Here is a 242,159-nt window from a genome sequence, read left to right on the forward strand (position 1 = left end):
ACAAAGCAAGAAGCAAACCTATTCGTTGCTGAATCTGCGTTTAGTCCTCCGAGGGACCGGGTGTCAGAGCAGTATGTTGTTGTTAAATTGAAAGTTGCCCGCTGTTACAGAGCGTTGTTAACGCGAAGGTGCTGGGAGGAAGGATTTTAGTCAGAATCGAGTTCTTGAGGTCTTGTTTTCAAGGGAGATGTTAGAAAGCTGTTAGGGGAAAATTAACCAGTGCTAAAAAAAAAAAAAAAGTCATATCTTAGGCAATTTTGAGAGCTACAAGAAGAGCTTGGTATTTGTTGATGGGGTTGGGGGAAAGAGGTCCTGAGAGAATTTAGCAAAATCAGACCTATTTGTTATGAAATATGAAATTAATTGACCACAAGTAATCAATATCTTTAAACCTGGACAACCCTCTAACAAATATTACTACTAATTTATAGTTTATTAAAATTTTTCTATACCTATCAAACTGACTGAGCGGTGGACAGGGGAGTATCGTTTAATCTTATTGCCTGTATTTTTTTATCTTTAGAATAGCTCACTATAGACTACCTTTTAAAAACTTTGCAAGCTACTCACGAAATATATTTTACTAGCCTTTAAGCCTGTAAAACAGGCGAGATTTCCAGCTACCCTCCTCGGCATCGCTCCCTCCCCCCTCTGTGTCTGGCCCCCTGCACTGACCTGACAGCGCCTCTCACCTCCGTGTGAAAGCGCTGCAGGCAGCAGCAGCAGATGTTCGTTTCCAGGCAGCAGCGTCCGACAGCGACTCCGACTCCGTTTCCCTCTCTTTTCCGCCCTCTGACGTCATCACGTCTTGACGTGAGGGCGGGACAGAGAGGGAAGTCTCTACTGCACATTTGCAGGTGAGTCGGTCACTTGCCGTTTATATGTTTGATGTTACCACCGGATAGTGAAGTGGCTGACCTGTAGTCAGGAAGGCAGGATACCAGTCTTTAGGGCCTCCAGTGCCGTAGCCAGACCTGACATTATTGGGGGGGGGGGGAGATTTAACATGAGGGGGTACTAGGCATACAGGTGTGAGTAACGTTATTTATTGGAATTTATTAACCGTTTTTATGAAGAGATTCATCCAAGGCGGTGTTCAGCAGGTACAGTTTAACATAAAACTTACACATTTGTTAACAGCATAACAATATTTATTTTATTTATAGTAAAATAACCAAGAATAAACATAAATACAATACAAGAGGTAAACTTGAAAACAGTAAATTGAAACTGAATAACTGTTTGCTGTCCTAAGTTAATTGAATATTGGTGGTGCCTGGGTAACTCCCAGTTTTGCCTCAACTCTTCCCCTGGATCGTTCCAGCACTTACTAAAGATTGCCATGGTGGTCAGGACAAATATTCAGAGGCACACTCTGGTGATGTTCTGCTGAATTTCTGCTTTTGGCCCAGTCAGCCTCTTCTATCTGGTTAAAACCATGCTGAATATCAACTCCTTATCCATTAGAAATTAAGTGAAACAGGGAAAGTTTTAATTGATCTACATCCCAACAGAAGAGATAATCGCTGATGAATTAACCAAACTGCTTCAGAAGTTTAAGAATTAACTGTATGCAAAAATTTGGACTCATTAAAGGAGATGACCTCAGCAGGTAACATTCACACAAGTAAGAGAATATTGGAAACTTGCCTCACATCACTGTGCTGGACAGTGTTGAACTACATGGTACTGAACTGTTTTGAGCTACCTGGGATTCGACAAGCAGGATGAGTATATTCTCACCAATGGAGACCTGGTGTGGAGATACTGTGCAGCATTCTTTTTCTAGAAACAGGGTTGCCAGGTGGAAAATTTTTTTCTAGCCCAATCCAGCCCAGAAACCAGCCCAAAACCCGCCCAAACACAAACCCCGCCCCTGACACCCCCACCCCCGCGTCATCACCCCCGCCCCCGCCGTCATCGGCCCCGCCCCCGCCGTCACCGGCCCCGCCTCCCACGTCACCAGCCCCGCCTCCCTGTCATCGGCCCCGCCTCCCACGTCATCGGCCCGCCCAAAACGTCACTAACCCCGCCCAAAAAACGTCACTAACCCCGCCCCCCCGCGGCCGAAAAAGGCAAAAAGCCGCCTAAAAAACCTCACAGAAACCCAAAAAGCCGCCCAAAAAACCGCAACCCGCCGCGGGCAAAAATTTCCCGCGGCGGGTCGCAGAAAACCGCCCAATTGGGCGGTAAAACCGCCCACCTGGCAACACTGTCTAGAAACTTTACAAGTAGTCTAACCGCGCATGCATGCGTCTTCCTGCCCACTGTTGTCACACAGGATCAAGACAGTCTTTAGTTTTCCACTGTTTCCCCTCAGCTTGCATCAAACTTTGTTCAGTGGTTGGCTACAGATTTCTTTTGTTCCATTTTGTAAGTGTTGCACAGGGCCAAAACTTGCTCCTTTATTCTTTGAGTCAGGTTTTTCAGCTTTTCTAAGTTTCCTTTATTTTCTGCATCTCACCAGGCCTACTTAGACTAGAGCTTCTCAGTCAGAGCAGGGGCGTAGCCAGACAGCAGATTTTGGGTGGGCCTAGGCAAGAAGTGAGTGGGCACCAAGTGTTCTCACCCTCCCACCAAAAAAAGATCTCAGCTGGTGGGAAAATGCTTCTCTCCACCTTGGCAGCCTGCAGCAGGCATGTGCTGAAAACTGAGCATGCGCAGTTGCCAGTATCATGGAGAGTAGCATTTTCGTTATCATCAGGGGGAACTCTTCAGCTGGTGGAGCTTGGGATCCCCACCAGCTACCGCTAAACATGTGCTACTGTTGGGTGGGCCCGAGCCCTAAGTGGGTGGGCCCTAGCCCACCCAGGCCCACCTGTGGCTATGCCACTGAGTCAGAGTATTTTTTCATAACAGCCATTTGATAAATTGCCTCAGCTGTTCTTCCAATTACGTTCCTTTAACCCCCCCCCCCCCCCCCCAGTGGTCTTAAGAAGTGTACCCAGTGCAACAGGACCTTGTCCCTTACAGACACCTATAATTGGTGCCTGCAGTGCCTAGAGCCTAACCATAACCTCTCTCTTTGTAAATTCTGTTCATAGATGTCAAAGAGGAGGATTAGAGTTTGTCAGAATCAGTGCAAACTACTGTTTGGCATCAACCAGAATTGCATCTGTGGCTCCAGGACATGCATGGGACACTGGGGGCACATTTGCATCGATAAGTCTCCACCTTCCTCAACATGAAGCTTCTATAGTACCCTTTGGGATCGGGACTCCTCTGATCCCACCCTGAGGTCAAGGAAGGATTCATCCTCGTCCTCGGCAATGCTGAGGGACTCCGATGCCATGCATTGACCTCAAGAGGTATCAGTACTGAAGCATTGGATTCTTTGATACCCTCAAAGTGCCCCTGATGTGAGATCAGCTCATCCTCCAAGGAACTGAACAGGGTGCGACAGCCTCCAATGAGCTGAGACCAGGTCACTTCTACAGATGTGACCTCACCGGCTGAGCCCTACCTTTACTGACTAGTTTTTGAGGAGCAAATTTGGGCCATGATGCAGGAAGAGATGGGTTGTATCCTGTCCACTGCTCTGTCCATCGCCACTGCCAAGACTGTCGTGGGCAGCAATAGGCAGATCAGCAGGCAAGAAAGAGTGGGGTTCTTTCCTGTCCCAAAGAGGCCAATGGACCTCCAGGGCCTGTTAAATTAGGCCTAGGGAGGGCCTACTGATGCTCGGGGGGGGGGGGGGGGGTGACGGGTAGGGCAGTGCCACTACCAGGGGTGTGGTTGGGGGGCGCAGAGAGTGAGCGTTTCTGCTAAATATGCTGGCATTTTTGGCCAAAACCTGAACCTTTTGGGTCAGTTTCATGCCGAATCCAAAACCGAAAACAAAATTCAGTCAGCCTCTATTCCTGGTGCCCAAGAAAACGGGGATTTTATCCCACCCCAAACCTAAGGGTCCGGACCAAATATGTGGCAAACAAAAGTTCAAGATGGTTTCTCTAGTCGCACTTCTCCCCATGAGTCAGGAACAATATTAGCTATGTTCTCTACACTTAAAGGACATATATAGCCACTAAAGATACATTCCAGTCACAGGAAGTATCTTATTTTCTAATACTAATACTACTTATCATTTCTGTAGTGCTAGAAGCTTGCCAGGTGCCCTTGGCCTAGATTGGCCGCTGTCGTGGACAGGATGCTGGGCTCGAAGGACCCTTGGTCTTTTCCCAGTGTGGCATTACTTATGTTATGTACTTATGTAGATGTACATAGGACTGCACACTAAATACATATGAGAGAGCTCCTGCTCAACAAAGTTTATAATCTAAATATACAGGACAAATAAGAGATTAGGGAATTTTTTATGGTGGGAAAGATTAAAACAGACATGGGTACTGAACAAGTGAAAAGGAGTTAGGAGTTAAAAGCAGCCTCAGAAAGGTGGGCTTTTGCCTAGATTTAAATGTTTCAAATAGGGAAACACCACTACCAGTACCGCTACTGCCTTTTGGCCTAGTGCGCCCTTACGTGCGTCTTTTCTGTGCTCTAAGGCCAATTTTACTGCTGCCATAAAAATACCTTTTTAAAACTTTTTTTGCATTAATGGCCATGCAATAATGTTCACAACAAAGATCTACTGCTGTTACAATAAATCAGAAAATCATTCACACAAGAAGATATCTTCAGACCATCAGAGGCGGTACTCCTGTAACGGTTGTGCCCAGGTCCCTGGCTCGCAGTCACCTCGGTCCCCAGGGTTTAGACCTGAGGAATGCTGCAAATTGATGGTTTACCGGTTCCCATGTTCCAGAAGATATGCTGGTCCGGTCCGGTCCGGATCTTCCAGCTCTCCAGATTGTTTTGGGAGTTTTTTGGAACCAAGCAGCACCCATACCTGGTGAACTCCCTTGTGACCTCCCTTTATTAACCACCTGGTAAGGTTCCTAGTTGCCTTGCAACAGTTTTCTTCAGAGGTGTTCCTTTGGTGTGAGTTGTTGCAGTGCCTTTGTGCTTTTACTCTTTGGTGATTTTGTCTCTGCTTGGCTACTGGACTTTTCTTCTGTTTGCCGCCTGCCTAGACCCGGATTGTTACTGGACTATTCTTCTGCTTGTCGCCTGCCTAGACCCAGATTGCTACTGGACTATTCTGCTTGCCGCCTGCCTAGACCCGGATTGTACTGGACTATTCTTCTGCTTGCCACCTGCCTGGCTTGTTTCTGGACTATTTGTTTGCCTGCTGTGTCCAAGGAACCCAGCGTGTTTCTAGTGTTTCCTGCTGTCTGTCTGCCTGCTGCTGTGTCCTGCAGTCCGGCCTTCCTGTCCTGTCCGGTAAGTCCGTCTGGCTGGCTGCAGCCCGGAGCTTAACTCTGGGTGAAGGGTAGCTAAGTGTAGGTGAAGCGTCGCCCCGATCCTCTGTGTTCCAGTTCCGGTCTGCCTTGTCTTGTGTTTGGGTGATTCTCCTGCCGCTGCTGCTCCTCGGCAGTGGTCTAAGGGCTCACAAACCTAGTTACCTGCTGTGTATACGTGACAGTTTGCAAGGCCATGAGCTCGGAGGAGTCACCCGGTCTTAGGGAGCTGCGGGTACAGGTTGCTCAATGCTGCAATCTTTTTGATGAATTGAGCCCACGTGTAGAGGGACTCACCAGGGAGGTGGGCCGCCAGATGGAACAATTACAAAGATTAGTGCAGGGCCAGTACCCGGGACCGGGGGCACCGCCCCTGGCAGCCTCAGGACATGCTATGGTTCCTGGCACGTCAGGTATCCGTCTTAAGTCACCCCCAAGATATGACGGCAACCCCAAAGACTTTAGAGGTTTTCTCAACCAGTGTGAAATAATCTTTGAGCTCCAGTACCAAGATTTTCCCTCGGAGAGAACTCGAATAGCTTACATTATGTCTCTGTTATCTGGTCAAGCATTGGTGTGGGTGCCCCCTCTGTGGGAGAAGGACGATCCAGTGCTTCATGATCTCCAGGGGTTTTTGGAGCAATTTAGACGAGTTTTTGAAGAACCAGGGAAGGTTACTTCCGCTACTGCTGCACTCTTGAGACTCAAGCAAGGTACACAGACCCTGGGAGACTATGCGATCCGGTTCCGCACCTTGGCTTCTGAGTTAGCTTGGAACAATGAGAGTCTAATTGCAACCTTTTGGCAGGGATTGGCACCGCAGATTAAAGATGAGCTGGCTGGACGTGAACTGCCCACCAGGTTGGATGAGCGAATTAAGATCTGTACTATGATTGATATTCGTTTCCAGGAGCTTGGCCGAGAACGGCATTCCATAGAGAAGATAGGCATTAAGACCACTAGCCCTCCAGTGTTACCACCGACTCCTCGTCCACGGGAGGTACCCCCTCAACCACCAGTGGAACCCATGCAATTAGGCCATACCCCGCTCACGATTCAAGAGAAACAGAGACGTTGGACCCTTAACCTCTGCCTGTATTGTGGTGAGACAGGACACTATGCGGTCAATTGTCCACAGAAACCCGGATCCTTGGGGCCAGGTCTGATTGCAGGCACAGTCATAAGCCAATCTTCTAACCTTCTGCATACCCAGTTTTTAATGCCAGCAGTGCTCGACCTAGGTCACCGGCAAGAGCATACTGAGGTCTTCCTGGACTCCGGGGCGGATGGAAGCTTTATAACCGCGTCTCTGGTCCAGCAGCTTAACATTCCAACACAAGAACTACCGAAGACCATCCCATTCTTTTCAGTGTATGGGAGTATTCAAGGTTATGTAAACACTCAAACCATTCCTGTGAGCTTACAGATTGGCGATCACCGGGAGGACATCTCCCTATATGTCCTTCCCTCAGCGGTGCAGCCCATTGTGTTGGGTCTTCCCTGGCTACAGAGACACAATCCGTTCCTGGACTGGGGAAAGGGTGAGATCGTGGACTGGGGCGAGTCGTGTCGGAAACTTTGTTTCATCCCTGACACCGATAGTGTGGTCGGCGAACAGTTGGACCAGGATTCAGATGCATGGACGGATATTAGTGACTCTCAGGACTCTAAAACTTTTGCAAGGGGGATGACCTGTGCATGTGCCTTACCCTCGATCAGCCAGTGCCAAGTGGAAGCCAGTAACGGGCCCAGGTCTCAGGATCCGGCCAACGGGACATCTGAGACGCCTCCTTGGGGCCAGGGGTCCCGCACTTTACGTAAGAAGTCGACCCCAGGACCTAAGCTTCAGGACAATCCAGAGCGCCAGAGATCTAAGAATCAAAAGGCTAGTTCACAGCAAACCATAGCCCGTAGCTCCACTCCAGCGCCAGGCACTCAACCCCGCTTGGTAAACAAAACCCATTCTCGTCCCCAACCAGCCAGCTCCCAGCCGGCGCCTAAGGATATGGACATTGGAAAACTACCTAATCGTGCCAGCCGATTTCACCAAGAAGATCCAGGTAAGCCCAGACCTCCCGAGAAGCCCGGGGAGGCCTTAAGGGAAGGATACTATCACGGTTGTGCCCAGATCCCTGGCTCGCAGTTACCTTGGTCCCCAGGGTTTAGACCTGGGGAATGCTGCGAATTGATGGTTTACCGGTTCCCGTGTTCCAGAAGATATGGTGGTCCGGTCCGGATCTTCCAGCTCTCCAGATTGTTTTGGGAGTTTTTTTGAACCAAGCAGTACCCATTCCTGGTGAACTCCCTTGTGACCTCCCTTTATTAACCACCTGGTAAGGTTCCTAGTTGCCTTGCAACAGTTTTCTTCAGAGGTGTTCCTTTGGTGTGAGTTGTTGCAGTGCCTTTGTGCTTTTACTCTTTGGTGATTTTGTCTCTGCTTGGCTACTGGACTTTTCTTCTGTTTGCCGCCTGCCTAGACCCGGATTGTTACTGGACTATTCTTCTGCTTGTCGCCTGCCTAGACCCAGATTGCTACTGGACTATTCTGCTTGCCGCCTGCCTAGACCCGGATTGTACTGGACTATTCTTCTGCTTGCCACCTGCCTGGCTTGTTTCTGGACTATTTGTTTGCCTGCTGTGTCCAAGGAACCCAGTGTGTTTCTAGTGTTTCCTGCTGTCTGTCTGCCTGCTGCTGTGTCCTGCAGTCCGGCCTTCCTGTCCTGTCCGGTAAGTCCGTCTGGCTGGCTGCAGCCCGGAGCTTAACTCTGGGTGAAGGGTAGCTAAGTGTAGGTGAAGCGTCGCCCCGATCCTCTGTGTTCCAGTTCCGGTCTGCCTTGTCTTGTGTTTGGGTGATTCTCCTGCCGCTGCCGCTCCTCGGCAGTGGTCCAAGGGCTCACAAACCTAGTTACCTGCTGTGTATACGTGACAACTCCGCAGCTTATTTAGTGGCGCAGTAGTAATTTCCACCTTTTCTTATCATCATCGGTCCATTTTTTTTCTAAATATACTTGAAAACACTTCATAAGTTCTTGAACTTGCAAGATATATGTACTTATCTTAATCAGTGGTTTCAGAGGACTTAAAATTCAGCACTGCATACAAGTTTCAAGGGGCAATATCCCTTGACCACTTACATACAGTAATGTTGCCATTAGCATGGCCATTTTTTAAAATTACCACACCAGTATTTAATGCCACCTATTTCGCAGGGAGTAAGGGCTCCTGAGTTATCTGTGTGCTAGCCAGTTAGCATGTGGTAATGTAGATGCACTAACTGGTTAACACATGAATGCCCACTCTGCACCCATGACACACCCTCTAAATAAAAAAAATGAGAAACAATTATTAATGTGCAGTTAAGGTTAAGGGGCAAGTCTATATATGGTGCATTAAAAGTCAGCGCAAAAACACCATGCAGTTAGTGCAATTCTATAAACCGCCAAACGTTAGGCATAGTTTATAGAATACACTCATGTTCCATTCTTGCACCCATTTAGGCCACTTAAAACCAGGCCTAAGTACCCGTGCCTAAGTTAAGCGCAGATTGGGTGTATTCTATAATAGTGTGCGTAGTTTTATGAAACACCCACAACCTGCCCATTCAATGCCCATGGCCAAACCCCCTTTTCAACTGTGTACGTTAGAATTTACGTGCACTGATCTATAGAATATGCCTAGAAAGATGTGTGTATACATTTACTTAATTTAGTACATTTCTACCCCACATTTACCCACATGAGCAGGCGCAATGTGGCTTATAATAAATCAGGATACAAAACAGGACAATGATGGCCCAGAACCAGAAAGTGACAGGAGGGATAGGAACAGGGGACAACACAGGGTAGATGACGGGTGAAGCGTCGGCAAGTGGGAGAGGCTAAGCATTGGAGTTGCCAGTGGAGTAAGCCTTGACAAATAAGAACTTCTTTAAGGACTTCTTGAACAGTTGGTGGTTAAGTACCAATTATCGGCACTGATTGGCTTGTTTATTAATTAAATTGTGCTCACAATTTGGCTGTGTGCCCAAATTAGTGGACACCACAGGGCACCTTATATAGAATTTGGGGGTTAGTACACGCAAATTTCAATGCCTAAGCGCGTTCCATGGTATTTCATTTTTTGTTGTGTTAGGTACATGTTAGCACCTAATGCAGCTTAGTAAAAGGGCCCCTTAGTGACCTCATAACTCCACCCATAGCACCTCTCTAATGGAGAGAGCCAACTCATAGTCACACCCCTTATATGATATTATGCCAGGGTACAGAGAACATGATTGTCCAGATAAGCAATCTTTTTACCCTGCCACATAACTGAATACTTCAATTCCTTTTAGGAAGCATTATCCCATTTTAGTGACCAGGATCACACATGCAAGGATGGCAGTGCATGCAAATAGATATCATGCATATCACATCTGATTTCTGGCAGCAAGAAGAATGAGTTTGCTCTAGCTGCTGGTATGCGTTCCTCCTCGATGGGGTTGAACTTTGGTTTAAAGAAGTACGTAAGTCTTCACTCCTGGTGACACCATTTTAGGTGAAACACGGATCTGTGTAGAATACAAGATTAAGACAGATTTAGAAAGAAGATCAATATGGATTGAATAGAGGTGCATTTTGAGAGAGAAGAATGAATGGCAATGATTTGAAAACATTTCATCTACTGTGAAGTAAATTGTTTGCTGAATTACTCATCAATAGATTTATTTAATTAAAATTTTATTTTTACATTTATACCCCCCATTATCCTGAACATACTCAAGTTTAATGTGGCTTACAATAAATAATAAAATATCAAAAACTGGGTAACAATATTCCAATATAGCTGTAGAACTTGCTACTACATACACTATCAATCACAGCTATGAACAATTGCAAACCTTTATTATTATAAAATATGTAAACATTATACTACTAAATACATAAAATATATAAAATACTCCAAACATACTACATTCTCACCACTCATAAAACCACTCATCAAACATTAAATTACATCAACTGCTATCAAATGTTTCTAACAACAATATAATCAATGAGTCTTATCATCTAACTAGTGCAACAAAGCCCGTTTCTTAAAAAATGAAACAGGCCCTAGGTAGGCTCTCGCCTAAGCGATTTCTCCTCTTTCCCCTGCCCTCCCCTCCATGTCCAGCGATTCTTCCCTCCTCTCCCCTCCGTGTCCTGCGATTCTGACATCTCCATGTGCAGCGATTCTCTTCTGCCCTGCCGTCCCCTCCGTGTCCCGTGATTCTGGCCTCCCCTCCATGTCAAGCGATTCTCCTCTTCCCTGCCCTCCCCTCCGTATCCCAGGATTCTGGCTTCCCCTCTATGTCCAGCGATTCTCCTCTGCCCTGCCCTCCCCTCCCCTCGGTGTCCCACGATTCGGGCCTCCCCTCCATGTCCAGCGATTCTCCTCTGCCCTGCCCTCCCATCCATGTCCCGCGATTCTTTCCTCTCCTCCCATCCCATCCATCTCCATCAATTCTCCTCTGCTCTGCCCTCCCCTCCCCTCGATGTCCCGCGATTCTGTCCTCCCCTCCATGTCCAGCGATTGTACTGTGCCCCGCCCTGCCCTCCCATCCGTGTCCCGCGATTCTGCCCTCCCCAGCGATTCTTCTCTGCCCTGCCCTCCCATCCATGTCCTGCGATTCTCTCCTTTTCTCCCATCCCATCCATGTCCATCGATTCTCCTCTGCCCTGCCCTCCTCTCCCCTCGATGTCCTGCGATTCTGTCCTCCCCTCCATCTTAGCGGCAGCCGGCAGGCTGGGCTCATGTCGTCTCCAGCGTTCCCTCTCAGTGTCCCACCCTCCTCTGACGTCATTTCGTCGCTATGCGAGGGCGGGACAATGAGAGGGAAGGGAACACTGGAGGCGAGCTGACGTCACCAAGATGTTACGAAGCCAGACAGCCAGAGAACCTTGAGGTACAAATTATTATATAGATAATGGCACTGCTGGCAGCAAAACACAGAGAGACTTTTGCCTTCTCAATAGCAATTGTCCTCTCTGTGGCTGATCCCGCCATCAGCACCCTCGCTGGAATACTATCAGTACGTTACCAGTTCTTCCTTGGTTGTCTCTGCAATTGCAGATTTAGCCAATTAAGCAATTCTAAAAAGTCCCACTGTGGATATCACAAACTCCAAACGCTGTACCCCTCCACACAGGACAGCATGAAGTCAACACATCACTTGATAATCTTCTATCGCTGCCAGCAACGTGTCTCCCAAAATATAACTGTGGCCAATCAAAGGAAGTTCTTCAGACTGCAATAATATTTCTGGCATCCGGTTTGCCACACCTCTCAGCTGTGACCCTACACAGTCCATGTTTTGCTCAACTGAGCGTCTTCAGAGGTCAGTCTTAATGAGTGACCGGGAAACCAAATTAGGGTCCCATACTGGGCTGCAGGCAGAACACTTAGGAACGCGCATGTGCGGTTGTTCCACAGTAGTATTGTGGCAGTCTGAAGGTAGGAGTTTAGTTGAATATATATTATAAATTTGTATTCACACAGTGGATAAAAAAAGTTAGATAATCAGAGTCTTTAGTTAAAGTTTAATAAAGAATTTTATTTTGTTAATATAATTTAACAGGGGATTTTTGTTGATGCATGTTTATTGTGAAATCCTGAAAACCTGACTGTGTCATGGTACCTTTAAGGACTGAATTTTATTTATTTATTTATTTTTTGGGGTGGGGCTCCTGCTGATTGATTGATTAATTCAACCAAGACATAGCTTGGATTGTGTTTTACTTAGGATGTTATCTCCTGCAGCAGGCTTTTGAATCTCCTTTCTGTTGCTTTCCTGCCACTCACAATTAATAATAACCTGGAGACTTATTTTTCAGATTTTGTGTTTGGTTTTCAAGACTCTTTTTGCATTCTCCTGAATATCTTTCAGAAATTTTGGTTCAAAGAGATCATCAGTGCTTTTTTCTTTGCTTTTCACAGCGAAGTTTACTGCAACTTCCTTCACTTCCAGTGATCTAATTGTCTTCCACTAGAAAGAGAGCCTTTAGTTATGTGGGACCTTTGTTATGGAACTCACTACCTGCTAATGTCAACAGTACAACCAGTTATTTAGGGTTTCATAAAGTACTGAAAATCTGGCTTTTTAAAAAATAATTTTATTTAAGTGCTTTGATTGTAATATCTCAGTTTTATGTTACTTTTTTTTTGAAAACCACTTTAAAACTTATGTACTGAGTGATATATCAAGTCAATAAATCCAATGCAATGCAATCCAATTCATGTTAAGCAGCATCAGGGGCATAGCTACATGGGGCCTTGGGGCCCCAAGCCCCCTCATTCATGGCTCAGGCCCCCTATAGCTGGTTAAGCTTTCGGACATCATGCACACACTCCACCTCCCCCCATGCTCCAGTATCTGTCTCCCTTCTGTTCTTTCTTGGTTTGGCATTGGAGGCGGAAACAGAAAGGAAAGAAATGCCAGATCACAAAAGAAGGGAAGGGAGAGAGACACTGCAGTGTGGCCAGGGTGGAGAGGAAGGAGCGAGAGAGATGCCTAACCTGCAGGTGTCAGGGGAAGGAGGAATGGAAGGGTAAAAATATGTCAGATGTGGGAGAAGCAGAGAGATGCCAGATCGCAGTGGCTAGAAGAGGGAGAAGAAGAGAGAACTGGAATGATGGTGGGGAGGAAGACAGGGGGAAAAGACCCTGAACCTGCCCTTGACCCACTGAGTGGGGGGAGAGAAAGAGATGCTGGGATGGAGGGTGGGGTTTGAATGGAGGGAAAAGAGCGAGACCAGATCAGGGGGAGATTGGGGAGAGGTGCTGGTCCTATGAAGGAAGAGATGGGGTGGGAGGGTGCAAGAGAAAAGAAACAGGGGGAGAAACTGGGCATAGTGAGGCACAGGAACTTGGAGGGAATGATGATGGACATAGATACAGAAGAACTATCAAATGGACATGAGACCCTGGAAAGAGCAGAAGATGGATGTGACTGTGGGTGGATAAGGGAAGAAGGGGAACAGAGCAGAAGATGGGTGGGTGGGGGAAGAAGGGGAACAAAGCAGGTGGATGGGACTGTGGTGGGTGCGGGAAGAAGGGGAACAGAGCAGATGGATGGGACTATGGGTGGGGGAAGAAGGGGAACAGAGCAGAAGATGGGTGGGTGGTGGAAGAAGGGGAACAGAACAGAAGATGGATAGGACTGTGGGTAGGGGAAGAAGGGGAACAGAGCAGAAGATGGATGGGACTGTGGGTGAGTTGGGGAAGAAGGGGAACAGAGCAGAGGATGGATGGGACTGTGGATGGGGGAAGAAGGGAAATAGAGCAGAAGATGGATGGGATTGTTGGTGGGGGAAGGGAAAAAGACCAAAAGATGGATGGGATTTGAGAACAGGCAGAGCAGAGCATATTAATAGGACTTGGGGTAGGGGAATAGAGCAGAAGCTGACTGGACTTGGTGATTTCATGGGAGAGTGTTGGGGAGCAGAGCACAGAATTATGGATGGTAGAGATGGAATGTGAATTTTAGGGGATAGTGAGTACTTAGCAACTGGTAGGTAGGAGTAAGGGTATGTTGATGGGTTGAGGAAATGAGTGAGGGAATGGAATGAGGAGTAAGAGAAAGGGGATGATGTGTGGGGAAAGATTGAGATACAACATAAATGACCTTGCCAGAGGATGAGAGGCATTGAAAAGGGATGGGGTACTGGGTAGGGATGTAAGAGGAAAGGGATAGGTCTCTGAATGGGGTTAAGTGAGAGCAGAAATGATATTAAAAAGATGATGAAAGCGAGGCAATAGGAGATGGAGTAGAGGGAAGAATGGCGTGGTGGCAAAAGAAGGAAGGAGAAACAAGGACTGAGCTGGGGCTGAGAGAGTGAGCACAGTGGATAGAAATGGGGGACTAGGGAGTGGGTGAAAGATGAGAAGTGGATAGGAGATTGGGGAAGGGGAAATACAGAAGGGCCAATGGGACTTCTGGAGAGGGAAATGGGAAAAGCCAGTAGGTAGGTGAGATGTGAAAAGGAGGAGCCTAAGGACTAGAAGGTGAGAAAAAGGAGAATGGGGGTATAATCAAATGGGCAGATATAACCCTAGAGAGGGGAAAGAGAAAAATGGGAAAAAAAACCCCATAAAGATCAGTGCCAGACAGATACAGAGAAGGAAAAGAAGACAAGAAGAGAGAGAAGAATTGGAAAGGCAAACCTGGAAAAGAATTTAGGAGAAGACTGACACAAGGAATGTGGAAAACAGACTGTGATCAACCCAATTAGAAAAATAAAATGCACAAAACGGCAAAATGGGAGATGACTGACATGGGGGGAGTAAGGTGACAGAAGGAGATGCTGGATCAGGATGGATGGAAGAGAGGGGGAGTACTGGAATGGGATGGGGAAGATGCTGGCTTAGAGGAGGGGGAAAGAAAAGAGATGCTATATCAAGGAGGGAAAAGATATGGGAGGATACTGGATGTGTGTGTGTGGGGGGGGGGGGGGTTGTATGGTGAAGGAAACTACTGGACATGGGGTGAGTAGGAAGACAAAGGGGAAATGCTGGACTTGGTTGGAGTAAGAAGACAAAGCCAGGGGTGCTGGACATTGGACGGGGATGGGAAGAATAGGGAGATAGGGGGACAGATAGGGGATGATGACATGGAAGTGGCAGAAAGACATGGGGGGATGCTGGATACAAGGGAGAGGAGAGTGACAGGGAGAGATGCTGGATGAAGGTGGGAGAAAGAGAATATGCTGGATAAAGGGGGACGAGAAAGAAGATATTGGTCTGAGGAATGAAAATAGAGGGTACTATACAGAGAGGAGGAAAGAGAAAGAAGGTGCTGGAAGAGAGGGGAGAGGTAGCAAAAAGTAAAAAAGGGGAATAATAGGATGAAGAATGGTAGGGCTGGGATGAGGAAGATGAAAAGCTGTAGGTAGATGCATTTAAACAAAGGAAGATTGAAGACTGAATTGTAAGAACAAATGAAGTCTAAGAAGATAGAGAGGTAGAAAAATAAATGAAGGAAAGCTGAAAGGAAAAGATCAAAGTAATAGATGGATATAGGAGAGGACATGAAGAAGACAGGAAGGGAGAGAAGAAGTGGCAGATAGACTGGAGACTTTGTAAAGAAAGTTAAGAAAAGACAACGGAAAGCAAAAACTGGAGACTGGGACAAACATGATCAGAAAAAAATAAAATGACCAGATAGCAAAGGTAGAAAGAAGAATTTTATTTTTAATTCAGTGAATGGAAAATGTCAGTTTACAGTTGATTTACACTATTTTATTTATATTTTGCTGAGTGCAGGGCATTTTTTTCTCTTTCTCTTCTCTAGTGTTGCATTGCCTGTACAGTGTGGCTTCATGGTGTTTAAGTTTAATTTCTGTCTACATATTCATATTTTAAGTTTGTGGTCACTTTTTCTGTACTTCGCAAGGGTCTATTTGTGTTCAGTATTTGTGATCAAGACCAGGAACTCTGTATGGCGTTTGTATTTAAGCATCTATAATATTAATTCAGCTTGTTCAGTTTCCCAATAGGCATATTGATGTCCCAGTGCAATATTTACTGTGTTGCATTTTCCTAGGTAGGGTCCTTGTTATGTTTCTTCTGTAAGTTAGTGGTATAGAGGGGCATTTTAGAAAGAAACGTCCAAGTTGGGATTTGGACGTCTTTGTAAAACGTCCAAATCTGGGGTTGGGGAAAAGTGTATTTTCGAAAAAAGATGGACCTCCATCTTTCGTTTCGAAAATACCAAGGACATTCTTGGATTTGGACGTCCTTAGACATGGGCGTCTTTGAATTTTGGCGATTTTCGAAACCAAAGACGTCCATGTCTAAAACGTCCAAATGTAATCCATTTGGACTTGGAAGGAGCCAACATTAGTAGTGCACTGGTCCCCCTGACATGCCAGGACACCAACCGGGCACCGCAGTGGACTTCATAAATTGCTCCCAAGTATATAGCTCCCTTACCATGTGTGCTGAGCCCCCTAACCACCCCCCCCCCAAACCCACTACCCCCAACTGTACACCACTACCATAGCCCTTATGGGTGAAGGGGGCAGGGCCGTGCTAACACGGTAAGCGAGGTAAGCACCGCAGGGGGGCGCCGACCTCTGGAGGGCGCATACCGTTTCCTGAGGTCAGCTCACTTGCAAAATGTTTTACCTGAAGCTGTGATTCTCCTCTCTCCCCTGCCCTCCCCTCTTCGACCACAGTGCTCACTGAGGCAGGCAGGCTCTGCTGAAGCTGTTTGAAAGAATACAACCAGTGCTATTTATGTCTTTGGTGTGGGACAAACTCCTCATTCAGGGTGAGCTTGAACAACATTCAAATTAAAGAGAATAGCCAGGTTTGGAGGGAGGTGTGTAAGTGAGACTGGGGAGAAATAAAAACTAAATAGTGTAATTGTTAAAATCTGTAAGTGGTTCAAAGTTTTTGGTTTTTTTTTTTTCTCTGAGCTTGTACACCGAGAGGAGGGCATGACTGCAATGACGTTTTCATAATTGTCAGGTAACCCGATAGCTACAGCTAAAAGCCATTTCATTGGCTGATGGTTCCAACAGTAGTTTCAGAGGAAGTTTAGCTGACGTAGTGTAGAAGAGCTGGTAAGTGAAAATCTGTTTTGTTTTTTTGGTGTTTGTTTTTATATAAAAGATTCTCCTTGGATAGGGAAGAGTCTGATATGTGAAAATATATTTTGCTTTAATGAAATTGCTAAACTTTAGAGTCAGAGACTTATCAATGATCAGAAAAAGAAAGTCACCAGACAACAAAGGTAGGGAAAAATCATTTTATTTTCATTTTAGTGTTTGGAATATGTCCACTTTGAGAATTTACATCTGCTATCTTATTTTGCAATGTATAGCAATTTGTTTCTAAGAATATTGCTGACAATTCCTGTTAGTGTGGCAAGTGGTGAGCGATCATTTTCACGGTTAAAAATCATAAAAAAAACTAGTAAAAAATGCCTGTTTCAAAAGGGAAGGAAACGGGCGCTAGCAAGGCCATCCCCCACCCTCCCTCCCTCGCTGTTCCAGACTCTGCCATCCCTCCATTTTCACCCCCCCTTTCCGCGACCCAGTCGACCCCCCTTACTACTACTACTATTTAGCATTTCTATAGCGCTACAAGGCATACGCAGTGCTGCACAAACATAGAAGAAAGACAGTCCCTGCTCAAAGAGCTTACAATCTAATAGACAAAAAATAAATAAAGTAATCAAATCAATTAATGTGAACGGGAAGGAAGAGAGGAGGGTAGGTGGAGGCGAGTGGTTACGAGTCAAAAGCAATATTAAAGAGGTGGGCTTTCAGTCTAGATTTAAAGGTGGCCAAGGATGGGGCAAGACGTAGGGGCTCAGGAAGTTTATTCCAGGCGTAGGGTGCAGCGAGACAGAAGGCGCGAAGTCTGGAGTTGGCAGTAGTGGAGAAGGGAACAGATAAGAAGGATTTATCCATGGAGCGGAGTGCACGGGAAGGGGTGTAGAGAAGGACGAGTGTGGAGAGATACTGGGGAGCAGCAGAGTGAATACATTTATAGGTTAGTAGAAGAAGTTTGAACAGGATGCGAAAACGGATAGGGAGCCAGTGAAGGGTCTTGAGGAGAGGCCCTTCTCGGCGAAAACCGTCCCCCGCCGCCGTCCAGTACCTGTGCTGACGGGGGACCCCAACCCCCGTCAGCCGAAGTCCTGTGCTGGCCTTCGAGGCGTTGCTTCAATGATTTTGTGTCCAAGTTGCTCTGCGTGCATCTGACATCAGACGCACGCAGAGGAACTTGAACCGAAGATCATTGAAGAAGCAACGGTGCGAAGGCCAGCACAGGACTTCAACTGACGTAGGTTGGGGTCCCCCGTCAGCACAGGTACTGGATGGCGGCGGGGGATGGTTTTCGCCGAGAAGGGGGGGTCGACTGGGTCGCGGAAGGGGAGTGCAGTGGGCTGTAACACAGGGGGAGGAGTAGGGAAACATGCTCCGCGTGTTTCCCTACTCCTCCTCTTGCTTTGGTATCAGCTGTCACTGACATCACTGACATCAGTGTGAGCCTGCCTAGCAGACCACCTCAGAGGGAGGCACGGTCCCAGGCACATCCTGTTGGAGGTGAGAATTATTATATAGGATTATTTGCGATCAAGTATTTCGCAAGAAAGGCTTGTAAGCCTTGCCATGATTGCTATTGAGAATGATATATGTGCCCAGTTAGATATCAAAGATTTAATTACTAATTTCGTGAACATGAAAGCACAAAAAGCTAAGTGGTTGTAAACCCTCTATTTGTTCAGCAATCCCACAAAATGCACTCCATCTTTCAGCTCCTATTTCCTTTGCATCTTGTGCCACACGGGGGGGGGGGGGGGGGGCGCCAACTGATGGTCTGCAGGGGGGCACCAGAGACCCTAGGCACGGCCCTGGAAGGGGGGGCACCTAGATGTGGGTACAGTGGGTTTGTGGTGGGTTTTGGAGGGCTCGCTGTTTCCTCCACAAACGTAACAAGTAGGGGGAATACGGGCCTGGGTCCGCCTGTCTGAAGTGCACTGCAGTACCCACTAAAACTGCTCCAGAGACCTGCATGCACTGTCAAGGACCTGAGTATGACATCTGAGGCTGGAATAGAGGCTGGCACAAAAAAAGATGTTTTTTGAGGGTGGGTGGGGGTTAGTGTCCACTGGGTGAGTAACGGGAGGTCATTCCCAATTCCCTCTGGTGGTCATCTAGTCATTTCGGGCACCTTTTTGTGCATTATTTGTAAAAAAAAACCACATCCGGGTGAAAACGTCCAAGTTTTACTTCAGAACGTCCCTGTTTTTTTCGATTATGGGTCAAAGACATCCAAGTGTTAGGCAAACCCAAGTCCCACCTTCACCACGCCTCCGATTCGCCCCATGAGATTTGGACATCCTTGCAATGGACTGCAGTTGGAGATGTCCAAAATTGGGTTTCGATTATACCGATTTGAACGTCTCTGGGAGATGGTCGTCCATGTTCCGATTTATGTCGAAAGATGGATGTCCATCTCTTTCGAAAATGAGCCTGATAGTGAACTAGATTAGCTCTATAGGTCCTGAGTGATTTTTGTAGGTTTTGTATTACAGGTACTTCACAATATGCTTGGGACTGGAGAGGGTTTATATACAGAAATTACACCAAAATCAGAACTCTTTTTGTATGGTGAGTTCCTGGGGAGTAAGGCGTTTATATTTGTTATAAAGCAAAGTTGAAGGATATGTGCCATTTTGGTAATTATTTTGCAGGACACTGTGATGTGCGTTGAGATGTTGACCAGGCTCAAGCAGTTGCGTAGCTACATGGGGCCACAGGGGTCTGGGCCCCCCAATTTCCTCCAGGCCCCTGGTTTTGCTGGTGGGGGTCCCCAACCCCCACCAGCTGAAGCCTTGTCCAGCACCAGTCTCCGGCACCGCCAAGTTGCCTGCCCTGTTGTCTCTTACCCCTTACGTCCTGCACACTCCTTTTAGTGAAATTGTTTCACTTAAAGGAGCATGCAGGACATGAGGAGGAAGAGAGAGCAGGGCAGGCAACGTGGCGGCGCCAGAGAACAGAGCTGGACAAGGCTTCAGCTGGTGAGGGTTGGGGACCCCCGCTAGCCAAGGTACTTTGCTGAAGCAGTGGGTGGGGCGCAGCAGGGCGGCAGGGGGAGCGGCGAGGTGGCGGGGGGGGGGGGGGAGCTCTGGCCCTCTCGCACCTCGAGGTCTGGTTACGCCCCTGGGTTCAAGTCTACTATAATGGCAAAGTTTAAGTTATGGGATAATGCGGCTTTATTTAAAAATGACAGTGAACTTCCGAGTTTCCGTAAGTGTGTATATGGTTTATGTTGATGCATACAGACTGTTTACTTAGAAATCCATCATCAAGTACACTCTAAAGCATTATTTAGGAGTATTCTAAGAACTACTCACACCTATATGCCTAGTTCTCCCCAATGTTAACTCTGGGACCCCTAAAATGTCAGGTCTGGCTATGCCACTGAGCAGCATCACAGTGGTTAAACTCTTGTCATTGTACAGAAGAACAATATTAAAACATAACGATTGCAGAGTCACTCCTGTGCACTTTGTACACCAAGTTTAGTTTATGTTCACCCTCCCATCAACTATGAGCAGGGAGGGCGGGACTCACTTGAAACACTCCTTTCAGAATCCTTCACTGTTCCAATAAAGAGGCTGTGGTAGATTGTAAACAGTTCAATTTTCTAGTCATGACGCAGATGTAATGCTGGTGTTTAACAATTGTCATTTTGAAGTTTAAAAAAAAAGCGACTGCAGCACTACATTGAGACATGGCAACTTCCAGAGGATCAGATGAGCTTATTTTCTTTGTAAATGGGAAGAAGGTATGTTCTCTTTTTTAATTAAGATATATTATATTTTTCCACTGTGCACCATGTAGTGAGGACTTAAAGTTTACAGAGGGTGTGCTTCTTTTTTTCTTCTGCATGCACTTCATAGAATTTGTAAGTATGTCAGCATTAAAGGCTGATATTAGCAGCTACATTTCTAGTCTACTCTATGGATCTGACTTGTCATATCTGTTTCACATGTATCACATGTGCAAAAAGGAAACCCTTGAGGAATCAAGTCCTATATGTTTTAGCTCTTTCTTTACCACAGCCCATGCATCTTTTCTGAATTCAGGAAGTTGGTTTTAATTGTTTTGGAAGGGTGACGTTTTGGCCAGTCCAGAGGAACATACATCACAAAAGCAGTGTGGGATTTGTTGTCCTTGATTCTACCTATTGAAATCAATGCTGCAGGTCTCATAATGCATCAGGATAGTGTAACCTGAATTCCAGGACTGGTGTAAAATCTCCCTCTTGAAACTAGGTATCTTGACAGCCCTGTAAGTATAAGGGGCATTGTTTAAAGCAGTGGCATAGGTAGGTGGGGCCACGGGGACCTGGGCACCCCAAATTTGCTCTGGGCCCCTGGTCCAACGCTGGTCTACTCAGCGCCGCCACATTACCTGTCCTGCTCTCTCTTCCCCTCACGTCGGGCACGCTCCGTTTAGTGAAATTGAGCATACTCAGTTTCACTAAAAGGAGCGTGCTGATATGAGGGGAAGAGAGAACGGGCAGGCAATGCGGCAGCGCCGGAAACCAGCGCTGGACGAAGTCTTCAGCTGGCGAGAGTTGGGGACCCCCACCATCCAAGGTATTTGCGGCAGCGGTGCTTCAGTTGGCGGGGGTTGGGGACCCCCCCAGCCAAGATGTTTACAGCGGTGGCGGAGGGAGGCGGTGAGGTGGAGGTGGTGGGGTGGCAAACAAAATGTGCCCTCCCACTTCGGGCTCTGGCCCCCTTCCACCTCGAGGTCTGGCTACGCCCCTGGTTTAAAGATAACCATGGAATGCTGCTATAATTTTTTTCTCTGTGTGATGGAAGAGGGGATAATGGTGGTAGCAGTGTGGTGAGAGGCTTGGCAGAGAAGCAGCAGGAGTCTATGTAGTAACAGGAGACACCTGCATCTAATTCAGGTAAAGATGGAAGAAACTGTTTTTCTATCACAATTTAACAATACCCTTAGTAACTATCTTTAGCAATTAAAAGGATAATTTAAGAAATGCATTGCCTTTAAAAATTATTTAAAGAAAGATAACTATTACTGTGCTAAGAAAAAGTTACTTAGAAGGTATTGTAGATTAAATTTTGATTCACTGAGGGTGAATGGCAGAGAGGAAATCTGAACTCACTATGAAGGAACCTGCAAATCCTCAAGAGCTAATCTATCATGTCCTCTTGATGAAAACATTTTGTTGGTCCCACAAAAGCCATCACAATCTCCAAACCACCCAAATATAGCAGAACAGATAAAAGTAACTTTCTATGTACATTTCAAATTACGTGCTACTGACAGCATAATTTCTTTTGACCTTGACTTTCTGAAAAGTAAATGCAGCAAGATTATTTGAATGTAAATTACTGAAGATTAAAACATTATTAAACAGTTATAAAGTTGATTGTGCTAATGTAGAAGAGGGGACCACTTGCTGCTGCTCCCACATCTTTGGAGATTGACTCCCCTCACTTTGGGGACCTTTTCAGAATTATTGCATGGTGACCAATAATTTGTACTGCTGCCACTGTAAGGAAAAATAATTAATCAAACCTGCTATGCATTCAGTCTGAAATGTGGCCTATTCTGGTAGCTCTCTGACTGACTCCTGCAAGGTCTAATCAGTCAGCTTGTGCCTCAAGGGCTGCTTTCTAATTGGTCCTGATGAAGAAAGCTGTGAGCAACTAACCCCCAAATCCATTCAAATCATAATGACAATTTTTCTTTTATTCATTGACTTGCAGTGATTCATTTTAATATTAATGAGCTGCTTTGTGTGCATAAAGGTAAAGCAGCTCATTTAGCTTTTTTTTTTTTTTTTTTGCATTAGTCTGTGAGAAATCTGTGTAAACGGTTCAAACTTGCTATAGTGTGTTAATGAGTATTAACATGGTTTACACAAGCATTTATGTTTATTAAAATTTGATATACTATTGCTGCTAGAGTAACTCTAGTCAGCTCAATAGCAGTCATAAAGGGGTCCTTTTACTATACTGCGGCAAAAAGTGGCCTGCGCTGGTTTGGACGTGTGAAATTAGCGCATGCTGGGTCATTTTTTACCACAGCAGGTAAAAAGGCCTTTTTAAAGTGAGGCAGTAAATGGCCACGCGCTAATATTAAAAATAGCGTGTGGCTATTTACTGCCTGAGCCCTATTTATATCACACTGCCGATTACCACCGGGAATGCCCCCCACAGTAGAAAATAGAAAATGATTTTCTACAGTGGGAAATAGTACTTGCCAACGTCGGAATTACCTCGGGGCATCCGTGCTACCCCAGGAGTAGTGTCAATTTGGCATGTGCTATCCATACGTTAGCCCTACCACAGCTTAGTAAAAGGGCCCCTTAGTTAATCAGTCAACTTTGTTTGGCTACTTTAAGCGTGATATTCAGCCTCAATGAACTTGAGCTGGACCTGTATGGTACAGTGGTCCCAGGAAATCCCAGCCAAAGGTTTTTTGTAATTTAAGGCCTGATTTCATAACAGGATACCTATGTATGAAATCCATAAGGTACTTTTATAAACTAGGCACCCAGAACTAGCCAGTGGTAGAACCATGAAATCACCCCTCTTAATACCGCTAGGTCTAGCTAGAAACATTTTAGATTATAGAAGTATGCTTCTCATGTAGGCAGCACCAAGAAAAATTCCTGGTTGTGAAAATTGTCGAACTACTTCCTCTTCTCCACCTGGGTGCCATGAATGTTATCAGAATTAATATATGTTGTTTACTGCATGATGCATAGTTAACTTCAGTAATTTTTCACCCTTACTAATACAGATAATCGAGAAAAATGCAGATCCTGAAGAGATGCTACTGTCCTATTTGAGAAAGAAACGTATCCTTTCTGCATTTTATGTATTGGGTGTATATTGAATTGAAATGGCAGATCAGCCAGATTTTAAAATCAAAAGTTAAGTAAAATGCAATCCAATTTGCCGCTAAAGTAGATATGTGGGGAATAATTGTATCACTCACAATCAAAGTGGATACTTTATATAGATACCAAGTACAAAAAACTAAGTTAAAAAAAACGAAGGGAAAAAATGGCCTCAGAAAGTCCGTGGTAATACAGCACCCTACAGACTGGTCTGTGCTATGCTGATTAAAGCAATACTCATTCAGACCACATTATATCTTTGGCCAGAAAAAGACCCTTAATCCTATCAATTTTTATTCACAATTTATATTTAACTTATTTTTCATTCTTTTTTTTAGAAAAAAAAAACATAGCATACTTATCCTTCCATAACACTTTTAACCTTCGTAGCGGACTCAGTTTCCTGACAGCACCCATTTCACTACCACGGAGAAAGCTGTTGAAACGCTGTATCCCTGAGGAAGCTTGGTGGTGAAAAGGGTCCCATTGGGAAATTAAGTGCACTATAAAGGTTAAAAGCATTATGGAAAGGTAAGTGTGCATGTTTTTTTTTTAAAGAAAGAATGAAAAATAAGTTAAATATAAATTGTGAATAAAAATTGATAGGATTAAGGGTTTTTTGAGGCCGATGTTAGAACATGGTCTGAATGAGTATTGTTTTAATCAGAATAGCACAAATCAGTCCGTAGGGTGCTGTATTACCACGGACTTTCTAAGGCCTTTTCCCCTTAGTGTTTTTTAACTTAGTTTTTTGTACTTGGTATCTATATAAAGCATCCACTTTGATTGTGAGTTTTGTCTAACAGATATGTGGATTGAGTTTCAAGTTTTGTTTAAAGGAATAATTGTATGACAGAGCCCTTATAAAAATTTCCAAAAATGCACTAAGGGGCTCTTTTACTAAGCTGCAGTAAAAGGGGCCCTGTGCTAGCGGTAGTGTATGTTTTTGCCTTGCGCCAGGGCCACTTTTATCGCAGAGGGTGAAAATAACCAAAAATGAAATGGTTGTGCAGTAAGTTCACACTTGCCATGTGGCCATTTCGGGGGTGGGGGGGAGCACTTACCACCAACCATTGAGGATTCCTGCGCTAACCTGGCGGTAACCGAGCAGCACATGATGCTGCCTGATTACCGCCAGGTAACCCCTTACGGAAATATTTTTTTTCAATATTTCTGCTAGCATTGGAAATGGCATGCACTGGGGGTGGAACTACCTCTGGCCACCCGCATTGGGCCGGCAGTAGCTCCAAGTTGCCATGTGACAACCCTTTAGTAAAAGGGACCCTTATTTTGTACCTTTTTTATAAAGTCTAAAGAACAAAAACAAACTCAGCAAGTACGAAAAAATATATCCCAATAATAAAAAGCTTCCTACAAGGGAAACGGAATGGGACTTGATATACCATCTTTCTGTGGTTTTTGCACTATATTCAAAGTGATTTACATAGTACATACAGGTACTTATTTGTACCGGGGGCAATGGAGGGTTAAGTGACTTGCCTAGAGTCACAAGGAGTTGCAGTGGGAATTGAACCCAGTTCCCTAGAATCAAAGTCTGCTGCACTAACCACTAGGCTACTCCTCCACAAAATAAAAATAATATGAAAAGGAGATCCTCAGTATGCAGGATTATTATAGAGGACTACATTAGTGTTCATTTATAGCCCATGTCAATCATAGGATCCCCATTTCCTCTGCATTATTCCCCAGATTCTATATATGGCAACCATATTTGGGCATGCTTCTGAGATGCACGTGCAATTTAATTGGCTAACAAGCTGTTAACTATCAAATTGGATGCTATCAACCAATTATTGATGTTAATTGGCATCAAATTGTGCATGGTATTCTATAACGCTGCGTGCCTAAATCCCATTGCATGCAACCACAAAGGGGTGTGGCCGTGGGAGAGGTATGAGGGGGTCAGGGGAATTCCAAACAGTTATGCGCAGTGTTACAGAATAATGGGTCTCCATGCCCACCTTGGACAACAGGATTTATACCAGGTTTCAGCAGGCAGAAATCTGGCACCCAGAGTTGGGCACAAGAATCGGCAATAAGCACTGTTCTATAAGAGGGTGCTTCCTAGATGCCAACCAAAACCAGGGTTCTCAGTTTTGACTGAAACTGAATCAGTAGCCAACATTTGGTGTTTGATTTCGGCCGATACTGAACCCAAAACCAAAAGCAACACCTCCTCCACCCTCTCCCCCCCCCAGCAAACAGAGGGTCTTCCTGAGCTGCTGGGAGGGACGAGGATGCAAGTCCATTGCCAGTACTGTCACTGCTGAGGGATGCCACTAATATCCACCGCCTCACCCTCACAGATACTTGGGCCCCTGTCCACCTGAAGGCCCTCCCTGGGTCTACCTTTAACTTCTCTTGTAGCCTAGTGTCCTCTTTGAGGCAGAATCTAACCCAATCGCTCCTGCCCCCAACCTGTTCCTCCATCAAAATGGCTGCCAAAAGTTTCTACAGCCTTTATATGCTAGTTTTGTCTCCAATGCTCCAACTCAACTGTGTTGGAATCCATTGGATTGATAGCAGTGCTTGTTAACACAGAAACATTCACTGAGTTGGAGCACGGTAATAGATAAATGGCTGTTAATCCAGGACAACAGTGGGATATAAAAGTTGTAGACACAGATTTCTATGATGCCAGCACTGATCTTATGGTGCAATGTGATGCTAGCTAGCATGGTCTAGGGGCCTCCCTTTTGCAAAATGGAAAACCTCTTGCATATGTATCCTTTTCATTGACAAAACAATTCCCAAATTGAGAAAGAGTTTTCAGCTTTTTATTATTTAGCCCCCAAACTGTGGAATGATCTGCTCCCATGCATTCACTCTGAGCAATCTGTCCCAGCCTTTAAGAAGGCTTTAAAGACCCACATTTTTTACTCTGGCCTTTGATGTGGTCTGTTGATTTCATAGAACCAGGATGTCTTGCTCTGTGAGTGACTGGCATGTGTTTGTTCTTGATATGAGTGTTGAGCTGTTTCCTATCAACTTTCTGGCATTCCTTTCCTGCATGTTAATTTAAACCTGGTATATTTGTAAACCACCAAGACCTGCCTATTGGAATAGGCAGTATACAACAAGCTCTAAGTAAACAATAAACAATATATCTACACTAGATATGTGACTGTTCAAACTGATTAGAAGCCACTGGCCTCCATCTTCAGTAAAACCTTGGCCACTGCACCTAAATGACTACAGAGTGATGATTTGCCTTCAGACATATACCTTTTAACTGCAGTACACACCAGGAAACAAAGTGGTCACTGCTGATATACTAAGCCAGGCTTTTCCACTGACAACCCAACGTGGGTCACAGTTGGAGATTTTTATGGAAGAATTGACCTTACTGATCAATGAGGCATCTCACTTGGAGATAAAGCTGGTCACGGTGCCTGACATGAAAGATATTATTCGGTGAGATGGAGAAAGCGATGAAGTCTACCAGGGTGTGAAACAGCAGATCTGGAGAGGATGGCCCATTAAAGATGAGATGTTGCTGCCAAAGATTAGACATTTTCACAATTTCTACTCAAAGTCTTCCATGAACACGCCTCTATGCGGATTGCATAAAGTATGTGGCATCTTGGCACATTATTACGAGTGTTACCCCTTGGGCACTTTTATAAAAGCTATTTGATGCATGAAAAATCCTCTACAAAACTAGCTTTTGAAGCCACAAGAATGCTGGGAACAGCTCTTTTCGAAAGAGGACTAGGAAACATGAGGATTATACCTAGTTTCAAACTATGGCAAGAAATCAGAGATTGTCACATAAGAAACAATACACACCCACTTAGGGTCTGATTCGTTAAGATCTCTTCTCCATATACTGTACACAAAATAGGAGAAAAGCGTTAGTATAATGTGCTGTTCAGAACTGTATTCAGTAAATATTTCTCTCATAGGAACAGAATGGGGAAAAGCCATGTATAAATAAAAGCTTATGCAGATAAGCCGCTATTGAAGTCTGAAGACTGGCTTCAAAATATGACATTAATGGATATATCTGTAAGGTTATGTCAGGACATTCAAAAAGTATTGCACAATTACTTCTGACTAAAAGTAATTGTGCAATACAGGCACAGCTGGCCAGACATAGCATAAGTATATGCCAAAGCCTTCATGGTTCAGTGGAGATAAATGAACATCAGATATCTTAAAGCCCAACCAATGTTCCCAGAACCTTGGCATCTAACAAGTGCATCATACTGGTCTCCATTTCATGCCAGACCAAAGTTTTTTAGTTACCTCTGTGGAGAGTCATCATGGGGTGATTTTGTAGCTGTGAAAATAGATAAAACGTATATGCATACTTTTCCTTGTGGAGGCTTTGAAAAAATTTTCAAAATGTAAGAATGTGTGTGCATCCACTGTGAAAATTTCCCTAGGGAATTATGCACTTACATTTATACCTGTTGTTTATCATGCATGAACTTTCATGGTTAAGTTTCAAACACATGCATGTGTTTTCAAAAGCCTGTGCATAAATTCAAGCCCTAACCAACCCAATCTCCAGGAATGCCTCTGCTCATTCTGAATAAACTTATATGCATGATAGACTATACATACATAAGGTTACCCACACATGGGGCAATTCTGCGACCTAGGCACTAATATATACATGCGTGTAATACACATAAATGTTTAGAATTTATGCACAGATGTGCACACATACATGTAAATGTTAGTATGTTGCTTAAGTCCTATTCAACAAATGCTGATGACTTACATATCACTTATTTGCAAGGGGTTGTACACAGGGGCAGAACATAGGCGGCAGGGGTGGACTGAGGGTGGTCTGATCCCCCTGCCCAGCCACTGCCCGACACCCCCCTGCCACCGCAGCCAACGCCCCGCTGCCCCGGGCCTACCTGAGGGGTCCTGGTGGTCTGGTGGACTCAGCCGGGGGGGGGGGCATGTTCTTTCCTGCCCACTGAACTGCCACTATTCCCCTGCTTACTAGCGCCGCTGTGTTTTCAAAATGGCGGCGAGACTTCCCAAGGTAGTCTCACGGGTCTTGACAGTCCCGTGAGACTTCCACAGGGAGTCTCGGGTGCCATTTTTGAAATACGGTGGTGTGGGCAATAGCTGCAGCACAGTGGGTCGGGCAGGAAAGTACAAGTTTCCTACCCCCCCTGCAGAGGCCACTGGATCACCAGTGGCACATCTTTCAAGGTAGGACTGGGGAGGGCTGTAGTGTGTGCCGGGCATTCAGGCAGAGCCTCTGGGCCCTTGAGCACTGCCTGGTTGACTAAATGGTCAGTCCACCCCTGACAGGGGGGACATAGTCAGGGTTCCCACTTACATATGTAACTTATGTAAGTTAAGTGGATAGCTGCCACACCTAGATGATCACATGTAACTGCAGCTTTTTGTAGGGATTGCCTGAAAATTTTGGTTTCATTTCATTTTTCCCATGTCGCTTGCAGCATTTTTTTTGTTACATTTGTACCCTGTGCTTTCCCACTCATGGCAGGCTCAATGTGGCTTACATATTGTATACAGGTACTTATTTGTACCTGGGGCAATGGAGGGTTAAGTGACTTGCCCAGAGTCACAAGGAGCTGCCTGTGCCTGAAGTGGGAATTGAACTCAGTTCCCCAGGACCAAAGTCCACCACCCTAAACACTAGGCCACTCCTCCACTCATTGTTAGTTTAGTTTTGGTTAGTCTTCATTTTAAGTGTGTGTCCTCTTTGTACATAGTGCACTTTCTTTGCAAAGAAGGTGCACCATTATCAGTAAATGAACCCCCCCCCCCTCCACAAAGGGACCACTTTACTAAACTGCATTAACCCCCGGATTCTATATAGCGCATCTAGCATTCCATGCCAAAATCCAAGCATATTCTATAACAATGCTTGTAACTTAATTGGCTTAACACGTTAACAGCACTTAACAAGCAATAATGAGAACTAATTGGCAACAATTAGAATTTATGTGCACAACTTGTTAAGCATTTTCTGTAATGCACTGCGCCTAACTTTTAATGTACACAGGCAAAAAAGGGCATGGTTATGGGTGGGGAAATGGGCATTTCATGGGCATTTCAAAATTTACGTGCACTCTTATAGAATATGGCCCTCTGCGCCTAAATCTATGTGCCGGGATTTACGCCATGTTTTCATTGGTGTAAATAGAGGCACCTAGTTTTAGGCACTAGGATACCAACTAAGCGTACTCTATATACCGCGCTTAAATCTAGGTGCCGCCTAACGATTACTCTTAGGTGGAAATGTTTTCCGCGCCAATTTTTTAGGTGCCACATATAGAATCTGGTCCTAAGTGCTAACACGTACTTAGCATGGGAAAAAAGGCTTACTGTAAAATCCATTAAAGTGTTTTACGGTAATTTGCCTGTCAGTGCATACTAATTACATGCTATTTAATATTTTTTTACAGTTTTTCAGGAGAGGGGTGTCATTGGTGGGGAATGAGCATAGAAGCATTTTCAGGTAGCTTATTCTGATTAGCACGTGCTAACTGGATAATATGGATTTAACGCAGGAGCACTTATTGCCTTGAAATAGGAGGTGGTAAATGCTCCCATGTTATTTTTTTGTAAGCCCCGTGCGCTAATGCAAAACAAGAGAAAAAATCCTTAATATGTTGCCATAGTAAATCTGGCTTAGTGCATGGGAAAGTGCCGCATTAGCATGCTCCAAGCCCAGATTGTGCTTTAGTAAAATGGTCCCAAAATGTGTGTTTTTTTTCTGCTCAATTTTGTTTATTAACGATATGGCATATGGGATATGTTGTTGATATTTGCTATGTCATTGTAAATAACAATTATGAAATAACAAAAAAACAATCATGCCACAAGCATGAGAAGTGTATTATAGTATGAGGTACTAGGAGGAAAAAGCCTCAGTTGACCCAGACCAGCTTCATAGGCTATGGTCTATATGACAGTGGCGTAGCCAGACTGCCAATTTTGGATGGGCCTGAACCCAAAGTGGGTGGGCACAAAATTTTCTCTCTACCCCCCTCCCCCAGCAAAATTTAGTCACGCTAATCAGATGCATTTGTCACACAGGGTAAAGTGCTGCTTTTCAGTGCATCAGATTTCAGAAAATTTATTTAATAGCCTAACACCCTTTTCAGTGAGCTTTCAGAGGCCAAAACCTCCTGCCGCAGGTGAGTATAATGCTGTTACGGTATCCTCGCCTGACCTAAGGAAGGAAGTATTGGTCTCTGAAACTTCATTAACACAGGTACCATATTACTTTATCCTAAATTAAAAATAAAATTATTTTCTTTACCTTTCTTGTATGGCCATTTACTTTTTCTCATTGTGTCGCTCCCAGTCTCTAGATTCTGCTTTCCTTCGTTTTCACTTAACTCTTCTGCCACGGTTTCCTGGCCATTTCTCATTTTTCTCTCCTTTTTCTTTGCTTTCTTCAATATTTTTCTGCCTCTCTCTCTCTCTCTCTCTCTCTGTCCTGATTTAATTCATTCTTACTATCCATTCTTTAATTTCTTTACTTATGGCTTTTCATCTTTTTCTCACCCTTGTTCTCCCCATGCCCCTTCCTCTTATTCTCCAGTCTTTCACTACTCTCCTTTTCCATCCAGCAGCTCTCTTCTTTCTCTCCCCATCCTTCCAGTCTCTCCTCTCTCGCCCCATCCTTCCAGTAGTCTCCCCTCTTTCTTTCTGCATCCTTCCGTCCAGTGTCACCTCTTTCTCCCTACCCTTCCATCCAGCGTCTTCCCTCTTTCTCTCCCCATCCTTCCATCCATCTACCCTCTCTCCTGATCCTTCCATCTAATGTCTCTCTCTCCCTCTTTCTAACCAGTGTCTCTGTATCACTCTACCCTTTTCTGTTCAGTGTCCCTTCTCTCTCCACATCCTTCCAGTCTCTCCCCTTTCTCTCTGCATCCTTCCAGTTTCTCCCCTTTCTCTCCCATCCTTCCATCCAGAGTCTCTCTCCCCATCCATCCGTTTTCCCTCTTTCTCTCCCCATCCTTCCGTTTTCCCTCTTTCTCTGCCATCCTTCCATCTGTTTTCTATCTTTTCTCCCCATCTTTCCATCTATTTTCCCTCTTTCTCCCCATCCTTCCATGTTTTCCCTCTTTCTCTGCCATCCTTCCATGTTTTCCCTCATTCTCTGCCATCCTTCCATCTATTTTCCCTCTTTTCCCCCATCCTTCCATGTTTTCCCTCTTTCTCCCCATCCTTCCATGTTTTCCCTCATTCTCTGCCATCCTTCCATGTTTTCCCTCATTCTCTGCCATCCTTCCATCTGTTTTCCCTCTTTCTCCCCATCCTTCCATGTTTTCCCTCTTTCTCTCCATCCTTCCATGTTTTCCCTCATTCTCTGCCATCCTTCCAGTCTCTCCCCTTTCTCTCTGCATCCTTCCAGTTTCTCCCCTTTCTCTCCCCATCCTTCCATCCAGAGTCTCTCTCCCCATCCATCCGTTTTCCCTCTTTCTCTCCCCATCCTTCCATCTGTTTTCCCTCTTTCTCTGCCATCCTTCCATCTGTTTTCTATCTTTTCTCCCCATCTTTCCATCTATTTTCCCTCTTTCTCCCCATCCTTCCATGTTTTCCCTCTTTCTCTGCCATCCTTCCATGTTTTCCCTCATTCTCTGCCATCCTTCCATCTGTTTTCCCTCTTTTCCCCCATCCTTCCATGTTTTCCCTCTTTCTCCCCATCCTTCCATGTTTCCTTCATTCTCTGCCATCCTTCCATGTTTTCCCTCATTCTCTGCCATCCTTCCATCTGTTTTCCCTCTTTTTCCCCATCCTTCCATGTTTTCCCTCTTTCTCCCCATCCTTCCATGTTTTCCCTCATTCTCTGCCATCCTTCCATCTGTTTTCCCTCTTTTTCTCCCCATTCTTCCATGTTTTCCCTCTTTTCTTCGACGAGGCCCGCCCTGCATGCCAGCGCCAGCCAGCCCCAGCTCCCATTGCCGGCCACTGCTGCTTTTCCTGTTGAGCAGCAGGGCCGGCGCTACAAAAAGAAGCGCTAACGGCGCTAAGAACTGCAGTGACGTAGGAGACGGGAGGAGCCTGCGAGCCAGCAGCCAATGCCTCAAGGCTGCCTAGACAGTGCCTGCCGGTGCCGCGCTTTTTTTTTTTTTTTTAAACATTTTTCGTCCTTAGCAGTGTTGCCAGGTGGGCGGTTTTCCGCGACCCGCCGCGGGAAATTTTTGCCTGCGGCGGGTTGCAGTTTTTTGGGCTTCTTTTGGGTCTTTTGGGCGGTTTTTAAAGCAGTTTTTTCAGCCGCGGGGGCGGGGTTAGTGACGTTTTGGGTGGGGTTAGTGATGTTCTGGGCGGGGCCGATGACAGGGGAGGCAGGGCCGATGACCGGGGAGGCGGGGCTGGTGACGGCGGTGATGACGCGGGGGTGGGGGTGTCAGGGGCGGGGTTTGACTTTGGGCGGGTTTTGGGCTGGATTTGGGCTCGTTTGGGTGGGAAAAAATTTTTCCACCTGGCAACCCTGGTCCTTAGCGCCGTTAGCGCTTCTTCTTTTGTAGCGCCGGCCCTGCTGCTCAACAGGAAAAGCAGCAGTGGCCAGCAATGGGTGCTGGGGCTGGCGCTGGGCGGGCCTGGGCTGAAATTGGGTGGGCCTGGGCCCAGCCAGGCCCACCCGTAACTACGCCCCTGCTATATGGGCTCTGCGTCTCAGTCATTGACATAAAAAACCTGTGTCTTTATTGTCACAATTAAAAAAAACTCCTTATCAACAGTTAATCAAACAAGTAGCTTAATATCTTCTCCCACCGCATCAGTCCGACAGTAGCCAGCATTTTGCTATCTGTGTCAGGGATCTGCGGTGCTCAATACACAGGAGCCAGGGATTTGCAGAAAACAAAAAAGTATGATCTTCTACTCTAATAAAACTGTTCTAGAGCTTCTAAACAAATCTTCTTACTTTGACAAATAGAAGTGCTCAGCTTATGCTGCTGCTCTCACTTCTCGGACAATATCCCATTCACTTGTGTTCGTTTTCAAATATCGAACATCATTCCTTGGGAACCAATCATGGAACTGAATACACAGTGACACAATTCTACTCATTCCAATCACAAACAAGAGCGGGAAAATTCAAAAGAAGTGATGCCATTCAGTTTTTGCATTTAAGCCCGTAGGCTCAAAAGACTTCAACTTAAAAATCCACCACCGCTCTGCTTGCAACAGTCACCGCCTTCTGTCTCCTCCTCATGGATTCTGTGATATCCATTCTAAAGCGATGCAGAACTCATGCCCAACCATATTACATATTACTCTTTATGTGTCTGAATAGTACTTTTATATTCTAATAATCTCAATTTTAAAGGTCCAGACATCTGCCCCACATACTATTTCCTGTATGGGCATTGAATACAATAGACCACATAAGACGTCATGCAGGTAGTGTTCACTCGTTGCTTAAATAACATCCCATGTCTAGTCTTTCTTTAACCACAGCATTGGGTTTTCTCAGTTATGAAGAGATGTTCACCTGGAGCACAGATCCAACTCATCACACTGAGACTTTCTATAAAAGCAACTGAAACCTGTCTGGACATTCCTTTTTTGAGCCCTAGACACTTCTGGTACTAGATTCTGATCTCTCCATATGTTGATCCCCTTGGATCTTGAACACCTCTTTCTCCCTTGTTTAACCTTGTAGCTTGATTAAACTTAGCTGCTTTATGAGATAGCAGTGTTTCCAGAGTGGTGATTTAGCTGTTCCGCAGGCTGTGCCTGAGCCCCTTTTGGATTTCCACAGTCTCAGCGGCTTCCCTGGACTCCTTTGGATTAAAGCAAGGCACCTGGTCTCAGTTTAGAAGACTATTTATTCTTCCCTCTAAAATCACAGATGGAGATGTCCCTGCTCAAGACTAGTAGGCTGCCCCATCATCCATGACTTTAAAAAATGATAAATCAGATTAGGAGCAGAGACTTCAGAATGTTCCCCTGAGTGGGTAGAGAAGGCCCATTGCAATGATCCTTTTACATGGATATAGCTATTGTTCACTTACTACTAATCATTTCTATAAGGCTATTAGACTTACAAAGCTCTGTACACATTATGGACTAGATTCTATATATCACGCCTTAAAAATCAGCGCTGAAATGAAATACACCTAGATGCCTAAATTTCTGCGCGGTTTATAAAATGTGCCGAGAGCCCATCCGTGCAACTAAATTTAGTCATGGGCAGTTATACCAAGAAAAACTTGCTGTAAATGCTAATGCCTAAATTAGGAATGGACTGGATGTATTCTATAACAATGCACATAGATTTTAGAAGCACCCACAACCTGCTTGTTCCATGCTCCCTTTGCAACTATGCAACTTAGAATTTAGGCGCATCACATTACAGAATATACTTAGGCAGTTGTGCACATAAATTCTAATTAATGCCAATAATTGCTTGTTAATTAGCAATTATCTGCACATTAAATAAAGTCATGCTATATAGAATCCAGGGGTATATGCAGGTACTTTGTCCCTAGAGGGTTCACAATCTAAGTTTTTGTACTTGGGGCAGCAAACGGTTAAGTGACTTGGCCAAGGTCACAAGAAGCTGCAGTGGGAATCAAACCAAGGTTACCTGGATGAAAGCCCACTGCACTAACCATTAGGCTACTCCTCCATTTATCAACAACCAAGGCAGAAGGCCAGGTATTAGTCTCTGCAGAATATAAGCAAGACAACAAAATATAGTTGGAAAGCTATGAGCACAAAAATCTCACAGTCTAAGCAATAAAGTTCCAAATCTGCAAGTCTAAATGGTGGAAGTGGACTTAGATATTGTTGCTATTACAAAGATGTTGTCCAAAGAGTCCCATAAATGGTGCAGAGATGTACTGGTTAAGACAGAAACCACAAAAAAGGTGGATGAGTAGCTCTAATTGTATTGGGTCCAAAAATATGTACAAATTATTACCATATGTTACCAGGCACTTGCAGGGAAACTTAAAGAAAAAGGATGCTCCCACAGCTACAACCTTTGGTTTCAACTGTAGGAAGGACTATATTCTCACCATAAAAAGGAGCTTTACTTTCTGGGGGGGGGGGGGGAGAAATATGTTTTTAAAACGGACATCATCTGTTCTTCATTTTGAAAAACTACTTTGAAAAATAAAGTTGCTCTTTTCATTATAATATTTATTTATTTATTTGTTACATTTGTACCCCACACTTTCCCACTTATAGCAGGTTCAATGCGGCTTACATAGTAGTAGGAGTACAGAGTATAGTGTAGAGAAATATCCTGGGAAGATTCAATAAATTCAGAAATATCTAGGGTATCTGGAAAATTAATTAGGTCAAAATCACCCTAAGAACATATGACTAGCCATACTAGGTCAAACCAATGTCCATCTAGCCCACTATCCTGCTTCCAATAGTGGCCAATCCAGGTCACACATACCTGGCAGAAATCCAATTAGTAACAACATTCCATGCTACCAATCCCGGGGCAAGCAGTGACTTCTCCCGTGTCCATCTCAATAACAGACTATGCACGTTTCCTCCAGGAACTTGTCCAAACCTTTTTTAAACCCAAATACGCTAGCCACTGTTACTACATCATCTGGCAGCGAGTTCCAGAGCTTAACTATTCTTTGAGTGAAAAAATATTTCCTCCTATTTATTTTGAACGTATTTCCATGTAATTTCATGGAGTGTCTCCTGGTCCTTGTACTTTTTGAAAAAGTGAAAAATTGATTCACTTCTACCCCACTCAGGATTTTATAGATTTCAATCATATCCCCCCTTGGCAATCTCTTTTTTGTCGCTGTTCTTTGAACCTTTTTATATTTCTGCTAAATCTTTTTTGTGATACGGTGACCAGAATTGAATGCAATACTCAAGGTGAGGTCTCACCATGGAGTGATACAGAGGCATTATAATATTCTTGGATTTATTTTGTATCCCTTTCCTAATAATTCCTAGCATCCTGTTTGCTTTTTTGGCTGCCGCCACACACTGGCCAGAAAATTTCAGTGTATTGTATTGTCTACAATGACATCTAGAACTTTTTCTTGAGTGCTGACTCCTAAGGTGGACCCTAGCATCAGGTAACTATGATTCAGATTATTCTTCCCAATATACATCACTTTGCATTTGTCTACATTAAATTTCATCTGCCATTTGGATGCCCAGTCTTCCAGTTTCCTAAGGTCTTCCTACAATTTTTCACAGTCCACATGTGTTTCGACAACTTTGAATAGTTTTGTGACATCTGCAAATTCAATCAGCTCACTCATCATTCTGTTTTCCAGATCATTTATAAATATGTTAAATAGCACAGGTCCCAGTACAGATCCCTGTGGCACTGCACTATTCATCCTCCTCCATTGAGAAAAATGGCCATTTAACTCTACCCTCTGTTTTCTGTCCAATAACCAATTTCTAATCCACAGAAGGACATTGCCTCCTACTGTATCTCTTGACTTTTTAATTTTCTCAGGAGTCTCTCATGAGGAACTTTGTCAAAAGCTTTCTGAAAATCCAGACACACTACATCAACCGGCTCACCTTTATCCACATGTTTATTTACGCCTTCAAAGAAATGAAGCAAATTGGTGAGGTAAAACTTCCCTTGCGGAACCCATGCTGACTCTGTCCCATCAAACCATATTTGTCTATGTGTTCAGTGATTTTATTCTTTATAATAGTTTCCACTAGGAATCTTGGGATACTGTTAGAATCATCACCCACTCTGATCCCACAAATTCAAACAACCTTCAAAAATTGTCTGTATCACCTATGGCAGTTATGAAATCTCTCTCCATATATTGAAAAAATGAGTCTGACCACAGTGATCTATGCCATGATAACATCACAACTAGACTACTGTAATGCCCTGTACACTGGCCAAACCAAAAAGAGTCTGTATTAGCTCCAACTAATTCAGAATGCTGCAGCACGACTGATAGAAGGCTGCAAGTGGTGTGACCACATCACACCGTTCCTGCAAAAGCTACATTGGCTACCAGTACCTTGCAGAGCTAAATTTAAAACTTTATGTTTGATTTCCAAAGGTCCTCAGACAATATGGGCCAGAGTACTTAAAGAAAAAGTTAGCCCTTCACACACCTTTTGAGACCTCTAAGGTCCTCTCAAGGATCATCACTATCTGTACCCTCATCACAAGAAATTGTACGGTGATATCTGCCAGCAAGCCTTCTCAGGAGTAGCCCCCACGCTCTGGAATTTACTCCTAGAGGGGCTACGTATAACTCAAGACTATCTCTACTTCAGGAAGCAAGTGAAAGCCTGGCTCTTCTCCCAAGCCTTTAATACGTAGGATGACTGACTATACACTCATTCTGCACCTGTAACTTACATCAGTTCCTTATCTCTTGCTTAATTATACAACTAACTTGCCTTAGCTAACCATCAAATTATTCCAACTGACTCTGTACCATGTATCTTGTTCCCATCATATATCTGCTCTTGGGTAAGCCATATTGTAGAAAATCTTTAGCATCATATCTATGTTAGTTGAATGTTCTAATGCATGCTTATTAGGTGTATCATTAGTATTATGCTAACACTGTATTATATCTCTGGTATTTGAATTCCAGTGCTGTTAAATGTGACTATTTCAAAATAGTTCTATTATTAGGTTTCAATTTACTGTTTTCAAGTTTACCTCATTTTTGTATTTATGTCTCTTGGTTATTTTACTATTGTTATGCTGTTAACAAAATTGTAAGTTCTATGTTAAACTGTACCTGTTGTATACCACCTTGGGTGAATCTCTTCATAAAGGCGGTTAATAAATCCCAATAAATAAATAAATATTTTGCATGGAACTGAAGTCGGGCTTACCAGTCTGTAATTTCCCAGATCACCCCTGGAACCCTTTTTAAAAATCGGTGTCTCATTGGCCACCCTCCAGTCTTCAGGTACTACGGATGATTTCAGTGACAGGTTACAGATCACTAACAACAGATCAGCAATTTCATGTTTGATTTTTTTTCAGTACCCTGGGGTATATGCCATCCAGTCCAGGTAATTTATCACACTTTAACTTGTGAATTTGGCTCAGCACGTCTTCCAGGTTCACTGAGATTTCTTTCAGTTCCTCCGCGACACCCTTGAAAGCTATTTCCGGTACATGTAGATCTCTTACATCTTCTTCCATAAAGACTGAAGCAAATAATAAAGATTACTTATCTCTGGTGAAAATTTCAACAAATCTTTCAAATACATTTTAAAAAGTTCTAAATGTACTAAATAATACGTAACAGGAAATTTTAATAGACGTAAATTATGAGCTTTAGTTTGATTTTCTAGAGCATCCAACTGTAAATGGAGTTGGAAGCTATCTCTATTAACTGCAGCTAATATTGATTGAAAGAAACCATTTGAGAGTCAATATTCCCTAGACATTGTTCAGTTTTAACAAACCTATTATCATATTCAGCCAGCTATGCAGAAGGTTCTTCAGTAAATTCACTTAATTGCACCTCTGCAGAGTGTTCTCAATTCTATTAACTGACCAAACATCCTTAAGAGAAGAAATATCTTCAGAAGAAAGTGAGAAGCATCGACAACCAGAGTAGAGGGAAAAGAAACAGATGATGGCAATTTAACTCTCCAACAGCTGATTCGCTCAACTTAGAGTTAATAGGATTAGGAGAAGGTCCCTTAGTTGGAGTATTCCTGAAGGTCAAATTATCCTTGACAAGTGAAAAACTAATCAACTCATACTAATTCAGGTTGAGAGAGTGGGGTTCAATCACCCAATGAAAGTGAAACTTCAGGAGAAAGAGTGTTGCTCACTGTGCCTGATGGGATACGGCCCTGTAGCTAGTCCCACATGCTGATCCATCGGTCCCTTTATTAAAGTTGTCTTAGCAGTTCCACTTCTTTTCTGCTTTCTATTTGCCCATCAGAAAGGAAAGAATAACATGCTCCTTGGCTCTGAAGAAATGGAACTTGCACTGGTCTTCAGCGCTCTGATGTTCCTTGAGCATTCTGCAGTAGTGACAGCTAGTTGTAGGCTGAGGAAGGACTTCTGATGTCGCCAAGTAATGCAGCTTCCCAGTTCAGTACCTGCAACCTATACAACTCTTCAGTGCTCTGATGTTCCTCCAGAATGAAGAATACTGTAACCTGTCAGAGTGTCAGGCATGGTCTGGCCTAAAATTGCTACCCTTTCAATTGGAAGGCCTCAGTCTTTCAGGAGGAGCTATCCTGTCTCCTGGGGATCTGGTTCCAGTCAATCTGTTCCTAGCTGTGCCTATATGTCTTGTATTCCTAGTTCCTGTGTTTTGATTGGATCAGTGGGGCCACTTTAGGCAAGCTCTGGCATTTCTGCTCCCACCTCTGGGCTTCTTTCTTCTTGTCTTGTTGCTCCTGTCTTGCCTTACTTCCTGATGCCTTAGGATTCCAGCTTCTTGTCAAGTTCTTTGGTTTCAGTAATAATTCTTTGCCCATTTGTGTTGGATGCTCTACTTGGAGGTATATGATATTAAAATTTACCTTGGCCAGGTTTAGTTCTTGTTTAGTAGTATTTCAATTCTAGGAGGTCCCAGTTTAATAGCCACCAATGTCCCAGCTTGGAACTCCATGGCAAGAACTGATTTGGAATACCTTGTCTGCAGAATCAGTAAGAAGTAGAGAGATCATGGGTGCATTTCAAAGGAATTTTTTTGGACAAATGGTGATAGTACCACCAAAAGAAGAAGCAATGCTAGTGCTAGTACTAACAAATGGGATTGATGTATCTAAAGACAAGATAGGTGCCCATTTCAGCACCAATGATCCTCAAACAGTATGGTTTGATGGTTTGCTATAACAGCCAAGATGGCCTGCAGAAGCAACAAGCTCAACATCCTGGATTTCAAAAACGATGACTGGTAAAATGGGGAACTAACTGAAAGAGGATCTGACAAAGAGAGAGAGAGACGCGATAGGTGAAATAGAACATTGTGTTAAGCTAAAAGCTAAAATGCCAATGGAAGTGACTAAAAGCAAAAGGAAAAGGAATGCAATATGGTTCATAAACAAAATAAAAGTAAAATGGGTGACATTGAAAAAATACAGAACATTTCAAAAAGAGGATTACAGAATATTCTTGTGTGGGTTAAAGAGACAAAACCAGGTGACAAAAGCACAGTCAGAAGAAGAGATACCTAAACATGAAAAACAAATAGACAAGACTTTTTCAGGTATACCAGGGAAAGGAGCTGAGACAGAATTGTAAGACTGGGAGGTGCTAAGAAGCAATGTATGGAGAGTGATGAAGAAAACAAGGAAATGCTAAAGAACAATTCCTGTGAAATATTTGTGGAAGAGGATCCTATATATGGACTACAGATTGTTATCAAGGGTAAATATTGGGATGGAAGAATACGGCAACATTCTTGAAATAGAGTGAACAACTTGCAAAACTGAAAGTGGACTAAATCATTGGCAGCAGAAGCTTTTCCAGGCTTGATGTCAGGGGGAGCAGACCTTTTGTAAAATAAGCGCCAGTGCAAGGCTGATGGGCTGATCATTCAAAATCTATTTGGGGGAGCGGCTGCTCCCCTTGCACCCCACCGAGCTATACCTCTGGTTGGCAGGAGAATGAGATGCAGTGGACCACTAGGGCCATGGCTTGAACAATATTTTGCCCGACACAGCATCAATAACTGGGGATTTTGGGGGTGAAGGCTGCAGATTTTGCCTTTCCAACTACAAAAGTGTTGTCCTCCCCTTGCATGAGGCATATGTCTGATCTTCTAGGCCCTTAAAAGTAATGGCCCCAAGTACCTGAAGAATAAGATGATCCTCTACACACCTCCAAAGCCACTAAGGTCCTCTCAAGAGCTATCATTAACCACACCCTTTCCAAAAGACAATATATGATGTGATACCTGCAAGTGCACCTTCTCCAGAGTAGCTCCCACACTCTGGAATGCACTCCCTGAAAGACTCCGCTTAACAGAAGACTATCTCTATTTCAGGAAGCAGGTTAAAGCTTGGCTCTTTAACCAGGCCTTTAATGGAAGAAGTAACTAACTTGTTAGTCTCACTCACACACACAAGAAGTGACACAGGCTGCACATACTGCAGCAGGACATGTTTTTCCATTCCTACCCTACCTGAGATAATATTTAACCATGTCTCTGACGTCATGCGCAACTTTCTTTAAATTAATCTCACTCATATACACAAGGAGTGACGCAGGCTGCACATAATGCAGCAGAACATGTTTATCCACTCCTACCCTAGCTGAGATAATATTTAACCTTCTCTCTGATCTCATGTGCACCTTTCTTTAAATTAGACACCTTACATTCTAAATCCTTTTACTCTCTTACCTACCTATATGTTAACGATCTCTCAGACCTCATGTGCAACTTTCTTTAAATAAGTCACTTTATTTTCTAACTCCTCTTACTCTCGTACCTATCTATATGTTCCATCTTTGCTTATACCCTACACTGTCAATTAAAATGTTCTATTACATATTTTGTTGACATTGTAAGTAGTATACTATGCCATAGTTTGTATTGTTATTTGAATATTTTTACTGCTGTAATTGTCTATTGCTCATGTTTGATTTATTCTTACTGTACACCACCTTGAGTGAATTCCTTCACAAAGGCAGTAAATAAATCCTAATAATAATAAATAAGTGTCCCAGGACGTGCTTTATGCTTATGTAATTTCGTGCATTAATTATTGCAATGCATTGTTTGTTGGGTTACCTGATAAGAGTTTAGAAAGACTCCAGCGTGTTCAAAATGCATCTGTTCAACTTTTGAAGAATTTTGGTTTACGAGATCATACCTCACCTGTTATTTATTTTTTGCATTGGTTTCCAATTTAAAAACATTTCACTTTCAAAACACTGGTGTTGGCATTTAAAGTGTTTCATGGCATGGCACCACGATATGTTTCTGATACTCCACCAATTAATACTTCTAAGCGATCATTATGTTTCAGAGAGGCATTTTCTTTTACCTCCTGCCAGATCTTTTCAGTTAGAGTGTGCTCGCTCTCAAGCTTACTCTTATTTCATGACCTGGCAGTTACAGACATAATCAATTTACTATCTTGATTTGTTGCCATCTGCTGCTATTGAGTTATCCATTTAAAGTAAAGCTGCCAACTGGATCCAGATTCACAGGACAGAGTTGATCAAGTCCTGGGTTTTACCTCTTTGCATGCAGGGACTTGTAGTTCTGATTTCTTCATTGCATTACCTATGACAAGCAAGACTACAAGTCCTAGCATGCACTGGAGTAAACCCAGGAATGGATCAACTCTGTCCTGCAAATCCGGATCCAGTTGGCAACCTTAATTTAAAGTTATGTGTTGGCTATTCCACTCAATAGTGACCTTATTGTTGCTTAATAGTTTTGTTGAAAAGTTATAAATGCTTTTACTATTTTATTTCCTTAAGCTCTTTATTTCTTTTAGAGCAGTACAACAATATTTTATTCAGTTGTTAAAAATTAAAACTCATTAAAATGATCCATTGTAACAAACATCATGCCTAATCCACATCATATTGTTTCCAGGATATGGAATATTATAAATAATTATATTACATTGCATTAGTCTCTTATATTCCGCTTATACCTTTAAAATTCAAAACGGATGACAAAAACAAGAGGCAGACCAACCTGCTTATAATCGAACGAGAAAAACGCCCAAGTTCCGACCTAAATCGGGAGATGGGCGTTTTTCTCACAAAAACAAATAAAGCGGTATAATCGAAAGCCGAACTTTGGACACTTTCAACTGCACTCCGTCGCGGATGCGGACAAAGTTGACGGGGGCGTGTCGGAGGCGTGGTGAAGGCGGAACTGGGGCGTGGTTATCACCCGAACAGAGATGGGCGCCTTTCGCCGATAATGGATACGTTTGTAGCTAGAATTTAGGGCACTTTTCCTGGACCCTGTTTTTTCACGAATAAGGCCCCAAAAAGTGCCCTAAATGACCAGATGACCCCCAGAGGGAGTCGGGGATGACCTCCCCTGACTCCCCCAGTGGTCACTAACCCCCTCCCACCACAAAAAAATGATGTTTCACAACTTTTTACTTTCACCCTCAAATGTCATACCCTCCTCCCAAGCAGCAGTATGCAGGTCCCTGGAGCAGTTGTTAGGGGGTGCAGTGGACGTCAGGCAGGTGGACCCAGGCCCATCCCCCCCCTACCTGTTACAATTGTGCTGCTTAATGCTTAGTCGTCCAACCCCCCCAAACTCACTGTACCCACATGTAGGTGCCCCCCTTCACCTCTTAGGGCTATAGTAATGGTGTAGACTTGTGGGCAGTAGGTTTTGAGGGGGATTTGGGGGGCTCAACACCCAAGGGAAGGGTGCTATGCACCTGGGAGCTCTTTTACCTTTTTTTTTGTTTTTGTAAAAGTGCCCCCTAGGGTGCCCGGTTGGTGTCCTGGCATGTGAGGGGGACCAGTGCACTATGAATCCTGGCCCCTCCCACGAACAAATGCCTTGGATTTATTCGTTTTTGAGCTGGGCGATTTCATTTTCCATTATCGCTGAAAAGCAAAAACGCCCAGCTCACACCTTGGCGAATAACACATGGGCGTCTATTTTTTTTTTGAAAATACGGTTCACTCCGCCCCTTCACGGACCCGTTCTCGGAGATAAACGCCCATGGAGATAGGCGTTTCTGGTCGATTATGCCCCTCCAATTGTCCAGCAATTACAGTCATCAATAATAGTTGCATGAGTAAGCATATGACTGATTAGAGTTTATGAGGTAAAGCATATTCTTCAAATATTCTTGTTTTAATAGCTTTCTTAAAAGCTACATAAATTCCAAAGGTCTTATATTAGCAGGAAGTAAATTCCAAGCCTTTGCTGCTTGATAGGAAAATATTTTTACATGTTTATGTTTTAGTTAAGTTATTTTGCATGTCATGGGGCCTTATTCATTTATGCAACTGTAAATATTTGCCATATGTTTTTATTATTTATATTGATATATATTTGTTATTTTATAGCCCCTGATGCAGCCCTTGCGTGGGTGAAGCATGGCCTGTGTCGGGCATTTTTAGGTTGTGTATCTCTAATTAAAGGTTTGGTTTGACTGCTCATCTGATCTGCTTGTCTTTGTTCCACAATATCAGTGATTGTACATCTAAACTTATCCTGTTGGAAATATTTTCTTATCCTCTTCAGTTTGTGCATAGTCCAAAAACAGTTTTTGTTACTAATCAGTTCACTTGTGTTTCCATTATTGAATTACAGTCCAATGTAATCCCTAATATCTTCAATGAAGGCTCTAATTTATACACTTTGTTGTCAATATCAAAAAAGGTTTCCAAATTTGCATTCATTTTAGACCCAACAAGAAGGAATTTAGTTTTATCCCGATGTAGTTTAAGACGAAAGATAGTCATCCATTCTGTGATAAGAGAAATACAGATCGATATCCTTGATTTAACCCCATTAAAATCAGGACTCCCTGGTAACAAGATAGTAATATTGTCAGCATAGATAAAAACTTGAAAACACCGGCTTCTTGTAACTTGGCTTCCAAGGAAAACATAAGAACATTAAACAGGATAGGAGAAAGTGGGGAGCCTTGTGGTACCCTAGAAGTTGCAAACTATTTTTCAACAAACTTCCATCCTTCTTAACTCCTATTTGTGAGAAATCCCTTAAACCAACTAAGTACATTATCAGCTATACCTAAGGGGTCCTTTTACTAAGGGGCACCAGAAAGTGGCCTGTGCTGGTGTAGACGCATGTATTGGACGCGCACAGGTCCATTTTTCAACGCACCTGCAAAAAAGGCCTTTTTTGGGACGAAAATGGATGTGTGGTAAAACAAAAATTGGCGTGCATCCATTTTGGGCCTGAGACCTTACTGCCACCCATTAACTTAGCGGTAGGTTCTCACATGTTAACCGGGCAGTAATCATCAGCGCATGTGCATTGGCAATTACCACCCGGTTAGCGCTGCGCACTGGAAAAGAAAATATATTTTCTGGCGCGCATAGTGGATGCACTTAAAAAATGAAATTACCACCCGGGCCACATGGTAGCTGGACGGTAGTTCCGAATTGGTGCTTGTTGAGCGTACATAGGTGCCTACGCGGCTTAGTAAAAGGGCCCCTTAGTTAGAATCTGAAGCAGTATATTATGATCAGCCAGATCAAAAGCACTGGAATGATCAAACTGCATAACAGCCTGCTTCCCAGTATTCATCAGAGATCTTATATTTTGGATTATGTTAGTAGTATTTTATATTTCTGTTAATTGATCGTGTTTTGTTTTACATTGGTATGTATGTTTTTATGGAAACGGCCTAGTTTATAGGCAGGTTAGAAGTGTTGAAAATAATAAATAAATAAACAAATCATTCATTCATCAGAGCTCCCAATACTGTCTCCATGCTAAAATTTGTCTGAAAGCCTGATTATGAATCATGTAGGATGTCAAACATTTCCAAATGTTCCAGTAGTTGAAGAGCAACCAACCAATCCTTTCATAAGTTTACTAAAAAAGGAATGGAAGCTACAGGTCATACTTGAGGCTTTTGGAGTTTTTTTTTTATTATTAATTAGAGTAAGAATAATTCCCCCTAGTAAAGTGGGGAATCTACCTGTTGACAGAGAAGATCTCAGCCAACCTAATAAAACAATTTTAAAACTTGTGGAAGCATTTTTCATAAGGTAAGTAGGACAGTTGTCTAAACTACAATGTGAATTTGAAAATATTTAAAAATATTTATTCAGTTGATTCCAAAAAATAGTATGGAAGTTTTCCCATATCCTATTCACTGGAACACTAACTTTTATGGAGTTTAACAGGTTTTTGTCTAGCTCAATATCCTTCCTCACAAATTCCACTTGAATGGTAGAAAGCAGACTAGGATGGATGAGTAGCACTATTGACTTTAATATGTGTGTATTGCTTATGATTTTTTTTTTATTGTGTATTTTTTTGATGTGACCTACTTAGATTTTAAATGGGTTAGACATTTTTAAAATCAATCAATAAATCTTTATAACAGACTCTCCTCTTACAAGAAAATATCTAAAGTAAGGCACAAACTTTAGAACAAATATAAAAAAAAAATTATGTACACGAGGGTAAATTCTATATATGATGCAAAAGATAGGTACTGAAAAAAAATAGCACATAGGGGGAGATTCTATATATGGCGCCTAAAAAATCTGCATGGAAAACATTTTCACCTAAGTGTATTCTATAAGCTTTGCCTAGATTTACATGCCTAAAACTATATGTATCCAATGAAAATATGGCATAAATCCTGGTATGTAGATTTAGGCGCTGTCATGAAACTCCTAGCCACCCACCTGGGGTTACCCCATGGCAACTTAGAGAGTCTATCCCCAGCACAGCTCAGGTCTGCCTGCACCTGCTGCTTGTGCTCTACACTGACACCCTCCTCCCACCGACTGGGTCACAACTGCCTCTGGGCAAGTCTCCTGCTCTTCAATTATCCTCAGTGATTTCTAGGTTACTGGAGGCCACACACCCAGTGGTCCCTCAGTTCCCAGAAAGCATTCACAGTCCCAACACACAAACCACCATGATTTGTTGTCAATCCAGACAGGCAAAATGAACAAACAATTGTGTTTATTCTCATAAAAATATTGAACAGTGGGACAAAAATGTGCAAATAGCAAACAGTAACAAGTAACTAAAAATGGATCAATTAGAAAACTAACTAAACATTTATATACTGTCTAAACAGTACCTGTGAAGATCAGGATATATAATTGTTCACAGAGCCTTAGCAAAGAGATCTGTCTCCCTCTTCTTCCAGGCTAAGACTGGAGCAACAGCCAGCAACGACTGCTGAGAAATTCAAACTCCAGGCCAATCAGAGCCCAGTCAACAAGATTTCAAATATATACTGCTTCTTGCTTCCTGTTTGTGTCAAACTAAAGAAAAAACACTCGGTTTTCTGTAACAGCTTACAGCAAAGAAACACCGCCTGCTGGCCAAATAGGAGAAATACACTTCAGAATATAATCAATGCAGGAAAATATCCAATACATTTTACAGGCTTAAAACACTGTTTCTTCACAGGTGCACTGGGTCATATTCTATAACTACATGCACAAATTTTGGAATGCCTATGAAATGCCTATTTCCTCGCCCATAACCACACCCCTTTTTGTCTGCGCATGTTAGAAGTTAGGCGCAGTGCATTACAGAATACACTTAGCAAGTTGTACATGTAAATTCTAATTATTGCCAATTGCTCATTATTTCTTGTTAAGTGCTATTATCAACGCTAATTAGCTTGTTAAGCCAATTAAGTTACACACATTGTTATAGAATCTGCCTGGATTTTGGTGCTGATCTCTAGGCACATTATAAAGAATCCAGGGATTATTGCTATTCTATAAACGGGACTCAAAGTTAGGTACCATTTATAGAATAACTCTTAGAGCGCTTGGATCCATGACTACTTTTAGGTGTGACCATTTACACCAGTTGAACCCTGGTATAAATCCTCACGCCTAAATTAGGCATGGATCCCCCTTATTCTATAACAATGTACATAAATTATAGTAATGCCCCAATCCACCCATGACCTTCCCATAGCCACACTCTTTTTTGATTCATGCGTAAATTTTATGTGGAGATGCACAAATTTATGCACATAGATTTTAATTAATGTCAATTAGCACCAATAATTGTTAGGGTCCAGTTATTTATGCTAATTGGATCATTACTCAATAAAATTGCATGCACAAATTGGGTACACACTCAAATTTGCACGCGTAATTTAAAGCGCCATTTACAGAATCAGGGGGATGATTCCCAGACTACATTTGAAAACCAGTGACGATGAAAGTTTGCAGTGTGAGATTATGGATTCATTATTTAGAAAGCCCTGAAGCAGCCAAAAGCGAAACACAGGCCTCTATTGATGTGATCAATCTGGCAGCATTTCACTAGCATGTTAAGCTATAGATAAGTCACTTAAGTTTAATTTAATTTGCATTGCACAGAGCTTGGACAGACATCAAGGAAGTTTTTTATGCCAATGAGGTAGTTGCCTTTAAGTACATAAGTACCGCCATACTGGGAAAAGACCAAGGGTCCATCAAGCCCAGCATCCTGTCTCCGACTGCGGCCAATCCAGGCTTCAAGAACCCGGCACCCCCCTCCCCCCCAAAAAAATTAATAATGTTCAATGGACTTTTCCCTCAGGAATTAGTCCAAACCCCCTTTAAATTCCGTAAGGCCAGCTGCTGTCACTATATTCTCCGGCAACGAGTTCCAGAGTCTAACTACACGCTGAGTAAAGAAAAACTTTCTCCTATTTGTTTTAAATCTATCATATTCTAGCTTCATTTTGTGTCCCCTGGTTTTGTTGTTGTTTGAAAGTGTAAACAAACGCTTCACATCTGTCCGCTCTACTCCGCTCATTATCTTGTAGACTTCTATCATATCACCCCTCAGCCGCCTTTTCTCCAAGCTGAAGAGCCCTAACCTTCTCAGCCTTTCCTCATAGGGAAGTCATTCCATTCCCTTTATCATTTTTGTCGCCCTTCTCTGCACCTTTTCTTTTTTTTTTTTTTATTCTTTATTTATTAATTTTAACATTCATAATATATACTTATGAGTGAAAATACACCAAAAGAAAAGTCATCATTCAATATACACATATAATCGACCTCAAGGGTACTCAACTATCGCCCACAAATTTAAGTAATTGATCCAAGAAAAAGGAAATATCTATACTTAAATCTTAAGCAATTTCACAAAAGTGGAAACAAAAAAAAAAGCAGCTTAATTCCTGAGTGGTCTACTCAAATCTGCCATACAGTGTTACATATGAGACTAAACCTGTACTCTAACCTCTTCTCTGCTTATTATAAAGTCCTCTAGCTGTTTTGGTTCAAAAATTGATATTGTTTTAGTTGAAATTTTATTCTACATATACATGGGAATCTGAGAAGAAATTCTGCCCCAATTGCTATTACCCTAGGGCGTAACAATAAGAACATCTTACGTCTCCTCTGAGTTTCCCTAGATAAGTCAGGAAATGCTCTAACTTTTGAACCCAAAAACAGCGAATCCAAATGTCTCAAAGAAAGTTTAAGCACAGCGTCTCTATCTATTTCCAACGCAAATGTGACCAACAAAGTGGTCCTTTGGGTTATGACCTCAAGAGAGGACTCAAGGAATGCTGTGAGATTCATTGCATCTTGCCTCTGTAAATTTTCTGGGATATTCCCATCCACTTGTATATAATAAGCTCGGGTTATAGGTGGCAATGAATTCTCAGGCATTCCCAAAGTTTCTATTAAATATTTTCTAACCATTTGGATTGGAAGTATCAAAGGGGATCTAGGAAAATTTATGAAATGTAAAGTCAATCTGTTAGAATAATTTTCCAGATACTCCAGGCGTCTTAAAGTGAAGTTTTTGTCCTTAATTAAAGTTTGTTCCACCAGTGCAAGTTTTTCAGTTTTTTCTGACAGTTTCTTAACCTCCGAAGCCTGGAGTTCACAAGTTTGTATTTGATTTAACGCAGTCTCCGAAAGTGCTTTAATTGTCTCCATATTTTTCAAAACTAAAGCTTGTAATGCAGATTGGGTCGTAGAGGTTAAGTCCCATAGTGACTCCAAAGTCACTACGGCAGGTTTCACTACCGTTCCCACTAAAAACTCCAGAAGAGGGGCCTTGGAGGCTTGCTCCAGGATACTCACTGTTTTAGAAACAACGTGAGTAGGTGATAATTCCGGTCCCTCCTGCTTGTCGGCTCCAGATGTCCTCTCGTGCTGGCTCCCTCCCTGTTCGCCATGTACTCCTCCCGGGATTGTGGCAACAGGGCTCGCAGTTAGAGCTTCTCTTCCAGGTTGTGGAGGTGCCGCACGTTCAACGGGGCTCAGGGAAGCCCCGTCTCCACTGCCGTCTAGTGTCAAAGCATCAGCTCCGGCTGAAGGAGTAGACGCCAACTCAGGAAAGGAGAAAACTCGGAATTGCTCCAGCGTCTTCTGGAGTAGCTGGGGCGTTCCGCCCGGGACATGGGGAGTCTCCCAGACTTTGCCTCTCCTCTTGCCCATCGATTGACAGGTAAGACGCTCTCACAAAAGTCAGCTGCTGCAAACTCCGAGCGTGTCCGATTAAGCTGCTCAAACCGTCGCCATCTTGGATCTTAAACTCACCTTTCCTCTGCACCTTTTCTAATTCCACTATATCTTTTTTGAGATGCAGCGACCAGAATTGGACACAATACTTGAGGTGCGGTCGCACCATGGAGCGATACAATGGCATTATAACATCCTCGTGTTTGTTTTCCATCCCTTTCCTAATAATACTCAACATTCTGTGCGCTTTCTTAGCAGCAACAGCACACTGAGCAGAAGTTTTTTACGTCTTATCCACGATGACTCCCAGATTCCTTTCTAGGTCCGTGACTCCTAATGCGGAACCTTGCATGATATAGCTATAATTCGGGTTCCTCTTACCCATTTGCACTTATCAACATTGAACTTCATCTGCCACTTGCACGCCCAATCCCCCAGTCTCGCGAGGTCCTCCTGTAATCTTTCACACTCCTCCTGCGACTTGACGACCCTGAATAATTTTGTGTCATCTACGAATTTAATTACCTCACTAGTTACTCCCATCTCTAGGTCATTTATAAATATGTTAAAAAGCAGCAGTTTGAATGACGGTGATCCATCATTATAGACCGGTGAGCCTGACATCAGTGCCGGGCAAAAAGGTAGAGACTATTATAAAGAACAAAATTACAGACAATATACATAAGCTTACATTAATGAGACAAAGCCAACATGAATTTAGTCAAGGGAAATCTTGCCTCACCAGTCTAATACATTTCTTTGAAGGAGTGAAAAAACATATGGATAAAGGTGAGCCGGTCAATATTGTGCATCAGATTTTCAAAAGGCATTTGACAAAGTACCTCATGAAAGACTCCTGAGGAAATCAGAAAGTCATGGGATAAGAGTTAATGTCCTACTGTGGATTAAAAACTGGTTAAAAGATAGAAAGAGTAGGTAAATGGTCAGTATTCTCAATGTAGAAGAGTAGATAATGGGGTTCCCCAGGGGTCCGTACTGGGACCGCTGCTTTTTAACATATATATAAATGATCTAGAGATGGGAATAACTTTATTTATTTATTTATTTGTTACATTTGTATCCCACATTTTCCCACCTATTTGCAGGCTCAATGTGGCTTACAATAGTACCGTAGAGGCGTTCGCCGATTCCAATAGTGAGATAGTTAAATTTGCTGATGACACAAAGTTATTCAAAGTTGTGAAATTGCAAGAGGATTGTGAAAAATTGCATGAGAACCTTTCGAGACTGGGCATCCAAATTGCAGATGATATTTAATGTGAGCAAGTGCAAAGTGCTGCATGTGGGAAAGAGGAATCCAAACTATAGTTATCAGATGCAAGGTTCCACATTAGGAGATACCACCCAGGAAAAGGATCTAGGTGTCCTCGTTGATGATACATTGAAACTTTCTGCTCAATGTTCAGCGGTGGCTAAGAAACCAAATGGAATGTTAGGAATTATTAGGAAAGAAATGGACAACAAAAATGAGAGTGTTATAATGCATTTGTATCACTCCATGGTGCAACCACACCTCAAATATTGTGTGCAATTCTAGTCACTACATCTCAAAAAAGATACAGCAGAATTAGCAGCAAAAATGATAAAGGGAATGGGACGACTTCCCTATGAGGAAAGCCTAAAGTGGCTAGGGCTCTTCAGCTTGGAGAAGAGATGGCTGAGGGCAGATATGAGAGAAGTCTATAAAATACTGAGTGGAATGGGCAGGGTAGATGTGAATCGCTGGTTTACTCGTTCCAAAGATACTAGAACTAGGGAGCACGCAATGAAGTTACTAAATAGTAAATTTAAAACAAACCGGAGAACATATTTCTTCACTCATTGTGTAATTAAACTCTGGAATTTGTTGCCAGAGAATGTAGTAAAAAGCACTTAGCTTAGCAGCTTAAAAAAAAGGTTTGGATAGTTTCCTAAATTATTGGCTGAATTTATCAAATTTCTTGCTACAAAATTATAAAAAACATCTCTTGCTAAAGACTGCCTGGAGGACAGTAAAATAAGATACAATTCAGAGGTCCTGATAAAGTATTGTCAGTAATTCTACATGCTAATATTTCTAAAAACAGTGAAGTTAATGATGCAAGTGAGTCTACAACAAAAGAACTTTTCTATAGTAAACCCATTCCCCCTCTTTTTTTTTCCTTCCAAGGTAGTGATAATATCTTATAAGCTGAGGGAGAAAGTTTTTTAATTATGGGATCATCCTCAATCTTTACCCATGTTTCTGTTAAAAATAGGAATCCAGGTTGGTTTTCAATTAACCAGACATATGAGGAGATACTTGCTGACCTGAACATGTATACCCTGGAGGAAAGGAGAAACAGGGGTGATATGATACAGACGTTCAAATATTTGAAAGGTATTAATCCGCAAACGAACCTTTTCCGGAGATGGGAAGGCGGTAGAACTAGAGGACATGAAATGAGATTGAAGGGGGGCAGGCTCAAGAAAAATGTCAGGAAGTACTTTTTCACAGAGAGAGTGGTGGATGCTTGGAATGCCCTCCCGTGGGAGGTGGTGGAGATGAAAATGGTAACGGAATTCAAACATGTGTGGGATAAACATAAAGGAATTCAGTTCAGAAGGAAGGAATCCTCAGAAGATTAGCGGAGATTGGGTGGCGGAGCCTGTGGTGGGAGGCGGGGCTGGTGGTTGGGAGGCAGGTCTAGTGCTGGGCAGACTTCTACGGTCTGTGTCCTGAAAATGACAGATACAAATCAAGGAAAGGTCTACACAAAAAGTAGCACTTATGAGTTTATCTTGTTGGGCAGACTGGATGGACTGTGCAGGTCTTTTTCTGCTGTCATCTACTATGTATGTTACATTCTCTAATGATCTCAACTTTAATCCCTACTGATCTAATGTTGAACTCCTTAGGGCTGTATCAGGTTCTGTAGCTATAAGTTTATTAGCCTCAGTCTTTTTCCTTAGCTGAATCTGATTAGCAAATAATTCTGTAAAGAATGGACAATAAATCATGAAATCTGGCAAGCTGGATGATAGCTTGAATGAATTAACCCCTCCCCCACCCCCACCCCCATTGATTTACTATTGGAGGCCCAGGCTGCAAAATGTTAAGTGCTCCATTCCAAAATCTTCCTCTGGCTCTCACCTCAGCAGCTTGGCTTAGACAGAGACAGGGAAACAATGACGCAGGCAAGTATCCTACAAACATATACCCACACATTGTCCCCAGATGCCCCACCATCCTTTACCGTGTCCTTCCGTATGAATACCCTTTCCTCCCCACCCTTTCACATACACACCTACACACACATACATCTCCCTCACCCCAATACACATCCCCTATACACACAGGGAGAGTGGGAGGGGGAGAGATTAATGACCAGCATTTCTAGCACATAAACTGCTGGCATGAACCCACATTTCATTCTGTAAATAATCTAAATATCTGTTCTGATCAAATTCTAATGTTTTAGTCATAAAGCTTAGTTATTAAGCAGCCCAGATTCCTTCATCTGATAACAGAATTCACTTGTAAAATTAGTTAATATAAATGAATTTCTCAAGTGCATTATCAAAGAAACTGATGGTTAGAATAGCATGTAATTCAAGAACCTTCCAGCCCCTTTTACCAATTCCTAAAGCCACGACTCTGAATAATTTCCCCACTTGTTACTCCAAAGATTAATGTATAACATATTGCTAATATGAAAAGGACCATTTCTTCTTTACCTATGCCATGCAAATTCTGACATTATAGATAAGGTCAGCCAGCAGTCAGAAGTGAGGAAACCAAAGCAAATCCAGGCAATCAGGTTTTGAATGCTTCAAAAATGATGTAAACCAATCGTCGAAAGGCTCAACATGGCTGTGTTTCAGCAGACATGCCTTCATCAGGAGCCTTATCTTATTTACCACAGAAACAAACGTGTAATAATGAAAATGATGATTGGTACAAATATAGCACACATTAGACTCAGATATGTCAAGCAGTAACTCTCAGCATCGGGCTCACAGCATTTCTCATCCAAAAAGGTGAAATTAAAAGCCAGGAGTGGTGATTAGACTGTGAGGAAGTCATGGCTGAAAAATGCATTGAGTATGTGAGCCATGAAGATGCTGGTTTTCTCCCTTTTAGTGTGCTGTTTTTGAGCTAGTATTCTCTGCAAGTTCTGAGTTCTCTGCATTGCCATTTACTTTTGGAAAAAAAAAATCTTTCTTTTAACTGAAGGCCTGGTTGTTTTCTTTAACTGATGCTCCTGCAGTCCGTCTCACAGGGACAAAGTATGGTTGTGGAGGAGGAGGCTGTGGCGCCTGCACTGTTATGGTCTCAAGATTTGAACCTGTCTCCAAGAAGATACTGTATCCTTACAGAATACTTTAGAAAAGTGTAGGGCCTATTTACTAAGCAGTGCTATTAACACAGCAGTTAGCCTGCAGTAATTTCTGTATTAACAGCTAATGTGGAAAGAGGCCTTGAATGAGCAGAGACTGTGCCTTAAAGTTAATGTCAAGGTAGTTACCATGCATTAACTATTAACATGGCAGATAACGTGGTGCAGTCAATACCACTTCAGCAGGAGTAACTAACTGCATTGTGGTATCTGTAATGTATTTAATATATATTAAATTTTTTTTGCTGCTCTAGCTGAGTGGGAAACTGCTAGGAACACACCTACAACAGCTTGGTAACTGCAAATCCTTACTTCAAGTTAGTAAACAGGCTTTTATTGAGCCAGTATTCAGTGGGAGTTATGTGTTTCCCAGTGGGTGGACCAATACAGAATCATTGTGCTCTTTTTGTTTTATTTTCCATTCCTTTCCTTATGTAGCACTCCCTTGAGAGCACCTCTGGGTCCAGGGCCAAACTGGCTGGGGTCTCCCATGGGCAGATTCCATCTGTCCCTTACCCTGGGATTCTATATACGGTGCCTTAATTTCCATGTGGAAATGAAGCATATTCTATAACAATGCACGTAACTTAATTGGTTAACTAGCTAATTAGCGCTGTTAATTGAATGTTAACAAGCAATTATCAGCACTAATTGGCATTAGGATTTACACACATAACTCACTAAGCATATTCTGTAATGTGGTGCCCCTAAATTCTAAGTCATATAGTTGAAAAGGGGACATAGCCTTGGGTGGGGTGTGGGCGTTTCTAAAATCTATGCGCGTTGTTATAGAATACACTCGCTCTGTGCCTAATTTAGGTGTTGGGATTTACGCCAAGTAAAAAGTTTCCAGTTTATTATAGACTTTCTCTCCTGCCATCTGGGTGCCATACAATCTAAAAGAAATAGACAAGAGAAAACATAAACCACAAACATGAGTACAAATGTTATGAGGGGAGAACTACAATATCAATAGGAAAGAGGGGGGAATAGACAAAAAAACAATAGGGTGGCTGCAACTACATTTGGTCATGTGGAGAGGTGGTTGGTGTTATTCTATATACCGTGTAGAAATGTAAGCCTATTCTATATGTCATGGAACACCTAGCACCCGCCCGGGGTTAACCCTGTGGCCACCTGGAGGATCTGTCCCCAGCACTGCCCAGACCCGCCTGCACCTGGGCAGGTGCTCTATACTAGCACCCACCTCCCACTGACTAGGTCTCACTTGCCTCTGGGCAAGTCTCCCACTCTCTGGGGAGTTTTAGGAAATTAACTGCTCACAAGTCTTGAACAGGGTCTCAGGACAGAGATGTTTCTCCTCTGTACTCCCAAGCTGAGACTAAAGAAAATCCAGTACCTCCTGGCTAGATTTGAACTCCAGGCAATCAGAGCCCAGGGTACCAGTTTTGAAAGTATCTGGCCAATGGTACTGCAGATTGCCTTCCACAAAGCTTAATCTGGAAAAGAAAAAGTCTTTAAAACATAAAACACAAAACAAACTCCATTTGCTGGCCAATTAGGACAAATACACTTCATGAAGTAATAAATACAGTTCACAGGCTTAGAAACCCATTGTTTCATCACACCTCCCTGCTGGTTGGTCTCAACAGTCCAGTGTCAGGGTGGTTCTGGCTCTTCCTTCCTGGAGAGGCCATCAGCATTGCCATGTTCACTGCTTTTTCTGTGCTATATGGTGAAGTTATACATCTGCAGAGAAAGACTCTACCGGAGTAGCTTCCCATTCTCTCCTGAAACTCTTTTAAGCCAGACCAATGGATTGTGACTGTGATGACAGTAGAGTCTCATCCATACAGGTATGGTTAGGGTTTCTTAAGGGCATACACTAAGGCCAAACATTCTTTCTCAATAGTGGCATATGCTACCTCTCTGTCTAGGAGCTTGCTACTCAGGTAGACTATAGGGTGCTCCTCCCCTCTGCTATTCACTTGACTGAGTACAGCCCAAGTTCCACAGGTTGAGGCACCAGTCTGTACCACAAATCTTGGATGTCCGCTTCACATTCTGGCAACCAGGTAATGATTCAGGGCAGTCTCTTTTTAGTCAGGTCATTCAGGGGCTTGGCTATGGTGCTGCAATGAAGCACAAACTTCCTGTATTACCCTGCTTCTCCTAAGGAAGACCAATACTTGCTTTTTGGTTTGGGAAGTGGGCCAATTCTGTATAGCTTCCACCTTAGCTAGCTCAGGGTTTAGCTGTCCACCTCCCACTCTGTGTCCTAAGTATTGCACTTCTGCTATCCCCATCTGACATTTGCTGGACTTGATGGTCAGGTGGGCCGCCCTGATTCTGTCTAATACCCACTTAAGTGGATCAGGTGGTCATCCCAAGTCTGACTGTACATAGCAATGTCATCAAGATAAGCCCTAGCATGCTCCTGGAGTCTACCTAACATGCGATTCACCAAGCATTGAAATGTACTAGGGGCATTTTTCATTCCAAAATGCATCACAGTAAATTCATATAGACCAAAATGGGGTAATAAATGCTGGTTATTCCTGAGCAGCAGCTGTTAGGGGAATCTGCCAGTACTCTTGGCTAAGGTCCATTGTAGTCAGGTACTGGGCTCCTGCTAAGTGATCCAGCAACTCGTCCATCCGGGGCATCAGATAGGCATCAGATACAGTACATTCATTAAGCCTCCTGTAATCCACACAGAAGCAGGTTGGGCCATCTATCTTAGGAACAAGAACTACAGGAGAAGCCCAGGGTCTATGAGACTTCTTTATGACACCTAGGGATAGCATCTCATCAATCTCCTGTTTCATCTGCTTCTCCATCTCAGCAGATATTTGATAGGCACTCTGCTTCAGTGGTTTATGTTTAACGGTGTCTGCATTGTGATTAGCCAAATGAGTAATTCCTGGTTTAGTAGAAAACACATCAATATGCATTTGCAATACTGCTTCCAGCTGCTGTTCCTGAGTGGGGGTTAACTGCTCTCTCACTACCACTTGTTGTGTAGATCCCTCTGGTAATGTCTCTGCCAGAAGGTCAGTTATGGATTCACTATCCTGACACTCTTCTGGTGGGCTGCACACAGATAGCACCATAGCTGTGCGCTCTGCATATGCCTTTAACATATTAACATGAAAAGTACACTGCTTTCTGTCTTGGCAGTCCATAGATATAACATAATTTGAATCATTTAGGTTCCTTGTAAGGTCCCGTCCAATTAGCTTGGTTTATTCTGATGTACTGGGACTAAGACAAGTGCCTGCTGGCCCTTATAAAACTCTCTATTTTAGGCCTTTCACATTGAATTGGTGCAAAGTTCATGGGGAAAATGTACCTGATGGCTTTGCCTATATCCATATAACAGGAAATGATTCCAATGTTCTAATGTCACTGATTCTACTTTACAATGTGAAGTCATTACACTGTCAATGCCTGTCTGCTCCCCATCTGCTCACTGTACGGTGCTGCCGTCACCACCGTGGAAGGAATCGGAAGCACAAAAACCAGGATCCACCCTGTTCAGGTAAAAACATGTTACAGTAACTAAACATGGGTTGTCTTTGATCTCTTTATATACAGTAAGAATTTTCAGAGTGCACGGGTCACCTGATCAGTTGTATTTGTTGCTTGAATTGATAGCTGTAATCACTCAAGAAGAAAGTGAACTAGTGGTTAGAGCAATCAACTGAGATCAAGGAAAGCAGAGTTTAAATCACTTTCCAGCCTTTAACACTTTTTAGGACCTTGGGTGACTTACTAGCACCAATTCCCTTAGGTTATCCACTTGCATTGTAATCTCTTTGAGGCAAGAACAGTTCTCTGGGTTGCTACAATAAGCATGGTCTAGAGAAGAAGTTACTGAGTATATTTTCCTGGAAGGGAGAAAAAAACTTTTCACATTTTTCACCTTCAAAGGCAATGTTGCTGGCAAAAAAAAAGTTGTTGACACTTCATTCTGACACCTATGCTTACAAAGGTGCGCTATAGGCGTGTTAGTGTTTTTAACGCCTATAGGAATGTATTGGCACATTAGAGTTTAACATGCCTTAACTTTAAAGGCATGTTAAAAACGCTAGCATGCCTTAGTAAACATACCCCTGAATCAGTGATTCCTAGGGTACATTCAGCCTTCTTGCATTTTAAAGTTGGAAGGAATTCCTCCGTCTCAGGATGTGTGAACTGTGAAGCATGGAAGCTCTGTAACCCAAATAATATAAGTAAAAATGTTCTTATAAAGCTAAGAGGGCTGCAAGAGAATCATTCCATATGGCAATATTTAAAAGCAAAAATGGTCCATCTGGTCTGACTGTTTGAGGTTTGCCCATTGTGGTAGATGCATATATAAATTTTCATATGCAACTCAACACCAACTTCTCCTCCCCCCCCCCCCCCCCCCCCCCCCACCATGTTTTTTACCTGACCTCCAATCATTTCCCTCTGTATCACTATTACCTTTCATGTCTGTCCCAAGCATGCCCATGATCTTCCACGGTGAAGGCCATCTCTTGTATTAGTCCACAAAAAAAAAAAAAAAAAATCCCCTGATATTTAGCTTGCAGCAGTGTTTTATACCCAGATAATCTTTGCCAGACTAATGCAGGCTGTGATGCCTTAACATAGCATTATTTAGGTTACCCCACAGTACATAATAATGAGATGCAAAACATACAAATGAATGTAAAGCAGCGTTCACTATGTAAATACTATATCACAACTTGGGGTGAACATCGGGTGCACATCACAAGCCGCATTATAACCAGTAAAATAACCCAGAAAAAAAGGGGCTCCTAAGCTACATCTTAAAGGGACTAGCAAAATGTTTAAAAAGCTGGGCAGAATGCTCCCAAGCACAACCCTCTCATGCAGCCACCCCACATCAGCCCCCCGTAGTGCCCTCCCAACGGGAAGCCCCCCCAACCTGAAGAGTCCCCCTTAGTGTTGACCTACCCACCCCAAAGTAGCTTCACCAGAGCCTACATTTGAAAATCTGTGATACCTTGTTGCTCCTTCTTGTCTGACGTTGGGATCCAAAATGGTGTCAACGACCTCTAGAGTATAGGAGCCAACTTTTCAAAATTATGTCAATATTGGGGGTGCTCAAGCACCCACAGCACCCACAGAGTTGGCTCCTATGCTCTAGAGGTAATCTCATGGTACTACTACTGGAGTCATGTTTCCTGAAAGTGCACACATGCTTGCACTAATTTGCACATGTGTCATAGTTCACTCATGTGCAATGGTTCGCTCATCCACACACTATTCAAAAACAGGGAACACTCTTTGCAAATATTGCGCACTATTATCAGCAAATGAAAAAACACAAATCCCCAGTTTTTATACAGGTCACCCAAATTTGGGCACAGAGCCCAGATCAATGAGTAATCTAATTAGTTAATGAGCCATTAACAATCAATAATTGGTATTAATTGGCATTTATTTGGGTTTGTATGCAGATCTGCCTGTGCCCTATTCTATAAAGCTTGTGCCTAAATTTTAAGTTATACGACTCAAAGGGGGCGTGGTCATGGGAGGGGTCAGGGGTGGGTCAGGGGCATTCCACCAGGTTTCAGCAGGTGTAAGTGCCACACCCATGCAGAGTACTCTTCGTAGAATACTGGTTTAGCATGGATCTTCCTGGCATCTAACTTCGGGTGCCATTTAGAAATTCTTCACAAAATGTTTTTTTCTGCTCATTTTAATTTGTTAGCAACATGCAGTGACATAGGATATATCATTTGACATTTCCTATGTCATTACAAACGACAGTCGATCTCTATTCTCTTCTTTCTGAGATACAGTTTTTAAACTTGACAAGCAATAATGAGCCCTAATTAGCAATAATTACAATTTATGCATGGAAATCGCTAAGCATAGTCTATAAAGAACTGCGCCTAAATTGCAAAGCGCGTAGTTCATAATTAACGTGTGTAGCTTAAAAGGGGCATGTTTATGGGCATTCCAAATTTTCTGAGCGTAATTACAGAAAATGGGTCAGTGTGCCTAAATCTACTTGCAGGGACTTACACCAGGTTTTTACTGGCGTAAATGGACGCGCATAGATTTAGGTGCTACGACATCGACTAAGCATATTCTATACACCATGGCTAAATTTTATAGAATATGCTTATTTCCGCGTTGATTTTTTAGGCGACATATATAGAATCTGGCTGGCTATCTTCCGCTGAATATCACTGGATAGCTGGCTAAGTACCATTTAACCGACCAGATGCCGTTCCTGACTGGTTAAATGGTTTTGAATATCGGCCGGGTTGTGAATATTTGTTATATTACTTAGTTTCACAGCTTTGTATTGTAGTTGCTGATGTTCTATATGTTCATTGAAAAAATTAATTCTTTGAATACCATACTTGAATTTGTTGTAGAAATGCAGTGTGGTGGGCCCGGATGGGATCAAAGAAGTGGAGCCTTGGATCGGAGGAAGCAAAAGCTCCACTTCTTTGTTCCCATCTGGGCCCACTCTTTGATTTGCATTGCTGTTTCCCTCTGATCTGCTCTTGCTTCATACTTGAATTTGTTGTCTGATAAGGCATTTAACCAGTCTGATTTGTTCTTTCTGTTTCCCTTAGTAAGAATTTGCTGTTGTTGACCTCAAATGAAATCAGAAATCTGTACCATGCTAACAAACTGCCATCCTATTTAGCTCTAGGTTCTCATGCAGTGGTGTTATTCCTTCAGGAGCTTGGTTGGAAAGAATAGTCTAAAGCCCAAGATCCTGAAGGCTTACAGATCAATATTCAACTACTGCAGTTAGCAATTTTAGTAAACACTGCAACAGCAGTTTAAAAAACACAGAGATTCAACAGCAGGGCTGAATTTCCAGGTAGAGTGGTCAGCACTGGAGATGTCTGGAGGGTGATGATACTGAGTCTGCTTTCAGAATAACTAACCGTATAATGTTAAGACAGCTTTTTTGCAGGCGCGCTGAAAAATGGACCTGCACACGTCTAATACACGTGTCTACTACAGCGCAGGCCATTTTTCGGCACATCTTAGTAAAAGGACTCCTCAGACTGGGCCTTCATTGCAAGGACCACATACTATTTGCAAAGAGGATACACTGTTGTGGAAAGAGTGTGCACTCTTTCCTGATACTGCACACATGTGTGCACTGATTTGTATATGTCCGCACAATTTGCAAAAAGAGCGCACACTTTCTGAACTCTTTCCGAAATGGTACACTTTCTTTGCAAATAGTGCCACTATTATTGGCAAATAAAACACACAACATATGTTCTTTTCTGCTTATTTTTGTTTAACACATCCTACAACATGGAATAGGTAATTGACGTTTCCTCTTTCATTGCAAATGACAGTCCATTCCTTCAAAATGCTCAAAATTAAGATTCTCCAGACACCTATACACATAGCCGCCGAGAGGGGGGGCAGGGGGGACAAAATTACCCAGGCCTCCAAGGGGGGCCCGGTGCTGCAGTCCCACCCAGTCTCCGTCGTTGACCGTCTGCCACCAGGCCGAGCCCCCTGCATTGAAATCACAGCACCTCTCACCTCCGTGTGAAAGCGCTGCAGGCAACAGGGCAGCAGATCACCTCCATTCGGCCCTCCTTCCCTCCCTGTGTCCCGCCCTCATCTGACGTAACTTCCACGAGGGCGGGAAACAAGGAGGGAAGGAGGGCCGAAGGGAGGCGATCTGCTGTCCTGCTGCCTGCAGCGCTTTCACACGGAGGTGAGAGGTGCTGTGATTTCAATGCAGGGGGCCTGGCCTGGTGGCAGACAGAGGGGGGTGGGTGGAGCAGTGGCGGCGACGGTGACCTCGGGGGGGGAGGTGGAGGGAGGAGCGGCAGCAACCTCGGGGTGGCGGGGGCGGGGCCCTGGGGGCGGCCTTGCCCCGAGCCCAGCCCAGTCTCTCGGCGGCCCTGCCTATACAGCGGCATAATGATATTCTCAGTTTTGTTCTCATCACTCTTTGAATAATCATTAATATTCTATTTGTTATTTTTAGCAGCTGTGGCACACTGGGCAAATAATGGAACATATTATCCACAATAATGCTAAGATCTTTTTCTTAGATTGTGACTCTGAATTCAGAACCTATCATTTTGTACCTGTAGTTGGGATTACTCTTCCCTATGTGCTTCATTGTGGAGTTTTCCATATAAAATTTCACCTGCCGTTTAGATATGTAGGGGCTCATTTTTCCAAAGCACTTAGACTTACATTGCTCTGAAAAAGTGTCTTGTGCCTTAAAATCAACAAAGTGGCATGGTAGGCAACCTCCTCAATCACTGCACACAGATCACAAGCAGGTAATTTTTAAATATCTGAATATAAACTTATCTTAAGAGTTCTCCTATTAGATGAAGGCTGCTACTTTCTACTGCCAATAAAGTTCAAAGATGTTGTTGATTTGACATGTATAATTTCTTTTTCCAAATACTTCTCACTACATTTCTACGATTTTGTAGCATGCAAAATCTTCAGTGTCCACAAAATTATTAGCTCCCATAAGCATTTTAGGCCCCAACACAGACCTGTTTCACTGATCTCGCAGCTTCATCAGGGAGAATGGTTGTTCTGCAAAAAAAAATGTTTATTTTTTATTTCACTACTTTTTAAATACACTTTTTACACCCTTATTTACCCTTTCTTTTAACATCAAAAAACACTAAACTCACAACTCTTGCAGCAGACATCAGGCTTGGTATGTTCCTAGTGTGTTCTAATTCAATGTTTTCAATCGCCAAAAGACACCAACAATGGGTTTATAGCATATTTATATCATTACTCCATATTATTGTATTGGACAATGGTATAGCAAATCAGAGACCTGATATACAACATTTCTTATCACCCCAAAGGCTAAAAACATTTTGTGATTTTCAAACATATTGACAATTTTTTAATCACCAGTCATAAAACCACCGTATCCCATTTCTTTGTTCAAACCATTAGGGCTAACTGTATTCTATTCGAATATGAACCATAGTTCCTTCTGTAGCAATACACATGATATTTCTCCTCCCCTTAGCAATGTGACTAATTCCAAACTACAAAATATAAATCGTCTGTCCAATGTTTCATTCCAAGGTGACACCAATGGTGCCATTTTCTAAAGAAGGTACACTAGTTCATATTCAAATGGGCAGACAGAAAAGAGAGAAAGAGGAAATGTGTCAGATAAAGATGAAGTTACGGAATGGAAGAAGACAGGGTAAAACTGACGAAATGACAAATCAACAGCAGTTGCTGAAAAGAGAGCAGAAGACAGTAAAGCAGAAAAGAGAAACTAGGATCAACCTGCTTGGAAAAATAAATGCCTAGACAACTAAGGTAGAAAGTATTTTATTTTGAATGTATTAGGTGGCATATGTTAGCTTTAGGAAATGTGCATTGTGGATGTCTTTATATTTTGTTTAGTACAAAAGGAAATGCATTTTTATTTTTATTTCTCCCATGTTGTGCTGTATACTGAGTTTGACATATTGGGGTTCCCAGTTAAACTTTTATCTTCATATTTCTATTTCTAATTTGTGATCCTTTGCTCTGTATTTGGTGAGGGTCTGTCTATGTTTTACGTGTGATTGAGGTGTGGTATTATGTTTGTATATAGTTTCTCTAAAGAACTCAGTAACAACCTTACTTGCTATTTGAATCATAGGAATTAGTGCCACTGTTGTATGGTAGGTTTGCTATATGTTGCTTGAGTTAGGGTTTTTTTTTTTCAGGTTTTGCATTATTTTACAATGTGTCTGGTAGTGGAGAGATTGATGTTGCTATTACTCAGATAACATGAGAATATTTTGTATGGTCATTTCCATGGATAAATGTGCTAGTTCTGACCTGTACCTGTTGTTGTGGAGAGGTAGGTTTTTGTGATACAGTGCATGTTTGCATTCAGTTTATAAGAACTGTCAAAATGTGTCAGACCAAAGGTCCATGAGGCAATATATACAGTGTGTCACATATGTAAGCATCATCTGTCAAAGAAAACAAATACACAGGTGATTCTCAAGATCCAGCATGGAATAGAAAAAAGATGCCTATTTTAAATAATGTGGTGAATAAATTATTTTTCTAAACATTGATTAGCATAATCTGTCAGGCATTTCCTGACTGGAAAAGTTGAGAACCACTGGTCTACAGGGTAGCAAAAGAGAACATAGTGGGATGGTGCTGGAGCATCTCCTAGTACCCCAATCTTATCACCAACAAGTGCTCCAGGAGGCTCATAGCCACTTGCTAGGGGGCCATTTGAGAGTGGAAAGATCTGTGATGCACAAGTTTGAAGTAAAATTTAGTTGGAGTAAGACTCTAGGAGTAATTCTATAAGAACTGCCTAATTTTTAACACCAGAGAGATAAGATCAATTGGCCTTTCAATCACTGGGGCAAATCTTTGGTCCAAATGAGTTGTTAGCTGACACATGGAGCGGGTATAAAAGCATTGTCTAGATTTTTTAAATATATGTATGTAAAGTGTATGTAAATTTGGAAATATATGCATACATACTGGCCTACCCACAATATGCTTCTTTCCTAACTGTGGGGTCCTTTTACTAAGGTGTGCTGAAAAATGGCCTGCGGTAGTGTAGACCATAGGTGCCCGGTATAAGAGGCTTGGAGAGGCTAAGCCTCCCCTGCTGTGCTCTGAGGGGTTTAAATTGTTGATTTACCTCCATCCTCACAGCAGGAGCTGCAGTGAAAGCCCTCTAGCCTTGTGTAACCAGTTGTAGAAATTGGTTTATGGTTTAATTTGTTTACTTTACTGCTGGGAGAGGAGGGGGGGGGGGGTTGGCTGGAGGTGTCCTGGGGTGCCAGGGAGCTATTTAAGGAGGATGACTTCCTGACCTGCACTGAGGACAGATAGCAGCAGAATCGGATACTGGACCAGCATGATCAGAAAAAGTCATTAAACAACAAAGGTAGAAAAGATCATTTTATTTTCATTATAGTGTCTGGAATATGTCCACTTTGAGAATCAGGTGCTCAGCATTAAAAATTTATATTTATTTACTTATTTATGGCATTTTATCCCACAGTAAACATGAATTAGGGTGTTTTGTGGCTCTACATGAGAATTGTGATGATATGATCCCTTGTTTCATATTGTTGACGGTCTGCATTTTCCGTATGGGTGGTATATTGGGGTATTAGGTTCTCCTAAGTGTAATATTTATGGTACAGTAAGGTTCTGAGTGTGGTTTTGCACAAAGTTGTGCATAGTGTTTTGCAGTTGAGCGATTGTGCTTGGAATATGCTTTGAGCAACCACTTTATTCTTTGACATATGATACATATCTAATATCTAAATTTAATAAAAGGTATTAATTGTGACTTTTATTTTTATTTATTTTTTTCTGTGTGTTATCAGACAATTATGGATTTAAGCTCCACCCCTGGCCCCACCCCTAACCCTGCCCCCTTTAGCCTCCCCAAACAGTTGGGCCACCAACCGCCTATGGTGTAGATGCATGTTTTGGGTGCACGCAGAATTATTTTTCAGTGCACCTACAAAAAATGCCTTTTTTACATTTTTGCCAAAAATGGATGTGAGGCAAAATGAAAATTGCTGCGTGTCCATTTTGGGTCTGAGACCTTACTGTCAGCCATTGACCTAGCAGTAAAGTCTCACACGGTAACTGGGTGGTAATGACCTACGTGCGCCAAATGCCACTTGGCGCGCGTCTGATACACACGGCACAATATAAACATTATTTTTCAGCTGCTTGTATTGGACATGCACCAAAAATGAAATTATTGCAAGAGCCATGCGGTAGCCGTGCGGTAAGTCCATTTTGGACACGTTGGGCATGCAGAGACACTACGTGGCTTAGTAAAAGGACCGCTGTGTATGTGGTGGATCTAAACTTGTAACTAGCAGCTTTCTAAAATGTGTAAATGTTGTGCAAACCTTCCAAAATGACCTTTAAAATCTGTTTTTATATCCTTTCTGGTAGCCACAAAACTAGTGCCTCAGCCATGAACTTATGGATGTTGGAAAAAAGGGCAAATTGCAGAGGAGAGGAGGAGTGGGGTTTCTTCCTTGGTAACAATAGTATAAATAGGAAAACAAATACAGCAGCACAAAAAGTTATATACATTCTCATCCAGACTTTTGGGAATTTTCTTTTGAAGGAAAAAGGTGAATAGTACAAACAGGGCAAAATGCTATTAAATATGTCACTATTTCATTAGTACTGCATTTTTCTCATTAGTTTGGGGAGCATGTAATTCAAAAACAAATAGTATAGTGTCAAGTTGCATTTAACAATCAGCCCATTATCATTCATTCTTACAGGAAAGGATTGCAAAAGCTCATGGCTCTCAATGTGGTTTTTGCACACCTGGAATGGTGATGTCCATGTACACCTTACTGAGAAACCACTCCGAGCCCACTCTGGACCAGATATATGAGGCTCTGGCAGGTAAATGTTCTTATTACCATCAAGTTTCAAAAAATTTTTTTATGTGGGTAAATGTATATTTACATAAATAAAAATGACATTTGAAAGTGTTCTCCCTCAAGGCAGGTAAAAGTACTTTTGAAGAAAAGTGAGCAGGGTACGTCCTGTGCAGGGATTTTATTTTCAAATCCCTAGATGTATGTAACCACCCCTGGACTCAGCTTAGCTCTTCAGGATGGGGAACCAGTCCATGCTCAGGGTCATTCTCTCCTTTAGCTCCTCAAAGATACACTCAGTGGTGCCCAAAGTTAGGTGCCATGATGATCCACGCTAAGTTAGTATTCTGTAATGGGCGCTTTGCGTGGGAGAATTTTAGCTTAGTGCGCATTTCACACCTAACTGGTTTAAATGTTTGCACCCAACTGATGGCAGTTAGTTCTGGAATCAGTGCACGCCAATCCCGCGATAAAAAATAGAAAATACTTTTTAGCACAGGGGCGTGTTTGGGGGCAGAGAGTAGGCATGCCCTGCGCTAATTGGCAGATCACCATGTGCTGCTGATTAGTGTGGGGTTAGCACATGAGCCCTTGCCACCTATAAAATTGGTGGCTGTAACAGCTCACACGGTAATGCCCATGTGCTAATGGCCATTTTAAAACGCCACCATGAGGACACAGGGGACTACCTTGACACAGCTAATCGCGAAATGTAGATCTATGTCGGTCGAATAGCGTCTCCAGTATAACAACACTATCTGGAAAGCTAAGTACTTTTGTAAAGAATTAGCTCAATATCGAGCATGTGAAATGAAATTAAGAATTAAGAATTTAAAAGAGAAATTGAATTTGATAAAAAAGAAAAAAAGATATGAGGTGCGATGAGGATTGCGGTGGTGCCCCTTGAAATCTGCATGGCTCAGTTAGCCAAAACGGAAGCACACATGCTAATCTGAGGACCCCATATATATAAAGATAAGCCTATAAAAATCTGTATGGTATGTTACCTTGAATGATTTGAAGAAGAGCAATGTTTGAAGATATTGACTAAAAGCTCCCTTCTTTATACTTAATTATATATGCCATTTTGTTAACATTGACTAAAAAATAAATGGCCATGTGATAAGTTAACTCTTACTGCATGGCCATGTGGCAGGGAGCACTTACTGCCACCCATTGAAGTGGCGGTAAGGGCTCCTGTGGTAACCTAGCGGTAACCGGTTAAGCACATAACCAGCTATCTTTGCAATCTTAGGGGCCCTTTTCCAAAGCTATGGTAAGCACTAACTCATGCTTACTGCAGCAAAAATGAAGTACCACAGGGTGCACTGAGGCATTCAGTGGCAATTTTTGGATGTGTGCATTTTATTATTTAGATTTTGCTCACACCTTTTTCAATAGTAGCTCAAGGTGAGTTACATTCAGGTACACTGGGTATTTCTCTATCCCAGAAGGGCTCACAATCTAAGTTTGTACCTGAGCCAATGGAGGGTTAAGTGACTTGCCCAAGATCAAAAGGAGCAGCAGTGGGATTTGAACCAGCCACCTCGGGATTGCAAGACCAGTGCTCTAACTACTAGGCCACTCCTCCACTCCAATGTTACCCATGCTGGGAATGGGTCTAAGGGTGTAGAGTGGGTATGTTCTGCACTAATCAGTTTGCACTGGGCATTGCCATGCATTAACCGATTAACGCAGATTTAGCATGTGAGTCCCTACTACTTACAAAATAGGTGGCGGTAGGGGCTCATGAGCTAATGGCCATCTACTAATGGGAAAATTAGTGCATGGCCATTAATAAGAAAAATAGAAAAAACGGCCATTTTATCCCAGTAGTAAAAATGGCCTTAGCATGTGGGAATGACCCCCGTAAGGGCGCACTAAGACTGCTTTTTACCGCTGTTTGGTAAAAGGGGCACTTAGAAATATAACTAGTTATTATCCTGATGCTATCGCTGTAACCAGTTTCCCTTGCCAATTTGGATTTGAAGGGGTAAAAACCATTATGAGATTAAGGGGGCAACCCTTCCCCCTTTGTCCCTCCAGTGGAATGCAACTCAATAGTAGCTATTTCCCAAATCCTAAATGTGATTAGTAGCAGGTATAAGTACTGACATAGACCTTTTAGGACACAGACATTTAGTTCCCTTCTGAAATGTAGAATAAACATCTATGAACTTGCCACGCCCTTGTCCCATCCAAAACACACCCAGACCATGCCTTCTTACCGTTTGCATGCACTAGGGTTTGATACGTGCATATCCCGGCTTTATAAAATGGGGGCTTAGACATTTCTGCAAGATTAAATGTGTTTAGAGCTTGAAATATGAGGGCCTGTGTGTATAGATATGCAGAGCCTAGAGCACCCAAATAATTTTTAATTTTGTACTCTTCTGTCTCAGGTAATCTCTGCCGCTGCACCGGATACAGACCAATAATAGATGGTTGCAAGACTTTCTGTAAAGTATGTGGAAAAGAAAATAAGATGCACAGTAGGCCAGCCACAGAACTCATGATTTTAATTTAATCACCACTTACATTTTTAAATAAACAATACAAATACCAGTAAGGTATAATTTGTTTAAACAAGGGGGAGGGTGCTATAACTTGATTTGTAGAGTGACTAGCAGAACTAGGATTAACATAAAGGGACAAATTCTCTAAGATTTAGGCAACTTTTATGTGGGTAAAAAAAACAGATCTACCTCACCTCTGTTATATACATCTAAGTTGATATTCAGCAGCCAAAAAGTATGTATCTAATTTCCTAACAGCTGTATTTTTTGGCTGCAAAGTACAGAGACATTCTGGGATTGTTTTAAACATGGCAGAAAAGTGTGCATGTAATTCTACCTTTACAGTGGCAATACACCTATACTTAAAAAATCTGGATGTCAGCATTTAGAGGTCCTTTTACTAAGGTGTGCAGAAAAATGGCCTGCACTGTTGTAGGTACGTGTTTTGGACGCATGCAGGTCCATTTTTCAGCACACCTGCAATAAAGGTCTTTGGGGGGGGGGGGGGGGCTGAAAATGGACATGCGGCAAAATAAAAATTGGCATGCATCCATTTTGGGCCTGAGACCTTACTGCCACCCCTTGACTTAGCGGTAAGGTCTCACGCATCAACCAGGCAGTAATTGTCAGCGTGCGTTCACTGCTGATTACCGCCTGGTTAGCGCCACGCAGTAGAAAACAAAAAATATTTTCTGTCATGTGTATTGGACACACGTAAAAAATGGAATTACCGCCTGGGGCACGTAGTAGCTGGGCAGTAGTTCCAAATTGACGCGCATTGGACGTGCATAGGCACCTACGCACCTTATACTTGCTCCAAAACAAGCATGCCAACTAGCATCTCTTTTGAACATGGGGTTTGCACCACTGATTGAGGAGGTAATTTTGATTATCATTTGATTAATCTCCATACCCTGTAAAGCTTGAGGCGAGATACAGTAAATAAAAATTCTTACATTGGACTTGCACGTGTATTTCCCAGCATCCTGATAAATATTTTATAAAAGACTGCACATTCAGCAAGCTTTTTCTAAAATAGGATATTGTGGACATACTCACTTGGACGTCCCGTTTTCCACATTAATGCCCTATTCAAAAAACAGGGTTTAAGTCTTTGAATATTGGATTAACTCTATCCAGCTATGATGCCAATCAATATTGGCCCCCAAATATTTTTTCTCAACATATTGAGTTAAGTGAACATTATTCACAGGAGCATACATGTCCTGCTTACTCCATACTTTCAGATAATGCAAACAGATAATGCAAACAAAACCAACACTATTATTTCCCATATATCAGTTGTGACCATGTGGAAGGGCATTTTCGAAAAGTCGTTTAAGTCAGAATTGGGACCCCCTGCTTATAAAGTCCTTCTCACAGTCTTTTTCAAACAGGTAAAACATCTAGATTTTCTGTTTGAAAATAGCTGCGAGATGGACATTTTTGTGCTGAGAACGTCCAAAATAAGTAGCCATTTTCCAAAATGAGACATCCAATTTATGAATGGCAAAAAAGCCAGGAATAGGGACAGCTGTCTGGCATCATTTTGAGGAAAATGTCCACACAGGCCTCCTGGCAGAGCAGAGGGGTAGCCTAGTGGTTAGTGCAGTTGCCTTTAATTCAAAGGACCCCCAATTCAAGTCTCACTTTAACTCTTTTATTTTTAATTGTGAGCCCTCCAGGAACAGAAAATACCTTCTGTACCTAAATGTACACCACTTTAGCAGTCTTCAGTATCATTCAAATATTTGAAAGGTATTAATCTGCAAACTAGCCTTTTCTAGAGACAGGAGGTGGTAGAACTAAAGGACATGAATTTAGGTTCTAGAGGGGCCAACAGGAATAACATCAGGAAGTACTTTTTCATGGAGAGGGTGATAGATATCTGGAATGCCCTCCCGCAGGAGGTGGTGGAGAGGAAAACATTAACAGAATTCAAAAATACATGGGATAAACACAAAGGATTCCTGTATGGAAAAAATGGAACCAAACAAACTTAGTGGTGATTAAATGACAAGTGATTAGGAAGCAAAGACAGCACCGGGCAGACATCTATGGTCTGCGCCCTGATTATAGCTGGACAGATTTGGATGGGCTGGAGTGGGACTTTGATGACAGCTTCAGTAGTTGGAGAACAAGGCCAGTGCCGGGCAGACTTTTATGGTCTGTGCCTTGGTCATGGCAAGGACAAATCAAGATCAAGTATGCTTATGTAGAATCACATCATACCTTATGCTAGGTGTTTACCTTGTTGGGAGATTGGATGGACTGTACAGGTGTTTATCTGCCATCTGCTATGTTAATATGTTCAGGTCTAACTTAGAATTTATGTCCTAAATCTAAGACTTGGTCATTTCTTTCTGCTCAGTTATTACTGTTGGATGTCATGTTTTTGGGCCTTCCCTAGTCTCACTCAAAACACACCTCCTACCCGCCCCAACATGCCCAGCTTGCTATATAGATGAAATGCAGTGTTGGGCGGTTTTTCTTCTGCCTTTCCAAAATTGCAATGTGGACGTTTTTGGCAGGGACATTTTTGGGGGCATTTTGAGACATCTATGTGCTTTGAAAATGAGCACCATGGTTGTTGATCTATTGTACTAACTCGCGAGTTATGGTTTTTATTTTTGTTGTTGTAACTGTTGAAAATGTTAATAAAAATCAAGTTTGAAAAATAGATTACAAATTATATATAACCATTACAAATGAATCTAAAAATCATGCCATAATCTTAAACTATATTCTTTCCTTTACTGCCCAATTGGATTTAATGGTGTCATTTTAAAGTGCAAAGGACTTTTTCTCAAATATTTCCTGTGGGACCACATCTGTCTTCTGACCCCCAATGAGAGTCAACAGAAAACTATTCTGTGATTTTCTCATTTGACCTTACCTGTTGTTCCAAGCACTTAGTGCAAATAAAAGGACATACTGCTAAGTTCCAGAATTATTTTACCAAATTATCCTAAATAAAAATGTGGTATGACTTATTAGTAACATTGGCCCCGATGTTGAGACAGCAGGAGTTAGACTAGCTAATTCCTGCTGTCGCCAGCGAACCCAGAAATTCAATGCCGGGGCCATATCTGGCCACCAGCATTACATACATAAGTACATAAGTAATGCCATACTGGGAAAAGACCAAGGGTCCATCGAGCCCAGCATCCTGTCCACGACAGCGGCCAATCCAGGCCAAGGGCACCTGGCAAGCTTCCCAAACGTACAAACATTCTATACATGTTATTCCTGGAATTTTGGAGTTTTCCAAGTCCGTTTAGTAGCGGTTTATGGACTTGTCCTTTAGGAAACCGTCCAACCCCTTTTTAAACTCTGCTAAGCTAACCGCCTTCACCACTTTCTCCGGCAACGAATTCCAGAGTTTAATTACATGTTGGGTGAAGAAAAATTTTCTCCGATTTGTTTTAAATTTACTACACTAGTTTCATCGCATGCCCCCTAGTCCTAGTATTTTTGGAAAGCGTGAACAGACACTTCACATCCACCTGTTCCACTCCACTCATTATTTTATATACCTCTATCATGTCTCCCCTCAGCCGTCTCTTCTCCAAGCTGTATAGCCCTAGCCTCCTTAGTCTTTCTTCATAGGGAAGTCGTCCCATCCCCGCTATCATTTTAGTCGCCCTTCGCTGCACCTTTTCCAATTCTACTATATCTTTCTTGAGATGCGGCGACCAGAATTGAACACAATACTCAAGGTGCGGTCGCACCATGGAGCGATACAACAGCATTATAACATCCTCACACCTGTTTTCCATACCTTTCCTGATAATACCCAACATTCTATTCGCTTTCTTAGCCGCAGCAGCACACTGAGCAGAAGGTTTCAGTGTGTTATCGACGACGACACCCAGATCCCTTTCTTGGTCCGTAACTCCTAATGTGGAACCTTGCATGACGTAGCTATAATTCGGGTTCTTTTTTCCCACATGCATCACCTTGCACTTGCTCACATTAAACATCATCTGCCATTTAGCCGCCCAGTCTCCCAGTCTCGTAAGGTCCTCTTGTAATTTTTCACAATCCTGTCGCGATTTAACGACTTTGAATAACTTTGTGTCATCAGCAAATTTAATTACCTCGCTAGTTACTCCCATCTCTAAATCATTTATAAATATATTAAAAAGCAGCGGTCCTAGCACGGACCCCTGAGGAACCCCACTAACTACCCTTCTCCATTGTGAATACTGCCCATTTAACCCCACTCTCTGTTTCCTATCCTTCAACCAGTTTTTAATCCACAATAGGACATTTCCTCCTATCCCATGACCCTCCAATTTCCTCTGTAGCCTTTCATGAGGTACCTTGTCAAACGCCTTTTGAAAATCCAGATACACAATATCAACCGACTCCCCTTTGTCCACATGTTGTTCACTCCTTCAAAGAATTGAAGTAAATTGGTCAGGCAAGATTTCCCCACACAAAAGCCATGCTGACTTGGTCTCAGTAATCCATGTCCTCGGATGTGCTCTGTAATTTTGTTTTTGATAATAGCCTCTACCATTTTCCCCGGCACCGACGTCAGACTCACCGGTCTATAATTTCCCGGATCTCCCCTGGAGCCTTTTTAAAAAATGGGCGTTACATTGGCCACCCTCCAATCTTCCGGTACCACGCTCGATTTTAAGGATAAGTTGCATATCACTAGCAGTAGCTCCGCAAGCTCGTTTTTCAGTTCTATCAGTACTCTAGGATGAATACCATCCGGTCCAGGAGATTTGCTACTCTTCAGTTTGCCGAACTGCCCCATTACGTCCTCCAGGTTTACCGTGAAGTCAGTAAGTTTCTCCGACTCGTCCGCTTGAAATACCATTTCCGACACCGGTATCCCACCCAAATCTTCCTCGGTGAAGACCGAAGCAAAGAATTCATTCAGTCTCTCCGCTACGTCTTTGTCTTCCTTGATCGTCCCTTTTACCCCTCGGTCATCCAGCGGCCCAACCGATTCTTTTGCCGGCCTCCTGCTTTTAATATACCGAAAAAATTTTTTACTATGTTTTTTTGCCTCTAATGCTATCTTTTTTTCATACTCCCTCTTGGCCTTCTTAATCTGCACCTTGCATTTGCTTTGACACTCCTTATGCTGTTTCTTGTTATTTTCAGACGGTTCCTTCTTCCATTTTCTGAAGGCGTTTCTTTTAGCCCTAATAGCTTCCTTCACCTCACTTTTCAACCAGGCCGGGTGTCTTTTGGACTTCCGTCTTTCTTTTCTAATTCGCGGAATATGTATGGCCTGGGCCTCCAGGATGGTATTTTTGAACAGCGTTCACGCCTGTTGTACAGTTTTTACTCTCTCAGTTGCCCCCCCTAAGTTTTTTTTTTACCGTTCTCCTCATTTTATCATAGTCTCCTTTTTTAAAGTTAAACGCTAACGTATTTGACTTTCTGTGTACAGTTACTTCAAGGTTGATGTCAAAACTGATCATATTATGGTCTCTGTTATCAAGCGGCCCCAGTACCATAACATCCCTCACCAGATCATGCGCTCCACTAAGGACCAAGTCTAGAATTTTTCCTTCTCTCGTCGGCTCCTGCACCAGTTGCTCCATAAAGCTGTCCTTGATTTCATCAAGGAATTGTATCTCTGTAGCGTGTCCCGATGTTACATTTACCCAGTCTATATTTGGATAATTGAAGTCACCCATTATTATCACATTGCCCATTTTGTTCGCGTCTCTGATTTCTTTTATCATTTCTGTGTCTACCTGCTCATCCTGGCGAGGCAGACGGTAGTACACTCCTATCACCATTTTTTTCCCTTTTATACATGGAATTTCAACCCACAGTGATTCAAAGGTGTGATTTGTGTCCTGCTGAATTTGTAATCTATCTGAGTCAAGGCTCTCTTTAATATACAATGCTACCCCTCCACCAGTCCGGTCTACCCTATCATTACGATATACTTTGTACCCCGGTATGACAGTGTCCCACTGGTTATCCTCCTTCCACCAGGTCTCAGTAATGCCTATTATATCAATTTTCATTTAGTGCAATATATTCCAACTCTCCCATCTTATTCTTAGACTCCTAGCATTGCATATAGACATTTCAGAGTATGTTTGTTGTTCTTATTTGCATGATGCTTAGTACCTGACACTATTGATTTGACATCTTTTTGTCTGATCTTTAGTTGTATTTAAGGGCACCTGGTCTACCACGATCTGTTGTGCAACCTCACTATCCAGAACCCTATCTTCCCTGTTTGTGAGGTATCTTTGCAAGATACCTTTTCCCGAACCATGCGCTTTTGAGCGACTGTCGGCCTTCCCCCCATTTCTAGTTTAAAAGCTGCTCTATCTCCTTTTTAAATGCCGACGCCAGCAGCCTGGTTCCACCCTGGTTAAGGTGGAGCCCATACTTTCGGAATAGGCTCCCCCTTCCCCAGAATGTTGCCCAGTTCCTAACAAATCTAAAACCCTCCTCCCTGCACCATCGTCTCATCCACGCATTGAGACTCTGGAGCTCTGCCTGTCTCTTGGGCCCTGCACGTGGAACAGGTAGCATTTCAGAAAATGCTACCCTAGAGGATCTGGATTTGAGCTTTCTACCTAAGAGCCTAAATTTGGCTTCCAGAACCTCTCTCCCACATTTTCCTATGTCATTGGTATCCACATGTACCAAGACAGCGGACTCCTCCCCAGCACTATCTAAAATCCTATCTAGGTGACGCGTGAGGTCCGCCACCTTCGCACCAGGCTTTTTTTGGGCACTGCAAACGTAGCTGGTTAAGTCGATATTTATCGGCTGACCGGCTAGATTTTAGTAGCCAAAGATAGACCTGCTATTTACACGAGTCTTTCTGGCTGCTAAACTTAACTGGTTAGTCGATGAAAATCAGCGATAACTGGCTATGTCACGTGACATAGCTGGTGACCAGGCTAATCGCTGACCAGGATATTCAGAGAGAGATAGTGGATTATCTCCTGCTGACTATCAGTGGATAGCCGGCTTGAGGGTATTTAACAGGCCAGGTGCCGTTCCCGACCGATTAAATACTTTTGAATATTGGGCGAATTATTATATAGAGAGAGCACAGGGTAGTATTTTGCATGATTGAGTTTTCTGCTACTTTCCTTTGGGTTTAACAACATATCCTTTCTTTAGAAATCTGAGTGTTGCCTAATTAAAGAAAATGGGGTATGTTGCTTGGATGAGAAAGAAAACGAGTCTTCATTCTCTAATAACGACACAGATGTAAGTTTCTTGTCTTTCATAGTATTAAAGAAAATATAGAAGTCCATTTACTAAGGCATGCTAACTGATTTAGCGTGCAATGATTAGCACATGCTAAATGATAAGGCGCCCATTATATTTCTGTGGGCATCATATCATTTAGTGTGCACTAAATCTGCTAGTGCACCTTAGTAAAAGGACCCCATAGTTAGACGGTTTCATGGTCTTCACCATGCTGGAATGAACTGTGCTTAAATTCTAAAGCAAGTACTTCAAAGTGGGCATGGCTATGGACAGGGAAATGGGCATTCCTTGGGTGTTTTCAAATTTATGCATGCTGTTATAGAATATGGCCCAGTCCGCATAAATCTACATGCAGGGATTTACACCACATTTTCATTGGTGTAAATGGAAGCGTGCAGTTTTAGGCGCTGGGATATCATCTAAGCATATTCTATATACCTTGCTTAAATCTTATGGAATACACTTAGGCAAAATTGATTTTCACACGGATTTTCCAGGCGCTATATATAGAATCTCCCCCTATGTGCATAAGTGGGAGCCCTGCCCATGTCCCACCCTACTACTACTATTTATCATTTCTATAGCGCTACTAGACGTACGCAGCTCTGTACACTGGACATGAAGATACAGTCCCTGTGTATGGTCCCTCCTTTTCAAGTACACACACGGGTTCCTTTAACAAAGCTGCGCTACCGATTATCGACACACCAAATGCGACAAAGCCCATTCAATTCCTATGTCGTACTCAATTACTTTGTCATATTCAGCATGCGGTAATCACTACTGCGGCTTTGTAAAAGGAGCCCTAAGTAAACTAAGAGGATATTTGCAAAATGGCACTTAGGTGTCATACAAGCACTTACATGGATAGACGTGCAAATAAGCACATATATGCTAATGTTCTAAATATATATGCATATAACATATATGTAAATGTGAGCACCTAGGCTATGGAATTGCCTAATAAATGATCATGTTCTGATGCACAAATATCAGCTATAACTTTAAGCGGATCAGAAATTTCTTTCAAGTTTTATCAGCATTTTGTTTTATCAGGATTTTCAGTATTGGCACATGAAAATTTACTGCCATTGAAATCCATATGACTTAACATGGATTTTTTATTTGTTTTAATTTACATGGTCTGCCATCAACTGAAAACTGACCTCATATATTTTCTGCTCTTTACCTTCCAGAGGCCAATGAATTTGGGTGAATCAAACCCCATAGATTCATGTAGTGACAATTTCACTCTTGCAGTCCTTGATTCCCTTTTAGCAGACAAAATTATTTTCTACCTTGGAGCTGGATAATTTTATGGCAGCCAGCATTAACTTAAACATTCAAAATGAAGCCAATAAAAATGACCACCAAATAAAGGGGTCCTTTTACCAAGCTGTGGGAAAAAGGGTCTTGAGCTAGCGGCAGGGGCTATTTTTTCCAGATGCCAGGGCACGTTTTATTGCAGTGCGTAAAAAGCTCCCAAACAAATGTGGCCTTGTGGTAAGAGAACTCATTATGTGGCCATGTGGTGGGGAGCCCTTACCGCCATCCATTGAGGTGGCGATAGGGATTCCCGTGGTAACCCGGCAGTAAATGGGCAGCACGCATTGATGTCGATTACCGCCGGTTTACCACCACGCTAGTTATTTCTGAGGGCTTTCTTTCCCTTCCAGAAATGGCATGCACTCAGGATGGAACTACCGCTGGCAGTCGCATTAAGCTGGCGGTAGTCCTAATTTAGCATTCGGTAAGCCCATGTCGGGCTTACTGACGCTTTGTAAAAGACTCCCACAAATGTTGGCAAATTTTCTCTTCATGATTTATTATTTTCCATACAGCTATTGTACTGTGTAATAAAATGCAGACTAGGCTGTATTATAGAGTAATTACTGTGACTACTTCCGGTTTTAAGCCAAAAAAGCATGAAAAGGGGGTATGGACAGATGTTTCTTAATGCGGACTAAACTATTACTCAAGATTTCTTTGTAAAACTGATTGACTGGTTTCAATGCATGTTTTTGTTACATTTCAACATTAAAATATTGTATCAAAACCATAGAACAGTTTCATTAAAATATCCAGTGTACCTGAATGTAACTCACCTTGATCTACGACTGAAAAGGTGTGAGCAAATCTAAATCTAACAATTATACTTTAAATGCAAATTAGGAAAATGTCCTCTTAAAAAAAGCCAAGGTCCCTGTTTATTAAGGTGCACTAGTGCTTTTAGCATGTGCTAACCGTGTAGACGCCCATAGGAATATTCGTGCATCTCTAGCGCAGCTTAGTAAACAGGGCCCCAAATGTACTGTGGCAGTATATTGTATGGTATATTGTTGACGTAGAGCAGGGTTGTCCCAATTTGTCCTTCTGACCTCACAACCACATTCACAATAAATATGCATGAGGTGAGTCTGCATGTATTACAGAACTAGCAGATGCAAAATTATCACATGCATATTCATTGCAAATTCTATATATGGTGCTAATCCCCCCCCCCCCCCCTCCCCACTCAGTGCTATTCTGTAAACTGCACTTAAAGTTAGATGGGCCAGGGCCACCGAGAGACTAGGCCGGAACCGGGGTAAGGCCGCCCCGCCTCCGCCCCCCCGTCGCTCCCCCCCGCTGCTGCTGCCCCCCATCACTTCCCCCGCCACTGCAGTCCACAGTCTCACCTGCCTGCCTCCATGGCTCTGGGCCCCCTTCATTCAAGGCGGCAGTCACAGATCGCGTCTCTTCTGGCCTTCCCTCCCTGTGTCCCACCCTCATCTGATGTAACTTCCGGTTTCTGCGAGGGCGGGACACAGGGAGAGAAGGCCAGAAGAGACGCGATCTGCAACTGCCGCTTTGAATGAAGGGGGCCCGGAGCTGTGGAGGCAGGCAGGTGAGACTGTGGACTGCAGCGCCAGCGGCCTGACCCCTGCTGGGCCCAGGGAATTTCCCCCCCCCCCCCCCGCCCCCTCTCTCGGTGGCCCTGAGGTGGGCTTTATACAATAGCGCTTATGCCTGGGAACTGTAAATATATTTACACCAGTGGAAATGTGGTGCAAATGCTCATGCCTAAATTAGGCGCAGATTCCACTTTATTCTATAATTATACACGTAACCGAAAGGAATGCTCCCAATCCTCCCATGACTCTCCCATTTCCATGCCCCTTTTGTGATTCATGCATAAAATTTAGGCATGGATTCTGCACCTAAATTTACATGCGTACTTTTTAATCAATTATAATTAGTGCCAATAATTGCTTGTTAAAAAGCCAATTATTGGCGCTAATTAGTTCATTCAATTAAATTGTGTGCGCAAATTGGGCACAATCCCTGGCGGTAGTGCCGATTGGGCATGTGCTACCCACACGTTAGCCCTCCTGTGCTTTAGTAAAAGGGCCTCACAATTTTTAACGCTTTTAAAAGAATTAGGTCGATAGTGTATAATTTGCTTAACTTCAATAGATCAGATAATGGAATTCTAACAGATGGAAATCAACATTTGCACAAGTGCTATGCTAAGATTTTATAACTTATGTTTTAAAGATTTGCACAGCACTGTTTAATGAAGAAGAGTTCTTGCCATTGGATCCAACCCAGGAATTGATATTTCCTCCTGAATTATTGGTAAGATATTATGATCCTGACATATACAGTATCCCCCTCAATTATTTATTTATTTATTGGGATTTATTAACTGCCTTTATGAAGAGATTCAGCCAAGGCGGTGTACAACAGGTACAGTTTAACATAAAAGTTACCATTTTGTTAATAGCATAGCAATAGTAAAATGACCAAATAATAAACAGAAATACAATAAATGAGGTAAACTTGGAAATGACAAATTTAAACCTAATAGCAGGACTAACATGAAACACTATAAAAATATACACAATTAACAGCACTTTAGAACAATCATATAACAGAAATATGGTAAATGTCAGTATAATACACATCATGGAAGAACATTCAAATAACATAGATATAATATAATGTCAGCATAATACCAATGAAACACCTAATAAGCACACATTACAACACTGAAATGACTTAGATATGATGGTAATTTTTCAACAGTACAGCTTACTATGTAGTCAAGGGGCTAAGTGCAGATATACAGAAGGGGACAAGATGGATAGTATAGAGTCGACTGGGATAAATAGATGGTGGCTAAACTCAAGGCAAGTTCTTTGTATAGTTAAACAAGATATGAGGAACTAGTCTAAGTTACAGGGTGTGCAGCAAGCTAATCCAGGTGCAAAGTGAGTGCATAGTCAGTCACCGCGTGTATTAAAGGTACATTGTTGAGGTGTAGCCTAATGGTTAGAGCAGCCAGCTCAGATGCTGCTCCTTGTGATTTCGGGCAAGTCATTAACTCTCCATCAGGGCTGCCGAGAGGGGGGCAGGGGGAACAAAATTCCCCGGGCCCGGGCTTCCAAGGGGGGCCTGGCGCCGCAGTCCCCTCCACCCGCCCCCTTCCGTCCACCACCGGGCCGGGCCCCCCTGAATTCAAATCATAGAGCCTCACCTCGACCTCGCTCCGTATGAAAGAAGTGCAGCAGCGGCAGTCTGCAGATCGCCTCCTTTCGGGCCTTCCCTCCCTGTGTCCCGCCCTCATCTGACTTAACTTGCGCGAGGGCGTGACACAGGGAGGGAAGGCCTGAAGGGAGACGATCTGCAGACTGCCGCTGCTGTGCTTCTTTCACACGGAGTGAGGTCGAGGTGAGGCGCTATGATTTGAATTCAGGGGGGCCCGGCCCGGTGATGGACGGAGGGTGGAGGGTGGGTGGCGACGACGACCTCGGGGGGGGGGGGGGGCGCGGCCTTGCCCCAGGCCCAGCCCAGTCTCTCGGTGGCCCTGCTCTCCATTGCCCTAAATTAGTGGTTCTCAACCATTGTGTCGGGGCACACTGGTGTGTCACCAACATCTGGAGGGGTGTCACCAAAAATTTGACAGACAGCATATTTATTTAAACAATCTGGTGTGGGGCAAGTCAGAGAGATCTGAGAACAAGGAAGTCAGGTATTTGAAATCTCTGTTACTAGTCCCTAGTTCTATCACTAGCCCCAACTAGAAATGTTGCTGGCCTCTGGCCCATCCCTTTCTTCCACCCTGGCATCATACAGAGCCCGGTGTTTATATTTCCCTTGCCTCTTTGTTAGTCAAATGATATATAAGGTTTTGTCTTTCTTCAGCTGCAAATTGTAGCATTCAGGGTGTCATACACGTGAACACAACAGAAGGAAGGTTAAGAACTGCCTAGATACAAATTTAAGGGTTCTTTTACTAAGCTATGGGTAAAAGGGCCCTTGCGGTAGCTGTTTTTCCCGTGTGCCAGGGCCCTTTTTACCGCAGCGGGTAAAATGCCCCCCCCCCCCCCAAATGGCCACGCTGTAAGGTAACCCTTATCGCGTGACCATGTGGTGGGGAGCGTTTACCACCACACATTGAGGTGGTGATAAAGGTTCCCACGGTAACCCGGCAGTAACTGGGCAGCTCAAGGCAATGCATGATTACCGCCGGGTTAGCACCTTGCTACAGAAAAAAATGTATAGAGCACCAGAAATGGTGCGCGCTCCAACCGGAGCTACCACCACCAGCAGCATTGGGATGACAGTAGTACCGGATTAGCAAGTGATAGGCTCGCGTTGGGCTTTCCACAACTTTGTAAAAGACCCCCTTAGATTGTAAGTCCTCTGGGGATAAAGAAATACCTACTGTTCCTGAATGGAATCTCACCTTGATGTACACTGCTCTCTCCTTTCTGTGATTGAAAGAGCAGACTATAGTCACTGACATTAAAAATTAGCTCTACAATAAATGGCTTACTTTCCCATTTTCCATTAGACTTGTGTCTCTTCTTAGACACATCAATTGATAACAGGGTGGCCTAGGCTCTGAAGATACATAGATGCATATGTTAAGGTAATATATACATCTCTGTGCCCTCACTCCCCCCCCCCCCCCCCCACAGAAAGTAGGTACATTGATTTACAACTGCCCTAGGACATGTGTAAATGGACCCGCTAAGTTTGCATAGATCTGCACGTTGTATAATATTCATATGTATCTCTCAGTTGCATTTGTCATATAAAAGTAAATAGCATGGATTTATGAACATAAACCCCAGAGCTCTATTGTGGGTGCCTACGTCTGTGTATAAAACACATTTTTATATGCATAAAGGCTTATAAAAGTATCCCTATACAGTGATAAGTGACTCTAGGTCCTCTGGGGGACCCAGTCATGCCAGTTTATCATTTATGTAACTCCCTTGGAAGTGTGAACAGAGTGCTGAAATACCTCGATCTTGTCTCAGTGAGCTGAATTCTATCCAAATTATTTGGGATGTGGCTGCAATGGCCTGTTCCAGGTTATCTAGAAAGTCATAGCACAGATCAAGGCATCTTTCATCAGCAGATGACTCTTAGGTCTAACTTCAACAAGTTCAGATTCAGGTTATTCAGGTTATTTTTTATTTCATATACCGGTAAGGAAAATATCATCTTAGTGGTGTACAAGTCAGTCTCATAGATGTGATATTGTAACTGAAACAGTAAATGGCATTGATTTAAGAATCCCGAAAGCACCTATCTAGCATCCTTAAGCTTGTCCACAAGTAGCATCTGGGATTCCAGTAAAAGCAAGTGGTTTATTGGGTATGGTTTGTCCAGGCCAGGGTAGGTCTCTATTATTGCTGACATTTCATTGATTAAATGGCAGCAGCGAGCAGGGCAGCTTTTACCCATAGGCAAGAGGCAGCTGACCTGGGACCTGCATCTGTTTTTAAAGCTTAGATGATGATTTTATAGATCTGATGGGGCCAATATACAGCCGGCAGCAGGCAGTGCAGATAAAACCCGCTGCCCTGAATCTGTAAATTCAATGCATTTCCATATCTGGTGATCAACATAAGAACATAAGAATAGCCATACTGGGTCAGATCAATGGTCCATCTAGCCTAGTATCCTGCTTCCAACAGTGCCCAGTCCACGTCACAACAGTATCTGACAGAAACCCAATTAGTACCAACATTCCATGCTACCAATCCCAGGGCCAGTAGTGACTTCCCCTATGTCCATCTCAATAACAGACTATGAACTTTTCCTCCAGGATCTTGTCCAAACCTTTTTTAAACCCAGATACGCTGACCGCTGTTACCACATCCTCTGGCAGTGAGTTCCAGAGCTTAACTATTCTTTGAGTGAAAAAATATTTCCTCCTTTTTGTTTCAAAAGTATTTCCATGTAATTTTATTGAGTATCCCCTGGTCTTTGTACTTTTTGAAAGTGTGAAAAATTGAATCGGTTTTTACCCATTCTACACCACTCAGGATTTTATAGACCTCGATCATATTCCCCCCCCCCCCCCCCCCCCCCCCAGCTATCTCTTTTCCAAGCTGAAGAGTCCTAACCTCTTTAGCCTTTCCTCATATGGGAGGAATTCCATCCCCTTTATCATTTTGGTTGCTCTTCTTTGAACCTTTTCTAATTCTGCTATATCTTTTTTGAGATACAGTGACCAGAATTGAACACATTACTCAAGGTGAGGTCACACCATGAAGCATGCACCATGCAGTCAAAAAGGAGACATTGCTATGGGCATGGAATGGGTGGGTTGTGAGCATTTCAAAAAATTATGCACACTATTATGGAATACACCTGATCTGTGCCTAACTTAGGCAGAGGTATTTACAGGGCCAGTCTTAGGGAGAGGCGACCGAGGCAGCCGCATAGGGCCCCGCGCTTAAGGGGGCCCCGCGCGGCGCGCCTCAACTGTGCCTCTCCCCGCTCGCTCGGACGTCGCCGTCGGACCACAACAAGTCAAGAACCACCAACCAACCGCGCTGCCATGATGCCATCAATCATCATAATCCAATCCTGCTGCAGCTGCTCACTTCTCCCCAGACCGCGATCATCGCTCGCTCGCCACCCCCACCCCCCGCCAGCTTCGCTCACCCAGCTTCCCTTCCACCTTCCAGTGTCCCGCCTTCCGATGATCAGATACTTGTACTTCCTGTTTCCGGCGAGGGCGGGCGGGAGTCATTGAGCGGGAAGGAGCTGGAGAGCATGGTCGGACTGAGCAGAGGTGAGCAGCCTGCAGCCATCGAGAAAAGGAGCTGGAGCCAGGGAGTGTCGTGGTCTGGTCGGAGGCAGAGACTAGAGCGGAGGTGAGCAGCCTGAGCCATCCTTACTATTGCAAAAGTATTCTCCCTTTCCCTTCCCCAACAAACTCTGATTGCAACTGAAGTAGGAAGAAGCAATTTACGAAAAACAGACTGTTTTGGAGACTGGAAAAAAATTGTGAAATGAGCAGCTTATTAAATATGTCAGGTTTTGTGTTGTATTTTTAACTTTACTAGCTCAGGTTGCTTTTGTACCTGTTTCATATATTTCATTTCCCAAATGTGATACTGTGCTAGAATCAAATTGCTATATTTTCCAAGCACTAATCAAACTCATGTACTTTTGATCTTTCTAAGTCACAATGTGTAATGCCATTTCCATGAATTAAGATTCACCTGGGAAGCTGTAACATTTTACAATGTATCAGAGATGTCTCATGCACTGAAATATTGATGCTAATGAAACCATCTCAATAGGAAATGCACAATATTGCTGTGAAAGGTAATATTGATAGCTGATTTCAATATGCCGGATGATGATTTGTATATCCCTACTGTGGTATTATCTTGAAGTAGGGAGAGCCTGGAACCTTTACAAGGAGAATTCCTCCAGAACCTGGTAATGGAACTCAAGTGGGATGGGGCCATATTGGACCTGATGCTTATGAAAGGAGAGAATGTTTATGATGTTAGAGTGGGTAATCACTGGCATCCAGTGGGACTGAATTACTGCTGAAAAGGTTCTGACCTGAGAAGAGCATATATTTTTAGTACACTCCTTGAGTCTATTGATAATGATAAATGGTGGCAGTGACTTGGTGAAAAGTTATTCTGATGATTGTGTAGCAATGCACCGACCTCCACGGAGCAATGGATTTGAGACTGCAAGCTGGCCCTGAGCTTGAAAAGGTGGTTCCCAAGAATGTAAGAAAAAACATGGTCAACTAAGCACAGCTTCATGTCACTAACAGTGGCCAATCTGGGTCCCCAGTATTCAGCAGATCCCTATTTCTTAAGGGTCATTTCTAGGAATGAGCGATGGCCATTGTAAGGTCTCCACTAAATAATCAGACAACAAAGGTAGAAAAAAGTATTTTATTCAGAATTTATTAATTGGAATATGTCAGCTTTTGGAAATGTGCATCTGTGATATTTTGCATGTAAGTTTCAATTTTTCTAGTATTGCTGCATGCTGAGTCTGACTTCTTGAGGTAACTTTCCAGTTCAGTATTTTGCTTTCATATCTGTTGTCATGTGTTTTTCATGTGTGATCAAGGTGCAGTATCCTGCTAGCGTGTAGCATTTGCAGCCCTTTTTGTCTTGTTTTTTTTACGAGGTAGTGTAATGGTGTTTTAGAGCCTGGTGTAATTACAGTTCTGCCTTTCCACGCAAAAGGTTGTAGCTCGTTGGTAATGGTATGGTTATGAGTGTGTTTTTGCACAAGTTTGTGTATAGTGCTTTGCAGTTGAGAGATTCTGTGTCCGCACCTCTGACGCCCCGGGGTTATGAGAATTGGAACTACTAATTGTAGTGGACTTGAACTGAATAATTTCTGGGGAGGGGGGATTCATGATAGCATTGTGCTTATTATTTCAATCAGTTTTTCTGTACAAATTTAGCTTCATTTGCCTTTATTTGAAATTTCATAAATAAAAAATGTTCTAAAAATTTAATAATCAATGGAGTGGAGCTGGGGCGGGGCGGGGCTAGGATGGGGCCCCACCAAATTGGTCTGCATAGGGCCCCGCACTTGCTAAGACCAGCCCTGGGTATTTAGGCCTAGTTTTAGGTGGCCTAAATGAGTGCACCTAAATTTTAGTTTGCAAGAACGGCACATGAGCATATTCTCTTAACTACACGTAACTGTAGGCGTGGTTTATATAATCATGCTAACGACATGGTTTTTCTGTGTCAATTTTTAAGGCACCATTTATAGAGTTTGGCCCTTATTATGAGTAACCGGTTATCTTCCACTGAGTACTCACGGTTAGCCAGTTAAATGCTAATTAAGCATTCAGCGGCTGTTGCGGACTGGTTAAATAGCGCTGAATATCGGGGGATATCTATTTTAGTAAATAAATTGTTTAGGGAGGGTGGTGTGCCTAAACTATTGAAAAGGGTTTCTCTGTGCCGGTTGTTAAAGAATACAAATCTGGATCCACCAGCTCCAGAGAACTACAGCCCAATTTCCTCATTACCTCTTTTAGCAAAGGTTATGGAAAATTTGGTTTTATAGCAGCTTATTGAGGGCCCTTTTTTCTAAGCTGCGTAGGCACCTACACATGCCCGACATGCGCCAAATTGGAGTTACCACCTGGTTACCACGTGGCCCTTGTGGTAATTTCAATTTTGGCGCACGTCCATCTGAAAAATAGTAGTGGACACCAGGGGCGTAGCCACGGGTGGGCCTGAGTGGGCCCAGGCCCACCCACTTTCCCTCCAGGCCCGCCCGGCGACATCTCCACCTTCGTTCCGGTCTCCCGCTGAACTCCATTGCCGCCGCTTCCGCTTCCCTCCTGAGCAGCAGCAGGAACAAAAGCAGGCGCTTCCCCGAGCCACCACTTCAGTTTAGCCGGCACAAGAAGAAAAACAAGCGCGGAGCCGCCCACAGCAGTCTTCAGTCATGCGCTGTCGGCTCTGCCTGTTCTCTGCTCCCGGAACGGGAAATTGACGTCAGCGGGGGCAGAGGATGGGAGAGCCGAAAGCGCATGACTGAAGGCTGCTGCGGGCGGCCCCGCGCTTGTTTTTCTTCTTGTGTTGACGACGCTGCTCCTGCTTCAGAGGGCCAGAGTAAGAGAGGAAATGTGGCTGGTAGGGGAAGGGTGTCTGAGAGAGCAGAGGGGAGAGAAAAAAAAAGAAGAGGACGCTGGAGAGTACAGAGAGAGAGATTGGGAGAGAGGGGACATGGAAAAGAGCAGGGGAGAGCCAGAGAGAGAAAAATGGGGAGAGAACATGGAAAAGAGCAGGGGAGAGAAAGAGGAGAGAGCCATGTGGGAGATGGGGAGAGAAGGGACATGGAAAAGAGCAGGGGAGAACCAGAGAGAGATGGGGAGAGAAAGAGGGGACATGGAAAAGAGCAGGGGAGAGAAAGGCTGCTGGGGAGAAGGAAGGGGAACAAGGGGGATACCCTGACTGGTCAGATGGAGAGACAAAGAGGAGAAATGCTGGATGAAAGGAGGGTGAAAGAGGAAAAATGCTAGAAGGAGGGGCAGAAAGAGGGAAGATGCTAGATGGAAGAGGGGTACAGAGAGAGAGAGATGAGTAGAAAGATGGGGGAGAGAAGGAGGGGACATGGAAAATGGCAGGAGAAAGAGAGAGAAGCTGCTGGAGAGAAACTGGGGGAGACCTTAGCTGGTCAAATGGAGAAATGCTGGATGAAAGGAGGGAGAAAGAGGGAAAATGCTGGGAGCAGAAAGAGGGAAGACGCTGGATGGAAGGGTAGGAAGAGAAAGAGGAAAACCACTGGTAGGATGAGAAAGGACATGCTGAATGGAAAAGGGTAGAGAGATAACTGTCTAGAAGGAAGAGGAGATAGAGGGAGACAATGGATGGATGGATTGGGAGAGGGTAATAGGTGGAAGGATGGAGAGAGAAAGAGGGATGACACTGGATGGAAGGTTAGGGAGAGAAAGAGGAGACGCTGGATTCAGAGAGAGGGAGAGACACTGAAAGGATAGGGAGAGAAAGGGGGAGAGGATAGAGTTAATGAAAGACTGGAGAATAAGAGGAAGGGGCATGGGGAGGAAAAGATGAAAAGGGATAGGTAGATGAAGTAAAAAGAGGGAAATTAAAGAATGGATAGTAAGAATTAATTAAATCTGGACAGAGTGAGATAGAAAAATAAATTGAAGAAAACAGAAAAAGGAGAGAAAAATTACAAATGAACAGGAAACCTTGGCAAGAGAGTTAAGAGAAGACAAAGGAATGCAGAATCTTGACTGGGACCAACACAATTAGAAAAAGTAAATGGCTAGACAACAAAGGTACAGAAAATAATGTTATTTTTAATTTAGGATAAAGCAATGTGGTAGCTGTGTTAATGAAGGCTAATAAATGCAAACAAAACATAAAATAGAAAATAAGGTGATACCTTCACTGATTTTTAAAACACTTTTGATTAGTCTTCAGAGACCAGCACTTCCTTCCTCAGGTAAGGAGAGGATGTCCTGACCTGAGGCAGGAGGATTTGGCCTCTGAAAGTTAATTGAAAAGGGTATTAGACTATTAAATAAAATATTTTCTGAAATGGCAGTGGGATTAAGGTGTGTTGGGGTGGAGCCAATACAGAGTAGGGCAGGGCTGGGGGTGTGTACTAAAAATCTCCCTCTCAAAAATTGGGACCCCTTGGCAGCTCTGAATGCGCCCAGATCGGATGAAAGTTCCGGAGCGCGGAGCTGCCTGGAATGAATGGCGGCACCCGCTCAGCTGCCAGTCCAAGACTCCAGTCCAGCCCACCACCACCACCACGTGCACGCCATGCAGTGCACGTTTTACAGGAGGGTTGCGGAGCGGAGGTGAGGAGCACGAGCCTGGCCCTGGAAGGTTCTTCTTCATGATTCGACATTATTTCGAGGCGAGCCCAGCAGCAATAGGAGCCGGTAATAAAAATTTAAATACTTTTTTTTTCATCATAATTTTTAACATTGTGTGACGTGTGCTGTGTAATTTTTTTTAAATTGAGCTAGCTGTGGCCTGCTGCCTGCCTGGGGCTGGTGGTCACTATTAAAATTTATTGTTGGGGAATTTCTGAGTGGGGATGGGCTCCTCACTGCCCTAGATAATATGGGTGGGCACTATATATATATATATATATATATATATATATAGTGCCCACCCATATTAGCTCTGGGCCCAGCCAAAATATCAGGTCTGGCTACGCCACTGGTGGACACGCAGCAAGTGGCATCTGACACACATAGGTCATTACCACCCAAATTCTTTACCACTAGGTCTATGGCTGGTGGTAAGGTCTCAGACTCAAAATGGACGCACGGCAATTTTGTTTTTGCCGCAAGTCCATTTTTGGCAAAAAGAAAAGAGACATTTTTTGCAGGTGCATGAAAAATGGATCTGCTCGCACCCAAAACCTGCGCCTGCACTAACGCAAGCCATTTTTCAGCACGCCTTTGTAAAAGGACCCCTGAATTTGTTGATACTCAAAGAGATCTTGGATCAATTTCAGTTTGGTTTTAGATCCAACCATAGAGCAGAGACTTTTTTGCTTTCATTGTTGACCAGGTTTACTTAGGTTTTGATAGAGGTGATCAATATTCTTTTAGTTTCATTAGATATTGCTTTGGCGTCTGACAAAATAGATCATTTAATTTTAATTGACCATTTAAGAACTTATGATATTGCCGGTAATGTTTTGGCACAGTTTACATCATATTTGACAGAGAGAGAATTTCATGTTTATTGTAATGGAAAATCATCAAAGTGTCAATAACTACTACTACTACTACTATTTAGCATTTCTATAGTGCTACAAGGCGTACGCAGCGCTGCACAAACATAGAAGAAAGACAGTCCCTGCTCAAAGAGCTTACAATCTAATAGACAAAAAATAAATAAAGTAAGCAAATCAAATCAATTAATGTGAACGGGAAGGAAGAGAGGAGGGTAGGTGGAGGCGAGTGGTTACAAGTGGTTACGAGTCAAAAGCAATGTTAAAGAGGTGGGCTTTCAGTCTAGATTTAAAGGTGGCCAAGGATGGGGCAAGACGTAGGGGCTCAGGAAGTTTATTCCAGGTGTAGGGTGCAGCGAGACAGAAGGTGCGAAGTCTGGAGTTGGCAGTAGTGGAGAAGGGAACAGATAAGAAGGATTTATCCATGGAGCGGAGTGCACGGGAAGGGGTGTAGGGAAGGACGAGTGTGGAGAGATACTGGGGAGCAGCAGAGTGAGTACATTTATAGGTTAGTAGAAGAAGTTTGAACAGGATGCGAAAACGGATAGGGAGCCAGTGAAGGGTCTTGAGGAGAGGGGTAGTATGAGTAAAGCGACCCTGGCGGAAGACGAGACGGGCAGCAGAGTTTTGAACCGACTGGAGAGGGGAGACGTGACTAAGTGGGAGGCCAGCAAGAAGCAGAGAGGTGACAAGGGTGTGGATGAGGGTTTTGGTAGAGTGCTCGGAAAGAAAGGGGCGGATTTTACAGATGTTGTAGAGAAAGAAACGACAGGTCTTGGCAATCTGCTGGATATGAGCAGAGAAGGAGAGAGAAGAGTCAAAGATGACCCCAAGGTTTTGAGCTGAGGAGACAGGGAGAATGAGAGAGCCATCAACAGAAATAGAAAACGGGGGGAGCGGGGAGGTGGGTTTGGGGGGGAAAATGAGAAGCTCGGTTTTGGTCATATTTAATTTCAGGTGGCGTTGAGACATCCAGACAGCAATGTCAGACAAGCACGCTGAAACTTTGGTTTGGATGCAAGGTGAGATATCAGGGGTAGAAAGGTAGATTTGGGAGTCATCAGCATAGAGATGGTAGGAAAAGCAATGGGATGAGATTAATGAACCAAGGGAAGAAGTGTAGATAGAAAAGAGGAGGGGACCAAGAACAGAACCCTGAGGTACGCCGACAGGCAGAGGGATAGAAGTAGAAGAGGATCCACCAGAGTGAACACTAAAGGTGCGGAGGGAGAGGTAGGAAGAGAATCTGGAAAGGACAGAGCCCTGGAATCCAAGTGAGGACAGGGTATCGAGAAGTATGCTGTGATCGACAGTGTCAAAAGCAGCGGAAAGATCAAGAAGAATGAGGATGGAATATTGACCTCTGGATTTAGCCAGTAATAGGTCATTGGAGACTTTAGTAAGTGCAGTTTCGGTTGAGTGGAGAGGGCGAAAACCAGATTGTAGTGGGTGAAGAATAGCATGTGAGGAGAGAAAATCAAGGCAGCGGCGGTGAACAGCACGCTCAAGTAATTTGGAGAGAAAAGGAAGGAGGGAGATGGGTCGGTAATTAGAGGGACAAGTAGGGTCGAGTGAAGGCTTCTTAAGGAGAGGTGTGACCATAGCATGTTTAAAGGCAGCAGGGACAGTCGCAGTGGAAAGTGAGAGGTTGAGAATGTGACAGATAAAAGGAATAAGAGCAGGAGAGATGGCATTAAGAAGGTGGGTGGGAATGGGATCAGAGGAACAGGTGGTACATTTTGAGGAAGAAAGGAGAAGTGTAGTTTCCTCAATAGTAACTTCAGGAAAGGAGGAAAGGGAATGAGGGGAAGGAGAGAGAGGGGAATGGACTAGTGGAGGGAGAGGTGGTGAGGTAGAGAAACCAAGGTTTATCTTTTGAACCCCGGAGAAGGCTGTAAGGATATGCAGATGAGCTGCAAGTCCTCCACAGCACCTGAAAGGCAGCCGGTGGTAGAGCTGGGCACCTCTCAGCTGAGGAAAGGCTTACCAGGGGTTAGGCCGAAGCCAGCATTCCTCCCCCTGAGGGTCGCCTGATCCTAGCCAAAAAGCACCTGGAAACTCTGTGCACTTGGAGTGAGGGCCCTGGGAAGATCGGGGTGGAACTGGAGTCACCCCGGATACAGCTGTGAGGAAATGCAGAAGGGCTGCAAGTCCTCCACAGCACCTGGTGGGAGCGCTGGGCACCTAGAGCGGAGGCCCTGAGTGGATCGGACTGGACCTGGGTGTCACCCCGGAGAAGGCTGTAAGGATATGCAGATGAGCTGCAAGTCCTCCACAGCACCTGAAAGGCAGCCGGTGGTAGAGCTGTGCACCTCTCAGCTGAGGAAAGGCTTACCAGGGGTTAGGCCAAAGCCAGCATTCCTCCCCCTGAGGAGGAATGCTGGCTTCGGAGGGATCATTTTTACAATGTGGGGTATCTTGCAGAGTGTAGGGACAGTTATAAAAGGTCATGTGCCAAGTGTTATCCCATTCTATTACACTTTCAGTTATTTTGCCCCCCAGACAGACAGCTAGAAATGGCAGACGGACATTTTTTACCCCATTTGTTTAATTCTTTCCAACTTCCTTTGGGTTTCAAACAATAAACAAGTGGAGAAATAATGCACAGCATAGCTCATGGAATTCTTTCCAACCCCTTTGTTTGTATGTGCATGTCTGTGTTGGGACAGTTGTAGGAGATAGTTTTTGTGGCTGAGGCACGTTTACAGGGAGGCGGGGCAGTTGCAAAGCGTTAGTTTTTGAGAATAGGGGGAGTTTGCAGTGATGGGGCAGTTGCAGATGGTAGACTTTGGATTTATGGCAGTTTATGGGACGGTGGTGCAGTTGTAGGGAAATAGGTTTTGGGATAGTGGTTAGTAGGAGTTTGCAGGATGGTGGGGGCATTTAAGGGGAATGGTAGTTTCTAGGCATGAGGACAATTTTCTGGGTGATAAAGCAGTTGTGAACCGTTTTTCTAGAACTGGAGGCAGCTTGCAGGGTGGTGAGGCAGTTTCCTGGGTAATTTCTGGGGTGGGGCACTTTGGGATTTGGTGGGGCAGATGCAGGACATAATTATGGGGGTGGGGCATCTTGGTAAGAGTGGGGCAGTTTTGAGGGGTAGTAGATTTGAGGTGTAGGGGCAGTTTGAGGGTTGGGAGAGTATGGAACAGTGAAATGCAGTTTGAAAGGAGGAATTCCTCAACTGCTATGTTTCACTGTTAAGTTTCTATGCTCCGAAAGCAAGAACTTCCTCTTCCATAGAAATGAATTGGGCCATTTTTTTTGTTTGGGGGGAGCACTTATTTGTCTGGAAACCCCAGTCTGATTTGACCAATTTTTAAACTCAGTGTGGAGGAGTAGCCTAGTGGTTAGTGCAGCAGACTTTGAGCCTGGGGAATTGGGTTCAATTCCCACAGCAGCTTCTTGTGACTCTGGGCAAGTCACTTAACTCTCCGTTACCCCAGGTACAAATAAAGTACCTGTATATAATATGTCAACCACTATGAATGTAGTTGCAAAAACCACCAAAAGGAGGTATATCAAGTCTCATTCCCTTTTTTACAGATTTTTCCTCATATGCCAAGTTTTATCCCATTCTGTGAAATTTTCAGTGTAATTTTACCCCCGACACTTCTCGACCCACTTGCATAATTCTTTCCAATTTTCATTGTGTTAGAAAGAATTTAAAAACTGGTTCCAGTTAGAAACCCTAATCTTCTTGATCAGGTCTGGTCTCACGATACAGGCAGATAAGTTGCTTAACAGGATTCCACCATCCCTAAATATCCTCTGACTTTACCAGCACCTGATTCAAGACATCTTGTTCCTGACAACGCAGCACTTAGAGCAGAGGTGGCAGTATGTACTGCATTTCTATGAATAGAAAGAAATTGTTTATAAAACAAAAACTTGTACAACTAAATAAATTATTATTTTATTTTTTATAAATCTTTATCATAGAAATCCCTATGACTCCTTCTATGTTAACGTTTCTCTTTGGGCTTTAATGTGCAAAATTCAGAGGTCTACTAAAAAACAATCTGCTCACACAGTGGCGTTCCTAGGATGGCTGACACCTGGGGCGGATTGCCAATGCGCCCCCCCGGGTGCAGCACGACCCCCCCACCCCCGGCGAAATGACGGACACCTCCCCCATCGAAGCAACACCCCCCCGGGTGCATTTTTACCTGCTGGGGGGGTGCCGCGTGCCTGTCGGCTTCGCTCGTTCCCTGCTCCCTCTGCCCCGGAACAGGAAGTAACCCATTCTGGGGCAGAGGGAGCAGGGAACAAGTGTTGCTGACAGACGCGTGGCACCCCCCAAGCACCGTGCACCCGGGGCGGACCGCACCCACCGCCTCCCCCCTTGGTACGCCACTCTGCTCACAACAGGCAAATCTTCATGGAACAGAGATGAATTCTCTGTGAATTAATGTGAATCTCTCTTTTTGCAGCCTGAAAAGAAAAGCCATAGAGTTGATGTCTCCAATTCTTTTTCATGAATATTCATTGTGGATATCCTGAAAACCTGACTGGCTGGGTTGCCTCCAGGCCCAGGTTTGGGAACCACTGGAATATTTGTTATTACTTGTAAATATTCTTGAAGTTCCAGTGGCCTTGAAGTTTCCCAGAATTGCATGATAGTTGTAAGTTTGCAGGATGACGTTGGATAGCATACAGTGCACTACTCTCATATTTGGACTTTTCTTACACAAGCATTCTTGGTAATCATCTAAAGACCCTGGATCGTCATTTTCCCCAAAAGTCTAACTAAGACATCATACCCCCAATATCTTTTCTTCTTCAAAATTGTTCTGAACTCTTGAACGTTTTTGGCCATTTGATGAAATTACATGGAAATACTTTTAAAACAAATAGGAAGAAATATTTTTTCACTCAAAGAATAGATAAGCTCTGGAACTCATTACCAGAGGATGTGATAATGGAGGTTAACGTATCTGGGTTTAAAAAAGGTTTGGACAAGTTCCTGGAGGAAAAGTCCATAGTCTGTTGTTGAGATGGACATGGAGAAGCCACTGCTTGCCCTGGGATTGGTAGCATGGAATGTCGCTTCTAATTGGGGGTTCTGCCAGGTACTTGTGACCTGAATTGGCCACTGTTGGAAGCAGGATACTGGGCTAGATGGACCATTGGTCTGACCCAGTATAGCTATTCTTCTCCGAGGACAAGCAGGCTGCTTGTACTCACTGATGGGTGACGTCCACGGCAGCCCCTCCAATCGGAAACTTCACTAGCAAAGACCTTTGCTAGTCCTCGCTCGCCCGTGCGCACCGCGCGTGCGCGGCCGTCTTCCCGCCCGAACCGGCTCGTGTTCGTCAGTCTTCTTTTGTCCGCGCTCGGTACGGTTGTGTTTTGCCGTTCGTGCCCCGGAAAGTTGACCTCGCGCGTCGTTTTTCGACTCGTTCTTTAAAAAGAAAATAATAAAGAGAAGAGTGTTTCAGGAGGAGACCTTTTGGGTTTTTCCCTTCCCGTATTTCGAGTTTTTCGCCCCGGTAAGTTTTCTTTCGTCGTCGGGGTAGGCCCTAGTTAGGCCTCGGTCGAAGTTTTCTTCTCCCTAATTTTTGTGGTGCCATTTTCGCCATTTCGAGTTTTGATCTCGCCGGCGTGATTTTTCCGCCCATGACATCGAAGTCTCCCAGCGGCTTCAAGAAGTGCACCCAGTGCGCCCGGGTAATCTCGCTCACTGACAGGCACGCGTCGTGTCTTCAGTGTCTGGGGGCTGGGCACCGCCCTCAGGCCTGTAGTCTGTGTTCCCTTTTACAAAAGCGGACTCAGGTAGCGAGGTTAGCACAGTGGAACATCTTGTTCTCGGGCTCTTCGTCGGCATCGGCACCGGTGGTATCGAGTGCATCGACGTCGTCAGCGCCCGGACCTTCATCCTCGCCCCCGATTGCATCGAGTGTATCGAGGCATCGGCCCTCTGCATCGGGGCGAAATCGGAAGGCTGCGTCGGCGTCGGTGGTGTCGAGACCTCCTCGTCTGCTGATGTCGTCGGACGGTGGTGCTTCGTCTGGAGTGCAGGTGAGGGCTGTCCATTCCCCTGCTGGTGGTGGTGAGCCTTCGGGTGGGTCTCCCCCTACCCTGAGGGCTCCTGCGGTACAGCCCCCCCGAGACCGACCCTCTTCGGTCTCGGCCCCGAGGAAGAGACGGCTGGATTCTACGTCCTCGTCGGTGCCGGGAAGCGCCGGTGACGTGCTTCGCTCCAAAAAATCGAAGAAGCATCGGCACCGGTCCCCTTCCAGTGTCGGCACCGAGAGCTCTGGGTCGCCGAGGGAGTCGGCACCCAGCAGGCATCGGCACCGAGAGGACCGCTCACCCTCTGTCCAAGAGGTGTCAATGCGCTCCACTCTGGACAGCCCGGAACAGCCTCCACGCCCGGAACAGACTCTGACATCGACGCCTGCATCGACTTCCATGCCTTTTTCTGCAGCCACTCTGAACGAGAGTCTCCGGGCCGTTCTTCCAGAGATCCTGGGAGAGCTGTTGCGCCCTACCCCTCCGGTACCGGGGGTGCTTGCGCCACCGGTACTGTTGAGTGAGGCGCCGGCTGGCCCATTGCCCGGGGTGAGGTCTCCGGCATCGATACCGCGTGCGGTACCGACTGCGGCCGCCTCCCAGGAAGGCTCCACAACTACGTCGGCGGAGGGAGCTTCGCCGGTGCGGGCGAGGGAGTCTACCTCTCGACGCTCCCACCGTGGCTGTGGTTCCACGGAGTCGAGCCAGGCACGGTTGCAGACACAGGTTCGTGAACTTGTGTCTGACACCGAGGGTGAGGCCTCGTGGGAAGAAGAGGAAGACATCAGATATTTCTCTGACGAGGAGTCTGAGGGTCTTCCTTCTGATCCCACTCCCTCTCCTGAAAGACAGCTTTCTCCTCCCGAGAGTCTGTCTTTCGTTTCCTTTGTCCGGGAGATGTCTACGGCCATCCCCTTCCCGGTGGTTGTGGAGGACGAGCCCAGGGCTGAAATGTTTGAGCTCCTGGACTATCCTTCTCCACCTAAGGAAGCGTCCACAGTACCCATGCATCATGTCCTCAAAAAGACATTGCTGGCGAACTGGGCCAAACCATTAACTAATCCCCACATTCCCAAGAAGATCGAGTCCCAGTACCGGATCCATGGGGACCCAGAGCTGATGCGCACTCAGTTGCCTCACGACTCTGGAGTTGTGGATTTGGCCCTAAAGAAGGCCAAGAGTTCTAGGGAGCATGCTTCGGCGCCCCCAGGCAAGGACTCTAGAACCTTGGACTCCTTTGGGAGGAAGGCCTACCATTCTTCTATGCTCGTGGCCAAAATTCAGTCCTACCAGCTCTACACGAGCATACACATGTGGAACAATGTGCGGCAGTTGGCGGGCTTGGTGGATAAGCTCCCCCCTGAGCAAGCCAAGCCTTTTCAGGAGGTGGTCAGGCAGCTGAAGGCATGCAGAAAATTCCTGGCCAGAGGGGTGTATGACACCTTTGATGTTGCGTCCAGGGCCGCTGCTCAAGGTGTGGTGATGCGCAGACTCTCATGGCTGCGTGCCTCCGACCTGGAGAATAGAATCCAGCAGCGGATTGCGGACTCGCCTTGCCGTGCAGATAATATTTTTGGAGAGAAAGTCGAACAGGTGGTAGAGCAGCTCCACCAGCGGGACACCGCATTCGACAAGTTCTCCCGCCGGCAGCCTTCAGCCTCTACCTCTACAGGTAGAAGATTTTTTGGGGGAAGGAAGACTGTTCCCTACTCTTCTGGCAAGCATAGGTACAATCCTCCTTCTCGACAGCCTGCGGCCCAGGCTAAGCCCCAGCGCGCTCGCTCTCGTCAGCACCGTGCGCCTCAGCAAGGCCCCTCGGCTCCCCAGCAAAAGCAAGGGACGAGCTTTTGACTGGCTCCAGCAGAGCATAGCCGACATCCAAGTATCAGTGCCGGGCGACCTACCAGTCGGGGGGAGGTTGAAAGCTTTTCACCTAAGGTGGCCTCTCATAACCTCTGATCAGTGGGTTCTTCAAATAGTCCGGCAAAGATACACCCTCAATTTGGCCTCAAAACCTCCAAATTGTCCTCCGGGAGCTCAATCTTACAGCTTCCAACACAAGCAGGTACTTGCAGAGGAACTCTCCGCCCTTCTCAGCGCCAATGCGGTCGAGCCCATGCCATCCGGGCAAGAAGGGCTGGGATTCTATTCCAGGTACTTCCTTGTGGAAAAGAAAACAGGGGGGATGCGTCCCATCCTAGACCTAAGGGCCCTGAACAAATATCTGGTCAAAGAAAAGTTCAGGATGCTTTCCCTGGGCACCCTTCTCCCCATGATTCAGGAAAACGATTGGCTATGCTCTCTGGACTTGAAGGACGCCTACACGCACATCCCGATACTGCCAGCTCACAGACAGTATCTGCGATTTCAGCTGGGCACACGTCACTTCCAGTACTGTGTGCTACTCTTTGGGCTCGCCTCTGCACCCAGAGTGTTCACAAAGTGCTTGGCTGTAGTAGCAGCGGCACTTCGCAGACTGGGGGTACACGTGTTCCCATATCTCGACGATTGGCTGGTGAAGAACATATCCGAGGCAGGAGCCCTGCAGTCCATGCAGATGACTATTCGCCTCCTGGAGCTACTGGGGTTTGTGATAAATTACCCAAAGTCCCATCTTCTCCCAGTGCAGAGACTCGAATTCATAGGAGCTCTGCTGGATTCTCGGACGGCTTGCGCCTATCTCCCAGAGGCGAGAGCCAACAACTTGTTGTCCCTCGTCTCGCGGGTGCGAGCGTCCCAGCAGATCACAGCTCGGCAGATGTTGAGATTGCTGGGCCACATGGCCTCCACAGTTCATGTGACTCCCATGGCCCGCCTTCACATGAGATCTGCTCAATGGACCCTAGCTTCCCAGTGGTTTCAGGCTGCTGGGGATCTAGAAGACGTGATCCACCTGTCCACGAGTTTTCTCAAATCCCTGTATTGGTGGACAATTTGGTCCAATTTGACTCTGGGACGTCCTTTCCAAATTCCTCAGCCACAAAAAGTGCTGACCACGGATGCGTCTCTCCTGGGATGGGGAGCTCATGTCGATGGGCTTCACACCCAGGGCAGCTGGTCTTTCCAGGAACGCGATCTGCAGATCAATCTCCTGGAGTTACGAGCGATCTGGAACGCTCTGAAGGCTTTCAGAGATCGGCTGTCTCACCAAATTATCCAAATTCAGACAGACAACCAGGTTGCCATGTACTACGTCAACAAGCAGGGGGGCACCGGATCTCGCCCCCTGTGTCAGGAAGCCGTCAGCATGTGGCTCTGGGCTCGCCATCACGGCATGGTGCTCCAAGCCACATATCTGGCAGGCGTAAACAACAGTCTGGCCGACAGGTTGAGCAGGATTATGCAACCTCACGAGTGGTCGCTCAATTCCCGTGTAGTGTGACAGATCTTCCAGGTGTGGGGCACCCCCTTGGTAGATCTCTTCGCATCTCGAGCCAACCACAAAGTCCCTCAGTTCTGTTCCAGGCTTCAGGCCCACGGCAGACTAGCATCGGATGCCTTCCTCCTGGACTGGGGGAGGGTCTGCTGTATGCTTATCCTCCCATACCTCTGGTGGGGAAGACTTTGTTGAAACTCAAGCAAGACCGAGGCACCATGATTCTGATTGCTCCTTTTTGGCCGCGTCAGATCTGGTTCCCTCTTCTTCTGGAGTTGTCCTCCGAAGAACCGTGGAGATTGGAGTGTTTTCTGACCCTCATCACACAGGACGAAGGGGCGCTTCTGCATCCCAACCTCCGGTCCCTGGCTCTCACGGCCTGGATGTTGAGAGCGTAGACTTTGCCTCTTTGGGTCTGTCAGAGGGTGTCTCCCGCATCTTGCTTGCTTCCAGGAAAGATTCCACTAAGAGGAGTTACTTCTTTCTATGGAGGAGGTTTGCCGTCTGGTGTGACAGCAAGGCCCTAGATCCTCGCTCTTGTCCTACACAGACCCTGCTTGAATACCTTCTGCACTTGTCTGAGTCTGGTCTCAAGACCAACTCTGTAAGAGTTCACCTTAGTGCAATCAGTGCATACCATTACCGTGTAGAAGGTAAGCCGATCTCAGGACAGCCTTTAGTTGTTCGCTTCATGAGAGGTTTGCTTTTGTCAAAGCCCCCTGTCAAGCCTCCTACAGTGTCATGGGATCTCAATGTCGTTCTCACCCAGCTGATGAAACCTCCTTTTGAGCCACTGAATTCCTGCCATCTGAAGTACTTGACCTGGAAGGTCATTTTCTTGGTGGCAGTTACTTCAGCTCGTAGAGTCAGTGAGCTTCAGGCCCTGGTAGCCCAGGCCCCTTACACCAAATTTCATCATAACAGAGTAGTCCTCCGCACTCACCCTAAGTTCTTGCCAAAGGTTGTGTCGGAGTTCCATCTGAACCAGTCAATTGTCTTGCCAACATTCTTTCCCCGTCCTCATTCCTGCCCTGTTGAACGTCAGCTGCACACATTGGACTGCAAGAGAGCATTGGCCTTCTATCTGGAGCGGACACAGCCCAACAGACAGTCCGCCCAATTGTTTGTTTCTTTTGATCCCAACAGGAGGGGAGTGGCTGTAGGAAAACGCACCATATCCAATTGGCTAGCAGATTGCATTTCCTTCACTTACGCCCAGGCTGGGCTGGCTCTTGAGGGTCATGTCACGGCTCATAATGTTAGAGCCATGGCAGCGTCGGTAGCCCACTTGAAGTCAGCCACTATTGAAGAGATTTGCAAAGCTGCGACGTGGTCATCTGTCCACACATTCACATCTCATTACTGCCTGCAGCAGGATACCCGACGCGACAGTCGGTTCGGGCAGTCAGTGCTTCAGAATCTGTTCGGGGTTTAGAATCCAACTCCACCCCCCTAGGCCCATGTTTGTTCTGTTCCAGGCTGCACTCTCAGTTAGTTGGTAAATTTTTTAGGTCAATCTCAGTTATGTCCTCGCTGTTGCGAGGCCCAATTGACCATGGTTATTGTTTTGAGTGAGCCTGGGGGCTAGGGATACCCCATCAGTGAGAACAAGCAGCCTGCTTGTCCTCGGAGAAAGCGAATGCTACATACCCGTAGAAGGTATTCTCCGAGGACAGCAGGCTGATTGTTCTCACAAACCCGCCCGTCTCCCCTTTGGAGTTGTGTCTTCCCTTGTCTTTGTCTTGCTACATATGGGACTGACGAACACGAGCCGGTTCGGGCGGGAAGACGGCCGCGCATGCGCGGTGCGCACGGGCGCGCGAGGACTAGCAAAGGCCTTTGCTAGTGAAGTTTCCGATTGGAGGGGCTGCCGTGGATGTCACCCATCAGTGAGAACAATCAGCCTGCTGTCCTCGGAGAATACCTTCTACAGGTATGTAGCATTCGCTTTACGTTTTTATGTTCTATTTTGGCCAGTGGTAGGCATGATCAGTATTTCATATGAACATTAAATCTATTTCATTTTCTCCTTTTAGTTGATGGATAAAGATCAGAGGTCAAGGATTCTGATGTTCCATGGGGAGAGGATTACCTGGATTTCTCCCACTAGTCTGACAGAACTCCTGGAGCTAAAGGTCAAACATCCCAAAGCTCCCCTTGTCATGGGAAACACCATTGTTGGTACGTGCTGGTAATTTTTTTGTTTGGTGTCTTCTTCACACCAAATGTTCATAATGTCAAGGGGCTCATAGAGGTCCTGAGAAAAATATTTTTTAAAAATCCAGGTGTATATAGAAACATGTCTCAGAATGGAGGCTTCACACATCACAGAGAAATATAGAACAGGATGGCAGAAAATGACCATACAGCTCGTCCAGTCTGTCTGTTTGAACCAACAGTGCAGTCTCAATAATCCCTTTTTCCCTCTCACAGATCCTCAGTGTTTGTCCCATGCTGTCTTCAAGTCTTAAACCTTACTCTGTCCTTGTCTCTAGCACCTCAGTTGGGAGGCTGTTCCATGAGTCCACTATCTTGTCCTTAGATTGCTCCCAAATCTCTACCCCCTTTCACTCTTATTCCAGAATCTCTTTTCCATTTAAAGAGGTCTGACTTCTGTGAACTTATACCTTGGAAGTATTTAAATACTAGTAAAAAAGGCCCGTTTCGGTACGAAAAGAAATGGACGCTAGCAAGGTTTCCCTCCCCCTCCCTCGCTCTCTCCCTCTGTCACCTCCAAGTCCCACGGCCCCCTTTCCTCCCCTCCGATTTCCATGGCTTCCTCCCTCTCTCTGTCACTCTCCTTCACTCTGTTCTCCCTCCGAGTTGCAGTCCCCCCTCCCTCCCTCTGTCATTCTCCTTCGCTCTGTCCTCCCTCCGAGTGCCAGTCCCCCCCCCCTCTAAAATCGCCAACCCCCTTCTCCCCCTCTCTTACCGGGGTCCTGTCGGCAGCATTGAAGAGCGAGCAGGATCAGCGAGTCTACTGCCTTTCCTTCTCTTCGCTCTGAGCTCTGGTCCCGCCCTCATTTCCTGTTTCCACAAGGGCAGGACCAGAGTTAGAGCTCAGAGCGAAGAGAAGGGAAAGCAGCAGGCTCGAAGGGATGTATGACATCAGTGTTATCTACCGCAGGTAGCAGACCACATCCGAGTGAGCCACGGTCCCAGGCAGCATCAGAGGTGAGAATTATTATATAGGATTTCTATCATATTTCCCTATTTCTGCTTCTCCAGGATATACATGTTTAGATTTTTAAGTCTGTCGCTATGGGGTACTTTTACTAAGCTGTGGGGAAAAGGGCCCTGCGGTAGTGGTGGAGGCCATTTTTCTTACGTGCCAGGGCCCTTCTTACTGCAGCGGGTAAAAAGCCCCTTAAAAAAGTGTCCATGCAGTAAGATTTCTTTTACTGTATGGCTATGCGGGGGGAGCACTTACCGCCACTCATTGAGGTGGCAGTAAGGGTTCGCTTGGTAATCTGGTGAAGCCTGATTACCGCTGGGTTAGCATCGCACTATAAAATAAAATAAAAATATCCAGCGCAGCAGAAATGGTGCACGCTCAAAGTGGAACTACTTCCTGTGCCTGCATTGGGCCAGTGGTACTTCCGGGTTAGCGTGCAGTAAGCCCGTGTTGGGCTTACCAAGGCTTTGTAAAGGGCCCCTATACGTTTTGTGATGAAGACCATGGACTATTTTAGTAGCTACCCTCTGGACTGACTCCATCCTATTTATATGTGTTTCCAGGTGTTTAGGATTGCAAACAAATTCCAAATGAGGTCTTACAGTGGCTTAAGCAGACGCACTATCACCTTCTTTTTCCTATTGTCAGTTTCTCTCTCTATGCACCCAAACTTCCTTCTGGTGTTTGCTTTCACTTTTTTTCTACCTGTTTAGTCACTAAGGGCCCCTTTTATCAAGATGCAGCAAAAGGGGCCAGCAAGTGTTTTTGATGTGCTCCGAGGCCCCCTTTTACCACAGCAGGTAAACTGTAGGTCTTTCTTTTCTGCAGGAAATGGCTGTGCGGCAAGTAAAGCACTTGCCGTGCAGCCATTTTGGGAGAGAGATCTTACCGCCACCCATTGAGGTGGTGGTAAGGGCTCCCGTGCTAATCTGACTGTAACTGGGCAGCGCGCGGCACTGCCTGATTACCACCGGGTACACACCGACACTACAAAAATAAATATATTTTTGTAGCGCCAGATATGATGGTGCACTGGGGGGTGGGAGGTACCGCTAGGCTGCTGCAGTAGCCTGGCAGTACTTCCTTTTTAACGAGCGGTAAGCCCGCAATGGGCATACCGCCGCTTTGTAAAAGGGGCCCTTTAAAATAATTGGTTCTGATAACCTCCAGGTACCATTCTTCTTTGTGCACAGAGACTGAGAACTACAGGCCATCTAGTCTGACCTTGTGATGAGTAAATTAATGGAAGCACTGTTAAAACAGAGGATAGTATACTTCCTGGAATCCAATGGATTATAGAATTAGAAACAGGACATAAATCGTGACTCCATTCATGCTCCTCCCCAAAAATTAGGCAATAAAAAATTCAATACACATAAATAACACACATACAATAATAAATAAAATATAAATTAGTAAATAAATAATCAAAACACATCCTAGCTAATAATCATTTTAAATTCTGCATTGCGTCAAATCCTAACAGCTAAAAATTCCCAATAAAAATAGCTGCTTATTCAAAATTTATTTTGAGCAATTCTATTTGTGGAGTTAAAACAAGGGGCCCGATATTCAGCCGGCAGCAGCCAGCGCTTTTCCTGTCCGCCTCCAGCATTAATCTCAGATATCAATGCCTGCTGCTTCCGGTGACCAGCATTGAATATCCGGGGGTTTTTTAACCACTAAAACGTTAACCAGTTAAGGGCCCCTTTTACCAAGCTGCGGCAAAAGGGGGCCAGTGCTGGCATCGATGCATGCTTTACACATGCGTCAAGGCCCCCTTTTACCGTAGCTGGTAAAAGGGAAGTCTAGCTTTCAACAGGAAATGGCTGGGTGGCAAGTAAAGCACGTGCTGCGCAGCCATTTTTTTGGGGGGGGGAGAGCCCTTACCACCACCTATTGAGGTGGCGGTAAGGGCTCCCGCATTAACCCGGCAGTAACCGGGCAGCGCGCGGCACTGCCCGATTACTGCTGGGTACACTCCGGCGCTACAACAATCAATAATTGTTTGTAGCACCAGAAATGACAGGGCACTAGGGGTGGGAAGTACCACCAGGCTGCCGTGGTAGCCCGGCGGTGCTTTCTGTATAGCGAGCAGTAAGCCCGCATTGGGCTTACCGCCACTTAGTAAAAGAAGCCCTTAGAGATATTCATCGCTAACCCCCGGATTCTATATAGTGTGACTTAAGTTACGCGTGCAAATCCAGGCATATTCTAGATTTACATGCACAACTTAGGGCCCCTTTTACAAAGGTGCACTAGCATTTTTAGTGCATACTATGGGTGTCTCTAGCGTTTAGCGCATGCTTACTTTTAGCACGCGCTAAAAATGATAGTGCGCCATTGTAAAAGGGGCTCTTAATCAGCTTTACAAGCCAGTCAGCACTAATAATTGAACTTAACAAGCAATTATTGACACTAATAGACATTAATTAGAATTTACACGCACAAATGTATAAGCATATTCTATAAAGTGGTCCGTGTAAATTTTAAGATGCGGATCTGAAAAGGGGGCATGGCCATGGGTGCGTCGTGGACATTCCTAGAATTTATGCGCACTGTTATAAAATGTGCCCGTTCCACACATAATTTAGGTGTCAGCATTTACACCAGATTTTCATTGGCATAAATGGCTGCAACTAAATATAGTCGCAGGTGTTGGGCATATTCTATAAACTACACCTAGATTTAGGCTTATTCTATAAACCATGCCTAAATTTAGGTGCGTTCTATAGACTATGCCTAGGCATATTTTTTTCAATACTGATTTTTTAGGCAGGATATATAGAATCTATCCCTAACTGGTTAATTTTTTAGCAGTTAAAGATAGGCCTGTTATTTATGCAGCCTGTGTTAACTGCTGAACATAGCCGGTTAAGCACTGAATATCTGCGCCTAACCAGCTATGTCGTGCGATATAGCCAATTAGTGGCTAGCCGCTAAATATCTATGGTTAGGAGCTGATATACTGTTTAACTAGTCAGCAGCCCTATCTGGCCAGTTAAATAGCTTTGAATATCGAGGGGAAGATTCCCATCTTCTGAAATGCTCACTCTACAAATATGATCGGCTTGTCCTTGTTATCAGGGTTGGATTTGCCATTAGAACAGTGAGTATATGCCTTGAGATGACTTAACAGTAGTCACTACTTCACAACCCAAATGTTCAACAAACCCAATACAAAAGAGGACTTGAAAAAACTGCAGTAAACAAATATAAATTAATATTTTATAAAAGCAAAAGGATCTCAGAAACCACTGCTGTTGACGCTTTTTGCAAATGCTTATCTAACAGCATTAGTGTGGTTCATATTTCATTCATTGGTCCAAAAACCCTTTAGTATTTTATTTTTTACTTATTTTATTCAAGCGTATCCATAAAAAATCAGCTTGCACTTATCTTGAGAAAATCCAGTCCAACGAGCCTTGTTTCACCCAAATATCAGGCTTCTTCAGGGATATATCTTTAAATTGTGCAGCTTACCTGTAATTAAAGTGACGATCTCTCCAACACTTTAGAGTTCATCTGAAAAAACATAGGACCCTGTTTACTAAGCTGTGCTGTAGGTATGCTAGCGTTTTTAGCGTGTGCTAAATACTAGTGCACGCTAACTTTAGAGACACCCATATATTCTCTAGCATTAGCTTACACTAAACAGGACCCATAGAGGTCAGTTTCCATAAATAATCTTAAACAAAACCATTCTATTAAAAACATTAAACATGCATGCTTACTGTCAGAGATCTTGCTGTCTGACTTAAATCATTGCCTCTACCGTCTTTTATCAAAGGTGCCAACGCCAACATATGTGCGTTGCATTTTTGGTGCTTTAAATTTCATAATACTGATAATGATATATCAATCAAGAAAATAAGAAGTCCAGATATTTATTATATTTTTTTTAAAAATGATCTCCAATCAATCATATTGTTCAGACCTGCTGGTTCAAGTGATCTTAACTTAAAGATCTAACATGTTTCTCTCTTTTTAAGATGTCTTACTCTGTCACCTCCTCTATCATTGAATGGTTCCACTCAATTACAAAGCATCTTAGATCACGTGGTGGCCCTTTTACTAAGCCGTGCAAGTGTCTATGTGTGCCCAATGCGCACCAAAATAGAGTTACTGCCCGGTTACTGCATGGCTCTTGCGGTAATTTCATTTTTGGTGCATGTCTGATACGTGCGGCCGAAAATGTTTTATTTGCGGATACGTATATCAGATGCGCGCCAAGTGGCATTTGGCGCGCATAGGTCATTAATGCTCGGTTGCCACGTGAGTCTTTACCACTCGGTCAATGGCTGGCAGTAAGGTCATAGACCCAAAATGGACATAAGGCAATTTTGATTTTGTCGCACGTCGATTTTCGGCAAAAATTTAAAAAAGGCCTTTTTTTACAGGCATGCTGAAAAATGATTCTGCACATGCCCAAAACACACGTCTACACTACTGCAGGCCATTTTCAGCACACCTTAGTAAAAGGACCCCTAAAATTGTGTTTGTATTTTATACAGTGTTGACTTAACATTAGCCCACATTTGATAACTTTCTTCCTTAGTAACACGATTGATAGTTCTTTATATGTCCCTCTATTTATTTGATTTAATTCTACACCGCTTGTTCTTATCTATTGTGTTTGTGTTTCCAGGTGAAATGGAATAAATATTAAATGTGAAAAAAAAAGGAGAAGATTGAATGAGTGTGTGTGAATGTGCAGGCTGATTTGCTCAGGGCCTCATGAAATGTGAATCCAGTTTCAACTGTTGTCTTCTGAAAACAGAAACAGTTCTGAAGATACAAATATCAATCTTTTAATCTCATTACCACTTTAGGACCAGAAATGAAATTCAGAGGAATTTTCCACCCCGTTATTATCTCCTTGACCAGGGTTTTGGATTTGAGTTTTGTGAACTACACAGAAGAGGGTAAGTGTTACCTGCTCATACACAGGAAGATTTTCAGGGTCCTACCATTCTGGATTTTCTGCTTTCTGGTTTCTTTCTAGGGTCCTTACCAAGGAGCCTCCCACTTAAAATTAGTCAGGACAATGCGATAAAAACCCCCAAACCAGATTTTAATCCCTTTTTTAAAAATGTGAGTTCCAGTTGGGTCCTTCTGTGCTTTTGCAGTGTGAACTGGCAGCTCAGCAATATAAGAATCACTACTGAAACACAACTTTGAATGTTGCGCTTCAGAATTAGCAAAACCCCTGCATAAGAAAATATTGTTATCATGAGGAGAGAGGTTAATTCAAGTTTTGCAGCAAAGTAGTTGGAAATGGCAAGAAGGGAAGAACAAAACACCGAGGGGCCTTTTTTCCAAAGGCGTGCTGAAAAATGTCCTGCGGTAGTGTAGATGCGTGTTTTGGGCACGTGCAGAATCATTTTTCAGTGCACCTGTAAAAAACGCCTTTTTAAAACTTTTGCCGAAAATGGAAGTGCGGCAAAATGAAAATCGACATGTGTCCATTTTGGGTCTAAGACCTTACCGCCACCCATTGACTTAGCAGTAAAGTCTCACGCGTTAACCGGGCTGTAAAGGTCTATGCACGTAGAATGCCTCTTACCGCCTGGTAGTGCATAGGGGATGTGTGTCAAAAATGAAATTACCACCAGGGCCACACGGTAGCCGGGCGGTAATCCCAAATTGATGCGCGTAGGCACCTACGTGGCTTAGTAAAAGGGCCCCTTAGTTTAGTCACAAGTGTAAATAAATATAGGAGGTTATTTTAGAAACATCCATGTATAGACAGACATATATATCAATTTGAGAAAACCATTATTTACACCTGCAGACCCACACCATGTACAGATTTCAAGGGATTATGTATAAGGAAAAATGTTTACATCAAGTTTTACACATGGTCAAAGGCACATGTACGTTTAAAAAAAAGTTTATTTCAACCAAGACTTTACATGAAGGATTAAGGAAGTCATTCTTCTAATCCCATATATCTATCATATAGGTTTGTAAAATGGGGCAGATAAATGTGGAAGTGGCGCCTCTTACATGTGGAAGTTGAAAAATTGCCACGTCTTCATGTAAGCGCTGACACCTCCATGTGGAAACTATTGGATTTGTGCCAGTCATATTTTCAATCTGAACAATATTCAAAGTGATTTAAGAAGATAGGAGAGGCTCCTGCCCACTTAAATTGCCTGGGGCTGCCCCAAACCTCCTCCTCCTAGATCGTCCCCAACCTCCAAGGACTTGATAGGCCCCCCCAGGCCTACCTCATATCATTGGTGGTTCAGTGGGGGTGATAGGGACAGGAGTTAGCATATAGATAGAACAAAAAACATGAAAACTTAATCCGGCTGCCATTTTGAAGTAGCTGCTGCTAGGGGCAGGAGCGAGTGACCTTTGCTCCTGCCTCCACTGCCCCCCACTGGACCACCAATGAGAGAAGGTAGGCCCAGGTGGGGGCCTGTCGAGCCCTTGAAGGTTGGGGGCAACATTCTGGGGGGGGGGATGCTTGGTAATGTTACGGTAGGGGGGATGATGTTCAGAAGGAGAGAGTCTGCCTTGGGGAGGGGGGAAAAGGGGACTTTGGGAGAGGAAAATTTTTTAAAAAGTTATGCGGTCCCAACCAATATTCATTCAGGACCCACATAAGTTTTTTATGCAGGCCCCGGCTGAATATCAGGACTCTTGTAAGCTCCGGCGGCCAGGGCAGTGCAAATCTGGTTCTGGATATCTGGGGCTAATCTCTGCAGTGACAGTCAGCATTTAAAATCATTGACTGTCTCTAGCTGAATATTGACTGGCTAGTATCTACTGAACTACTTTTCTAAATAGAATATTTACTATATAATGTTGGCAATTGCAGAGTGCCTGCAGTAGCAGTTGGGTGTGATTTTCCACAGGTGAAATGACAATAATAATTGTGTGATTGTAGTTGATGATCATGTCAATTTGATCTGTTCACAAATATTCTGTTCCATATTATTTTCACCTGTATTTGGTTTACTGTCCTGTACTGTAAATGTTTGCGATATCAAAGTTTAAAAGTATATTCTAATTAAAATCTAAATAAATGTTAACCTTCCATTAATATTCAGTGAACTGACAATATATATTTAGGTCACAAGTGTCTGCTATTGACTATTTTAGGATGCTTTGTAAATAATGAGCTCCTTATTTTGGGGTCTTAGGAATAAACACACAGAAAAATTGGGGAAACGACCACTACAATTCAAACTCAAGGGCAATTTTTATTAAAAGCACAGAAATATTTATATAGCATGTGGACATAAAAGGAACACTTGACTCAAATAAATACTTGACATTTAGTCCTGTGTTTCTGTGCAGACAGCGCCTGCCTCAGGAGTCAAAACTAATTAATATAAATATGAATTAATAAGGGCCCTGTTTACTAAGCCGCACTGTAGCCATGCTTACGTTTTTAGCACATGCTAAAAACGGTAGCGCACCTTAGTAAACAGGGCCCTAAATGATAAAAAGGGGCATTTCCGAAAGGGATGTCCAAGTTGCAATTTGGACGTCCTTGAAAAATGGCGAAATCTAGGGGCGGGGAAACCCGTATTTTCAAAACAAGATGGACGTCCACCTTTCGTTTTGAAAATACCTTCAGGGACGTCCAAATCCTTAAATTTCGCCATCCCTAGATTTGGATGTTCCTAGACATGGTCGTTTCTGATTTTTGGCGATTTTTGAAACCAAAGACGTCCATGTCAGAAACTACCAATTGCAAGCCATTTGATTGTGGGAGGAGTCAGCATTTCTAGTGCACTGGTCCCCCTGACATATCAGGACACCAACTGGGCACCCTAGGGGGCACTGCAGTGAACTTCATAAATTGCTCCCAGGTACATAGCTCCAAATACCGTGTGTGCTGAGCCCCCCCCCCCCCCCAAAACCCTCTACCCCCAAATACACCACTACCATAGCCCTTATGGGTGAAGGGGGGCATCTATATATGGGTACAGTGGGTTTGTGGTGGGTTTTGAAAAGCTTGCTGTTTCCTCCACAAATGTAACAGGTAAGAGTGGTATGGGCCTGGGTCCGCTTGTCTGAAGTGCACTGCAGTACCCACTAAAACTGCTCCAGGGACCTGCATGCGCTGTCATGGACCTGAGTAGGACATCTGAGGCTGGCATAGAGGCTACCATGACATATTTTGAAAGATGTTTTTTGAAGGTGGGAGGGGGTTAGTGACCACTGGGGGAGTAATGGGAGGTCATCCTTGATTCTCTCCGGAGGTCATCTGGTCATTTCCGGCACCTTTTTGTGCCTTAGTCTTAATAAAAACAGGTCCTGGTGAGAACGTCCAAGTGTTCGTCAAGGACGTCCTTGGTTTTTTCGATTATGGGTCAAGGACGTCCAAGTGTTAGGCACACCCAAGTCCCGCCTTCGCTACGCCTCCTACACGCACCCTTGAACTTTAGCCGTCCTTGCAACGGAGTGCAGTTGGGGATGTCCTAAATCGAGTTTGAATTATACCGATTTGGACGTTCTTGGGAGAAGGACGTCCATCTTCCGATTTATGTCGAAAGATGGACGTCCTTCTCTTTCGAAAATGAGCACAAAATTGCTAAAATACTAACACCATAAGAAGATCATATGCATAAATTAATATAAATATGAGTTGATAAATAAATGATAAATTAATACATTAATAAAATACTAACCACATAAGAAGACCATATGCATAAAAAGCAAATATCATGTACAAAAATCATAAAAGAACAATTCCTATATTCCACAAAAGACCTATTGTAAATGGCAATGGTTTTTCCAAACAAATATAATTTAACTATACATTTATAGCTACAAACAGAAATAAGGGGGGGGGGGGGGGGTTCCTGCATGCTGAGGCCCTTTTTACCACAGCGGTAAAAAAGACATGGCCATGCGGTAAGATTGCTCTTACTGAGTGGCCATTCGGAGGGGGGGGGGGCACTTACTGCCACCCACTGAGGTGCTGTGCACTGAGGGTGGAATTACCACCAGTGCCTGCATTGGCCCTGCAGTAGCTCCAGATTGGCATGTGGTAAGCCCGCGGTGGGCTTACTGCCACTTAATAAAGGGTCCCTAAATGTATGTATAAAATGTTGAGTAAATAAGCAACAAGGCAAAAGGGCAAATAAGCAACAGGGCAACATTAAATATAAAAGGTATAAAAAGCATAAAAACCATGAAAAGAAAACTCCATATCTGACCAAATGAATATCTTGATAAATAAATTGATTACATGAACATAAAAACAAAAAGTAAAAGTAAATATACATAAGAACATACCTATAAAAGCAGCAATGGGTGGTAATCAATCACAGACTCAAATTGTAAAAAGAAAACTATCTCCCTAAAGCAAAAAAAAAAAAAAATGGAACAGGCACAATTGATTATGTATGAATATATATATATAAATGGGGTTATGTAGAGTATGCAGCTGAGGTACTTATATATTAGATAACATTACCAGATAGCAATGAAATGAACTCGTGTCTAGGGAGGGGTACTTCTATAGCCTATATGACATGCTAGCTGTGTGAGGAAATGAACCATGCCACAGAAGGAATATATATTAATTTATTTATTAGGTAAAGAAAAAAAATATATATATATCCTATATAATAATTCTCACCTCCAACGTTCTGACGCTGCCTGGAACCGTGTCTCCCCGAGTCGGAAGTGGTCTGCTTCATGCTGTAGATAATAGTGACGTCATACATCTCACACCAGATTGGCCAGTAGAAGCATGGGAGCCAACTTTTCAAAATTATTGGGGGTGCTATGCCCAGTAGAAATAACTCCTCCCTAGACATATAGAAGACATTTTCTCAATATTGGGGGTGCTCAAGCACCCATAGCACCCACAGAGTCAGCTCCTATGAGTAGAAGGGAGGGGGAGGAGCCACGATGCAGGGAGCAGCGAATCAGCACAACACAAGTGTTGTGGTACAGGTGGGGGTTCGTGCAGTACACAACACTGACGTTGCTTATGACAACCAACCAATGAATGCACAGCAGCAGGAACAGAAGCTCCCCCCCTCGCGCATCACCCAAAGCACGAGACTGGCTGCTGCCCTCAAGAAAAAATCGCCGCTGGACCCCGCCTTCCTACCCGAGTCCCCGTTGCGGCTGCCTGCCTGGACTCCCCATCCGCCCTCCCTCACCTGGACCCCGAGTCAATGCTGGACACCACCATCTCTCCCCGCTCCCTCCCAGTCTCCACTGGACCCGCTGCTCTCTCCCTCCCCCCTCCCGAGTCGCCGCTGGACCCCGTCCCCCCACCCACAGTCCCCCTCACCCACCCTCCTCCACGATGGACACTCGCCGCAGCCGCACGCTCGCCATTCTGCTGCCCTCCCTCTCCTCTCCAAGTCCGGGCTCGGACTCTCGGAGAGGACGAAGAGGGAGGAGGCGGGTGAGGGCTCAGGGCGGGGGTCCGGGACGGGGTCCAGTGGTGAATTGGAAGAGGGGGAGGGAAAGAGCAGCGGGTCCGACTCCAGCGCAGCCGTCATTCCCATTCAATCAAAACAAAGCAAGCAAACCTATGAGGCTGCAGGACGCTTAATACACAGGAGTGGAAGTGAGCCAAGCAAGTCTACAGTAAGCAAGGAAGCCCATAGGTTAATCTCTGTTTCCACTCCCCCACGCAGCCGTCATTGGTATACACTAAAAAACAAGCAAACCTAGGAGCTGCTGCTTCACATTGTCGTTTTTAAATTGTTGTTCCATCTGAAACAATTCTAAAGCTGTTTCAACTGGATAGACATTGCCTTAAAACGTGAAGGATAAAAGGAGGGGGGAGACAGACAGACCCTGCAACTGGGAGGGAGGGAGAGAGGGGGGACCCTTCAACTGGGAAAAAGGGAGGGCCCTGCAACTGGGAAAAAGGGAGGAAGGGGGGACCTTGCAACTGGGAAAAAGGGAGGAAGGAAGGGAGGGGGGACCCCCTGCAACTGGGAGGGAGGGGGGGACCCTGCAACTGGGAGACAGACCCGGGGGGGGGGGGGCGACCCGAGAACTGGGAGGGAGGGGGGACCCTGGCACATACACTCATTCTCACACACACACTCGCACCCAGTCTCACTCACTCTCTGTCACACACACACACACTCGCACATTCAATCTCTCTCACACAGTCACTCTCACACACACTCTCTCAAACATACACACTCCGAGGAAAACCTGGCTAGCGCCCGTTTCCTTTAAAACAGAAGCGGGCCTTTTTTACCAGTATTTAAATAGTTCTGAAGCAAAGTGCCAAACAAAATACAAAAATAACTTGCTATAAAATTAGATTATCACCAAAATATATTACCATCTGATTATCCTAATGCACTAACTAAAGGAGTGATTACACAACCCAGTACAATCATGAATTCCTAATGATTGTTATAAGAACTTATCACACGTCTTATGCAAAACACACTGATCAGCTGACTACACAGTCCAGAAGTCCTGAAGTAAACCTATCTGTACTAGACAAACTAAGGACTAACTATTCCCCGCTATAGGTAATATATCCGGATATCTCACCTGGCTGTCTGACCCAGACTCCTAATGGTAGAGAAGCGGAGTTCCTCTGACGAGCTGAAATCTCAGCGAGTCTCAGTCCAGGAATAGGTCCAAGAGTTGAATTCTGGATACAAATGGTACAGTCTTAGATAAGGCCTGAAGCTGAAGCTGAGCAGGCCTTGTCAGTTTGTTACAAGGTATGCCGTTCACTGGTGTTCAGGAAAATCAGTCTCTTGCTCTTATTAGAGCTTTCTATCCACCTGCAACTTCTCCCGTGTTTCTCCCTCTAGTGTTCTTTTCTTTTTCCTCCTCCCAACTCTGGTGGTCTCACTCCGGTGTTCTTCCTCCGACCACCTCTCTAACTGAACTTTCTTCAGTCCAAACCTCTGGTATCCAAGCGGTCAGATGATACTTGTGGACCAATCACATATGATGACATAATGCCCAGCCAGCTTCATGGTTAAGAAGAGACCCTTTGTTATAGATGGCATGCAAACTCCCTCTCTCATGATACTTTTTGGAGCCATGGATGTTTTTCTCCTCCAAGCTTCCCAGGGAGATAACGTGCTAGTTTGCAACAAAGAATATGTCCTTGGATGAAGTAACCTTGCAAGGCTCAACAGTACTTTTGCTTTGCAAGAAAGCTGGATTCTACTAGTTACAGATGTATTCAGGTCACAGGTTGCAGAATCCACATTGTTATAAGAATGGTTCAGGCTTGTATAGGCCAAAACCAGCAAAGGTGAGATCTCAGATAAATACCCCTACAGCTACACGCATAAAGAGTAACCATAAGAAGTGAAAACCATGATGGTGAAAATGCATTGAATGTGCAAGCACTCAAAGGCAAAAAAGAGAAATGAAAAAAATAGAGAAAGCAAATTTTAAAAAAGCATCAAAAAATGCAAAAAGACACAGTTTGGGGGAAAATCAATAATAAGTACAACCAAACCTATGTGGGTGAAATGAATAGCACTGACATACAAACAGAAACACAGAAAGAACATAAAGAACCGTGTGAAAAAAATTACGAGAGCAAGAAAAATGGCATGTGTGTTCTCTCTGGCTACTTGGGGAATCTTCTGCTGTTTAACTGTATATGTGGTTTTAGGAGTAACTGTGGGTGCTGCCTCTAGCCTGACGTTGGTGAAAGATACCCTGACTGAAGTAGTTTCCAAACTCCCTGAGGAGAAGACCAAGATTTTGCGGGCGCTTCTACAGCAGCTGAGTACCCTGGCTGGGCCACAGATAAGAAACACGGCAGTATGTTTTCTATTAATGCACTGGGAAGTATGAGAGCTGTGTGCAGTTTTATATGTAAATATGTGGGAGACACTGCAATACTGTTCTTTTTCAATGTGCCAGCATTTTTGGTCCCTTTCAACTCTTAAATTGATTTTTAATGTTTACATGTGGAGGGGCATAATCGAACGCGAACGCCCATCTCCATGGGCGTCTATGTCCGAGAATGGGTACGTGAAGGGGTGGGACAGACCGTATTTTTGAAAAAAAATGGGTGTCCACCTTTCGTTTCGAAAATACGGTTTGTACGAATCAAAATGCCATGGATTTAGTCGTTTCCGAGCTGGGCATTTCTTTTTTTTTTTTGCGATAATGGAAACTAAAAACGCCCAGCTCAAAAACATCCCAATCCAAGCTATTTGGTCGTTGGAGGGGCCAGGATTCGTAGTACACTCGCCCCCCTTACATGCCAGGACACCAACTGGACACCCTAGAGGTCAGTGTGGTGGACTTCAGACAACGCTTCCACATGCATAGGTCCCTTACCACGGGTGCTGAGCCCCCAACCCCCCTCCCCTAAAACCGACTACCCTCAAATGTACAACACTACCATAGCTCTTAGGGGTGAAGGGGGCACCTACATGTGGGTACAGTGGGTTTTGGAGGCCTCCCATTTACCAGCACAAGTGTTACAGGTAGGGGGGGGTGGGCCTGGGTCCGCCTGCCTGAAGTGCACTGCGGTACCCACTAAAAGTGCTCCAGGGACCTGCATACACGCAGGCCTCTAGGACTTGTTGCTGCTGGGCCACCTGAAGACTAATGTCTCCGAAAACGTCCTTTATTGGAATAAGCACGTTTACTCACAGTTAACTGCAGATCAGAGGTTGTGCCCCACTGGCAAAGAGTCTCCCTGGTACTGAGATTAGCAGTAGGTCAGAGCTGGCAGAATGGTGTACAATGCCCTCTTTCAGCAACATTCAAGGTAAGAACTAAGTTCTGTAACGTGGCTAACACATGAAAGGGATCTAAAAGTGTCTTACAAAAATGGCCACTACCTCATGGACTACCGGAAACAAAACAGGGCACACTCTGACCCAGTAAGCAGGGGGAAAAGCACCATGGGAGTAGAACCTACCAACTACCAACATCGTGAGCATTTAACACAAGCTAGTGGAATCACGGAGCCCAATACCCTAAGCCCACCACAATGCATTGCTGATGTGACTCTGTAGTGCCCTTAACAGAAAAGGTGTCACACTCACCCGAGAGCCACATCAGAACCAGGGAAAGGCTGTCACAGGATAGAACACATTCTGCTGTCATGGAGGTGGGTACGGCATTTGAGGCTGGGATACAGGCTGGGAAAAAAGTTTGTATAGTGGGTTATTTTTGGTGGGATGGGGTTAGTGACCACTGGGGGAGTCAGGGGAGGTGATCCCCGATTCTCTGCGGTGGTCATCTGGTCAGTTGGGGCACTTTTTTGGGACTTAGACCTGAAAAAAAGGGTCCAAATAAAACGGACCAAATTCTCATCCAAAACGCCCTTCTTGTTTCGATTATCAGCTAAAGACGCCCATCACTCCTCAGCCAATAATCACGCCCCAGTCCCGCCTTCACCATGCCTCCGACACGCCCCCGATAACTTTGTTCGTTCCTGCAACGGAGTGCAGTTGAAGACGACCAAAATCGGCTTTCGATTATACCGATTTGGTCACCCACGGGAGAAAAACGCCTATCTCCCGATTTGGTTCGAAATATGGGCGTATTTCTCTTTCGAAAATAAGCTGGATAGTTACATAAATGTAGTACTGGTGTGTTCAAAAGATAAAATCAGAGGGGTTGATATTCAGCTGGAGGTGGTAAGCATTTTTTTTAGCCACCAGTGGTGTCATTCACGGATATTCAGGGGTCTTTTACTAAGCTGTGGTAAAAGGGGGCCTGCGCTAGCATCAACATGTGTTTTTGACGCACGCTGAGGCCCCCTTTTACCGCAGTGGGTAAAAGGCTGTCTCTTGTTTTTTAAAGAAATGAACATGTGGTAAGTGAGCGACTTACTGCGTAGCCATTTCAAGGGGGAGCACTTACCACCTCCATTGAGGGTTAGCGCAGGTAAGGGTTCCTGCGTTAACCCAGCGATAACTGGGTAGGGCACGGCACTGCCCAAATACCGCAAGGTAAACACCAGCGCTTCAAAAATAGAAAATATTTTTGTAGCACCTGAAATGGTGTGCGCTGGGGGTGGGAACTACAGCCGGGATCCTGCAGTATCCTGGCAGTAGTTTCAGATTGGGTTGCGCAAGCCGGTTGTCGTGTACCAACCCTATAGTAAAAGGGCCTCTCAATGCTTGGCTATGTCCAGGCACCTGCATTGAAAATCCGGGTTTATGCAGCTGGCTATCTCTTATGTGGTTAAATGTGATATTCAGCACTTAACCGCATAAATGACAGCACATAAAGATGGGACTGACTTTTATGTGGTCTGATTTAACCGCTACTCTTAGGCAGTGCTGAAAATTGGCACTTAACTGTATAATTGCTGACTCTGCTCCGAACCACCCACAAAATAGCTGGCTTTCAGTTTAGCAGTCTGTGGTGGTATTCAGCAGCACTAATTGGTTACGAGAGGATGACAGTGGATAACCCCAAACAAGCTTTTGAACCGGCCAGCAGCCATTTTTGGCTGGTTAAATCACTTTTCAAAGCACTTAGCCTTCCAAAGTGCCATAGGTTTCTATGGAACTCTGGAAGGCTAAGTGCTTTGAAAATGAGCCCCTTTGTGTATTGACCCCAGAGAGTATTCAATCTAAATTTTGTAGCTGGGGTATAATGTCCCGTAGAGATCATGCCATTTGGAGTACTGAACTAGATACTATGAAAGAGAGGACTTTTCCCTTTCCGATATTGAGCCTGCTGTGGTCAGCATTTTTTAAAGATGACTGCTACCATGGGCAAAAAAAAAAATCCAAATATTCAGCAGCAGTATCCAGATAGTGAATATCTGGACAGGGTGATGAGCTGTCACCACTATCCGGATAGTAGCAATATTCAGCCATTATCCGGATAGCACTTAGAATAGAATTTTTCCAGTTTTAAGTTATCTGGATAGTTATTTGTGTAGCAGTGCTGAATATTGCCATTAACCAGATGGTTCTACCCAAGCTCCACCCACAGACAATTTCGGCATTATCCAGATAGGCCCGGATTCTATATGACAACTAAGTTGCACGTGCAACTTAATTGATTAACAAGCCAATCGGTGCCGATAATTGGCCAATAACAAACAATTATTGGCACTAATTAGCACTAATTAGAATTTATGTGTGCAAATTTCTAAGCGTATTCTATGAAGTAGTGTGCATAAATTTTAATCTGTGGGTCTCAAAAGGGGATGTGGCTATGGGAGGGGCATGGGAAGGTTGTGAGTGTTCCTAAAATTACACACACTAAATTTTAGTCATGGGGATAGGTGCTACGCATATTCTATAAACCGCATCTAACTTTAGGCAAGGTTTATAGAATAGTGCTAAGCTTGGTTTTTTTAGCACCGATTTTTTTGGTGCCATATATAAAATCTGGCCCATAGTGCCGACGCGGTCAGAGGAAATCTCTCTCACAAGCACTTAACTGGGCAGGAACCAGTTCGTTCCAGATAAGTACCTTTGAATATCAACCCCTTATATACCACCCCTCTGACCACGAGACATTCAAGGCAGTTTACAGTAAACCTGTGGTTGATTATTGCAAGAGTGTGACAAAATATATTTATTGGGATTTATTGGCTGCCTTTATGAAGAGATTCACCCAAGGTGGCGAATATATATTATAGTGTGAAAATGATTCTGTTGTTGAAGCACACTGAATAACAATTTCTTTCAGTCTTTAGGGGGAAATATTATCAGTAAAAGTTCTACGTCTGACCTGAATCCCATTCTAGCTGTAAGCAACTGTACCCTCACTCTGGCATCCAAAGGTGAGAGATAAAAAGAGAATGAATGAATGGGAACCAGTCATGGTGAAAGAAAACTTATTGTGCAACCAAGAGAGATTATTTTATAAGCGCTGGGATCATGACATACTGGTAGATAAGAGTTGGACAGGCAGGTCGGCTATAAGGGAGTAATTTTACTGAGCACATGTGTAGTAAGCACATTCTTTTCCCTGTGTGAGTACCAGCAAATTTTCAAAACAAATGTATATGTACATGTCAGTTTTGAAAATTACCCCAGGGAATGTGTGTGCTTATGTTTGTACTTCTTGTTGTCTACACTACACACAAATTTCCTGGGTTAATTTATGCACATAGGGGTTCTTTTATAGTCTGAGTGGACCAGGGGCAAAGTTGCAGTGCATGCATGTATTTTATAGAATAGGTGAATACACAGGGAGCGTTCATGTACACATTTGCATCAACTTCAGAGCAGGGGCTGGTTCTTGGATGTCTATTTTATAAAAGCACAGAGGTGCTTATCAGGCTTATTTTCGAAAGAGAAGGGCGCCCATCTTTTGATACAAATTGGGAGATGGGCGTCCTTCTCCCAGGGTCGCCCAAATTGGCATAATCGAAAGCCGATTTTGGGCGTCCTCAACTGCTTTCCATCGCGGGGACGACCAAAGTTCATGGGGACGTGCCGGAAGCATAGCGAAGGCGGGACTGGGGTGTGCCTAACATATGGGCGTCCTCGACCGATAATGGAAAAAAGAAGGGCATCCCTGACAAGCACTTGGGCGACTTTACTTGGTCCATTTTTTCTTACGACCAAGCCTCAAAAAGGTGCCTAAACTGACCAGATGACCACCGGAGGGAATCGAGGATGACCTCCCCTTACTCCCCCAGTGGTCACTAACCCCCTCCCACCCTAAAAAAAACTTTTAAAATATTTTTTGCCAACCTCTATGCCAGCCTCAAATGTCATACCCAGCTCCATGACAGCAGTATGCAGGTACCTGGAGCAGTTTTAGTGGGTGCAGTGCACTTCAGGCAGACAGACCCAGGCCCATCCCCCCTACCTGTTACACTTGTGGTGGTAAATGTGAGCCCTAAAAAAACCCATCCGAAACCCACTGTACCCACATGTAGGTGCCCCCCTTCACTCCTTAGGGCTATGGTAGTGTTGTACAGTTGTGGGGAGTGGGGGGGGGGGGTTGGGGGGCTCAGCACCCAAGGTAAGGGAGCTATACACCTGGGAGCAATTTATGAAGTCCACTGCAGTGCCCTCTAGGGTGCCCAGTTGGTGTCTTGGCATGTCAGGGGGACCAGTGCACTACGAATGCTGGCTCCTTCCACGACCAAATGGCTTGCATTTGGTCGTTTCTGAGATGGGCGTCCTTGGTTTCCATTATCGCTGAAAATCGGTGATGACCATCTCTAAGGTCGACCTAAATTTCGCGATTTGGGCTTCCCCGACCGTATTATTGAAACGAAAGATGGACGGCCATCTTGTTTCGATAATACAGAATTCCCCGCCACTTTGCTGGGACGTGCTGCGAGGACGTCCTCAGAAAAACTTGGGCGCCCCTTTTGATTATGCCCCTCCATGATACCTTAAATGTTGTCATCTTCCTTAGAGAATTACCTCCCCCCCCCTCCCATGTGCCTATAGTAAATGGCAAATACCAAGAGCCCAACCTATGGTGTCCCTCAGGGCTCACTGTTTTCACCTATATTGTTTAACAACTTTATGAGTTCCCTGGGGGTTGCCTGAAAATCATCGCGGGGTACAAATGTAACTAAAATAAATAAATAAATCATTGTTTTATGTTTGTTCGTATGTGGATGATATTTTTATTTTAGTGCTGTTAGAATCTAAAGGTATTAATATGGAGAGTTTAATTATAGATTGTATAGAGAAAGCACATTCTTGGGTTTCACAGAATTTGTTAAAACTTAATACAGTAAACACTAAAGGGGTAAAAGGTGCACTCACGTTTTTAGCTCATGCTAAAAACAGACGCGCGCTAAATGTTAGAGACGCCAATGCATTCCTTTGGGCATCTCTAACGTTTAGCGTGCCCAATTTTAGCGCACGCTAAAAACGTGAGCGCGCCTTAGTAAAAGACCCCCTAAATTGTTATGCTTTGGCACTTCCTTAGCAAATGTTCCAAAGAGCATTATACTTAAGACAGGGGATTGTTTGGGTTTTAAACACTCATCTAGGGTTCTTGACTTCATTTTGGATTTGCAACTATCAATGGAGCATCAAGCAAAAAGTTTAAGCAAGAATGATTTTTTGTAAGTTGCGACATCTTAGTGCAATATGGTCATCTTTTTTTCTTGACCAATTTACCCCTCTGTTTCCGAAGCCGTACGCTAATGCTGACCCAACCCATTCACTTTGAACGAGCTGTGTCGGCATTGCCATGCAGCTTAGTAAACAGGGGGGTTAGAGTACTACTACTACTCAGTACATTTTGTCTAGCAAAAAAGGTGCCGGTACTCAAATGCCAGGCCACCCTTCAGGGGTGGAGTGATCATTGAGGGACTCACCCCACAATAGCCAGGACCCCTGCAACCAGTCATAGAATCTATGACAAGGCAGAATTTGTATGTAGAACCTGAGTTCTTTCATTAAAATATGAGAACCATGGGTCAGGTTTAGCAGACAGTGGAAAAGGTGCCGGTACTCAGTACCCCCAAGTACCCCCCTCAAAAAAAGCCCTGCTATTACTATTTATCATTTCTATAGCGCTACAAGGCATACGCAGTGCTGTACACCATACACAAAAAAGACAGTCCCTGCTCAAAGAGCTTACAATCTAGATAAGACAGGAAAACAGAACAATTAAGGGTACTGGTTCAAGTGATTATTTTGCCTCAAATAGATTATTGCAGTTCATTATGGGGCCCTTTTACAGAGCAGCGGTAAGTCCAATGTGGGCTTACCGCTCACTCTTCTGGGACTACTGCTGGCCCAACGCAGCCACCGGCAGTAGTCCTGCCCCGAGCGTGTGCCATTTCCAGGGAAAAAAGAAAACCCCTGGAAATGACTTGTGCAGCAGTAACCCGGTGGTAATCGTTCATTACCATGAGCTGCCCGGTTACCACCGGGTTACTGCGGGAGCCCTTATCACCACCTCAGTGGGTGGCAGTAAGAGCTCCCTACCACATGGCCACATGTTAAGAGATATCTTACAACATGGCCATGTGTGTCTGGGGGCTTTTTCCCGCTATGGTAGAAAGGGCCCTGGCACGTAGGAAAAATAGCCCCCGCCACTAGCCCAAGACCCTTTTTCCCGTAGCTTGGTAAAATTACCCCTTTATATTGGTATCCATCAGACCCTTCAGTCATGATTGCAGCTTCTACAGAATTGTGCAGCTAGGCTGACATTTTGTTGGAAAACGTTTGATCATGTTATCCCATTCTTGAGGGACTTGTAATGGTTACCTGTAAGGGCCAGAGTTGATTTTAAGGTGACTTGCTTGACATATAAGATCTTTTATGGATATTGTCCTTTGGATCATATATCTTTGTTAACTTAACTTGATCCAATTATTTACTAAGGGCCCTGTTTAATAAGATGCGCTAAAAATTAGCATGTGCTAAACACTTGAGACACCCATATATTCCTATGGGTGTCTTTAGCGTTTAGCACACGCTAAAAACACTAGTGCACCTCTAGCTAGGCTTAGTAAATAGGGCCCTCAATTTGGGTTTTCTGGCTGTCAGTTGGATCCGATTTAAGCATTTCCATGACAGCTCTTTTAGTTATATTGTTGCTAAACTGTGGAACACTATTCCTGTTCAAATATTGATTCATATTTTCAATTTAGACAATCTTTAAAAACTTTATTTTTTTGACAAATATTTCTGAATACGTAGATCTTTTAATAATATTTGAATATTAGTGTAACCTGCTTTGACTCCAGTTGGATTTAAGCGGGATATAAGAGCTAGAAATGGAATGGAACTGTTTCAATAGCAAAATTGAGGGTATTCAGGAAAATAGTGGGACATAGCATGGTAAGAAAAAGGAATGTGTGGCAGAAGGTCTCACAATACTCATATTACATGTCTTAACAAGAGCGGTGTAACTTGCTTAAGCAAACTCATATCACTTACAATAAAATAGGCTAAACAAGACATATCGTAGGGTTACAGCTGCAGTGGAAATATGATATTTTTATTGTCTATATGCACAGCTGCGTATATTGTCTGTGTGAGAGTAATACAATTGTCCTTTGGGTGACTCAGGTTTATTTTTCAAGTTAAGATTAATTTTGCAAATATAGAACTATATCTCAGTTTTAAAAAGATTTCATAGCATGTCACCACATGCAACTTTTAAGAAACTAACCTTTCTCAACAGAAAGAACACGGCAGATTCCTCTAGATGAAACATTTTTTGATGGGCTTGGACAGTCTGCCCTGAAATCAGATGAGATCTTACTGTCTGTCCACATTCCATATTCTAGAAAGGTAAAACTAGTTTCTTTTCTGGAATTAATTGCATAATTAAGCATCCACATTAAATGAGACTAATTTGTTTCACAACGTGCCCAAATTATCAGTATTTTCATTGTTTTTCAAAGCATGAAAACAGCAAGGGCCAGGATTGGTAGATTGTGCTACTGTAATTTGCCTGATACACAGAATATCTTCACCAAGATATTCAAAAAGCAATGGATAATGTCTTGAGTGGGTAGCCTGCTTGTGACGTAAGAGAGTACACAAATACAAAATACGACTAGAAAAGTTCTCAAGTCATTCTCACACCTCATACTTATTCTGTGGGCAAAGAAGTCGCTCAAATGGTTACTCAGCATGTTAATGTTTGTTATAATAGAGTTATAGTCTATATTTAAGCTACTGAGAGCATGGATGGGATATGTACAAGCTAGATGCTCTTTCATTTCCCTTCATTGTCCTTTCTCTTACCAGAATATTAAGCCCCCTTCCTCCTCCCCCCACCAAATATCCTTAGCAAGGATCTGACTTCAACACTGTAATTTGCTAAGGAGGAAGGTAGTTGCAGCTCAGGGCAATGAAGTGGGAAAGCAGAGCAATGTGTTTAGGATACCACATCCTGAAGATTCTCAGTTGGGACCCAGAATATGTGATGACTCCAGAATGCCTCACTTGATGGTACCAAAAAAGCTTTTTACCTACAAATCAGTGCAATCTGGTGCAAGGGTTCTCAACACATTTCTCAACCAATCAGGTTTTCAGGATATCCACAATGCATATGTATGAGACAGGTTTGCATGTGATGCCTAATTTGCATGTAAATCTATCTCATGCATATTCATTGTTGATATCCTGGAAATCTGATGGGCTGGGACATCCCATGGACTAGATTGAGAATCACGGGCCTTGGGTGTTGTCCTCTAGGTAAGAGAGGTCCTCTTGATCATCATGGACTTGCCTATTTGCAGTGAAAGCATCTCTTTGGTAAATCAGGTGCTCAGTAAACACAAAACACTTATTAGTGCTACACACAAGAGGAACGCCTTTCATTCATGACTGTATCCTAGACCATGCCTACCTATGGATAAAAAACACCTCCTATGTGGTATTTTCTGGTGTTGTCATATGCATAACACAGAAACAAGGGAAGAACTAACCTCCAAAAACTATACAGTACGAGAAACACAGTGGAAAAGACCAAAACACTATGTTGAAGAGGAAACCTGGTTGTCTAAAACAGTCCTTTATTGAAATAACTTACAGATGTGAGGGTTCAAGGTGCTAAACATTCAAACTTTGGGACTTGACATGGGCCGTGTTTCGGCGTTGGCACCTGCATCAGGAATCCAATCAGACTTATGAAGAAAGTTGTGACTAAGAGGAAACTGAAGCTGGAGATTATGTATTTCTCAGTCCTAAACAAAATATTCGTCCTTGAGTGCAAATAAGTAGAAATGGGAAGTGCTGCACAAGCAGCCACTAATCTACATGTAACGTGATTTTTGCTACCTCTATCTCCAACCATCTGGCCAAATAAAACCAGACGCCTGGATCGAGAGGTAGCAAAGATCACATGGCATGTAGATTAGTGCCTGCTTGCATAGCACTTCCCGTATCTCTTATTTCCTCTCAAGGAAGGATATTTTGTTTAGGATTGAGATATACATACTGCCTGATATTCAGCACTATTTAACTGGCTAATGATAGCTACTACTCCTTTCCCTCTAGGATGCTGGTCACATTGATGATGGTCATATTGATGAGCTGATGAATCTGACCTAATAGGCTGAATTTTAGACCAGTAAAAGCTTCTTTAATGTACACTAAATTGGGAATGTCTAGTATTATAGAACAGAAATCCGCAGAATGTAGCTAATTTGCACAAACTTATTTAAAACGTTTATGCATCTTTCAAGGTATTTAACATTTTATTTTATATTTAACAGTGGGAGTTTGTGTACGCATTCAGACAGGCCCCACGTCGGATAAATGCCCTACCCATTGTCAATGCTGGAATGAGAGTCCTCTTCAAAGAGGGCACAGACATCATTCAGGATGTTAACATTTTCTTTGGAGGTGTTGGCCGCAGCACAGTGTGTGCAAAGAAAACCTGTCAGAGGCTGAAAGGATGGTATGGCTGAGTTTATCATGATTAGTCCTTCTACTGTAACTTGTAAACTGTTATATTTTGTTTTATATTTTGTTATATATTGCATTTCACTTTTTTGGATAAAGTTTTTTAATATTTTTATTAAAATTCATATTTCTTTTTAGCCATTGGAATGAGGAGATGCTGAATGAAGCCTGCAGACAAATCCTTGATGAAGTTGCCCTCCCAGGCTCAGCGCCAGGTGGGATGGTGGAATACAGAAGAACTCTAACCATCAGCTTCCTCTTCAAATTCTACTTAGAAATATTGCAACAATTAAAACAAGAGGTAAATTCTTTTCTTGCAGTGTGTATAGTGCTCCATCTAAATTAAGATCGTAAGACAGAAAGCATGGAAGCCTATAAATTTCCAATTTCATGATTAGTCATAGTGGTTTGCAAATTGCAATCCAATTATTCATCAATGTGATGTGATTTCTTTGCATCCTAAAATGTCAGCCATTAAAAAAAATAACAGTTGAATATCTTTTACTTTAAGTAGCAACCTTACTTTGCTTTATTTATTGTTTCTTTCATGTAATAGCAATCATTGAAAAATAAAAATAAATCATATTACTCCATTATAAGATTTGGATGTACATTTTCTTTAAGAAGTATTTATTTATGATTAATCTTAAACTTATAGAAATAAACTTTAGATTAAAAATGATTGATTTTCTCATTCCTAAACTGATTTTTTCAGGGCATTAGTCACAATGAAATATCGGTGAAAGACTTAAGTGCATTAGAAGGATTCCAAGAAATCATCCAGCAAAATACCCAGATATATCAGGTCAGTTGAAGTATACAGTAATTATGTATGCTGGGTTTTGTGTATGGTAGGTGGAGAAGTGCTATTGTACATAAGTATTGCCACACTGGGACAGACCAAAGGTACATCAAGCCCGGCATCCTGTTTCCAACAGTGGCCAATCCAGGTCACAAATACCTGGCAAGACCACTAAAAAGCTCAATACATTTTATGCTGCTTATCCCAGAAATAAGCAGTGGATTTTCCCCAAGTCAATTTAATAACGGTCTATGGACTTTTCCTTTAGTAAGCCGTCCAGACCCTTTTTAAACCCCACTAAACTAACCACCTTTACCACCTGTTGGAAGAGAAAGCAAGGTCTAGAGCTATAGAAATGCTAAGTAGTAGTAGTAGTAGAAGCATTGAGTCTTCTCTGCAGTCAAGTAATTAGCAGTCTCTCTCTCTCTCTCTCTCTGTCTTATCAGTGCCATACATGTATCACTGAACACTGTCTCTCTATGATTGGGTGAAGTGGAGCTCACTGCAGGTAGCATAGTAAATCAGGCAGTTGCTATCATGTGTGCAGTATTCTCAGTGATGAGAAAGAGAAAGCAGCTAGCTGAGGAATGCATGGGTACTAAGACAGGCTGAAGATGAGGGCAACACTGTTGCATTCTCCAAGGTCTTCCTAGTGGTCTCATGGCATATCCATAGCAGCAAACAATGAACAATAGTTCTTTATGTTTTCACACTTTGGGTGCTGGCAAAGATGCAGTGTCATGAGTCCAGCATGCTTTGCAATAGCATCCATGATGAAACGAGGCGAAGGCCTGAAGTGCACAGAGCTGACATTAACATGGTGCTGTGCACCTGTGACCCCAGCGGTGGGGGTTGTTGCTAAGCGATGGGGAAGCCTGGCGGCCGTAAAGCAGCTTTCGCGCCAAAGCCAGGCTCCCTGATAGGATAGGAGGAATGCGAAGCAGGGGCTTAAAACCCCAAGTGCAAGACATGATCCCTCTTTTGCTCATGAGGGCAGGAAAAAGAGCTGCCTACCCTCCCATCCGCTCATTGCTTGTTTAAAGTTTTCCATTTGTGCATGTCACAGCTTGGAGGGCAGGAATACCCAAGCCTGGATGAGTAGAGTAGTGCTAATTCATGAAGCTATGACTGGTGCAGCTGGGTTCACTGCACCTGGGTTGGGTGCACCTTGCTGCATGGCGGGGCACCCTGGGTATAGTGTTTAGCGCATTGATCAGTCTTGTTAATGGCGGCGGACTGGGTGCATTACTTGTAGTTTCTAGGAGCTTATGAGTGGCTCAGGTATCCTGTTTGGCTGTTGTTGTGTTTGAATACAGCCATGTCTTTACAATGAAGCTGCGGACAAGTTGTTGCCCATTTAATCTACAAAGTGTATGTGTTGTTATTTGCTATATGGTTTGAGTGGGATGAGGGGCTGGGTTAGGGTGCCACATTTGCCTATGTTAAGTTTGTTTTGGTTCTAGCATTATAGGCACACAAAAGATTGGTCTGGCTATACTACTACTAAAAACAGTACTAGTTACAGATGTGGAGGGACATAATCGAACGGGGCGCCCAAGTTGTTATGTCCATCTTTCGTTTCAATAATATGGTCAGGGACGCCCAAATCATGTAATTTAGGTCGACCTTATAGATGGTCGTCCTTAGGTCATTTTTGAGATGGTCATCCCCGGTTTTCGGCGTTAATGGAAACCAAGGACGCCCATCTCAAAAATGACCAAATCCAAGCTATTTGGTCATGGGAGGAGCCAGCATTCATAGTGCACTGGTCCCCCTGACATGCCAGGACACCAACCGGACACCCTAGGGGGCACTGCAGTGGACTTCACAAATTGCTCCCGGGTGCATAGCTCCCTTACCTTCGGTGCTGAGCACCCCAACCCCCCCACTCCCCACAACTGTACACCACTACCATAGCCCTAAGGGGTGAAGGGGGCACCTACATGTGGGTACAGTGGGTTTTGGGGGGGGGGGTTGGAGGGCTGAACATTTACCACCACAAGTGTAACAGGTAGGGCGGGATGGGCCTGGGTCTGCCTGCCTGAAGTGTACTGCACCCACTAAAAACTGCTCCAGGGACCTGCATACTGCTGTCATGGAGCTGGGTATGACATTTGAGGCTGGCATAGAGGCTGGCAAAAAACTGTTTTAGATATGGGCGTCCTCGGCCAATAATGGAAAAAAGAAGGGCATCCCTGACGAGCATTTGGACGACTTTACTTGGTCCATTTTTTTTTCACGACCAAGCCTCGAAAAGGTACCCAAACTAACCAGATGACCACCGGAGGGAATCGGGGCTGATCTCTCCATACTCCCCCAGTGGTCACCAACCCCCTCCCACCCTAAAAAAAAAATTGAAAATATTTTTTTGCCAGCCTCTATGCCAGCCTCAAATGTCATACCCAGCTCCATGACAGCAGTATGCAGGTCCCTGGAGCAGTTTTAGAGAATGCCGTGCAGTTCAGGTAGGCAGACCCAGGCCCATACCCCCCTACCTGTTACACTTGTGGTGGTAAATGTGAGCCCTCCAAAACCCACCCGAAACCCACTGTATCCACATGTAGGTGCCCCCCTTCACCCATAAGGGCTGTGGTAGTGGTGTACAGTTGTGGGGAGTGGGTTTTGGGGGGGGGGATTTGGGGGGCTCAGCACCCAAGGGAAGGGAGCTATGTACCTGGGAGCAATTAATGAAGTCCACTGCAGTGCCCCCTAGGGTGCCCGGTTGGTGTCCTGGCATGGAAGGGGGACCAGTGCACTACAAATGCTGGCTCCTCCCATGACCAAATGATTTGGATTTGGCCGGTTTTGAGATGGACGGCCTCGGTTTCCATTATCGGCGAAAACCGAGGCCGGCCATCTCTATGTCCGGCTATCTCAACATTTAGGTCGACCATCTCTAAGGTTGACCTAAATGTTGAGATTTGGGCGTCCCAGACCGTATTATTGAAACAAAAGATGGCTGTCTCCAGAAATGGGCGCCCTTAGAGATGGGCGCTCCCGTTTGATTATGCCCCTCTATGTGACTTACATTCATATGGGAGTCCTTCAAGATTGTTTTTATACTTGTCTTTCACTTTTTGGGCAATTACAACTAGATATATTTTTTGCTGCGTATCCTATATAATAAAACGCTCCTCCAACATTCTGAAGCTGACTGCATGGCTGAGGCATTCCTGCTCTCTGTATCCATCTCCTGAATTGACATCACGTACTTCCGGGTTCGTCACAAGCAGAAGTGACCAACCACACGAGGTTTCTCGGCTTCAGAATGTTGGAGGTGCATTCTATTAAATAGGATTGGTCAGTTCCTTGATGCACAGCCAGAGCTCAGCGTCCTGCACAGTAACGCTCAGACACCAGAGAGAGAGGGGGGGGGGGGCCTGACACCAGAGAGAGGGAGGGAGGGGGGCCTGACACCAGAGAGGGGGGGGAGGTATCTCTGTCACACACACTCTCTCTCTCTCTCTCTCTCTCACAGTCAATGTCTTTCTCTCTCTCACTCTCACACACTGTCTCTCACACACTCTATGTCTCACACTGTATCACATTCATTCTCTATGTGTCACACAGTCACTCACACACTATCTTGGTCTCATACACTCAGTCTCACAGAGAGTCTGTGTCTCACACACACTCTCTCACACACACTGTATCTGTGTGAAACACACTCTCTCTCTCACACTATGTCTCACATACGCACTTGCACACACTCTCATTCTCACACACACACACTCTCTCTCTCACAGACACACTCGTACCCAGACTCACTCTCTCTCTCTCTCACACACATACTCGCACATTCACTCTCTCTCTCACACACAGTCACTCTCACATACACTCTCTCAAACATACACTCTCCGAGGAAAACCTTGCTAGCGCCCGTTTCATTTGTGTCAGAAACGGGCCTTTTTTACTAGTTTATATATATTTATAACATTGTTTAATTGATTAATGTAATGAATATAGGACAGCACATTTGAGAGGTACTATGATGTAAGGAGCGGATTTATGATTAGTCTTATTTTTGGGCACATTCATATCATTTGTTGCTCCATGGATCAAGGGAAATCAGTCCATATGCTGAATACCTTCTTATTATAAAATATTATATACATATAGTTGTAATAGTGAGCAGGGTTTTAGCATATAGAGTTTATTTACCTCCCCTATATAATTTTTTGGGTTTTTGGTACTTGGCAATTACTAATGTCAGACATGAGACAAGATTATACTGTTTGTTTAGTAGAGACTCTGGTAATTTTTGCAGGCACCCATACTTCAGAACCACTAGCTGCCAAAGAAACATAACAAAAAAAGTGGGTTGCTAATCTATGAGACCCCTATATAAGCAGTGAAATTGTAGTGAATGCTTTTACCATGAAAAATGGATTAATTGAAGCCCAATATTAAGCATGGTATGCTATGGGTTTCGTCGCATTTGCCACTCTGGAATCACTAGCTCGGCTTTGTAAAAGGAGCCCTATATGTAGTCTGCTGCTGAATATACAAATAATTTGAAACATCTCAATTACACATTCCAAATTAATCTCAGGCATCATGCTTAATAATGGGCTTCAATTAAAAGGAGCCCATAGTGAACACTACCGATTATATATGTGTAGCAATATGTAAAACTATAGATATATTTTGTACATATACTGTTTCATTTTACATAGGTCATTGATGTGACAATATTGATGTTTTAGCAAAAACGTGCAGAACCTGTGATATATGTCATAACACTACAGCTGTATGTGTATGTGTTTCTTAAAATCGTTGTACTTCCAACTCCCTCCCCCCCATCACCACCACCACCACCACCACCAAAGGCACTTTAAAAATGTGAACGACTTATAGTAGATAAATCACAAAATACAGCCATGGTACATGTAGAAATCTACAATGGTCCCAAAGGGCTTGAGAAAAGAAAGAAGCACAAAAGGACCAGGTGTAGGACAATGTGAATCTCTTTATTCAAAAATGACCCATCTCTGCCTTGCACTTCCGCATTTTCAAAATGGTTGCTGAGACTTTGAGACTACTGAGACCTGCGAAGCTACAGCAGGAAGTCTCGGCAGACATTTTGAAAGCATGTCAATGCCGGAGAGAGCAGCGACAGTGGGCAGAAAAGAGTAGGGTTCTTTCCTGCCCCCAAAGAGGCCACTACACCACCAGGGTTCTTCAAGGGTGGTGTGTCAGCAGATGACACCTCGCTCTGGTGGATGTCTGACAGATGACCTGAATAGCAATGCCAACCCCCTATGTGCCACCCTGAGTATGCCACTCATATGCATCATGAACCAGCATCCCATAATGCACACAGCCCTGGGCCAAATGATATCTATCACACTGATAACCAGAAATAAGCACAAACGGGCCTTCAAGAATGGAAAGGGAATGGGACTTGATATACCACCTTTCTGTGGTTTTTGCACTACATTCAAAACAGTTTACATGGTATATACAGGTACTTATTTGTACCTGGGGCAATGGAGGGTTAAGTGACTTGCCCAGAGTCACAAGGAGCTGCAGTGGGAATTGAATCCAGTTCCCCAAGATCAAAGCTCTTTGCCCTAACCACTAGGCTACTCCTCCACTCTGGAGAGCAAACAAGAGTCCTTTAATGAATAGACCCAACATGGGCCATGTTTCAGCACATGTACACCTGCATCAGGGATCTAACAAAAACTCAATTTCAATAGGAACTCTTGAAAGATATACATAAACATGGGTATTACTATGCTTTAAAAACATCAAGCAAACAAAGTCACAAAGAGAGCATCACAAAGCACCTCAGTGCCTGAATGTTAATTAGCTCAGATGAAAGAAACCAATCCAGCAAAATCAATGCAGCAATTTGCAAATACAAACCACGTCACAGTACACTGCAGGGCTCTGCTATAGGTGAAGAGGTAGTGAAACACTTCTAAAATTGCACTCAATATCACAGTATATAGAGCTGACAAAGAAACAGGAATGTCTCTTCCTAGCACAAGCGCGGGAAATAAATTTTAGAAGAGTCCAAACATGAAAAGACACTCCCGCCTCCATCTCCCATTACCTGGCATAACTTTATGTGGGAAATGGCGGGTTGGTTGCTCACTTCTCTCAGATTCTCATTTTCTCCAGAGCAACGTCAGTATTGTGAAATATGGATTAGGTATAACTCCTTGTATACAGGACAACAATGGAGGTGCTTCTAAATGATTTATTTATGGGCAGACAGTGGGTGGGGGAAGGGGGACTCTTTCTTTTTATTTAAAAAATTGAGTCAGGGGTGGGCTAATTGTATCTTTGTTCTGTTTGTACAGTTTTCTTACAGTGTTTCTTCAAGGTTGGTTCCTGATATTTATTGCGACACATGCTGTAGTATGATGAGGGGTATTCCCCCCCCCCCCCCCCCATATGTGTTTGTATTATGTATTTCCTTGACTCAATAAAGATATTATAAAAAAAAAGACACTCTCCTTAAGGATTTTATATAGATCTCAGCGGTGTAACTTAGGGCTACAGTTTGAAGCCACTAAGATTTATACACCTACCTCGTCACTGGTCCAGTACTCAAAAAATAATTTTTCCCTCAAATATAATATATCTTCTCTTTCAACTCATATAAGCCATAAATAAAATACATTCTTAATATATTTAACAGCAACAGTACTCACCTTAATATTTGCAAAGCTTTCTCAGTCAGTAGGGGGTTGTATCCAACATATTTCACCATAAGGCTGTGTCAAGGACCTTCCCCACATCATGCCGACAAAGCCATCCTGACCGGTAACTGATAATTTAATCTTAGTGATTTGAAACTGTAGCCCTAAATTACACCACTGAGGTCCATTTAAAATCCTTAAGGGGAGTTTCTTTTTGATGTTTGGACCAGTGGCGTAGCCAGACCTGAGATTTTGGGTGGGCCCAGAGCTAATATGGGTGGGCACGCACTGTCTATATAAGTTTGAGTAGTGTCTCTTGGGATCCTACAAAATAATGCCTTAGAATTCACTTGATGCCCAACAGCTGCCCTGCATCTGTATAACCACATACATACTTAATGGAAAAATTGATATTTTTAAATATAATTACATTATCCCACAATCTCTCCACTGCAAAATGCTATACACAAACTTGTGCAAAAACACACTCATATCCTTACTAAACCATAACAGCACTAATTCCAAGGACAGGACGAGCTACAACCTTATGCTTGAAAAGGCAGAACTGTAATTACACTAGGCTCTAAAACACTAATACACTACCTTGTGAAAAAAAAAGGCAAAACAAAAAGGGCTGCAAATACTACACGCTAGCAGAAACTGCACCTTGATCACACATGAAAAACACATGACACAACAGACATGACACAAGGAACTAGAAATCAAAAAATATGAAGGCAAAATACTGAACTGGAAAGTTAAGTAAAGAAGTCAGACTCAGCATGCAGCAATACCAGAAAAATGTAAACTTACATGCAAAATATCACAGATTCACATTTCCAAAAGCTGACATATTCCAATTAATAAATTCTGAATAAAATACTTTTTCTACCTTTGTTGTCTGATCTATTTGCTTTGGTCCCAGTGTCTTCTGTTTTATGCAGTGTCTTCTTTCCATCTGATATTTTTTCTCTCACCATGTCCACCATCCTCCTGTGTCCTTATGTGTCCTGTCTACCATCTGTAGCCCTGTCCCTATCCTTCCTCGAGTTTCAGTATCTGCCCTCAACGTGTTCCAAACCAGCCCTTAAACTCAGCAGTTTTCCCTCCATCCATATCCAGCATTTCTCCTTACTCCCCTCCATCCATGTGCTTCTACTTCCTCTGTCTTCCCTCCCCTCCATCCTTGTCCAACATTTTTCCTTCTCTTCCCTGCCCTTTATTTATTTTTTGTCTATTAGATTGTAAGCTCTTTGAGCAGGGACTGTCTTTCTTCTATGTTTGTACAGCGCTGCGTATGCCTTGTAGCGCTATAGAAATGCTAAATAGTAGTAGTAGTAGTAGTAGCCCTCCACTCCATCCATGTCCAGCATTTCTCCTCTCTTCCCTCCCCTCCATGCGCATCTCCTCCCTGACTTCTCTCCCCTCCCTCCCTCCCTCCATCCATCCATCCAGCAACTCTCCATTCTCCCCTGCTCTCTCCTCCATCCACCCATATCCAGCAAATGTCCTCTGTCCCCTGCATTCATCCATCCATGTTCAGCAATTCTCCTCTCTCCTGTGCCCTCTCCCCCCCATCCATCCATGTCCAGCAATTTTCCTCCTTCCCCTGCCCTCCGCTCCATGTCCAGCAATTTCTATTCTCTCCCCTGCCCTCCTCTCCATCCATCCATGTCCAGCAACTCTCCATTCTCCCCTGCCCTCTCCTCCATCCATCCATACCCAGCAAATTTCCTCTCTCCCCTTTTCCCTCCATCCATCCATGTCCAGCAATTCTCCTCCTTCCCCTGCCCTCCTCTCCATCCAGCAACTCTCCATTCTCCCCTGCCCTCTCCTCCATCCATGCATCTCTAGCAAATTTCCTCTCTCCCCTTTTCCCTCCATCTATCCATGTCCAGCAATTCTCCTCCTTCCCCTGCCCTCCGCTCCGTCCAGCAACTCTCCATTCTCCCCTGCCCTCTCCTCCATCCATCCCCAGCAAATGTCCTCTCTCCCCTTTTCCCTCCATCCATCCATGTCCAGCAATTTTCCTCCTTCCCCTGCCCTCCTCTCCATCCATACATGTCCAGCAACTCTCCATTCTCCCCTTCCTTCTCCTCCATCCATCTCCAGCAAATTTCCTCTCTCCCCTGCCCCCTCCATCAATCCCTGTTGTCCGGCAATTCTCCTCTCTCCCCTGCCCATCCTGTTTATTTCAATCCCCTTCCCCATTCTATCTGGCGTCTCCCCAACCCCCCCCCCCCCCCTCAAAAGAATGACAAAGTGGATGCAGCAGCTCACAGGTTTGCTTGCCCTGTGTTTTTAGCGGATGAGTGGAAACCAAATTGTTTTTCTTTCTTTACATCTTGCTAAGTTTAGTTCTTGTGGTTTCCTGGTGCTTCAAAATAGAATATCTCAGCGTAGCTACATCTTGACAGAATTATTGATTCTGTATTAGTTATGAAATTTCTGTATGTAGGTATATTAAATCCTAATGTAAAGATAGCTTGTTTTCTTATTAATCAGGATGTATCTCCAGGTCAACTCTCCCAGGATCCTGTTGGGCGTCCTATAGTACACCAGTCTGGTATCAAACATGCCACTGGGGAAGCTGTTTACTGTGATGATATGCAAGTTATAGAAGGAGAGCTCTTCTTAGCTTTTGTAACGAGCACTCGACCTCATGCAAAAATTATGTAAGTATATATTATACAACAAACAGGATTGTATATATGATCAGGACTGGCATGAGAAAGCTTAGAGTCCAGGACAGACTCTTTGGAAGAGGACCCCAGTCCTGGGTTCTCACATGCCTCATTCTTTCCTCCTCCTTTTCTCCTGCCTCTCTCCACTCTCCAGTTCTTAAGCATCTCCTCTCCCCTAAGTTTAGGTCCTCTCCCATTGCCATCATCTTCCATCCTATATCCTCTCCTTTCTAGCCCTATTTTCCAGAATGATCTTCTCCATCCCTTGAGATCCCTGCTCCATGGCTCTTCCCATGTCATGAGAGCATAAGAAAAGCCATGCTGAATCATACCAAAGTCCATCAAACCCAGAATTCTGTTTCTGACAATGGCCAGTCTGTTTCACAAGTACCCAAAGAGTAGATCTATTTCTCATAGCTTATTTCCAAGAATGAGCAATCGCTCTCCTAAATCTACCTGGCTAATGAAAAAAAAAACTTTCTACAATTTGTTTTCAATCCACTCGTCATTAGTTTCATGGAGTATCCTCTTGTTTTGTGTTGCTTGAAAGATTGAACTGTTCCCTATTTAACCATTCTACCCACTAATGATTTTACAAACTTCTACTATATCACCTCTCAGTTGTCATTTCTTCAAGTCTAAGAGCCCTAACCTGTTTAGCTTCTCTTCAAAATGGAGGCATTCTATCTTCTTTATCATTTTTGTCACCCTTCTCTTAATCTTTTCTAGTTCTGCTATATCCTTTTTGAGATGTGGTTGAACAAAGGATCTAGACAGACATATAATGATATTGTTTTGCTCTCCAATCATTTTCGAATAAATCCTACCTTTCTATTTGCTTTTTAGGCATCTGCAGTGCACTGAGCTAAAATTTTCACTGTATTGTCCAAGATAATTTTGTGTCATTCGCCCTTTCCCTCTTCTCCAGGGTCCCTTCCTAGCTCCTCTTTCTCTCTCCTACCCTCTCTGATCCTTTCCTGAGTGTTTTTCTTTCCACACAGTCCTTTCCCCCTTCCAGGTCCTCTCCCATCATCCTTCTCTACATGACTCTTTTCCAGGTCTTCTCCCACCCTTTCCTCTTTCTTTATTCTCTTCCTCCCTACTTCTAAACCCTGATGGCCCTTTTTCCAAGCCCTTGTTCCCTACCCAAACCTTTTCCTCTGTTCTCTCCTTCATACTTTCTAGGCCCTTTCTTGGGTTCTCTCTCTTCCTTTTATAGAAACATAGAAAAAATGTAGGCACATAAAGACCATATGGTCTATCCAGTCTGCCCATCTTTGCCAACTACTCTCCATATCACTCCCATACAGACATAGCAACATAGTAGATGACAACTGATTAAGACCTGTATAGTCCATCCAGTCTGCCCAACAAAATAAATTCATTGCATAAGGTATGATGTGATACTTCATATGTATACTTTATCTTGATTTCTCCTTGCCATTTTCAGGGCATAGACCGTAGAAGTCTGCCCAGCACTGTCCTTGTTCTCAAACTTCTGATATCACTAAAGCTCCACTCCAGCACATCCAAATCTATTAAGCCACAATCAGAGCACAGACCGTAGATGTCTGCCCAGTACTGGCCTTGTTCTCCAACTTCTGAAGCTGAATCTGTCCAGCCATGATCAGGGCACAGACCGTAAAAGTCTGCCCAATACTGGCTTTGCTTCCCTATTACTGGTGGTTGCCAACTAACCTCCGCTAAGCTTCTTTGGATTCATTCCTTCTAAACAGGATTTCTTTTTGTTTAGCCTATGCATTCTGGAATTCTGTTACCATTTTCATCTTCACCACCTCCCTCAGGAGGGCATTCCAGGTATCTACCACCCTCTCAGTGAAAAAAATGCTTTCTGACATTATTCCAGAGCCAGCTCCCCTTCAACTTCAATTCATGTCCTCTAGATCAGTGGTTCCCAAGTCCAGTCCTGGAATACCCCTTGCCAGTCAGGTTTTCAGGATATCCACAATGAATATGCCTGAATTTGATATGATACACTGCCTCCATTATATGCAAATCTTTTTCATGCATATTCATTGTAGATATCCTGAAAACCTGACTGGCAAGGGGTTCTCCGTGACTGGACTTGGGAAGCACTTCTCTAGATCTACCACCTTCCCGACTCTGGGAAAGATTTATTTGTGGATTAATACCTTTCAAATATTTGAACATCTGTATTATATCACCTCTGTTTCTTCCAGGTTATACATGTTCAGGTCATCAAGTGTCTCATCATACATCTTGCTACGCAAACCCCATACCATTTTTGTCACTTTTCTTTAAACTGCTTCAAGTCTTTATACATCCTTAGCAAGATACAGCCTCCAAAACTGAACACAGTATTCCAAGTGAGAAATCACCAACTACTTGAGCAGGGATATCAACACCTCCTCCTACTTATAATTTCTATAGCGCTACTAGACATACGCAGTGCTGTACACTTGAACATGAAGAGACAGTCCTTGCTCGACAGAGCTTACAATCTAATTAGGACAGACAAACAGGGTATACCCCTCTCTATGCAGCCTAGCATCCTTCTGGCTGCTGCCACCGCCTTGTTGCATTGTTTCGTCATATTGAGATCCTCAGACACCATCACTCCAAGGTTGCTCTCTTGAGCCAAGCTAATGAATCTCTTCCCTCCTATCTGGTACATCTCTTTTGTATTTCTGCACCTCAAGTGCATCACTTTGCACTTCTTTGTATTAAATTTTAACTACCAGACCCTTGACCATTTTTCCAACATTTGGAGATCTCTTCTCATGTTTTCTACTCCCTCTGGGGTGTCCCCTCTATTAGCTATCTTCGTGTCATCCGCAAAAGGCAAACTTTTTCCTCTAACCCTTCAGCATTGTCTCTCACAAATGTATTAAACAGAATCGTCCCCAGCTCCAATTTCTGAGGCACTCCACTGCTCACCTTCCTTTCCTTCGAGCGGATTCCGTTCACCACCACCCTCTGTTGCCTGTTGGTCAACTAGTTTCCAATCCAGTTGACCACTTTGGGTCCTAGGTTTAGTCTTCTCAGCTTATCTATGAGTTTTCTGTGAGGGACTGTTTCAAAGGCTTTGCAGAAATCCAAGTAGATTACATCTAGCGCATGTCCTTAGATCCTTTTCATGGCTCGGTTCTGAGTCCTCTCCCTCTACTTCTCCCCATGGCCCCTTCCCAGATCCATTTCAGCTCTTCCCACATAAGCACATAAGTGCCAAATATGCGCCTATGCACTAATCTGTAAATATACAATGTTTTTGCAAGGTGGGTGTACATATAGGTGCGACCTGGGTGAGGTGCTCAATGGATGCAGCCTCGGCAGAATGTTGTAAGTTGTGTGTGTATGTCCTCAAATAGGCATACACACTTATGCCAGCTCTAAGGCTTGTGTAAGCACTCTGCATGCAGACATGTATGCCACTTATGCTAATATTCTATACGGGTAAATGGCACCTATGTTCCTTTTTAGAAAAGGCTCCTACTAGGCACTTCTTGACACCTATTTGTGGGTGCCCAATTATAGAATTACCCTCACAGAGAGCAATTCTATAATTTGGGAGGCTATATTTAGGCACCTAGAGGGTGTCTGTATAGAACCTATTCTATAAAGAAAAGTAGGTTCCTACTTTCCTTTATAGAGAACTAGTGTAACTGGGTATATATATATATGTGGTTAGGCACAAGCACTTATGCCATCCATAGAGCTGCTGTAAATGCTCATGCTTTGATTCTAGAGATATACACCTAACTTATAGTATTCTACAAATTAGAGGACCGATATTCAGACCATGAGAGTTATCCGGGCTGCCTCCTGTGGTTGTCAGTGAACCCAAAAATTTAATGCCGGGCCATATCTGGCGACTGGCACTGAATTTCCATTTATTTTAGCCGCTATGCACATAGCTGGTTAAGCCGATATTCATTGGCTGTCCTGCTAAGTTACAGTGGCCAAAGCCAGACCTGCTATTTATGTGAGTCTATCTAGCTGCTAAACTTAGCTGGTCAGCCAATGAATGTTGGTGCTAACCGGCTATGTCGTGCAACATAGCCGGTGACCAGCCTAGCCACTAAGGGGGTGGGGATTCTATATATGCTGCCTAAAAAATTGGTGCAGAAAGCATTTCTGCCTCAGCATATTTTATAAGTACTGCCTAGATTTAGATGTGGTATATAGAATACACTTAGTTTTAGGAGCTGGGATGTCAACTATGTGCATTCGTTTACTCCAATGGAAACATGGCATAAATTCCTGGATGTAACTACGCAAGTTAATTTTGGAATACCAATGGAACGCCCATTTCTCCGCCCAAACCTACACCTCTTTTTGCCTGTGTGCATTAGAACATAGGCATACTGCGTTACAGAATACGCATAGCGAGTTGTGCATGTAGATTCTAATTATTGCCACCTAGTGCTCATTATTGCTTGTTAAGTGCTGTTAACAATGCTGATTGACTTGTTAAATCAATTAAGTTATGCGCATTGTTACAGAATATGCTTGGATTTCGGCACGGATCTCTAGGCGAGCTATATAGAGTCTGGGGGTAAGCGCTAATTTTCAGCGTGAGATAGACAGCTATCTTGCCCTGAATATTAGCATTTAGCCGGCTTAAGTCTATTTAACCAGACAGGAAGCTGTTATTGGCTGGTTAAACAGTGGTGAATATTGGGTGGTATGTGTTTAAGGGCCCTGTTTACTAAGGTGCGCTAGCGTTTATAGCATGAGCTAAAAATTAGTGTGTGCTAATAGGTGTCTCTAGCGTTAGCATATGCTAATTTTTAGCGTGAGCTAAAAATGCTAGTGCGCCTATAGTGTGGCTTAGTAAACAGGGCCCTAAGTGTGGTATCCAAGATATGCACATAATTACAAAATAGGCCATTGCCAATTATTGGCATTTATGCACATATGTGCACGCAAACATTTGTATATGCCATTAGTCTGGTCATTTACAAGCATTTTTGTCACTTATAAGTTTATCCAACTTGAATGGAGGCACTACAGGGTGGGGAGCAGTAGTGAAGCTGGGGAGGGGCTAGAATTTACATGCATACTTTATAAAATGTGTGCATATAACCGGTTTGTGAATACTAAAGAGTAGGCAAGTGCAAATATGTGTGGATTTCAAATGGAAACTAATGTGTATACTTTTTGTAAAAGTTAGACCAGCTGTTATAAAGTTAGCCACACAATAGCCAGAGCTGGTGCCACAACATTCTGGAGTAATGTCCTTGCACCCTTGGATGATGAATCATTCTCTTCCCATCAGCTGAGCAAGTTTGAATTATTTTAACATGTAACTGAAAGGAAGGGATTGGCATGAGCTTTTCAAACAATTAAGTTCTATCTGAAGAAGAGATATCTGTGTTCTCATGTACTGCATTATTTTTGTATTAATTTTCCGTCGATCCAATTAAAATATCACAACCTGCAGAGAACAGTAAGTTGGTGAAAGAAGACTTTCCTAAGGAATTAATCCCTGGTGCTCCAGTCATTTATTTTTGTTCAGAATATAAAGGAATGTTCTATTTGGTTTCTATTATTAATTTGTTTTTGTTTTTTTCCAAGTTCAATGAATGTGTCAGATGCCCTTAAAGTACCTGGAGTGGTTGATATTATAACAGATCATGATGTTCCTGGCACAAGTGAAATTTGTTCTATCGGTGAATCAGACCATTTGTTTGCAGGAGATAAGGTAAGGGACTGTGCTTTTGTCTCGTTTCTTTCTTTGACTTTTTCTGCTTTGTGCAGTATTCGTTTTTGTGTTGTTATTATTATTATTATTAGCATTTGTCTAGCGCTACCAAACGCACGCAGCACTGAACACCTGATACAAAGAGACAGTCCCTGCTCAAAAGAGCTTACAATCTAAATAATACAGACAGACAAGACAGTTACGGGTGAGGGAAGTAATGGGTGAGAAGGAAGGAAGGGACAAGGGGAGGGCAATTGTGGCTAGGAGCTAAAAGCAGCAGTGAAAAGTTGGGTTTTCAGCATAGATTTGAAAACAGGTAGAGATGGAGCTAGACATATAGGTCCAGGATGCTACCTTTTATGTCTTTTTATTTTTACAGCCACTGCTTTAGAGAATCATATCAGATTTTTTTCCCTCTTGCTTGTTTACTTTTCTTGCATAAAAATCAGTTGCCATTTTCATATCCCTTTCAATTTAGTCTACTGTCTTTCCACTTCCCTTCTTTCCTCCCTCCCTCCCTCCACTGCATGCAGATGAGTGTGATGTATATTGTGGATATCCCACTGATCAGGTTAAGAACCTCAGACAAGCTACATTGCCAAATGGTTGAGAGATCAATAACATTATTTTCAACTGACTATGGGCCTGACTTATTAAGCTTCTCTTCCCATAGACACAGCATAAAAAACAACCAACCTCAGCAAATCAAGCCCTGTGTGCTAAAAGTCTTTTAATGCACGATGGACATCCCCAGTGACAGTAGAGTGAGTCCTAATTTCAAATGGCTCAAATCAACACACAAGGAAAAGAATATTGCAACCAATATTTAGCCCACAATGGCCATCAGTTTTTAAGTCATAGACAGCTGCAGGCTGAATTAAGCATAGATATTCAATGCTGGGCCATGTCCGAGCACCAGCATGGAATGGAAGTTATCTGAGGACTGGCTGATATTCAGACTGATAATCATCAAAACACACACAGTGAAAAGTGACCAATCAAAGGGGAAAATGTCTCATAAATTTGTGGCAAAACTGCAACGTTTCTTATGCACACAGCACAAAAAGTAATCATTGGCATAAAACCCCCCAAAAAACAATTTTTGGTATATTTTTCTTTTGAATTATGCAAAAAAACTTTTTAATATATCTTTTTGTAATTTCTTTTTTCCATACAACAGCGTGCTAAAAATTCAACAGCTTAGCTTAAACACGCTGTCCAGTTCATGTGCAGAGTGATATACACCAGCTTCCAAAATAGACGAGTGTGCAGTCCCAAAGAAACCACTCTGCACATGAACTGGACAGCGTGTTTAAGATAAGTTGTTCAATTTTTGATTTTTAGTGCGCTGTTGTATGGAAAAAAGAAATTACAAAAATATATTAAAAAAGGTTTTTTTTTGCATAATTCAAAAGAAAAATATACCAAAAATTGTTTTTTGAGTTTTTTTTATGTTGATGATTACCTTTTGTGCTGTGTGCATATGAAAAGTTACAGCTTTGCCACAGATTTATGAGACATTTTCCCCTTTGATTAGTCACTTTTCACTGTGTGTGTTTTGATGATTATCAGTTGATGCGAACAGTGAAGTTGATCTGTGGTGATACTTACTGATATTCAGACTGGACAGAGAAAGTTAGGGCAGCCTTTTTGGGGTCCTAACTTTATCCACTTACCTGGTAAGTGGACTGAATATCACCACTAATCAGATAAATCCCAGATCCTCCTCAACTCTGCCCCCAAACTGTCCCAGCACTGCCCGAACAGTGCTGCGGCAGTCCGAGAAGATATCCATATCGATATCAGTACATTGTTATATACCACTGCCCTCCCCAATCGGGTCCAGTGTGGTTTAGATCATCAAGCAAAGCCCAAGTAATACAGTCTAAAAAATGTATAAAACTAAAATACATCAGTACCAAGGATCAGAAAAACAAATGTTTGATTTTCTTACGAAAAGATAAATAATTAACATCTGTTCTAATATCAATGGGAAGTACATTCCAATAAGGAATCAGAAAATCAGAAAAAATAGTCTTAGCTACCTTAAACAATCGGACTCTTTTCAAGGTTACTGAACGTAATATCAGCAGGTTATGTAACCTCTCTGAAAACCTGCCTAAAGGAACACAGATCAAATCAGTACATAAAGAAGAAGAGAGACCATAAATAGCCTGAAAAAGTAAACAAACTGATTTAAAGAATATTCTCTGTTGTACCGGAGTCAATGCAACTGAATTCTATAAGATGAAACACTATCAAACTTCTTAAGATTAAAAATCAACTTAATTGCAGTATTTTGAATCAGTTGCAATTTTCTCAATGGCTTAACAGGTAGATTCAATTAAAGCACTTTACAGTAATCTAAGTACGGAAGAACCAGCATTTCAACTAATGAAGTGCCACTGAATACATACTGTTGAGGTGCTCAGAATGGGTAACCCTTTTCGAATATAGGGCCCATTATTAGTCATTCTTCTTATTATTTAAAGGTATATTTGCAAAGTTTCTCCAACCTGCACCCTAAGCTGCAGGTGTCATTTTCTGTCTATCCATCTGAGTTTACCCACATAAAAACATTTCGTTAATTCCCTCACAATGTGAACCTATGGAATCACTGGGAATAATTACTATATTATATTTAAACTCATACAGTATATAAAGGCTTTTAATTACAATAGTTCACTGACCATATCTTATTTTGGTACTTTGTATGTCATTTTCAAGGTGCTCTGTGTGGGTCACATTATTTGTGCTGTGGTGGCAGATTCTCCAGCTCACGCAAAACGAGGAGCCGAACAAGTGAAAATAGTTTATGAAGAGTTGGAACCGATTATTCTTACCATTCAGGTGATAAATATTTTATTGTTGTCTAAGGGGCCCTTTTACTAAGCCACGTAAGTGCCCAATGTGCGCCAATTCAAAACTACCACCCAGCTACCACGTGGCTCGGGCGGTAATTTCATTTTTTATGCATGTCCAGTACACACGCCAGAAAATATATTTTATTTTCTGGTGCACAGCGCTAACTGGGCATTAATTGACATTGTACACGTGCTGACAATTACCGCCCAGTTAACGCGTGAAACCTTACCGAGAAGTGAATGGGTGGTGGTAAGGTCTCAGGCCCAAAATGGACATGCGCCAATTTTCATTTTGCCGCACATCCATTTTTGCCCCCCCCCCCCCAAGGCTTCTTTTTGCAGGTGCGCTGAAAAATGGACCTGCGCGCATCCAATACACGTGTTTACAACAGCGCAGGTTATTTTTTGGCGCACCTTAGTAAAAGGACCCCTAAGTTAGGAGTTTCAGCAAACATTGCGAGCATGTTTGATGTTGATGATATTCACATTGATTTGTCATCAGACGTATTTGCTTATATATGATCTAAGAATGACTAATTTACATAGCTTATTTGCCATGAAAACCAGACCTGAAAACAGCCCTCGAGGACTGGAGTTCATAAACCTTAGTCTAACCCAGTGGTTCACAAACCTATCCTATGGGAACACCAGTCAGCCAAGCAATGGATATGCATGGGATAAATTTGCAAGAACACTCCTGACCCGCCCATGCCCCTGTCTTCGCCATGCCCCCTTTTGGGTTCCACGCTATGGGGTCCTTTTACTAAGCTTAGGTAAAAGGAGGCCTGGGCTACTGTCAATGCATGCTTTTGACGCACGCTGAGGCCCCCTTTTACTGCAGTGGTTAAAAGGCTGTATTTTTTGCTAGAAAAGAAATGGCCGTGCAGTTAGTGAACCACTTACCGTGTGGCCATTTTGGGGGAGCACTTACCACCATCCACTGAGGTGGTGGTAAGGTGCTCCTGTGCTAACTGGTTACCGCTGGGTAAACACCAGTGCTACAAAAATAGAATTACTTTTGTAGTGCCGGAAGTGACACATGTCAGGGGTGGAAAGTACTGCTGGGCATGGCGGTAGTTCCAGGTTGGCGCATGACAAGCCTATTGCTGTGCACTAACCCTTTAGTAAAAGGGCCCAATGGGATTTAGGCCTCCAGTGTTATAGAATAGCATGCAGGCACGTGCAAATCCTAATTAGTGCCAATTAACATCAACGATTGATTAGCATCCAATTATTGATTCTTAATGCTCGTTAACTAATTCATTTGCATGTACAGCTCCGGATCACACCTACATTTGGATGACCTTTATAAAATTCGGGGGTTTATGTCTTTTCTCACTTGAGGAGATGCTCTTGTACTAGGGATCACTTGTTACTTCATTTTCAGTCTGCCCATCATGTTAAATATAGGAGGTACCTCCCTGCTTCCTTTTCATATCAGGCTGCTATGCATTGGAATTCTTTGCCCAGTGATAATAGAATGAAACCCTCTTACCTTATGTTTAAGAAATTGTTGAAAACTTTTTTTATTTCTGAGATTTTTTGTCAACTGAATTGTTTTCTATATTATAATTTGCATGCGATTATAATCCCTAGAGATGTCTAGGTTATTTTTTTCTAGTTTGTAATCTGCACTGAACCTATCTGGTAAGTTGCGGACAATAAGTACCTGCATTGTATTGTTTTTTCGTACATCGATAATAGCGTGCACTATTTGCACTTTTCCAAAAGTATGCGCATCTGCAAACCATTGGTGCATGTGTGAATCATCACTCATGTACATATTATTGGGAGAGAGTATGCACTCTTTGCGAAGAACATTGCATTCTTAATGACATTGCTCCTGAAATGAAAATGATGTCTAACCAAAACAAAACAATGCTGCACATGGCAAGGGGGAAAAAAATGAAAACATTTCTTCTGCCCATCCCTACCTTTCATTGGTCTATTCTATATTTTGTTTTCATTGCTTCAATAATTTTCTAATTTGCAAACTGGATTATTTTTACATAGATTCTAAGTATGTACACAAGACAGTTAAAAAAAAACAATCTGAGGCTAACGTGAAGTATTGGTTTATTTTTATTTCTCTAAACTCCAGGATGCTATCAAGCACAGTTCATTCTTACAGCCAAAGAGAGAACTGGAGGAAGGAAATGTTGACGACGCATTTAAGACTGTGGATCAGGTTGTTGAAGGTAAATCACACTCTGGGGCTTTGGGTGATCTAAGAGCTCATAGAGTTATAGATCCTAACCTTTGGAATGCCCTCCTTTTCTACATAAGGCTGCAAGAGTCTATAGCCAAATTTAAAACTGATTTGAAAAACTTCTTTTTCGAAAAAGCATTTCCTTGAGCACTTATCCACCCACTTACCGGGTGTGGGTGGAGCCCCGGGCACAGTAGGATGTCCTGAATAACACTGCTGAAACACTGTGATACTGCGCTTGCTATTCTTTTTTCTTCTTACTTTCCTGTGTAATGAAATTCCTTTTGATAGTTCTGTTATTAATTATATATGTATATGTGAACTGCTCAGACAAATTCTGATGGTCAGTATAACAAATAATAAGGAAACTTAAAAGAAAGAAACTTGAAACTTATTCACCTATGTGGGTCTAGTACAATTACAGTTCCCCTAATTCTATAAATTTGCATCCCCAAATTTATGTTTAGTGCACAAGTTTGTGTGCTCAGTTTATAGAATAAAGTCAGTTGTTCGTGCACAAGAATTAATTTTGTTACACCTCCTGTGATTTCAGAACATTGGTTGCTGGCATTAGAACATAGGGCCAGATTTTATATATGGCAGTGGCGTAGCTAGGGGGAGCCATAGGAGTCTTGCCTCCCCCCCCAAAAAAAAAATTGGCTCTGAGGCACCCAGTTTGGCTGGAGGGGGTCCCCAACCCCCGCCAGCTAAAGTGTTTGTCCTGCGCTGGTCTCGCATTGCCTGGCACCCTATCCTGTTTTTAGTCGCTGTGCACGCTCGTTTTATCCAATGAACACTTATGTTAATGTTTTTGTAGTGGAGAGCGCTATTGGTTTTTATTAAATGAAACCTAAAATCAGAAACTCTATTTATATCCGTTTTAAAGCCACATAGCGCAATCATTGAAGCAACAACCTTCAGTCAGGGGCCAGGTGCCAGTGCTTCTTCAATTCTGCAATCATGGGTTAGTCCAGTCACTAGGTGTCAGTATTGTGCAATAACTGAAAACTTATACCAACCCTCTTCCTCCTTCCTCCAGGTCTGATGTTAGGGGGGACGCAAACACAGAGGTTGCCCTGGGTCCCATCCTGCTACGGGGGCCCCTAAGCCTGCTTAAAGCTGAAGGAGATGCAACCTGTTGGTGGACTTTGGGGCTCCCTCCCAAGTTTCAGCATGTTTAACTCTGGCCCTGCCTCCCTCCTCCCCCCACCAAGAAAGGGGCTGTAAATGCCGCCTAGATATCCCCATCCTGGGGAGCAGAAAAAGAGCCCAGGAATGGAGCCTGTCTCTTCTGAATCACAATGTGCATCACTGTCACTGAGTCACCGGGTTGGCACCTAACTGTACTTTTAACAGGAAAAATTGACATAACATAAGTACTTAAGAGTAGCCATACTGGGTCAGACCAATAGTCCATCTATTCCAGTATTCTGTTTTCTAAACAGTGGCCAAGTACCTGGCAGAAACCCAAATCGTAACACTCCATACTACAATTCCCAGGGCAAGCAGTTGCTTCCCATGTCTGTCTCAATAGCAGACTACGGACTTTTCCTCCAGGAATTTGTCCAAATTTTTTAAAAACCCAGATACGCTAATCGCTCTTACCACCTCCTCCGGCAAAGAGTTCTAGAGCTTAACAATTCGTTGAGTGAAAAAATATTGCCTCCTATTTGTTTTTAAAGTATTTCCATGTAACTTCCTTGAGTGTCCCCTAGTCTTTGTACTTTTGGAACGAGTAAAAAAATCGATTTACATCGACTCATTCTACACCACTCAGGATTTTGTGGACCTCAATTATATAAGCATGCTTAATATTGCTTAGGAATTTCTCTTTTGCCTTTGAACCTCTAGCCTCTTGTGATGTATTGCTTTTCCTGCATCATTCCCTCAAACACATTTAGGGTGTCTTTTGCAAAGCGGTGGTAAGCCCAACGTGGGCTTACCGCTCGCTAATCCAGAACTACCACCGGGCTACTGCAGCAGCCCGGCGGTAGTTCCTACCCCCAGCGTGCGCCACCTCCGGCACTAAAAAAATATTGATATTTTTGTAGCGCTGGTGTTTACCTGGAAGTAATCGGGCAGTGCCGCATGCTGCCTGCTTAGCGTGGGAGAGTGCTCCTCCCTGAAATGGCCACTCTGGAAGTGGTTCACTTGCTGCACAGCCATTTCTTTTTAAAAAAAGACAGCCTTTTACCCGCTATGTTAAAGCAGAGACGTATCTGGACTTTGGCGGGAGGGGAGGCCAGAGCCAGTGAGGGGGCACATTTTAGCCCCCCCCCCCCCGGTGCCGCCAACCCCCCCCCCCCATTGCCGGACCCCCCTGCCGAGGACCCTCTCCACCCTCCCCGCCGCCATCCCTCCCCCACCGCCGTCGCCTACCTTTGCTGGCGGGGGACCCCAACCCCCACCAGCCAAGGTCTTTCCATTGCAAAGCTGGCGGGGGACCCCAACCCCCGCCAGCTGAGGTCCTCTTTTCCGTTGCAGCAAAGCTTTCTTCAGTTTCAAATTCTGAGTCTGACGTCCTGACATCAGACTCAGAACAGGAAGCTTTGCTGCAATGGAAGAGAGGACCTCGGGGAGGTCCCCCGCCAGCAAAGATAGGCGACGGCGGGTTGGCGGCGGAAGTGGGGGAGGAGAGGGTCGTCGGCAGGGGGGTCCAGGGCCAAATCTATGGGGGCCCAGGCCCCCGTGGCCCCACGCAGATACGCCCTTGGTTAAAAGGGGGCCTCAGCGTGCATCAAAAACACATGCTGACGCCAGCACAGGCCCCCTTTTACCGCAGCTTGCTAAAGGACCCCTTAATTAGTATAGTCTAAAGATTACTTAATGTTTATAATTTGAACAGGTGAGATTTATATTGGTGGTCAGGAACATTTTTACATGGAGACTCAAAGTGTACGGGTTGTTCCGAGAGGAGAAGATAACGAAATGGATGTCTATGCATCAACACAATATCCAACAAATATACAGGTAAAAAGTGATGGGAAGATGTACAAAACAATTATACATTCACTAGAGGCTGGAGATCATGCAACTTGTTTGTCCATATATTTTTTAAATTTCTACAAATAGTATCAGGCTGTTTCAATTGCTAAACAGACTGATACTATCTATTTAACAAGGGGCCAGGTTAGGGATGGGAAGAAAAATTATCGTATAGGGCCGGATTCTATATAAGATGCCTTAAAGTAGGTGCGTTGTAATAACATGCATAGTGCTATTCTATAAACCTTGTGTACAGTAAGACATGGTTTATAGAACAGCACATAGGCCGGGGAAATGCACGTACATTTAGGCACAGCCATTTACGCCACTGAAAACCTGGTGTAAATGCTCTCCATATTCTATAACAACGCGCGTAAATGTGATTGATGACCTGACATGAGTACATTCCTCCCATGGCTGCGCTCCCCTTTTCAGCTACGTAAATTCCAATTCTTGCCAATTAGTGATGATAATTGGTTGTTATCAGACAATTATCATGACTAACTGGCTCATTACTCAATTGAGTAGCAGTGTAAATTGGCCGTACACACAATTTAATGCGCGCTACTTGCTGTGTCTTATATAGAATCCAGGGGATAGCTGTGATATTCAGCCACTATGGACTAAATTCTATATATGACTGTAAAATTTGTTGCTGAAAAAAAATACGCCTAGGTGTATTTTATGAACCGCACTTAAAGTTAGCTGTGGTTTATAGAATACACCTGTAGGTCCATCTGCATGACTAAATCTAGTCATAGGAATTTACATCAAGTAAAACTTGGTGTAAATTCCTGTAACTAAGGTGCACAGCGAGTGTATTCTATAACAGCACTCATAATGGACTAGATTTTATTTATGGCACCTGAAAAATTGGTGCCAAAAATATATCTGCCTAGGTGTATTCTATAAATAGCGCCGAGATTGAAGCACAGTTTATAGAATATACCTAGCAGATTACGTCTGTGGCCATGCCAGCGCCTAACTCTAGGTGCATCCATTTATGCTAAGTAAAACTTGGTGTAAATACCGGCGCCTAAGTTAGGCGCAGAGCAGCTTAACTCTATAACCCTGTGTGTACATTTTCAGAAAGCCCATGATCCACCCATCCCATGCCCCGTGGCCATGCCCTCTTTTTGGCAGCATAATAAGAATTTGCGTGCATCGCTTTATAGAATAGTTAGCGAGTTGTGCATGTAAATTTTAATTAAAGCCAATTAGTGTCAATTATTTCTTGTTAACTGGCAATTATCGGCGCTGATTGTCTACTTAAGATAATTAAGCTGTGCACGCAATACAGAATATGACCCGAATTGTGTGTGCAACTCAAGTCGCAGTAGATAGAATCTGGGGGTATCTGGATAAAATATAGATTTAATTTAAACCTGCTAAATAATTGACTTAAACTAAATGGATGGTTCCGGCACAGTCACTACACTATCCATATATTCAGTTCTGTTACCTATACAGATAGCAGTGCTGAATGTTCTGATTAAGGTTCAATCTTGGAAAGTTGTAACCATGGTCTTACTGAGAAGCTCATCCTGCATAAAGTTTGAATTTCCAGTTGCTCTTGCCCCTCCCATGTCACACTCCAAAACGCCAGTACCAAAATGTCATTCATTTTCCTTTTCATTTACAATCCAAAGTAAAGCACACCTCCAGTTCCTCAAGCCCCACTCTTGTCCTAAGCTGTTATCAGACTACCATAAAGACTTTTCTTTATGTCTGTTAGTCAAAGAGGGAAACATTTCTACCTATAAATGTACTCACTCTGCTGCTCCCCAGTATCTCTCCACACTCGTCCTTCCCTACACCCCTTCCCGTGCATTCTGTTCCCTGGATAAATCCTTCTTATCTGTTCCCTTCTCCGCTACTGCCAACTCCAGACTTCGCTCCTTCTGTCTTGCTGCGCCCTATGCCTGGAATAGACTTCCTGAGCCCCTACGTCTTGCCCCATCCTTGACCATCTTTAAATCTAGATTGAAAGCCCACCTCTTTAACATTGCTTTTGACTCGTAACCACTTGTATCCACTCGCCTCCACCTACCCTCCTCTCCTCTTTCCTCTACACATTAATTGATTTGTTTGCTTTATTTTATGTCTACTAGATTGTAAGCTCTTTGAGCAGGGACTGTCTTTCTTCTATGTTTGTGCAGCGCTGTGTACGCTTTGTAGCGCTATAGAAATGCTAAATAGTAGTAGTAGTAGTAGTAGTAGTGTTAGTCAAAGAGGGAAACTGCTCTGGGATGTAGACACCAGGAAAGATATTTTATCCACCGTCTTGGAATGCCAAGTTTTACAGTCTGGAATCTACAGTATTTGATGCCCAAAATATATTTCATGGGCCAACTGGACCTAGTTCTAGTTATCTAGAACATAATTAAAACCTGCAAGGATAGAATTTACCAACAGTGTAGAGGAAATTTACTTGCTGAAATGGCTGAATTGGACATTGGCACTGGCTCACATGTCCCCCCTCTTCACGCCAGAGTGACACATCGTCTTTAAAGAGACTTAAATCAAACTTAAATCCGTTTTCTTTGCTGAAAAAATGTGAAATTTTGGAAAGAAAATAAAGACTGGTAAAGGAGAATTTGAGGGCAATTCTAACTGGAAGCTTTCATCTAGGTGCCCCGAGGTAGTGTGATAAGAGCCTATTCTCTAACAGAATTTAGGGGCCCTTTTACAAAGGCACGCTAAAAAATGGCCTGCGGTAGTGTAGACGTGTGTTTTTGGCACGTGCAGAATCATTTTTCAGCGCACCTGTAAAAAATGTCTTTTTTAAACTTTTGCCAAAAATGGACATGCGGCAAAATGAAAATTGCCATGCGTCCATTTTGGGTCTGATTCCTTACCGCCAGCCATTAACCTAGCGGTAAGGTCTCACATGGTAACCGGGCGGTAATGGTCTATGTATTTAAAATGCCGATTCCGCCCGATTAGTTCATGCCTATTTTTAACATGCACTAAAAACGCCAGCGCGCCTTAGTAAAAGACCCCCTAGGGGATTAAGGAGGGGTCATTCCTTAATCCCTCCAGTGGTCAACTGCTCAATTAGTAACATAGTAACATAGTAACATAGTAGATGATGGCAGAAAAAGACCCGCACGGTCCATCCAGTCTGCCCAACAAGATAAACTCATGTGTATACCTTACCTTGATTTGTACCAGTCTTTTTCAGGGCACAGACCGTATAAGTCTGGCCAGCACTATCCCCTCCTCCCAACCACCAGCCCCGCCTCCCATCACCGTCTCTGGCACAGACCGTATAAGTCTGCCCAGCACTATTCCCCGCCTCCCAACCACCAGTCCCGCCTCCCACCACCGGATCTGGCACAGACCGTATAAGTCTGCCCACCACTATCTTCGCCTCCCCACCACCAACCCCTCTTCCCCCCACCGGCTCCACCACCAATTTCGGCTAAGCTTCTGAGGATCCATTCCTTCTGCACAGGATTCCTTTATGTATATCCCACGCATGTTTGAATTCCGTTACCGTTTTTCTTCTCCACCACCTCCCGCTGGGAGAGCATTCCAAGCATCCACCACTCTCTCTGTGAAAAATACTTCCTGACATTTTTCTTGAGCCTGCCCCCCTTCAATCTCATTTCACGTCCTCTCGTTCTACCGCCTTCCCATCTCCAGAATTAGAGCAACTTTTCGGAACTTGAACGTGACTGAAACAGTTCTAGATAAAAACGCCCTTTTTTGTTAGACATGGACGTTTCTTCCCATTCAAAAATCCTTATTGGATGTCCTACTTTTGGGTCATCCCAAGTCCCGCCCTAAACATGCCCACAACACACCCCATGGTATCTGGATGAACTGCAGTGTGAAACATCCAAATTCTGATGTTCCAAAATCAGAATTTGGATGTTTTTAGCAGATGGACCATTTTTTTAAAATGCTTTGAAAATGATCACCATAGGTTCATATATTGTGTCTATTTTGTAAATGCACCATATGCACCTCTATGCCTTTAAAAAATAGCCTATGTGAAAGCTCCCGCACAGAGTCACACCTGCTCTGAAGCACATGGATCTTAGTGCATGTGTTTCCTGCTGGAACTAGGCACATATGTGCATATTTTATAACACCCACACATAAGTGAAGATCCTGCCCCCCTCTACACCCATGTGTGACCATCTCTGGGGATTTATGCACATATAAATATAGGAGCTCAGCACTTTAAAGTGCTGAGCTCCTACATTTATGTGCATAAATCCCCAGGCAACTAAAAAGCATGTAAAACCCTTTTCTATATGCTCAAGTCATTTATGAAATTACCCCCTAAGTTGTCACAGCCCATGATACAGTTTATATGTGTATTTTGGGGCAATTCTGGAACAGAATGCCTACAAAAAGGCATCTGGAGGGCATTTGGTGGGAGTCTTTCTACAAAGGAATGTAGGCATCTGGGTTTTGTTACAGAACAGTAACAAAACCGGGTATTAACCTGTCTAATATTTAGGCACTTGTACTTACACCAGCCATAGAGCTGGTGTAAGTGTGAGCACCTAAATTGCAGCAGGGATGCCCCGTCTATGTTCCACCCATGCACCGCCCCTATGTACATCCCTTTGTAAATATAAGAACATAAGCGTTGCCATACTGGGACAGACCAAAGGTCCATCAAGCCCAGTATCCTGTTTCCAACAGTGGCTAATCCAGGTCACAAGTACCTGGCAAAATCCCAGAAGAGTAAAATAGATTTTTTGCTGCTTATCCTGGAAATAAGCAGTAGATTTCCCAAATCCATCTTAATAATGGCTTATGGACTTTTCTTTTAGGAAGTTGCCTAACCCTTTTTTAAACCCTGCTAAGCTAACTGCTTTTACCACATTCTATGGCAATGAATTCCAGAGTTTAATTACATGTTCAGTGAAGAAATATTGTGTAATTAAGCAATTTATAGAATAGTGCTTAGGTGGAATATTGGCATGTATGCTAGTATGTGCACACATACGTATTTATATGCTACTTTTCTAAACATTTACACAGGTAATGAAATGTTACATGGTTTACTGAGAAGGTTTGCCTAGGGACCCTAATACCTGATGTATCTAAGCTGTTTGTGAAATACCTCCAGTCTGAGAACAAATCTACCAATGACCAATCTGTATTGAAATCAATAAAAAGTTAATTGCAAAAAAAAAATCAGTTCATACAAAACTTCAAAGTATAATGTAAGAACTGACTTTTACAGGAGATAGTGGCTGCAGTCCTTAATGTCCCATCCAACAGGATTTTTTGCCATGTCAAAAGAGTTGGTGGAGCTTTTGGTGGAAAGGTCTCAAAAACAGCTCAATTAGCTGCTATCGCAGCTGTGGCAGCAAACAAGTAAGTTAATATGTTTGTGTTATACTTGAAAAACAGAATAAAAATCAAGCATGCCATAGTCGAATCTCTTCTGCATAGTAATGTTTAGCCTTTGACTCCTTATCAGACAGGCTGCACGATTATTCCCTGGATAAACTAATTTGGACTAAAGATCACAGGAAGAGATACACCATTAGCCAATCATAAATTTATCTCATGCAGCTTATTTATTACAAATAGAAAAATAGACATCTAATTGCTGTTTTGCCAATTACAATTCATAAGTAGTACATGCCAAAGAGTCTTTCTTCCTGTGAGAGGAATTACCAGTCTGGAAGCAAAACACTTCTCAATGCTAGCAAAATTCCTGTTTCTGAAGTAATAAACCATTCCTTTTATACCTTATCTAACTATGTGTACATGACCATTCTCATGTCCTCTGCTGATGGCCTCCTTATCTAAAAACAACATCTGGCTTACTTGTTCCTGCAAACCCAGTTTTATGACCTCCAACCACAAATCTTTGCACAGAATAGTCCTAGGGTTTGTTTCATCTCCTTCTTCATCCCTCCCTGTTGCTTTGCTTGCAAGTAGAATGTTAGATAAGAACTTATTGCTGTCTGACCTTACCTTGCTGTTTTACAGAGTAGGGCAAACTCTGCACCACAGAAAGAAAGGCAGGCATCTTAGGAGTTACACAGTGATCCATCATCTTATGGACCACAGATTTATACATTAATCGAAGGTCTCTTTTACTAAGCTGCAGTAGAAAATGGCCTTAGCATGCCCTTACATGGATTTTTCCTGCACGCTAAGGCCATTTTTACCCCAGCAGTAAAATGTCCATTTTTTTGTATTAATGGCTGTGTGCTAATGTCACCCCAACACTAAAAAAATAATAACTATTTTTTAGCATGTGGGTAGCGCACGTACATGCAAAAACTACTGCAGGATGCCTGAGCTTGCCCTGTGGTATTGCATTTTGACCTACAGTAAGCCTAAGTTAGTACCTACCACAACTTAGTAAATGCACCCCTATATGAGCTGTCAAATCATACAGAAAGCTGTACAAAGAAACACTGAAATGTGGGATTAAATGAAACTGAGACCAGACTGAATGGATGGTTCTATCACTAGTATATCAGTTTTGGTGACAATGTTAGGAAAAAGTAGTTTATTGTATAATAATATTAGTTCAAAGGCAAAAAGAAGCGCAAAGAGCTTTCAAAGAATGGGACAAAGATCTTTATTGGCACTGGGTAGATCAATCACACAAAGACCCGACACGGGCTGTGTTTCTGCCTCTGGGGTCCTGTAGGAATATATTAGAAGGATAAACTCCTAATATATAATCAGAGGTACTTGGCTGACAGAACACCACTAAATAGCAATTATTCTGGACACGTTTCTAGGGGATGCGTATACCTCTTATTTGTCCTCAGACTCTTCTGACTAGCTGCACCAATGAAAGGAACAATGCCACAAATGGAATATATTATTATTTATTATAAATATAAAAAAATATATGTGGCAAATGCAAAGCAAGTTACAAAAATAAACTTGTATTACCAAAAATAGATTATCACCAAGCAAAATATATATAAAGAAATCTGATCAGCTAAATAACTGTATGAGAGGTTACAACAAATACATATTGTGCAAAATAGACACTTAGCAGCTAGTAATTCACTGACCACAAATCCAGAGATGAACCAGTCTTTTACAGATGAAAGCTTAGACTAACTAAACCCTGACTGTAGGTAGTAATCTTGTTCTCTCATCATGCAGTCCGTATTGCAGACTTTCAGTGAATGAAGAATCGGATTCCACCATTGAGACTCTAGCAGAATTTCCCTACGAGTCTTATCTCAGTCCAGGAATAAAGTTCAAGGTCTTGATTCTGTATACTGATTACGCAGTGTTGCTGCGGAACTGACCTTGTTAGCTTATTACAAGGAATTCAGTTCACTGGTGTTTAGAAAAATTAGTCTCTCTTTTTCCTCTCAGAGCCATCTATCTACTACAAGTCTTCTGTTCTTCTCCTTTCTCATCTTCCTCTTAAGTCCAACATTGGCATCTTTCTGGGTCAGATGATATCTATGGACCAATCACAAATGTTGTAATTCTATCCAGCAGAATTTATGGTCATGAAGAGAGGTCTTGTAATTAGCAAAGAAACTCTTATCAGATGAGCAAACCTCCCTCTTGATCTAATTAGTGTCAATAATCGCTTGATAAAAAGGCAATTATTGGTGCTAATTAGCTTGTTCAATTAAATTGCATGCGCAAATTGGGCACACATCCAAATTTGCACGTGTAATGTTTGGCGACTTTTATGGAATTAGGGTTTGGCGTGCATTATCCCAGTGCCTAACTATGGGCGTCATTTACTGAATCTACCCTTATATGTCCATATACCTATATAAAATTAACCCACTAAAAATAGCCACCCATATACAGCGCTGCGTATGCCTTGTAGCGCTATAGAAATGCTAAATAGTAGTAAATAGTAGTAGTAATTAGATCTGTGCTTCTGCTGTGCATCTGCTTCGCTAAGATTGCTCTTACCATTTGGCCATGCAAGGGGGAGCACTTACTGCCACCCATTGAGGTAGTGGTAAGGGCTCTCACATTAACCTAGCAGTAACTGGGTAGCATGTGGCGCTGCTCAATTACCACCAGGTTAGCGCTACACTACAAAATAGAGGCCTATTTTCCCCAGTGCAGGAAATGGTGCATGCTGGGGATGGAACTACTGCCGGCGCCCACGTTGGGCTGGTGGTAGCTTCAGATTAGCATGCGGTAAGCTTGCGTTGGGCTTTCCACTTTTTTGTAAAAGAGCCCCTGTATGTACATACATACACTCTGGGCAGTTTTATAGCAGCTGACTTCAGCACGTGAAACACTGTTCTATACACTCAGATCCCTTATAAAATTACCCCCAGATTGTTGCCCATAAATACAGCTAGCAGGCATCGCCACAAAGGCATCGTCCAGGTATTTCACCCCTGCTGTGTTCTGAGTTCTCCTTTCCTTACATGTTATAAATAACAGGAGCCAAACTGCAGTTGGTTCTTTAGTTGGCCATATGGCAGCAAATAGGGTTTCCAGGTAGCCCTGATGTGGAATATTTTTATTTAAAACTGAGACTGTTCTTCCATCAGGACTGGCTGTGCGGTTCGCTGTATTCTGGAACGAGGAGACGACATGCTCATTACTGGAGGCAGACATCCGTTCCTCAGCAAGTATAAGGTGAGTCTGGGAAGATAAAATGAGGAACATTTAAAACAAAACAGTGACAACTACATTGCTGTTTTTGTAGGACTATGAGAACAGCGCAGAAGTTCAGGCAACAAATGCCTCAGACTCACTGACAGCATATGTCCCCTAGTTCTATATATCAATTTACCTACACACGCTAAAATACAAAAATTGGTACACATCCTGTATAATAATTTGCACCATGAGCGTTCCATGAAGCTGCCTGGGATCGTGCCTCCATTCTGATTGGCTGTGCCTGGGACTGAAGCCTCGGATGACATAATTCAGAGAGTCCAAGCAACAGCAGTGCGGGCCCGGCCCCAGGCAGCTTCATCGAACGTTCATCTTGCACTCCCCAACGTTCCAATGTCTCTGGTGGCGTTCGTAACATTGGAACTTTGGAGGAGCAGTTTCAGCCCTTCGCCACCCCCCCCCCCCCCCCCGAGGTCACCATCCCTCACCCCTCCACCCTCCCCCCAGGGTGCCACCGCTCACCCCCTCCACCCCCCCCCCCCCGAGGTCGCCGCCGCTCCCTCCTCCGTCCGACGTCAGCTGCCATTTCCGACCACTGCTGCTTCTCCTGTTGAGCAGCAGCGGCCGCCACAAAAGCAAAAAAAGCAACTTAAACCTGAAAAAATGCTTTCAAAAAGGAAGCGGAGCACCGCAGGCAGCCATCAGGCATTGGCTGTCAGCTGTGCAGCCGCTCCTCCTCTCACCTCTCACGTCGCTGCACTCCTCCGGGGATCTACTCCAGGGGCAGTGACGTGAGAGGTGAGAGGAGGAGCAGATGCAGAGCTGACAGCCAATGGCTGCCTGCGGTGCCCCGCTAACTTTTTAAAAGCATTTCTGCAGGTTTAATTTTTTTTTTTGTTTGTTTTTGTACCGGCCGCTGCTGCTCCACAGGAGAAGCAGCAGTGGCCGGAAATGGCAGCTGAGCTGACGTCGGACGGAGGGGGGGAGCGGTGGCGACCTCGGGGGGAGGGGGGAGCAGTGGCTGCGGAGACCTCGGGAGGGAGGGGAGGAGCAGTGGCACCCTGGGGGGGGGGTAGAGGTGTGAGCGGCTGCGACCTCGGGGGGGGCGTGGTGGCGATGGTGGCAGGGGCGGGGCCTGAGACCACAGAGGGGGGAGGGGATCCTGAAGCCAGAGGGGAAGGGGCCCTGAGACCAGAGATGGAGGGGGGAGGGGGTCCTGAGACTAGAGGGGAGGGGGGTCCTGAGCAGTGTTGCCAGGTGGGCGGTTTTACCGCCCAATTGGGCGGTTTTCCGCGACCCGCCGCGGGTAATTTTTGCCCGCGGCGGGTTGCGGTTTTTTGGGCTGTTTTTTTGGGCTTCCGGGCGGTTTTTTGTGCGGCTTTTTCGGCCGCGGGGGGCGGGGTTAGTGACGTTTTTGGGCGGGGTTAGTGACGTAGGAGGTGGGGCCGATGACGTGGGAGGCGGGGCCGATGACGTGGGGGCGGGGCCGATGACGTGAGAGGCGGGGCCGGTGACGGCGGGGGCGGGGTTAATGACGGCGGGGGCGGGGGTGATGACGCGGGGGTGGGGGTGTCGGGGGCGGGGTTTGAGTTTGGGCGGGTTTTGGGCGGGTTTTGTGCTGGATTGGGTGGGAAAAAAATTTTCCACCTGGCAACACAGGTCCTGAGACCAGAGGGGAGGGGGTCCAGAGACCTGAGAGGAGGGGGGAGGGGACCAGAGAGAGAGGGGGAGGGGGTCCTGAGACCACAGAGAGGGAGGGGGGGAGGTATCTCTGTCACACACACACATGCACACTCTCTCTCTCTCTCACAGTCAGTGTCTCTCTCACTCTCATATACTGTCTACTACACACTCTATATCTCACACTGTATCACATTCACTCTCTATGTGTCACACAGTCAGTCTCAAACATTCTCTCGATCTCATACACTCTCGCTTTCACAGAGAGTCTGTGTATCACACACATACTCTCTCACATTCTATCTGTCTCACACACACACTCTCTCACACACACTGTATCTGTGTGAAACACACTCTCTTACACTCACTGTGGCTCACATACGCACTTGCACACACTCTCATTCTCACACACACACTCTCTCTCACAGACACACTCGTACCCACACTCACTCTCTCTCTGTCACACACATACACTCACACATTCACTCTCTCTCTCTCTCACACAGTCACTCTCACACACTCTCTCAAACATACACACTCAGAGGAAAACCTTGCTAGCGCCCATTTCATTTGTGTCAGAAACAGGCCTTTTTTACTAGTTAATCTATAATGCCTCTAATTATTTACCAACAATAACTGTATTGAGATTTTTCTATGAAACTCGCATATAAATATTCTGATAACGCAGCAGCGAAACATGGATCCGTACTGAGACCATGAACATCAGAATGAATGAAGGAGAAAATTTGTTACTCAATGGAAGTTTACTTGTACTTTTGACCTGTGAGGGGAAGATATTGGAGACTTGTGGGGGTCTTTTACTAAAGATTAGCTTGAATTATCTGCAGCAGGGCCCATTTTATTCCTATGGGCCCTGCTGCGGATAACTCAAGCTAATCTGTAGTAAAAGACCCCTTTGGATTCTTAGTGAGTGGATCATCTTACAGTGAGAAAAGCCTGATAATATTTTGGAAGAAGTCTTATATCAGCATGTCTTTTTGGTTCATGACATTTGATCCATTTGCTTGAATTCATGCATTGAGAGACACTTGAATAACATCACAAATTCTAATCAGTGCAGTGTAATGGTCTAATTTTTAGGGCTTATAATCAAAGAATCCAAATCCCTTTATGTGTTGAATGTTATTGGAAATATTACTGTGTATTCATAATCGGTATATGCGGTTCTTTTTTTGTAGAAAAAAAGGTGCTGGTACTCATTATGGGCGGGGTCACCACATATGGCTCCACCCCTATGATAGCCACACCCACATTAGCCACACTCCTTATACCAGCCATGGCGCATATAAACAGACATCATTGAAAATATTATACTAGTATAGGAGAAACAAATAACGTGATTTTTTTCATTATAAATCATTTCTGTAAGCTGTTACAGCTCCAGTATACCCAGTGCAAAATAAGACAGCAGATGTAAATTCTCAAATTAGACATAGTTCAAACACTAAAATGAAAATAAAATGATTTTTTCTACCTTTGTTGTCTGGTGACTTTGTTTTTCTATCCATATTGGTCCCAGTATCCGATTCTGCTGCTCTCTATCTGTTCCCTTAACTCAGTTTCCAGAGCTTCCTTTCCATTTATTTCTTTGCTTTCCTTCTTTCTTCTTCATTTCTTGCCATACATCCATAAGTAAAAGTTGGGTCCTCCTCCATGGAATTGACTGGTATAACGTGGATCCAGCTTTTGCCTATTTTCTCCATCCATGTGCAGTTTTTCTCCTCTCTTCCCTTTCCCTCATCTCCATCCATGTGCATCTTCTTCTTTTTTCTTTCCTTCCCTCCATCCATGTCCAGCACTTCTCCTCTCTCCTCCCCTCCATCCATGTCCAGCATTTCTCCTCTCTTCCCTCCCCTGTATCCATATAAAGCAATAATTCTCTCTCCCCTCTCCTCCATCCAAGTCCAGCATTTCTCCTCTCTCTCCGCCAACCCCTCCATCCATCCATGTCCAGCAATTCTCCTCTATCTCCTGCTCTCCTCTCCATCTTTCCAGCATTTCTCCTCTTCCCTGCCCTCCCATCCATGTGCATCTCCTTCCTCTCTTCCCTCCCCTCCATCAATGTCCAGCATGTCTCCTCTCTCCCCTTCCCTCCCCTCTCATCCATGTCCAGCGATTGTCCTCTCTCCCCTGCCCTCCCCTCCCCTCCATTTCCAGCAATTCTCTCTTCCCTCCCCTCCCATCCATGTCCAGCGATTCTCCTCTCTACCCTGCCCTCCCATCCATGTCCAGCAATTCTCTGTTCCCTGCACTCCCCTCCCATCCATGTCCAGCGATTCTCCTCTGTTCCCTGCCCGCCCCTCCCATCCATGTGCAGCAGTTCTCCTCTCCCCTGCCCTCCCCTCCCATCAATGTCCAGTGATTCTCCTCTCTCCCTTGCCCTCCCCTCTCCCATGTCCAGCGATTCTCCTCTCTCCCCTGCCATTCCCTCTCCTATGTCCAGTGATTCTGCTCTCTCCCTTGCCCTCCCCTCTCACATATATAGCGATTCTCCTCTCTCCCCTGCCCTCCCCTCTCCCATGTCTAGCAATTCTCCTCTCTCCCCTGCCCTCCCCTCTCCTATGTCCAGTGATTCTCCTCTCTTACCCTGCCCTCTCCTCTCCCATGTCCAGCGATTCTTCTCTCTCCCCTGCCCTCCCCTCTCCCATGTCCAGTGATTCTCCTCTCTCCCCTGCCCTTCCCTCTCCTATGTCCAGCGATTCTCCTCTCTCCCCTGCCCTTCCCTCTCCTATGTCCAGCAATTCTGCTTTCTCCCTTGCCCTTCACTCTCCCATATCCAGTGATTCTTCTCTCTCCCCTGCCATTCCCTCTCCTATGTCCAGCGATTCTGCTCTCTCCCTTGCCATTCCCTCTCCTATGTCCAGCAATTCTCCTCTCTCCCCTGCCCTTTCCTCTCCTATGTCCAGCGATTCTGCTTTCTCCCTTGCCCTTCCCTCTCTCCCCTGCCATTCCCTTTCCTATGTCCAGCGATTCTGCTCTCTCCCTTGCCATTCCCTCTCCTATGTCCAGCGATTCTGCTCTCTCCCTTGCCCTCCCCTCTCCCATGTCCAGTGATTCCCCTCTCTCCCCTGCCCTCCCCTCTCCCATGTCCAGCAATTCCCCTCTCTCCCATGTCCCACTTCCACTCCACTCTCTACCGAAGTCGCAGTGGTGAACTGGCGGGTGGCGCTAGTAAAAGCAGCAAGCAGGCAGGCTCGACTCTGTCCTTCGCTTCCCTGCCCTCTCAGCATCCCACCCACCCTTGCGGAAAGGAAATGACATCAGAGGAAGGCGGGATGCAGAGAGGGCAGGGAAGCGAAGGATGGAGTCGAGCCTCCCTGCTTGCTGCTTTTACTAGCACCACCCGCCAGTTCACCGCTGCGATTTTGGTAAATACTTAAAGGGGGCAGAAACATTGGGGAGCTGCCGGACCTCAAAAAAAGGTGCCGGTACGCTGTACCAGTGCGTACCGGCACAAAAAAAGCACTGAGTATATGAATATAGATGTGTGAAAGAGAGAAAATGGGGGATAATAGGATTTTAAGAAAAACAATATATTCGATACATGGATATTTCTAAGATTATGTCAATAAAGGATATTTATATGTGAGAAAAATCTCAATACAACTAATTTTATATATGGCGCTCAAAATGCACACACAAATTTGGGCACACACCCAATTTGCGCTTGCAATTTAATTGAACAGTGAGCCAATTAGCGCCAGTTACTGGATGCTAACAATCAATTATTGGTACTAACTGGCTCTAAATTTTAATTTACGCAAGGATCTTTGTAGTTGGTATTCTATAAAGATGCACACGTAAATTTTATGTGTGTATCCAAAAGGGAGTGTGGCCATGGAAAAAGCATGGGCGAATCAGGAGAATTCCTAGAATTTCTGCGCAGTGTTATAGAATAAGGCAGATCTGCACTTAATTTAGGCATGAGTATTTACACCAGGTTTCAACTGGTATAAATCCTCTTGCCTAAATGGAGCCCAAATTTGGGCGCCATTTATAGAATTTTCATCCATGGTGTCAGGAGAAAGCAGATCTGGTATTCTAGAAACTGCAAAAAAACAAAACAGCGAAGATGACTAAAAAATAAAAAGGACGACGCTTCAAATAAAAGTCCAGTTAAAAATGAAATCTAATAGTCGATTAACAAGATAAAATTTTACTATTAAGATGGTTGATAAGCACCAGCAGCAAGCCTCTAGAGAAGGTGGTATGGTTTAACAAGCTAGGAGAAGAGCTGGTTGGAGTAGATGGAGGTGGAAATTAACTAGAAGGAAAGGTAAGTGAAGGTTGAGACTAACTGAGAGGGGGGAAGGAGGAGATTGTCTGTTAAGTAAGAGGGTGTGTGGAAGACAGAAGCTGGAAAAAATAGCATTTTGGAAGGAGACTGTCCGGGGTGATGGTCTGGGGGAAGGGAAAAGAGAGTAGGGAAGAGGTGGGCTGAGAGAGAGACAGAGCATGTGTTTTGATGGGAAGATTGCTGAGAAAGATGAGAAGAGACTGTGGAGAGCAGACAATTTTAATTACACAAGTCAGAGTGCATTATCAGGGGTGAGACATCCCTGGGTTGGCCATACCACTGGATGGGTTCTTTTTAAGTGATCAGCACTACTTAGCTTAAGCGACCTTTAGGATAAACTTGTATTATTAATATTATTGAGCACAGTAAGAGGTACAGTTGCTAGAGGAAATGAGTCATCTTGTTTATTGCTCCGATCAAGCATCCTAAGCATGGTAGCAGGTTCTTTTCAGTGATGCAACCTTAAGGGCCCTTTCACCAAGCTGCGTAAGCTTCTACGCATGCCCAATGCTCGCCAAAATAGTTACCACATGGCTCTTGCGGTAATTTCATTTTTGGAGCGCATCTGAAAAATAATTTTTATTTTCAGACGCATGTATCAGACACGTGCCAAGGGGCATTTGATATGCGTAGGTCATTACTGCACGGTTACTGTGTGAGACTTTACCGCTAGGTCAATGGCTGGCGGTAAGGTGTCAGACCCAAAATGGATGCATGACAACTTTCATTTTGCCGCATGTCCATTTTCAGCAAAAATTTTAAAAAGGCATTTTTTACAGGTGCGCTGAAAAATGATTCTGCGTGTGCCCAAAACACGCGTCTACACTACCACAAGCCATTTTTCATCACGTCTTTGTAAAAGGGCCCCTTAGACAATACTTGCCACATCTTAATGATAGCCCACATTGATATCAAACTGGCTTTTATACAACCTATGTTATATGGGAGCAAAGTGAGTTCCAGAGATCCATCTAGTTGCGAGGAGATTTACCAGCTGGGCCCGGAAGCCTGCAGCATAGAGTAGTGTTTGATGTCATCATAAGGTGTCACCTTTTGGAGCACTTAAATCAGCCGTTTCTGCTGGTTAAGATCTTCCTTGCCCCCAATTGTGTGATTTTTTTCATCAAACAGTGGTAAAAATGACTGATATGGATTCTAAGATTCAAGATTTGAGTAAACATCAATGTCAATTTGCTCAGCAGGTTAAAATGATATATGGAGATAGTACATCAACAATTAGATATTTTGTATATACAGAGAAGATTGAATTCTTTTGAAAATTCATTGAGGGCAAAAAAATAGCAATTTCTGAATTTTCCCTATCATAGATTACTTGCTCCTGATTTTCTTTTGAGGAAGTATTTGAAGAAATTTCTAAAAATTGAGGAGGTAGATTCTATGAAGTTTCTCAGTTGTTATTATGTTCATTATCAGAGAGGTCAGAGCCAGCAGGAGGGAGAGCCAGATTTCTTGGATGTAACAGAACTTCTTGAACTACGTAAGATATCATTGATACTAGAGCTACCCTGGTAACTCTGGAATCTGAGTGGGAGAAAATGAGGATAATGAAACAATACTTTATCCATAAGGTTGAAAACTGCTATAGTCAGAATATCCTTATTTTCCCAGATGTCTCCAGTTCAGCACAAGTAATGAGGAAGCAGTTTCTTGGATATAAAACTTGAGTATTGGTCCTTAGAGCAACCTGTTTATTTATTTTGTGGATTTCCATGCCGTCATTTGATTATCTATGAAGAGAAAAAGTTTATATTCTTTGATCCACCTCAATCAGAAGGCTTTCTGTTGGATAAAGAAAAAGCGAAAAGTGGTGTTTAGGCCTTGTGATATTTGGATCTCTGTTTATTTATTATGATTTATTTACCGCCTTTTTGAAGGAATTCATTTATTTATTATTATTTCCTTATTGAATTCACTCTGTATCCCCATTAATATGAGCATTTTTTTTTCTTGTTGTACACATTGCATGGAATAAAACAAGAAAGAATAAAATAAATACAACCTATATTATATAAAAGCCAGTTTCCATATGTCAGCTGTGCTCCCAGACAAGGACTCTGACATCTTACAATTTTTTGCCAACCAACAAGCTTTTTAATGAGTTTCCAGACACTCAGCAACAATACTTGCCAGCCAGTGGCTCAGAGCTCCTGTTGGTTTTTTTTGAGTTGCTGAAAGAAGCCTCCCCCCCACACCCATACAAACACTCAAAAATATGAAACATCAGACTGAAGCAGGTATCGAAGCTGGGGGCTGTCAACCCATTCTGCTGAAAGAAGGGAATGAACTGCTGATGGGGGAAATTGAAATTAGGGCAGGGGGAGAAAATATTAAGACCAGGAAGGAACTGAGGCTGAATTAGGGATGACTGAGGCCGATAATTTTTCCTGTAAGAAAGGTGCACTAAGAGGGATGATTCAGTTTTTATGAAGAGACATTGAGTGTGTCAGGATCAGACTAGTACTTAGACAATCTCAACTTTTGGGTCCCTTTAGGGACAAGTAGAAGAGTACAAAATCCACAGAGTATATCAAAGGCAAGTTTAATGATGCTTTCTGAGTTTCATTTTCTTCTTTTAATTTTTTTAATCTCTCTTATTGGTGATCATATTGTGGGTCACTTGCACATCTATGACGTTATAATGATTATTTCTTATTAAACCATTTCATGCTTTTGTGATATTTTTTCTAGTTGATTTTATCTGGTTTAATTTTAATTAGTTTTATTTCCTCCAATATTCAGTTGATGGCTGTCAGCATTTTTAAAGGGGCTCACTGCTCATAATTGAATCTGACTCAAATATTCAATGCTGAGCTTAATCCGGATACCAGCATTGAATATCCAGGTTACAGCTGGCCACTGGAAGTTATCCGGTACCGAGAGAAGAGCCTGGATAAATTTAGGATAGCTTGAATATCCCCACTAACTGGGAAAAATCCCAGCACTGCCTAGCTCAACCCACAGACCACCCGGCACTACAGATAGGGCCATGACAGTCACATTGGGTTTTCTGTGGCACTATCGGTTAAGAGCTGCTGAAAATCCACAGGTGACCACTGACCAGCTCACCATAATTTTAACCAGGGAGTAGTTTCTCCTGCCGATTACATTGTTTTAAATATCTACCCCATTGTTTTTAGTTTGGTTTTTTTGTGTGTACTTCTTGATGGAAAAAGGGTTTTATACAGTAAATACCTGCCTTGAACAGAAGTTTATGCTAAGTTGATTTATAAATAGAATTAAATAATATTCACTGAATACTTTCATTTCATTAATGGCTGAAGGAGGAGGGATGTATAATCAGCCTCTATTTAGCCATCTTGAGCAAATATGGGAATCAGAGTTGTCATGTTTGGCTCAAAAGATTGCCTAGCAGGTTAAAAGATTATGAATCTGTTCTGAGCCTTGCCAGGCCAGAGTCAAAGGTGGCTCAAATAATCTGAACTGAGCCAATCTATTCTTTGTCCCTCAGCGTTTTTTTTTTTATCATGCACACAACACTGAACAGGACAGTTCAGAAGTACAGTAATATGTGCTTAATAAAACATCAGATTTTTAATCAATAACAATAAAAACCTTTTCTTAGGTGGGATGCATGAATGACGGGAGAATTGTAGCTGCTGATGTCACAATTTACAGCAATGGAGGATACAGCCTTGAAGAATCTGGTTTGGTAAGTTTCCAAAACTTTAGTTCTGAAGAAGTGCTATTATTATAGACACATAACAATTCTGTCTGCAGCCAGCAGAACATGAGATGGGTTAAAAAGAAGCATTACTGTAGCAGAATAGAAAAGGTGAGGTGCTCCAATTGTAGAATAAAAATGCAATTTTGCTGTATTTTATAGGGGTATGTTTACTAAGGTGCGTTAGCATTTCTAATGCACCTTTAAATTTAAGGCACGTTAAACGCTAACATGCCTATATATTTCTATGGGCGCGTTAGCGTTTAACACATGTAAACCATTTACGCACGTTAAAACCACGCGCCCATAGCGCACCTTAGTAAACATAGGCGGTAGTGTAACCATGGGTTGGTGTGGCACCTAAGCAATCGCCTAGTGCGTGCCCTGATTGGTGGAAGCTTAGTATATAAACATAAATTATTTGGTGTTGAGGCCAGCACCAGGAGGCCAAATAAGCAGCCTCAAACTTTTAGACATACTCTACTCAATAACTCAGTGGACTCCAGATATTGTATTCTGAACAAATGATTTACTAAGGGGCTCATAATCAAAAGAAATAAAAAAGAAAAAAATGGCATAAATGGCATATGGACATGTTTCTCACATGAAAATGTTTAAACCATATAATCAAACATACAAAAAAAAAAGCTTAAGTTCGATATTCACCAGAACAAAACGTTTTCAGCAGGGTTATTTTGGGGGTGTGTCATGGGCGTGAGATGGGCAGTGTTACGTGATGGACAGATTTTTTGCAATAACGGATAGCAAAACAATTTCCTGGGGCTGGAAAGAAGAATGTTGTGATTTAGACCTGCTTTAAAAGCATCTGGGTCAAGATCAAACCTATTTTTGGATCCATTTTTGAATTTGCTGAGTAGGTGGGATTGGTTGTTTGTGAGAAATAGTGGAGAGTTGCTGAATGTTTTGTTACTTTTGTTTGTTTGCCCCAGTGTGGACCTTTAGCCCCTCACATTTCCTGCCTTGCCTTCTCTGTGTCTCACCTCCTCAAGTCCTTGCCCACACCTGCTAGCATCCCAGCCACACCCATCCCTTGCTCTGTATATGGCCCCCTTCCTTCACCAAACCCTCACTATCTCCAAACCCCCACACCTCCCATTCTAAATCCCTATCTGTTTGTTTTCTGCTCTCGTTGTTGCTCTGTTTGTCCACTCCCAATTTGACATTGTGCTGTGTGCTGCTGCTGTGTGTGTGAGGACTGTTTGCTGGTGCTGAGGGAGTGACTGCTGTGTGCTGTGTCTCACTAGGTGCTTTAGGTGGCAGTGTGCATAGTGGTGTTACCAGGCTTTTATACAACCCAGGGTTAGTGGGTTGCACATGTGGTGGTGGGACACCTGCCTGTCAATCATGGATGTGCTGAATGCTATTGTGGCTGATGCTTTGCTGAATATGGATGAGAGTCTGGAGGGGAGGCCCCAGAGTTGATACCTCCATCTGAGAGTATTTAGGTCCAGGACCCACTTCCTGGACTTCACTGATAGGGCTGCCATACAGCACCTCTGTGACCAGCTACAACCCCTCCTCCAGGCCAGGACACGCAGGAATAATTCAGTGCCAGTCCACCTTAAGGTTACAGCATCCCTCACCTTTCTTGCCATGACACTTTTCAGTCAGTGCTAGCAGTCAGTGCAGGCTTCACCCAGCCCGCCATCTTCAACTGTCTTGCCCAGTTCATCAATGCCTTCCTCATCGACACCTCACAGTATATTACCTTCCCCACTATTGCCCAGGCCCTCCAGAACAACATGGATCAGTTCTATGCCATAGACCACTTCCCTCAGTCAAAGTACTCATCAACTGTACACATGTTACACTCAGTACCCCCCCCCCCCCCCCCCCCAGGTACACGAGGACATCTATAGGAATAGAATATCATATCACTCCATGAAAATGCAGGTCATGTGTGATGCCCAGGGAGAGATTGTGGATGTGTGTGCTCAGTACCTGGGGTCCACCCATAATGCATATATACTCCAGGATTCAGGAATCTACCACAAGTTTGACCGAGGGGAGATCATCGGTGGCTGGCTCCTAGGTAAGCTGTACAGGGATTCCTAACCCCCAGACCCACTCCCCCCCTCCTAACGTCACCAAACTCCCTCACTCAAGATGCTCCCACAACCCAAAGTCCCCATACCAGCCAATACACCCCTATGTCTGTGATTCCTGTCCCCCCCCCCCCCCCCCCCCCCACACACACACACATACAGGTGACAGAGGCTACCCTCTGCTAATCTGGCTTTTGACTCCCATTGTCCACCCCCAAAATGAGGCAGAGGAGGAATACAATAAAAGCCATAAGAATACCCACACCATCAACAAACGGACCTATAGCCATTTCAAAAATATATTTAGATGGCTTGACCATTCCGGAATGGAGCTCCTTTACAGCCCAGAAAAGGTTGCCAAGATCTTCTTGGCCTGCTGCTTGCTGCACAACTTAGCACAGCAAAGAAGATAGCTCCTGCCAGAGGATTCTCAAAACTAAATGCGGTCTACCACAGAAATGGAGATGTGGAGGACTACAAAACCAAAAGGATCCAGCTGAAGGGAAATGTGAAGTGCAAAGCTGGAGACAACCTATCAGATGTGGACTCTGTGAACCTCACCCCTGAGGAGCACATGGTGCATAGGCCGATTCCCAGGGACTCCATCCTCCACAGCTTCCCAGACAGGTAGCCACAAATGGGTGCCTCCATGGTAGTAGAATCTGCACAAGTCCCCACAGTTACATAGTTTCAGCATTAAAACAATAAATATGATTGCATAAAACAGTGTGTTTCAAAGTCCACTGTCCCTTGTATTCCTGCTGACCAGTGCCTGTGCTCTATCTTGTCCAGCAGCCAGGTCCTGCAAAAACCAAGGAGTCCTTTGTTAGCAGAAACATAAGGCAGATCAGATCTCAGGTCATCTCCCTACCAGAAGGGGAAGGATACGTTTTGAGGTTTCTGCTTACTTGGAGACAGTGGCAAATTGGGACTCCAACTGGCTCATAGTTTCCAGGGTTCAGCTGCCTGATGCTAGTGAGACAGAATGGAGAGCAAATGAGTTAGTTTTCCAGGTTTTGAAGATTCCAGGCTGATAAGGCACCCCCCCCCCCCCCTTAGCAAAGTTAAGGCAATGTTGAGGGTCAAAAATGGTGTCTAAATTGCTTGATGTAAATGTCATTGTCCCCAAAACATTTTCATATGTGGGTCATTATCAAGAAAAAATGTCTATCCTCAAAATGTCTAAGTATTCACGGCTGAAATGTCTAAAGTGCCTTATAAACACTTGAATCTTGGTATTTTTAAATCTCCCACACTTGGAATGGCATAAAAAAAACTCCACCTAGTAGGAAGGGCAATTTCAGCAATGCTGAGGTTGAGGTCCTAGTGAAGGAGATAGTGGCACGCAGTGGCAAATTGTTTGCTCCAAAAGGGCAAAAACTCTGTGCTTATACCAAGCAAAGAGAATGGGTGGCAATATGCCACAAGCTAAATGCAGTCTACCACGCTAATTGAGAGGTGGAGGACTGTAAAAGGAAATGGAGGTAGATGTAGAGGCTTATAAGGCACAAGGCTGGAGACACCTCTCCAGATGTGGACCCCATGAATGTCAATCCTCTGGAGCTCATGGTGTACTGGCTCCTTCTAAGGAGAGTATCCGTGGCCTCGGAACCCAGGACACCTCCGCACAGGCTGGGGAGTCAAGTAAGGTTTGGGGAATAAAAATGTGCTGGCGGATCTATTTAACCCTCTCTCCATCAAATTTGGACAATGTTGGGGGGGGGGGGGGCTGATAGGAAACCCAAATGAACTAGAGGTTGTATGATAGGTGGGGGGAGGTGGAAAGAAAGCACACCAAACTACAGGCTGAAAGGCTGGTTATGAGGGACCATATTCTAACAATTCAGCATAGAGTAGTGGTTAGTGTCTAGGTCTGGGAGCACTCAGCTCACTGGTTTGAAGCCCAATGTGTCTGTCATTTTTAGGTGTCTTCTCTCCCCCTCCCCTCCTTCTGCCTGGAGCCATCACCAACTAATGGCTATTCCTGCTTTGAAGGCATCTGCGGCCCTCTCACTGTGCCCTCCAGACTACTCCCATTATCCTTTCTCCTTTACCCACCTGGCTGTGTGCCTTTTTGTCGTATGATCCAAATTTCCAAGCATTTATTTTCATAAAAATTCAAAACAAGCTATTTAGCTTTCATCCTCTCATCTAAACACAATACGTAGAAACCCACAACCATAAACACCCCAGACCACACCCTCCCTATCTCAGATAGCCTGAAAATATTCGGCGTTACAATTGACCGCAACCTTACACTTGAGAGCCAAGTGAACTCCACAACAAAGAAAATGTTCCACTCAATGTGGAAACTTAAACGCGTAAAACCTTTCTTCTTGAGGGAAATATTCCATAACCTAATACAATCAATGGTACTAAGCCATGCAGACTATTGCAATGGAATCTATGCGAGATGTAAAGAACAACTCACAAGGAAACTCTAGACTGCTCAAAACACAGCAGCCAGGCTGATATTTGGTAAAACACAATTCGAAAGTGCCAAACCCCTCCGAGAAAAACTGCATTGGCTCCCAATCAAAGAACGTATTACTTTCAAAATCTGCACCCTGGTCCACAAAATTATCTACGGCGAAGTCCTAGGCTACATGACAGACCTCTTAGATCTACCAACCAGAAACACAACCAGATCATCACGAACATACCTAAACCTCCACTACCCAAACTGCAAAGGACTCAAATACAAAGCAACCTACGCATCCAGCTTCTCCTATATAAGCACAAAACTATGGAACTCACTGCCAAAAGCTGTGAAGACAACCTACGACCATTTAAACTTCAGGAAATCACTAAAAACCAACCTGTTCAAAAAGGCATACCCTACTGACCCAATATAAATGCTTACACTCTGCAACACAGCAAAACCAAAGCTCATAATGGACACTATCAGCCTTATTTTCGAAAGTGATGGGCGCCCAGATTTCGACCCAAATCGGGAGATAGGCGCCCATCTCGCAAAGGCGCCCAAATCGGTATAATCGAAAGCCGATTTTAGGCACCTGCAACTGCACTCCGTTGCGGGAACGAACAAAGTTGATGGGCGTGTCGGAGGCGTGGTGAAGGCAGGACTGGGGTGTGTTTATCGGCTGAGGAGAAATGGGCGCCTTCGGCCGATAATCAAAAAAAGAAAGGTGTTTTTAGGGCGAATTTAGGTCACGTTTTTTGGACCCTTTTTTTTCACGAACAATTCCCAAAAAGTGCCCTAAATGACCAGATAACCACCAGAGGGAATCGGGGAAGACCACCCCTGACTCCCCGAGTGGTCACTAACCCCCTCCCACCAAAAAACAACAACTTTAACAACTTTGTTTTCCAGCCTGTATGCCAGCCTCAAATGCCATACCCAGCTCCATCAAAGCAGTATGCAGGTCCCTGGAGCAGTTTGTTAGTGGGTGCAGTGGACTTCACCCAGGTGGACCCAGGCCCACCCTCCCTACCTGTTACACATGTGGTGGTAAATGGGAGCGCTCCAAACTGCCCCCAAAACCCACTGTACCCACATCTAGGTGCCCCCCTTCAGCCATAAGTGCTATGGTAATGGTGTAAAGTTGTGGGCAGTGGGTTTTGGGGGGCTCAGCACCCAAGGGAAGGGAGCTATGGACTTGAGAGGTATTTAACTTTTTTTTCATTGTTACAAGTGCCCCCTAGGGTGCCCGGTTGGTGTCCTGGCATGTGAGGGGGACCAGTGCACTATGAATCCTGGCCCCTCCCACGACCAAATGCCTTGGATTTGTTCGTTTTTGAGCTTGGCGCCTTCGGTTTCCATTATCGCTGAAAAACGAAACCGCCCAGCTCAAATCCGCACAACTCCGATGCATTTGCCGGGCACAAACTGTATTATCGAAAAAAAGATGGGCGGCCATTTTTTTCAAAAATATGGTCTGTCCCGCCCCTTCACGTACCCGTTCTCGGACATAGACGCCCATGGAGATGGGCGTTCGCTTTTGATTATGCCCCTCCACATAACCTCTCCTCTCTTTGATCCCCATTGTGCCTGAATCTTAATCGACCACAGCATCACCATGTATTTGTTTCTCTACCGGACTTGGCGAACGTCTTTACGGTACTATGTAAGCCACATTGAGCCTGCAAATAGGTGGGAAAATGTGGGATACAAATGTAACAAATAAATAAATAAACCCCGGAGCCTCTACCAATATGGCCAGGTTTCGATAACTTCATCAAGGTAGAGGTCCAAACCATCACCACCACCCCATCCCCTTCCTCTGCACACACCATTTCTCCCAACACCCCACATCCTCCCACTCCCCTTCCCCATCACACACACACACACACACACACACACACACACACACACACCTTCCCCCAGCAAATACCACCACAGCATGCAAATTAGGTGCCTCACAGCCCTACCTCATCCTCCCCTCCCTCTCCCCTCCCCTGTTCCCTCTGATGGCCACCTCTTTCACGCACCCGCTAACTTCTGGGAATGGTCCAAGCCTTGCAGGAGCAAAAACTGTGTCATAGTCCTCTGCTGTGGTACTTCCACTGCCCTCAGAGTCATCAGTACATGCAGCTGCTTCTACTGCTCCTTGGAAATCTGGCTGCTTGATTAGCACTGTAGCCAAGCTGTTGCTACAGCATCCAGCAAGGCAGTATGGGCTGCTCCAGAGGGACCTGACCTCAAGGTTGTCCTACTGGCCTGGGATCCTGTGAGTCGCATCCATGCCTGCTTGGATACTGGTTGATTGTCTGCAGCTGAGGCGGTTGATGTGAACTTGGTTGGGTGGTGTGGCCACTGGTGCTACTTGAAGTTGGTGTGGAGAGTGGTGCTTGTGGAATGGTGGCCTCACTGGGTCCAGTGGGGTGGTCAGATGGGCAATGTGCTGGACAAGGCCTCAGTGTAATCGTGGAGATCTCGCTAGATCCCCAGGAGCTTCTGCTAGATATTATACCCAGCATCCTGGCTGTCCTGCTGCATGGTACACAGTACGTACAAGCAGTCCTCTTTTGCTCAGAGCCTTTGCCACTGCAGTTGCACAACCTCACACAGCAGCTGTAGCTTCTGGTACCGGTAGCCAGCCATCTGCAAATTTTGGCCAGGAGCATAGGTGTGGCCACAGAGTGGCACTGGGTGACAAGTGCCACCCAAACTTTTACCAGGCATCTTCTACCCCCCCCCCCCCCGAGAACATAAGAATAGCCATACTGGGTCAGATCAATGGTCCATCTAGCCCAGTATCTTGTTTCCAACAGTGGTCAAGTCAAGCCACAAGTACCTGGCAGAAACCCAAATCGTGGCAACATTCCATGCTACCTATCCCTGGGCAAGCAGTTGCCTCCACATGTCTGTCTCAATAACAGACCATGGATTTTTCCTCCAGGAACTTGTCCAAGCCCCTTTTAACCCAGACACGCTAACCCTTGTTACTACATCCTCTGGCAAAAAGTTACAGAGCTTAAATTTGTTGAGTGAAAAAATATTTTCTCCTATTGGTTTTAAAAGTATTTCCATGTAACTTCCTTGAGTGTTCCCCAGTCTTTGCACTTTTGGAACGAGTAAAACATTGATTTACTTTTACTCACTCTACAGCACTCAGGATTTTGTAGACTTCAATCTTATCTCCCCTCATCCATCTCTTTTCCAAACTGAAGAGCCTTAACCTCTTTAGCCTTTCCTCATATGAGAGGAGTTCCATCTTCTTTATTATTTTGTTCACTCTTCTTTGAACCTTTTCTAATTCCGCTATATATTTTTTGAGATATGACTACCAGAACTGAACACAATACTCAAGGTGAGGTCGCACCATGGAACGATACAGAGGCATTATAGTATTTTCGGTCTTATTCACCATCCCTTTCCTAATAATTCCTAGCATCCTGTTTGCTTTTTTGGCCGTGTATTATCTTCAATGACACCTAGATCTTTTACTTGGGTGCTGACCCCCAATGTGGACCCTTGCATCAAGTAACTATGATTCGGATTATTCTTTCCAATGTGCATCACCTTGCATTTGTCCACATTAAATTTCATCTGCCATTTGGATGCCCTGCCTTCCAGTTTCCTGCAATATTTCACAGTCCACACTTGTTTTAATAGCCTTGAATAGTTTTATGCCATCTGCAAATCTAATCACTTCACTCATCATTCTGGTTTCCATATCATTTATAAATATGTTAAATAGTACCAGTCCTAGTACAGATCCCTGCGGCACTCCACTGTTCACCCTCCTCCATTGAAAGAAATGACCACTTAACCCTACCCTCTGTTTTCTGTCCACTAACCAATTCCTAATCCATTGCCTCCTATTACATAACTCTTTAATTTTCTCAGGAATCTCGCATGAGAAACTTTATCAAAAGCTTTCTGAAAATCTATATATACCACATAAACCGACTCACCCTTATCCACAAGTTTATTCACACCTTCAAAGAAATGAAGCAAATTGGTAAGGCAAGAGTTCCCTTGACTGAATCCACGTTGACTCTGTCCCATTAAACCATGTTTACCTATGTGTTCTGTAATTTTATTCTTTAAATAGTTTCCATTATTTTGCCTGACACTGATGTCAGGCTTACCAGTCTGTAATTTCCCGTATCACCCCTGGAATCCTTTTAAGAAAATCGGCATCACATTGGCCATTCTCCAATCTTCAGGTACTTTGAACAATTTTATCGACCGGTTACATATTTCTAACAGCAGATCAGCAATTTCATGCTTGAGTACCCTTGGATGTATGCCATCCAGTCCAGGTGATTTACTACTCTTTAATTTGTTGATTTGGCTCAGTACATCTTCAAGGATCACTGAGATATTTTCAGTCGGGTATCTTTCCCTCTTCCTCTCCCTCCCTCCCTATGGCGTGGCCTGGGACCTCCTCTCTATTCCCTTCCTCGTCCTTCCCCCTCCTCCCTACAGCAGTCCTCCAACCGTTGACACATTGCCGTCATTGTCAGTCATTCAGGCAGGCCACTTCCAGCTGGCTCAGAGGTGTTCTCTATGTTGCTTCCCACCTACTCTGATGCCGTATTTTGGCACAACTGCCTTCATTAGGGGTCCTCCTGTCAATGGCGCAATTAACAATTAAATCCTTGCTGACAGGAGGATCCCTGATTAAGGCAGTTATGCCAAAAATGGCCCATGTTGAGTGATTGTGGTCAAGCGCATCCTGTATCTTATATTTAAAGACTAAATCATGAATACATTGTCTGGACTTAAGAATGCATTTTTGAGATTTAAAGAGTAAATTGAGCCCTTTGCCAACCTGGAACTTTGTGTTTGGTGCCTTCCACCCTTTTGTTTGACTGTTACAATTATACACACACTTTTAAAAGTGCCTAAATATGTGCATAAATTAACTCTGACAAGTTGTGTGTGCCAGAGAGCAGGTGTAAATGTAAATGCATAAATTTCATGGGTAATTTCCACAGTGAAATATATGCGCGTTCTTTTGCTTTGAAAGCTCTCTACTGTGTGCACAGGGAATAATATGCATAACTTTTTATTCATATGCACAGTTATAAAATCACCCAATAACTTCTTAGATAAAAGGAACCTGGTCAATTTTCAGTCAATGACGGATAGCATTTTTTTAAATGCTGGCCACCACCACAAGCTGAATTAGACCTGAAGGTCAATGCTTGCTCCTATCTTTGTACTGATACTGAACATCCGGGTCTGTTGGCAGTGCCCAGAAGTTATCTGGGTACTGCCAGTATTCAGTGCTGTATCCAGATATCTACCTCAGCATAGTTTTGCATGCGATTCTACTTGCCTAACCTAGTAACATAGTAGATGACGGCAGATAAAGACCTGTACGGTCTATCCAGTCTGCCCTGGGCACAGGATTGAATATTGGCAGTGCCTGGACAATTTCTGGATCAGTCACGACTTTGCCTCTGGACCACTCCAGCACTAACTGGATAGTGCCACAACAGTCCTCTAGGATATCCAATGGCACTATCCGGCTAAGTGCCACTGAAAATCTGGGTATGGCCCAGTCAGTGGGGATTTATCTGCAAAGGAGCTTCTTCTACCCAGATAGAATTTCGATTCCAAGATATTTTCCCTATCATTATAGAAGGTGAGTTTAGTACACTGCCAGCTAGCATAGAATTTCTGGCTAATGCACTGTATTATTGCCTAGCAAATACATATTAACATTGGGCATACAATAATTCACCAGGACTCAAGTACACAAAAAAGATTAATTTACAAAATTCAGTTTTATTGTCTGAAGTAAAATACACCATTTTAATTCAAAATGTTTTCCTTACTTTAGGTAATCCAGATATCTTTGCTACACATGGATAGTGGTTACAGGATTCCTAACCTGAGATGTTGTGGTCTGGCTTGCATGACAAATTTACGATCGAACACAGCCTTCCGAGGATTTGGATATCCTCAAGCAGCACTGATTACAGAAACATGGGTAGATGCAGTAGCCACCAAATGTGGTTTACCGTCAGAGAAGGTGAGCAAACAAAATGGGTTAATGCAATACATTATGGGGTTCATTCACTAAGTCTTGTTAAAACCAAAGTAACCTGCTGATTTTAATGTTGGTGTTACATTGTGCTTTAATGCTAAATTACTAAAATAACGAAATATAGAACACAGCAGTACTACCATGATCTGTATAGACAATTTGGCTATAGTAACACTGCTTCATTCTGCGCTTAGGTTGCCCCATGCTAACAGGCACAAAATTATTATTATTATTATTATTAGCATTTGTATAGCGCTACCAGACGCATGCAGCGCTGAACACCTGCTACAAAGAGACAGTCCCTGCTCAAAAGAACTTACAATCTAAATAATACAGACAGACAAGACAGTTACGGGTGAGGGAGTAATGGGAGCGAAAGGCCTAGTTAGTGTGGAGAACCTCTCACAACATCCCATACATATACTGAAACAGTACTGGCCTCCATCCCACCCCACCCCACCCCCTCCCTTTTTGAGATAGCACAGTCTTCTGGATTCTTCTTATAATTGACCCCAAATATTAAAACAGAACAGGTCTTGTGTCACGGTTGTGGCTGTATCCCATGCTACACTCACCTCACCTCCTGGAGACCAGGCCCTGTGGCTGCTGTGGACTGCCTTCTTCCTGTTTCTCAAACATGTTCCAGAGATCATTCCAGTTCTATTCTGATGTTCCAGGCTTCCAGACTTGCTTTGGTGTTCCTGTAGCCAAGCCTCGCTTTGGTGCTCTTGCAGCCAAGCCTTGCCCTGGTGTTCTGTAAGAAAGGGCGAGCCCCCAATATGTAGGTATGCTATATACAGGAGGACAACTCCTAATATACATCCAGAGGTACTTAGCTGTCAGAACACCACTAAATAGCATTTCTTCTGGACTCGTGTCTAGGGGAAGCGTACCTCTTGGCCCAATGGCATGCTAGTTGTGCTGGAAAAAGGAACAATGCCACAGATGAAATATATATTATTTATTAGGTAAAGATATATATATATAAGGAGGTTTTTGCCCATGATGATTTAGGAGACCTCCCTAATATTGGTTTACCAATGGCAGAGTGTTCTCTTATAATGTGAGGCTTTTTCTCCTCCGTTTAATAATAATTATTCAGCCACATCAGGAACGTGTAAGGATATTCTATAAAGTTTATATGAGTTGATTACACAACCAATCACAGTACTGATATCCTAATGATTAGCATGAGAAGTTACACCACACGTCTTATGCAAAATACAGTTAGCAGCTAAATTCATAGACCATAAGTCATGACATAAAATCCATCTGTCACAAACAAAGCCAAGGACTAATTATCCCCATGACCATAGGTGGTAAATCCTGTTATCTCACCCTGCAATTTGTGGCAGACTTCCGATGGTAAAGAAGCGGATTCCTCCTCTTAGACTCAAGCTGAAGCCTCAGCGAGTCTCTCAGTCCAGGAATAAAGTCCGAGATCTGTATTCTGGAAGCAGAGGGCACAGTCTTTAGATAAGGCCGTATATTATAGCTAAGCCAACCTTGTGAGTTTGTTACAAGGTATGCAGTTCACTGGTGTTTAGGAAAATCAGTCTCTGGCTATTCTCGAGCCTTCTATCCACATGCAAGTCTTCCAGTCGTCTCCTTCTCTTCCTCCTCTTCCGTCCAAACTTTTGGTATCCAAGGGTCAGATGATACCTGTGGATCAATCACAGATGGTGTAATAATGTCCAGCCAGCTTCGTGGTCAAGAAGCGAGCCTTTGTTTGATGGCATGCAAATGTCCCTGTCTGCTCACATACTCCTGGAGCCATGTGTGTCTCTCTCCTCCAATCTTCCCAGGAGATAACTGGCTAGTTTGCAACACAGAATATGTCCTTGGATGAAGTCATCTTGCTATGCTCAGCAGTAATGTTCCTTTGACAAAGCTGATTACTGATGCATACAGGCCACAAGCTGTAATCCATATTGTTATAATAATGGCTGTATAGGCCAAGACCAGCAAAGGTGAGATCTCAGGTAAATACTCCTTCAGTTCCTGCTGCCAAGCCTCACTTTGGTGTTCTTGCAGCCATGCCTTGCTCTGGTGTTTCTGCTGCCAAACCTCACTCCTACTGGTGACATCATCAGTAAATGACTTTATTAAGCATCCGGGAACTTTCAGGCTTTGCCTTTGCAACAGAGGTCTTCAGATCATCATTCATCATTTATTCATTTTATATACCGTTTCTTATTGCAACTGCACAACAGAACGGTTTACATTTAAAAAATACAACTCATACATACAAACAAATAAGAACTCCAATCATTGATAGAAAATCAGTGGCGTACCAAGGGGGGGGGGCGGTCCGCCCCAGGTGCACGCCGCTGGGCGGGTGCCGCGCGCCTGCCGGCTCTTCGTTTTCATGCTCCCTTTGCCCCGGAACAGGTTACTTCCTGTTCCGGGGCAGAGGGAGCATGAAAACGAAGAGCCAGCAGGCACGTGGCACCCCCCCCCCCAGCGGCGTGCACCTGGGGGGGTTCTTTCGCCAGGGGATCGGGGGTTCTTTCGCCGGGGGGGTGGGCATCGTGCCGGGGGGGCGGGGCGCATTGGCGATCCGCCCCGGGTGTCAGCCCCCCTAGGAATGCCACTGTAGAAAATCACAGCAAACCATAAATGACAAAGAAGGACATAACTAGTTTTCGTCAGTGTGTGTTTGTTGTAGTTCTAGCCCTGCTAGTTCTTGTTCTGCCAGACTTCAGCTTCTATTCCAACCCTGCTTGTTCCAGTCCTGCAAGTCTTCAGCTTCAGTTCAAACTCAGCTTTTTCCTGCCCTGTCTGTCTTCAGCTTCAGTTCCTCCACTGTTTGCTCCAACCCTGTCTGCTTTCAAAGTCCCTTCCTGTCCTGCTAGTTCCAGCCCTGCCTACCTACAGCTTCAGCTCCAGTCCTGTTCCACACCTGCTTATTCCAGCCTTGCCTGCCTACAGCTTCAGCTGCAGTCCTGCTTATTCCAGCCCTGCCTACCTACAGCTTCAGCTCCAGTCCTGTTCCACTCCTGCTTATTCCAGCCTTGTCTGCCTACAGCTTCAGCTCCAGTCCTGCTTATTCCAGCCCTGCCTACCTACAGCTTCAGCTCCAGTCCTGTTGTTCCACTCCTGCTTGTTCCAGCCCTGCCTGCCTACAGCCTCATTTCCTGTTTGGGTGCTTTTCCTGCTGCTGCCGGTCACCAGCAGTGGCCCAAGGGCTTACTACTCCTGACCCTCTGACATCTTGAGCCCTACCCACCAAAGTTCCCTCAGCAGGAGGAAGGCAGTTTCTTTCCTTTCAGTTAGAACACCAAAATGAAAAAAACACCTTTGCTACTGTAGGTCTATTCTGTTCAGGAAGGGCCTTTAAAGCCCATTCTTTTTCAGGGTCAGGGCAGTTCTGTTTCAGAAGTGGAGGAGGAATGGAAGGAAGTTGGGATGGGCTCAGAGGCCTATGAATTGGGTTATTATCACCTACCTTTTGGTTAATTGAAATACCTATATCAGGGGCTATAAGCTGAGAAAAAAATGTTAACAGTAGGGATGTGCATTTGGTTGAAATTACATGGGACATGCCAATGCAATTGTAAATATAGGAAAAAGAAGCCTTTACTGTGCCCCCCCCCCCCTTTCCCAGAGAGGGGGGCATCTTGCAGAGGACAGGGAGGTACAGAGGGGTCAGGGCAGGCCAAAAACAGCATTGACACCTTTTAGTTAAAATGTTTAAAGTGTTTAAAATGCTCCAGCACTGTTATAAAACTAAGAACTCAGGTGCCCATAGATGCCAGAGGTGTGTTTAAATTTTATGAGTTTGTAACTGTGGGGGGATGCGCAGTGAAGTCTGTTACAAGGCTCCTGATTGGCTGTGTGAGCCCCCAGGGGGAGCTGGGAGCCTAAGGGGCATGTGAGGCAAGCCTGAGGGGCAGTGTGGAAGGTGGCCAATAGGAGCCAGGATCCGCTAAAGGGCATGAATTTGGACCAATGAGGTGGCAGAAGGCAGCCTGACCCATAGATTGGCGTAAATTTTAAACCAATCCAGGGGACAGGAGGGGTGGAACAGCAGAAAAAGATTAGCAAGCCCCGAGGCAACCTGGGAACAGGGTTGCCAGATGGGCGGTTTTCCCGCCCAATTGGGCAGTTTTTTGGGCTCGTTTTCTTTTTTCTTTGCGGGTTTTGGGCAGTTTTTCGGCTGGCGGGGGGGTGGTGCTAATGGCGACAGAGGCGGGGTTTGTGACGTTTTGGGCGGGGTTTGGTGACATATTGGGCAGGGCGATGATGGTGGGGGCGGGGCTGGTGACGGCAGGGCGGGGGTGATGACAGAAGGGGTGGGGCTGATGACGGCGGGGCGGGGGTGATGACGGAAGGGGCGGGGTTGATGACGGCGGGGGTGGGGGTGATGACGGAAGGAGCGGGGGTGATGACGGAAGGGGCGGGGGTGATGACATCGGGGGTGGGGTGTGTGCAGTTTTTGGGCGGATTTTGAGCGGTTTTGTGTGGGAATTTTTTTTTTTTATATGGCAACCCTGCCTGGGAAGGAGAAAGGCAAGCCTGGGCAAAGCGAGAAGGTTGAAAGCTTGCTCTGAGAGGAGAAGATCAGATCCAGGCAGGAGTGTGCTGCAAGCAGGGGCAGAGAAGGGCAAGCTCAGGCAAGAAGAGGCAGCTGCAGGCTGGAGGAGAAGAAGATCAAACCCAAGCAGGAGTGAGCTGCAGGCTGGAAGAGAACTGATGAGCCCCAGATGAAGAGAGAGAACTGGTGAGTCCTGTAAGGGGCTGGGCACCAAAGCAGACAGGAACAGAGGAGGAGGAGGAGAAGGGGGTCTAGAGCGAGCCAGGGGCAAAAGAGGAGCCAAGCTGCAGAGGAACAGGTGAGCTGGGGCCAAGAAGAGGAGCTGTAGCAGTATCAACAGAGGCCATTCTTCAGGCAGAGAGAGAAGCAGAGAAGGAGGAAGGACCACACTGGGGAGCTGAGACATGTTGGGAGCAGTGCAGAGCTGAATAGAGAGCAGCGTGGCAAGGGCCCTGAAACCCAGAGAAGTCCAGCGCATCCCTCCGTGTGTGTGCTTGCCTGTCCAGAGAGGAGAAAGCCAGCTGTGTGAGTGTCTGTCCTGTAAAGAAGAGGCCTATCCGGAAAGAGAAGAAGCCCACAAAGAGAAAGACAGAGAGACCCCCCCCCCCCCCCCCGCACTGAGTGCCCAGACTCCAAAGGAACTTTTTTAGAGTGTCTGCCAGCGCGAGTGTCTGCCTCAGGAGGATCCAGCACAGAAGCCTGCTGGTTCGAGTGCCCACACCTAAGCGAGCCTGCCCTGGGGAAGGAGCTGCCCAGCCTAAGCCTCGAGCCATGTGAGTGCCTGCAGTTAAGGGCCTGCCTTTAGGAGGTTTAGTTTAGCAGTCCATCAGTTTGAGTAGAGGGTGTATAACAAAATAAAAGAAAAGGGATCATGTGTTGGGAGGGCTAGATAGGAATTTCCCTTGCTTTTTATTTGAATTTAGTTAGCCTACAAGGTCCCTTGCCAAAGGAAATACTGATTGAGGTTAGGGTAGCACACCCACCGAGCACAGGGAGTCAGAGTTTTCATTTTTTTAGTTCTTTGAGTCAGAGAAGTAGGTATCGTGGAGTTCCTGAGCCAGTGAGCTGACCTTGCCAACCGAGGAGACGTGGATGTGGAGAAGACCAAGGTACCCAATGCAAGAGAGCAGCTATGCTAGCGAAGATTTGATACACTGGTAACATTATTATGTGCACACAAATTGAAAAAAAATATATATATATCAGATCTGAGTACAAAAATTGGGGTTGTGTACATGTTTGGGATATTTTATGTTGTTGCAGAAGTGGGGTCGGGGTCTTGGTAACTGTAATTGTAGTTTTGAACATCTTATTGCCTTTGTAATTTATCGCAAAGTATTTAACACCTTGTACTAGTTTTATTTAATACTATCAAAATTTAACAATTGGTACCAACTTTAAAGAACATAACCAAGTGTTTCTATTTACTTTACCATTTAATAAAATATTTAATATTTTTCTTGTCAAATCCCTTGGTTGCGTGGGAACCCTATTTGAAACTGTGACATTCCTATATATTTCTTTACTTATTGTAATTACCTGCTCCACTACTTGGGGGTTTACACGATTTATACCAGCTCTATGACGTGTAAACTATTGTGTTTAAAATATAGGCACATTTCTGACCGTTAGCATTCTGTGAAGAAAAGTAGACACCTAGGGGGTAGTATTCAGCCTGCAGCAGTCAGCATTTATTTAAATGCTGACAGCTGTGGGCAGAATTAGCCCCAGATAGTCAGTGCTGGGCCATGTCTGGGCACTGGCACCAAATATCTGGGCCTAATTTACACAGCAGTGGCCACCAGAGCATACGCAGGTTCTGGCTGATATGTTATGCAGGCCCCAGCTGAATATTGGCCAGGACCCAAGTTTCAAAAAATTGTCAAGTTTTCCTCTGATTCCCCCTCCCACCCACCTCCAGATGAGGTCCATAGCCCTCATTCCCAACAAGAAAAGATCCCCCTGCCCCCAGCCTACCTGAAGACCCTGGTGGTCCAGTGGGATGGGGGCAGGAGTGACCCCACTTGCTCCTGCCCCTTAATGCTGCCTTTACAAAATGGTTGCCTATCCTGAGTTGGGGGTGGGGGGATGGAGATGGGAAGTGGTATGGACCTGCTGGGAGGGTTGGGGGTGAGTTAGAAGGTGGGTTATGAACCTCATCGGGGGGTGGGGTGGGAGGGGGATCAGAGGGAAACTTGTCAATTTTTTCCCAGCCCACATAGCTAACTTGTCCAGTTAGATATGCAAGTGCAGCCACTGGATATTGCCGGCACCCACATAACTGCCAGCTCCTCCTCAACAGCACTCCCTGTACTGCCCCTGTCCTGCTCACTTTAAACCTGGCCGGACTGAGCCGCTATTCAGCAGCTCTTTCCAGTTAAGTGCTGCTGAATATCGGCAGTTGGGCGGCCTCAAATAATTTAAATCGCTTTAAATATTGGGTGGCTACTTTTCTTTGTACAATAGACTCCAAATAGGTGCATTCTTGGTGCCTAAAAATAGGTGCCCCTTTATAGAACTACCCTTTTACCCCCTAATTCTCTAAAGGGCCTTTTTACTAAGCTGGTTAGGTGCCTACACGTGCCCAACACTTGTCAATTTTGAATTACCGCATGGACCTTGCGTTAATTTCAATTTTGACATTCGCCCGCTACACACACCGGAAAATATTTTTATTTTCTGGCATGTGGGCGGTAATCAGGCAGTAATAGTCATTCTATGCATGTAGACCATTACCGCCTGGTTACCACGTGAGACCTTACCACTAGGTCAATGGCTGGCGGTAAGGTCTCAGACCCAAAATGGACGCGTGGCGAATTTTCATTTTGCTGCATGTCCATTTTCGGCAAAAATTTAAAAGAGGCATTTTTTACAGGTGCGCTAAAAATGATTCTGTGCACGCCCAAAACATGCGTCTGCACTACCGCAGGACATTTTTCAGCCCGCCTTTGTAAAAGGGCCCCTAAAGCTGCATGCACAATTTTATGCCTTGTGTGCAAAGTTGTGCATTAAAGCTATAGAATACTGTCAGTTATGTGCACAACTTGGTTGATTAATGAGATGCTAATTGGCAGTAACAACCATGTATTGGCTATAATTAGTGTTACTTTGTACTAATTGGAACTAATTAGCAGTTACCTGTGTATTTATCCTCAGTACTGTACAAATTGTATCCACAAAAACCATAACACATAACTTGCAAGGGGGTGTAGATCTGGGAGAGGCATGGGCCTGTCAGGAGCATGCCTAACATGTATGGGCATATTTATTTATTTAGAATTTGCTCACACCTTTTTTTTAGTAGTAGCTCAAGGTGAGTTTCATTGAGGTACTCTGGGTATTTCTGTGTCCCAGGAGGGCTCACAATCTAAGTTTGTACCTGAGGCAATAGAGGGTTAAGTGACTTGCCCAAGATCACAAGGGGCAGCACTGGGATTTGAACCGGCCATCCCTGGATTGCAAGATTGGTGCTCTAACCACTCCTCCACTCCTACTCACTGCTGGCATTCGAGAACATATGTTCTTGAATGCCAGCAGTTACACACCTAACTGATTTCAGTTAGGCACGAGCATTTACACCAGTCATTGAGCCAGCATACGTTCCCACACCTCAAGTTAGGCGCAAAAGTGCAGACTTATGTGGCAATTATGCATGTAATTGGCATTACAGAATTCATGCTTAGCATGTATCGTCCCAGCACCTAACTTTAGGCAGTTTTTTGGAAAATTAGTGTACCTCAAAATGATGTACTTTTGTAGGAAAGCCATACCATACATGTTAAAATGGTGATGATTTACTACTAGTACTACTACTCAGTGGCATACCAAGTGGGGGGGGGGGGGGGCGGTGGGGGCGGTCTGCCCCGGGTGCACGCCGCTGGGGGGGGTGCCATGGCGCGCGCCTGTTCCGAGTTTGCTAAACTTCGTCGCTCGTTCGCTGCAGCTCCCTCTGCCCCGGAACAGGTTACTTCCTGTTCCGAGGCAGAGGGAGCTGCAGCGAAGCAAAGTTTAGTGAACTCAAAGCAGGTATGCATCCAGAAGGGGGTGGAGGTGTAATTTAGCGAGGGGGCGTGCTGCACCCAGGGGGAGGGCATCGGCGCTCCGCCCCGGGTGCCATCCAGGCCAGGAACCCCACTGCTACTACTTATCATTTATTTCTTGAACCTAAGCAATTGTTGGAAATTTTGGAGGTTTGGGAGGGTGGTCCGACTGCGATAGTAGTTGCCTTTGGTTAGCATGTAATCTAGCTGTCACTGTATAGGATTCATCTGCCTTGTTGTTAGGGTTTTATTTCCTTTTCTATATTTATATTTCCTGCTTGACTCCAGCAATATTGTGGACTAGTGGATGATGTTTATTTCCTCTTTTAAGTGTGTTTGTGTGTGTGTGTGTGGGGGGGGGGGGGGGGGGGGGGGGTTGTATCTTTGTCTTTTTCCAATATCTTTTTCAAGTGTATGCTTGAATGCTATGTTGAAATTCTAAAATGAAAATAAAAAATAAATGGGCCAGGAAAGATGTTAATGGGAGCATGGTTGTAGAGGTGGTAATAGTCATATGTTAGGGCAGCCAGACTCCACTCTGGTTCTCTTCACTGCATGCTGTCTTCTGTCTCCAACTAGGTCCAGTCACACCACTCTTTGCAAATTCTTATATAAGACAAATGGTTCTAAATATACAGTTATATCAGTTTTCTGGAACTCTCTGCTGTCCTTTGAGGTCTTTACCTGGAGTATACAAGTTCTCCCATTTCTCCTCTCTACACTGGCAAGCAATCCTCATGTAACAGACTTAGGTAACTCTTGCTGGCTCAGGTAGCATCAGGGAGGCTACTAACTGTCCACTCAATATTCAGCCTGCAGTGGTAAGCAGTGTTTCAGCCACTCATAGTTGTGAGCTGAACTGACCCCAGCTATTCAGTGCCAAGGCCTGCACAACCCCACCATTGAATATCCAGGTCTCAGCGGTAATACGGTAGTTAATCGGGCACCAGCTGATATTCAGACCAGCACCCGATTAACTTCACCACATAAAATTAGGACAGCCTTTTTGCTGTCCTAATTTTATGTGGGTACAAAGCCAGTTAGCGGACTGAAAATTGCCACTAACCAGCTAAGGAGGCACTCCGCCCCTACCTCGCCCATAACCTAACCGGTTAGGAGATGGCCAGTTAGCAGCGATATTTAGCGATACTAACTGGTGAATATCGTGTTACAGGTTGATCAGTGGGTTTTAACTGGGCAGGAGCCTCTCCTGATAGGAAGCCAGCTGGCATTGTAATCCATACACTCAGCACTCCCCTATCAGCCAATAAAATAGTGAAGGGTTTATTTTAACTTGGATACTTGCAAACGGGACAATGCTTCCAACAGATGGTTGACATTGTTCATATATGCTAGTAAGTATAATCAGGTTTAACCAATTCAGTTACAGTCTCTTAGAGCTGCATCAGGGGCTACAATCAAACAAATATATTCATATTAATAATACATATATCAAAATAAAAAATATTTTTAAAAAGTATTAAAAACCATGACATACACAAGCAATAAAATATTCAACAAATAAAAAATATATGTACAAGTACAAATATAATAACAAATAACAAATATCAATCTATAATAATTTATTTATTTATTGCACTTGTATCCCACATTTTCCCACCTGTTTGCAGGCTCAGTGTGGCTTACAAATACCTGTAATGGCATTACCATTTCAGGGTACAAAATACAAATGGTGTTACAAAGATGTTAAGAGTAACAAGGTTCACATGTCAATATGATCAAACAGTTTTAGAAAGGAGATAGTCATAGTCAAGGAGTCGTGGTGGTATGTTGTGGTTAGTTATTCCACAACTGTGAGCTCATGTAAGAAAAGCTGGGCGCATGTATTAGTTTGTATTTTAATCCCTTGCAACTGGGGAAGTGTAAATGAAAAAAGGTACGGGCAGATCTTTTGGCATTTCTGGGTGGGAGGTCCACTAGGTCGTGTATGTATGACGGGGCATCTCCGTAAATGATTTTATGAACTATCGTGCAAATCTTGAGCGTGATACATTCTTTAAGAGAGAGCCAATGTAACTTCTCTCTTAAGGGTTTTGCACTTTCATATTTTGTTTTTCCAAATATGAGTCTGGCTTTGCACACACATGTAACCAAAAGTAAATGAAAAAAATGCCATGCCTACCAAATAGTATTGAAAACTGGACACATCTCAATGTGATGTGTGCTAAATGTATCACTGCATTGATATGACTAAAAAGAAAAAACTAAATAAGTCTTTCAAACACTCCAGTAGATGGCAATAGAATCCATCAGATGGCATCTGGGCTCAATATCAATTAAAAAATGCCAGAAGATGGCACCAAAGTATCAGAATCTAATGCTAACTTACCAGAAAAGGCCATACAGTCAAACAGCGTCTCAGCTAAACAGCATGCAAACCATACTCACTGAACAACCTCAATTGTTTCTCAAACTGGGTCATATATATATATATATATATATATATATATATATATATATATATATATATAATTTTTAAATTTAATATTAGCAATAAGAAGGGGCCATTATGGACCCCATGGCCATCCCTTTAATTTGATGGTAAAATTTATCATTAAATGCAAAATAGCACTATAGTAGTCAACTCAACTACAAACTCAGAATTCTCTACTAAAAATCTATATTCAATAGTGTATTACGAAAAATGTCAAGGACTTCTTTCTGAGGTATTAGTATATAAACTCTCTACATCTAATGCAACCAAAACCATATCATGGTGTTCAGATTTTAATAATATCTGCTGTATCTCGAACATATGATAGAATCTTACACATGAAAGGAAGCAAAATTTATCTGTAAAAATGGACAGTGGCTCGAGAAGTGATCCTTTAGATGATACAATAGATCTCCAGGAAGTGAGGTAAGAGATTTGTGTATTTCAGTAAAATATATATGATTGGAAAGATAGGTTCCTCATCCAATAAAAATTCAGTTTCTTTCAGATTAATATACTGGGCCTCTTTGTCTATAGAAATAAGGATCTTAATTTCTTCCTTGAGTGAATGTGTAGGGTCGTGCTTAAGTTCTCTGTAAAATAACTCATCTTTAAGTTGTCTATTAATCTCTGCAACGTAGTCAGCCTTGTCCATTACAACTACAGCTCCCCCTCCCCCCCCCCCTCCCCGTCTGCAGGTTTAATGATGATACTATTATCACTACGTAATGCCTTCAAGGCTTCATTCTCTTCCCTTGACATATTATATAAAACGTTTCTACTGCCACATTGTTCGAGCCTTGACACATCTTTAAGTACTACGGTTTCAAAGGTTTGTATCAAATGATGATTGTTGCCTGGGATTGCCATCTACTAGCATTCCTAACAATGGACATATCTTTAGCACTTCTTTTACTTCTTCCAAAACAATCCATGATTTTGAATTTGCTTACAAATTTAAGTAATTCAACCCTCATGTGAAATGCATTATAGGTAAGAATGATAATCCTTTGTCTAATACTTAAATCTCCTTATCTGCTAAAACCCTCTGAGAAATGGTATAAACAGTACTTAATACACCCTTTGACTCTTGCCTCATTCTATATTGTTGAAATCTCCCTCTCTCTCTGCTGTTGTTCAAACCTCTCATTTTTAATAAAATTATTGTCTGCAGTTGATTTTCTTTTCTATAACTGATCTAACTGAAAACCTGTTTCTCTATGTTAGTATGAGGGGATGTAGTGTACAAAGAAGCTGAAGGGTCAAACACATCATCGATCACTTCTCATTCTCTTTTTCTCATGCAAAATATTAGGACTCTGTGCTTTTTGTTTTGCTTTATTACCTATGTTGAAATCAGAGGATTTCCCTTTTTGATTATAAGTGTGCATATGGAGGCCTGCTTGAATATCCATTATAATTAGACCTCTTTTGGTTCTTAATCCTATGCAGAGATATATGTTACCATTCTTATAATCTAGATCATATCTCCTACATTTTTCAAACTTTAATAATCTCAAATCTCTCTCAAACTGCTCACTTTTTTTAAAATCTGCATATAATAATTCAAAACAAGTTTCATGCTCTTAAAGGAACACCAATTCCTTATCTAATTCTTCCTTCACCCTTTGTTCTTTTTCTTTACAGGTCTTAATTATAAGGATCATTAGATCTAATGAACATTTATTGAGGATCCCTTCCCATTATACCATAAAAGCACTATCATCATTAAACGTAGTTGGAACTTTATTCATATGTAAACCTCTAGGGATCCTCTTATATCTGCAATAGTCCAATAATGATGATCCATGCAGTCCGATCTTCTTATGCCTTTTGCCCAACTTTGTGTTTGTCAAAGAGCTTTCTTTGGCAGATCAGAAAATGCTGAAGCTCGGACATTAAAAGTTACTTTAACCCTTTTGCATGGATGTTAGGAGAATGGCTAGGGGCTCTGCCAAACCATGATCCCCTTGCATATAGGTAGATTTGCTGGGCATCTAAACCAAAGACTAAGAGATCTCCCACTGGGCTGGGGATTTATGCTAGCTTTGCTTTTCCCTCCAAGGGATGTATACTTCCACCATGTCCATCAGGAAGGAAGACACATCCCTTCTTCTGAAAACTGTGGGATGAGAGAAAGATCAGAACTCCTCAGGCAGAACCTGAATGGTCTCTACACTTAGTTGTATAGCCCTGTGGAAGCCAACAGGAACAGTTAAGAGAAGAAAAGAACTAAACATGCTTCAGTTATTTGGATAATGTATTTCTGGGTTTCTGTGCACGAGAATAGAATGAGCACACTATTGCTTACATTTTTACCACAAGCACTTCAAATATTTTTTGGCATCATCCATAACATGGCTTTTTAATTTGCCTGTTCACATGATCTTTGTTGCATGGAGGGGCATTTTTGAAAGGATGTTTAAGTCAGAATAGAGACATCCAAGTCAAGTTGTTCCAAATACATGAGATGGATGTCCGTGCACTGGAAACGTCCAGCATGAACATCCATTTTACAAACTGAAACATCCAAATTTTTTGAAATGGGAAAACAAGGAACATGATTGTCTACATAGCAGCATACTTAGAAAATTGCCACACAGATGCCAAGCAAAGTAAAAGGTCAGCCTAGTAGTTAGTGTAGTCAACTGTAAACCAAGGGACCTAGGTTAAAATCCCACATTAACTGTTTTAGGGGCCCTTTTACTAAGCTGCATAAGCGTCTACGCGCGCCAAAATTGGAGTTACCGCATGGCTACTGCGTGGCTCTTGGGGTAATTTCATTTTTGCTGTACGTCCGATATGCGTGGCTGAAAAACAATTTTTATTTTTGGCCACGTGTATCGGATGCACGCCAAGTGGCATTTGGCGCGTGTAGGTCATTACTGCCCGGTTACCATGTGAGACTTTACCACTAGGTCAATGACTGATGATAAGGTCTCAGACCCAAAATGGATGCGTGGCAAATTTCATTTTGCTGCACGTCCATTTTTGTCAAAAAATTTTAAAAAGGCCTTTTTTGCAGGTACACTGAAAAATTATTCTGTGTGCGCCCAAAACCAGCGCATACACTACCACAGGCCATTAGTAAAAGGACCCCTTATTTTGTAATTGTGAGCCCTCTAGGAACAGAAAAATACCTACTATACCTGAATGTACACTACTTCAATAGCCTTCAGACTTGCAGGTGTCATATATTTACGTACAGTAGCTATTTTTCTGTTTCTGGTGGGTTCACAATTTAAAAAAAAAAAAGACTTGAAGTGGACTGCTTCTCAGACCTGCTCTGTTAAGAAAGCCCATAATAACTGAAGCTGTCATACAGACTGATATCCCCTTCCGGTGGTTTCACTTTTAAGGGAAAGGGAGGGGGACAGCAACCACTGGGGGATTAAGAAGGTGTTATGTCTTAATCTCAGATTTCAGGCCCTCCCCATTCCACCCAGATCACACCCAGACCATGCTCCCTTGCTATTTGGATGTACTGCAGTGTTACATGTCCCTATTCTGCCTTTGCAAAGTCAGGATTTGGACATTTGAAGCACAAGGATATCCATTTCGGCCTTTTGAGACATCCATATTCTTTGAAAATGAGCACCCTAGGCTCCTAGAATGAGTTTATAGGGGATATGTGTCCTAGGTTTGATATTATTTCATTTACAACTTTTGATTATGTAGGATTATAGATTTTATTGTCATATTTCTATAGGATTTTATTGATACAGTATTTGACTTAAATATTATTAATAGGATGCTATTAAACACTGTGCCAGAAATTAAATCACTTACCACCAGGAGTACTGCCTACAATACAGTCTCATTCTGCTTTTATCAGTATTACTTATTTCTGTCTTGATTTTTTTTAAGGTTAGAGAAATAAACATGCACAAAGATATTAGTAAAACCCATTATAAGCAGGAGTTTGATGCAAAGAATTTGAGAAAATGTTGGAATGAATGCTTGGAGAACTCTTCATACTACAACAGGAGAGCAGCCATTGAAGATTTCAACAAACACAATTACTGGAAAAAAAGAGGAATTGCCATGATTCCAGCGAAATTTCCCATTGGAATACATCCAAAATATTTTGGCCAGGTAAAAATTCAGAAGAGAGCTTTGTTAGCTCAAAGCCCCCAGATTATAGATCTTAATACTTTTTGGAGCATGACATGGTAGTTCAAGGTGAGTCACATTCAGGTACAGTGGGCATGTGTCTGTGCCTGGAGGGTGTACAATCTAATTTTGTTCCTGAGGCATGAGAGGGTGAAGCGACTTACCCAAGATCATAAGGAGCAGCAGCATGTCTGAATAACAAGACTGGTGCTGTAACCACTAGGCCACTCCACAACTCCAAATGTTTTCTACACATACATAGGCCAAGATCAGCACATTCTTTTAGCTATAATTTTCAAATAGCCCATTTTGCTGGGTAAAGAACTTTTGAAAATTGCCCTTATTACATACATACACACACACACACATATACATACAAAGCAAAGTTTAATATTTGAAAGTATGATGTCTAACTATGCATTTTTATAGGAGTGTTAAACGAGGGGGGGTTGCATTGGGATAGTGTTGGAATGATCATGACTGTTGAGTTTAATTAGCCAAATCTCAGGGAGGAGCTTCAGGCCTGAAAGCAATTTGAAGCTGGTTCTAATTGAGCTGGAAACGCAGAAGAGCAGTAGAAAACTGCCAGGCCAAGAAAGAAACAGGTAAATAATTAAAATGTACTTAATTATAAGGGGTGGCCTGGGGATTTAGGTAGCAAGTGCTATGCATGGCCATCTGGCCATAGGTGCCAACATTTCAAAGTGATTGGGGGAGCCAAATACAAGAAAAAATATCCCTCCTGGATACAAATGAAGGAGTTTGATAAATATTGAGGGTGCTCAGCACCCACTGCACCCACAGAGCTGACGTGCACACGTGGCAGGTCCCTGATTCAGTCCTCATGATGAATCTTCCGCTCTTATAGTTACCTGGGGCTGAAAGATGCTGGCTCAGTGGCATTCACAGCCCCCAGGGGAAAAGAGTCATAATTACTTATGGGTGTCATCTGATGGTCCAAGGTCACAGGGTCCAAAAAGAGCCCTAGTGCATAGCCCACAAACATTCCAGCAATGACCAGACTAGGTTTACTGGAAGTGAGAAGGATATATAAAGAGAAAAAAACTCCACAGATAGGGGCAAATGAAGGGTCATGGTGCCAGAACCCAGCCCCTGGTTCTGGCTGAGCTATAAGTACGAAGAAGCAGCATAAACATCTCTAAATCATTTATATAATGAAAACCGCAAAAAATATAAGGGTTTTATTATTGTTTATGCAGAAGTTTGCCACTGGCGCATCTCTACCATTAAGGTCTTTTTAAAGACCAGTTTTACAATCGCTGTAGCGACCCAATAAGTGTTATACCTCAATACTATTTTGGATACATCTATATCTTATGACCCCTGAGGCAGGCACTCCGTGCCAAAACACGGTGCCATGTCGGGCTCTTATATATGTTTACAAGTACCAGAAGTAAAAGTGGTTTTGTCATCGATGACCATTTTGTGTCTTGGTTCATCTCAAGCCTTCTCCACCTACCAACTGTCGTTTGCTGAGGGTTTTATTAATGACATATGCATTGGTATCTTAATTTATGAAAGACATCCACGTGCCTCTAGTACAATTTCTAATCTAACAGTTTGTACTATTTTGACAGATTCATAATGATCTTATTTAGAAAGGGTTTGCAACAGTAGCGTAGCCAGAGTTTATTTTTTAGATGGGCCTGGAGGTGGACTGGGTGGGCACAGGCCTCACATTTCCTCTCTAGCCGCTACCCCCCCCCCCCCCCGCCCGCCCACAGCCGCATTTCTTCTCCATCCACCTGCCGCCGCCGCATTTCCTCTCCACCCGCGACAGCCCCCTGCACATGGTCAGTTCTGGTCATTTTTACTGACCTGAAGCGCCGTTCTCCCTCCAGCACCGGTGATTCCCATAGCCAGCCTTCTGCCAGCGCGCATTGTCGGAGCCTCTTCTCAGGTGTGTCCCGCCTACTCTGCAACTTCCTGTTTTCCGCAAAGGTGGGATGCAGGAAGTTGCAGAGTAGGTGGGATCGTGCCTGAGAAGAGGCTCCGACGACATGCGCTGGCAGAAGGCTGGCTATGGGAATCGTCAGTGCTGCTGGAGGGAGAACAGCGCTTCAGGGCAGTAAAAGTGAGCAGACCACGCAGATGGGGAGAACGGGCAGAAGAGGCTGGGCGGGCCTGGAGCAAAAGTGGCTGGGTCTGGGCCTGTCCAGGCCCACCCGTGGCTACGCCCCTGGTTTGCAAGAGATGCAAGTCGGAAGAAAACCCTTTGAAAATGTATGTCTCCTTTAACCTTATTACTAATACAGTCAAGCTTGTGTATTATATTTTTAGGCTGCAGCTCTAGTACACATCTACACAGATGGATCAGTGTTGGTGACACATGGTGGAATTGAAATGGGTCAAGGTCTTCACACCAAAATTATGCAGGTACTAAACAACATTTTTGTTGAAGTACATAATTAAATTTATAAAATGATAATTGGCTGCCATAAGAATTTGCCATTAAAAAAAAATCTCAGAGGTCAGAAGGAATCATCTTCCCTCTTGTTCTCCTTATTTGCAGGACAACATTGAAAGGGGCAGGTCTGCAGGACCCTGAAAGTGGGAGGGAGGATGACCAGGAAGGATTTGGCCATGAATCCTTTGATTGGCTAGTTTGGGGGTTTCTTGTGTCTGTTGGGAGGGGGAGGGAAAGGGGAAATTAGCCCACTGGAAGTCATTATCAAGCCCTCATTGTAGCAATGTTACATACAGGATTAAAATAGTTACAATAGTGGCTAATGTCTGCATTATAAATGTAAAAGAACAGGGTAAATATATTCCTTTATATCTCTGTACTCAGCTTATATTTTTCAGAGCTGTAGTGGGCAATTTTTCTGTTTTTATCCCTTTGAAAGACTGCACGCAGTTTGTGCTTCAGAAGTGCATTACTTGATCATCTTGCCCAGGAGTGACTGGATGTATATGTTGGAAGTGCATGTGAAGGCTTGCTTATTCTCAGTGGAGTACCAAGGGTGGGGCGGTGGGGGTGGTCCGCCCCGGTGTCAGCAGGTAGGGGAGTGCTCCGCTCCCGCTGCTCCCACCCAAAGGGCCGCTGGTGCTGCAGTTCCCACCTGTCTAACAGCTCCGTTGACAGACGACAGCCCTCGTCTCCTGCCACCACCCTGCCTTTAAAAAAAAATCTGTGAAGCAGCGTCGCAGGCAGCGCCTCGCATCTGCCCTGCTTGTAAAAGAAGCAAATCTCCTCGCCGTCGTTGGGCCTTCCCTCACTGTGTCTCGCCCTCCTCTGAGGTAACTTCCTATTTCCGCGAGGGCGGGACACAGTGAGGGAAGGCCCGACGACGAAGAGGAGATTTGCTTCTTTTACAAGCAGAGCAGACGTGAGGCGCTGCCTGCGACGCCGCTTCACAGATTTTTTTTAAAGGTGGTGGCAGGAGAAGAGGGCTGTCGTCTGTCGACGGAGCTGGTAGGCAGGTCGGGTCGGGGCTCAGATGGGAAAAGGGGACTAGGGAGGGGAGGGGGTTCTCAGATGGGAGAATGGGACTGGGGTGGGGTGGGGATAGGGTTACCATACGTCCGGATTTACCCAGACATGTCCTCTTTTTGAGGACATGTCCGGGCGTCCGGACAGGTTTTGGCCAGCCTGCCCATTTGTCCGGATTTCTGGGCGAGGGGGAGGGGAAAATGCGAAAGGGGGACGGGGTGAGGAGCGACAAGGGGCGGGGTGAGGTGTGACAAGGGGCGGGGTGAGGGCATGAAATGGGGCAGGGCGGGGCAAGTGTCCTCTTTTTTAAGGACAAAAAATGGTAACCCTAGGTGAGGAGGGGAGGGGGTTCTCAGATGGGAGAAGGGGACTGGGGTGGGGAGGGGGTCTCTGATGGGAGAAGTGGGGTGGGTTGGGGGTTCTCAGATGGGAGAAGGGGACTGGGGTGGGGAGGGGGTTCCCAGATGAGAGAAGGGGACTGGGGTGGGGTGGGGAGGGGTTCTCAGATGGGAGAAGGGGACTGGGGTGGGGAGGGGGTCTTTGATGGAAGTGGGGTGGGGAGGGGGTTCTCAGATGGGAGAAGGAGACTGGGGTGGGGTGGGGAGAGAAGGGGGTTCTCAGATGGGAGGGGACTGGGGTGTGGTGGGGAGGGGGTTCTCAGATGGGAGAAGGGGACTGGGATGGGGAGGGGAGGGGTTCTCAGATGGGAGAAGGGGACTGGTGTGGGGAGGGGAGGGGTCTCAGATGGGAGAAGGGGGCTGGAACTGGGGTCTGAGAAGGGGCCATGAGGGAAAATGGGGGCCATGCCTGGGGCTGGTGGGAAAATGGGGCATGCCTGGGTCAGGTGGGAGAATGGGTCTGGGGCTGAAAAAGGGGGCCCTAATGCAAGGCATGTGGATGAAGGGGACTGGAACTGTGGGCTGAAAATGAGGGTAAGTGGGATAAGGGGGCTAGTACTGGGACTGGGGGCTGAAAAGGTGCAGGGGCTGAAATTGTGGGGCTGGGTGCTGAAAAGGAGACAGGGAGAAGTGGCTGGGGCTGAAGCTCGGGACTGGTGAGAGAAAAGGGCTGGGGTTGAAACTGGGGGCTGAAGCTTGGGACTGGTGGGAGAAAGGGGCTGGGGCTGAAACTGGGGGCTGCAAAGGGGGGGCAGGTGGAAGATGTGGGCTGGGGCTAGAACTAGGGGCAGGTGGGATAAGGGGGCTGGAACTTGGGGCTGAATAAAAGGGGCAGAGAGAGGAGACAGATCCTGGATGGAAGGGGGAGTGAGAGGGAGGGCAGACCCTGGATGGATGGGAGAGGGAGGGCAAATGGTGGATTGAAGGGGCAGAGAGAAAGGGCAGACAGTGGATGGAAGGGATAGAAAGGGCAGACAGTGAATAGAAGGGGGAGAGAGAGAGGGCAGACGGGCAGATGGTGGATGGAAGGAGCAGAGATAGAGGGCAGATGTGGATGGAAGGGGCAGGGAGAGAGGGCAGACATTGGATGGAGGGGACAGCAGAGAGGGCAGACACTGGATGGCAGAGAGAGAGAACGAAGACAGATGCTGGATGGAAGGAAGCCAGTGAAAAGAAGATGAGGAAAGCAGAAAAAAGAGGCATCTACTTGTCTTTATTGAATTGGTCCCAACTAAGTGCATTCTTGGTGTCTAAATCTAGGCATCCCACTTATAGAATTACCCTCCAAATGTTTAATGTTACATGCAGTAGTTAGAACTAATTAATAAATATGGAATAGAATGCATAGTAAATTATTTTCTCTCTTTTGCTTCTATAGGTTGCCAGTCGTGAATTAAAGATACCATTGTCATATATCCATCTTTGTGAAACTAGCACCGTGACAGTTCCTAATTCTGGCGTCACAGGAGGTTCTTCTGGAACAGATTGTAATGGAATGGCAGTGAAGGTTAGGCTTTCTGCTGTTACTATGGTTACATCATTTCTTATTTTAAAAATATCTAAAACCATTATGGGACTAAATAAAAACTTTAGTCAGAGAGATGTTTTCAGTTTTGCTCAACTTTCCCCTAAGGAAACTCAGTTTAGCACATTTGTCCAGCCCGTAAGTCATCTTGATGTCATCTGAAAAACTTTTCACTACTCAAAGTTGTTCCGCTAATTGCTGGTTACTGGAACTGTAGAGTTTTAGGTCATCTACAAACAGTAAATATGATTTAACCTCTGGATTGTAAGCGCAAACACTAATGCCAGCCTTATTGCTGGTGTAAGTGTTGGTGCCTAGGCTCTGGAGAAACACATGTAATTTACAGTATTCTGTAAGTTATCCCCTGGATTCTATAAATGATGCACAAATTTCAAGCTATCCTGAGATGCACACATAATTAAATTGGCTAGTGAGCAAATTAGCACCAATAATTGGATGCTAACAATGAATTACTGACATTAAGTTGGCAACATTTTGGATTTGCACGTGCATCTTCCTAAGCACTATTCTGTAAAGATGTGCATGCAAATCTTATAGCGTGCATCTCAGAAGGGGGCATGGCCACGGGAGGGGTGTGTCAGGAGCATTCACTAAAGATGCATGCAGTACTACTGAATACCAGGGATCTGTGTCTAACTTACGTGCAAGGATTTATACCAGGTTTCAGTTACTGTCAATCTTCGTGACCAAAGTTGAACATAGATCCCAGCACTACTTGTTATTCTATAGAGGGCACCCATCCTGGAGAGCCCTTTATAGAGTACCATTCAGTTCTGATTTTTTTCTACGCCCAATTTTCGGCACCATTAACTGAATCTGGCCCTATGTGTGTAACTGTGTATTCCGCTCACACTCATCTAGACTGCACCCTTGTTCATGCTCACCTGCAAACTACACTCTATCAAGCATATGCATGTAGTTTCTGAATAGGGCTTAGGCAGAATACTGATATTTAGGCACATGTATGCACACATATGCGTCCAAATGTTTGTAATATAAGCGAAACAGTCACAGGAGTGGAAGAAACTGAAGCATCAAGATGATACTATCTTGTAAAACACGTTGTTTAACTGTGCATACAGCTGGTTTGAGGTGGCTGGTACTGGTAAAGTATTGCTCGTCTCCTTCAGTCCTGTGACAGTAACCAGAAACCAGTGGATGCCTTGCTAAGTAAGCACTGACCTCCCTGTACATGATCCTTCCTTTCGCGATTATCAGGATAGTGCTACTGTCTTATTCAGATGGTGGATTAGAATTTGCTCGAAAGAATTCACCTCTTTCATGTGGTTTATGCTTCTTGCACAATACTTCTCTGAAGATTCTTATTTAGAGAAGACTCAGCAGTTCACTCCTGATGAAGGCTGTTTAGCCGAAACACAGCCTGTGTTGAGTTCACTTGGCTGGGACTTGTTTATGCTGTACGCTCAATAAAAACAACGTGTTTTACGAGACAGTTTCATCTTGATGCTTCAGTTCCTTCCACTCCTGTGACTGTTTCGCTGGGATTGTTTTGTGGAAGGATTTGGTTTTCTTTTTTGCTTTGGTCTGAATGCTTGTAATCTAAACATTTACCTGCCTAACCAGCGTGTAAATATTAGCGCCTAGTTTATAGAATTATTCCCTATCCCCTGGATTCTATATATGGGGCTTAGATTTGTGCACCAAAATATGGATACGCTTTCAAGATTTGTGTGCAAATTAATTGGCGATAACAAATAATTATTTATTGGCACCCATTAAAATTTGTGTGCACACCTGGCTGCGCGCTATTCTATAAGGCATGGCGCCTAACTCTACTAGCGCTTATGTCAAAAGGGGTCATGGCCATGGGAGGAGCATGGCATGTTAGGGGCGTTCTGAAAAGTTGTGTGTATAGTTACAGAATGCTGCCTTGGCTCATCTAACTTGGGCCCCAGCATTTACACCAGGTTTCAGCAGGCCTAAGTCTGGTGCCCAAAGATAGGCGTGGGAATCAGCGCTAAGTGCAATTCTATAAAGAGTGTGCGCCTTTTAGAGAATTGTTTTTAATGCCGATTTTTTCCGACACCATGTGTATTTCATAAAATACATGTGTAGGCTGCAACTCCACCTTTGCTTTACCCAAACTATGCCCCCATGAGTGCTTCTGCATGGTTTGCATATAAGTATGCACAGGGCTGGCGTTAGGGGGAGGAGCAAACAGGGAAGCTGCCCTGGGCCCCACAACTCCAGGGGGCTCTGTGGTCCAGGCATCTTTTCCTCTTCTCCCCACCACAGTCTGTCTCCTCCTCCTTTTCCGATCTTCTTTAAAAATGTATTTCCCTTCTCAAAGGGGCTCCAGTGTAGCAGCCATCTTCACAAGCTGTCTCCGGCTGCCCTGAAGCTTTCCTTCTCTGCCACGATTCGCCCCCCTCTGACACAATTTCCTGTTTCCACCTGGGTGGATTGTGGCAGAGAGGGAAAGCTTCAGGGCCCCTCTGAGAAGGGAAATAAATTTTTAAAGAAGACCACATGGTGAGGGGAAGGGAGAGAGACAGACTGTGGTGGGGAGAAGGTTATGAGATGCCTGGACCAGTAGTAGCAGTACAGGTGGGGAAATCGGGGGAGGGGGAAGGGAGAGGAGAGGGGATCAGGGGCTCCCTTCTTAAATTCTGTCCTGGGCCCTGAGTATGCACGATCTCTTAGTGACTTTGCACCCAGAAAAACTTGTAAAAGTACTCCATTGTTGTGTGAAAGTTACAGGTTCCATACATTGACCTTTATTAAAGTTTGTATTGTGCTTTTTTTAATGGTCGCTGCATTTGGCAAGAGTTTCCTTATTCGCTGTAAATGTTGTCAGTCTTCCCTTGTGGGTGGTCCTTTTGAGCCTTTTCCAAACAATCAGTGCTAAGAGGTTGGTGTACTAAGCTGAGATGTCATTTCACTTTTCAGCACTTTTTGCTATTTTCAGTGCAAAGCCCAGTTTCCCCCCCTTTTTACAAAGCCACGCGGCAATGCTGACGCAGCCCATTCAAAGTGATTGGGCTGTGTCGGCATTACCACACCATCAGCCTCTAGTGTGCTTTGTAAACAGGGGGGTTTATGAAATGACTTTGCAAAAGATGGGTTTGTATTGGCAAACATACACACATAGGGGCAGATATTCAGTCAGCATGGTGAACATATTGTGTGAAACTTGTTTTACTGAAGTTACCAACATACAAGTGTGTAGAAGGCATACGGTATATATCAAACTGTGAACAACCAAATCAGAACAAGATTTACAGTAATACTTAGTAACATAATGCTTTTTAATCCAGCCCATACCCATTCATCCCTTTCCACTCACTCTCTTCATGCTAAGATAACAGGTTATTCAACCATCTGACGGCATTGCCACTCTCTATTTTAACCCTCAACCAACATTACAGCCAGCCTTATTCGATTCACTTCTAATGTTTTATTACAGAATTCGAGGAGCCTGAACTTTCATATCTCCCTATACATCTAAACCAAGGGTGATGATATCCGACAATTTCTTTGCCTTAGCTGTTAGTGCATTTTTTCTAGCAAAAAAAGTGCCAGTACTTAAATGCCAGGTCACCCTTCAGGGGTGGGGTGATCACTGAGGGACCCACCCCACAATTGCCAGGCCCCCTGCAACCAGTCACAGAATCTATGACAAGACAGAATTGGTGTGTAGAGCCTGAGTTCTTTCATTAAAACTTGGGGACCATGGGTCAAATTTAGCAGACAATGTAAAAGGTGCCGGTACTCAGTACCCCCAAGTACCCCCTCAAAAAAATCCCTGCTGTTACTCCATCTAACACCCACTAATTCCCTTAAAAAAAAACTCCAAAACCCCACTGATTTGTGTTTGATAATTTAAAGGACCCCTCTTCCTCCACAATTAAAGTGAATTATGCACCAGACTGCGAGCCCTGGGTGACAAGGAAACCTAGGTATGCATCCCAAATAAGTTTTTTAAAAAATGATTTTTGCATGTATTAGAAGATTTAGCCCTAATCTGTTCCATCAGCAGTAGGGTGTGAAGTCTATTGCGCCAACTCCAAAAAGCAGGTGGATCAGCACTTGTCCACACACTACTTTGCGAAAGAAGAAACAGGTGCCTCTGCTCATCACCCCAAAAGTTTCAGATGTATCTGAAAGAAACACCGCCACAGAAAATGGTATCAGAGATGCTCCAAGTAGCAATTTACTGAACACCAAAAACCTTTTATCTTCAGATATAATCAAAAGGCATGAAAATACGAATGAATATCCATGTCACCCTTTTTACAAAGTAGAGTATCTATTTTTCCTATCTTATATACTTATGCTTGAGTAAAATAAGCAATGGAGAACTTGAAATTGGCACTAACATATTAATTCATCTATATGTCTGTGTAGTAGTGGTGCTAAATGTATGTACAGTGCAGTCCACACTGCAATAAATAAATAAATTTAAAAAATAATAACAATAAGATAAAAGGAGAAGAAATCCCCAAACAAGAGTCACAACACAGAAGTTTCAAACCAGTGGTTTATTAAAAGCAGTAAAAGCAATAAAAAAGACAACACAGTCTGCATTTCGGAGCACAATGCACCTGCTTCATGACTCAATTCTAATAACTCAGCCAACAATGGTAGATGTGCGGGGCTGCCAAGAGACTATGCCGGGCACCCCCGTCTCTCCCCCTGCCGCTGTAGTCCCTGGTCTCACCTGCCTGCCTCCATAGCTCCGGGCCCCCTGCATTAAAAGCAGCAGTCGCAGATCACCTCTCTTCTGGCCTTCCCTCCCTGTGTCCCGCCCTTGTCTGATGTAACTTCCGGTTTCCGCGAGGGCGGGACACAGGGAGGGAAGGCCCGAAGGGAGGCGATCTGTGACTGCCACTTCAAATGCAGGGGGCCCGGAGCTTAGGAGGCAGGCAGGTGAGACCGGGGACTGCAGCACCAGCGGCCTGACCCCGGCACTGGGCCCCCTTTGGTGGCCCGGACCCGGGGAATTTTGTCCCCCCCTGCCCCCCCCCCCTCAGTGGCCCTGTAGGTATGTAACTGTGAACAATCCAATACAACAGCGTGTTTCCCAAAGGGGACATTCCTAAAATTTACACACAGTGTTATAGAATAACCCGCTCCACACCTAAAGTTAGGCGTGGGCATCTACATCAGGTTTTCATTGGTGTAATTTGTTCTAGTTGCATGGTTGGGCTTAGGAGTATTCTGTAAACCATGCCTAACTTTAGGCGCGGCTTACAGAATATGCCTAAGTGTGTTTTCAATCGGCACCGATTGTTTTAGGCACCATAAATAGAATTAGGTCCATAATGAAGAAGGAAATCTTAGTGATTGCTTTATAGAACTGCCCCCAAATGCCAAAATGTTGATGCTTTTGTGCATTTATGGGCATTTTGTGCAAAGAGAGCTTGTTGCTTGGTGCATGAGCCTCCTCATTTGGTTTCATATGAGATACTCTATCATCACCCACAGTCTTATAAACAGTCCTACAAAATCTTATTTAATGTAAACATTCTCAACATAAAAATGCATTTCCTGATGTTAAGCTGAAAATATATTTCTTTTCTACTCAGAGTGCTTGTCAAACATTACTGTGCCGCCTGGAGCCAGTAATTAGTAAGAACCCTGGAGGAAAATGGGAAGACTGGGTAAGTGTCATTAGACAAAGTCTAGTTCTTTTTTGCTGGTTTGTCACTTTTGATACACAATGTGAGGGAATGTTCAAAGACACTGTTCCTTCTAAGCTGAGCGGCTGTCTTCCATCTACAGTCCTACCAGTGGGGGGTTCTGCTTCACTATCACATTTTCAATAGTGAGGGTCAGGCAGGCTGTGCAAGACTCCAGGGAACCTGCATCTCCTTAGTGACGGAAAACACTACCCCTACTGGTGGCAATCCATAGTTTTGCATGTGATTCTCGGCTTCCACCACAAACAGAAAATAGCCCCCAGAATCCCATTGTGCATCTCCCAGTGAATAATGTGCTTGCTAAACCATCTGGAACTGGTCAAAAAAGCACATTGCTGGCCTGATAAGTTTTGTGCATCGGGCCCTTTGTGTGTAGTTAAGACCTGAAACTCATTGCTGGAGGATGTGGTAAAAGCAGTTAATGTAGCTGGGTTTAATAAAGGTTTGGACAAATTCCTGGAGGTCAAGTCCATAAACCTTTCTTAAGGTAGACCTGGGAAAAGACACTACTTATCCCTGGATGAAAATAACATGAAATCTTGCTACTCTGTCGGATTCTGCCAGGTATTTGTGACCTGGATTGGCAACTGCTGGAAACAGGATATTGAGCAAAATGGACCCTTATATTTTTGTACCAGCCGTGTGGGCTGCTGTCTCTGCCTCTACATTTGTGTTGGGGCCGGGTGGGGGGGGGGGGGGAGTTGTATTAGGAGGTATTTGGATTCAACCATATGCTCTCTCCTCTATATCCTTAGGCGAGGTGGTGAAGAGGCTGGAATCAAGGCATGCAAAATCCCCACCTCAGGCTTCTTGGGAAGAGGGGGTGGAAATAAATTGACCAATAAATTCACTTCCCTTCTCGCCCTGCAACCAAACAAATATCAGAATACTGCTCCAGCAGAAATTAAGCCCCGCTAATGGATTTTATAAAACAATGAATATTTAGAAATTAAACATTTTCCACTAGAGAATAATAGATGAGAAAAATTTCCAGTGCACTGCTAAATAGAGTGATTATACACATATGGGATTTTTTGTAACTTTTTTCATTATCTAATGAGCTAAGTATGGACATTCTGAATATTTTGATTGAGGTGGAGTACTTTGGCTCAGTTTGATTTTTTTCTTTTTCTCCACATTAAGGGAAATTTTAACAAACTGCAGTAAAAAGTGGTCTTAGCATGTCCATACACCGGTCATTCCCACTCGCTAAGGCCATTTTTCCATATGGGTAAAATGACCGCTTTTTCTACTTTTTTCAATTAATGACCACGCACTCATTTTCCCATTGGCACGTGGCCATTAGCGCATGAGCCCCTACTGCCATCTATTTTGTAGGCAGTAAGGGTTCATGCACTAAGCACACGCTAATCAGTTAGCACGTGACAATGTAACTGCACTAACTGATTAGCTCAGAGCACGCCTACTTTCCGCTCCCTGACCCACCCCACCCCCAAAAAATTAAATGTATTTTTTGGCGCATACAAAGCATGCACCGATCACTAAATTACTGTGGGATGCCTAAGTGTGCCCCATGGTAAAGCCTTTGCTGAAGTAAGCACACGCTAGTGCTTACCAGTGGTGTAGCTACGTGGGGCCCCCTCTTTCTGTGAGTCTGACGTCCTGCATGTACAACGTGCAGGACATCATAAACAGAACAAAGCCTTACGCGGGAAGAAGAGGACCTTGGCTAGTGGGGATTGGGGTCCCCCGCCAGCAAAGGTAGGCGACGGCGGTGGTGGGGGAGGATTGGCAGCGGGAGGGGGGTCGAGAGGGTCGGCAGCAGGGGGGGGGTCAAAGTTGTTGGTGGTGGCAGTGGCGGCGCGGGGGGGGGGGTCAGCAATAGCAGGGGGGGTTGGCAATGGCAGGGGTCGGAAGCGCCGGGGGGGGGGGCTAAAATGTGCCCCCTAGCCTCGGGCTCTGGACCCCCCTCCCGCTGAAGTCTGGCTATGCCCCTGATGCTTACCACAACTTAGTAAAAGGACTCCTGTATGATTTTGGTTAATAAGAAGCTTGCGCTCCTATCATTGTGTTTGATCCTATGGAACTATTTGTTTAAATGCTGAAGGCCTGGATCTCTGAGGACTTCTCTCCTTTCTCTTTATTTTGTTTTGGTTTTGGGTAAGGATTATTCTTGTGTGTAATTGATCATCATTAGCTCATTTGTATTGCAACAGATTTCTGTACTTAGGGGTTAAAATCCCTCCCCCCCCCCCCCCCCCCCCCCCGCACACACACACACACACAACAAACATATCCCTGTAAAAATAAATGCAAGAAAGAGGTTATTGAGGAGATCATCATGGTCTTTACTGCCTACTATAACATCTGTTGAATACATATGTTTAATTTACTGCTGATAAATACTCATTTACAGGTAAAAGAAGCCTATCTTCAGTCAATCAGTCTTTCTGCTACTGGAATTTTCAGGTACATTTTCATTCTATATTCATAACTAGTAATTCAGTGTGGGAAAGATAGATCTTAATCAGGGGCGGCCCAACCATTAGGCCACCTGAGGCGGGGGCTTCAGGCGGCACTCTTCAGGAGCGGCATCTCTCCTTTGCGGTGCTACCCGGCAGCGGCATCGATTCTCATACACTGCCCTGCCGCCGGCACCGCCTCTTCCTTTTATTGCGGCCGCCTCTCAGATGTAACTTCCTATTTTGTCAGAGGCTCAGGCGGCCGCAGTAAAGGGAAGAGGAGGGTGCCGGCGGTTGGGCAATGTCACGAACGGCCTGGAGATAGGAAGGGGGGCAGCATCTCAGCCCAGGGGGGGCGGCATCCTAGCTCCGCATCAGGTGGCATCTTGCCTTGGGCTGGTCCTGATCCTAATTGTGTGCATAAATACCTATTTATAAAAATGCCAAACTCCCTTATCCATAGATTTTCAAAAAAATAGACAGGTAATATTAGGCCATTTAAACTGATAAGCCAGGAATTATAAATATATATATATATATATATATATATATATATATATATATACATGGACTAGATTCAGGGAGGAGCAAGATTAGGCCAAACAATTAGCCATTTAGGGGTGGTGCCGAAAAAATTGGTGCTGAAAAAAAGCACTATTCTATAAGCTGTGTTTAAAGTTAGGTGCGGTGTATAGAGTAGCGCTTGTGCCTGGGAATCATGCCTAATTTTAGGCGTGGCCATTTACACCAACTGAAATGTGGTGCAAATCTTTGCGTATTAATTTTAGGAATGCCTCCGTTCCGCACATGACCATTCCATTTCCGTACCCCCATTTTGAATAGAGGCGAGGATCCTGCACCTAAATTTACTTACATATATTCTGCTTAAATCTAATTAGTGCCAATAATGCTTGTTAAGAAGCCAATTATCAGTGCTAATTAGCTTGTTATTGAATTAAATTATGCACGCAATATTTTGTGACTTTTATAGAATTCGGGGGGGGGGGGGGGGGGGGGGGGGGTTATATTCAGCACTGAATATATCAGTTAAGTTAAAAGCCAGTTCCAGTGTTTAACTTAAGCCAGTGATCATGCCAGCTGAATATTTATCTATCGAGCGATCTATCTCATGGACCAATCACCCTTCTCTGGCAATAAGTAACACTAAGCATAAGATTTATTAAAGGTGCTACCTTATTGTTATGCACTAATGTATATTGATGCATGTTATTTACCACAGGTCCCATTTAATACAATGAGATCCAGATACTAATAACATATGTTACGGAGCACACCAACACAGTAACACCCTTTAGTATAAATCTAGCCCTAAATTAATTAGATCTATGAAGCCTTTGTGAAAAGCTGGCAGTTCTTTAAAGGGACAACTATATTTAATCACCACAAGGACACCTCTTTGGAGACAATTCTTTAAAGAAAAGTAGGCACCTATGCCTACACACCATCAGGACATTAGGGAAGGAGAGTGGTTAACAACAACAGAGGAAATATCACACAACATTTCCTCTGTTGCTTCCTGTGATTGGCAAAACAAATACCAGCAGGGTTTCATTTCCTCCCTAACCACCTAACCACTACACCTCTACTCAGGAAAGCTAGACTACCCCAACTTGACAGTTCGTCTTTTAGATTGTAAGCTCCTTTGAGCAGGGACCGTCCTTCTTTGTTAATTTGTACAGCGCTGCGTAACCCTAGTAGCGCTCTATAAATGTTAAGTAGTAGTAGTTCTGGCCCCCTCCCTGCAGCCCCGTGGTCCCTTACTAATTAGCACTGTTTACTATTCTCTCTGCCGTGCCTGCCACTGCCATACTTCTACCTTCTTCCACACTGGCCCTGAGCTGAATGACGAGGGGTGCTACATGGGCCCTGTAAACACAGGGCCATGTTCAAGTGCTGCCTTGTCCTGCCCATCTCTAAGGCATACTTCTAGTGGTGGGATGTGTCAGCACTTCAGCACAGACTTGTACAGCACTCAGTCTTCTATGAGATTGGGGCCAGTGCGGGAGGAGGTAAGGGAGCATTAGCAGTGGCCTGGAAGGAGGGATGAAGGAGGGAGTAGATGCTGGATGTAGGGAGGGGGAAGGGAAGAGGAGACAAGATGTTGGCAAACTGAGGAGAGAGAGATGAAAGGAAGATGCTGGCTAGCTGGGGGGGGGGGGGAGGGTAGAGAGACAAGGGAAGTTGCTGGTCACCTTGTGAGACTAGAGCGAGGTAGGAATATGCTGGCCACTTTGGGGGCAGTAGAGAGGGGAAAGGGTGATGCTGGTCACTTTGGTGGGGGAGAGGGGGCTAGAGGGGAGAAGGGGAGATGCTAGCCACAGGGGGAAGGTAAAGAGGAGAAGGGGAGATACTGTTCATGGTGGGGGGGGGGGGGCGGCAGACAGAGAAGGGCATATGCCAGCCAGGTAGGGAGGTAGAGAGGGGAAGAGTACATCTGGCTACAATAGCAGGGGGGAAGGGGAGATGCTGGCCACGAGAGAAAAAAACTAGAGGGGGAAGGGGAGATGCTAGCCACAGAAGGGGAAGGTAAAGAGGAGAAAGGGAGATGCTGGCTACAGGAGGAGGAAAACAGGGAAAGGGCAGATGCTGGCCAGGCAGGGAGGTAGAGAGGGGGAGGGTAGATATGGCCACAGATGCAGAAGTAGAGAGGGGAAGGGAAGATACTAGCCAGAAGGGGAGATGATGATCACAAGGGGGGATGAGATGGAACAGGGAAGGGGAGATGTTGGCTACAAGGGTGGAGTGAGGTAGAGAAGTGAAGGGGAGATACTGGCTGGGGAGAGATAGAGATGGAAGGGACAGATGCTGGCAACCTGGGGTGTGTACAGCGTTGAAGGGGAGATGCTGAGCTGTGGGAGGGGGGAGAACGCAACTGAAAGTTCAACAAGGGTATTCAATACTCTTGGACTGGCCCTGCTGCCCCCATAGCCACCCATATTTCAGGATCCTAAATTTAGGAGCCTAATAAAACTAGAAATCAAATTTTAGGTTCTCTGTCCTAGTAAATTTTTAAGAGGCCAATTTAGGAGCCTAATTCTTCAAGTTACAGTCCTAAATTATTGAATATCACTCTCTGATTTTCTTATGTGTAGTTGAAAGTTATGTAGAAAGGATAAGTGCTGATAGCTGTTCAAAGAGAAAGTAGTGACTTATTTAGATCACACAGATTCTCTCAAGGCTAAAGGTTATTTCATATAGATTCTGAACAAATTATGATAATTAGTGTGATTCATGACTGTATTGTGAAAGCATCATCCTGAATTCTGAGAGGGTTTCCTGTTTCCTGCAGGGGGTATGATGTAGAAATGAACTGGGAGAAAAAAGAAGGCCATCCAGTCTGCTATTTTGTGTATGGAGTCGCATGCTCTGAGGTGGTAATTGACTGCTTGACAGGAGATCACAAAGTAAGTCCTTTGTAAAATATTCTTCAAACTGAAACATGAAGCACAATGTTTCACTGTACTCAGTCACACAAAGGGCAATTCTAAGACTGGGTGCCTGCATTTATGCACCCCCTTGCATGCCTAAATGTACAGAATAATAGCACCAGAGGCACAGCTAGGTGGGGTGCAAGGGGAGCAGCTGCTCCCCCAAATGGATTCTGAATGAAATGTTGCCTATGCAGATCAGTCCTTCAGCCTTACATCAGCTCCTATTTTATAAAAGGTCTGCTCCCCGTGACATCAAAACCTGGCTGCATTTCTGAATAGCACCTACATGCATAACTATAAGCATGGCACCTTAAGTGCTATTCATAAGGTTACCATATTTACCCTAAGAAAAAAAAGGACACAAAATATCACCCTGCCCCACCCTGTCACACCCCATCCCACCCCTGTCATACCCTGCCCCACAGTGAATCCCTGTGATACTCCGCCCGCCCCCTGTCACTTTGACCCTCCCAAGAAATCCAGATTCCCTATTTCTCCCCCCCCCCCCATGTATATCCCCTCCCCAATTTTCCAGCCTCCCTCCACCCACAAGACTCCATTCATTACCCCTCCCCTCCTGTACCTTATTTTCATGCCCTGGTGGTCTATTGGCCTCTTCAGGGCAGGAAAGAGCCCCCGGGTTAATGGGCAAACAGGCAGGATGGCAGGTGAACGGGCTTCCCTCCCCTCCTTTACCTTATTATCATGTCCTGGTGCTCTAGTGACCTCTTCAGGGCAGGAAAGAGCCCCCTCTTTCCTGCCAGGTGCGGCTGCTTACCTGTCTTTCTCCTGGCACAGCTTCAAAATGCCTTTAAATCTCTATCTTGACTATTCACTGTGGATATCCTGAAAACCTGACTGGCTGGGGTGCCTCCAGGACCAGGTTTGGGAACCACTGATCTAGAAGCATCTATTAGATCCAAGGAGGTTAGATCTCCCTCTGTCTCCCTTCATAGCAAACACAGTTTGCCACAAAAAGCAGCAACAGAGCAAAAACCCTACCCCATTTCACTCATGCAACCTTCATTCATTTACAAAGAGATCCACACTCCAGTGTCCCAATGTCCCAAGCACGCAACACAGCCAAGGAGGTTTCATTGTTTTGAGTGTATCAAGATTGCGGCTGCGTGGGGGAGACGGCTTCAGCCTTGTCACATGATGCTGTCTCCTCTCAATTAAACCTCCTTGGTCCTGCCTGAGGACTTTTAACTTCCTACTCCCTCTGAGCCCCACCCTCCTGACTCAGCAAGCTATCTATGCTATTCCCTGCCATAAGGTAGCTCAGTGAGGTAGTGACCTTAAGGAAACCCTGCCTTGTAGCACCCACTCCCTCACACACTCATATACCAAGAGAATACCACAAGAAAACCAACATAGAACCACACCTAATCCTGAGGATCAGTGGTGTAAATTCTGCCCAAGCAGCCCTCCAGTGATCCATGCAGGGGAAATGGCAGAGCACAACACAAACTGTACTTTGCTCTAACAGTGTTGCTGCACCATCTCCCAGTATTGGTCTTCAATTTCCCTGTTGGGTTCAGGAGCAAGGTAGGTGCTAAGTGCATCATCTCCTTCTGCTATGAGACCAACAGCCTCATGATAAGCATCTCCCCTGCTACCAAGCCTGATGGGGTAATTGAAGAACGAAGTCGGGAAGTTGTACAGCAATACTAGCGGAGGTAAGTTTAGTGTTTATGGTGTTCACACCCTGCCAGCTCCAGTAGAGGTTTTATCTGATGTGGGGAAGAAGTCAAGAAAGAGATGTAAAGGAAAACTACAAGGGAGAGGAGGGCAAATCCAGGGTGGATCCCCCTCTTCCCAAGCTGCTTCCAGATCAGAGGGGGATGAACCCCTCTGCCATGGCTGACCTTCTGCAAAACTTTGCTTGGAGGTCTAGAATTTGAGCCTCTGCTATTGCCAAGGGTCTCTGACATATTTAGAATCAGGCTAAACTAGTGCAGAAAGCCCAGTAGATGATGCTGTAGCAACATCTGGGTCGATATTCAGCCAGCAGCGATAAGCATTTTCATAGCCGCCAGCATTATTCCTGAATAGTCAATACCAGGCCATGTCTGGGCACTGGCATTGAATATCTGAGTTTATGTGGCTGGCTATTTCTTATGCAGTGAAGTGGAATTCTCATTTGTAGTAAGAGGGCCAGACCTACAAGATCTCATAGGAGCATGCCTAAAAGATCCAAGACTTGTTTATTGAGAGCTCAAGAGATAGCTGATATTTTTATGCTATCACTGTATTGTGGAATGAAGTTATGGTTGAATGAAATTATTCCAACTTATGATACCGTGTTGCTGTTGAATTAGATGTTAAATGTTACTATTTCATTATTTAATGGTAGTTTAATTCTGCTGTAAACTTTTTTGTTGGTACTACTCTTGTCGCCTTATGCAGGAGGTATGGAATAAGTATATGATATTGATAAAACATCAGCACTTCTGCATAAAATTACCATCTATCATTGTCCTTTTTAACTGATTTTGCTATTTAACTTTCTGCTCAACTAACAGGGGATATGACAAAGCTTTGTGCAAGATCTTTTGGCTTTCAGTTACAAGTACATCAATTAGAAATACAAAATTCAGAGTGAAGGTTGTAGTCTCATCCAGGTTGACCTGAACAGGGTGATTCAGTCCCCGGTTTGGCTCTGTTGTATGCATGAAGTGAATCTTGCTTTTCTTAGAGCAATCAGAACTAGGATGGAGCAAAACCAGAAGTGGATTAGCCTATCTAGGTTGACCCAGGGCCGCCAAGTGACATGGCCGGGCCCGGGACATAGCCAGACCGCCGAAAGCTGCCACCCCCACCTGCACAAACTGCCCCCCATTCGTGCCCCCCTCCCCCACTCACACCACCGCTCCCGTGCCTTTTTGTCTTTGCCTCCAAGGGAGGGGGGGGGGGGTGCACCAGCAAGCCACTTCCTGCATACCTGCTCCCACAGTCTGTCCTCTCCTGTTCCTGTCAGTGCTGGGAGTCAGACTCGGAAGCAGACAGCAAGAAGAAGCTTGCCGGCACCTGGCCCGGGTAATTTTGCCCCCTACCCCCACCCCTTGGCAGCCCTCGGTTGACCTGGAGAACATGGCAGCCCTATTGACAGATGAAAAATTAGTTGAACTGAACTTTAATTATTTTGTTGCAGAATATCAGAACAGACATTGTGATGGACGTTGGTTGCAGCATCAATCCAGCTGTAGATATAGGGCAGGTATGTACAAATCCTCCTACATTTATGAATTAAGCATTAATATTGCATGCACAGACTGCAGCCTATGCAATTAAACTTTTGCAATTGATAAACAGATTATAGGAGCTTAGAACAGCATTTTAGAAAGAACGTACAAATCAGAATTGAGATGTCCAGATCAGTACGTCCCAAGTTCCGCTAGTATTTTAAAACAAGATCTCTTGATGTAGAACCTGTTCTAAAATACATGGTGAAATGGATGTTTATGCATCAGTTATGTGTAGCAGGAGCATCCATTTCGTAATCATAACATAACGTGGAGGGGCATAATCGAAAGGGACGCCCAAGTTTTGCTGAGGACGTCCTCACAAAACATCCCGACGGAGGGGCGGGGAAACCCGTATTATCGAAACAAGATGGGCGTCCATCTTTCGTTTCGATAATACGGTCAGGGATGCCCAAATCTTGAAATTTAGGTCGTCCTCAGAGATGGTCGTCCCTAGACTTGGTCGTTTCTGATTTTCAGCGATAATGGAAACCAAGGTTGCCCATCTCAGAAACAACCAAATGCAAGCCCTTTGGTCATGGGAGGAGCCAGCATTCATAGTGCACTGGTCCCCCTGACATGCCAGGACATCAACCGGGCACCCAAGGGGGCACTGCAGTGGATTTCATAAATTGCTCCCAGGTACATAGCTCCCTTAAGGGCACCTAAATGTGGGTACAGTGGATTTGTGGTGGGCTTTGGAGGGCTCACATTTACCACCACAAGTGTATTAACAGGTGGGTGGGGGATGGGCCTGGGTCCACCTGCCTGAAGTGCACTGCACCTGCTAAAACTGCTCCAGGGATCTGCATACTGCTGTGATGGACCTGAGTATGACATTTGAGGCTGGCATAGAGGCTGGCACAAAATATTTTTAAAGATTTTTTTTAGGGTGGGAGTTAGTGACCACTGGGGGAGTAAGGGGAGGTCATTCCCGATTCTCTCCGGTAGTCATCTGGTCAGTTCGGCCACCTTTTTGTGCCTTGGTTGTAAGAAAAACAGGACCAGGTAAAGTCATCCAAGTGCTCGTCAGTGACGCCCTTTTTTTCCATTATGGGTCGAGGACGACCATGTGTTAGGCACACCCAAGTCCCGCCTTCGCTATGCCTCTGACACGCCCCTGTGAACTTTGGTTGTCCCCTCGATGGAAAGCAGTTGGGGACACCCAAAATCGGCTTTCGATTATACCAATTTGGGCAACCCTGGTAGAAGGACGCCCATCTTCCGATTTGTGTCGAAAGATGGGTGTCTACTTTCGAAAATGAGTCTGATAGTAAGTGACAACAGATAAAGACCTGAATGGTCCATATAGTCTGCCCACCAATCACATTCATTATCAATTCAAGATTAAATCAACAATGAATATGATATTAATGTCTAAAATATCAATGGGTCTGTTATGAAATAGCAACAAAATCGTTTATGTGCAGGAACATAAACAGTTACGTCAACCATTTTTGAAACATAAAAGTTTATTTTTCCCAGAGCCCGGTGTCCCTTGCCAGTTTCAGTTTCAAGTGTAACTTCAACCACTGAGAGATTGTGGTGGCACCTTCCCCTAATCCATCCAGTACTGATGCCCAGATGATCAGAAGCAAACACAGGCGCTAGAGGCTGTTAAGCACCATACTAGTGCCTGCGTTTGCTACCGCCCCATGATCAGGCTCTGAATGCAATTAGCATGCAAATGCATGCAAAACAGGGCTCTTAGCACAAGTAGCATGCAAATGCATGCTAAATGCGTTCCTCCACAATGATTGGCAAGCAGCATGCCAAACATTGATGCGCTGTCCATGGCAAACCCTACGCCAGCTCAGAGTCCTCTTGTCCCTCGACCCCACCCCCCCAAACACAGATTCTTGGAGGCTGGAGATCTGGTGGGTCTCCAGCCCTCCCCTAGTATCCCCTCAAATGGAACCCTGGTGGCCCAGTTGGCCGTGAGTCAATTCCCCTCCCTGGTGGTCTAGCGGCCCTTCCCCACCCCCTACCTTCATTGGAGGAGGGAGGTGGCCTTCCATCAGCGCCGCCTTGAAAATGGTGGTGCCCTGCCCTGCCCAGAAACTCCCTTTTATGGTGTGAAGCACTGCCCAGCCCATCCCAGGATGCACTCGGCAGGGCTGGGTGCCACCATTTTCAAGGCGGCATTGATGGAAGAGAAGGGAGGCCACCTCCCTCCTCCAACGAAGGTAAGGGGTGGGGAAGGGCCACTAGACCACCAGGTCGGGGGGCAATTGACTCACGGCCCACTGGGCCACCAGGGTTCCATTTGAGGAGACACTTGGGGGGGGGTTAGGGGGCTGGAGACCTATTGGATCTCCAGCCCCCCTGAACCTGTGTCAGGGGGGTCGGAGGACTGGCGGTCCACCGGACTTCCAGCCCCTGTGTCGCTTGACTCGGGGTGGGGGCACTGGGTTGACAGGTCTGGGATTTTGACAGCCCAGATCTGTCAAACAAGTGCAGGAGGATTGTACCTCCTGCACATTACCCTATGATCAGAGATAATAGCTATTATCTCTGATCATAGGGGCGGTAAAGCCCCACGCTGTTCCAGTGCTATTTTTAGAGCGCTGTTTGGAACAGTGTGGGGCTTTTGATCATCTGCCCATGAATGAATTCTTTGCTTCAGTCCTTACAGAAGAAGATGTAAGATATCTACCTGAAATCACACACTGCAATGAGGAGTGAAGTTATCAAATCAGAATCACAGGAAAACACTTCACTAATATCATGTTCAGCTACAATTATTTGCAGAACTACATTCAATCAACTAAAAAAAAAAAGGAAGAGGAAAAAGCCTCAGAAAATGCAGGACATTTTACTCAATGTTTTGTTAAATGAACCTGCTGCATATCTCATTTGGCATAAAAAAAAAACCTCCTTCTCAATTGAAAATTGGCATCATTTTTTTTAGAATTTTATATCTAGATTTTTTTATTATACAAAAGCAAATTCCACTTTATATTCAGTTCAGCTGCTTAGCTTTAGTGCAGCATGTAGCTGAACATGATATTAGTGATGAGATCTACCTGTACCAGTAATGGTTTTCAAGGGTGTCAATGAGGAGGAACTGAAGAAAATGTTGGTGAACCTGGAAGATATACTGAGCCAAATTGACAAATTAAAGAGTAGTAAGTCACCTGGACTGGATGGTATGCACACTAGGATACTGAAAGAACTCAAAAATGAAATTGCTGATCTGCTGTTAGTGGTGTTTAAACTGTTGTTAAAATAATCCATAGTACCTGAAGATTGGAGGGTGGCCATTGTATCGCCGATTTTTAGAAAGGGTTCCAGGGATGATCCGGGAAATTACAGACCAATAAGCCTGACTTCAGTGTCAGGCAAAATAGTGGAAACTATTATAAAGAATAAAATTACGCAACACGTAGATAAACATGGTTTAATGGGACAGAGTCAACATGAATTCAGCCAAAGGAAGTCTTGCCTCACTAATTTGCTTCATTTCTTTGAAGGCATGAATAAACATGTGGATAAGGGTGAGACTCCTGAGAAAATTAAAAAGTCATGGGATAGGAGGCAATATTCTGTTGTGGATTAGGAATTGGTTATTGGACAGAAAACAGAGGGTTAAATGGCCATTTTTCTCAGTGGAGGAAGATGAATAGTGGAATGCCTCAGGGATCTGTACTGGGGCTGGTGCTATTTATAAATGATCTGGAAATCAGAACAAGCGAGGTGAACTGCAGATAACAAAAAATTATTCAAAGTTGTTAAAACACATGTGGACTCTGAAATATTGCAGGAAGACCATAGTAAATTGGAAGACTGGGCATCCAGATGGCAGATGAAATTTAATGTGGACAAATGCAAAATGATGACCATTGGGAAGAATAATCCAAATCATAGTTACCTGATGCTAGAGTCCACCTTAGGAGTCAGCACCCAAGAAAAAGATATAGGAGTCTTTGTAGACAATACGCTTAAATCTTCTGGTCTGTGTGCGGCGGCAGCCAAAAAAGCAAACAGGATGCTAGGAATTATTAGGAAAAGGATGGAAAATAAGACCAAGAATATTATACTGCTCCATGGTGCAACCTCACTTTGAGTACTGGGTTCCATTCTGGTCGCAGATTAGGTCTGTACTGAATATTCATATTCGGCTTGGCCAAGAATACTGCCCCAAATACAATATTCGTATTCAACCAAATATTGATTGATATTCAAATATGAATAATCCGGGGTTCTATTGTGCTAAATCCTACTGAAATAAACACTTGGGGCCCTGTTTAGTAAGCAGTGCTAAGGGCGCGTTCACATTTCTAGCACACACTAAATGCTAAAGACACCCATAGGAATATATGGGTGTCTCTAGCGTTTACCATGCACTAATTTTAGGCACATGCTAAAAAAAATGCTAGCGCATTTTAGTAAACAGGGCCCTTGATCTTTGATTTCATGTTGGTTCTTTTATGATTTGTTATGTTAAAGCTCAATGTCCCTTAGTCACATTCAGTATTCATTGAATAATATTTTTCATTATTTGTATTCAGCTGAATAGTAAAATATGCTATTCAGTACAGCTGTAATAGCGATATTAGAAAAGGTTCAAAGAAAAGCGACCATTTGAGGAAAGGCTAAAGAGGTTAAGGTTCTTCAGCTTGGAAATGAGATGGCTGAGGGGAGATATAATTGAGGTCTACAAAATCCTGAGTGGTGTAGTACTGGTAAAAGTGAATTGAGTTTTTGCTCTTTCAAAAAGTACAAAGACTAGGGGACACTCAATGAAGTTATATAGAAATACTTTAAAAACAAATAGTAGAAAATATTTTTTTTAGTTAACGAATAGTTAAGCTCTGGAACTTGTTGCCAGAGGATATGGTTACATCGGTTAGTGTATCTGGGTTTTAAAAAGGTTTGGACAAGTTCCTGGAAGAAAAGTCCATAGTCTGCTATTGAGATAGACATGGGGGAAACCACTGCTAGCCCTGTGATCAATATTATAGAATATTGCTACTATATGGGTTTCTGCCATGTACTTGTGACCTGGATTGGCCACTGTTGGAAGCATGATACTGGGCTAGATGGACCATTGGTCTGACCCAGAATGGCTATTCTTATGTTATGTACTTAAATGAAGAATACTTCATTTTTTGGACCACCCAAAACATGCCCAGATCACGCCTCTTTGCCAGCTGCACATTTTTCAGTTTTAGATGTGTATATCCCAACTTTGTAACATTGGGAGTTAGATGTTTATGCAATACAGATTTCTAAATGCAAGTTTATGCATGTCTAAAATCCAGATAGCACTTGTAAAATGAGCAGCTTAATCACTAGTACTAGGGAAAGTGATTCATACAGTGTTTTGTAGTTACATTATGTTGACCTACAATCTCAGTGCTATATTTACCTGCAATGAACAAATTATAGGTGATGGGGTAGAATGGGATGGAACTATGTTGTATCATGATATTACCACTATAGATCAAGGCAGCTATTTTGAGACTAGACCCACCATGGGCAGGAGTGGCTGGATATCACTTCTGCCCTGAATACACCACTAGATGACCAGCAGGCTTATTTTCGAAAGAGAAGGACACCCATCTTTCAACACAAATTGCAAGATAGGCGTCCTTCTCACAGGGTCGCCCAAATTGGTATAATGGAAAGCCGATTTTGGGCGTCCCCAACTGCTTTCTGTCGCGGCGATGACCAAAGTTCTGTGGGCATGTCGGAGGCGGGACTTGGGCCTGCGTAACACATGGGCTTCCTTGACCCATAATGGAAAAAAAAGAGCGTCCCTGACGAACACTTGGACGACTTTACCTGGTTCTTTTTTTCTTACGACCAAGCCACAAAAAGGTGCTCGAACTGACCAGATGATCACCGGAGTGAATCGGGGATGACCTCCACTTACTCCCCCAATAGTCACTAACCCCCTCTCACCCTCAAAAAAATTTTTAAAAATATTTTTTTTGCCAGCCTCTATGCCAGCCTCAAATATCATACCCAGCTCCATGACAGTAGTATGTAGGTCCCTGGAGCAGTTTTAGTGGGTGCAGTGCACTTCAGGCAGGCGGACCCAGGCCCATCCCCCTCCCCCCCCCCCCCCCCCCACCTGTTACACTTGTGGTGGTAAATGTGAGCCCTTCAAAACTCTATTACTACTATAAATCATTTCTATAGTGCTACCAGTCGTACGCAGCGCTTTACAAAACCCACCAGAAACCCACTGTACCCACATCTAGGTGCCCCCCTTCACCCATAAGGGCTATGATAGTGTTGTACAGTTGTGGGTAGTTTGGGGGGGTTGGGGGCTCAGCACCCAAGGTGAGGGAGCTATGCACCTGGGAGCAATTTCTGAAGTCCACTGCAGTGCCCCCTAGGGTGCCCGGTTGGTGTCCTGGCATGTCATGGAGACCAGTGCACTACGAATGCTGGCTCCTCCCACGACCAAAGGGCTTGCATTTGATCATTTCTGAGATGGGCGTCTTCAGTTTCCATTATCGCCGAAAATCAGAAACGACCAAGTCTAAGGACAACCATCTCTAGGGACGACCTAAATGTCAAGATTTGGGCATCCCCGACCGTATTATCAAAACGAAAGATGGACGCCCATCTTGTTTTGATAATACGGGTTTCCCTGCCCCTTCGCCAGGACATCCTGCAAGGACGTCCTCAGGAAAACCTGGGCGACCCTTTCGATTATGCCCCTCCAGGAATACTAAGATAGGTTTGGTAGGCCTATGGGTGGGTTGGGAGTTTTATACAGGAGGGTGGAAGGCAGATTGAGGGGGTTTCTAGAACTGGAGTTACTCTTATTCAGTGATGTTCAGAGAGGAGGGTGGCTTTGGGAGAAAGGAACCACTTCTCTTGGGGGAGGTGGTTGGTCCTGCAAAAGGGGAGAGTTACACATAGAGACCTGAAAAATCCCTTTATGCCCCCTTATATCAACCAAGACCCACATAAGTGTCGGTGGCTAGGACATGTCTAGTCAAACCTGCATATATAATGCCAGTGCCTAGACATGGCCTGGCATTGACTATCCAGGTCTAACTGGCCAGCAATGGTTGGTACTTAAAAAAAATCTCTGACTACTGCCAGCTGAATATTGACTGTTTTAATATGGATAGGGGAGTCATGTGTTTGCAATCTAGTAGCCAACGATTAAGTCCTGCTGAAACTCAGGCCCAATGTTTTCAGTTTCAAATCTGTTAATATAAGAATATGTAATCTCAATATTCTGTACAGCAGATAAAATGCTATTAATGGATTATTATTTTTCTTTTTTTTTAGATTGAAGGTGCATTTGTTCAAGGCCTTGGACTTTTTACAATGGAGGAACTAAAATTCTCTCCACAAGGTGTCCTCTACACCCGGGGGCCGAGCCAGTATAAAATCCCTGCAACGTGCGACATCCCTGAGCAGTTCCATGTGTCTCTGCTAACAGAGTCTCCTAACCCGCATGCTATCTACTCTTCCAAGGCAAGAATGATAGGCGTAGACCTAACTGCTATCTTTTCAGATTATTAATAATAAAGTTTATTTGTGTAAATATTCAGTTTTGGTTTTGCCCAAGATTCTGCTTTTCAAGTATTTTTAGATGTGTAGACCACCTAAATTGTTAGAACACTTGAGGGAGCATTTGAAAAAGTCAACTGTTCTACTACCTTTCACTTAAAATCCCTACGTCTCTCCAAACATTGATTTGTGTGGTTTGCTTGTCCACCAAACTGTAGACTCCATGGACCAGGACCTGTCTAATATTTATCTGGACAGCTCCTGTATACTGCCTGTAGCATCACATAAATGTGTAGTACTAGTAGTAGTAATAGGTATAAATCTAGTAAAAAACAAAACCCTTCTTTTGTATATACTTGAATGTACTTTACAGTTTATATGTGTGAGAAAACCCAAGTGAAATGTTCATGTTCACCTTTATTTGCTATACTGCTAAATAAAAAAACATTTATATATATATATATATATATATATATATATATATATATATATATATATATATAGTATGTATGTATGTATTTAGAGAGAGAGAGAACACACTCCTCTAATTAATTTTGTATTAGTATTCAAACAGAACTAGTGACCGATTAAATATGTCAACCATCGTATATACAGTGCCACTAAAAACAGAGCTATAAATTTAGAGTTAAGAGTAGAAAAGATAATTGGACACATTTAGGGGGTACCTAGATTATAAAAGCACATAGGGGCATGTGTTATACCTAGTTAGAAAGGTGAGTATACACCTATATGCCTGTACAAAACAGTCTACCTTACAGTTCCACAGCATGTTATACCTGTGCTAAGGCTGTTGTAACTGTGTGCATGCATGTGCTGGTATGAATAGGGATTTATAGAAAACAAAAGAGGAATTAAGGGTACACAAACCAAAGCAAAGCAAAAAAAAGCACACAAGGACCTTCAAGACTGGGACAATAGAGGAAATATTCTTCTTCATGTATTTATTTAAAACGAGTGACATCTCATCATTTTCAAGATAGACAATGTAAAGCTATTCTCTTTTTTGATCATTGAAACAGTAGTCTGGACCAATATTTTTTTTTAATTCATGGATTAACGACATGCATGGCGTGTCAGTGATTTTTAACAAAGGGAGAAATTGTGCAAGCATATCCTTTAGTTTGGTGGTAACCTTCACCGACAGTGTTCGTTCAGATTTACCAAGTATCCACATTGCATTGAGGAGGAGTGGCCTAGTGGTTAGGGTGGTGGACTTTGGTCCTGAGGAACTGAGTTCAATTCCCAGCACAGGCAGCTCCTTGTGACTCTGGGCAAGTCACTTAATTCTCCATTGCCCACCACATTGAGCCTGCCATGAGTGGGAAAGCACAGGGTACAAATGTAACAAAAATAAATAAATATGAACCAGTAAGAAACGTTTTGAGAACAGAGCAGTAGTCTTGTGGTGAGAAAGTTTTAGGGGCCCTTTTACTAAGCCGTGTAAGTGCTTACATGCGTCCAACGCACACCCAAAAAATATTTTTTTATTTTCTGGCATGCATCAGCTACGTGCGCCAAGTGGCATTTGGCGTGCATAGGTCATTGCCTCCCGGTTACCACGTGAGTCTTTACTGCTAGGTCAATGGCTGGCGGTAAGGTCTCAGACCCAAAATGGACGTGCGGCAATTTTCATTTTACCGCACGTCCTTTTTCAGCAAAAATGTTTAAAAAGTCCTTTTTTACAGGTGTGCTGAAACATTATTCTGCGTGCGACCAAAACCCGCACCTACACTACCGCAGGCCATTTTTCAGTGCACCTTAGTAAAAGGGCCCCTTAAAAGCTGGTGTTCCCCAATGTGGCTATTTCCACGCAGCGTAGGAGAAAGTCTTCAATTGAAATCTGAGTTTCACAGATGGGTGGGACCGTCTTTTTAAGGTTCCCTTGTAAACGTTTAATCTCCTGTCAAGGGAAACACTATAGGGTCCTTTTACAAAGCTGCGGTAAAAGTTGGCCAGTGGTAGTGTGAGTGTGTGAAATTGCTGCACACCGAGGCCACTTGTTACCTTAGCCAGAATTTCCATTATTTTGAATGGAAGTCATAAATGGCTGTGCGCTAATAAAAATATTGGCGTGTGGCAGTTTTACTTTATCTTTTTTGACCCACTCCAGTTGGAGAATTTTTTGAGTGATGTGGTGGGGCATTTTTGAACAGGGACGCCCATCTCTAAGGGCACCCATCTCTGAGGACGTCCCCACGAAGGGGCGGGGCATCCCATATTTTTGAAACAAGATGGGCGTCAGACTACTGCCAGAATAACTGCCTTGATAAAATTAGGACAGCCGTTTTGCTGTCACCTTTTGAAAATAATCATTTTTATCTTTTAAAGTTTTCTATAGAAAATGGTCTTATCGTACACTATCTTGCAGCTGAGAGCAATTATTTTTAAAATCTCAATGTGTTCTTGTTTCAAAGAAGACTTTGAAATAGAGATGGGTGAGAACTGTGTAACTATCACAGCCCTAAAGTCAACAATTTTCTTTCAGGTAGGGCTCTACTGATTGCAATAGAAATTTTGAAAAATCCCTGAAAACATCTGTAGAACCTATAGATAAATCAATAAAATATCCAATTGCTTTAAAGCACTCCTCAAAAATTATTTCATTTATTTCCTAAGGGAAATGGGCCTCTTTTGTGAAACAGTTGTACTGTAACAATTGCCAAATCACTTTCTCTGCTTCTGTTGCAAATCAGTTTCTTAAACAACATTTTTGTTTTTGCTTTCCTGTAGGGTATTGGTGAACCGGCTGTGTTTCTGGGCTCCTCTGTGTATTTTGCTATAAAAGATGCAGTAATGGCTGCACGGAAGGAAAGAGGATTAACTAGGGAGTTCATGGTGAACAGCCCACTGACTCCTGAACGGATTCGGATGGCTTGTGGAGATCACTTTACTGATATGGTATAAGATTCCTTTCAAATTGCTACTTTAATGAAAGTATCTTTAATTCTTATTGCCCATGTTTTTTAATCCTTAGAATAGCCCACTGTTTATTTATTCATTTAACAAATTTATATCCTGCTCAGTCCAAAGTTCTGGGCGGGTTACAAAAAGCATACATAATAGTTAACACGATTATCACATACAATAATATACAAGCAAAGACAACATTTTTAAAAAAATCAGTTTTTTAAATCACGTGGAGGGGCATAATCGAAAGGGGCCCCCAAGTTTTCCTGAGGACATCCTCGCAGGACGTCCCGGCGAAGGGGCGGGGAAACCCATATTATCGAAACAAGATGGGCGTCCATCTTTTATTTCGATATTACAGTCGGGGACACCCAAATCAAGAAATTTAGGTCGACCTTAGAGATGGTCGTCCTTAGAGATGGTCATCCCCGATTTTCGGCGATAATGGAAAGCGAGGACGCCCATTTCAGAAATGACCAAATCCAAGCCATTTGGTCATGGGAGGAGCCAGCATTCGTAGTGCACTGGTCCCCCCGACATGCCAGGACACCAACCGGGCACCCTAGGGGGCACGGCAGTGGACTTCAGAAATTGCTCCCAGGTGCATAGCTCCCCTACCTTGGGTGCTGAGCCCCCCAACCCCCCCCAAACCCACTACCCACAACTGTACAACACTACCATAGCCCTAAGGGGTGAAGGGGGGCACCTACATGTGGGTACAGTGGGTTTCTGGTGGGTTTTGAAGGGCTCACATTTACCACCACAAGAGTAAGAGGTAGGATGGGGATGGGCCTGGGTCCGCCTGCCTGAAGTGCATTGTAGCCATTAAAACTGCTCCAGGGACCTGCATACTGCTGTCAGGGAGCTGGGTGTGACATTTGAGGCTGGCAAAAAATATTTTAAAAGTTTTTTAGGGTGGGAGGCGGTTAGTGTCCTCTGCAGAGTAAGGGGAGGTCATCCCCGATTCCCTCCAGTGGTCATCTGGTCAGTTCGGGCACCTTTTTGAGGCTTGGTCGCAAGAAAAAATGGACCAAGTCATCCAAGTGCTCGTCAGGGACGCCCTTCTTTTTTCCATTATCAGTCAAAGATGCCCATGTGTTAGGCATGCCCCAGTCCCGCTTCTCTATGCTTCCAACATGCCCCCGTGAACTTTGGTCATCCCCACAATGGAAAGCAGTTGATGACGCCCAAAATCAGCTTTCGATTATGCCGATTTGGGCGACCCTGGGAGAAGGTCGCCCATCTCCTGATTTGTGTTGAAAGATGGGTGCCCTTCTCTTTCGAAAATAAGCCTGTTGGAGAGGCATTTTTGATATGACGTCTAAATGCAACTTTGGAAGTTTTGCTGAAAATGTCCAAAAATCAAGTAGTGAAAATGACCGTTTTCAAACAAGAAAAACATCTATCTTTTTTCTTTGAAAATGTCCATTTTCTAGATGATGTTGTGGTACATCTATCTTTTTGGACCATTAAAAAAAAAGTCCCAATGCAAAACACACAAAATCAAGTCATTAGAACTTAGGAGGAGCCAGATTTCCTAGTAGACTGGCCACACAGGCATCCCAGCAGAGCAGTGGGGCACTGCAGTGGACTTCACATAAAGGTCTTAGGTATACATGTCACCATTACCCTTTTATATTGTACTAGCCGTTGAGCCCGTAAAAACGGGCTAGTATAGGACGGGGGGGTTGAAAGGCCCCTTCTCCTCGCCGCTGCAAGGCCCCCCCACCGCCGAACTCGCTGCTGCCCCTCAAAGGTCACTGCTACGCCCCCCCCCCCCCGGAATCGCCGCCACCCCTCCACCCAGGCCTGGCCCTCGCTTCGCTATTGAAACAGAGCGGGAACGCAGCACACAGCTCAGATGAGCTGCCGTCCTTCTCCTCTGCCTGTGTCCCGCCCTCGTGGGTGAGGGCGGGACACAGGCAGGGAAGGAAGGCCGACGGCAGCTCAGCTGAGCTGTGTGCTGAGTTGATGCTGTTTCTATAGCGGAGCAAGGGCCCAGCCCGGGTGGAGGGTGGGTGGCGGCGGCGACTCCGGGTGGGGGAGTGGTAGCGGCGACCTTGGGGGGGGGGGAAGCGGTAGCGACGGCGGTTTCGTCCCTCCCCTTGCGCAGTAGAGACCCTCTCTGTCCCGCCCCCATCATCACGTATTGACACGGGGGCGGGACAGAGAGGGTCTTTACTGTGCATTTGCGAGTGAGTTTCTCCGAGGACAAGCAGGCTGCTTGTTCTCACTGATGGGTGACGTCCACGGCAGCCCCTCCAATCGGAAACTTCTCTAGCAAAGCCCTTTGCTAGTCCTCGCGCGCCCGCGCGCACCGCGCATGCGCGGCCGTCTTCCCGCCCGAAACCGGCTCGAGCCGGCCAGTCTTCTTTTGTCCGCACTCGGTACGGTCGTGTTTTCGCCGTGTCGAGCCCCGGGAAGTCGACCTCGCGCGTCCAAACTTGTTTTTGACGTGTTTTTCTTCGGAAAAGTCTTTAAAAGTGTCGGGAAGTGCTCCGGAAACCCCCCCCCCCCCGGGTTTTGTGTTAACCCATTCCCGTACTTCCAGCTTTTTGCCCCGATAAGTTTTCTTTCGTCGTCGGGGTAGGCCTCTTTTCGGCCTCGGTCGAGATTTTCTCCCTTAAAAGTTTTTGGTGCTCTTTTTCCGTCATTTCGGATTTTGATTTCGCCGGCGTGATTTTTCCGCCCATGACATCGAAGCCTTCCAGCGGCTTCAAGAAGTGCACCCAGTGCGCCCGGGTTATCTCGCTCACTGATCGACACTCGTCGTGTCTTCAGTGTCTGGGGGCCGAGCACCGCCCTCAGAACTGTAGTCTGTGTTCCCTGCTTCAAAGGCGGACTCAGGTAGCGAGATTAGCCCAGTGGAACGTGTTGTGTCTCGGGCTCTTCGGCGGCATCGGCACCGGGATCTTCGAGTGCATCGACGTCGTCAGCGTCCAGACCATCTTCCTCGGCCGCCCCTGCATCAAGTGCATCGAGGCATCGGGCCTCTGCATCGGCGCCAAGGTATCGGGCGACTGCATCGACGTCGGTGGTACCGGGACCTCGTCTGCTGATGTCGTCGGACGGTGGTGCATCGTCAGGAGTGCAGGTGGAGGGCTGTCCATTCCCCTGCTGGTGGCGAGTGAGCCTTCGGGGTGGGTCCTCCTCCTACCCTGAGGGCTCCTGTGGTACAGCCCCCCCGAGACCAACCTCCTTCGGCCTCGGCCCCGAGGAAAGCGACGGCTGGATTCTACGTCCTCCTCGTCGGTGCCAGGGGAGCTCCGGTGACATGCTTCGGAAGAAGTCGAAGAAGCATCGACACCCGGTCGCCTCCCCGCGTCGGCACCAAGAGCTCTGGGTCGCCGAGGGAGTCGGCACCAGCAGGCATCGGCACCGAGGAGACCGCTCACCTGTTCAGGAGGTGTCGATGCGCTCCACTCTGGACAGCCCGGAACAGCCTCCTCGCCAGGAACAGGTTCTGACGTCGACGCCTGCATCGACCTCTTTGCCTTTCTCTGCAGCCGCTCTGAACGAGAGCCTCCGGCCCGTTTCTCCAGAGGATTCTGGGAGAGCTGTTGCGCCCTACCCCTCCGGTACCGGCGGTGCTTGCGCCTCCGGTACCTGTCGAGCGTTGGCGCCGGCTGGCCCATTCGCCCGGGGTGAGGTCCCCGACGTCGGTACCGCGTGCTGGTGCCGACTGCGGCCACCTCCCAGGAGGGCTCTCCCCGACTACGTGGCGGAGGGAGCTTCGCCGATGCGGGCGAGGGAGTCTACTCTCGACGCCCCCATCGTGGACGTGGCTCCACAGAGTCAAGCCGGGCGAGGTTGCAGACACAGGTTCGTGAACTTGTGTCTGACACCGAGGGTGAGGCCTCGTGGGAGGAAGAGGAAGACCCCAGATATTTCTCTGACGAGGAGTCTGAGGGTCTTCCTTCTGATCCCACTCCCTCTCCTGAAAGACAGCTTTCTCCTCCTGAGAGTCTGTCTTTCGCTTCCTTGTCCGGGAGATGTCTACGGCCATCCCCTTCCCGGTGGTTGTGGAGGACGAGCCCAGGGCTGAATGTTTGAGCTCCTGGACTATCCTTCTCCACCTAAGGAAGCGTCCACTGTTCCCTTGCACCATGTCCTAAAAAAGACATTGCTTGCGAACTGGACCAAGCCACTAAGTAATCCCCACATTCCCAAGAAGATCGAGTCCCAGTACCGGATCCATGGGGACCCAGAGCTGATGCGCACCCAGTTGCCTCATGACTCTGGAGTTGTGGATTTGGCCCTAAAGAAGGCTAAGAGTTCTAGGGAGCATGCTTCGGCGCCCCCGGGCAAAGACTCTAGAACCTTAGACTCCTTTGGGAGGAAGGCCTACCTTCTTCTATGCTCGTGGCCAAAATCCAGTCTTACCAGCTCTACACGAGCATACACATGCGGAACAATGTGCGGCCAGTTGGCGGGCTTGGTTGATGCTCTTCCCCCTGAGCAAGCCAAGCCTTTTCAGGAGGTGGTCAGGCAGCTGAAGGCGTGCAGAAAATTCCTGGCCAGAGGGGTGTATGACACCTTTGATGTTGCGTCCAGGGCCGCTGCTCAAGGTGTGGTGATGCGCAGGGCTCTCATGGCTGCGTGCCTCCGACCTGGAGAATAGACTCCAGCAGCGATTGCGGACTCGCCTTGCCGTGCGGACAATATTTTTGGAGAGAAGGTCGAGCAGGTTGGTAGAGCATCTCCACCAGCGGGACACCGCATTCGAACAGTTCTCCCGCCGGCAGCCTTCAGCCTCTACCTCTACAGGTAGAAGATTTTTTGGGGGAAGGAGACTGTTCCCTACTCTTCTGGTAAGCGTAGGTACAATCCTCCTTCTCGACAGCCTGCGGCCCAGGCTAAGCCCCAGCGCGCTCGCTCTCGTCAAGCAGCGTGCGCCTCAGCAAGGCCCCTCGGCTCCCCAGCAAAAGCAAGGGGCGAGCTTTTGACTGGCTCCAGCCGAGCATAGCCGACATCCAAGTGTCAGTGCCGGGGCGACCTGCCGGTCGGGGGGAGGTTGAAGCTTTTCACCAAAGGTGGCCTCTCATAACCTCCGATCAGTGGGTTCTGCAAATAGTCCGGCAAGGATACACCCTCAATTTGGCCTCAAAACCTCCAAATTGTCCACCGGGAGCTCAGTCTTACAGCTTCCAGCACCAGCAGGTACTTGCAGAGGAACTCTCCGCCCTTCTCAGCGCCAATGCGGTCGAGCCCGTGCCATCCGGGCAAGAAGGGCTGGGATTCTATTCCAGGTACTTCCTTGTGGAAAGAAACAGGGGGGATGGCGTCCCATCCTAGACCTAAGGGCCCTGAACAACTATCTCGTAAAAGAAAAGTTCAGGATGCTTTCCTGGCACCCTTCTCCCCATGATTCAGCAAACGATTGCTATGCTCTCTGGACTTGAGATGGATGCTACACACACATCCCAGCTCACAGACAGTATCTGCGATTTAACTGGGCACACGTCACTTCCAGTACTGTTGTACTGCCCTTTGGGCTCGCCTCTGCGCCCAGGGTGTTCCCAAAGTGCCTGGCTGTAGTAGCAGCGGCACTTCGCAGGCTGGGGTGCCGTGTTCCCATATCTCGACGATTGGCTGGTGAAGAAACACATCCGAGGCAGGAGCCCTGCAGTCCATGCAGATTGACTATTCGCCTCTGTAGCTACTGGGGTTTGTCATAAATTACCCAAAGTCCCATCTTCTCCCAGTGCAGAGACTCGAATTCATAGGAGCTCTGCTGGATTCTCGGACGGCTCGCGCCTATCTCCCAGAGACGAGAGCCAACAACTTGCTGTCCCTCGTCTCGCGGGTGCGAGCGTCCCAGCAGATCACAGCTCGGCAGATGTTGAGATTGCTGGGCCACATGGCCTCCACAGTTCATGTGACTCCCATGGCCCGCCTTCACATGAGATCTGCTCAATGGACCCTAGCTTCCCAGTGGTTCCAGGCTGCTGGGGATCTAGAGGACGTAATCCACCTGTCCACGAGTTTTCTCGAATCCCTGTATTGGTGGACGATTTGGCCCAATTTGACTCTGGGACGTCCTTTCCAAATTCCTCAGCCACAAAAAGTGCTGACCACGGATGCGTCTCTCCTGGGATGGGGAGCTCATGTCAATGGGCTTCACACCCAAGGAAGCTGGTCCCTCCAGGAACGCGATCTACAGATCAATCTCCTGGAGTTGCGAGCGATCTGGAAAGCTCTGAAGGCTTTCAAAGATCGGCTGTCCCACCAAATTATCCAAATTCAGACAGACAACCAGGTTGCCATGTACTATGTCAACAAGCAGGGGGGCACCGGATCTCGCCCCCTGTGTCAGGAAGCCGTCAGCATGTGGCTCTGGGCTCGCCGTCACGGCATGGGGCTCCAAGCCACATATCTGGCAGGCGTAAACAACAGTCTGGCCGACAGGTTGAGCAGGATTATGCAACCTCACGAGTGGTCGCTCAACTCCCGAGTAGTGCGCCAGATCTTCCAAGCGTGGGGCACCCCCTTGGTGGATCTCTTCGCATCTCGAGTGAACCACAAAGTCCCTCAGTTCTGTTCCAGGCTTCAGGCCCCCGGCAGACTGGCATCGGATGCCTTCCTCCTGGATTGGGGGGAGGGCCTGCTGTATGCTTATCCTCCCATTCCTCTGGTGGGGAAGACTTTGTTGAAACTCAAGCAAGACCGAGGCACCATGATTCTGATTGCTCCTTTTTGGCCGCGTCAGATCTGGTTCCCTCTTCTTCTGGAGTTATCCTCCGAAGAACCGTGGAGATTGGAGTGTTTTCCGACCCTCATCACGCAGGACGAAGGGGCTCTTCTGCATCCCAGCCTCCGGTCCCTGGCTCTCACGGCCTGGATGTTGAGAGCGTAGACTTTGCCTCTTTGGGTCTGTCAGAGGGTGTCTCCCGCGTCTTGCTTGCTTCCAGGAAAGATTCCACTGTTACTTCTTTCTGTGGAGGAGGTTTGCCGTCTGGTGTGACAGCAAGGCCCTAGCTCCTCGCTCTTGTCCTACACAGACCCTGCTTGAATACCTTCTGCACTTGTCTGAGTCTGGTCTCAAGACCAACTCTGTAAGAGTTCACCTTAGCGCAATCAGTGCATACCATTACCATGTGGAAGGTAAGCCGATCTCAGGACGGCCTTTAGTTGTTCGCTTCATGAGAGGTTTGCTTTTGTCAAAGCCCCCTGTCAAGCCTCCTACAGTGTCATGGGATCTCAATGTCGTTCTCACCCAGCTGATGAAACCTCCTTTTGAGCCACTGAATTCTTGCCATCTGAAGTACTTGACCTGGAAGGTCATTTTCTTGGTGGCAGTTACTTCAGCTCGTAGAGTCAGTGAGCTTCAGGCCCTGGTAGCCCAGGCCCCTTACACCAAATTTCATCATAACAGAGTAGTCCTCCGCACTCACCCTAAGTTCTTGCCAAAGGTCGTGTCGGAGTTCCATCTGAACCAGTCAATTGTCTTGCCAACATTCTTTCCCCGTCCTCATTCCTGCCCCGCTGAACGTCAGCTGCACACATTGGACTGCAAGAGAGCATTGGCCTTCTACCTGGAGCGGACACAGCCCCACAGACAGTCCGCCCAATTGTTTGTTTCTTTTGATCCCAATAGGAGGGGAGTGGCTGTTGGGAAACGCACCATATCCAATTGGCTAGCAGATTGCATTTCCTTCACTTACGCCCAGGCGGGGCTGGCTCTTGAGGGTCATGTCACGGCTCATAATGTTAGAGCCATGGCTGCGTCGGTAGCCCACTTGAAGTCAGCCTCCATTGAAGAAATTTGCAAAGCTGCGACGTGGTCATCTGTCCACACATTCACATCTCATTACTGCCTGCAGCAGGATACCCGACGCGACAGTCGGTTCGGGCAGTCAGTTCTTCAGAACCTGTTTGGGCTTTAGGATCCAACTCCACCCCCCGAGGGCCCTGTTTGTTCTGTTCCAGGTTGCACTCTCAGTTAGTTGGTAAATTTTTTAGGTCAATCTCAGTTATGTCCTCACCGTTGCGAGGCCCAATTGACCATGGTTGTTGTTTTGAGTGAGCCTGGGGGCTAGGGATACCCCATCAGTGAGAACAAGCAGCCTGCTTGTCCTCGGAGAAAGCGAATGCTACATACCTGTAGAAGGTATTCTCCGAGGACAGCAGGCTGATTGTTCTCACAAACCCACCCGCCTCCCCGTTGGAGTTGTGTCTTCCCTTGAAGTGTATTGTCTTGCTACATACTGGACTGGCCGGCTCGAGCCGGTTTCGGGCGGGAAGACGGCCGCGCATGCGCGGTGCGCGCGGGCGCGCGAGGACTAGCAAAGGGCTTTGCTAGAGAAGTTTCCGATTGGAGGGGCTGCCGTGGACGTCACCCATCAGTGAGAACAATCAGCCTGCTGTCCTCGGAGAATACCTTCTACAGGTATGTAGCATTCGCTTCGGTCACTCGCCGTTTATATGTTTGACTAGCCGTTAAGCCCGTTAAAACGGGCGCATATTGGAATGTTTTTTTTCCCAAGGCCCCCCCTCCCGTTGCAGCTGCAAGGCCCCCTGCCATCCTCCTTCCCTGCCAGCTCCAAGGCCCCCTCTGTCCCTCCCTCCCAGCTCCAAGGCTCCAGTCCTCCCCCCTTCCCAGCTGCAAGGCCCCCTGCCCTCCCTCCCTCCCAGTTCCAAGGCCCCAGGCCCTCCCCCCAGCTCCCAAGGCCCCCTTCCCTCCCTCCCAGTTCCAAGGCCCCCTGCTCTCCCTCACAACTGTAAGGGGCCCCATTCCCTCACAACTGTAAGGGCCCCCATTCCCTCCCTCCCAGCTCCAAGGCTCCAGTCCTCCCCCCTTCCCAGCTGCAAGGCCCCCTGCCTGCCCTCCCTCCCTCCCAGTTCCAAGGCCCCAGGCCCTCCCCCCCAGCTCCCAAGGCGCCCTTCCCTCCCTCCCTCCCTCCCAGTTCCAAGGCCCCCTTCCCGCCCTCCCCCCCAGCTCCCAAGGCCCCCTTCCCTCCCTCCCTCCCAGTTCCAGGGCCCCCCTGCTCTCCCTCACAACTGTAAGGGCCCCCCTGCCCTCCCTCCCAGCTCCAAGGCTCCAGTCCTCCCCCCTTCCCAGCTGCAAGACCCCCCGCCCTCCCTCCCTCCCAGTTCCAAGGCCCCCCCAGCTCCCAAGGCCCCCTTCCCTCCCTCCCTCCCAGTTCCAAGGCCCCCTGCTCTCCCTCACAACTGTAAGGGCCCCCCTGCCCTCCCTCCCAGCTCCAAGGCTCCAGTCCTCCCCCCTTCCCAGCTGCAAGGCCCCCCGCCTTCCCTCCCAGTTCCAAGGCCCAAGGCCCCCCCCAGCTCCCAAGGCCCCCTTCCTTCCCTCCCTCCCTCCCTCCCAGTTCCAAGGCCCCCTGCTCTCCCTCACAACTGTAAGGCTCTCCCTCACAACTGTAAGGGCCCCCCTGCCCTTCCTCCCAGCTCCAAGGCTCCAGTCCTCCCCCCTTCCCAGCTGCAAGGCCCCCCGCCCTCCCTCCCTCCCAGTTCCAAGGCCCCAGGCCCCCCCAGCTCCCAAGGCCCCCCCCAGCTCCCAAGGCCCCCTTCCCTCCCTCCCAGTTCCAAGGCACCCCCCTTCTTCCCAGCCAGCTGGAAGGCCCCCTTCAGTCCAGCCCTCCCAGCTCCAAGGCCCCCCTCCTTCTGAGACCTCCCATGTCCCCTCCCCCCCCCAAGGTAGCCGCTACCGCCCCCCCCCCGGGAGTCGCCACCACCCCCCCCTTCACCCGGCCCGGGCCCTCTCTTCGTTATTCAACTTACAGCAGCGCCGAAACAGCAGCAAGCAGCAGCTCCCGTTGGCCTTCCTTCACTGCCTGTGCCTCGCCCTCGTGTGACGTCACGTCGGCGAGGGCGGGGCACAGGCAGTGAAGGAAGGCCAACGGGAGCTGCTGCTTGCTGCTGTTTCGGCGCTGCTGTAAGTTGAATAACGAAGAGAGGGCCCGGGCCGGGTGAAGGGGGGGGGTGGCGACTCCGGGGGGGGGGGGGGCGGGTAGCGGCTACCTTGGGGGGGGGGGCAGCGGTAGCGACGTCAGCGGTTCCCTCCCTCCCCTTCCGCGCAGTTTCCCTCTCTGTCCCGCCCCCTCCCCCCGTCATCACGTCTTGGGGGTGGGACAGAGAGGGAAGTCTCTACTGCGCATTTGCAGGTGAGTCGGTCACTTGCCATTTATAGGTTTGATGGTGACCCTTCAAAACCCACCAAAAACCTACTGTACCCAACTGTACAACACTACAATAGCCCTTATGGCTGCAAGTGTCACCTATATGTGGGTACAGTAGGTTTTGTTTTTTTAGGAGGGGGCTGACACTTTCCACCACAAGAGTAATAGTTAGTAGGTGTCTAGGGGGGTCTTTTACTAAAGCTTAGCTTGAGTTATCTGCAGCTGAGCCCATTTTATTTCTATGGGCCCTACTGCAGATAACTCGAGCTAAGCTTTAGTAACAGATCCCCCAGGTTTGGTTATACAATACAGTAGATTCTCGATTATCCGATGTAAAAGGGACCGGCACTGTTTTGGATAAGTGAAAAGTTGGATAATATGGAAAACAATGGGAACCCCTCAAACAACACATGGAAATCATACTTTATGCACAAAGAACAGACATAGGGTATCTTGTAGTGGAGGAGTAGCCTAGTGGTTAGTGCAGCAGACTTTGATCCTGGGGAAATGGGTTCAATTCCCACTACAGCCCCTTGTGACTGTGGACAAGTCACTTAACCCTCCATTGCCCCAGGTACAAAATAAGTGGAGTGGAGGAGTGGCCTAGTGGTTAGGGTGGTGGACTTTGGTCCTGAGGAACTGAGTTCAATTCCTGGCATAGGCAGCTCCTTGTGACTCTGGGCAAGTCACTTAACCCTTCATTGCCTGCCATGAGTGGGAAAGTGTGGGGTACAAATGTAACAAAAATAAAATAAACCACTTTGAATGTAGTTGCAAAATACCACAGAAATGTGGTATATCAAGTCCCCTTTCCATTTAATTAAAATATTGTTTACTAACACTAAACAGCAACAACAACAAAATGAAAACATTTGTAGAGCAGACAACGTGAGCAATATAGACAGCACAGGAATTTTACAGCAGGCAATATGAACAGAAATATTGAACCGAGAAAGGGAAACCATATTTATCAACTGCATATACAGAAATATAACACCAAGCAGAGCCCCATTTCTCAAGATCACGCATGCTCAGCCTCATTCGATTTACTTCTCCAGTCAATACCAATACTGTATAAAGCAAAAATCAAGACAGCAGAACCAAACAGAGCCCCATGTCTCAAGACAGCAGAACTGCAACTGGAAATCCTCCGGATCTAGGAATGAGAGTAAGAATAAAGAAAGTGCTGTAAATTTAAATGAGCAAACAGGAATACAGTAGGTGTACATATGGTACAGCATAAAACTCATTGTGCATAAGAATATTACCATGGTTCTGTTTCTGCTAAAACATGGCTTCAGATCAAAAATAGATCTCTCTCAGAGTGTAGGAGTGGCCTAGTGGTTAGGGTGCTGGACGTTGGTCCTGAGGAACTGAGTTCAATTCCCACTTCAGGCACACTCAGCTCCTTGTGACTCTGGGCAAGTCACTTAACCCTCCATTGCCCCATGTAAGCCACAATGAGTGGGGAAAATCATGGGGGTACAAATGTAACAAAAAAAAAAAAGCAGGCTGTCAAGTCAATAGTGGCTCAAAGATTTCTGCAAAAACACAATCTCAGATCAAAAATGGTTCCCTGACAGGAAAGCAAGGTCTTAGCTCAAAACATCTTTAATGCTCACTTTCTTTAGCACTTCCTTTCTGCAAAAGTTTCTGCTCTGTAGACAAAACAACTTTTTTCCTCTTTTGACTGGCCAAAAATTGATGCCATACTGTAAAAGCAAGGTCTCCCCTCAAAACATTTCCAATGGTTCCCTCGCTGCACAAGTGGGTTCCCAGGTGCAAATATTATTGCCATGCTGTAATGTTATAAATCCAAGGATCTCAGCTTAAAACTTCTTCAATGGAACACTCGCTGCACAAGAGGGGTCCCAAATCAAAAAAAGTATGGTTCCTATGAATAGAACCATGGTCTCGAAAAAAAAAAAACAAGTAACGCATGAAAGCATTGTCTCAAATCAAGAAACGTTTCCCTCACTGCAAAAGCAGGATCCCAGATCCAAAAATTCATGCATACAAGCATGGGCTCAAATCACAAACAGGAAGAGAAGCCACACACTTCTTAACTCGAATGAGGGGCGCACGAAGGATTATCAGCTGCAAAGCATGGCTCCCTTGCAGAGAAGTACGGTCTCGGCTTAAATATGGCTTAAAGATGGCTTCCTTGCAGTATGTGAAGCCAGAAAACGATTAGCAAAGGTCGGATAATCGAGACTGTACTGTACTAGCATAACCTGATATTGATTCTCCTATGCAAGCACCCAGTTGTGGCAAGGACACACGTAGTTTATAGTATTCCGCAAGTTATACATGTAAATGGGAGCCCCCGCCTATATCCAGTCTTTGCTCTGCTCCTGTGTATGTCCCCTTGCAAATATGCACAGTTCCCAGAAAAAGGAACCCCTTGCATAGTTTCTAAATATTTTGTAATTGTTTAAACATTTAGTATGACCTTTGAAAATACATTAATGGATTTATTTCTTAGTCAATCCATGATTTGTGTTCAAACTGTCCTCCTTCAACCTTGACATGTTCACGAAGACGTCGACGACACTGAGTTGTTGGCGCAATGAATTCTGAGGATATTGTTAATTAAGAGCTCAACTGTTTTACAAGCTGTTGAAAACTAAAGTACTCAAAAAAAGTCTTGAATTTCAGGCAGACATTTCTGCTACAGTAGAATGTTTGTGGGTTATTTGGAAAAATGTTGGAGGTCTCATTTTTTCCAGACACCATGCACATGTTGAAAAAATGAATAGCACAAATCCAGGCAACTTCCACATGGAGATATTAGTACTTACTGTACATGTGGATGTGGCAATTTTGTAGCTTCCATATGTAGCTGCTCCATTTACAAACCTAGACATCTAAGTGCCACCAACCAAGTTGTAAGGCCACAATTTTAACTCAGTTTCTTTTTAGAGGTGGAAATAAACTGCCCTGGATTAAGGAGAATGACCAAAATGAGCACCTTTTAAAAGCATGTGTGCCGTTAAACTAATATAAAAACAAACATGGAAATTCTTCCCTCTACACGTGTATTCTGTTTATAAAATGAGGAATACACATGTAGATATAATCCCACTCAAGGCCTGCCCAGATCAAACCTACTTTGGAAGAAAGGAGAAACAGGGGTAATATGATACAGATGTTCAAATATTTGAAAAGTATTAATCCGCAAACGAACCCTTTCCGGAGATGCGAAGGAGGTAGAACGAGAGGACATGAAATGAGATTGAAGGAGGGCAGACTCAAGAAAAATGTCAGGAAGTATTTTTTCACGGAGAGAGTAGTGGATGCTTGGAATGCCCTCCCGCGGGAGGTGGTGGAAATGAAAACGGTAACAGAATTCAAGCACGCGTGGGATAAACATAAAGGAATCCTGTTCAGAAGGAATGGATCCTAAGGAGCTTAGCCGAGATTGGGTGGCAGAGCCGGTGGCGGGAGGCGGGGATAGTGCTGGGCAGACTTACACGGTCTGTGCCCTGAAAAGGACAGGTACAAATCAAGGTAAGGTATACACAAAAAGAAGCACATATGAGTTTATCTTATTGGGCAGACTGGATGGACCATGCAGGTCTTTTTCTGCCGTCATCTATTATGTTACTATGTTACTTGAAACCTCTGCATGATGTGCATCTCCACATGCAAATACCTCCGGATTCTATATAGTGTGCTTAGATTTAGGCGCTGAAATCAGCGCGGAATCTATAACACCGTGTGTAACTTAATTGGCTTAATAAGCTCATGAGCGTTGAAAACAGCACTTAACAAGCAATAATGAGCACTAATTGGTACTGATTAGAATTTAGGCGCACAACTCGCTAAGCGTACCTTGTAACGATGTGCGCCAAACGTCTAATGTGTGGAGGCAAAAAGGGGCATGTTTATGGGGGGGGGGGGGGAAATGGGCGTTTCATAGGCGTTCCAAAATTTAGGCGCCTAGTTATAGAATATGACCCAGTGTGCCTCAATCTACGCACTGAGATTTACACCAGGTTTTCTTTGGCGTAAATGGATGCGCACAGATATCGGCGCTGAAATATCAACTAAGTGTATTCTATAATCGGCGCCTAAATTTAGTTGCTGATTATAAAATACACAGCACTGATTTCAGCGCCGATTTTTTTAGTGTCATATGTAGAATCTCCTCCATAGCAGCTTTCTGAAATTAGTGTTTGCACATGCATGTGATATACATATGTAAATACAACTATTTCTGTTTTGACCATTACCTTTTCTTACCTAGTCCCAGAGCTGCTCAACTAGAGCATATTGCTTTCTATTTTCTTGTACCCCATATCTGGAACAGTCTTCCTTTACCCATTCGAAGTAACTTTCCATTTAAATCTGAATTGAAAACATGGCTTTTTACCCTATCTTTTGACAACTTGAACTGACTGGAATTTACCTGATTGAGACTCTCTGGCCCCCCTTTTTTTTCTACTCACATCTGATTAAACTCTACTCTTTGTATATTCTTCCCTGTCCTATTAATAATGGAGTTCCTTTTCTGTGTCCTCCTTAATTTTAAATTTTAGCCTCTGCAAAGTCAGTTTAAGCTGTATAGCAAATTTTATTAAGTTATAACTATAATAGGGGGGACATGGGGGGAGGGTTCTAGTACATGGGAAATAGTGGCTACTCAGATCTGTAATGTAATGTAATTTAAAATAAGTTTTTGATGGATATGTAGTGCTTTTCATATAGTTTAGTGTTATAATATATGGTTTAGCCAGAAGAAAGGTGGCTATAAGGAACAAAGTCACCGGCACGGTACTTTAATTGGATTGTCAAATAATGTGCAACATAGAGGGTGCCACGGTCCCGTGGTTATGTATTCTTAGTTATTAAGTTGGTTTTATAAAGAAATTGCTCATGTTCTTTGATATGTTTGGCTGTACTGCATAGTGCCGCAGGAACAATGTTGGGAGTAGGGGAGGTATGGGTAGGGATGGGTTAGGAAGCATAATGTTACGAAAAGATGAGGTTATCATTATTATGCTCTATCTGCTTAGAGATGGTGATTTGAAACTATGTTGTAACTGAAATGTGTTGATGAGCAGTTTGTGATACATTTGATATTAAAAATGTTGAAACATAAATTATAACTATAAACTATCAAATAAGGGCCTAAATATGGCATTTACCAGAATGAATATTATTAAAAATAGAATATAATTCATTTTATTCTTTCTTGTAGATTCCAAGAGATGACCCTGGATCCTATACTCCATGGGCGATCAACGTTTGAGTAACAGCTAAGATGGCATAAGCATATTATAGTCAGAAAACAACAAGGCAGTCGGTCCGTAAAATCCAATACAGAAGATAAAACAATGAGGTCGACCTTGTAAAAACACAATGTCTTTATTAGTAGATTAAAAGGTCCCAGATATTCAACATAAAATGCCCGACATGGCCATGTTTCGCCTGTATAAAAATGGCTGTGCTGGAGCAGGGGGGTCACCAGCTGATACAAAACTTCAACCACAGTGTTTTTTTTGAGAGACTGTTCCCAGAATCTAGCTTTCTATGTTTTAACAGCCACACCAGTCTGTTTTTGTTTTCTTTTTCTAAGTTTTATATCAGCTGGTAACCCACTGCCCCAGACGCAGCCATTTTTAAACAAGCGAAACATGGCCATGTTGGGCATTTTATGTTGAATATCTGGGAGCTTTTGATCTACTAATAAAGACATTGTTTTTTCACAAGGTCTGCCTCATTGGTTTATTTTCCATAAGCATATTATATGCAACAGGATTTCATGCCTGAAAAGACTTCACACTTGTTTCAGAATGTTGTTTTAAAGCAACCTACGTTTCTTCAACAGAGGATCTAAACTTACAGTCCAGTCTGAAACTGTAATGGAATGCATTCATTTGAGGCACTGGTAATTTAAGACACCGATTACATCCTTCTGAACCCAAGCATGTGAAAATAGGGGGCAATTCTATACAGATTGCCTAAAGTTGGGCACCGGGATGGTGCATCCTAAGTGAAAATTCTAGAACAGCAGTTGTGTGTGCAACTACCATTTTAGAATACTAGCGTAAATCCACATTTAAATCCAAACTGTAGGTGTGAGCATTTATGCTAGATTAATGGCTGGTGTAAATGCTCATGCCTACCTGTAAGCAATTAGGCACGTAAATTCTATAGCCAGCCTTGATCCTCCCATGCCCTTCCAGTTCCATGCCCCCCATGAAGTTGCATGTTCTGGAATTTGAGCATGCAACTTATAGAATACCGATAAGGGTAGTTACATAAGTAACTGCTAATCAGTGCCAATTGTAACCAATTATTGTTTGTTAATACCAATTAGCAGCTTATTATTAAATTAAGTTATGCACACAACTAACATTTGGGCACTAGTTGCAAATTTGGGTGTGCAATTTTCTAGAATTAGGGGGATAGTGTATGCATGCATATAATGTTCGGAAAAAGTGTGCACCATTACCCAATATGTATAATCTTCACGAGTAGTGCTCACTATTTCCTATTAGTGTGCACTCTCTTTTCAAAAGAGTGCACACTAATAATGAATATTGCTCAAGAAACAAAAAAAGCTTTATTAAAAATTAACATTGATCTGAGGAAGAAGAGTAACCTTCGAAAGCTGATCAAAAATGTATTACGTTAGTCCAATAAAAAAGGTATCATCTTATTTTCTTTTCTGTTTTGCTTTATTTCTGTTTATTACCTTAAAAAATTAACAAAATGAAAATTCCCATAAATGACATAGGAAACTAAACAAAACAAAGGGGCCATTTTACTAAGCCAGGTAGGAGCCTACACGCGCCCAGCACACGCTAATTCAGAGTTACCACTCGGCTACCACATGGCCCATGCGGTAATTTCATTTTTATGCACATCTGCTATGCACAATGTGCAAAAAGTGGGAGTACGACCAAGGAAACCAGACGCTGGAAGACGTTCTTAAATAAAAACTTTATTGGATATTTGAAGACTCGACACGTCGTGTTTCGGCCGTCAAGCCTGCATCAGGAGTCTATAAAAAGTACATTTATATATGATATGTGTGATA

General features: G+C 44.4%; 1 protein-coding gene across 1 annotated transcript; it reads left to right on the forward strand.

The window, feature by feature from the left end:
- Window positions 1–20,449: 20,449 nt before the first annotated feature.
- Window positions 20,450–241,706, forward strand: LOC115474517 (aldehyde oxidase 1-like). The gene is made up of 35 exons (XM_030210007.1): window positions 20,450–20,621; window positions 23,621–23,678; window positions 54,996–55,092; window positions 58,518–58,626; window positions 67,379–67,505; window positions 69,883–69,944; window positions 77,122–77,211; window positions 80,752–80,832; window positions 102,160–102,304; window positions 108,131–108,223; window positions 115,897–116,048; window positions 119,904–119,997; window positions 124,332–124,441; window positions 126,376–126,560; window positions 126,704–126,866; window positions 127,281–127,370; window positions 136,526–136,695; window positions 142,264–142,390; window positions 145,118–145,240; window positions 147,356–147,452; window positions 150,309–150,433; window positions 155,658–155,791; window positions 158,935–159,022; window positions 168,607–168,693; window positions 179,033–179,224; window positions 194,139–194,366; window positions 196,686–196,781; window positions 199,615–199,743; window positions 205,332–205,406; window positions 207,823–207,875; window positions 211,179–211,293; window positions 214,475–214,540; window positions 221,823–222,011; window positions 224,799–224,966; window positions 240,315–241,706. Exons 1-35 carry the CDS (start codon window positions 20,568–20,570, stop codon window positions 240,363–240,365), a joined length of 4,023 nt encoding a protein of 1,340 aa, XP_030065867.1. The 5' UTR covers window positions 20,450–20,567; the 3' UTR covers window positions 240,366–241,706.
- The last annotated feature ends 453 nt before the right edge of the window (window positions 241,707–242,159 follow it).

This window comes from Microcaecilia unicolor, chromosome 7, assembly GCF_901765095.1.
Source record: "Microcaecilia unicolor chromosome 7, aMicUni1.1, whole genome shotgun sequence".
Lineage (NCBI taxonomy): Eukaryota > Metazoa > Chordata > Amphibia > Gymnophiona > Siphonopidae > Microcaecilia > Microcaecilia unicolor.

Bases quoted from the DNA above. Each gene is read 5' to 3' on its own strand.
- LOC115474517 (XM_030210007.1), top strand. From the start codon at position 20,568: ATGGCAACTTCCAGAGGATCAGATGAGCTTATTTTCTTTGTAAATGGG. The intron at 108,224-115,896 runs GTAAGTGTTACC...ATGTGGTTTTAG, and splicing joins TGTGAACTACACAGAAGAGG to GAGTAACTGTGGGTGCTGCC. The intron at 155,792-158,934 runs GTAAGTTAATAT...TTCTTCCATCAG, and splicing joins GCAGCTGTGGCAGCAAACAA to GACTGGCTGTGCGGTTCGCT.